At 41.9% G+C, this 215,978-nt stretch overlaps 5 protein-coding genes across 10 annotated transcripts; 2 read left to right on the top strand and 3 right to left on the bottom strand.

Annotated features, from left to right (window-relative positions):
• Positions 1-11,663: 11,663 nt before the first annotated feature.
• On the top strand, positions 11,664-61,850 carry LOC118234098 (activin receptor type-2B). Its single transcript, XM_035430419.1, has 11 exons — positions 11,664-12,319; positions 46,651-46,858; positions 48,426-48,535; positions 49,612-49,763; positions 50,106-50,249; positions 50,558-50,701; positions 51,574-51,722; positions 53,116-53,230; positions 53,341-53,479; positions 53,750-53,880; positions 54,610-61,850. The coding sequence occupies exons 1-11, from the start codon at positions 12,268-12,270 to the stop codon at positions 54,802-54,804; spliced, it is 1,539 nt and encodes a 512-aa protein (XP_035286310.1). The 5' UTR covers positions 11,664-12,267; the 3' UTR covers positions 54,805-61,850.
• Positions 61,851-72,929: 11,079 nt separating this feature from the next.
• Positions 72,930-159,619, bottom strand: LOC118234714 (sodium channel protein type 4 subunit alpha-like). 6 transcript variants are annotated; one of them, XM_035431492.1, is made up of 27 exons: positions 158,638-159,619; positions 141,396-141,705; positions 139,803-139,921; positions 136,346-136,435; positions 132,443-132,571; positions 130,122-130,213; positions 127,254-127,496; positions 126,798-126,861; positions 118,863-119,004; positions 118,066-118,263; positions 116,927-117,103; positions 115,933-116,256; positions 113,329-113,458; positions 110,740-110,978; positions 106,950-107,123; positions 105,383-105,739; positions 95,703-96,140; positions 89,229-89,349; positions 86,862-87,016; positions 85,152-85,325; positions 82,802-82,924; positions 81,260-81,532; positions 80,086-80,139; positions 79,008-79,145; positions 78,769-78,873; positions 77,929-78,199; positions 72,930-77,298 (listed from the first exon to the last, which is right to left on the bottom strand). In XM_035431492.1, exons 2-27 carry the CDS (start codon positions 141,663-141,665, stop codon positions 76,070-76,072), a joined length of 5,829 nt encoding a protein of 1,942 aa, XP_035287383.1. In that variant the 5' UTR covers positions 141,666-141,705; positions 158,638-159,619; the 3' UTR covers positions 72,930-76,069. The 6 variants fall into 6 exon arrangements, with proteins under 6 accessions (XP_035287383.1, XP_035287382.1, XP_035287385.1 ...); XM_035431491.1 differs by lacking the exon at positions 130,122-130,213 and adding an exon at positions 129,800-129,891; XM_035431494.1 differs by lacking the exons at positions 130,122-130,213; positions 141,396-141,705; positions 158,638-159,619 and adding exons at positions 129,800-129,891; positions 136,153-136,184.
• Positions 159,620-169,671: 10,052 nt separating this feature from the next.
• On the top strand, positions 169,672-186,232 carry LOC118234716 (WD repeat-containing protein 48-like). Its single transcript, XM_035431498.1, has 19 exons — positions 169,672-169,782; positions 171,702-171,842; positions 172,556-172,634; positions 172,810-172,892; positions 173,431-173,560; positions 173,999-174,087; positions 174,809-174,910; positions 175,469-175,693; positions 176,580-176,654; positions 177,047-177,149; positions 178,228-178,325; positions 178,420-178,527; positions 179,084-179,180; positions 179,523-179,618; positions 180,128-180,233; positions 182,447-182,534; positions 183,221-183,297; positions 183,860-184,052; positions 184,335-186,232. The coding sequence occupies exons 1-19, from the start codon at positions 169,735-169,737 to the stop codon at positions 184,428-184,430; spliced, it is 2,034 nt and encodes a 677-aa protein (XP_035287389.1). The 5' UTR covers positions 169,672-169,734; the 3' UTR covers positions 184,431-186,232.
• An 875-nt stretch (positions 186,233-187,107) lies between these two features.
• Positions 187,108-194,904, bottom strand: LOC118234717 (Golgi reassembly-stacking protein 1-like). Its single transcript, XM_035431499.1, has 9 exons — positions 194,347-194,904; positions 193,271-193,351; positions 192,636-192,839; positions 192,062-192,148; positions 191,782-191,912; positions 191,314-191,455; positions 190,850-190,979; positions 190,412-190,552; positions 187,108-190,324 (listed from the first exon to the last, which is right to left on the bottom strand). The coding sequence occupies exons 1-9, from the start codon at positions 194,407-194,409 to the stop codon at positions 189,411-189,413; spliced, it is 1,893 nt and encodes a 630-aa protein (XP_035287390.1). The 5' UTR covers positions 194,410-194,904; the 3' UTR covers positions 187,108-189,410.
• A 2,212-nt stretch (positions 194,905-197,116) lies between these two features.
• Positions 197,117-215,749, bottom strand: LOC118234105 (cysteine/serine-rich nuclear protein 1-like). Its single transcript, XM_035430426.1, has 5 exons — positions 215,513-215,749; positions 205,208-205,419; positions 201,425-201,693; positions 200,830-201,126; positions 197,117-200,323 (listed from the first exon to the last, which is right to left on the bottom strand). Exons 1-5 carry the CDS (start codon positions 215,536-215,538, stop codon positions 199,490-199,492), a joined length of 1,638 nt encoding a protein of 545 aa, XP_035286317.1. The 5' UTR covers positions 215,539-215,749; the 3' UTR covers positions 197,117-199,489.
• Positions 215,750-215,978: the final 229 nt, after the last annotated feature.

The raw sequence follows: 215,978 nt of genomic DNA, 5'->3' as shown, positions 1-215,978 counted from the left end.
GCTCACCCACATGAAACTGAAGGTTATATATATGTAATGTTAATGTGTTTATGTGTAGTGCAGATGTTGTTCTCTTTATCCCTGGAGGAAGGGAAGAAGTTAACAGTGCCTCTCTTTAACCACAAAATATATTTTCCCCACCTTAGTGGTGTTCGGGGAACAACATTTCCAAGGCTGGGATCTAATGCAATGGCAGAGTGTTGCCATGGCTTATTGAATCTGACAGTTTCTTAATTAGTGTGTGGCTTCTCTATGTCTGGAGAAGCCACAGTTCACATGAAAGACAGTGACCTTTAGTGAAAACGCTCTATAATCTCTGCCTTTTAACTTTCAATAGATGCAGCAAAACGCATCCACATTTGAGATACCACGTCTTGTTTCCCAGCGATCGATTCGGCTGAAGCGGTGTCCGATCATAAAGGCGCATGTACAGCATATTTCACGGCCATTCTGTATAGGTACTGAGACCAAAACTGGCTGCAAGTCACGAGCCCGTCTGTTTGTTCTGTTACCGTGTGACCAGGAAGAGGCAGGCTGGAATTAATCAAAGGCAAAACCAATCAATGAATCTTCAAGGGCGTCTTTAATACCTGACGTGTGGCGGTGTGGGCCGCAGGCTTGGTCATGTGGACGAAATGAGGCCCAGTAGCACATCTGTGATTCCGTTTTAATTTCAGTAAGTCTTGATGAGGGATGTTGATGCGCATGCAGTCACTCTCTCCATGTCTGCACTCTACAGAGACCCCCCAGGTGAGCTGTCCAGTCACTGTGCAAGCAGTGCACAGGAGAATGCACATCTTGGGCATCTCCCAGCTCACACAAAATGTTCTCGCAATGTCACTGGAATGTTTAGCCAATGTTGTAGCATTGCCACTACATGGCTGCAACGTTGTGACAACTTATTGTTAGCTGGGTCTCATCCTGCTTACTCAGTAGAGTTGCTTACGAGTGACCATGAGGGGTCACCCTGATCTCTGAGACTCTCCTTCTGTGAGTGACGCTATAGCTGATGATGGGCCACTAGGCAGAACTGCAGCCCACAGTCAGCACTGACAGTCAGGTTTTAGTAAGAGTCCTATTAATCAAAAACCAAAGTCAAATGTAAAATGCATGTAATCATGAATCCTCATCAACAAATCAATATATAACATTTTAAATTGTTAATGTTTTTACTACTAAAATAACCAAAACACATACAATGAAGGTGGTATTATATATGCCAATTATACATCATACATACAGTATTATCATGCATAATTGAAAATACATTTGGAGCTTTTTTGACCATTGTCAGTGCATGTCAACGAGAAGCTCTAATACATTTTTGCAATTGTTGTTTAGATGATTTAGCATTTTGGCTTTGCGGTAGCATAGCACTGGATTCAAGGTTGGATGCAAGCATCACTGACCTGCATTAAAGACTGAATAGACCAGATTAAATCAATATGCTGCAGCACATTACAAAGTACAAACTCAGTGGTCTCTGTATCTGCATCTGTATCTGCAAGGAAGATCAGAACAATCAGAACTCAACACTCAAGGGTTTTTAAAACAATCTCATGCTGCTCCTCTATCTGAATCCAAACTCCACTGTAATTTCACAAAGATGCATCACATAAAACCAACAGTGTTTGGATGGATTTTGTCGCATGATTTTCTGACTCAAGGCCATGAAAGTATTGTATTGTAATGAGCAGTGTTCTGAAAATGCAGCCATCGTTCAAGGTCCTCTTACATCCAGCATGTTGCCGGCAATCATCATTTATTTCTAAGCTCACTGCATTCTGACAAAGCTGTTGTGGTGTGCATCTATCTGTATGCTATATTACTGAATTAGCATTTTTCCACATTGCAGCTGTAGAAAAAACATATTGAATTTAAGCAAATAAATAGCAACAAAATACAAGTTTCTTGAGAAAGTGTATAAAGATACATTTTTTATTATAAATATTGTATTAATTTGGTGAAGAACTGAATCTGTTGTATGGTCCTGTTGATGGGTCTTTGACATAATGGCTACATGTTGCTTTCATGCCCAGGCATATAATTCATAGTTTCGTAGAAACATTCCATTCCAGAGTGGTAACATTATTGTAACATGCTGTGATGATGGATTGATAGGTTCCAAACTTGACTGGAAAAGTACGGCTCTGCCCAATCTAATGATGATGCCTGGAATGAGGTATAAAGCAGGTGAAAATCTGGGCGGGCACCTCAGATATGAATGAGCTGAGTATTTACTTCAGTGGGACTGCCTGAGGCAGACTGTACACTGTCCACCAGAGAGTCGCATTAAGGTAGATAAATATTCCACCTGTGGTGTAATCTTCATGTGGACAGCTGAGGAGGGAGATTAAAAGAGACTTGCATGAAAAAAAAACCTTGCAGCTTTCAGCCTGTCCAATCGCTGCAGCACCCCTCAGTCCATTTGGGAAAGCACAGACTAGCCTGCATCATCCAACTGCTTCTATTTCTTATGCTGTAGTCCACCAGCCTAGCTGCACCATTGCCATGTGTACTGTGAGCGCTGGATTTCATAGCAGCTGGCTTATGGTGGTCCAACCAGAGGAGGCACTCTTGTGCAGTGAGATGGAGGAGACACTGGGCTGGCACTGTGGCATAATGAATAATCTTAACTGGCTTTCTTAATAGCTTTAGTTAAATATGCAGCTGTGTGAATGGATTGTATGTAAAGCAGGGGAGCTTAAAAGGGGCTGATCTGTTCCCGAATTTTGTGCCAACTTCTGCTTAATTACTTAATTGGCAGAATCATATTTTGATCTGACATTTATATAAGCACCAACTACAGGCATAGACTACAAGTGTCCTAAAGATTTTACTGTGCTCCAATACAAGAGTGAACCAGCGTACTTAATACAGCTGTCAGAAAACTAAAACTAAGGTAATTGGTTGGGACAACAACCAGTATGCTGACCAGCCCTCCAAGACCAGAGTTGTGCAACCCTGATGTAAAGAAAATAAGCTGCATAAGAGCATCTCTTAAATGCATACATTTTTTCTTCTGGTGCCAGGCTATGGCCAGCCCTGCTTCATGTGTTCCCACAGGACTCCCACCCGCAGTTGTATGATGCAATGCCAGGGTTTAATTCCAAGCCCATGTTGTGTATCACTGCATTAGCGCTGTGCTAACTTTCACTGGATGCTCCGTTCAGGATACCAGCCTTTTCTCTAATCAAAGGCATTTCTGGGGGAGAATCATACCTCAGTTTTTAAATTAATAAATGGATGTCCTTGTTTGTTATTTTTCATAGTAGACTGCGTACATTTCTGCTCCGAGAGCAGGATTAGTCATCTTTCAGTCTGTGACAGACAAGGGCCAGTGGTGTCATTTGAGGCCACAAGCTCTCAGCTCCAGTAATGCTGCCGCTGTCGCCATGAAAAATATACAGCAAGTGGGGGAAAAAATTCCACTGCTTGGAAACCTGCCCAGCCTTTATCTTTAAGCCAGGAATAAAGACATTTGGAGGATTACTCATTATGTTCTTTCAGTGGCAACCATTTCGCTCTAAAAAAGGTTGTTCTGGGGCTTCTCATTAAGCCTGCTGAAAAGGTCTGTCTATCTGGTGCATATGAGATTGTAGTTTTTAAAAAGATTGGTTAAAGATTTTTTGTCTCTGGTTTCTTGGGAGGTGTTTCTCGTCGTTATAAATCACCATTTAGATCTTAGCTACAGTATTTTAAATCTCCACGGCTCATTAACTCACAAGTGAGTCCAGTAAAGCCTATTTCAATAATGTCCTTTAATGCAATGCAATGCATCTTTTAAACATGAACACACTGAGATAAAAGATAAAACAAATAGCTGGCAGAATTATTTTCTTTTGCTATTTATGCAAGATTTGAAGTTTGATTGTATTTCTCATTGAGGAGTAAATAATGCATGGACAGTGTGACTCAGAGCGATATTGTATCACATGTAGGGTAATCACCTTTATAACTAACTACCACTAATGCATTTTTAGTGATGGTATGGATCTTAATGGAAAAACATTCCAAACTGATATTTAGGAATATAACAGCCATATTGCAACCAAAAAGTGTGTGAGTCGCTCTGGATAAGAGCGTCTGGTAAAAATGCCTGTAATGTAAAAAAAAAAAAAGTGTGACCCATAAATGTATTTTGTTTTATGTCTATTTTTTGGTGGTGATATTCTGTATACTTAAAATTCTGAAACGGAAGTATTGATTAAGATTTTAAAACTCATATCTAATGGATATTAATGCTATAGAACATAACACCCACTGGACTATTATTTGAAAAGAGGTATACATATGCACACTACACAAACTCTTATTTGCAATTTTGATCAGATGGTTGGTGAATTTTAGATTCTGTAGGTTGTTATGCGCCATCTATGCAATACACAACTGCACTAAGATTCAGGAGTAATTCTGCCTGACAAATCAGGGTTTTGAACAAAACTGAAACCAAAGAACACAGATGACCCCAAGCACTGAGATGAACCCTCACAAACGGACCACATTCTCTCTATCACTGCACTTGATGAGAGAGGGTAATATTTCCCATTAGTAATTTTAAATGTCGAGTTGGTGCTGATTCATTTTGATTTAAGATGAAGATCACTGGTTCAATACTCTTTGTTTACAGCTGAGCAATGAGGGGGGCAAATGTTCTGTGCTCGGGACCTTTAATGTTTAAATCACGTGAGAATCCTTACCAAAGCCAACCCATGAAAACGCCATCAGAAATGGGAAAGCCATTTTCGTTTGTAATTACCATATTGTGTCAATTAAGATGGCAGTCAAGGCCACACATCCTCTGCATGAGACTCATAGAAAATCTACATGTTCTGTTATGCAATGCCAGTCATCTGAATTTCTCTCATTTTCTCGTGCTGAACATACATGACATCATTAGTTGAAAAATGGACAAAATGTATTGGAAACTTACAAGTTTTTTCAAAGTAATGAATAGTGTTCCACTTAACATTTCTTTACGATGACACTCACAAGACTCCCAATTATGTATATAATACTACCTTGTCAAGACTCATTAATGATTTGTAGTTCATCCATTATAGCATTCATAAATATATGCAAGCTTCAAATTCACTATCTTACATAACTTTTATGGATTTTTCTCTTCATAGTGAGAATGGCTTGCATTTTTATAGCACATTTCATTGCATCCCATTTTCATCTTCTCATGGATGGACTGTAAAGCCCAGCCTTGTGTCTGCATTACATTGATTGTTTATTTTCACAGCAGGTGCCTTAATCCAGAATAATTTACACACATGTAAATACATCCATACTCTGCAGCGCATATATGCACATTATGCATTTGTAAGGATGGACATACTGTATATCGAAGAAATTGAGATGTGCTCAAGGGCACAACTGCAAAGCAGGCTTACATTCAGGCAATCTTCTTATTTCAAATGCAGTTCCATAATCACTATGTCACAGATACTGATACCATCCATCACCTCCATGAAATGTTCTATTAACAGACAATATAGTACACAACACCTCCATGTCCTCCATCCTCTCTCATCCATTAGTTCCATTCCAAAATATCCCTCCTCAAGACAGAGGTAAAGTCTATATTCACAACAGACAAAATGCAGAAGACAGAATAGCATCTGAATACAGTACATTTACATTTTAGGCATTTAGCAGATGCTCTTATACAGAGCATGGCTTACACTGCTTACTTCTTTTTTATACACAATCCAATTATGCAGCTGGATATGTTTACTGAAGCAATTAAGGTTGAGTACCTTTCTCAGGGGTACAACAGCTGCACCCTAGCTGGGAATCAAACCCCAAAACACAATCTCTGCCAAAATACAAATTTCACACTAAATGGGTTGTATATACATATTAAAATACTACTGAAGAATGAAGTTAACCTGGCTTTGTTTATCTCATGACATTATCTTTATGTCTTGTCTTCATTCTAGCCACTAAGAGGCTGGCAAGAGTCTGAGGTTTCCTGATCTGAAGGTTCAGGTATCCTCTTTATTGTCTATTTAGTAAATTCATACGTTATTAATAGCTTCTCTTTCTTTTTTCAATTCTAGCATGCACATGAATAAGTTACATGCTTAAAGTGTACAGCAACACCAGCTTTTGGTCTGTGTCCACCTACTTCACAATTTTAAAAGATGTGAATTGGGGTTGAGTGTGAGAGGACAGAGGGGAGGGGGCAGGAGGGAGGGGCGTTAGAATCAGTTGGTAATGTATCATAGGCACGTATGCTGAGCCAGCAAGGGGTAAAACAATCCCGCGCTTGGAAAAAAAATGGGGGAAAATATCCTGTGTCAATGTTTTGAATAGGGACCCACCGTAGATCAAGCTAGCTGTAATTGCTATTTTACCATAACATCAGCAAATTACTTTAAATTATTGTTTCCTAAAGACCGGCAAAGGTATTTTGGAAAAATAAAACAAGACTTCAAAAAGCATCAGACTTAAGTGCAGTTCTAATGCAGTTACAGAGTAGAAACGTGATACAACTGTATAATTCCCTGATAAACCTCTGTCTTATTTATTAACCCCGGTAAGGAACCATGGTAATGATCCATGGCCATGAAACGTAGACAAACATCAGCTAGCTAGCCATTATGGAATGGTTTCACTTTGAATATTAAACTACAGAAGCAATCTTAATGACATCATTTTGTGAGTAACTTGGTAGTGGTCTGACAGCCATGGATGCAAGTGAAACCCATGCTAGCTATCTCAGCTAAATTTAGAAAACAGCCAGACTTAGCAAACTTGCTGCAATTGAAAAAAACACTAAAATAGGAAAATACTACAATTAGAAAGGACTAACTGGAAAAGCTATGCACCGTTTTTAAAAAGTAGTCTAACTACCAAAAATCATTAGAACAAACAAACTATAAAATATGACTTACTACTTACAACAAATTACTAAAATTCCAAATAATGTATAGAGCTGAAGTACGATACAGAAAATGGAACTGGAATGGAACAAGGAAAGACAAAACAGGATTTGTAGCTAAGCTAATCTAAATAGAAAAAAAAAAAACACTGCCCAGGCTTTCACAATTTCACTGTACAGGTGGTTTGAAATGAGCAGGGTAATTTGTGCAGACATAGGCCCTATTAGATCAGTTTGCAAACATAATACTTACTCATAAATCTAGAAGAAGGGCAAGGATGGGGGGCATTGACTTGCTTACATACAATCAGGCTTTAACCTACTTCTATGTCACAGATGTGGACTGGGCTCCAGACAAAACTAAAAGAAACTTTTCACCTTTGAGTGGCAGGGCATTGCTCTTTTATTGCACAAAATGTGGTGGCAGGGTGTAATTTCATTTTATTTTTTAACAATAAGAATAATGTGACGTATCAAATAAAGACAGGATACTTGAACTCAAAAACATGATTTAATGATTATTACCCCTTTGAAGCTCTGTGGTGGTGATTAGATGAACTCCTCTGGAAAAGAAAGTTACACCTGTTGGAGAATTTATGACTAATTAGATCCTTACTCATTTGCATAGCGTAAACAAAACTGGCCAAATGGACACGACTCAAAGGCTGACAGACTTAATGTGACATCTGTGGACTTCGAAATAGTCCAGTAATTTTTAATGTGTGAAGCATTATAAATGACCTTCTCTGTGAACGAACATGCATAGTGTCACATATTACATTAAAACTGCTTAAGAGCAACTTTTCAGTGAATTGGGAACTCAGGAACAAAGGCCTGGTTACGGGTCAATGTTTGTGGTGCTTTATTGAAGAGGCAAACATTAAATTCCCCCATTATAATCACCCATTTCAAAAATAAATAAATAAATAAATAAATAAACAGAGGCCTTCTGTGTAATGAATGTGGACACCACTGCAAGCGCATTGAAAAGCAGGTAGCTTATGGCTCTCTCAGGTCCACCGCAAAGCTGTGCTACATTCATGTGATGCTACGAGAGCCCTCCCCTCCTTCCTCTGTTGTTTGTTGTGTTACAGCGAGGTTACAGAAGCTTTCTCTGTGGATGGGATTTGCTGTGCTTCATCCCATGCCAGCTGATATTGCAGGATCTTTGCTGGAAGTGATATAACTGTGGAGCAACAGCAGAAAACAAATAGGAACTCACACTGTAATGCCTTCCTCTGTGACTAACAAGTGTGTGCACAGTAGGAGTAATATTTTCCTTATTGACTATGTCACTTTATTATGAATAATAATAATATATATTGGTGGGGGAAGGGGTGGTATGACTCTTATTGTTAAAATTCACCCGTTGATTTTCACGTCAACACAACATCCCAAATATTAACACTTAACCAAGCTGCTTCTCTGATTGGTACATGAACAGAAAGAATCTGACCAACAATTAATTAAAACACAGCAAACAAAACAATAATATTTGTCTTTCCTGGTCCCCAAACATTTCTATTTCCATTTACTCAATAAATCATTGAACCATGTTATTTTTTGAGTTTTCATGAACACTCTCATGTGTATGTCATGCTGATCAGGATGTGTAAGTACTTACAGTAACATTTCCTTGAAGTCAGAAAAAATCCAAATTGAGCACTCTTGCTGAATCTATAGTACCTACTCCTACAGAACAAAAACACTTACTGGCAGCTCTGTGGCATAGAGGTTAGAAAGCTGAACTTGTGACATGAAGACCATGGAATAATGGCAGATTGTAAGATAGTTCATGCCTTTGTTCAGCAGACGTGTGGCTGGATCAAATATGAGAACACATATGAGAGAATCATACTTTGGTCTTAACGTTAATTGTCTCCCTCGGGCGATTCACCTCTTGCTGATGGGGCCCCAGAAAATCCTTAGTCTTCTACTGATAATATTATTCTCTTTTTATCTGTTTAAGGATTGCTCAAATAGTACATTTTACGTATTATACATTCATGTATTATGGCAGTTACATGGATAATTAGGCACCGTATGTCTTATTGTTGCATACTATATTTGCATGTTTCTTAGACTGATGGCTGTGTACTTCACTCTGTGTATTGTATCAACACTGGTCATTCTAGAGCTAAGCACAGCTTTTCCTGTTCTTTTAAAGCAGAACGCAGCTGATAATTCCCTGCCAATGATGCTCGCAATGGCTGCACAAAAGCTTGAAATGATCACTGCCAGAGCAGACCAATATAAAAGGGAAGCTATGGGAAGCTAGTTAACTACTTAGCACAGAACCCACAGTATGAAGTGCATGCAAACTGTATTGATTTCAGTAATTTGAATGCCCTACCAAAACTACATGTGTTTTCTGTATGTTTGCCAGCTGGATGATACAGTGAAAGAACTATAGACTGTAACTTATGAAATGCAGGAAGCATAACTTGCAAGCTAACCAGCAGTAAATAAGATGGAACTAATGCAATCACATTGCCTGCTAGCTGCCTAGTTACCTATTCCCATGCGGATGGGCCTACGTCCGTTAGGCTGCAACAAAGAACTTCATGGGGGTATTATTTTGGGCTTACATTGTAAGACATAATACAATATCAAGCTAATGTCCTAAGTGAAATGTCAAGAAATATACGTTAGAATGTTTGCTTTGTCACTGACAGAGAACATATATCTATAAAATCAATATTGATCCATCTTTAAAGTTCTGGAAATTAGCAGTTAGCGAGTAAGCTAGCGATCTCACACAAAAAAATATTTCATTTATTTACTTTATGTAGACCATTGGCTAAAATAATGTCTCATAATGTACACACCCTTACTGGTTGTACACTTTTGGAGTTAAACTGAAAAGTAAGAAGCAAATGTTTTGAAAGTACTGAGTGTCTGTGTCTGAGTCACTATGGTTATTTCACTAAGGAAACCCTGAAAAGGGCCTATCCCGTTACACTGTTTGATATTGGGTATGTGTGCGCCACCAGAAAGGGTTGAAAGCAAATTGGGACTGCCACGTGTGTGTGTGTGTGTGTGTGTGTGTGTTATACTGTACCACAGTAGTCTATGGAATTCCATGCCTTTAACAATAAAAATAAACAAATGATCACATAAGAGACTATTGACTCTTTACTTTTAAATGTGTATTCCAACATTTCACACTATTAAAGTTAGAATGAAAGTGAACAAATGATTGTAGAACTTAGTACCAATTTACCAAACCACCTTAAAGAAAGTGTAATGGAATGTGGTTTTCTTTGACCTGCATGTACACTTAAACCAAAAGTGGTTGGGCTAAACAGGCTGTGAATTGGTTCTGACTGAGTACTTCCACAAACAAACCTGCAATAAATATCAATTTTCAACTGTCTGACAACATTAGTTTCACCATTAACGTATCTCATTGCCTGCCCATTGAATTACCGAACTGCCACAAGGCAGCTTTTAGTATGTTATTCAGATACAATGGAAAATTCCAGATGTGAGGTTGATTCATTTGCTAAGCACAGTTAATTGGTTATTGATATAAACTGGATTCTTCCTTAAAAAGTGTAAAGCTATATAAATGTAGAAAGTGGTTTGACTGTCAGATTTTGGAAGCATAGCTGCTGACATCATGCACGCAGAAAAAAGCAGTTTGCATCCAGTTTGCTCCAAACACAACACTTGGCAATTTGGCTAGAATGGTCCAATTACATCAGAACTGACAACACAACTCTCACTTAAAAGTTTTCTTGAAAATTGCATATGAATTTGCAGATGGTTTTGTTATTATCGACAACCTTCTGGTCACTGATGTACAGGCCAGTTTTGCAGTGACACTCTTGGCTGATACATCTTTTTTTTAAACTTCATTGTGAACAAAGGGCTGTTTACCGAGTGATCTTTTTATACCCCTCTGCAGATATGTGCTTTTTGAACCCTACATTGTTTTGTAAACTCCTTTGTAAGTAAATCCTTATTTGGACTTCACTATTTGACTGAGGGATCTCATAAACACTGATGTATTTAATTTATTTTTTAATCTATTCAGGTTTTTGTTTGAATGCTTGGCTGTACAGTATGTTTGATATCCTTATACAGCGTATTTCTTTAACACTGTGTAGTGTGTAGATCGTATGAATTCCTGTTTAAAAGTGTATTAATTTTAAGCTCCGAGGCAAGGTTCTGAATAATTTTGCGAGACACAGCACGTACTATGTAACAACAACTAGCCCACACAAAGTAAAACCATGCATTTATGTTAATAATTGCAATGATCATTCTACCACGACAGGTGGGCATGATTATGAACATGAAAAATTGTTTCTGGAATTTTAATAGAATTCTGGAATTCTAGAAGTCTGTTCGTGTTGGTTTTCCAATGAGTGATAAAGAATGTAATAAATGTTGCCGCGTGTTCTAGAATGTGAAAACGGCTTTGAAGCATGTGTTCGGTTTATTGTTAATTATGATTAGGAGAAAGGCTGTGCAGGCTACGGTTTGACGATCTACAACGGAGTATATTCAATCTGAAATATTATATATTCCAAAGTTCGCACAACGATAATAACAGCTTCCTCTAATATACCCAATAATTCCACCCACAGCACATTATGTTTGCTCCGCTCCTGCTATTCAACGGGTCCACCTGCTTATTCGATGAAATATTGTGCATGACGTTTACGTTTTCCTGTGCCTTCGCGTTTCCCCAATGGATCTGCACTCCCGCGGGAGAATCTCAAAATAGCGCTTTTTTATTTTCATACTGGACATTAACCAGATACACTCGTTCTTCTGAATGCGTACGTTTTCCTTGCTATTCTGGTTTTCTGGCGATCTGCCTAGCACGATCCCCACCGCAAGCCCAATAACAACATTACTGCACTTCCCATACCCCTGCCCCTGATTGCATTCCTTTCTTTGTATTTAAACACATCCGGGTTTCCCTGCTGGCTGCGCTGCTGCTCTCCTCTCAGAAGCCATTTTGGACTCAGTTCAGTTCCCTGCGTGTCAGTTTCAGACACCACCTCTCTGGCTTTCAGCGGTTTAGGGGAAATAGGGTAACGCGCACATCAGAGCTGTAAAAAAATCTTCAATAAGAAAGGCGTAGTTTCTCTTCTTTTTACGGACTGAAAACCTGGAAATATTTTTCTTCTCATGGATTTTTCTATATTTTAAAGTTTTTTTTTTTTTTTTTCCCCCACCAGTGCAATTTTGTTGCATTGGGACTATACACACAAAAGCAACGCAAACTCTCGGTGCGGTGGACATCCGAGGCCCGGGGTCATTGGCTCGCTGCGTTGGGCAGAACATCATTTTAAATGTTCGAAAAGGAAAATAAATTTAAAAGGGGAAAATCCGCTGTGTTTCTCTCTTATTGAAGGAATATGTTTGCTTCCTGGCTCACTTTTACACTTCTTTGGGGAACTTTTTGTGCAGGTAAGCACTCTTATTAATTTTGTCTTGGCTGTTGTATGGTTCTTGTAGATGTGTATGCGGCAATATCAACGCAACTCGAAAGCAGCAAACAAACCAGAGAACAAACTGTTTGATTTATTTAACGTGGCTAAAGCTAGCGATCGATACGAGGTTGCCGGCGGGACAGGCAGAGGTGGTGGTTAGCACTGCTTGGTCAACGTATCGATAACTTGATCAACTTTGTGGTGTTTTCTATATTTATTTAAGTGTAAGCATTAAAAACGTTGCATTTTTGTAATTGAGAGCATGTACTTGCTTTTGTGTTTGTTTGCTAACAATCCGACGAGCTATCAATGACTGCGATCCCACTGTCTGCCATGCGTAGAACCATTGTATTTGTTAAATTGAGTCTATTATAGCATACTTATAACTAATACTAGGTTTCTGTAGCATGTTTTATTATCAAATGTCTTTACGACAATTGCCCAGAATTGCAATTTAACTACAGATTGCCTGATGAATTATCACATTTATCCGAGCTAAGTTTCATCAAAGTTTATTCCCATCTAAATATGGTAAGCCTCGTGACATTTATATTTAGATGCATCAGAGGCAAGCATCTTGGAAATGAAACATGAATTAATGACAGGATGCTTGTGTTCGTGGGCTGGCTAGTCGTGTAGCCTTGTTTTGTTTTCAGTTAAAGTTGATTCAATGCACAGTTTGAGATAAAGACTTAAACCGCAGTGGTTTCCGTTTGCTTTGACAATTTTCCATGTGTTCTGGATTTCCCACGTGCATCAAAGCAGGATTCGCTTCAATTTGGTACTTCTCGCTGCAGTAGCCTATTTCATCTGTGCTGTGCACGCTCACTGAGGATTCCATTAAAACCATGCAATTAACAAACAGCCAATTCAATACGTGCGATGGCTTTGAGATGCACGTTTTAGCCTGCATCACAAGGCGTTGTGGAAATTAAATGTTTCTACCTCAAACTTTTTTCAGCGTCTTCGCGTCTGATTTTTGTTTTACCAGCAACATCTAGTTGGCGTCAGTCGTAAACTTGCTCAATTGTATTACTTAAATTTACCTCATAAAATTGAAATTTCGGTTTGTTTTCATAGCTACTGGAATCGATAGTCATCGATACATATTAAGTGTATTAATATTTCGTGAAATAACAGACATCACCTTCACCATTATCGTTTTTAGAGGGAGTTAAAGGTATTTATTGGACAGTTTATCCTCCGCGCCTGCTTTTGTTGCACAGTTCCCTCCTTGTTTTCACGACTTCGGGGAGGGGTACTTGAGGGTGGGGGTGGGGGTGTGAAAAGTACCCTTTGTGCGTATTTTCATTGTGTTAAAATGAAATGATGCAACGGATCTTTTACATTTCTGGTACCCAGCAGTAGTTTGTAACATTGTAACCACATATAATGTTTTATTTTCTACCCTAGTTACAATGATCGCACACTGACATTTTCCTCACGTTACCTTATTATAGTGCCACTAACCGTTATTAAATTGTAGTCTTTGTAGTTTTTCCCTATGAAATTTAACTATTAGATGACATACTACATATCTATAGAGGGGTGGGGATGTTTTTAATTCGGATATAAGAATGAGTCGGTGCAACGCAGGGATTGATGAAATACACGTTTGTATCGGTTTTTATGGTATATAGTGTATTAAAATACCAATCTAACCCCCTTAGGTTTCTGTATTTCGTGCATTTGATTGAAATTTAATGTTTGCTAAAGGAACTGGCTGAATTTTTGGCCATGTGTTTTAATATTCTTTGTCAGAAGCTTGGTTTTAAATGCTAGGGGTTCGCTGTGGGCTTTAGTGCACCATCGATTGCAAGGTAGTATTATAATTGGATGCTGATTTGCTTAAAATAATTCGACAATAGCGATTGTACCTTGATTTAACGTGTATGATGGTCTCGCCCCCACAGACCTCCTCAGTTTATATCCCCATTGATGTTAAATGGTAACAAAAAGTATGCGATCCCTTTTGGTTTTCGGGGTATTGTTTGTAAAGTCATTGGTTATATTATGCAATTCGACAGCGTTTATGCCAATGATATTTGCCTGTAGTTTCCTCTGCTAACAGTTCCATTATGTGTCTGACTGCAATATTAACAATTGTATGCATGAGTCCCTTTACAATTACGAATGTAAACCTCTCGGCCGATATTGAAATGAGTTGCTGAAAATGCACCCTGTTTTCTGGCCCAGAATGAAAAATTGCATAGAAAATCTGAGACATCTTGAACAAATGGCTTTTCTGCCGCGTTCGCTGGAATGGCGATGCATCATGTTTAAAGCGATGCCACGTAAGGACATGCAACGATTTGCCATGCACCGTGTGCCTTGCGTTTCTCCGGGCCCTTTTTCACAAAACGAAGTTGTATACATTTTTTATATCTGTTTTTAAGGTAGCTTACTGGTGTCATAGAAGTTGAACGTGTAATGGTATGAGTGTTAAACGAAGTCAGTGCAAAAAAAATAAAATAATATTTATTTATTTATTTATTTTTTATTGTTCCAGTATGGCGGAGGCACAGAGATACACTAGCATATGGGTAATACAGTTGTGATTTGGCCTCTGGTGTCCTGATGACCCCAGCGCCTTTGCGTATTTTCTCTTGACCTGGCTCTTAAAATAATACTCCCGTCTCTGGTCTGCTCGGGAACAATGAATGCGGAATCAATTTTATTATCAAATATAGAGGTGTATCCTACAGCAGTGAGTCACATGTTCCCTTAATAGGAAAAAGAGGGCTTTTGAGGTCCCTATTCCGAGATCTGTCCGTTCACTCTGTTCTAGTGGCAAGCACCTCCCCCATATGACTGCACGCAAACAGAGAACCCAAGGCAGCTCCAGTGTGGATTAGCTCTCCCTGTGAAACCATGCTTGCTCACGGTGTGTGTGTGTGTGTGTTTGAGAGAGAGAAAGAGAGAGTGGGGGATGGGAACTGATGTTGTTATACTCCCCCCCCCCCCCCTTATCACATGACTGCTGGATCAGTCACAACAGTATCTCAACTGTGTGTAGGTTTGCAAAGGTTTGGCCGCATGGCTTAGCAGAGGAGGTTGAGGGGTGGGTGGCCAGGGGTTCGAAGAGTGGTCACTGCTGTGGTTTTTAACTGTTCGCATAAAACCTGCCTCCCAATCTGGCACCCAAAAAAGAGGCAAGGGGATGCATTATGCTCTGTAGTCAATCGGTGGTAATGCATTTTCTTCACTGCATTTAGCTTTGGCTGAGGGGGCAGGGAGTAGGGGGTGGCACTGTGGGGGATGGGCAGCCTCCAGCTAGAACTGGGATTTAAAGACACAGCACATATTTTTTTTTCCTCTGGTGTGGAACAAAGATCACTAATGTTGAAGAAAAAAAAAATAAGGAAGAAGAAAAATAAACCACTCACCAGTCATTTTTATCTGAACAACACATGTACATTTATATATTTTTACATTTGTATTCAAATAGCATCCAGAAAATGGTAAAAACAAATCTGTTCCCATTGCTTGGGAATATTGTTAAATAAAACACATTTGGGAATATCTATTTAGTTCCTGTAATGGGCATTTATGATGTGTGACATAAGGAGTCACATCTGAATAAAACTGGAACTGATTCATTGAATCATCATGAGGTGAAATGGAAACCCGATGTGCAGCCCGAGATACTGCTTAAACAGAAAGGCTCAGGTTAATTAAAGCAGCTCAAGTAAACGGCTGTTTGGGCATTCTCACCCAAACAGCATTTGTTGCGTTCCAGGCCTATTATCACACATTCCTTTCAGTGTTCGTTCTTTATTTTTCCTTGTTGTCTTACTCCAGTTTCAACTGTAAACCGCTGACGTTCCCAGACCAGCCTATCAGGGACTTGCACGCTGATTTAAACTGCAGTGCACTGTGTCAACAACAGTGGACTGTGCATGCAGCTTAATCTCTGTCCTTCCAAACATTTTGAATGCACACGAGTGCGCTGTAACTTGTGTTCAACTAATGTAACCTGCTGTTGATGTACTTTGTAGACCAGAGTGTTGGAGACTGCATGCATGCTAAAAAAAAAACATTGAAATTAGAGAGAAATGCATACAGACATTGGATATAGGGACTTTTGGTGAAATATATTCAATTTCTGATAAAAAGGTTTTTTGAAGGGGGGCAGCAACCCATGCTGCCCCATCTCTGAATCGCATAATGAGAGAAGTGTGATTAATTAACACACTGCTTATGTTGGTATGACATTCCCAGCAATACAATAAAGGCTTGTTTTTGTCTGTATGGATTCAATAGTGAATGCACTGGTTAGCTGTCAAAAGTGTGCGTTGATCTTTGGCTCTTCATTATTACACAGAAAATACACAAACTTTGTTTTTCAAGATTGTACACAGTAGTCATATGGAACATTAACAGTTTCACAAAGGCTTGATATACTGTAAGAAGGGGTCTTAATGTCTTTCAATTTATTCCACAGCATTCGCTATGTAGTGCACTTAATGTTACTTGTTGGCCTTCCTGCTATTGGAAATTCCATTGATGTTCTTTCTTTGAAAGTTCTTGGAAAAATTGCATAAAGATGTTTAAGTATTATCTACACACGGATGTGCCTGCATGTGTGTGAGTCAGTGAGCGAGGTTCACAACCATGTCCAGATTGGTTCCAGTTCCTGTGGTGTCAGGTGGCTGGATTAGGAGGCCACACCCCCCGAAGAGGATGCCAGTCCTACTGTAGGGCTGTGATCCCCAGATCCATGTCTTTAATGTATATAGGCTATGTATTTTTTGCATGACTCATCAGAGGTCAAGCTTGGTGCTTACCTCAGGGTGAACAGTAAACCATGTGGCCATTGCATTGATGGGACCCTGGACTGCAGCCCCCAGGACCAGGCTAGGGTTCACATCCTAAATAGACCTGCACAGTTTTTGCAGTTACATTACTTGCTGGGTGGCAGTGCAGCTTAATGGCCTGGGAACTATGTTTGTGACTGTGAGGTTATATCTTTAATTCCCAGATGGGGTGCTGCTGTTGTACCCTTGAGCAAGGTACTGAACCTGGATTACTTTAGTCCTTAATTCGCACCAGCCTATATTCAGGCTGGAGTGGGTGTATTTGCACTCACTCGTTTTTTAACAGTGCAATTTTCAATCAATCTGGCTGCTCAATATAGGCTACCATTTGAAAATGTTAAGACTTGCGGTTCTATCGCTATAAACTATTTTACAATGCCAATGTTTTGGCAACAGTGATTGCCTTATATTATAATGTGCAGTGGCAAAACAAGCTTGTAGGCTTCTCACATTCTATACATTTTGGAAATCCAGACAACATGAATCATGGTAAAATTGGTATCCTTATCACAGCAAGGATCCAGTAAACAAAATCCATAGATTTTTTTTTAGTTTTTAGTTTTTAGTTCCAAACACAAGCTCTGAGATACATCGATAGAATGTCCATTGTTTACGTAGAAGTTCTCTGGAGGAATTATCATTGTTGTCTGTTAAACCATTGCATACACACCAAAGTTTTGAGGGCAAGGGAGGAGGAGGGTGACTGGCTGGGGGGAGGCGAGCTAATTTCAGCACACTTCTTCTGCAAGCATATGGTATAGAATATGTGATATTTTACACCTCTATTTTACATGGGCCATTGGAAACCTTAATATAGCCTAATTTGTTTACCTAGTGTCCTTTTGAAGTCTCCAACTTGCCTAGACATAGATTCGGAAAAAACAATGCAGAATGCTCATTTTTGGTGGTACTCATCAATTTTGGACCAGGATTTGCCCAGTGTTTTGGCTGTGGCTCTAAGTTCACTAGGTACAGCCACAAGCATCTGTATCCACTCAAAAAATCTTAGGTGAGAAAAAACTTGTTTTTGTGTTTGAGCTTTTGTTACTTTGTTTTAGTAATAGCTATTTAGTGTACGACTCTTGGAAAACGAACTCCAAACGATTGCATTTCGCAATAGACCAGGATTATTTCTGTAGTCAGAAGGGTTCAAGAATAGCAACATTTTATTTTGGGCATGTCATTTTCAGGCTCGTTAAAGGAGTACTACAGAAGCAGTTAATTAAGTCTCCAGTAAATGCATGTATGCACTGTATGTACAGAACTGTGTAATTAATACTGAATAGAAGCTTCTGCTAATTGACTGCAATGGAAATGTATTGTAAAGTGGAATATTAAACATGAACATTTTATTTACAGTTATTTATGTTCAGGTGGGTGGCGGTGTTTTTGTTAGATGGTGTTCTGTGAAAGTAGGCCATGACTGAAGACCTTGACTGCATTGTTAAAGCATTATATTCTTCTTTCTGTCACAAGCCTATCTTGAGAACAAGGATTAAAACATATGTTTAAATCTCACTTCAGGCAGAATCTAGGTCTCTCAGTGTCCTAGCAGTGATACTTGTTCTATACATGTTGCCTGCAGTCTTGTTTTTTAGTGCTGCATTGCCTACACTCTGTTCTTTCTGTATAAAATTTTCTGTCCGGAGGGTCGGTGGAAGTGCTTGCAATTTTACACGTCAAGTCATGTGTCATTGCATGTGTGATGTGAAAACGCAATGTGTTGGAACAATCCTTTCCAGTGTCTGAGTTTCTTACCATGTGAAAATGGCATTTCGAAGGAGTGGGACAAGTGCTTTGTCTGGTTTTACTTTCATAATTTCTGGAGATGAGGGATTATTACGGAGATATTTACTGTACAGTAGCTGGTGTTTTGTGGAACCAATGCACACAGATCAAATGATCACTTTTAGCCAGAGTGAACTTCCCCTTTAATGGGGAATGCCAACAAGGCACCAGGGCATTTTAAAGTGTATTTGAAAGTCAGTCAGTTGTGGTGAAAGAGTAACTAATTAACATATTGTCCTCAGTAAAATGTTTGAACATTCGGGGAAAATTGAAAATGTAAATTCCTGACACCTCAATTAATTTAGAAATGTCAGCTTTACTGATCTGTGTGTGCTTTTTGATCAAGTTAAGGAGAGGACAGTGATGATTCAAACTTTAATGAGAAGCATGCATTCAGCTTCAACGGTGGCTTGGCATACGTCCTTTAGTTCGATTTCAAGGGTGTTGTCAGTTTGAATCTTAAAGAAATTTCTGGATACAACAGAAGCAACTGACCCGGTATTTAAACAATGAGTAGGACCTGCATCCAAAGTCCTGATGTTTAATGTTAATAACAAAACCAATAATGATTTTCAACTAGATTCAACATGCAACTATTACATTTGTTAGAGAATTTAATTGTATGACCTATTAATATTTGCAAATTGAAGAGATTATGCCCTCCAGTAAGAAGATTTAAAAAAAATGAAATTAAGAATTTTCCCTTTGTTAGTTTTCTGAAATCTGTGTTCTTGCTTGTGTTAGAACTGACAGAGAGCACGTTTCCTTGAAATCATATTTAGAAAGCACCACTGGCTTCCAGGAACCCCCCCCCCCCCCCCATCCCAAACTCAAAAAAAGGGAGGGAGAAAGAAATTATATAAAAATAGTATGTTTCCTCTAAGGGAGATTGATTCTTAGAACTCTCCGGAATGCTGGGTGGATTGACGTACCTACCAGAAAAAGGTCAGGTGAACAGGGCCGGGACCAAAGTACAATAGCATGTAGGCTACATGCAAGAGCAAACATCAACATTGATAGAAGGTGGATGTTCTTCTGTGCAGTTTTCTGCTGATAAAATGCTAGATGTGCTTCTAGTCTCTGATTAGATCTTATCTCTAACATGTATTGAAAAATCTGAACAGAGAGTCCTGTAATTCACTGATGAGCAAACTGATGTAGATTTTATTTATTTATTTATTTATTTTATTATTAAATAAACCCTGGTTGTGAAGATTTCAAAGAGTGTGAGATTCCTAATTTTAGACTAATTTATTTGCCTCCCCTTGATGAAGTGTGAAAGTATGCTGTGTTAATGCAGAGAGATGAAATTTGGCTTCAGTCTGTTTGGTTTAACCAGACTGGTTCAGCCTCCTGCTGTTAGCTGAGGCTCTAATTTCCTAAGTTCATAGTTAGTTGACATTCAGATTCTAAGTAGCTACATAGGCACCGAGGAGTTGCTGACACAAAAAGAAAAGCATATTTAAAAGCTCATACCTTGCTATTGTTTTCTAAACATGGGTTTATGCATTGTGTGAGAGTAGAACCTGTTGTCTTGTTTGTGCATGCGAGGTAGTAGCGTAAGATTAACACAGAAGCAGCAATGTGGGAGCCTTCATTTTTGGATAGTTAAGTTGGTTAGTTTCCCAGCTATTCTGTAATGAGGATAACTAGTTAACTCTAGTACAGATGTTGCCTTCATCACCTGTTTCTTTGGTGTGGCTGAATTGTTCAGCTCATCTGATAAGCAGGCTTGTGTTGTTTACATGTTCACAGGTGAGCTTGAAAAGCATTCAACTTCAAATGAACTTGTGTGTCAACTTTGTTGCTTGAAACCTTAATTTCTAACCTAAATTTCTACCTTGTATAAGGTTATGTCACAAAGTTTTCAATCTTACTTCATCTACTGGTATAGGACAATTTTCCTGGAAAGACCTATGTATCCACTGAAACAGATTTCTGACATTTTGGATAGTACTGATAAAAATGCTTAAATTACATTTTCCTCTGAGCAGTATGTCTGATTGATGTGAAATTTGACCCGGACAGTCCAATTTTAATTCTGGGGCATGGGAGATGTTTAAGTGGTAACGCATAGCCTAATTCCAAACTCATTTACAATCTGTCAAAGTGCAACAAGCGTTTAAAAATTTACAGAGGGGGGAAAAAAAAGTTTGCTTAAGTCATCCTCTGATGAACCCTATGTGTGTATGTATGTATTGACGTAAAACATTTGTATGTATTACCTTTTTAAGCTAGCTTGTATCCACAGTGCCGGAGAAAAGTTGACATGGCTGCCATAGGACAGTTAAAAACGTCAAAGAAGTGTCCATAACTCAAGGAGCCTGTTTATGGAGTCGCTGATCCTGCATATCCTGAGGGGGGGTGTGGTTGGATTTCCTGTCTTGTACGTGTAGTTCAGAGTCTAAACCAAAAACCACATTCAAAGCAGAGTAATTTTCCACTTTTTCATTAAAAAAAATAAAACTTTTTAAACTTTATTATGCTTGGGGACACCTCAGAATTCCTCTTTGAATTTTCCTGTTTCCTCTTGGAGTTCTGTTTGAAGCTGGGTGTAGGGGGTACTCTGTGTACTGATCCCTGGGTGTTGGATGTGCTGTGACATATTAAAGTTAATTTTGAAGTAACTTAAACTGAGCCGCTCCTCTGCACTCTCAGTATATATTACAGGGGATGATTTTGCTTAGTTGTAAGATGCTGAATATAGGATATTTTATTATGATATGTGCATGTGTTTACACTTGGGACTTTGGTCCAAGCTGTTTCTTCCTGGGTTCCTACTGTTTTAAATGGGCCATTGGAATTTTTGCATGTGTAATATCACTAAATTCCTGGACACATATGAAGGACTGTGTCCGTGACCGTGTGGGGTCAGGATAACATTTCAAAAAAGTTCAGTGAGTTCAGAGTAGCTCTGTTTCCCTGCCCTGATATGTAAGGATGGTAAGTGTATCTCAGGGAAGGTTGTTTTTTACATCATTGCCAAGGCAGAGCCTGACTGATAAGAAGCAGTTTGCCAACTGCTCAGTTTATTTCTTTATCAAGACAAATGTAGCAAGATAAGATGTGAGCGAAGCGAGTGAAACTACCTTTTAAATTACACGACGCATAATGTATTGATCTTTTGATATTCAAGTGTTTCAAACTACTGTCTCAAGTGGTTTACTCATGGCTTGTGTTGCTAGCAGCTGACATCTGGACTTTAGTAGAGATGCTTCTTCCAAGGCTATCAGGAAGTGCTTTGTTCCAGCATTCATTTCTTTTTCTATTCATTGTGTATTCTCCTCTCTTCTGTTTTTAAGGCGATTGCGTCCTCCGTGATCATTCGGTCAGCCTTCAAATGAAGCTTAAGATGTCTTGCTGATGGTTAAAGTATTTTGCTTTGATGTTATTAGCTGTGCCGTTACAATGTCTTTAGATTAGCTAGTCATGTATTTGAGGTATGCATTAAAGGATATTATGGAAAAAAACAATGGTCTAGTTTTTCGGTATCTTTGAGTGATGTACAAACAGATGTGAAAAAGATTTTTCTTGGTGAAAAAGTGAAATGGACAAATTCATTTTAACGCACTGTACCAATCACACACAAAGTCCAGATAGATAAGAGGCATGCTTTATATGCCCAGCCCACCACTTTCCCTGTGTTCTGTGTCTTCATAGAACCACCCAGGGTGCCGTTTTAACATGTCCGTAATGAACGGGCTGTAAAATGGCCACCATTCCTGCTGAACGCTCAGGCGTGGTGACAAGGCGACGAGCTGTTCGTCTTTCTTCTGCTTACCGTTGCGAGATAAGTTTTATCTTGGAGAAGCTGCCGGAGTGAAGTGCGTTTCAGGAACAGTACTTCACAAATGTAGTCTTTGTTTGTGTAGTTGAGTTGAACACAGGCGCACGAAAACTCCAAGTCCCAGTTGCCCATTAATGAAGGCATAGCATGTGTAACACACACTTTCCCCGTTGTTTGCTCCATCACAGAACCACGCTGTGCACCTTTTAAAGATGATTGGCAGAGCTTACTTTACATATTCCATTACCACTGCCAGCTACTTTTTACCCAGTGTCCTGATTTGCCTTGCAGATAGAGGGAGAGAGAGAGAGCTGAGCATTAGTTTACTTCTCTGCATATTTTCTAGTCAAACGGAAGCTGAGCAAAAGTTGTAATTCTCCCAAGTCAAACAGTGGGAAGGATAGCTTATTCAGTGTGCGTCAGTCAAGCCTAATGTCAAGTTGACATCGCTCTTTTGTGGCCAGCGGAGTTTATTTGGGGAAGAGTGGAGAACGGAATGGTGGGTGGAGGGGGGGGGTTAGGTCTGTGGTGAGTGCCTCTCAGTGTGGGATTGATGGTTTGTGAAGGCCTTGCGCTCCCCAGTTAAAAAGAGCCCCCTTCTGCCGACGGGACGTCTCCTTTGTTAGCCATTCGTCTGGGGAGCGGACAATAATAAAGAAGTCGGGGGGCCCTGTCTGGAGGAGCAGCGCTCGGGTCCCTGTGGCCCCCCACCTCTCCACACCCCCCCGGCCTTTGTGCCATTCTGTCTGTGCTGTGGTATGTCGGGTCACGAGGGGTGTTTGTGGAGCTGCTGTGGAGTGGGGGTGCTGGGTTTTGTGGCCACTGGATTTATTTTTTTGTTGCTCCTTCCCAGTTGAAGAGATACTGTGATGATGTTTGTGCGTGAATTAGATTCTAAGAGAATGTGAAATGCAGGAGGTCTGAAAGTTGTAAATTGTGTAACTAATCAGTCTTGACTTTAGGTCGTGGGGAAGGTTGTCTTGGGAAAGTTGATCAAACTTGGGCTTTAATTCTAGAATGCATTAAAGGACTTAGGCTATCCATTCCTAATGTGTCCCCAATAAGGAAGCCAGGGCTCTATGATGCAGAATTGCACTGTGCCTGTTGCCACACAAATCACTAGTGGTGCCAGTGTCAGGAGTTGGGACATTCAGTTGATGGATAGAACTTCATAAGCATAACTGACTCACTGAAGAGAAATGTGACAGGGGAGGTGAAAATTGAGTCCACCGCTTACCCTAAATAACTGTCACAGATGTTTCAGTAGTTTTTTCAACCTTCCCTGTTCCTTTATCACCCAATTTATGAGCAGGTGTAGGTTTATTTTGTAATGGATAAAGAGGCAGCAAGGCGATGTTAGCATCAAATTTTCCCCCGTGGTGTGTTCTCGTCGTCAGCAGGGAAAGTAGCGATCTCGCGGGGCCGCTTTGGATTCGCGCGGCCCGCCCTGTTGGGCCTTCTCGTTGGCTGCGTGCTAACCATCCAGGTCCTCCCCACGTGCAGCCTTGCCGGCCGTAATCTGCCACACAACGACGGCACGTCGGAAGCAGAGCGCCACTAGGTCTGAAAAGCTCCCGATTTCCCAGTGAGCCGGAATCGGACTCGGGACCATCGTTTGTTACTGGTTCCTGTCCCCGCATCCCCTCCCCCCTGTCTGGTCTCTGGGTGTACCCAGCCCTTTATCCCAGGAGCTTTCTTGTCAGACCCGTGTGCAGCAGATGCCTATCTTCCTTTCTTTCGTCTCCAGATGGAGGTGTGGGGGGCGTTCATCTGCACTCCTCCAGCAGTAGAGAGGTGACCCCGGGGCCTCCCTGCTGACCTCTCCCATCCCGTCACCCAGCTGTCACCAGCCACCAATAGGGTTTCGGCTGGGACCGCCCCCTTTCCTGCTCATTGCTGATTGGAGCAAACGGGAAAGCATAATTAGGCGTCGTTGAGCGCGGTAATGGGGGTGATGCCAGATTGTGTTTGCGTAGCGCTCTTTGTGGGTCCCAAAGCAAGCGGGTGAATCGGTCTTGCCACCTCTAATCTCTGTTTTTATATCTGTAATGCACTTTGTGCTGTTTATGCTTGATAAGTGCTATACGAAAAAAGCTATTTATTTATTTATAACCTGAACTAAATGGATCTGCTGTAATTTCATATGGAACACATGAGCGAGTAGCTTGTAGGCTGACCAGTTAGTTTGATGTAACTGCATTCAGTTTCAAAATGACAGCCTAGTGTTGTGTTTGGTTTTAACACGTTTTAACCGTTTGCAGCACCCATCAGCTCTGCTTTCCTAGCACTAGGTCAATGTTTGTTTTTAAAAAGCATAAAAATAGCGTAAATGCCTTTCCCTCCAGTTCGCTTACGAAAGGAAATGTGATGCACATTGTGTAGCAGTAAATTCTTATGAGGAATTCCAGTTCAGCTCTGAGGACAAAGGGAAGGGGAAGGGGGAGGGGGGGGGGTGTTAGCGTGTTTGGGGGGAGGGGGCTGTTTTGTGTAGGGGGGGTGTAGGCGGGAGTTCTTTCACATTCAGCGAGAGGTGAGTGGGATTCTCCAGCAATGTGCATATGGTGAAAGTAAGACTTTTCCTGGTGTGACAGGGCAGTTGGCGAAGGAGAATGGAAGGGTGGTCAGCCTTTTATCATGGAAAACCAGGGCTGACCACATGCTGTGAGGAGGCCCACCAATAGCTGTCAGCAGCAGCATGAGCAATGGCTATCATTTACTGGGGGGTGCCTGGGGGAGGGGCCACTTTTCATACCTTTCTTTCAGAGCTACCACACTGGTCGATTAATTTAATTTAAAAATCAGCAGCTGTGTGTTTAGCTCTCTTTCTTTGTGTTTCTTGTAGCTAGATGAGATGTGGAAGGTTTGGTAATGATAAAACGGGATGAAAACAATAAAAAAGTACTCTAATCAAATTAAATTGCCCCAATAAGCTAGTAAATTAATAAATGGATTTACAGCATCAAATAAAATACCAGCTCATAGAATCTGAGAAAATGAGGAAAGGATTTGTACTTTTCTATTGAATTGTTCAGTTGCAGCCACTGTAGCCCAAAAATTTAGAAGCATTATGACATGTTTCATCCACAACACTGCAATGAATATTTCTTTAAAATATAAATTCAGAATGCACCACAAGAGGGTTATAATTTTTTCACCTTGTCATTAACACAAGACACAGTGGTTAGACCTGAAAGTGTTAACAGCATGTGGACTGAAATGACACACAGCTTCAATTCCCTCAGAAACTGTAAGCTTTACATCTGCCTCCTGTGTGTTCTGAATTGATAATATTTCCTTCCGTGGCCATGTTAAAATCTATTTTCCGAAGAAGGACCTAAATAAAACCCTGATTTAAAAGCCACAAACGGTTTTTTCCCTGTGTGTGCGTGTTCTTCCATGCTTTTTGAGGACAGTGACTGAGTAGTTTGCGCGATACGCCGCCATTGTTTCTGGGGTCTTTATTCTCAGACAATAGGCTGCTCCCGTTCAATGATTGATTACATCACAATGAAAATAATTATTCTATTCTATTCTATTTTAACTGGCTGACTGAAGCCTGTTTGCACACTGCTAGCCTAATATGCACATTTCAGATGCTACTTATAAAAATCTAAATCGGGACAATATCAATCCATACAATTGACATTTTCACTGTAAACAATACACAACATTAGGTAAACATGAGGCTACTTCAGAGTTGTGAGAGTATCGAGATGTGATCAGCTAGGTGTTCACTGATTTTGAGTGTTTCCTACCTTTTTTCTTCCTTACTGAACCAATGGAAAGAAAGCATTTGGCTCTGAAGATGATGTCGCGAGCACTGACAGAGTTAACATTTACGCTGAGCATTTTCGGCGTGTAACTCGTAGTGCCGAGGCACATTCCTGGAGGAGGACGGCCATTTTGGTTTTTGCCGCATGCAAACCTTCCATAACCTCCTCAATGCCTGACCTTAAATTCCCCCCCTGTCTGCCCCCCCTGCAAGCTCGCACACACAGTTTGGCACACACCAGGAGTATTACAGTCAGCCTAATCAGGAGTTTGTGTACCATTATTGCCCCCTTTCTTTCCCCCACCCCTTATTATTTTTATGCCGTGGTTATGCGCTCGAGTTGTGGCTGGTCTCTCGCCAGCAGCTATAAATAGAATGGGTGTAAGAGCAAGTATCTGAATGAGGGGGCGCGGGAGAGAAGGAAAAGCCCCTTTTGGCGTCCAGCTGGCTGCCTGCCAGCGACGGGCTCGAGCGTGGCGGCTGAGTGTTTTTGGAGGTAGCGTTGTAAGGAGGGTGATGAGCGAGGATATGGCTTTTGGTTTTATGAATGAGCCACTTCGCTGCGCGGTCATCTTTTCCTCCGGATCTCCGGACTCGGTTGAGTAATGTGGAACTGTGTTTATTCATCGGTCTTCTCTCCCTCCTGACAGGAAATGCGTTCTCTTGGTTCAAATGAGATGTTGACAGGCTCACTGTTTAAAAAAGTAGCATGGTGTAATTTGACTGTAGCAGTCTTGTCAATTCGGAAGATTTGAGGCCGATGTGTATAGCCTAATTGTTTATTGAGCCTTGGGAAGGACTGGAAGCCTATTTGCAGCTTAATTCATGTTGTACAGTATTTTGAATAAAAAAATTTTCTTTCTTGACCACAGAAGCTCCACTTACTGTGCATGTATACTGAATGGAATCAGTGTGGTGTGCTCACCTAGAGTGCATTCGCAGAAGCAATATTTCTGCCACCAATTCAAAGTTATTTAGCACTATACCTGTGCACTGCAGTCCCCCATGTAAGAGACTTATAGTAACGAACTGTTACTTCAGGCAGTTTTTTTTTTTTTCCTTAACGTGTCACCTCTGATGGAACCTTGGTTTACAAGCAAAACAGTCAGCACTCATCCTAATTCAGCCACATGGTTTATATGTAAATGTATATGTGGATGAAATGTGTAAGATTCTTTTGTGAAAATGCATCTCTTGTAAAAGCCAAATGTTGATGTGGTTTTAAAACAGTCTAGCTTTCTGGTGTAACTCTACTTGCTAATCAGCAAGGATACATTAATTGTTGGAGCCAGGACTTTGATATGTGCTGTGGTACCTGTGCATAATGGTGATGACTACATTTTCCACATTTTCCTCAGCATTTTTCTACCAGTCTATAATCTATAATTACCACAGAACAACATCTATTAATATTTTCTACGTATTGTTGAAATTTGAAATCATTATTGGGAAGCTTTTCCCCGTGTCTGTGACATCATTCTATTTCCTCCTTTTTAAGTCCCACATGTCCGGTGCTCAACCAGTTTTCCCTCACTATGAGCCATTTTGCAGTCTCCTTGATTTAAATATTTTTGCATCTTTTTCCCTCTCCTGTTCTGTTTGAAGCCAGTACTGGGGGTTTTGTAACAGTCCTTGAAGGGGCAGAAATGACTCCCACTTCTATATAAGGATAGAAAGCCTTTAACTCTGGAATGTACAAAAGTAAGTGTCCACAAAGCTCATTTCAAACAACAGACCAGGCAGATGGCTGTGGGGGTTGGAGGGGGTCATCTAAGAATACACTGCATTCATCGGAAAGTGTTGAGGGAGAATGATTGGAGAGAAGCAAACTGTGGGCTGCCAGGCAAGAACAAATGAGTAGAATGTCAAAGGGCAAATGGCACAGCAGTAGGCTAGCACCCAGTAGAAGTAGATGGTGAGCGCATTTTGCAGAATGTTTTTGTTTCTCGTCTTATGATCATTTGGGAGATGGAAGACCAAGACCATGAAGGCATTGGTAGAACCTTCTGCTACGACTGACTGCTCTGCATTGCATTTGCATTTGCATTTAAACAGTTGCATTTTAGGCCTCTTCCAGAGCTACTTAAACTTTTACATACATTTTTACATTTATACAGCTGAATATGTGCTGAAGCAGTTCAGGTTTATTGCCATGTTCAAATATACCACAGCATTGAACTTGCAGCTAGAGCATGAAACGGGCCCAACCCCGACCCTACATGAGCGCGATGCCCTGCACAACATTTAAATGGCCCTCTATTATTGCGTATTCGTCACGCTGAATGGTTTCTGATCTTTAGACAAAATGTAGGCTAATATTAGACAGAGAAATACAAGACACATTTTTAAAATTATTTCATTTATTTAATGGAAAAAAGTTATCAAAAGCCCATATCACCCATGTGAAAAAAGTATTTGCCCCTTCAGTTAGGCTAATCAACCAATTAACCAAATTTTAACCAGGCTCTGAAATTAACCGTTTTCGCTTGAAAACCTACCAATTAATCTGAATTAAAGCAGTTCTACAAAGAAGAGTGGGCTAAAATTCCTCCTCAGCAATGTACAAGACTGATATCAAAGTATAGGAAGTATTTGGTTGCAGTTCAGTTTACAGCTAAAGGTGGTGCAACCAGTTATAAAGTTTAAGGGGACAGGTACTTTTTCACATTGGTGATATGGTTTCTGATAACATTTTCATTAGATAAATGAAATTATTTAAATTTATTTTGTTTACTCAGGTTCCTGTTTAATATTGATTTCTGTCTGAACTTCTGAAACCATTCACTGTGACACATGCAATAATAGAGGAAATCAGGAAACAAGTAAATACTTTTTCATGGCACTACGTGGGTGATGGTGACAAGTTGAGTGTTTATTTTAGTAATAGGCAATGTGTACATCCTAAGTACACAAAATAAATTAATCACTCTACACATAATAAATATATTTATAGAGCACTCCAAAAAGTCAAATTGGTTTCTTTTTAAAAACATGCGGCATTACATATCTGCACTGGATCTACCTGAGAAGTTTAGGCAGCTTTGTGCTAAATCTTGATAGGTGTGCAAGATCATAGGTGGCAACTTTTCCCCTCTGAAAGTAAGTAAGGCATGCTCAAAATGAGCTAGCCTAGATGTTGCTAAATGACATACATTAAATTTCATATTGATACCATGATGCACCCATTTAGCCTACTTGACAACATGTGACATGAAGAAGGAAGATTTTCTGAAAAGATGCCTAGAAAGAGTATTTTATTTATATGTCACTAGATTTGTTTAATCGAGATTGGTCAGTTTCTTTTTTTTTTGGTCTGAAAAGTTGCCAACTCGGTCACCATGTTGGTAACAGTGTATGAGAGTAGATGGGTTTTTTTCCTCTAAAACTTGGATGATAGGCTATACACTGCTTATAGTATTATAGGTGCCAGTTTTGAGCATCGCATGCATTGCGGTGATCAGATAATTTTTCATTCGTTTGTATTGAGTGCTGTCAGTAATCACATTAAAAATGTGATTTTGCGGGATTTATGTTGCCATGGTGCTCTAAATCTTGCTGTGGCGCTGCACCACAGCTGATTATTATGACCATAAAGCCTGTATAATTAGGATGTAGCTTAATAATAGCATATAATAAAAAGTACTCGCTTGACTGACTAGGCTAGTCGATCAAACCCCCCTCCCCAGCGACTGATCTTCGAGGGTCACATTTGGGTGATCTAAATATAGAATAGGCTATTGCTCAACCTTTGTACATATTTGGCTGTCTAAGAAACTCTTTAGACATATGATGTGCCAAAGCATAAATGAAGATTAAAAAATTCAAGCTTGTGTCCCCCCGAGAATGTGCAAGAATGTTCTGGAAGTGGCATGGGCCGCATGGCACTGGCATTAAAGTGCTCATCATATAATACACCATGAATTGAATATGCTGATAAATAGCACATGCTACCGGATCTTTGTCTGAAGGATTCACACAAGATTAATGAAAAAAATGCATGAAAATGCTACAGAAGGAGCACATCACATTGCCCATGAAAAACAAACCATTTACATTGCTGTGTGAAATAATTCTGTATAAAATGGTGTACACAATTCAGAGCTGTTGACCTCAGCACTATACCCAAGGGTATTGGTGACACAAAAATCACCTTAAAACTGTAACTGCCTATGGAAGTGGCTGTTATTCCAAGCTGTAATATCAAATGAACATGTTTACATTTACAGAAGATGTTGGCATGGTAAATTATAAACAGCCCCATTCCTTTCACAGTATGGTGCTTGTGTGGCACATGGGCGTTCTATCCAAAACTTTTCAGCATATTTCAGTCCGTCTGCCTCAGATATTCCGGTCATCGCTCACCTGCAAATTGAGGGGGGATCAGAATTTGCTCACGGTAACATTTTGGCCCAGAGGGCGGTTCTCCCCGAGGGCACTGCAAGTACTGCTAGACTCCGTGTTCCTTTGTAGTTTATGCATGTCAGATGCTGTCTGCTACTATGAATCCATCCAAATGGGATGATTTTCCCACGAACGAAAGGAGCCCAACGTATCCCGCATGCTCTGAAACTACAGAGATCTTTTCTGTGTGGACAGTGTACTAACAAGCACGAAACCGTCCAGACCCACGGCGCAACTGGGTGAACTATATTTTTTGGTTGATTTATATAGCAGTTGGTTGAAAATAGACAATTCATGCTACAATCATGATAACAGCAATGACTGTGCTTCTGAAGTTTAGATAGCGAACAACAAGGCTGAATCCTTTTGACATAATTTACATAGAAACTATACTCTCATATCACCTAGTTTCACTGTGGCCAAGCGGAATTGATAACGTTTCAGAAAATATATAGCCTAACGTTAAAAGATTTAATTCAATGTTCTACTGGGAGTTTTGCCGTTTATTGAGGGTGTGACAGAAAATTTCGGTGCCACTGACTGTAATGGAGTGTTTTTCACATTTACCGTTCGATTGCGCAAGTACCATTCACAGTACATTTTTATGGGTTAGTGCTGTCAGATTGTGCTAGCTACTTTACATGAACTTTGTATGGCGATCAATAAAGGCATAGCACAGTACCACTTAGGCTACTACTTGTCACTTTTACCACCACTGTAATGAACTAAAAAAAGGCTACAAACTACCTTTTCTATGAGAAATGTGTTGTCGAGCTCACGTGCATACACTGCTGGCGACATTCTAAAGCTTTGTTTTGCCTTCCGTACTATATAGCTAGCTAGCTATGACTCGCCCTCACCTCTGTAACATTATTTTTTGGCCTCCGTGTGTCTATACATCTGTATCGGTGGTTGTAGCTGTGTGTCCTTAGCTCCTACTCATGTGTGCAGGATAGCATCCGTACGCGCTAACTAGGTTAGCTAAAGTAGGCGAAACGCGGACATGTTAGGGTTAGCTAAAGTAACGTTAGGCAAAAAAGCTATGCTTAAAAATGTCGTGCCGTACCACCTGCGCATGCGTCCCACCAAACCTCCCTCAAAGGTTGTCAGTGAGTGAGTGACCACAATTTGCCGCGTATAGCCCATGGTGCCAGTTCCTGCACGCCATGGGAAAAAGGACATTGTCCTGATTTTGGCTTTAATGTTCCCTCTGCTTGTGTTGACTACACGGCTGTAAAATGGCAGTCGCAGTTGTAGCCTTTTTTTATCAGTGACTTACAAGAGCAGACTTTAGCAAGTTTTTTTTCCTCTGATTTTTCATGCTAAGGCCATCATGTTTCCACCACCGTTGTGGTAAAAAGTAAAAAGCAGGAATATTTTCCCAGCGGTCTGGAAATGAATCAGAGTTGATGTTTAAACGCAATGCGATGGATGTGTTAACTGCTGTAATCTATGGTTAGAATAATGAGAGATAACGTTTGTGTATAGAGAGAGTTCTTATAAATTAATTTCTTCTAAGAAGAAGATTTCTGTTAAGTGTTTAAGCAGGGGTGAACAGGGAGAGCTGATCCATTTTGTGGTTTCATGGCAACTTCATGCCTGCTCTTAAGCGTCATCTGTAATTTAACTAGGCCTAATTTGATTAAGTTATGAGGTATGGCTGCAGACTCCACATTCCTTGGTGAAAAAAGTTTTCCTGCCTATGTGGAAAGAGAACCAGCGCAAGCATTCAATCAAGATTTAAAACTTAAGAATTATTGTTTGAGACAAAGGCAGCACCCAGTTGACTTCCAGAACTGGTGTCTGGATCTGGTATCAAGAACAGGACTCTCAAAACATGTGCATATTTTTAAACATTACACTTGTGAAAAAGATTTTTCTTAAACTTGCATGGAAATGCAAAAAGAGGAACTCACTCAATTTCATTGCAGTTGTGGATTTGAACAGAATAAAATAAGACATTGTATTAAGGCATTGTTCTGTACATTAGAATTGTATTGTTGATAAATTAACTTGGCCTGTTGCTTTCAAAAGAACAGGTTTTGGATTCACATTGACCTGGTCCACTCACCAGAACCACTACTTCACTTTTCTTGTCTTAAATTTCTTAAAGATAAAATGTTGGGTTGACTAAGAAATTGACCTGAAGCATTTACAAACATATCTACAAAGTGATCATGGGTAGGCATCATTGATATTAAAACATAATTTAACTAAAATCAAATACTGAGTCCCTAGTAGCTATTCTTATCTGTTCTCTATTCTTAGATAAAATTACAGCTGTTTGTTTATTTGTGCATTCTTTAATTCAGTCTGTTTGCATTTATTGGGTGAATGATCACCCCAGAGTTATTTTCAAATAGGCTATATCAAATGCTGTCATGTTACATTGTGTCCATCTGCTATTGATTGTGAAATCAGGTATGCACAGACCAATGCTTTGGCCGCACCGGGGAAATGTGACAACCATTTACTGCCATAATAAATCTGAGGTGCCCTCTTAAGTGATGTTGTTGAAGTTGTGATATTATAGTTTATAATTAGTGTGAAGATTTTCAATGACAATAAGTAGGCTATATCCTGTCATCCAGCTGGAGTAGGCTATTTGTAAGCGGTATCTACGAAATATTTTAGACTTTTTTTTTGTTTTTAACTGCTACAGGAAAAAAGGCTCTTTTTTATTTTCTAGTGATGGGTTTGATTTGAGTGTCAGCTTCATACAAGTGAATGGCATCAATTTAATTCCAACTGAAAGATGCTCAGTGTAAGTGGCGACCCATGCAAGAGAATAATTATATTTTCTGTGCTGGCCCCTGTCCTGTTTCCCTGCAATTACATTATTATATTGCATAATTTGTTTTCTTACCATTTGCCCTCATCTGGGGCGTTTTCAGTTTAGCCTCAGGAGTTTGCTTTCCCATTTCTCACTGGAGGAATAAATACAGCCTCCTTTTTGTGAACCACTAACCCTCCGGGTCTCAGTCCACTCTTCAGAACTATGCTGTGCTGCTGCTTGTTTCAGAGTGACTTGCATGTGACGCATAAAGATGTATTGCTGCCTGTGTATCTGTGATGTTACATAGGCATTGGGCATATTTAGGATTTATGGGTTTCTGCCTCCGGGAAAGCTGGTTTTACGTGCTGCCCTCTGCAAAGACTGACACACACACACACACCTATATGTAAATATTCATACACACCCAGCTGATTTCTCACTCAACCAGTCATGCGCTGTCTCTCATACGGATACTCTTGTCTGTGGGCCGGTGAAATGGCTGGCTCAGGGCCTGTGTGTGGAGCTTGTGTAGAGTGGGGAGGGGGTGAGGGTGGGGGAAGCAGAACAGTGGCCGTGTCACCCAGGTGAGGCATCTGCCAGGAATAGCACTGGAGTTCACACATAGGCTACATACTTTGGAAGAGCCCGTGTCTGGATGCATTGGCCCTGTTTCAGAGAGTCCAGTGTTGTGGCCTAGCTGGTGCTCAAAGCATTTTATCTGCTACTTCTGGAGGCCAGGAGTCTCATTAATTAATTAAAGGAGGTGCTTCAGTTAGATTTACCCCTGCAAACAGAGGGCTGGTGATGTGGAGTAGAGTGGGGGGGGGGCAGAAGAGGGTGTACTCCTGTTTTAAATTTGAGCATATGGCCCCTTTACACCATCTCTTAAAATGTTCCTGCAGCACCACGTTCTTATAGGAATAGGAATCTGTGGCGGCCCCAGTGTCAGGAAGTGCCTCTGAAGGTAGATAGCGACAGTGTAAATGGAAATCTGGCACTGAGGTGCTTTGCGATCACATGCCCAGCATGGATCCTCGCAGCTAAGAGTCTGCCTGCCGGTCTCAATCGAGCAGTGAGGTTTCTTTGTAGTAAGTGTCTTTCTGTTGTTGGATAAGCAGCAGCCACAGTTAATGCCACTTTGGATATTCGCTGTCCTGTATGACACCTTATGTGGTGTTAGATTTCAAACAAGAAAACAGGCAATTTTCCTGGCGAGAAACCACTGTTCTGAAAAACAGCAATTCCTATTCCTAATTGTTGAGGACTTGTATCTTTATTTTGCACTGTTCCTGGGAAAGGCATATTTTTGTATCTGCAAATCGGAATTCGGTTTTTGAAGGATTGCAAGTGTGAAAGAGTAGTTGAGCTTTCTCTGTGTGGTACTTCAGTGTTCAGCAGCGCTTTCTGTGAATCACCCATCATAAGAGTTTTGTGTAACCCCTTCATAAGCGACTACATAGTATGAAACCGCAAGTAGGCTAGGTGCTTACACCTTGGTATGTCATGCCTTTGTCACTGTCTACTTCCGTGGTTACACAACACCTCATACTAACATAAGTGCTTCATAAATGGTTTTGTAATGCTTATGAAGCGGTCATGTTTGGCTTATGAATATGGTCTATTCACAGAAATTATGTGCATTCTCCCTAGCCAAATATGTGGAGCTGAACTTCATGACATCTGTCATGAAGTTCAGCTCATGAAAGTTTGATGAACAAAAAAAAAATACACGGTTCCATGACTCATCAATTGAGTTGTGTGATGACCCCCCCCCCCCCCTCCCCCAAGAATAATTATTATTCTATTCTATCAGGAGACCAGAATATGATTGTATGTCTGTATGTCCCTGGACTAGCTGACTACTGGAATGGAGGTTGCAGTTGGCTGTACATGAGAAAAAAACCTTGACAGTCCTGACATTGTGACTCCACAGTGTTAATGTCTCTTTCAAACAGTAAAACGGTTGACATTCAGCATTCAAGTCTTTGTGTACAAATTGAAGAGACATTCTTACAAATGTAGGCTATTAAATGTGATGTGACTGAAGACCTCACTTTGCCTTTACTAACGTGATAAATAAACAAATGCAAGTGCTTAGCTTGTCATACATGCCCTCTCTCCATCTCCCACTGAAACCATTCCACAAATATACACCAGTGAGCAGTCTTTCTGTATCACTGAAGGTTAATGTTATTATTTAATAATAAATGTTTAAATGTTGAATGTTAATAAGAATGTGATGGTTAATGAAATAGTTTGAAGACCCCTCCCTCTCTAGTTAAGATCCAGCAATGAGTAACACTGTTTTTGTCAGTCATCTTTTCAGGTTTATCAATATTAAGTTTATTAACGTGTATTAAGTTGCTCTCTGAAATGGGGCACATATGAGGACGCCTGTGCTGGAGCCACAGCTGTTCATGTAGTTTATCGTGTCCAGGTTCAGAAAGGTAAGGTTCTCCCAACTCCCCAGTAGCCTATTTTGTTCCAGTCACCTGTATTTGCCAATTAGCACAATTCTTCAGCCAGGCGGTAGAACTAACCAGTGGAATCAGCAGGCTGAGTTCATAGGTGGAAGAAAACACATGGCGGGACTTCTACTTTTTGACCTCTGGACTTTCCACCTCTGTTTATTTGTTAGAAAACTCTCAGATAAGGTCTTTGTAACAACACCTATAGATATGTCTCATGTTCGTTTAGAATAGTTGAATGTCATTCCTTCCAGATGTAAGATTCTCTGATTGCCTCCAAAGCAATTTTATCTAACATGAATTTGAAACTTGTTACAAAAAAAGAAGAAAAATGAATGGAAATATCACAGAGAAAATTCTGATATAAATACTGAAATCACTGTAGGGGGTCTTTAACACTTTGACAGTGGTTCAGATTCAAAGTAAAACGCCTTTTGAGATCATCTTTCGACTTGAATAGAGTGGTCCACATGACATAATTGCTTTTGTCAGAATGTCAGCGGTTGTCACTGTGCACAGTGAGGTAATGTGTCTAAAGCGGATAATTTCCTGAAATGCATGGCTAAAACGGTCAGAAGAATATGGAAGACAGCGAAAAGGCAGGCCCTCCATCTTTCTTCATTGTCAGTTAGGAGGGCTTCTATTTCTGCATTGGAAATTTGTCCAACTTAATTTGCTGCAAGTTTCAATGGCTCTGAAGGTTAGTGTGCATTGAGAGTCATGTTTTATTAATTCAGGATGTCATACCCTGTAGACTGCAACTTCATCAATATTCATTGTGATGTATGAGGTTCTGATTCTTGAAAGATGCAAGCCTTTAGAGAACAGTATGCTAATGAACCTTTCTCACAGGTAACTAAATGGGTTAGAAAGGTTGTTGGGTGACCAGTTCCAGATGTTCAGGATTTCCCAGTTCATTCTCAACTATAGTAGACTTCACCTTTTCAAGCATTAGGCTATTTGCAGCATCTTGTCTTTGCAAACAGTGATAGTTTACTTTAGCAACAGCATGACATTTACGGCATTGCATCTCTATGGCTGGATGTAAAATGAGAATGAAAATCATTTTTGAGAATGAAATTTTATTTATTTTTTATTTTTTTTCCTCCGACTTCCTTATGCCTCTCCAGAGTCTAAAGCTCTGTCAGCCTGGATCACCCCGAGACTTGCTATAGCCTAAATGAAAATCATAGCGCTTAAAGCTCTTTTGATATGTGCATGTTGAGCATAGCTTAGCTCTCCACTACATGCATGAGCTGTGTAGAACTAGCTCTGCCCCTTCCCTTCTCAAAGTGATTTTAAAAACCGTCAGAAATGCGTATATGGGAGCTAAACCATGCAGTCTAAAGAGCTGGGATTAAGGTTTTTTATTTTTTTCATTTCACACTGTGCCCATTTGCTCTGTACGCAAGCCTGCTGTCTGCATTAGTGCCTGAGTGCCTTGTCTTATTATTTATTTAACCCAGTGAAAATGTATACACCGTTTCTCTGGAGATTTGGATGTACGGCACACAACGTTCCAGCCACAGCGCTGGCTGGTCCAGTGACATCACCAATTGAAACGACACTTAAACGTTGCTACTTGACATATAAAATAGGTTTCTAGTTTCAGTTCAAAGTTTTCGTGGCTACAGCAATGCAGTATTCACTCACTCATTTAAATTTACTGTTGTAAATATGATTGTCACCTAGACATGTTTATGTTGGTTATTGGCTAATAGTGGTAATATTTTGTAAATGTGGACTATCAGTTTATGAATAATCAGAATTCAAAATCATGACTTTTTTTTTTACTGAGCTTTGCTTGAATATTCTTTTTAACCAAACCCTTGCTTCGCTTTGTATTGTAATGCCGAACCTGGATCTCCCTTAAAGCAAGAGACATTTTGTCAGTAATTAGGGAACATGCATATTCATGAGTTTATACTGATTTTTATCTTTGATTAATTTAGATTTGTTAATTGCACAGGAGTACATAGGAGTTGTCTGTTCTATTTTTAATATTTAAATCGTAACCCATACACACTCTCGCTCTCTCTCTCTCTCGCTCTCTTTCTCGCTCTATCTCTCGCTTTCTTTCTCACTCTCTCTCTCTCTTGCTCTATCTTGCTCTCTCTCGCTCTCATGCTCTCTCTTACTCTCTCTCTCTCGCTCTTGAGCTCACAGCAGGACGTGCCCTGCAGCATGTGCTATGCAGTAACCACTGAGCAGCTCGATCTCCTTAGCTGTTGGCTGCAGGTAATCAGGCTTTAGTCACTGGCCAGCATGAGTGGGCCAGCCACTCGGTCCCAGTCGTGCTTCACAAATTGGGGGATTCCGTGCATGTGAGTGCATAGGTGTGTGTGTGTGTGTGTGTGTGAGTGTGCACGCATGTGCATGGATGTGCACATGTGTGCTAGATGTCGCCTTCAGAATACTTCCTACCCTTTCTTCATCTTTTTTTCAATGCTTTTCAAAGCCAAATATGGAATGTTGACAGACCCCAGCTATGTGGCCTACTAAAATAAAATCCTGGACCGCTGCCATCACCAGCCATCTTAAACCGTTAAGTTGTGTCTGAACTGTAAAATCATTAACCTTCACACCAGCTGAACTAAGCCGCATCGCCATGTGTGTGCAAGGGATCTCATCTGCTGTATCAAATGGTCCAAGACGTAATTTGATTTCAGCCAGCTAATTTTAGCCACAACGGAAAGGATAACCCGCTGTCAAGCGGCCCTGTTGCTTTAAAGCCAGATCACACATGATGCTGCATCGAAAGCAGTAGCATACAAACCATATCAGTGCGTAGTTCCTGGTGCTCGTAAGTGCGTAGTGTGTTGAGGAGAATGAGTTGGCGTTTGACAACTCATACAGTACTCCTTTTATGCGTCCGAATGCGCGAGAGCACGAAAAGTACAAAACACAAGCAGTTGCCCAGTGGTTTGAGGGCCACGCCATGGCTTTCTCAGTAGGCAGATCTTTACCCAGTCGGGAATTTGTGGGATATTCAGATATAACACATTTTGGAAGGTCAGTTGTGTGTTTTTCCTGCAGAATTTCAGACTTTGCTTGATGCTATGCCATGGTGCATACCCCTTTAAGTGACTTTACACTGGTTTTTCCATTTTACGTTTACTACTTCTGAACAGAAAGAAATAATGCGTAGACGGCAGAAAAATTCAGTGGCAGAATATATAGGCATGGTGACAGAATATTTACGTGGTACAGGGAATAATCAGCAGTACCGATTATTCCCTGTACTGCGTAATGTAGGCTATTTTATCAGTGTACATTTTAACTGAACTCACAGATAAAATACGGCTTTAAAGCCAAAGGACTAAGATCAAAGAATTCACTTTGTTGTGAATAGGTGCCATTTGTATGTCTGTGTGAACTTATTTGATGTTTCCTGGTAGAGTTTAATAGTTTGCCTAAATTAGCATGAAAACTGCAAACCTGTTATGGTTTGTGGTTTTTATGCTAATTTAGGCAAACTATTAAACCCCATGTTTCACAGTTGAGGGGAATTTTTCGGATGTTAGGAAGTTCCTTTTGGCAAATCTTGGTCTCATCTGTCCACAAGACCCGTTTCCAGAACTCTGCAGGCTCTTTTAGGTGCTTTTTGACAAACTGTAACCTGGTTTGCATCTTGCAGTGTAGCCGCTGTAGTTCTGTTCATGATGTCTTTTGCGGACAGTAGTCACTTGCACATCCACACCTGCCCTGAAGAGTGTTTCTGATCTGTCAGACACATGTTGGGGGGTTTTTATTCATTATGGTGAGAATCCATCTGTGATCAACTGTACAGGTCTTCTTCCAAGCCCTTCATGATTACTGAGCTCACAAGTGCTCTCTTTCTTCTTAATGATGTACCAAACAGTTGATTTCGGTTCTAAGGTTTGGCCTATGTCTCCAACTGACTTTTTTCTTATTTCTCAGCCTCATTGTGGCTTTCCTGACTTTCATTGGCACAACTGTGGTCCTTGTGTTGAAAAACAGCAGTAACAGACTTCAAGGGCAATCAAAAGTCTAGAGTCAAGACTAGATACTAGTAGCTCTCTCATACCTGCTCTGAAGAAGCAATTGAACACACCTCACTAATCAGAAACACTTGTGAATCCATGTCCATGTGAATCCAATCAGGGTGGTGCCCTGAAATGGAGGACTATCTATAAAAACTGCTGTAATGTCCTACATGGTAAAACCAAAAGCCTTATGGGGCTTACTGTAACCCGACCCCCCCCCCCCCCCCCCCCCCACACACACACACACACACACACTCACACTCACACTCACACACAAAGAAGAGCCACCATTCCCCTGTAACATCTTTTCTTTCGCCAGAGGAAGTTGAGTGGCATGTAGGCTAGTCATAACTAGTTGAACACTGAAGCTTTTCTGCGAAATAAAATGGCTTCCCTTAGACAAGGGACTACTTCCTTCAGAACAGTCAGAACATTTGTCGTTACAGTCTGTGATTCTGAGAGGATAACAAAATGTAATAAATTTGTCTGAAGTACTACATTTAAATTTCACTCTCAGAGGAAAAGCGGAAGCCTAAACCTCGACCAGCGCTGCCGCGCAGTGTCCCCAGAAGCTCATCAGACGCAGTGAAAAGCCAAATCGGGCCATTCATGAAGTCCGCTGTCTTCCTGTGGCAGTGTTCAGTGATACAATGCCTTTGTGCTGAATAGAACCATTTCTCCTGCACAATGGACCACTTGCTTGATTCAGACTGGACTGGCCTACAAAACAGGCGGTGTCATTACTGGGTCAGACTGCATTCTCTATCATTCTTTGGCTGGCATTGTGGATGAAAGACCTTTTTTATTCTAATGATGCACACAGACCATTATATATAGCTCAGAATTGAAAATAAAAAATAAATATCATGTTAAAATTTGGTATGTGTTGAAGTGCTGGCAATTCTTCGTGTGCCTTTGAGATTAAGTGCCTGCATTCTCTTCCTAGGCATGTGCTGCTGCATTATTTTAATTATAGTTGTAATGTTGCTCACAGTCTTTTTGTGCCCATTACCTCTTTTAAATTGTGGGCTCGAAAATGTTTCTTTTTAAAGTACTGCTCTGGCTCTTACATGAGTAATGTTTAGTGTCCCTGGATGCATGTGCATAGCCTATATATAAATTGCTGAAAATTTCCTATAAAACATTTGAATAAGAAATATGATTATTCTGGTCACAAAATGTATATGCACTGATACACACTAAAATGTCCAGTGTTAATTAAACTCCAACAGACTTTATATGAGTCTAATGGGGACCAGGTAGTGTTCCAGCATTCATACCTGAGGTATTAGTGCAAGTCAAAGCCTATATATTGGGCCATTTATAAAGAATTCATACCACACTATTTTAATTTTATTTATAGTTACCGTGTTGCACATTGCTTACTCAAGGTAGTCCTGTTCAGTAGCTGAAGTTCTGTTGTTGTTTTCATCTCTGTTCCTAGTCTTCAGCTGGGCTATTATTAGTATTTGAGCTTGCTTATTTTGTATTCGATGTGATTTTCTAGTTCTGTGCAAGTTGCCCTCATTAAACACATCTGAAAAAACAAATTTGAGTAATCTTGTCTCTTGATAGCAGGAATTTGATGCACAGCCAGCTTGAGTGGTTCAGCAGATCAAGAATTAAGTTATTCCTTTCGAAATGGAGACTTTAACTTGCTCTTGGCTGATCGTATTGGGCACAGACCTTGGGATGCAGGGACCCTATGCATGTGGCTGTGTGTAAGACTTGGTGTTTTAATCTCAGTGCATCTGCAGCAGACCAAAACTGATGGTGGTTTAAGCATATAGCATGAGCTGTGTACTCCCTGCCCAGAGTAGTTAACGATTGGTCAGTCCCTGTTCTGGAGTGAAATGGCTGCCCCCTTTTCAGTTAGGCTATTTGGAATGAGGAATGATTAGCTTATCTTCTGGGGTGTGAATGTAGTATAGTATTGAGTAACTAGTTACCCAAAGAGTGCAGAATCCAATCTAAGGGTTATTGTTTTACCCTGAGCAGTGTACTTGGCCTGACTTGCTTCAGTAAATATCCAACTTTATAAATGGATATAATATGAGTTGCACTAGATAAGAGTGTTTGCTAAATGCATGTAATGTAATGAGCCAGCACTGAATGTTGCTGCTGTCATCAACTTGGCCAACACAGTTGAATCCGTGGACCCATTATTTGTTGTCATGTATCATATTATGAAGTGATCTTTTTAGGTATTCTGACAATTAGGTATGTAGGCTATTTGACAACTTGGTTTCCCTCAAGGCAGTTTTGTTCTACAAATTCAGTCTTGGGGTGGGTGACGTTTGGCTCTCTGCCGCACCCATGTTAAAACACATACCGGCTTGTAACCGTTGTCTTGGAGCAATTCATCATGCACACGGCAGGGAACACAAAGCCTTTAGAAGTGGTTTGATGAAACCGTGCCAAACCGAAAGTCTTTAAAGTGACAGCTTGTATGCACAAGCTTGTCTGTCTGTGATCAGTCCAAGATAGCGCGGTGCTGTGTGGAGCGGCTTGAGAGAACTTTTTAAAGCCTCGCTTTCACTCATTTCAGATTTATCAGACACGGTCCGCCTGGGATAGATTTGTACAGAAGAGATGTACAAATGGGAGGGTTTAATTGGTTTAATTGCACAATCTCACATCAGGTTCTCTCATTATCTCAGTTTGCTTTATGTGTATATGATACAAAGTATTGGTGCATTTTTGAATTTCATATGTCCTCATGTGTCCTAGAGTGCAGTGTGGACCCAGTATTCTGTGAATTTGTTGCCTTTATTAGCCTATACCTTTTAGAAGTTTCACTTCACACATCGGTGAGTTGACAAATTACACGGGGTTCATGCAGGCACCCTGTGTCCTGTTGTGTTGGTAGTGAACCTACCGTTTGCACAGGCTTCTGAACCTTGTGGTATTGGTGGTTTGCAAAGAGAGTGAGATGTTACCACACAGATGGCTGAAACCCAGGCTGGGGAAAGTCGGAGTCCCTTTCCTGCCTCTGTATGTCAGCTTGGCTCGGAGGCCACAAAAAACAAGTTTTTTTTTTTTTCTTCCCCCTCCAACCACATTTTTGGGCGGGTGGGGCCCAGACACTGGGGTTGGCGGCTCCGACCGTAATCACAAGCCTCCGCCCCTGTGCGGAGCGCCTCAGCCGTGTTCTGAGGTTTCCTCCTGAACTTTCGGGGAGACCACACCGTCTGTGAGGCATGTAATGAGCTCCAGGCTTTTCTCCTCCCCTGTGGCGCGTCTCATGATGTTTCCACGGAGGCCGTCGCCCATACACTGCTGCCATTAGCCGGTACCGCGCGCGGTGCGGAGAGACAAAGCCCATCAGCAGAGCTCTGTAGCCTTGTGAAGAGCACGTCCTCGAAGCCATCGTGCACAGAAGTGTCTGTCGAAGCCCTTGGCCCCGGATAGAGGGGTAATGATCTGGGAAATATATGGTCACATTGCAGTGTTAAATTGCAATTACGTGGACCCCCAGAGTGAGAGGCTCATTACAGTGAAACAAAGCAATAGTTCCCCTGAAATTAAGCTGTTTTACTGCTGTAAAATAAGTACTCCTGAATTGTCTTTTAAAATTTTCCATGAAGCGAAAATATGAATCTATTCATTCATTTGATAATCATTTTGTTTGTAGAATTTGTCTGGCGACGTTTACTGTTGGGTGGATTGGATTGAATTTGGTACTGACCCTGCATGTGCTTTCCTTACCATGCCCCCCCCCCCCATCACCCCTTTTTGAAGTTAAAGATTGCATTTACATTGACGTTTAAATCCATTGAACCTCTGATAGTTGGGATGGTTTGTGTGATCACAGTCTACTGTGATGTGTATTTGTTAATCACTGCTGATCCAGTGCCAGAATCCGAATCAGCTGCTTTTGAGACCGCCCACGCATTTGCCCAAGGGATTTCACTGCTGTTTACAGTGTTAGCCTACTGAATTGGCTGTCTTTCTCTCCCCTCTAAATATGCAGTCTTTTGAAGTGTTTTTCTTTGATTTGATATTTTTATGTTTTTGTGAATGGTCCTAATCATGGTTAAAATTTTACTCTTGCAATTAGGCTATCCAAAAAAGCAGCTGTAGAAATTATTTTTTTGAAATCTTCCTATAACAAATTGCTTCTTTGTACTCGAGCAAACTTTTTTTTCCCCTATGGTCTAGTCAGTTTTCACAGCACTGTTCATAGTAATTCAGCGTTTTGAATTTGATAGTCAAACAAAACGAACTTTTGAGGTAGTGTTAGCAGTTTGTGGTGCTTTGATTGGTTGTCTGGATTCTAATAGCTCTGGGCAAATTAATCTAGATTGTATGTTAAGCTTCGCAATTTAGAAAAAATGTCTGTGCGTTGCGCACACACGCATATGAATGTATGTGTGTGTGCTTGCATGTGTACGCGAGTGAGAGGGAGGGAGAGACTGGGAAGAAGGGCTTTGTCTTAGGGACGGGCTGTCAGCAAGACTCCCCACATTTCCTATTGCCTAGCAACCGTAATGCACAGACTTGGGAGAACATCTGTGATACCAAGCCCTGCCAAATTTGCGCTATATAGTAAACACTGATCCCCCCTCTCCAAATGCTGCCTGCCTGCTGATATTTATTTATTCATTTTTGAACAGGCTTTTTTTATTTTTTTTTATTTAATCAAACCTTTATTTTTCACAAGGTGTCAGGTGAGCTTTTGTTGCAGTGCCTCAGCTAGTGTCTGTCAATCTGAGTTGGACCAGAAATGGAAAACATAATTTCTTTTAGGAAAAAATGGAAAAGAGATGAGGGTAGACAACAGTCTTGAGTATGCTTGAGTCAGTTTTGGGTTGATTTTGTTTTGTAGTCCCCAGATCTGATTTTGTATTTATTTATTTTTTTGAGGAAATGCAAGCAAGCGATGGCTCAGTATGGTTGACAATGGAGCAGTGAATGTGGTTGGTGAGATACGCATATAGGCCTACTAACTGGCATGTAAGGATAGGATATCAGGCCATAACTATTAGAAGCTATATTAGGATTATGTATGCAAACGTAAAAAGACATAGCCTATATTGTATATCTGTGTACAAACCGATGTATTCCAATATCTTGATGTTGTTTGTAGAAACACGGTTACACTACGAAAACCCATTTGTTCCCATTTGAAATAAGAAACACTTTTTATAATTGTGTAACTCTCATGCCTCATGAAACCAGGTAGCCTAAATGAATAATTCTGATATGTTGCATGTACGGTTAGGATGCAGTATACCAGAGCAATTAATGGTTCAACATTTGAATCATTATAACCTTAATATTTTACATCGATGGCAACATCGGTGACAGTTAATTAAAAGCTAATTGTGGAAGCTGCTTCGGTTCAAATATCACGTACTACGCACGGTGTGGTGATCTTTGAAACAATAAACAGAATAGTCATTCCATAGGCGTACATTTAGTTTATCTGACTGAAATTCAAGTATTTTATACAGTGATGCAGTTTATTCTGAGAAATGTTTTTTGTACAGTAATAAAAATTGAAAACAGTGGGTAACCTCCGTGACGTGCCAATATAACGAGTCACGGGAAGACTGGCTTTGCTTTTGAAGAAGCAGTTTTTTTAACCGCAGTTTATTTATGAACGTGTGTTTATTTATGAACGTGTGTTTTGCGTGATGCGTCGCGTAAGGGAGACGCGCGGCAGAGCAGCTCGGTTCAGCGCTGTGGGCGTGGCCTCACAGCCTCGGGCCTGTCGCTCAAACGAGCGCACTGCTGATCTCACGACAGCGCAATCAGTGCACTGCACCGTGATTACCGATGCCCAATCAGGGCACCGGCAAGTAGGGCCGACGGCTTCCTACTGCACCACTCCACACTGGCGCGCTAAGTGCCGCTCTCTGGCGTTCACTGAATCAAACGAGGGAAACGAAACTAGCGAGAAAGAAAAAAAAAAAAGAAGAAAAAAAACTCGGTGTGTTATACTGCGACAGAGTAAACGTGGCGCTTATTGATCCCGCTTTGTAGATGGCCGGCGAGGAGCCGGCAGATTGTGTTCGGTAAAGAAATTCTCCTGCGAAGCTCAGTGTAGCCGTCTTCGCTTTTAATTCGGTCACGGTAATTGCTCGGTAATCGCACACCCCCGCTCTGGCCGTTTCGGAGTCCTCGGGTGACCTCGGAAAAGCTGGTAAACTTGCGGCTCCCGAGCCTTCGCACAGATTGTCCTCAATTACTTATTAATCCACAACACTGACCCTTTTGATGCGCCTAATTTGAAATCTTAGCCCCCTCTGTGCCGTTACGCTTGAAGCCTGCCCTTGACTGCAGTGTGGAAGTCTAATCAGCAGCAGCCCGCAAATAACCCCTGATCCCGGTTACTCTTTCACTGATCCGGTGTGCGTGTGTGAGCGCTGCTGCTGCTGCAGGAATCTGCTAATATCAGGAAGGTGCTCCTTTCCAGGGGAGCCTGTAGGTCATTGGCACCCCCTCCCAGTCTGACCTTTCCTCCCTTTTCCTCCCCTCTGCTTTCAGGACCAAGCCATGGAGAGGCCGAGACCAGGGAGTGTGTGTTCTACAACGCCAACTGGGAGATCGAGAAGACCAATCAGAGCGGGCTGGAGCGCTGCGAGGCGGAGAAGGACAAGCGGCTGCACTGCTACGCGTCCTGGCGCAACAGCTCGGGCTCCATCGAGCTGGTGAAGAAAGGCTGCTGGCTGGACGACTTCAACTGCTACGACCGGTTCGTAAGGCCGCCTCTGAGCCCCGCGATGTTGGGCCGCTGTCATTAAACGATAACAGTAGGGTGTGTCAGACCCCCCACCCACGCCCAAACTGAGCTTGAACCCCCCCTGAATGAAGTAAAAACAAAAGATTAGGAGGCTTCTGGAATCTTTACGTAAACTAAGTAATTCTAATGGTAAATATTCAAATCTGTTTCCCCAGCCCTGTCCGATTTAAACTTGTACTACAATTTTGAACACCCCTACGATGGGTCATACCATTTCTTAACCGTTGAGTTTGCCTGAGCTAGCTTGACTCACTCATTACATTAGCACAGTAATTAAGAAAGAATGTCCTGCAGGATTATGGCGAGCCAGGGGGAGTTCGGCTCCCCCTAAAAAGACCTGAGCCCTTCTGGTCCATGATCCCAATACCCCCTTCCCAGTCCACAATCTCAGAGACCCGCCGAAAGCCAGAGTGTAATTCAAAACCCGACTAACGGCACATTACATTGCCTTTAATGAGCAGCAAGGTCTTTATTCCTTAGCTAAAATTCCACGCACACATTAAACGATACAGTTTCTGTCTTCAAAAAGTAAGGTGGGTGTCTGAATGTGAACCCCCATTGAACCCTCATGGAAAGTATTTGCTTGGACACGTCAAGCAGGTAATTCGGTGGCCCTTGTAGGGCAGCCTTCTAAGAGCTTGATGCATTCAATTAAACAAATTGCTCTGGGTTTCTTTTATGTAGAATCCACCTGTGTGCCTTTTAAAATGTTTCCCTTGTTCCTTCAGACTTTCCCTTTCTCAGTAATTAAGTGCGCTATGCACGCAACCTTATTTTGCTTGTGTTTTGATGGTCTTGAGACATCGCCATGGCGTGTTGTTGAGGATTAATTGGTGAGGGAGGGGAGGAGTGGATGGTAATGCTGTAGAGGTGGTCTCTAGGCTTTGCTCTGAGTGACATGTCAAAGCATGGCTTTAATAACAGGTCACTAGCGGCGATGTTGATGAGGAATCGGAGCTCTCTGAATTCTCCATCAGCGACATGGCACCTGGTGATAAAAGACAAATAACATGCCTTTAAATCCTCCCTTATACTGACTGTTTGTCTTATGAAGAGTTTGCTTGGTATTTGTATTGCACTCACTGAAATGGAAGGAGAGAATGAACCAGAACTCTGGAGAGTGTAAATATCAGCGGACTCTGGACTAGGGCATTTCTGACTGCCTGCTATTTATTTTAGATTGAGTGTGCATGCACATATATGTTGCCAATATGTATAGGCCTGGGATCACAATTAAACTTTTATGCAGTATTAGGTCTTTCTACATATTATTATAATTCATTTTATTTTATTTTTTGTTGCTGAATCACAAAAGGTCAGAAGTTCTGGGTGTGGGGTGGGAGACGATGATGGGGTATTGGGGATGTCTTGTGTACAGTTCTTACAGATCTCACCTTCTCATAAGTGTGTTTAGTATGGAAGGGTGTTTCGGAATCCTTTGGGGAATCCTTCGGCCTGTTCACAGCTTCCGTTGGTTCTCGAGTCAGATTTTCTGAACCTTTCTTTTCCTCGACGACAGGCAAGAGTGTGTGGCGACCGAGGAGAATCCTCAGGTGTTCTTCTGCTGCTGCGAAGGAAACTACTGCAACGAGCGCTTCACGCACCTGCCCGACGTCAGCGGTCCTCCAGGTGAGAGCTGCTGCAGTCCACCTGGTCTTCATCTCTGGTCTTCATCCCAGGTTTTATCCTCTGCCTCACTTGTAAAGAGGAAATGAGTTTTGCAGTCATAAAGGTTAACGAGAAACTATACATCATTAGGATTGAATGGGCCATAGAATTCAAGAAGGTGAGTGTTTGATGGGGACAGGCCATTCGACCCATCTATGCTTGTCATGTTCCCTAATGCTCTCTGGGGAGTATCTAGCTCTAAGTCAGGCCTGGTCACAAACACCTCAAGGGTCTGTTCTTTTACTGAATTATGATTCTAGCTATTTCGGCAGGAGGGCCTGTGTATGTTGCTTCTAAATTGCATGTGGAGTTGGTTGACAGTAGAGCCCTTTGACACTTTACACAGCTCTGTGTGTTTCAGAATGCCTTTTTCAGTATGGAATCCAGTTTGCCCATTTATGCCTCCGCACAATGGCTGTAGTTTTAATATCCCGGTCCTATAGCTCATATTGGACCAGAGTCTAGCTCATAGTGTCTTCACGTGTCCTCCTCATTCCCACCTTGGTGTAAGATTGAAGTATGCACGATGGTCTGCTGGAGACTTGGTGCCAGATGCCGAACCTCAGCACTAATGACAGGCCGTGGACTGAACAGGCAGCTCCGAAGCCTGGGCATTGATTAAATTTGCACTTGGGTGCAAGGTGTTTATTCAAATGAGCACTTCCAGGGACAAACGGTTCCCCTGAAATTTTCTTTGAAACGTATTTGTTGACATCAGGTTTTCCCCTGGCTGTGATTTTCATAACTAAATAAATACCAGAAGGTAAAAAACAATTTATGTTGTGACTTTTTACTTGGGTGTCTGACTGTGTAGACGTGTGTGTGTGTGTGTGTGTGTTTTGTCTGTGTGTGTGTGAGTTTATTTAAGCCAAGCTGAGATATTGGCTGTTGTGTGTGTCTGTGTGTGTGTGAGTTTGTTTAAGCCAAGCTGGGATATTGGCTGTTGTGTGTGTGTGTGTGTGTGTGTGTGTGTGTGTGTGTGTAGCATGTCGCGGTGGTCAGTCAGTCACATGGTGTTCTTGCGCTGTGCTCTGCAGTGAAGATCAGGCCCCCTCCCCCCACGCCCTCTCTGCTCAACATCCTGGTGTACTCCCTCCTCCCCGTCTCCGTCCTCTCCATGGCCCTCCTGCTCGCCTTCTGGCTGTACCGCCACCGCAAGCCCCCGTACGGCCACGTGGACATCAACGAGGTGAGTCTCCGCTGCCCGTCTGCCCCATCCCCCCGCCCCCCTCCTCCCACCGGCTGCCATCTTGACTCCAGTACCACAACAGCTGGTTGGGGGACATGTTTATCTTTTTAACTGACACTCCCCCTGGTGGTGATTTGGAGAAACGCGAGTTTGGAGTCTTGATTCAGTCTGATTTAATGTGGTTGAGCGTCAGGCGGAACTTCAGCAGTACATTATTCTAATGCTGTGAATGCCCAGGGGCTGAGATGGAGAGCGTAGTAATACTCCCTGCTCTGTCATGTGTGAAAATGACTTATGTCGGAGCACCTGGGTGAAACTCAAACTTCCCCCCTCATTCTTCAGGACCCTGGCCTGCCTCCTCCATCTCCTCTGGTCGGTCTGAAGCCCCTGCAGCTGCTGGAGATCAAAGCCAGGGGGCGCTTTGGCTGCGTTTGGAAGGCGCAGCTAATGAACGAATATGTAGCCGTGAAGGTCTTCCCCATTCAGGTCAGTGTCGCCCTTTCTGAGGTTGAATTTCGCCTTCCTCTGTACGACTCAATAATGGAATAATGGCTCAATGATTTAAAAAAAACTACCACTGCCTTTCCCCGTCACATCTTTCACAGATTTTACATTTGATATCTTCAAAAGCCGAGATCACCTCAAGTGAAATGAAATGTCCTTTGATCTGAAGTTTTGCGTAAAACATTTAATGGCATTATCTGAACACGTTGCTCTTAGTAACGAGAGCCTGTTTCTGAAGTCGGGGGTGGATCGTGCCTGAGGTTTTTGGGGTGTGTGTGTGTACTACACAGGACAAGCAGTCTTGGCAGAACGAGCGGGACATCTTCATCTCTCCGGGGATGAAGCACGAGAACCTGCTGCGCTACATCGCGGCCGAGAAGCGCGGGAACAACCTGGAGATGGAGCTGTGGCTGATCACCGAGTTCCACGAGAGGGTGAGGGTCTGGCAGCGCGGCCCCCGGCTCTCCCTCCGCACAACCTGCATGCGCCGTTAGGCTACCGCTCACTGCGCTTACCCTGGTATCAGATGATGTGATTGGTCACTGCGGTTTCTCTGGTATCAGATGATGGTGTGATTGGTCACTGCAGTTACTCTGGTATCGGATGATGATGTGATTGGTCACTGCGGTCACTCTGGTATTAGATGAGGAAGTGATGATAAGCCCTACCCTGATTTATCCCCACCCTGCTACACCGCAGTCACCACCACTTTATCTGCCCCAAAAAGGGAAAAAGATATAATGAAAATATACAAAGATTTAAATACAGTTGACCCCCAGCATGAGGGAGGTGATGGTGGGCACAAAAAAAGTGAGAAAAGTGAAAGTTATGGGTCACATGACCAAGTCTGCTCTCCTCATTGGATCTTCTGCACATGTGCCATTTTGTTGTTGTTTTCTCAAGCTTTAATTTATATTCAGTGATGCCTTCCAGCATTTCCTGAGCGTGACCTCAGGCACCCCCCTCTGGGGGTACTGCACTGCTGGAATGTGTGCAGAGCAGTGTTCAGCTCTGAGAGCAGAGCACATGTGCGTGCGCACACTCCTGTTTTCAGTCATGCATGAATTCATGTATGCGTACACCTCTGTCTGTCTTTCTGCCTGTTTGCCTGTCTGTTTATGCATCCGTCTCTCTGGCAGTGCCTGCCTGTCTGTCAGGTGGGCCTGTCTGTCGGGTCGACCCGTCCATTAATCCGTGCGTGCGTGCGTTCGGAGCAGGGCTGAGGCCCGGGTGCCATTTGATCTGCGCGCTGTGCCCGGTGTAGATGACCCTGAAAGATGCATGTCTCCCTTGTCCGTGCGCTCAGGGCTCCCTGACGGATTACCTGAAGGGCAACGCCGTGTCCTGGAACGATCTGTGTCACATCGCCGAGACCATGGCCTGCGGGCTGGCCTACCTGCACGAGGACGTGCCCCGCTGCAAGGGGGAGGGCCCCAAGCCCGCCATCGCGCACAGGTAACCCGAACGCCTCGTCCGCCGTGCTTTTTAAAGTTCGCCTGGTTAGGCAGGTTCTCTCAAACCGGGGTGGCAGTGTAATGTTAGGTCAGAATAGTGTTCACTGTGTTCTTGGCTAGAAATAGCTGTACGAAATGAGTATGAAATGAGTATCGTACCTTATTGAACCTGTGTTTTGTAGTTGTCCATGACCATGAAATGCACTTTTGTACGTTGCTTTGGCTAAAAGCGTCTGCTAAATAAATGTAATGTTGTGTAATGTAATGGCTAAGGAACTGGTCACAGAAACGAAAGGCTGTGCGTTCAGTTCCCAGCTGGGGTGCTGCTGGGTGTGCCCCTAAGGCATTTAACCTGAACAGCTTCAGGAAATATCCAGCTGTATATTTGGATTGTATGTAAAGAATGTAATCAGCATAAGTTGGTCTAAATAAGAGTGTCTGTTAAATGTAATGCAATCTCATGTTAACTGGGATTTGAACTTTTGGCCGTCTTCCAGGGATTCATGCCAAGCCTGACGTATATATGTATATTTTTTTTATTTAGCAGCTTTTTTTCCCAATTCAGTAAAACCTTATTTATATTCGCATTATAAAGATGTGACACAGATTGTTTATGGGGAAGGAAATGGTTAACCTTGGGTTTGGTTTGGATTTTGGGTTAGATGTGGTCAGGAGTCCATTGGCTTTAGAACCACGCTGGCCTTTATTTGAGAGTAAAGTCCTCGGCACTTGTTGTCGTCGTTCTTTGTACCTTTTGAGGGTGTACTGTGCTTATCCTGAAGTGGCCTCAGCAATGATCTTTTATCAATGCATATGTGTGAAACTATGTAAGGACATGTCCTTGCGTAAGGACATCTGCAAGCAAATGACGTGACCTCTATTGAGAAAAATCCGTTTCAGTTGAGCGGAGAACACGTTTCTGTTCTGTAGCGTGTATGGACAGTGCCCTCTAGTGAAGAAGCACATCACACGCACACAATGATGCATTCACAGCCTGAGCCACACAAGTGATTTTATCTAAAGGGCCAGCACAGTATGTGTATATATATATATATATATATATATATATATGTATAATTACATGTTTCTAATGGTACCTTTTAATGGGCTGCTTTCTGAAATAATGATCCGTCGTTTTCCCATTATCATTAATTATAAATTAATTTGAAGCCTTCTTGAGATAAATCCTTGGGCAAGAGCTGAATTGGAGTTGCCGGACTATCAGTTATTGACACCAACACGATAACCCCCTCATAAGGATGATGTCATACTGGGTGCAGAGAACCAAAGACCTTGGCCTTACTGCTTTATTTCCACAAGATTTCATCCACAGCAGGTTCCTACACCGTTTTCTTGCCAAATGAGTAACTGGAACTTTAAAATGTGTCTCTCAGGGACTTCAAGAGCAAGAACGTGATGCTGAGGGTGGACCTGACTGCCATCATAGGGGACTTTGGGCTGGCTGTGCGGTTCGAGCCGGGGAAGCCCCCCGGGGATACCCATGGGCAGGTAGGGCCTTCCTCTCCGCGGCTTCATCGCGTCGGAGCGCTAAGCGCCTGCCACCAGTGGCCGTTAACCCCTGACCTCTGAACCGCGACCTCCCGGTCGTTCGCTTCCAGGTGGGGACGAGGAGGTACATGGCGCCGGAGGTGCTGGAAGGCGCCATAAACTTCCAGCGGGACGCCTTCCTGAGGATCGACATGTACGCCATGGGCCTGGTGCTGTGGGAGCTGGTGGCTCGCTGCACGGCTGCGGACGGTGAGTGGCGAGACGCACCCCACCCCCCCGATCCCAACGCGGAACGCAGCGGGTCCCGGTCTGCTTCAAAAGAGCAGCCGCCGCAGGATGTGCGGGCTGTATCTTTAAAAAGGAAGTGAATTTCGCCTGTCCTGCTTCTGTAAACCGCCGACCCATCGTGAGTTCTGTCGGTGTGTCCCTGCCGGGTTTCTGCTCGTCAGGGTGGGGGGGGGAGGGGGGTGCTTGTGAGTTCCTTCGCGGGTCTCGCTGACCGCCGTTCTCCCGCCGCAGGTCCCGTCGATGAGTACATGCTGCCGTTCGAGGAGGAGATCGGGCAGCACCCGACCCTGGAGGACTTGCAGGAGGTCGTTGTCCACAAAAAGATGCGGCCGGTTCTGAAGGACTGCTGGCTGAAGCACGCTGTGAGTATACGCTCCCTCCTGGACTCGCCTAACAAACTCAATTTACCCAGGGCTGTAATCCCGCCTGCGATTCCAATTCCAAGGCCTTTTGTGCACTAACTCATTTCGAGAAAGGCTTTTTTGTCCTCACTACCGACACAAACCACTTAAGTATAGAAGAAAGTGGAGGTATTTGCACTTTTGGTTAGAGAAAGCCCGAAATAAAGAAGCCGGCAAAAAGGCCATAATGATCGTCCATGAAAGCTAAATCTTTTGCAGGGTCATCGGGTAACAAAATATGAAGTGAAAATTGGTACATTGACAATATGCCTCGCCGCGTACAAGCCTGCCCATGGCATCGACGCGCTTTCTCTCATGATCCCACTTTGAGGTGGGCCCTTGCATTACGGGGCAGCGGTCCTTCATGCCGTCTTGTGTGCTCGTGTCGTTAGTTATTGCCGTGCATGCAAAACTGCGCTGCATTCTGTTGCTGAGGGAATGCCGACATGTCAGTTGGAAGTTCATTAATGTTCTCATGAATTATTCATTGAGTTTCTTCACTGGAGCCAGGAAATGCACTGATAAAGCAGGAAATGAAGGATTTGTGGAGATCACAACATATAAATATCAGTAAAGATGGAGGCAAAAAAAAAGAGATAAAGTAGTAGCACATAAAACGAGCTGTTGACTTGTTTGTGGGTGTTTGTGAGTTAGAGATGGTTCTGAGGGTTGTTTCCTGTGGCGGACCAGGGCCTGGCACAGATGTGCGAGACGATCGAGGAATGCTGGGACCACGACGCAGAGGCGCGCCTGTCCGCCGGGTGCGTGGAGGAGCGCATATCCCAGATCAACCGGCTGACGAACGCCACTACCTCGGACTGCCTGGTCTCCATGGTGACCTCCGTCACCAATGTGGACTTGCCACCCAAAGAGTCCAGTATCTGAGTTCGTCAAGAAGAAGAAAAAAAATGACGACAGCTAAAAAAGCTAACAACAACAACAACAGCAACAAAAAAAGCCAACCCTCGTCTTTCCAAGACTCGGTGGATCTCAGTAAACGATGAAAAAAAAAAAAAACATGAAAGCAGCTGCTATTTTATCCAGATGTTTTTTTTTTTTATTGATTTTGTTTAGTTTTTGTTGTGTTTTTGATTGGATCAATACTACCAGCACACTGCTCTACTGTATCTTTCACAACAGGAGGAGGAGGAGAAGAAAAAAAACTAAAAAACAAAAACAAAAAAAACAGGCAAAACGGACATCTTCAGGGCATTCAGGTGCCGACTTATGAATGCTGAAAAAAGGTGCAGGTACCTCATCTATATTTTTTTCAGTCATTGATATGATTTTATTATTTCTATCTTTTCTATCTTCTGAAACAGGATTGCCTATGGCAAAACAAACCAACCTTACTACAAACCCAACTCTACCACCTTTGACAGTGCGACAAAGCTGCGAACCTTTGAGGAACTCTGACTGTTACTCCTAAATTACCTTCCTCAAAGGACCGATCTTCTCTCTTACTCTGGTTTTCCTTTCGCTGGAAGTGAGCGCTTAGCAAAATGCCGGTAAACGTGTCTTTTACGGAACTAACGGGTGTTTCCATCACACGTGAAGTGGAAGGCAACTGGAGGAATTCCATGACGTAGCAGGATGCCGAATTTAGTTGGTTGGTTAAGCAATTTTGCAGGTGGGGAGAGGGAAAGGAGTAAAAGAAAACACAAAATAAGAGGTTAGCGTTTTGAGATTGGACTTAGCAGCATCTGGACAAAACATTTAGTTAGGTTTGGAAAAATCTTCTCAGGTAACCGGTCTCTTGGAGCAGAGCTTTTGATGTAGGATGTTGTCAGTGGTAACCAGGTTGAGTGTATTCAGTGACCCGGGCAACCACTCACTTTGGGTGTTGGGGTGGGTGCGTGGGAGGGGTTATCAGACATTATTCACAAAGGCCAATGCAGGTGGGGATAACTGAAGTCAAGTGAAGGGCACCCCAACAGAAAAACGAAATGCTAAACAAAAAAGCATCCTTTGTGGGTGAAAGACTATGGTGAAGGAACATGTAAATGTGTGTATGACTGTTCTCTGCGTTTGTAAGTGTGTGCGAGTGTGTGTGCGCTTGGTGTTAAGCCCATGGGATTAATTTAATTCCATGATCTTAATCTTGGCTCTACAGTTAATGTCCATGTCTCCTCTTTTTCTTTTTACTTTTTTTTTCTTCTTTTAATTGATCACATTCGTTTTGGACAGCAGGAGCTAAGGACCTAGATACACTCCGAGGTTTAAGTTAGGCCTCAGAAAAGCCAATATTTTTTACAGCAAATGCTACAGGAGAGGATTACTGTCCGTTCCCCTCTGTTGAGTCCCTTCATATTTTACCTCTTCTCAAAGGGACCAGACTAGAGCTTAGACCCAGGGAGTACTCTGCTGTAGGGATGTTTTTGCAGGGAAAGGGGTGGGACGACCAGTAAGCTCCTCCTCCTCCTGCTTCTGTGAGTGGCCGCTCAGTCTTCTCACTCTGAAAACTCAACACAAAGGGCTGGCATTCAATCAAAATTTGTCCTCAACTTTGACTTGTCAGTAAATGCAGACATTACACTTTTTCTTCTCTACCTCAGTTTGGCATGTTTCCGTGATCGCTAAACTAGCCAAGCTGTGTTTGTGAAGAAAATAAAATTACTGGGTTTAATCGTTAGTGAAAGTTTAGGGGAATTGTTGATTGAATCCCAGCCCAAAGGGTTGCTTTTGTCTTAAAAATGTGGCGCAAAACGTTTCAATATGCCGTAACACAACCATGAATGTCCGCAATGCTGCTGTTTCAACTCAAAGATGAATATATGATTCTGTATATTCTTTTTTTGTGTACAAAACATGCAACTCTCAGTAGATGATGTTTATAAATGCAAATAGATACACACATGGAAACGACAAGGCTTCCGAGGTAAAACAAAATTCAAGTTAGAAGAACATTACATTTAAAGAGCAGAAAAAGTTTCATGACCACAGACCACCTCAAACCAGAAATACCTCAAGATTTTCTACATATATCAGTTTTATTATATATTTTGTTAGTTGTGTTGTCTTGTAGTAATTATATTTTAATGTAAGTTGGCTTTTATGACTAAGGAATTTTGGGGTAAAATAAAATCGCCCTAAAATTCTTAGTGAGTGCTACCATTTTATGTTGTACAAAAGTAAAAACGTGGTGTAAATAAGTGTACACAGTTGTAGAATACTGCCTACGTATGGTACTCGGGCATTATTCAGTATGTGTTATCGATCTCACTTTTCCTCTGTTACATAAAGGGACAGTAAACCTTTTTTTAAAATCCTTACACTGCAAACTTAAATGAATACAAATATATTTCAAATTTTCTGCAATTATAGGTATTTTCAGTTTCATTTTCAAAAAGGTGCTCATGCAATTACATTTTTCTTACTAATGGTATGGATTATTTTCAGATTTGTGTCTGTTTAAAAAAGGCCTGTTTAGCTGGCTGTAACAATGGGGGAAAAACGCTATTTGCTCTCATCACAGCAATAGTGTTTCCTGCCAATTCAGACAGGAGCTTTTCATCTTCTTACTCATTGAGCGTAGTTCTCCATGTACGTGGAATGCAACGCAGCGATTGTTTAATTTGAACTTTTAACAACAACAAAAAAAAATGGTTTAGTGTCTCTGATTTGTTTGCTGCTTCTGAATGTTGACAGGATGAGAATTCACAGCGTTTGCTTTTCATCTCCCCTGGACAGCGAGCTTTAAGTTTCTTTTCATGGTGCCATACACTCTGTTGGGCTTTTACTTTCTCCTTCAGTCTCAGACCTCTGTATAATTGGATCTGTACTGACTGTGCTGTGGGGATGATCACTTTTTTTTGTCTTTTTCTTCTTTTTTTTTGACCAAGTAGCTGGACTGAGGCATATTAATATTTGTCATCATGAATCATGTGTTCTCTGCACCTGTCAGACATGACTCTCGTGACCTGGACATTACATGGAGCGATCTCCTAAACTGTTCATTGGGGCAAAGACATTTAGAATGTTTAGAAGCATTTTAAACGGGTAGCTGAGTTTCGGGCCAGTCAAAAAAGGAAATAAAGAATGCTGTGACCTCCTGTCTTGTAAATGCCAAGAACGTGATTCAAAGTTGATCCACTGCCTTTTAATGATGTAGCAGCTGATCCTCTTCACATTAACGGCGTGGGCACCGTACTGAATGATGCCAAATATGGTGGCCGCTGCCTTTTAGATGACCTTCATTTGACCTTCAGTGTTTCTCCATGACCACAAATCTAAAAAGACTGAAAAAAATGTACAACTGTTAGGCAGGGTTCTTTTTTATATTTTCACGTCACAAGTATGCTCTATTGGCATGTCAAATTGTATACTTTTAATTATCTCTTAAACTATCCTAATAAATAAAATCCCTTACATTCAATGGGATTTACAACATGGAGAGTTCCAGGATTGTCAGTTTAGGGTTCAAAATGAAAAGCTTATGGTTTTGGCATGTGATGTAGCAAAGCAATATCCACAGCAATAGTTGTACATTCAGGTTTTACACAAGCTCATTGGTACTGTGAATGGCTGTAGAGCAACCTACCAAATCATTTTATGATAGACCAAGATATGCTGTGTGCCAAACAGTCAATCAGTAGTGGTTACTGGTTTTTTATTAATGTTAACAAATAATACAGACATGATGAGGCCATGGAAATGAATTTACTTAGTGAAGATACTACATCCTGTTCCAAATTGCGTGATTACTGAACTGCGCTATATAATGACTTTTATCCCTTAAACACAAATGACCAATTACTTTTCCATTTAAATCTTCTGGAACACATTTTAGAAAGGACACCAAAGTTATGTAGGTTCATTTGTAGAATAGTGTGTTTTCTGACCTCTGCTTGGGTTAAGCATGGCTCGGTTTTTTGAGTTGTTCCTCTCATTGAATAGGCTTTAAGGAACCCTGGCACATGAGACAGTAGGTGCCCTGACCAAATAAATTGTGACGTCTTATCTGCCCGTAGCTATTTTGATTGGAGGATGCTATGATCCCAACGGCCTTGAGAAATTCAGGGTTCACTGCGCCATGGTTCACTGGCTAATGTACGGTGCTAAACTTTGCAGAATTTTAGCTATGCTAATGGCGAATCCCGGCGAGTCAAACTGGCGACACCCTCTCTGTGTCCCACACCGTTGGTCATCATCCTCAGTGTCCAGGATTCATGGCTATTCATATCCATTAGTGGTCCACACGCTCCTGGCGAGGTTTTCAAGTTCCTGGCGAGGTCCTGTTAACAATCCAATCAAGATTGGTTGAGTGAACGTAGCACAGGAGCTATATAAAGGTGCTATTCTTCATCTGCACATTAGGGGGAGGCCTGTGTCTGGGCTTGTGCTTTGCCAAGTATTTCAACGTGAATTCTATTTGATATTGTGGGAGTGTTTGGCTTACTGGCTGTGGAACAATCACACTCTTTAAGCTGCAGTATTTGAGAGCAGATCATTAAACATGTATGCCAGGGACTGGCGACTGGTCTTGGTTCGTTCAGTTTGATTATTTAAGTCAGTATTACCTTGATTGTAGTGTATCTGAGTATGCCATTGATGGCTGGAATTATGAAGTGTCTATTGCTTGATGACCAGTTGTTGTTTGTTTTCTTTTTCTGACTATTAGCAATGTTATGCCCTTTTCAAATCTGGTGCCATGATGGAGAAATTTATTGGAAGGTCGTAGCTTCATGAAACAGTGCCCCCTCTATTGTTTTTAAGTTGTGCAAAAGGCCAGTGTAGCTTTTTAGTTCTATTCTTGAACACAAAGATGTCTCCACTCTTTCTGAATGTAAGTATTAGCTTTAATGTAGGTATGCGTTAGACTTGTACCATAGAGACCATCTTTAAAATGTCTTATCCATGATGACAAACATTGACCTCTGACCTCAGTCCTAAAGGAAGGAAATGCATTTTTAACTGTAACCTTGTCTGAGCTGATAAACGTGCCGGAATGGTCTGGTGTTATACCTTCCTCTTCCTCTGTCTCTCTTAAGCAACTGCTGTGAATCTGTTCGCTGTTGTCATTTTATGTTTTTGTACCTGACAAAAATTCTCATGTATAAAAGAAAGAAAAAAAAGTGACCAGCTGTAATTCTGGATGCATTCTTAGATCCAGATATTTCAGGAACCAATTACCTCAGACCTCACGAAAAACAGTGTTGTTTGCTGGATATTCCTTGATACTACAAAATGTTGTACACTACTAACACAAAAACAGGAAACCTCTTTGTACCGGTGTGACATATAAATGTACTCCTTGACAATGTGAAAACCTCCCCCTGTTCACACCTCACCTGTCAACCCAAGCATGGAAGTGGTGGAGTGCGTTTCGTTTTTAAGTGCTTCCTTACCCCCCTCCCCTCCCCCCATCCACACACATTGTTCATATAGATCCTACCGATGTTATGTTCTCACTGCGTGCAGTGCATCATTCTTAAAATCAAATAAGCTGTGAAGATAAAGCTTGAGAAGAAAGGCTGGGACTGTAACAGATGTTTTTACTCATTGGAAAAGCAGGAATTTGACATCTGTAGCAATGTGACTAAGGAAAGCCTTTTAAATTGGTTGTGACATTTTCATTGCAGTTGTAAATGGTCAAAATATCAGACTAATTGGTCAAAAGGAGCACAACTGCTAGTTTGCTATACCTCTTTTCTGTTGAAATATTTGACCCATATCCATTCGTAAGCAATATTATTATTATTATCATTATCATTATTATTTATTAACTGCATAATCTGGGATCATTGCCTTAATCATTATTCTTAAACCTATAAGGTCAAACTCAGATGTGATACTTGTTACCTCATGTTTATATAATTTATCAGTGTTCAGGTTAAGTGTCAAATTATACTGAGAGACAACTGCCAGGGTGGCTGGAGACCCCACCCTCAATAGTATTACCATCACCACACCAACCGCCCCCTCCCCCCCTCCCCCCACTCCACCATCTGGGGCCAAATATGGACTGTGAGCCCAAAGAGCTATTGAGATGTTGAAACCACCATAGCAGGGTCACTGCTGGTTGATTAACTGTCTGTTATCTGCCATTTCACACTCAAACACCATCACTTCCCCACATGCTGCCATTTTGTTTCTGTTCACTGGTGGCAGCAATGCGATTGTTAACTGGAAGGTGGTTGGTATGACCACTTAGGTTTTCCCACATTTCAAATATGTTTATTCGATTGGAAATTACACTAAACATATGTGGTAAGCAGGGACTCACTCTAAAAAAAATAAAAAAAATAAAAAATAAACAAATGTTCCCAAAAATTTACTTGGAGGTGGGAGGATGATGAAGGGGTCAAAAAGAGGTTTTCTTTATTTCTTTGTCAAGACGTCATATTCAAGTGCTGTTTCTATGACAGGATATGTGAGTTGTTCATGTTGTAGGTTCTGTTTCACTATTGTAGCTAAAATGTAGAACAGAGATGGCTTGTACTACTGATTTTAACATAAATATACTAAAAATAAAAAAATGTATTCTGTAAAAGACAAAAATGTATACAGAGAGTTGAGCTTGTTGCTGTAACCCCCTTTTTGGACTGAAGAGTATGTTAAAAAATTTTTATATATATGAAATGCCCTGGAAATCCAACATCCATTGTGTTGCCGTTATGAAATAAGGACTTTTGTGAACGATCATTGTAACATATTTCATTAATTTGCAGTGGGTTATTGTTCATTTTTACTGTGGTAATTTTAGAATTGAGTATCAAGATTTTGAATTAGATTTACCTAGTCATTAGGGTGTGGTTGTTTTGGTCCCTCACTTGGAGCCAGAATAATCCCAGTATGAATGTAGTATTTACACAGTCTGAAACAACTACACCCTAACTGTTAGAGATGGGAAAAAAATACTAGAAATGATTATTTCAAGTTTCTCTTTTTGTATATTAAAATAAACAATAAAATACTGAAACCATTCAAATGGCTATCCTCTTTGGTCTCATTTGTTCCTGCACCACTTGTTTACTAAATCCACAAGATAGTGATTGGTATCTTCACTCATCAGAATATTGTAGGCATATGTCTTGGGCATATTTTATTCCATTTAATATTTTATTGGTTTATTGGGAAATGGGACTTTCTAGGATCTGCTGAATTTCCTTAGAGACCTAGATTAATTTGATGGAGAGTGTAAATGTGGATGCTTGTGTTGAGTAACCTTCGCAATATGCTGTGCACTTGCACAAACACGTTTATGCAAATATATTTAAAATAAACTTGATTTCATTACAACTGAAAGAATGGACAAAATTAGATTTGAGCATATCTAATTTGATTAGCATTGAAATCACCATTCGATCTCAGTTTTGAAGTCATCCAAAAAAAATGTGTACAGCTAACAGACTGGCTCAAATAATATTCAACTGTGTGGAAGTGTGGTTTTGCTGTAACAAATCTGCAGTTATGAATTGTGTACACTAGATGGTAGTGATGTTATCTGGTGTACTCTAGAAGCATTATGGATTCGTATTTTAATTAATATTTGCAAAATTGCATGATATTTGTCTTGCCCGCAATGTTGTTAGCTGGAAGTTATTTTCATGCATCGGTTGTAAAACCGGCCAACTTTTCTTTAGCATTAGTCACCATAACCAAAATGAGTTTGAACAGATGGGGAACATCTTGACATAGCCTGGAAAACAAAGAAAATGTCTCCAACCAAAATCAAAGTGCAACATTATGCATGGCAATTTTGACATTTTCTACATGAATGAATGCCATTGCTTGTTGTTTTTATGAATTATAATAAATATTGAAGATTTATTTTTAATCCTTGTGTTGGAGTCACCCATTTAACAGACACGTTGACTCACACTAATGGAACACATACTGTACTGAAGAGTTCCAAACAAAAGGTTTTAAGGCAGCTAATTGGAATTAACCCTCCTGTTATGTTGCGGGTCAAATTGACCCTTTTTAAAGTTTGAAAATCTAGGAAAAATACTTAAAATTATTTTTTCAGTATGAAACTTCTTCTACTGGCCTTAATTAGTGTAATCAACATTTTAAATGAAAATGGTTCATTTAATGTATTTGCAAACCCCCTCTGTATGGGGATTGACCCGGGAACATTTTTGCTGTACCTAAAAAATGAACAGAACAGGAGGGTTAAATCATTACCCGGTGTCAAATTCCTCTGAAATAGGATTGTTGCTGTACGGGCTCTGTTGCTGTTTGTTGGGGGACATTTTCATGTGTTTTTTTTCTCTGCTCTGGAAAACTATCTGGGTGAGTTCAAAGTCAAATACTCCTTTAAAATTCAGGATGTGTGAATAACATTCCCAATAACCGTCACACTGTTTTTACACTGTTTCCTGCAGATCTCTGATTTAGAGGTGAAAAGGTTATGTATAAATGCAGAATATTCTCATTCATAGCGAGGGAATGTTTATCATTATCTTTGGTCAGAGAGAGGGAGAAATGTGACCGAGCTCAATCAAAATGGTGCTCGAATTACATGCAGAACTGACAAAGTATTTTATTTATTCATTTATTTATTTTTTGCAAAATCACCTGCCAAACGTCTGCATTTGACCTCACTTTAAAAGAAAAAAGCATTCGTCTCATGTTCTCATCGCTCTGCAGTAACCTTTTCCCGGCTAATGCCCGAAGGATTTGTAACTGTCAGCCTGAGGTATTCTGGGGTGAAGAGAGGATGTTTGCTAATCTGGAATAAATTGTGTTATATTCTCAAAGCCATCTAGGGTAAAATGCATTTAGCCTCCTTTGTGCTCACAGCTGATGCTGTATGGAAACGTTTGTGTCCTGCAGGGGAGGCCGTCTTCTCTCCAGTGAGGGTGATGCGTGTTGTTGTACATTTCTGTACATTACACACAGACCAGCCTGGCACATTTCTGTACATTACACACAGACCAGCCTGGCACATTTCTGTACATTACACACAGACCAGCCTGGCACATTTCTGTACATTACACACAGACCAGCCTGGCACATTTCTGTACATTACACACAGACCAGCCTGGCACATTTCTGTACATTACACACAGACCAGCCTGGCACATTTCTGTACATTACACACAGACCAGCCTGGAACATTTCTGTACATTACACACAGACCAGCCTGGAACATTTCTGTACATTACACACAGACCAGCCTGGCACATTTCTGTACATTACACACAGACCAGCCTGGAACATTTCTGTACATTACACACAGACCAGCCTGGCACATTTCTGTACATTACACACAAACCAGCCTGGCACATTTCTGTACATTACACACAGACCAGCCTGGCACATTTCTGTACATTACACACAGACCAGCCTGGCACATTTCTGTACATTACACACAGACCAGCCTGGCACATTTATTTACATTACACACAGACCAGCCTGGCACATTTCTGTACAATACACACAGACTAGCCTGGTACATTTATTTACATTACACACAGACCAGCCTGGCACATTTATTTACATTACACACAAACCAGCCTGGCACATTTCTGTACATTACACACAGACCAGCCTGGCACATTTCTGTACATTACACACAGACCAGCCTGGCACATTTCTTTACATTACACACAGACCAGTCCGGTAAATTTCTGTACATTACTGTACACGCAGACCAGCGTGTAATGTACATTTTTGTACATTACAAGCAGACGAGTCCGGTACATTTCTGTACATGACACACAGACCAGTGTGTAATGTACCTTTCTGTACATTACACACAGACCAGACTGGTACATTTTGTGTGCCGGGCTTGGTGTCCTTGACGAAAGGGGGTTCAGGGGAACCCCATGGGCACAGCCCTGTTTTGGTGGTGCCAGTTCCTCACTGCTGAACAGCTGGCCAGCAGGTGGCATCTGTATCCTGCTGTTTGGGCCTAGTGCCAGGTCGTTCCCCTGATTTTCCTCATAAATCCTGGATAAGCAGGACTGATTCCCAGCTGTCTGGGATAAGGAAGGCTGAATCCTTCTTCGGGCTGAGCTGTGTCCAAATCAGTTATTTTTTAAAATACATATATTTTGCTATAGTAACCACTTTGAATTGATAATTTTCCGCATCTGACTGACTTAATTCCTACATGCCTCACACAATATTTAGATGTAAGTACTCACAAAGCTGATTTAACCTCACATACATTGTGTCATTTCATATCTAATGCATTTGAGTACAGAACAAAAATGACAAAATTGTCACTATTCTAGTACTTATGCACTGCACTGCACGCGCACACACACACACACACTCACATATATATATTATACATACTCTCACTGGCCACTTTATTGGGTGCTCCTGCTTGTCATCACAAATAGCCTGCTCCTCCAAACAGCACACCCTGTGGCTGCAAGTCAATATATAAAGCATGCAGACATGGTGAAGAGGTTTAGTTGTTTGAACAAACATTAGAATTGGGGAAGACCTGGGGGTGTCAGATTAGGGCGTGTTTGCCAGGGTGGTAAGAAGTGTAATGAGGGAGGCGAGTGAGGTAATGGAGGTTTTGAATGGATTGAGATGAATCTAAAGGAAATGTCCAAATCAAATTATTGTATTTCAGTTATTCTGTTTTGTTTTTCTCTCTCCTGCTCCAAGATGGCAGTTTGAATATATCAAGGGTGGTTATTAGGAACAGGTAGGAGAATTTGGCTACTCCCCAGGCTTAGGAGAGCCTAATTAGTCTTGAGGAGTGGGCTTCAGAATGTGCAAACAGCCCAGGCGCTTGATTGGCTGATTAATTAGGTGAGGCACAATTGGGCATGAGAATGCAGGAACAACTCTAGGCACTTGATTAGCTGATTAAGTGGGCGTGGCACGAGTGGGCATGAGTATGTGGGAGCAACCCAAGTCAAAAATGATTGGCGTTGCGTGACAGAGGGTATAAGGGCTGAGGATAAACAGATTCTGGTAGTTTGGAGCAGATTGGGATGGGTGGAAATGATTGTGAGGGAGAGGCATGAATTAGGGAAAGTACAGATGGCTGGGGAATGGGTGTGAGTATGGTGATATTTATTTATTCATTCACAGGGCAGGAGACTGGTACCGTAAGTCATTTGGAAGCTTGAGGATATATTGAGCCACCATCTCTAATGGTGTCATCTGCTCTTGTTCTACCCCCAGGAGGATCCTGGAAATTTAAGGAGTGAAACCTGACTGTTAGAATCGTGGTCTGGGGTTCATTTCCAGCTGCCGAGATTCAGCCAGGCCATTTCTAGAGGTTTCTGTATAACTAACAAATACACATTTAAAATGCTATACATATTTACAATTCTGCCTGCTCATGATCAGTACTGTATGAGCATAAAATTCTCAAGATTTCCTAAAAATGAATTGTTACGTGGTAGACCAAATGCATTATATGTGTAAATATTGATTGTATGTTACCTAACAAACCTGCACCCATGAGCATGGTACAGTATATCTATTTAAGAGGAGTAGAATGCTGCAAATGAGTGAACCTAAGTTATATCACCAACTGCAATATCATAGGTTCTTTGTTTTACCTGTAAGACTAAAACAAATTTATAAAAAACAAATTTTCCGTGCCTTTAGAGATGGTTGCCTTACAAAACCCCGGAGAGCATTCAGTGATTCAGATTAAATTCTATGTGGAAAGATGCTGTCAACTACTGCATAAATTTATTAAATGGAAATTGTCTTTATCTGTGAAATCTTCTTAACGATAACAGAAACTGTGTGCTTGAGGAGCAGACAGTCTCATCTGGAAATTCCCAGCACATAATTGTGAGTCTCTCTCTCTCTCTCTCTGTTTCTCTCTCTCTCTCTCTGTCTCTCTGACTAGCAGCCATACCACCATGCACCCTGCTCCTGTAAAATGGTTGAAGCTAAGCAAGTGTGGGCTTGGTTAGTGCTAGGATGGGAGATCACCTGGGAAAACTAAGTTGCTGCTGGAAGTGGTGTTGGTGGGCCAGTAGGGGGCACTCTCCCCTCTGGTCAAATAAACCCCAATGCCCCAGTGCAATGACGGGGACACTGTGCTGTAGGAGAAGCCGTCTTTCGGATGAGACCTTAAACCTGACTCACTGTGGTCATTAAAGACCCCATGACACTCATCGCAAAGAGTAAGGGGTTCCCCGGTGTCCTGGCTAAATTCCCAGCCTAGCTCTCTCAAACTTGCCACCTAATCATCCCGATTTAATTGGGTAAAAAAAAGTTCTCTCCCTCTCCACCTTAGCTAATGTGTGGTGAGTGTTCTGGTGCAAAATGGCTGCCATGCATCACCCAGGTGGGTGCTACACATTGGTGGTAGGTGGAGTTCCCACTCATCACTGTAAAGCACTTTGAGTGTTCAGAAAAAAGTGCTATATAAATACAATGATTCATTAATTCTGTCTGTCTCTCCAATTCAAATTCAAATAAGCTTTATTGGCATGTCGTACATATATATGCATATTGCCAAAGCAATCTCACTCTTGTGATGTAGGGGAAGGTTCTGTGGCCACCAGATGGTGGTGTTGACCCATGGCTGTTTCTATGTCTCTTTTGGTGAAGTAAGATAAAAATCACATTCACCAATCCCACAAATAAACTCTGAAAACTAGTTGATTTTTCATGGTAGGGGTCTAGGATTGGGGATGACAGCTATGTGGGTACTGGGTGGTCGTGGTTTCATGTAAAATGTCTCCACACACAGTACAATGTCTACTGATAAACTCCAACTGAGTTTATATAGGTGTAATATGGTACTTAAAAGTAATCTATCAGAGTTAACACTAAACATTTTGTGCAGAGTGTTGGAAATTAGGAGAAATATGTCTTATTGTGGGTTCAGCAAAAGGGCCTAAATATCTCTTAGGAAATATGTAATGGGCAATGAAATGAAATGGGTTATCGTCTAAAGGGAATATCCAAATTCCCTTTTCAGGGGCTCTGGGAATTGAGGAGATGGGCTGGGATGCAGATGTTTGTGATAAGCTGTTTGTGTACACAATTTTGAGTAATTACTGAACAAGAATCTGCTCTCATAACGCAAATCAATCCTATGCATCCATGACAACCCTTAGGTTTGTATTTATAAATTATAGCAGGTTTGTTATATAGGCTAAGGGAAAATGTGTCAAGGCATATTACAGGAACACTGAGAAAAGTGCTAAAATGTGCGTGACTAAACACAAAATGGAAAAGGTAGTTAAAGAAATTCAAAGTGCAATATTTCTTTTAAATATCAGTGAAAACCTGGGAATATGTCAGTGGCTTTATCTCTGTGAAGTTCTATGCCTATCATTTCTATAACTACAGCGTCCACAGTTATTCATCCTTACCCTAAAAGCTTTATCTTATCGTCATCAAATGATTGCAGTAAAAAGATTTTGTGTGATTATATGTTCAAAGTTAGTTCTGATAGTGCTTGATTGGGAAACTTGTATCAAAGTGCCGGTCACTCAGTTGCTGAAAAACACGCCAGAGTAGACGGTAACACATTTGCACCTGGAGAAAAGAACCTGTTGTCTATTGTCAGGGGGTGAAGAAAATGGCACAAGCTTTCTCTACTGAGTCAGTTTTTTTTATTTTAAAAACACAGTTATTTTAAGCCAAAATATTTAGGAAAGTTGTGCTAGGAGGAGGATATAGCATTTATGCCGTTGGGGTAAATTTAATTATAAAGACCGCAAAGCCTGATGGCGTCGCTCTGGCCTATCTATAGTGTTAAAGGAGATTCTCACTTGCTGTCTCTGCAGGTGTGTATGTGTGTGTGTTCTAAGTTGGTGCTGACTTCTGAGCAAATTGCACAAAGAAATGGGAAAAACGATCAGAATCCGAATAATACTGGCCAAATTCGGGAGGAGAAAACATTCAAGGAGAAAGCATTATTCAGGTGTTGCCAAATATGGTATTTGTATTCGGCACCATCCCTGACTGACACATTCTTCTTTAACTCGGTACTTCACTCGGTACTTCTGTAGAGATCTTCCTTAGCCTACCAGACCCTTTGCGATTGCTGAGCTCATCAGAGTTCTCTTTCTTCTTAACGATGTTCCAGATAGTTGATTTTGAAAAATCTAAATTTGGCCTATATCTCTGATTGTTTTTTGTTTATTTTCTTTCTTATTTTTCAGCCTCATAATGACTTCCTTGACTTTTATTGGCACAACTCCAGTCCTAATGTTGACAAACGCCAATAACAGACTCTAAAGGCAATCAAAAGCCTAAAATCAAGACTAGATACTCAAAGCTGTCTTATACCAGCACTAAAAAAGCAATTAAACACACCTGGCTAATAAGAAAACATGTGTCCAAACATTATGGTGCCCTGAAATGGGGGGATTATGTATGAAAAGTCTTGTCATTTCTAAATGGTGAAATCAAAACGTATAAAATCCCCTTAAACAAGAGAGTGTCCACATTAACCATGTGAATTGTTTGATTACAAATTTAAAATTGTATAGAATAGTGCCAAATCTAAGGGAAAAAAGTATTTATCCCAAACATGATGAAGATCAGTGTATATAATCCAAGATAATTATATACTACAACATAGCCTACTGCATGAAAAAAAAAGAAATTAGAATATATTCTCAATTTTATGACCATTATTAAAATGAAATGGTCGCAGGGCTCACCAAGCCTTGTGAATTAGTATGTTTCATGCATGACCTGCTCCACCCAGTTGGTTTTGCTGCTCTCAGAATCCCACCACTCATGGAAGGTAAAAAATAGTAACAGGTTTACAATGGGCATTTACATTTTTCCATTATTTGTTAGTCATTCCTGCTATAGGAATGACTAACAACAGCAACAACCGTAAAATAGACAGAAAACACACATGAAATAAGCAATAGAAAAATCCTTTCCTTGGTATAATTTTCAGTATATAATTTTTCATATGACAATAGTCTGCAGGTACAGTATATCCAGAAAAAAGAAAAATGCAGGGCATTTGGTCACTGGTAATGCTTGGCAAGGCGCTAGCATGCATGGTTACATTGCACAAATTGGAATAGTCTAAGAGGAGGAGAATAAAAGGCTGAGCTAGCAGGCTAACAGCAATCATCTAATATGTTGGAAGCTGGTGGCTTGCGTGGGCTTGCTGGTATCTCCCGTTAGAGACAAACAGGAGGATTAACCCCTGGAGGGGGGGGGGGAGGTCGCCGCTCCCACCAAGCGAACACTCATCTTTCACCCTGTCAGGCCTCCTCATCAGGGCTCTGCTTCCATGGAAACCGTCCGGCCAACGCGGGCCTCCCGAGGTTCCGCTTATCGCGGATCACACCGAAGGCAGGAAGGAAACCGAGGGACAGCGGAGCGGAGCGCCATTCGGCGGTGGTGTTCACACGGCTCGGCCTCCCAGCGCTCCTCATATTGAGTATCTCCCCCGCAAAAGATGGGGGGGGGGGGTTGGGGGGGGGGTTTGGGATGATTAAGTATTCGGCTGAGACCTCGAAAAAGGAGCTGGCCAGGATTTGCCATCGCACGCCGCCTGCCCTTTTCTAAGCTGATGTGATGACTACAATGGTAGCGGGGAGGAAATCTCCTGCTTTTCCAAGTTTCTGAGATCCCTCTGTGATCGCCAGTGGTAGCTGCACATCGCAAAGCGGCAGCTTTTTACCCCCGGAGACTGTCTTCTCACTTGTGCGTGCAGAGCGCTGGACTACGGCAGTGCCCAAAACACAGGCAAAATGAATCCCACGCATTATAAATTCTCCTGTTCATGTGCACTCTTGGCCGCACAAACAGGAAGTGCATTTCTGGCATGTGCCTTTGAAATTCTTTGAAGAATGCTTTGTCCCCAGTGTTGTATTTAAATTTAACAAGCAAAAATTCACGAAGATTCAGAATCCCATCATTACTAATTTAAGCATCATTTGGCACTATGGCTCGCCAAACTGCCTCTGCCTGGTAAAATTCATTGATGAAATTTATGGATATGAAGCTTTTGTTAGGAGATTTAAATAATTCACTTTTACTCCTTCTGATCAGTTGTTGCCAGATGAATAAATTCTCAAAACCCTATTGCACTTCACTGGATGTTATCCAGAGAATATTTTTGAAGTTCATTTAAAGTATTTTTAACAGAGCTAATTATACAAAATGGAAATGAAAGGTTTTGATAAATGTTTAGTAGGACCATAAATACTTCATCACCTCTGACTATTAAATCAGTAGGAGGAGATGAAAATATTTCACAAGAAATACATATTTGCCAATGAAATAACTAATGTACAAATAACTGTGCACTCTGCTTATCCACAACCTATTCTGTGTAACAAAGCGTTCTTCCAAATGTTTAAAACATGTCTACAACAAAGGCCTTGAGCTCCCGTAGTTCCACTGGCTATGAGAGAAGTTTGGCCCTGGGGCAAATGAGTATTTTGAAGCATGGTTCTCAGTGATGAGGGTTTCATACATATTGTACAACATACATATCAAGTTCATGTTGCGTCCAAGGAGCTGGAAAACGGTCCGTTCCTGCTAAATGAAGCACCACCCATGCAAATCAAGCCACTCATCAGGTCACATTTACCAAGGGTTTTTTTCCCATTTCATGCAGAAAACCAAATTAAATTAAAATCATCAAAGCGTCCCTTTCTAATGAGACTTGATGAGAAAATGTGATGAGGCGGGGGCCAGCCTAATATTTTAGCCACTGCCAAGGGCTGCACACTGATACCAGCTCTTAGAGGAATGGGGGGGGGGAGGTGGACTTTGGCAAATCCGTGTGTGTGTGTGTGTGTGTGTGTGTGTACCTAAGCGTATGAGTGTATCTGTGTGTGCAATTAAAGCAAGTGATATTTAGGTCTTTTTTGGGAGAGATTATCCCTCTGTCCCAGCTGTTCTGTTGGCTTTGAGCACCTATGACTGAAAACACAGTGAAAGAAATGTCTTCAGGCTGGAATCGTAACCTACTCTTCCTGTAGCCCTTCTCATTCCTGGTAAAATACCTTTTTTAATAAATTAGGTTTTATTCTTCACAGTGCAGTGTGACTGATCATGGACATGACTTTTTTCACTTTCAACCAATCACCAGAGTGCAACAGAATATGCAACATATTCACAGGACACAGATACCTCTGTCTGTAATTAAATCTGAACTCTAATCTACCAACCTTATCTACTGTGGGATGTGAAAAGCCAACACACAGTTCAGTAGTATATTCAAAAGGCAGCATCTGCAGTCTGGTAATGCAGGATTCAACCAGAAGTTTTGTAAAATAATGTGAGGTCTTATGACTTATAAAACAAACTATACACACAGAGGAAGGTTCAAGTCTTAGTTCCAAAGATCATGCAGGCTATGCTTTTTTTTTGGGGGGGGGGGGGGGGGGGGGGGGCAGCATTGCTGTAAATGAGCAACCTACCCTGTATAAATAAAGGTTAATAATCAAAGTTCCTCTGTTTTGGACATACACACGCACACACGCGCACACACATACACATGCATGAATGCACATGTGTACATCGTTATATTGGGTGCATTGTGTGAAATATGATTCATGACCAATGAACATGACTTCGTTTCACTTTTGATATTTGGTTTACCCGAAAATAGGCCCAGTGCAGAATCTGACATCGAGTGAAATGTGTTGCTTCTGGGCTGACATGTCAACTCCTTTAGATGATGGGAATAAACTCTCCTGCTGTTCCAGGTTTCTGGCATCACTGTGTGATTGAGAATGACTGCCACAGATCTTACAGTGGCAGGACTTATACCTAGGGACTGAAAGAATGCCTTGAGGCGGCTCAGATGCTTGGAACTCCAGGCTGGTCAGTATTCTGTGGTGGGAAACAGCTAAAATGTAAATTGGTAATAGAGTAGATCAGTAATTTATGAATTACTGAAAACTAATAACCTGGCATTGAGGACAACAGCATGTCTTTTTTCAGTTTTATTTCAAACAAATGCGATCCGACAGCCGTTATTTTACACAAGAGGTAAATGATACAGCTTAAAGCTGCATGCTTGCCTTTCTGTTGGTGTGAATACCAGATGCAAAATTGTTGGAACCACCATTCAAAAGTTTTGTGCAACTTCTTATAAGGGTCAAGGCATACAAAGCTCTGGATTAAATCAACATTTATCCCTAACTTTGACTTCAGCTCAATTTGTTTTTTTTTATCTGGGTAATTCTGGGAATTTTGCAGTCCACCAAATTGCTTTTGTGGTAAAGAAAAAAAAGGTTAACATTTGTTCATTAACAAATGAAAATAAAATAACTTTATTTGCCAGTCAAAGTTAAGGACAGGTGTTGAATGAATTCAGTTCGGTCAGCCAGAAGCCATTGGGCACCACTTGCTTGTAGCATGGCTTAGCATATATCTGCAAGAATATCATTACAAAATATGTCAAAATACAAAATAGCAATTGAATACAGTGTGTTCTACAATATAAAATACAGCCTACCATAAGCAGTTCATTTATATGTGCACATAAAGCGTAACATACACCTCAGTTTCCCATGCCTATCGTGTGTCCTCATAATGTATTCCTGAAACAAAACATTTATGAACAATGGTAAAACAGATAGCCCTGCACAAATGTGTGGTATAGTTCATGTTATGTACATGAATGTGGACCTCAAACACCACTGAGTTTGACAAGTGGTGAACTGGCCAAAAAAAGAGGATAATTTGGTTTTGGAGCATAGTTCTACTGTATGAAGAAGTGGATTACAATGCGCTTTTAATTATCATTAGTTTATTAGAAGTTTTATTATTAAAACATGTAAGTAAGAATTTCTGGTGTAAGTTATATGTTTTAATATACTCTACAGGCTGTGTTAACATGTAATATGTATTGGGTATTAAATATGTAGGTACATTTTAATATTTGTCATTATATAGTTTTGCTAGCTGTGATCTTAACATTTTCTTCTGTGCAATCAATATTCCAGTTCTTATTAATGATGTAATGACAGTGGAATATGTAAACCCACACCTCCCAGAGGACATTGCTACACAGAATGCACCCTGGGAGATTATTATATCATTGTATATGATTATACATAATCCATCTCCAGCTTCCTGCAAATAAAAATGTCATTTGGCCTCATTTCGCCTTTGGAGAGATTTTTGATAAATTGGCAGATTCAGTGATCTATTTCCTGATTGCATTTCCTCCAACTTTCCTGTAGGGATTTTTTTTTCTTTTTTTTTGGTCTTTTGATTTTTTTTGGGTTACTCCAGTACCATTTTATCAAAGGCCCTTATTTGCAAAAGTGTGATGAGGTCAACAAATAACTAAAATATACAATATAAAAAATATTTTTAAAAATGTAAGGGTATGTAAGTCTGAACCAGACTCTGAAATAATAGTGTTGTTTAATATTAACTAACCTTTAAATATCAATGAATAAAATATCCTTTGGTAAAGCAAAATGAAGCAGCAGGACAGAGTGCTGCAAAGCAGGTTATCCGAAGCAGAGCCTTCGAAACCTGGCCTTAAATGTCAAGATAAATATATTCAGGCTCTGTCTCTGTCTGCACACATCTATAAGAACTAGACCTGAATCCAGCAGAGTTATTCATGTGCTGTCACAGAAATGCACTGCAGCTGGCCAATGTAAACCTGTAGTTCAGACAGGGCAAAGGAATTTAGGCAAAAAAAATATGCTCACAAGTTTAAAATGTGTAATGTTTTGACAATATATAAAATGGTAACAATACTAACAATGGCCTGTATTCAATAAATCAATGTTTGTCCTTAACATTGACAGACAAGTGAATATTTTAGAAATTTATCCCAGCATGCATTGGACGAGAGGCAGAAATACACCCTGGACCAACACTTAGCAAAGGCTCAACAACAAATATGAAGATCTTGTGATATTAGATATTTCATTTTCTCTATTCTGCATTTTATATTTTAAAATTTATATTTAAAGAAATATAATGGTATAATGGTGCAATTCTTGTGATGCTGCTACAACTAAATTCAATTACAGTGAATTTTACAAATAAATGTGTATAATTAATATTTCCATGAAACTTTTCTCAAAATGGGTGGTGAAAGAAAATTACAATTTATCCCTGGCACCCAGGACTAATCAGGAAATCCCTTGAGTTATTGGTTCTGTTTACAGCCATCCTACACACTCGTAGTTTTAGTCAGGAGGATTTTTAAATGAAATGTATTACAAACTCCATACGTACCAAAAGTGTCATGCAAAATGTAACAAATTAACCTTTTTCTGAATATTTAATCCCTCAAACTTGCATATTGTTGCTGAAAATAGATTATAGAAAGAAACATCTTAATTTTAAGCTATATTTTATTTCCTAGTTTGGTCTTCAATGCTCATACATTTTTTGGTAACATTGCATTTCTGCTCCACCTGTACAGTAATGTGCTTGACATATGCTTGCCATATTCCTAGCATTTATCTGATCTGCTGCCTGCTAATCTATTCAACATAAACCTTTCTCCTTGCATTTGGTGGGTACTAGGAATCATCATATAAATAAAATTAACAGGGATGGTTTTTATTATCACATGCTTCTCTTGACTATAGTTGTTAACACTTCAAGTTTATAACCAAACCAGTTTATGTCCAGACAGATGAGTAATATGATATTGTCTTTGCTTGCATAAACCTACGTGCAAATACAAGGGACATTTGTCAAAGATGGCTCAAAGTACAGTGTTATGCCTTTTACAATTATATAGCTTAGCAGTATTTGCTTTTACTGATACGCAGGAAGCAAAAAAAGAGCTTTTATACATATAAAAAATGATTCATTGTAATATATGATATTTAATAACAATGTAGATATCTGTCATTTAGCTACCAGAATCATGTTATTGATGTTTTTACTCACTTTATTATAATTTGAAAGGTGTTTGTTACCATAAAGAGTCACACTATTATACATGAGACCTTTAATGAATGCATAATACAACCAAGTGTATTTTATAAATATTGAAAGTTAATTCAGTTTTAGAAATGAATATTACATCAGGGGTATAGCTGTAGTTACCCAGCTAAGGACATACAAGCATGGTCAAAGATTATGATTTACATTTTTCCCTTTCTGTATTGCAACAAAGCATAAAATATCAAAAAAATGAACAAAAACAAAACTATATTATATTTTGCTATGAAGCGCTGCAGATTTGTTGTGAATCCAAGAGTTTATAAAGACTGACTCCAAATTCTGAGCTATGGTACATTCGATAAACATAATAAAAAAAGGCAAGCATCTCCTAATCAACGTCTCAAAGAAATGACTCGTTTACCCTCATGTTGTAAGAGTAATGCTCGCCCAGGTCCTCGTTCCTGGAGTCAGGTATCAGAACTTGGAAAATATCATTAGCCACCCTGCTAATGCTGTTATAAGATGGCGGAGAGGAAGTGGAGTTTATCGTCTCAACCTTATGGGCTTCAGGCCCGTAGTTCTCCCTGATCATGGACACGATCAGCCCCTCTTTCTCGGGCGTTGTCGCCACCTCGCGGGGGTTGTTGATCTGCCGGTACAGGAGGGCTGCCTGCCTCACCTGCCGCCTGATCAGGTGCCTCCGGTAGGATCGCTGGATGATGATGGCCGAAACCTCCTCCTGCTTGCGTCGAAGGGTTGAAGTGATGGGCTCGTGGGAAATTTTGGACGGGTTGGACATCATGAACTTCTCCTCCATCTGCTGCTTCAGGGCGTCCATCTCCCCGGACTCGCCCAGGACCCGCTTGGTGAAGGCAAACAGGATGTCCAAGCAGTGGATCTTGTCGCCGGCGACCATGGGCAGGTCCATGGCGATCAGCTTCATCTTGTTGGGCTTGGGGATGCGAAGCGGCTCCGACAGAGCGTCGGCGAAGTCGGAGAGCATGGTGTACTCGATGAACTGCGTGGCCTGCGGGTCGTACTTCTCCCACACCTCGTAGAACATCTCAAAGTCGTCCTCGCCCAGCGGCTCCGTGCTCTCCTCAGTGGCCACGCTGAAGTTCTCCAGGATGATGGCGATGTACATGTTCACCACGATGAGAAAGGATATTATTATGTAGCTGACGAAGAAGGCGATGCCCACCGAGGGGTTTCCGCAGTTGCCTTTGGTGTTCGTGCCGGTGTTGGTGATGTTGGAGTTGCACTCCTCGGGGGGATTGTTCAGGATGGGATTGAGCAGGGTGTCCCACCCGGCAGAAGTTGTGATCTGAAACAGGCAGATCATGCTATTCCCGAAAGTTTCAAAGTTGAACATGTCATCGATCCCACCCTGTTTCTTTACGTAGGCGAAGTTGGCCATGCCGAAGATGGCATAGATAAACATGACCAGGAAAAGCAGCAGACCTATGTTGAACAAGGCTGGTAGAGACATCATTAAGGCAAACAGTAAAGTTCTTATTCCTTTGGCTCCTCGTATAAGCCGAAGTACTCGGCCTATTCTTGCAAGTCTAATAACTCGGAACAGAGTTGGTGACACAAAGAATTTCTCTATAATGTCAGAGAGAACCACACCTGCAAGGAGAGAAAAGCATAAAGATATCTGATTATACAGATGGTAATTTGTCACAGAAAAGGGCTTTGACTGTTTTTCCATTTTCTTTTCCCTTTGAAACCCATAATGCAAAACATCCTGACCAATTACACAAAAGTAAATTTTTATTGAAGTTAATTATGCTTTATAATCAGTCAATAATCCTTTATATAAACAAATTTTCATATATCACATTGTACATCATGCAACAAAAGCATGCACTCATATCGTTGAGTCATTCAATTGTACAGCCAACTGTTTAAATCTATTAAAGTACTCCTTGAATAGTCACCATGTACGTGTACCATGTTTAAAATATCTGAAAATCTAAATTGCACTGAGATATTTCTCTGATACATTGCCTTACCTTGCTAGGGCAAATAAAAGTTGCATCTACTTTGAGCATGAACATTAGTTCTTAAAATAGTTGACAGGTAATGCTATATTAATTCAGGGACATTTCATTGCACAAACTCAAAGACATATCCAAGGTTCCTTCATAATTATTGAATATTCATTACAAAACACAGGGTTTTTATTTCTTAGACAGTCATCCTGTGTAGTTAATACAAAGATTCCTCCACACAAAAACCACAGGAGATGCTACGCACCCACGATGGAGAGGATGACCACTACAAAGTCGAAGATATTCCACCCAACGGTAAAAAAGTACCAGCGCAGGGCAACCATTTTGATGAGGCATTCTGTGGTGAAGATGATGATGAAGGCTAGGTTGATGTTGTAGAGGACCTTCTCTGTGTAAGGTGACTGCTCATCCGTCTCCACCATCATGGTTATCATGTTCAGGATGATGAGAACCATGATGATGATGTCGAAGGCTTGCTTTGTCACTAGGTCAAAAAAGAAGCCTTGCAACGGGTTCTGTAAAAGGTTAAACATTTTATTGAGCTTAATATGGATTGTATAATACGAAATAGAACCACAACTCAATTGATGCCCTCATATCAATTCAGTCAATATTTCAAAACAGGCTTGAAGGTAGTTTAAATATGAAGATATTGGAACTTGATTCCACCTCCAATCTCTTAGATCAAATAGATCTTATTATTACAATTAGATCAGTAATTTTAAATAAAAAAATTGGCAATTTTTAAGTTTACTATCATTTTTAATATAAAATAAAGCACAAATGATAATAAGGTTAGAAAACTGTGAACTAGTCAAAACTAGACAGTATTAACTTCACAGTGAGGGGTGTTACAGTGGGGGGAATAGTGGAACTGACTACCCAGGGCCCCAAGGTTAGGGGGGAGGGGGGTGGGGTGGGGTGGGGGCGGGGGGGCGGTCAAAAGGCATGGACTAAAAAGTTTGCTCTGGTCTACAATTTTAAGGGGGCCCACAGAGACTGCATATACACAGGGCCCAGGATGTCATGCCACACCCCTGTGCACAGGTAATGGGAATCACCCACAGGCTCCTTTGGTACGTACCACTGGCCGTGGAATAGGTTTCTGGGGCTTCTTAGAGCCCAGCTTTTTCATCGCATTATAGTACTTCTTCTGTTCTTCAGTCATGAAAATATCCTCTCCACCTAAGTGCACAAAAATATTATTATTATTATTATTATTATTATTATTACTACTGCTACACTGTGTGAATAGTTTTTAATGCATGGGTTAGATCGAGACAGGACTATTGAGCTGCTGGAAGGTGGCAGAATGAAACTTATCTTTCTTTTCTGCTGGTTGAAATTGTCAATGATCACACCGATGAAGAGGTTCAAGGTGAAGAAGGACCCAAAGATGATGAAGATGACAAAGTACAGGTACATGTACAGGTTTACTTCCTTGATGGGCTGCTCCTCCACCTATTGCAAAAGAATATTTCACTGTTGAAAGGCCGTGTTAACAGTTGATGTTAAACAAGTATGGTACTAATATCCAATGTACACCATTAACCCCAACATTATATCTGGAAAAGTATTTTTTTCAGTAATCAGTTCTTTCTCCTGCACATTCAGTGTTTGCACACAGGGTATTAATATTTGCAAAATAAACATAAAACAAATAAAGCAAAACATTAACTATATAATATCTATATGTGAGGAAACACCTCATACAACAGCGACAGCTTTCTTGATCCAATAAGCGATAAATAAAAAATTAGGGATTCTAGCCTTTTATAGTAGTCATGTCAGTTTTCCTATTGGTTTTGTACCTGTCTTTCCTACTGGACATGTGCAGATTGTACGATTCCTGTTTAAGATACTCAAGAATGATATGAAATAAACAAACCCTGACCAAGTAGGAAAACATTTTAGCTGGGCATAGGATTACCTTTATTAAATGCTTGTAAATAAGAAAATGAAGTAATATTTCAGTCTTGTCAATGCAAATACGATTGAATGAAACAATAAAAAGCATTAAATTATGCTTATGTGCTTCCGTTATTGATTTGCTTACATTTCTGTCACAGTACTTATACTTTCATAACTTTATTAATAATGATTTTTTTTTGGTTGTTCCAATCCTGTCTTTTTAAATTAATCATCTTTTTGGACATATTTTTGCTAATCTACTGCTACTATAGCCTGGATATAATCAAAATCATCCAATTTGACCTTTTTGCTTTTTCTACATAAACTACTGTTTGGTGATTCATACATGATTGATGTAGTCTGGATAATGGTGTTGATAATCTAAACAATTCCAACACACACACACACATGCACGCAGACTCACACACACATATGTAATATTTATATATATATATATATTTATAATAGGTGATCGCATGGCACTACTTACAGCTCGTGAATCCACAGCTGCGTACATGATATCCATCCAGCCTTTAAAAGTTGCCTTAAAAATGGTACATTACAACAGCGTTAGATTTTACATGAATTATTATTATATACCCATACAGTTTATACCTATAAAAGTTCATTTTGACTTCAAGAATTTGGCAACACGTTTTAACCAATTATTACAATGTATTGGACGATGAACAACGGAATGCTAAATTTTAGCTGGATAGCAGCCAGGCTAATGGCCCGATTTACATTTCATAAAATGTAAATAAACTGTTATCTCAAGTAATGTATTTATTTAATATCATATACATTTCTCATGCTCATCTAAAAAAATGCAATAAACTTTAAAACTCTTTATACTGCATATACAGTGTGTGCTTATAGGCTTAATGAGACACTTGGGGACATGATTGCTTTTTAATTATTATACACCTAGACACACGAGCTATATATAAATGAATATTATTTGGTATTGGCAATAGCTCATACAAGCTCCCAATGCTTTTACTTAGGCATGAGGTGACTTATTGAAACTTCAAATGAATATAAAGTCTGTCACATATAGAAACCAATAATTATCATTAGGCCCTGATTAGTATTATTCAACACCTGGTGAAAACCCCTGCCAGTTCTGACTACTAGCCTTAAAATAGGCCAATGGACAAATTAAATGAAAATGGGGAAAAAGATCCTCCTGACCAGCAATGGAAATGGAAAATGTGGGCTTCCTCCTGGCAGACCATGAGGGAAAAATTGAATGAAATTTGCAGTTCACTTCACAGTGAGTGAGCACCTATCAGCAAAAATCACGACAGTTGGCCTTTCGCCTTGGTTACCAGTAATTACTGGCTTTGGTGAATGACTGGGGACAGGACTATTCCTAGATGCAAATGAAAGGTTTGTGTTGGGTGAAGCCAGAGTAAAGTGATGGAGCAGCAGTAAGTGACTTGTTGCTAGGCTACTGGTCCAAATAATCTAAGATGAAGAATGAGAAGTACTCTTGAAGAGCACAGAAGTCTGCAAAAAGGGCCCTCAAGGCTAAAAATACAGTCCTGCACAACACGTCTGTTGACTTTTGTCTTTCGAGAAAATAGCAAATAGCAAATTTTGTTTAAAAATAGAGAGGAGAAAAGTCTCAAAGAAGGGATTGGACAACGAGCCATACTTACCACTTGCAGAAGTGAGAGGTAGCCAGAGGCCACGTTATCAAAGTTGACCTTCACCTTGGTCCAGTAGTACTGCGGGTCATTCATGGCCTTACATTGAGACTTGTTGTTGACCTCGGAGGCATTATAAATGTCCCCTTTCTGGTTGACGCACCTTCCAAACTTTCCCGCAAAGAGGTTGACACCCATTATGCTGAATATGAGCCAGAAAATCAAGCAGACGAGCAGCACGTTCATGATGGAGGGAATAGCGCCAATTAGCGCGTTCACCACCACCTGTCACCAAGGAAACCAGACAGTGCGTGAAACTAGCATGCCTGATGCCACCTGCAGAAATGATCTCAAGACTATACACACTTCTTCATTCATGGTTATTCAGACACAATGTGCAGATTACAGTAATGTTTGTCATTTATATATTGCACCTATCATATTGTCATTGTTACACTGTGCGTTTAATAATACATTATACATAATGTGTAATATCAAACAGGTTTATACACTTAGTAAATCAACATGAGTCAACCAGTCATAAAGATGTTTGTCAGTCATACATTTAAATTATTTAAATGTGCATTAAATTACATTTTAATGTTTTAAAATGTCAGTACATTTTGGTAAAAAGTGCTCATTCAGAATCAGAATTCCACATCGGTTGTTTAGGCTGATAATGGGCAGAGTATAAACAGTAGAGAGAAACAGACAGCAGGGCAGACAAGGCAGAAAAATAGCTGTGATGCAACTTCAATAGCAAAATGAATATTAATACTCAGTGTTGAGGAGTTGTGGATGGTTTAGAGTAACTAAAAATTCAGACATGGTGTTATACAGAATTGAGACGAGGACCCTAATACACAACACACGGGTGTTGTGGACTCATTAAACACTTCCGGGCTGTACTGAGAGGCACTTTTCTCCTGGTGCACACAGGCACAACTCTTTCCCAAAAACAAATTTATCGAAGCTGCAGAGGGAACACACACAGAACATTGGGACTGGGTTGCCAGGTGAGGAGAGAAGAAATGGAACACCTGTAAGTGAGGTGAATAACTATTTTTCCATCCTGAGTGATGTTGCTTCTTATCAAGACTCAGTGGGACTCAGATGGATACAGTAGGTTTTGAAACTGAACTGAAAAGAAAGCTACGCTGCCTAGCCTGGACTGACTGTAAATTAACTCTTGATGCTAACATGGGCAGTCAAATTCAAGGGAAGGGTGTTACCAGCGATCAGCATTCTTCTCATGTGAACAAGGCACTGAATGGTTACACTGCTAAACGAGTGTTAGAATGGGTTATTGTTAAAGTGATTATCTTAACACTGTATTTAAAGGTCTACTGATAATGCTGGGGATATCTTGTGACGCCTCATAGCCCTGTGTTACCTTTTAACAATTAATTAATATCATGAAATGAGAAACAAATGCAGTAAAATAGAGAAGGGGGGGTGGTGGGGGGCGGGCGGTGGAGGGGGGTGGGACTGCCAGAGGGATAATGAGAGAAATAAGTGTTAAAACCCTGAAAGTGTGAGAGAAGCAAATCTTACCCGCATGCCTTCAAATCTGGACAGTGCTCTTAGCGGTCTGAGAGCTCTGAGGGTCCTAAGTGATTTTATGGCGGCGAAGTCAGCGCATCCCAGCGAATTAGCTATGAGGCTTATCACAGACACCTACAGAGACAGACGTGCACAAAACCAGTTTATCACAGCGGCTCAATAACTTGCCAGATGTTTACACACTTCCTGTTATAGGAGGAAATACAATCACAGAAAAAGGAAGGTTTTCTGAAAGAAATGCGAAGTCAGCGCATCCCAGCGAATTAGCTATGAGGCTTATCACAGACACCTACAGAGACAGACGTGCACAAAACCAGTTTATCACAGCGGCTCAATAACTTGCCAGATGTTTACACACTTCCTGTTATAGGAGGAAATACAATCACAGAAAAAGGAAGGTTTTCTGAAAGAAATGCGCAACCACGTGGTGCACTTAACACATATTGTGAGATGTTAGTTGATACAACCTGCAAGCATATATATATATATATATATATATTTAGTGTATATACACATATACACTACATGGCTAAAAGTATGGGTACACCCCTTCTAATTAGTGGGTTCAGCTGCTTCAGCCACACCCATTGCTAACAGGTGCATAAAATCAAGCATACAGCCATGCAATCTCCATAGACAAACATTGGCAGTAGAATGGGTTGTACTGAAGAGCTCAGTAACTTTCAACGTGGCATTGTCATAGGATGCCGCCTTTCCAACAAGTCAGTTTGGTAAATTTCTGCCCTTCTAGAGCTGCCCCAGTCATTGGTAAGTGCTGTTATTAGGAAGTGGAAACGTCCACACAATCCCACAGGATGGGACTGCCAAGCGCAAAAATCATTTGTCCTCGGTTGAAACATTCACATACTTTATATACATACGCAATACACTACATGCCCAAAAGTATCTGGATATACTATATATAACATATATAAATATGATATAAATATTATGTTTCTCTCAACAGTTGGGGAATGGTATTCAGTTACTGGTAAAATAATGTATTATTGACATGTTGTCATGGATACAGAAAAATGAAATAGGTAAATAACAGGTCTATAGCCGTGCGCATTTCGCTGTGAATCAACACTCGACTGTGCATAATTAGCAATGATTGAATGACTAATTGAGATGATTCAGGTACTGCAATGTGATGGCTGCTAATGATTGCTCAACAGGTGGCTTCATGGGAAGGCTTTAGCATTTTGTGCTGCAGATCATGGAAAAGGGCTGCAGTGTTCAATGAACCTGCACACCATATAAATATAAAAGTGTTGGGGATTAAGGCTTGTCAATTATGTTCCATTGTACGTTCCCTGGACCTCTTAAACTTTCATCAGAACACAATAAAATGGTAAGTGCTAATTCAAGTCTAATAAATGTTCATGAGTCCAAAGGGGATGAAACGTAGTAAAAGCTACTCTATCAGTTGATTTAACATGTAGCATTTTACTGTGAACCAGTGGACAAAGTAGGACCCATTACTGGATACCCAAATAGTTATTTCATACTTACAAACAAAAACAAAGCATTCCATATATTCTTTATCTTGTTTCTTTTCTCTTTAAATGTGAAATCATCTTAGCAGTAATAGACTTCCTGCTATAACATTGTGACTCCTGAAATTGTGTTGTAGATAATCTGAAGCACTTGGGTGTCTCAAAAACAAGGCCTCTCACGAGAAACACATCTTCCTTTTCAAAGAACAGAGCTGTGGGTGTTTATGTTGTCACAAACAATATCACAACACATTTTCTTGTTGCAGTCCCAGTTTTTAAAAGACTGCACATTTCATTTTCCTGTAATATGCAATCGAGTCATATGTCAGCATGCAGGAACTGTTATAGTCAGAGCACAGCATCTTACCGAAGGCAGGTAGACCAAAATGGTTTCTCACGATAAATTGCACTGGTAAGAGTCAACATTTTGTCTGCTTTGTAGCAATGAATGACTGGGGCACTAATCAGAGTTGAATATGCCTTTGAGCATGCTCAGTGCCTTTGAAATGTCAGTTAAATATGAATGTGAGGGAAGGAAGACACCTGAGTATTTGGTACTCAGGTATTAGTGTGAGGACATATTCATTTTGTATGCATTCAAGCACTTTATAAATTAATTATGACAAAAATAAAAATCCACAGAAGAAAAGTGTCCTACAAAAACTATAAAATCAAGGACCATGGAAATAAATATTCAAAAGTTCTATTCTACAGCAAAGCAATTATTTTATATGAACAAGTAGTAGGTTCAAATAAAATTCTTTTTTTAAATGTCTTTCTTTTAAATAATAAAGCAGTATTACTGAAGCAAACAATATATGCAAAACAAACATTTTACTTACATCTACGATGAGAAAGTCAAGCCAACACCAGTAATTGGTGAAGTACTTCTTGAATCCATATGCCACCCACTTGAGAAACATCTCCAGGACAAAGACATAGCTGAACACCTTGTCGGCATATTCCAAAACTACCTTCACCACCTTCCTCTGCTCTATATAAATGTCTTCAAACGCCTGTCAAGGAGACACATAAACCACATTTGTCAATTCTCTATGATGAACGAGTTGCACACTGTGGCCCAACATGCTCCACACAAGCTACGGCCTTATAAATCAAAGTATAATGATCACATTTTGGTGAAAATGTTTCAGTTGTCTAGTCTAAAACAATGTGGCCCTCGTCTTCATATTCAATGGGATCCTATAGCTACTACAGTACATGTCACTCTCCTGACTGCAGGTGGTTCATTACCATGGCAAATACTAATTTGTTCCAGCACTCCTAATTGCACTCCTTCGAAGAAGGATTTGCCAAAACATTGGGCTTTGTGAAGGCATAACCAGGAATAGAATACAACACAAAATTTTACTTTTGCGTGTACTCCCTGCTTATTTCTGTAGGTATAAATTCTTTATATTTTTAAAATTTTTGCTGTATACAGTTTTTACAGTTTTATAGGCAATGTGCAATGACCTTGGACTGAGTTGCAGCAAATGTGTATATCTCCCTGTTAGAGTACAGAATATCAGAAGGGGACTTAGTTGCAACTGTTAAATTTCTTTCTATGCCTAAGACTCTTCATGGGCAACTATGTTTTTAAATTGATAGGTTGGAATTAAAATTGCTATGGTTTCCCTTCTGCAAGGTGTCAGTACTTTTAAATTCTTGCCATGCTCCTCACCGGGGTTATTATGTTTTATTATTGACATTAGCATTAATTACAAAGTAAGAATATTAAATGTCAGCACGCCCATGCAAATAATAACATGTGGAGGTTTACCGAGTGGGAGTTTCACAGCTGGATAGTGGCCTGAAGGTATTTTCACCAAGCAACTAGCATAAAATCATTGCTTGTGCTCTCATTCAGGTGGTCTGCACTGTAATTATTTCTAAACTTTCTAAGTGGGAAAAATTCTATATGCTTTTTCTGTAGTTTTTTTCCCAACTTGGCTGTAATATGAAAGGTTATCCCCTACATCCTGCGTTTTCACATAGGGGTCAGCGAAGGTACAGTAGGGGGTCCACAATCACACTCTCAGCCCCCCCAACCTGTACTTAAAAGTTCCCCTCCGCCAATTCGCAATCACATTTTCCTCTCCCCATCTGCACGTGCCCTTTAGAGACCCTTTTCTTAAATACAACCCTTTATAACTTATGATGGGATCCTCAGGAATGCTTTTTCAGCCTGGTTGGGGGTCAAATCCAGTTGAAAACCCCTTCCCTATGAACTCTTACTTGATACCTTATTTTCAAAGCGCAATCGTAAAACAGTTTTTTAGCTTTTATGCATATAAGTTTCACTGGAAAGGTACTTTCTAGAAGTTTTCCTGCTAAAGGATTGTACATATTATTAAAATAAACTACTGTCTGTAAATAATAAACAGTAACAGGACAGAAAGAAATGTCTCTTTTGGAGAAAAATATCATAAAAAGACAATAGAATCTAAAGACTGTACATTTAGAGTAGCTGTGCTGAGAAGGTCATGGGACAGAGGTCAGAGGTTGGGGGTGGGGGTGGGGGGTTGGGGGGATGGGGGGGGGGGGCTTACCAGAGCACCACTGCTCAGCAGAATCATGAGGATTATGAAGGTCTCAAACCAGCTGTGCTCCACGATTTGGTAGCAGGTCTTCCGCAGTCTCCACCAGGACAGTCCCATTCCATCCATGGTGTTAATTTTACAGCACGGGAAGTGGCGGACGCAAACTGACAAGGAAGGCCGTCAGATCAGGTCAATACCAAATAAATCGTTACATTTTCTGAGAAAATTCTTTTTTTTTTTTTTTTTTTAAAGTCTTACAAGACATTTTTTGGCCTGATCAACCAAAACACAATTGTCTGTGTTACATTTTGTTTGTAGTAGTTTTCATATAACCACTCTAAAAATGTGAAAAAATTTCTGCATCACAGGAAACCTGATTCCAGTGAGTGGAGCATTTATGGAACATGCAGCCACACATGTACACAAAGAAACACGCCTGCACAGTAATCCCTGTCTGCATCTGTGCGTGGGAAGCCGAAGCCTTGTCATTATACTCTTATGAATCTGCCCTGTCTGATAACATCTGACAAAGCCAAGGAAGCAGCACTTCAGCAGTGGCATTAACAGGGCATCCTACTGACCTTACCGACGTGCCCCTTTAACCCCAATTCTCATCTAGCATTAGACCAGGAAATGACCCGCTGAGGGTAAGTGTCTTATGTAATCTCATAGCGCCCCTTAATAAGATATGGACACTGCTGTGCACCAGAACTCCCAGTATCGGTTACCGCCAGCTTTAAAAGCTCTCCATCATACGGCGGAGCGCTGTCGCGAAATCGCATTACGGCATCCAATGCCCATCTGACTGTCTCCATTACCGCCATCCCAGCTCCGACAAATCAACTTATGGCCCGCGAGCCTAATAACGCGATTATGGCAACACTATACATGGAACTCGATTTGAAAGGAGACCCGAACGCTTTCTTGGCAGTCACGGACGCTTAGCGCCCTGGCGCCAATGTTTTATCGAGCAATTAACGACCATTACGTTGATGGTAAGGAGATAAAATGGCCGTGGCAATGCATTACTATGCAGAGTTCACCATTACGTAACAAGGGGAGTGAACCTGTCTTGTACATACTGTACACAGCTGGCTTTAGACTGTTACTTGTGATACGTGAGCTTTGCATCTGTAGTTTCTTCCCACACGCAAACATGTTGGTTTTATATCATTAACAGGAACCTGGAGGAAAAGAGGAAATTTCATCCGGTTCTCTTTAATGGCATATCACCGGGCTTTTTGATAATCGCACATGATAACCATTGCTGTATAACTCTTCAGACTATGGTGCAGCTATAAATATTTAATAAACTATTAATAACCACATTCCAAAGTATATTCTACAGGAAGAGCTTTTTAATATTACATATTGTGTAATGTAACCAACAACAACAACAACAACAACAACAATAATAAAAATAATAATAATTATTATTATTATTATTATTATTATTATTATTATATACATTTCTTATTCTTTGTGGAGGCTTTTTCTATTTCCTGTTGCACAACTTCTCCCTTGCAGCTCATTTCCAAAACAATGATGAAACGATGGGATTCCAGACATAATGAGTCCATTTCAGAACAGATGAGGTCTGCAGTAATTGATGCAGCTGCACTCTACCTGGAGGGTATTCATGCGCAGTTCACTGAACACCATTTTGAGCCAAGATGATTTCCAAGTAGCTTTGCATAATTCTGTGTGCAGATCTGTCAGAGAAGACCACACTTGCATCTGCTGCTTTGCACTCAGGTTCAGTGCTTACGGAAGATGGCACTCCATGGACATGTACGTGAGATCCATTAATTAATAGGGAAAAAATGCATGGGGGGGTCATCAAATATTTAAAATCTGAAGAAATTACAGAATCAAAATTACTTCTGCTAACTGGAGAATAAAGACAGCTAGGGCTGTAAGAAATATCAAGGGAATTCCTCCATACAAAGTTAATTAGGATGTCTGACTCATCCTCTCTCAGTAAGTAAAACACAGACACATCCTGAGCCATATTCACACAACACAGCATCTTGTCTAATACCTGCATTGTTATTTATTGGCTATGGATAACACAGACATATAGACAACTAAACTGAGTGTGAACGTTAAAACTACAGTATCTTGGATAAGAACACTTTCCAGTGAACATATCCGCAGAGGTCTGGTAAACCCAAACCGAACAGACTTCAATGGTGGTTTTAAGAAGGTATTCATGGACATCTGCATGGTCTTATGACCATATTGACAGACTGCGTGAATACGGTCATAACTCTGTGTGACTCTTTGTGACTCTGTGATTTATTCTGAAAGGATCTGATGAACATGGGATTTGCGGCGGGTTTAAGGTCCTACTCTCAGCGTTGGGGATCCACTCACTTTCGGGGTAGCAGTCCTCGGGGTCCATGGTCTCTTCGTCCATTTCGGAATACTCGTCCTGCAGATCACCTGACTTCCTCAGGTCAACGGTACTGCCCTCTGACATGCTCTGAGTGTCTCTCTGCGGAACGGAGGAAGAAACTCTCATCAGCTCCACTCGTCGCGGGCGCGGCGACAGCGCGCGTGCGTGCGGAACGGAGTTCGGCGATGTCAGTTAGCGCGCGACCGTACATCACGGAAAGGTCGCGCCGCACCCTTGAGAATGAATGGGAGCGTGATTAGCTCCCTTTAGCAGGGCACCTTTGGTCTTTAGCTCAGCGGGCTAATTGTATCTCTCGCCGCGGCGCGCGGCTACCGAGCGCGTCGGGCGGGAACCTGTCGCGGGCCCACACTCCTCTCCGTACATGCGGGTGGGTGTTCTTCACAGGAATCTCTCCTGCAGCCTTGCTGTCGGGGAATCACTGTAGGCGGTAGTAATCACACTGCGGCTGTTCACATAAATTAGTGCCAGGTTAATTACACCAGTGAGCTTTAGATGCTTTAGAGTTTACAGGATTACATGCAAAGAGCTTCACATCTCATCGATGAAACGAAACACACATGAATAATAATAAATAGAGATTGCAACTGTTATCCTTAAAGTCATTAACACAATAATAATACAATTTAGAATGGCTCAGATGAGCCACACTGCAAACTAATCTAAATCTTGTTATGGCTCGCATCAAATTCAAAACATTGGTCCTAGCATACCAGGCAGTCAAGGGATCAGCCCCAGCATACCTCCATTAGGTCTTCAAACCCTACATGCCAGCCAGACCCCTCCGTTCCGCTACCTCAGTATGCCTGGCACCTCCCCCTCTTCGCACTTGCGCCTCCTGGTCATGTCTCCTGTCTGTTCTGGCTCCACGATGGAGCCAGTGGAGGTCAGAACAGCTGAGACCCTGATCGCCTTCAAGCCACGACTGAAGACTCACCTCTTCAGGCTGCACCTCTCCCCATCCCTCCCTACCTCACTGTAGTCTCTAACTGACTATGTAATCTTAGGTTCGTAGCTAAGTAAGCTGTTTATCTTAAGTTCATTTTAGTTATTGCACTCATGCCTACTTAGACTGCTTTGTTGCTGCTTTTGGTTGTGTTGATCAGATTGACATACAGTGTCCAATTTAAACTATACGGTCGCTCCCTGCACTTGGAACTGTACTTCCCTCTAGGGTTTTCAACACACTTGTTCCTGGTTATGGTTATACACTTTGTTGTACGTCGCTCTGGATAAGAGCGTCTGCCAAATTCCTGTAATGTAATGTAACGTAAAAATCTAAAATAATGTAAAATGGCCCCAATGGAATCCATGCAGTCTATTCTCAGTAGCTCCATATGATTAGAACGTATATGTCCTGCAACCATTATATGGGAGCACCATGTAGGTTGAAATGAAAGTCCTTCTGGAGTCCTGTAATGGATACACGTTTACCATGACAGACTGAAATTAAGGCAAAATCATTTCAGATGTGACTCCAGTCTGGAGAAGCGGCCATTTAATCCCACTTTAGGAGCCAGTGGTGAAACTATCATTGTTATTATTACTAGGCTGGAAGATACGCTGAAGGTATTCACATAGGCTGCTCACTGAAGGATCGGGAATGCTTTCAAACAGCAGTGAAAGCATTGACAATCGTCTAGCCAGCTACGCTGCCCCCTCCCACCACCACCCCACTGACCAGATCTATTTAGCCCAGAGCTGGCCTTAAAGTGATTATCCCTGTCAGATGACCTACTGGTGGGTTCACCATTATAATCACCCAATGAACCTGAGACAAAAAAGCTCATATGAAGGGTAAGCAGGGTTTAGTCACGCAGCTGCACAGACAGACAGAGAATGCAACCAGCTTGTTGAGGGAATGTCTTTATCTCGCCACGCTCGCGGTCATACGCAGACGCAGTTTTTCTTTTTTTTTGCCTCACACATTTTCCTCACACTCTGATTAGCCGTTGATTAATATTCAATGTTAATGCCTTCCGCATTGTAGTCTGCTAATGAACCGTAGCAAAGGTCTACATTCCCTTTTATTGCTGTGAAGGTCTAACGGTGGTCCTAAAAAAGGCACTAATTAGATGATCATTAGTACAGAATGTAGGCTATACGGTGTAGGCAACCCTGAAATCTTGTTCGGTGGCGGTTCAAGGCATAGGCAGTCACCTGCCTAGAGTGGCATCTGTATGGGGGGGGGGGGGTACACTAATCATGTTGGGGGGGCAGAAAAAGAAATTTAAAAAACCCTACCCCCGCATCCCCACCCCACAACTTTGTGATCTTGCCTAGGGTGCCAGAAAAGCTAGAGCCAGCCCTGCTCTTGTTTTTATTTTTGTGGTCTGAAGGTGCATGTACAGCTGCAAGCAAACCAAGCTGTTTCTCACCATTTGCATATTTCAAGATTCAGGCAGACATTAATATTCGGTTGAATATTTTTTCCAGGCAGTTGCAATCAGAAAAAAATGTAATTTCAAAGGAATGGCTTATTACTGGCAAAAATAGTAAATAAATATATTGCAAGAAATACTATATAACAGTTGGTACAAGTCCCAATCAATAATTAGTAACTAGTTGGTATTCACTGGTGTTATTATGTATATATTTATATATGTTCACAAATAACTTCCCGGAATTTTGTTCTGAACTACATGTATGGGTTGATAAAGTTTAGTCACAGAAGTGGTTTTCAAACCAATTAGAGAGGAAATTATCTGTTTAAAAATTCCTCATTAATGAGCCTTTCTGAATCTCTCATTAGACACACAGTACGCACAGGCATGCATGAAGAGCTGGGAATCAAAAGCAGTGGAAGCCGAACGCTCCAAGGAAAGGCTGTCAGTTAATTTATCATCATTAATCACTTCTCACCACTAACCGCAGGGGAGACTTGAACAACGTTCTTTTTAATTAACACGGATACAGTGACAGGGTTACCAGCCAATGAATCCATTAAATCCTGCTAGATGTCCAGGTGACCCAATCAAATGACAGAGGAGTAGGTGTCATGAGGTATATATATAGTCTTTTTTTTCCAGTGTGAGAACATGAATAATGTAAGTGGGCTGGTTGTCAGTTGCGTACAGTGACACCGTGCCCTTTTTATTTATTTTTTTGCCACTATGAGCAACGCCCTAAAAGAAATGTACAGATAATAGAATACATGGGCGGAACCAAATCCCACGAGTCACAGGAGTCCAATACCATGTTCCTGACTAAGGACTGAAGAAAGCCGCTCAACCCCAGTATCGCCATCTAGTGGACGTTGAAGACACTGCACTATTACAGCCGCATTAGTCGGATGGACAGGTATTGAAAGACCAGATAGCAGGATGGGTGCCTCAGGGTCATGGCCTTGTGGAGCAGCTTTGATTTTGATATAGAGATTTCCCCATCCCCCCACCTTAATCTGAGGTGCAAATCCCACCAGGGGGCTAAGCCCCAGAGTGAGAGGCCACAGGCCCATGGGAAGATAATGGAGAAAAACAGGGAAGTGAAAGATCACCTCAGGTATTTTTATATATCTCCGGTTCAAATTCCTAACCATAACAGAACAACAAAAATTGGTTGTCTCCCAACAATGCTTCAATATTTTACTATGTTCTAATGGAGGTATGTACAAAGCATCTTCCTAATAAGCCCCTTATTCCAAAAATATATTCATAAATTGTTAGGGAAAGCTTCTTTTTCTGTGAGTGACATGTTCAGAGCAGGACAGAAACAGAGGATTTAAAGAGAACGGTAGAATGGGAATGGTGTGGGCGGCAGGGACGGGGGGGGGGAGGGCGGGGTGGTGGACAGGAGCTGGGAGGGTGGGGGGGTGGGGGGGGGCAGTGCTTAATCCATGACTTTTTGTCCGTAGAATCTGACCACAGCCAGCTGTTAGTGACCCATGCCATTCCCTCAGCCAGCTGATTGAGAGAGACAGTGAGACAGAAAGAGAGAGAAAGAGAGAGTTAGAGAGAGCGCGCAAGAACAAGAGAGCACAAGAGAGGCAGAGGCGGAGAGAGCAGGAGGAACTCTGAAATTGTTAACCTCTCCACAAGAACTCTGTGAGTCAGATCTGAGTCAGACGGCAGTGACAATAGGTAAGGGGCGTCAAAGACCACTCAATCGGTCAATCTCTCCAAACCGGCTTCATATTCCTTCAGTACCTCATGGAGGCTAGTGCGTGGGAGGTGTGTGTGTGTGTGGTCTCTGATGTATTTTTTCTGTGCTGAGCTACTCAGAGCTTTGAGAGAATGGGACAAACACAGACAAATCAGCATTGCAAGGCTGACCCAACCAGTTACAGGGGCTACTGGTGCTATCTGGGTGGACAGGTCTTACCCGCCTGTGTGTTTCTGAGTCCTTGTTTTTCATGGTTTTATAAACACCTATGTTCAAATTTTCTATTATATTTTTTGAACCCATTGCAACCTAAGAGTGCATAGCAATGACTGGTTTTGGTTTTTAAAGATGGACAGGATGAAAGAGCCAAGCATGTTCAAGTGGCAATCACTTACATGGGACTTACACACTGATTACACAACATTTACAAATCACACCCACACCACTTCCACTCAGTTCTCTATTTTCCCTAATCGCCTCAACCTTCACACAGATTAGAGATGATATAATGAAAATACAAGATACTGTATCACATTAGAACCATCCCCATGTATGTGATTCATTTAGATGAGGTGTTAACTCATCCTGAAGGGCATTCAGCTCCAAACATGAGAGTGAAAGCAGCCTGAGGGAACCCAGGCCCAAACTAGACTGCACACATCTCTCTGTTGATGTGTGCATCAGCGCTTCATTTGCACAGAGTGCGGCTCGGGGCTACTTGATGGGCGGCAGTGGCTTCCTCTGTGCCCCGTGTCTGAGCGGAGGAGGGCATTCGCAGCCCACCGCGGTGAAGTGGCCCGCCTGATTGAAACGATAATCCGACTCCCCATCAGGGAGAGCTAATCATGTCTGCTCCAGATCGCTGATTGTGTCTGGCAGAGCAGCTATGGGTGAGTGTGCGCATGTGCGCGAGTGTGTGCGCTCGTGTGTATTCCTACATGTGTGTGTGTGTGTGTGTGTGTGTGTGTGTGTATGTGTGGGTGTGCATGCATGTGTGCGTGGGTGTGTGTGTGTGTGTGTATATGTGCGTGCGCTTGTGTGTATTCCTACATGTGTGTGGGTGTGTGTGTGTGCGTGTATGTGTGTATGTGTGTGTGTGCGTGTGAAAATGACAAAGACTATGCTTCAAAGCAAAAACTTCTAATTGTATATGTAGTAGAAACAAATATATCCTGATAAATGAAGCAGACAAGGATTATTTTACCAAAAATCCTCTTATTTTTGTTTATAGTGTCGTATTTTAACTGTGTGTCTATGAAAACACCATGTGTGAGCCACGTAAGGAAAATGCTTAATCACATCACAGAGCTCAATCCCAATAAACAATCATTTACAGGGCAGAAATAAAGTAAATCTCCCGGATCTATTAAAGCCTTTTATGTGAAATTGGACACTGAGCCAATGCAATACGCAGGGATTTTCCGCTTAAACACAACTATCTCTGGGCCATATATGAAAAAGGAAGGGTGAAAAATGAATTCAGACTGGCTCCCAGCACAAATGTCACCTGGACATTCAATCCACTGGTAAACTAATTCAAACCGAACTGAAAAACATTACTGAGTAAACATATTGTTCCAGTACAATCCAATCTGTCTCTACACAGCGGGACCAGTGGGGGTGCTGACTTAGTGAGCTGGTCATCTGCTGTCTTATCATGGCTGTGACAATGTTCTCAAACAACAATGCGAGAACGCTCTTCAGGAATGACACCCTTTACAAATGCACTTACTGTCTGTGTTCTTCCTTTGTTTCCCCATCGCTTCGCTCCCCTGCTGGGTTGCACATAAGCTGCTCTGCACAGAAAGTGGACTCTCTCTTTAAAACACTTATCTTGGCCACTCAAGCATCTTCTCTCAGTTTCTTGATTTTAATATGTTACAGTCTTCTCAGGCATCTATATCTACTCTGTATGATTCAATGTTTAAAAACAAAATGTAAGAACACTTCACCTAGAGAAGATTTTAGGCTGTATTTGTTTGATCATCCAGCAGAGCATTTCATATTAATATTACTATTGTCACATTAATAGTTGATTTACCCCTGAAGGTGAGCAAATTTAACATTCTGCATCTACACAGATCTGATTTTTATACATTTCACAGGGTATCTAGGATGTCAGGATAGGAAATCCCTCATGAATAAATCATACATAAATAACCCTTAATAGAAATGAGGTCAGTAACAAATTTCGGAACTCATTTGTAGTATTCCTAAATATGATGTAATATCAATATTTCTAATTTAATTAAATATTTCTAATAATTAATTATATTTTACTTCATGTTCTAAAATATAAGAGCAAGAAGTACAAAGGGGATGGAACTTGTTACCTTTTCATGGACTGATGACTCATTTTCCTCTTCCTCCTCCTCTTCCTCATCCTCCTCCTCTTCATTATACTCCAGGTCCGACTCTCCAGGGGCGATTGGGACGCTGATAGTCAGACTGGGATTGGTTATGTAGCTTTCGTCGTCGTTGACGATGTACTTCTCCCCGTAGATCCCGATGACCCCCGCCACGCCGTTTACCTCCACGTGATTGGCCAGGTGCTTCATCTTCAGCGAGACCCTGGCCTCCCGGGCCTTCTGCTGCCGCCTCTTCACGTTTCCGTTGAAGACGTCGCAGAGCGTGCGCCGCAGCCAGCCCACCCCCGAGTGGATGCGGGCGATGGCGATCTGCAGGTTGTTCATCTCGCCGTCTTCGTCCGGCGCCGACAGGTTGTCCGAACTGAAGGAGCTTAGTAGCAGGGCCAGAAAGAGGTTCAGCACCTGCAGGGATATATTCATACAATAAAACATGTAAGTGCATGTATGTGCGTGCCAAGGTCAGGTCAGGGACAAAGCTGAACACTGCAAAATAAAGAGATCAGCTACATTCTTCAAGCCTGCTGTGGTACAGTAATATGGGTAGAATGAGAAGCCGGTAAGACAAATTCAGGATGGAATTAGCTTCTCTTCGTTCCCACATGCAACGGTCAGGAAGAGGAAAACCACCTGAACCCACAGCAGTCACAGAAGAGTGAGGCTTCATGAAGCCCAAGACAAAATTCAGTGACTCACTAATTTGAACCAATAATCATGTTTTGCTCTGGGTGGTCAAGTTTTTAAATTAGTTCATGTGAGCCAAAAGCACGTGGTAAATGGGACCTACTACATGGCCCATAAGACCTTCCTCTATCACGTGATTCCAGTAAGAACCAATTAGATCTTCTTTATATAATCAACTCATAAATAAAACTTCAATAACACTTGGAAAATTGGAAGCACACCTGTACTGCAGCAAACAAATGTAATAGCTAATGGCTAAACATGCTGGGTGCTTCAGATGCATCTCTAAAAATAGCTCTGGATGATGCAGGTAAACACATACAGGAGAGAGTGAAAGTGAAATGTGTGTGCTTTAAAACACCAGAGGGAGGTGGGGAATTCTCCTGAAACTGAAAGGTTGTGATTCCACTATACTGTCAGCACCTGTGGTCCCTTAAAATTCCTCTGACCTCTCAAAGTGCAAACCATATCAAACCCGATCAGGGGTGTATAATTCCACATCAACGTTCTTCCACAGCAGAGGTATGCTGGCTGTCTGCATAATGTTCCACAGCATATACTGTAAATGCATTAATCCCTGCTCATCAAAAGCAAAGGCACTGAAGATTAGCAATGATTGTGTGGCTAAGAGGGCTCTCATAACTTCCCGTATTGCTCTAGTTTAAGGTCTGTGGCCACAAACAACCCATAGTAATTCTTTTCTCCTGACTGTGGGATTACTCGCACAATTTAACTTTCGGGCAAAAATAAATTATACCATGCAGAGGGAGTTAATAACTATGAAAAGCGCTGTAGGGTAATAAGTATGTGCACAGTGAGTTACATTTATTTGTCCTGAACACACTGATGATAGTAATTTTTCCCCCTTAGTCTTAGCAAGTAACAAATTTAGGCACCATTAGGATGGGCCTGAAATAAGCGGACGAGGGAGAAGTACGGCTGACGCTAAGCATGCTACGCTCATAAAAGGGATCTTAGGGGAAGCCAAGCATATCTGTGGACAAATGACAACACAGGTTCCAATGCTCATGGCATTAATGAAGAACTGAAGCCCTTTGGCACTGAGGTTCAGTCTGAAGTTCCTGAACACTATCATAGAACACTGGTGAGTTGTACTTAGCGTGTGGTCATCATACAGAGACATCTATTCAGTCATGTTCGGTCAAAGCAGGCAGAAACTAGGTATGCTATTTTACTTTGGTTGAGGAATGAACGGGTATATTTACGGGTGTGTGTGTATGTGTGCGTGTGTGTGCTGGGTATGTCTGTGTGTGTGTGTGCATGTGTGTGCTGGGTGTGTCTGTGTGTGTGTTTACATATATAACAAATATAATAATATGCATAATGAAGCACACTATTGCTAAATACACATGCATTGTCCCATGGCGTCGGAAGGATATAAGTGCATTTATCATGCGCATACTTTCACTGGTAAAATTTTATTAATTTGACAGATTCTAGCGTGGGATGCATATGAGGCCTGCATGAGGGGTATGATTATTTCATCTACAAGTCAGCAGCGGAAGGAGCGGGCAGCAAAACAAATTGAAATTGAAAGAAAGATAGCATAACTAGAAGAAGGATTATTTAACAAAGGCAGACAGCACACTGGTGAATTTAAAAGGAGCCAGCTTGGAACTGCACAACTCAATTACAAGGAAGACAAAACAAAATCAAATCCTACAAAACAAAATCCTTCAATTCGACAATAAACCCAATTACCTTTTGGCAAGGCTGGCAAGGAATGCTCCAGTGAAAACATTCATTTCAATAATTCATGATGAAAACAAAAAGTGAATAATTGGCTACCAAAAAATTAAGAATACATTCAAGAGGTTTTATGAACAATTATGAGTCAGAGGTTGGCTCAGACAGGTTCATGGATAATGCTTTCTTCCAAGACCTACCCCAGCCACAGTTAGCAGTTAACCAAACCAGAACATTAGAACATCCCACATCCCATTTAGAAATAAATGCAACTATATCTCCATCAAAGTCTGGGAAGAGTTCTGGGCCAGATGGATTCCTATTGAGTTTTTGTAAGTTAATGAAACACAAGATCACAAGAGTCTTGTTAAGGGTTGAGGAGTCCATGTGCATAGCCAACATCACTCTAATCCTACAAAAGGGCAAGGACCCAGAATTATGCTCATCCCATAGGCCTATCAGTTTGCTATTATTATTATGAGTATTAGCTTGAAAAATATAATGACTTCTTTTGTGGTTGCAGACCAGCAGTCGGATCTAGGTTGGTGGGATTGCCCCCGCCCCCCTCCCAATTTTTTGCTCTGCCTCCCCCCCAAACTTTGCCCATTGACTGTGAAATCCATTTTTTTGACCCATCCCAAAAAAAGACCATTTATTGCTCCATTGGACCTACACCTGATGACTGTGCAGGTCATTGGAGTAAAGTGAAGTCACTGTCACATTCATGGAACCAGCTTGACATGATGTGTGCTTTGTGACATAACACATCATCCTGCCGGAATTATCTATTTGAAAAAGGGTGGACTGTGTTCATAAAGGGATGCACATGGTCAGCAATAATCCTTACGTATACTGTGACATTCAAATGATGCTCAGTAGGTATTAAGGGGCCTAATGTGTGCCAAGAAAACATTCCCCACACCATTATACCATCAACCCTGCACCGTTGACATAAGCCAGGATGGATCCATGGCTTCATGCTGTTTATGCCAAATACCATCTGACCCTACCATCCGCATGTTCCAGCAGAAATTCAGATTCATCTGCCCAGGCAACGTGTTTCCAATTTTCTGTCTGTTTTGGTGATCATGTGCCTACTGTAGCCTCATTTTCCTGCTCTTAGCTGACAGGAATGGAACCCAACATGGTCTTCTGCTGCCGTAGCACATCTGCTTAAAAGTTCAATATGCTGCTTGTTCAGTGATGCCCTTCTGCACACCACTGTTCTAAACAGCTGTTATTTGAGTATTTGTGGCTTTTCTGTTAGCTTGAATGAGTCTGCCCATTCTCCTCTGACCTCTTTGAATAGCAAGCCATTTCTGCCAACACAGGACTGGATGTTTTTTATTTATTGCACCATTCTCTGTAAACTGTAGACACTGTAGTGCGTGAAAATCCCAGGAGGGCAGCTGATTCTGAGATTCTGGAACCACCATGCCTGGCACCAACAATCATACCATGGTCAAAGTCGCTTAGATTATGTGTCTTGCCCATTCTACTGTTTGGCTGAACAACAGATAAAATGCTTCACCACATCTAAATGCTTTATATACTGAGTTGCAGCCACATGATTTGTTGTTTGGAGGAGCAGACTATTTGCATTAACAAGCCTTATAAAGTGGCTAATATTCATACTGTAGCATACAAGGGATGAAAAAAGCCTGTAAACTGTATGGCACATGCTGTGCCCTGAATAAGAAGTTCCCCCCCTCCAAAAAAAATCTCTAACGGCCCCCCTGCCCCCTCAAAATTATTCAAACCTTTTGAAATTGTCGCAAATTTTTGAGGAAATGCAAGTAAGCCTTCCAACCTCAAGGACCTGGAGATCTTCGCAAAAGAGGAGTGGTCCAAAATCCCAGTGGAGACGTGCAAAAAGCTTGTTGGCAATTATAAGAACCGTTTGACTGCTGTGATGGCAAATAAAGGCTTTACCATTGATTACTGAGATAGGGTATGAATAATTTTGGACATGTTTTGTCAAAATGTAAAAAAAAGCATAAAAATAGGTAATGTTTCTCATTAATATCTCTAACACAATGTCTTACTGTCTTTTGTCACCTTCTTATGTAATTTCCAGCCAGCAGCCTATTCGTCAAATAAAAATTCACTATAACTCAAAATTTGGCATGGGTATGAATAATTTTGGGCTTAACTGTACCTCTCTATATGTATAGTTAATATAATCCAAGTGTTTTACCAAACTGTCCCAAATGCAACTGTGGGTACAAGATTGCCTTGTCTATGGGAATGTACTGCGATTAAATCTCTTTGGGGAAGAGGTATGAGAGAAGTTTAGCAGCAACTAACTGAACAGCAGGTGGCAGGCAATCCCCTATTTTGCATACTTGAGTTCACTCAATGATCATAAGGATATAATTCATGCACTTTTAATGCTGGATAGGAAGGCTATTATGATGAAGTGGTTTGGGGATGAACCTCCATCTATTCAATTGTGGGGATCCTTGATTACTGATGTAACTGAAAAATTAAGACATGGTTTAACGTAATGTACGTGCTTTCACTGAGAAGTGGAAACACCACTAGAATTTCTGGGACTGACTAATGTATTAAATACTGTATGACCTCTGTAGGACACATTGTACAATTTGGGAGGCTTCACATTATCTTGTTTGTTTGTCAATGTACCATAACATTACATTTTATTTTTGACTTGAAGTATCTGTAACTTTATACAAATGCCATATGTAACTTCATGTACCAACTGTTGTACACGTGAAAGTTTAATAAAAATAAAACAAATTTGAAAAAAAGTTCTGTCAGATTCATAGACAGTTTAGTCGGTGACAGGGAACACCCAGTGATTTTTGTTCCAGCGCACCAGCTAGAGAACATGGGCTGCTTCCCTCCTGCCTGGAGTACAAGGAAACTCTCCAGTGAGTCATAAACAACAGAGCGCCTTGTTTATAATGAAATCAGGCCCTTCAGAAAACAATAAGAGGGTTATAATAGTTAATGATGTGACGTAACCTAATTTAGAGAGCCGTGGCCGACGGAGATCTATATTGGCAATTTGCTGCAAGCCCCTTTTAAGCACAACTGACTTGGGTAATGGGATTATTTCATAGGCAACCATTGACATGCTACAATACAACCGCCACTACGAGACAGTTTCTAGGCATCTACTGTATTATTTCCTTTCCCTTTAATAAAAACTGTCTCATGGAGTTTCAGAACAAAGCTGTTATTACTTAATAACATACTAATACAAACATTGCTAATCATTTATGTTTCACTTTCAAAACGGATTAGACAGTAATTTTATAATTAAATGGGCACATTCAAGAGAAAAGATGCTAAAATAAGATACTGACCATTTTCAGGAATCCACATATGTGCTGTTCTAACACAAATCAATATGGCAGTTTGCATAATGGTTATAGTACTTGACTGGTAGGTTGTAGATTCCATTCAATTTCAAGTCGTGCTGCCTTTGTACCCTTGAGCAAGGTACCTAACTTAAATTGCTTCTGTTAATATCCAGCTGTGTAAATGGATACATGGATTGTATGTAAAGAATTTACACAGTGTAAGTCGGTCTGGATAGCAGTGCCTGCTAAATTCCTGAAAGATAAATGTAATGCAGAGCTGTTCAGGAGTTTCACAAATGTGAATGTGAACCATTTGGTCTGATGTACTAAGCATGCATACAGGTAAACGACTCTCACAAAGTAGATTTAACCAAATACCTTGCTCTGGTTTTCTGTCCTGGGTTTTCCATTCCTTCAAGAGAGTCAAAATACTCCCAAATGCAAACTGTTACACTGTCTTGTACCGACATCATTCACAGTGACAGGAGGGATCTAATTAATGTTTTCTGTTTCTGAAATGTGGTGCCCAAAGAATGTAAATCTTGATCTGTTAAAAATGAACTAAGCGGGACTACATTTCATTTGGGATTTGATCGCAGCTCATTAGATTCTGACTTTCTAGCTCACAGCTGGATATTAATGCGACATCTGGGTGGATAAACTGAGGGCGCTGAGCCAAATGACAGAGGAGGCCACGGGAGTCAATTCAGCGACAAGATTCATTTCTTTAATGATCTGAGACGCAGTGCCCAACTCATTTGACCTTAATATCAAAACACTATTAGGCCACTACAGGAGCTCAGGTCCTGTGCGGTACTCTGCCTCCCTGAGTTATAAGCCTGGCTCGATACCTCCAGTACTCCAGGGTAAACCTAAGGCACCACCAACATACACGTAAAATATGTGTTTGGTGAGATTATTGACATGGCCTGTGATGGAGGATAAAAATCTACTTAATACTTCTGTTTACATCACTTCAGTTTTGGAAAACATATGGCAGCTGTTTACATATTCTATAGTTACACATATTGTATAGATCTGGTACACAACTCAAGAAATGCTTACTTCACAAGTTTAGCTCTCACTGATATAACCCTTAAAATAAGCATTGAAAACGACATTCTGGAAAGGTTACAGAATACTCCTGCTTAAGCATGAAGCGGTGCTCCAGTTGGAAATTAGTTAGATGTGCCCATCATGCTGCACACAAAACAGATTTACGGTTGTTTTTAGTGTGAGCAGAAAACATATTTATAGGAACAAAACAAGCTTCATTCAAATTGTAGCCACCCATACAGATATTATAATTGTTTTAATTACATAATTAGTGACCCAATTTTGACTTTCAAATTTCTGTTGATGATTAGATGATGTTTGAAAGAACAGTTTGAGTTCAAAAACACTGTTTTGAAATACGACCACTAAGCAGTCGATGTAAATACAACAAGGACAGAAATGTTTCAGAATTCTTTCTTTTAGCAGCAAATCTGAGTAAAACTGCAGAGAAAACAAGTGCTTTGTAAGGTAAATGGGCCAGAGTCCCATAGGGATTTAGGGTAGTATCAGGAAGGAAAATAATCCTAGCATTTTAGAGAGGCAGAAATGTAAGCTGAAACAAACATCAAAGTAAAGCTGTTATAACCATTTTAAAAACAGAGTTTTCATTCACCAGTCATGAGTCATGATGATGATGACGATGATGGTCATGACAACGATGACAGTGATAGTGTAGGTGATGATTCAGATAATTGTATATATGAGGTGTAGTGAAGATATGCAGATGGATTTTAATGATAACGATGGGAATGAATTTTAGTGGATGGTAATCCGAATCAAGGTGCCAATCGCAGTGATGAGTGTGCCATAAGAGCGGTTTTTTCCATCATGGTTTCTGTTCTGGGTCTGCACACGGTACCACATGCTCCCTGACGGGGGTTCACCATTGGAGGCAAACTGACGCCTCTCCGTTCAGCTTCAGAGGACGGGACAGATGTTGAATCAGCCGGTCATAGGAGGATCAAGTGTCTTAAAATATCCCACGACTGGGGCAGCTGCCGCCTTTGGAGTTATGGAAGTGCACTCAAGCCCGCCCCCCCCCCCCCCCCACGCCCCCCCACCCCCACCCCCCCACAACGCCCCCTCCAATCCAACACAATTTGCCGTGCGCCCACTGACGTCGGTGTCACGTCCCGAAGTGTCATTTGCTTTTCAAAGCCTCTGATCCCATTAAATGTTATCTCAATTAGAAGCCAGAACCAGCCTGCCATTTACAAGCGTTCGCTTAGCGCCTTGCCGTGAGTCATGGCGGGGAGGCCACAGACACATCAAATAAGGGCCATAAAGCACAGCTGCGTTCATCCGGCCGGCTAGGCAGAGCGGCTGCGTGATAGCGGCGACGAGGGCCGGCCGCATCCGAAGCCTTTTCACACCAGCAGGTCTGCTCGTCAGCCGCCAACCACGGACTGCCAAGCGTCGCTCATAATCAGAGAAGACGGATAGCAGTCCAAAACCACAGACAGCACAGAACTGGAGAGTGGGCGCAGGGGTGGAAGACAAGGTGTGGGTCATCCATTCATGTCTGTGGAGCGTGGTCAGATTGTACAAATCAGCATCGGCTGAGAAACAAATTTACACCGATGCACTTTCATTTAATTATGTGAGATTTAAGGAAGTGGCAGTTATTAAGGAAGTGTTGATTTAGGATCAGTTTTTCAGCTCATGAAAGATAGAGCTGTAGACAAGAGGAAACCTGATCCTAGATCAGCAGTCCTACTCTGAGTCGTTTAATGAATGTGGGCCTTGGCATACACATCCAGGAAAGGCTACTACTTACTGTTCATCACCAAAGTATATGTTCCTCCAATAAAATAACACTGTTTAAGAGTCACAGAACATTTATGATGTTATGATGTACAGTGAGTTCCACTGGTGCCTGTGCAAAAAAATTATCTAATACTTTATTCCTACATTTCAAATTTAGTCTTATGTAAGAGTGTTTTGCAAGCATTAAGTGTTTGGAACAGGCCCATTAGGTCAATGTAATTTCCAAGTGATTTTTGCTGGATCACAGCCTACTCAAGTCCATCGGATACGTTTCACACCTCAGTGACTCCTCCCATGCTGCGACATCATTTCTGCAGGCATACAGACTCTGTATAACTATACTGGAACCATTTACAGAAAGGTCAGTGGTCAGCTGCTGCCACTCCCACTCCTCCAGAGAGCAGCATATTCCACTTTGAATAATCCTGATTATTCACACAGGTGCACAAACCAGAAGCCTATCTGTTCTCATCAGCGGCAGAGATTGATTAATTCATGGCACACGATGTAGCGGACCCTCTGTTTCTCAATCTCCACAGCACCTGCCGCCACGAGCCAAGCTTCCTTTGGGCTTGTTTTACACGACACAACATCGCAACTCAGACTACAGAGACAACTCAAAGAGCGTGTTATTACTGAGGGGTGATAGGGACCTGGAGTGAATGAAGTCAGCCAACATGCCGTGAGTCACCAAGGTTGGTGCATTGGAACGCCTGGGAGCAGTGGCTGATATGCAAGCACACAGTACCAGGATTCCATGCAGATCGAATTCAGAAGAATAACTATACCATGGCATAGCACCTATTTGTTGAAAACGCATTTCCCTTTATGCAATCGTTCAGTGAAGTATCATCTCTTCGTTGAATCTTTCTTGTTTGGCCAAAACTCAGTTAACAGCCTATGGAAGCCATAGGCTGTTAACTACAACAATATACAAACATTACTGACAGCAAATACATTTTGAAAATCACTGTTTAGCCAGCATGCAAAAGGGCCAACTATAACAATCACAATGATCTGAAAATGATAACAACAGATGATTTGGTAGTTAAAGCCAGGGAATAATGTCTCCAATGCAGACAAAAGAGCGTGACCGTGACTCACCACCAGGTTTCCAATCACCATGACCAGCATGAAAACGAGGATGCAGAGGGGCTGTCCGGCCACCTCCATGCAGTCCCACATGGTCTCGATCCACTCCCCGCACAGCACCCGGAACACGATCAGGAAGGAGTGGAAGAAGTCCGTCATGTGCCACCGCGGCAACGTGCAGTCCTTGGAGATCTTGCACACGCAGTCCTGGTAGTTCTTCCCGAAGAGCTGCATGCCCACCACGGCGAAGATGAAGACGATAATGGCCAGGACCAGGGTCAGGTTGCCGAGGGCTCCCACTGAGTTCCCGATGATCTTGATCAAAGTGTTCAGGGTAGGCCAGGACTTGGCCAGCTTGAAGACCCTCAACTGCAGCACAAACACACCATTTAATGAGACATTCACCATTAAGACCGCGACGGTCTGAATTTAATGAACATTACTCCTCAGCTCTTATTCACAATTACATGGCAGTGTTTGGTTTTTCCATATGAATGGTTTTTGGTGGATACAACAGTCACCAAAAGTTCACTTGTCAAATTGTGTTTGTAAGTCAAAGTTTTGCCGGCTTTTCCTTAAAGTTAAGAGAAGATATTGATTGAATCCAGCAGAGTAAACTTATGATTATGAAGCATTATCTTGTCCTGCTAATGCTACTGTACACCACCACTGTACCCAAACAAATCTAACATTACTCAAAATGAATCAACCCAAAGGCTTGAGAATACATGCAGTAGGAGAGTGGGATTCATAACTGGCCTTGCATTTACAGCCATCAACTCATTTACAATGAGGGCAAGATCTGCCCACCAGCGCTAATATCATGAGCAATGAAGATCTTAAAAAGCCCATTACACAAACCTCATAATGTAAAGACCACTTTATCCTGCCTCTGTCTCATATTTCTCCCTGATCCATGAGACACTGAGAAGCATTTAAGGGAACGGAGATAACACACACTGGATAGGCAGCATGGCACATACCTCACTAGATCTGCTTGCTGATAAAATGTGCAACCTGCTTTCCAAATCCTATTGAGCCGTGACTAATGATTTCAGCGAAAAACTGTAACATTTTTACTGTGTATGTGTGTGCGAGCGCACGCGCGTGTGTTTTGTGTGTCTGTGATTGAGAACTCTATAAAAATTCACATAAGGTAGATGGGTTGATTTAAATATACATTGACATATACATTATGCATTTTTACCTTTTTAGTTGTAGCTCTTATTCATGGAGACTTGCATTTTACATATCATTTTATTCAGGTGAATATTAACTCCAATTCAGGTTAAATTCTGTTCTATTTGAATTCAGTTAAATTTCATTACACCTTACTGCCAGCAACTAGAAGGCTCTTTTCCACAAATGTTCATATGCTCCTGAATTATTTTGACAGAGTTGGCTTTGTGTTACCAGTCTACAGAGTTAGCATATGTAGCCAGGATATACAGTCAGAATGGCTATTTGCCTTTCCACCCATCTTTCTGTCTGTTCATCTGGTCACACGCTGAAACAAACTTTTACCAACTGGGGTCGCTGCAAATGACTTTGTAACTGAGGTTGATAAGGGGCACACTACCAGTCTGAAGGATCGCAGAACGGACAGGCCCTCCACATTGGACAAACCCAGCTCCATCAAGCTGAGGCTGACGATGATGCTGTCAAAGATGTGCCAGCCCTGCTGGAAGTAGTAGTATGGATCCAGGGCGATAATCTTAAACACCATCTCTGCTGTGAAGATTCCAGTGAAGACCTAGCAGTAGCAGTAAAAAAAAAAAAAAAATCCCACAATTACAAAAAAAACAAAAACCCGCAATTTAATCTTAGAATTCAGATCTAGTGGCTCCTAAGATGGCAGATCTCTGTCCGGCAAAATAGTCATTGTTATTGTTGTCAAAAAGGTATTAACAGGGCACCAAAACCCATTCTGTGATTATACGCTAAATTAGAAATTATTGCTATATATTAAGATATATTTGAAATTAATGTTAGGGGTTCCTGGAAAGAAGTCGACAAGGTTTTTTTTTGGACTTGCATGTGACATGCCCACATAAACGGTCAGTATGTTCAATGTCAGCTCACAATGTCACCTACTGCCTTGATTTATGAACATGCTTTTGAACCATCATGAAATGAAGTGCAGCTGTAGGATAAGTGCTCATTGCTTGCATGTGGAGATCATCATTTTAACCGCCTCCCTGTGCTCTGGGGCTCGAGACGGCAGTTATCAAAGCATTACTTCTGCTCTTGTGACGGCGAGAACGTGTTCTGTAGCCGTTCGGAAAAGACAGGCTGTGATAGAACAGAATTCTGTTTATGAATTTATTTCTTTGATCCTGGTCTGCTTGCTGTTTGTCAGAGACACACACCTTGCTGTGACACTGGATACGTGCCGTACAGATGGGAGAGGTGGGGGGGGGGGGGGGGGGGGGGGGGGCGGGTCAGTACAGAGCATGAACCGAGTGTGCAGCCTTTTTAGTGGCCTGACTTTGAAGAAACTTAGCAGACCAAGAGACCTCTACGGCTTCATTAGGCATTCATTCAGCCCAGTTGTTTGGGCTGATCTGCGCCCTTTGTTATTCTATTTATTCATTTGTCTATTTTTGTTTTGTGACCTTGGTTTAACCCTGCTAAAATGCTTTCTTTGTGATGCGCTGAGTGGTCAATGAGATGGGTTTAATAGGAGCATAATAAGTTTCAGCAACAAATTTAAGCAAAAATATAAAATAAAATACTGTACTCTCAGCACTGTCTGTGCCACCTGTTATACTTTATTATCATCATTTTCTGTTGTAATCATTTTAAAGAAATTTTGGTATCTGGAATACTTGCAACCTAGCATGATATTAATATATAATTGCAGTGTCATTTTATTAATTTTAATTGGCACTGCTCTGTACCTATAATCTAGGACAGGAGTGGCAGTCCTGTAGAGCCACAGTGTCTGCCAGTTTTTGGTGTTCCAGCACTGTGAATAATTTAAATAATTTTATTGGCTAAAGGATCCACACACCTTGTTTTCAAAGCCTGATTGGGCTGCTGAATAAAAGAAAAGAACAGAAGCAGGCAGACATTGTGGTCATCCCGGATTTCAGACTGATACCCTGATATTTCAGAAGCTGTAACTATATATACATCGCCAAGATGGGTGATTCAAAGTTTACCCAGTCCTCAGTGTAATATGTTCACTGGCGTTAACAATCCCTTCAAGCACTGAGCATTTCAGGCCCACCTTTCAACAAACAGTAGTGCTTGCTTTTTCATTTACATTAATTAATTAGCTCAGTGGATGTGTCGTGTAGACCTCATTATCTTTGGTATTTAATGCCGCTGTCTCATTAATGTGAGAATATGCATGTAGTCAGAGCAGTTTGAGAGGAAAATTGGTGTAATTATTCAGGAGAGACTCCAGAAGGCATGGCTCCAACAAGGTTTTTTTATACTTTTATCAAAAACCAAGAGTCAGTTCAGCCAAGGAATGGAGAAAGAGCCATAGGACTGTACTCTCTTTCTTCATCTTTGCACTGAAAAAATCCAGTTCAGTTCCTCCATGACAAATACTAGAAAACAATTCTAAGAAATGATTAATAAAACATGGGGCATAAAATCTTCCATTTGTCCATTCCTTGTGGATTTATGGACTACTCTATCAGCATATCCAATGATACAGTACCATAATGAACAAGGTTCCTCAAAGAGGGAGACACAGTCTGTCAATAAGCTCTCTGTACAAGCCACTACACTACACTGTGGTTGCCTGGATGTCAATAACAGAAAGAAGATGGTGAATAAATGAGCACTTAAATTCTAAAAGGCTCATGGACTGTATAGAGAAGTAATCCTACAACAGCATCATATCCCATAACATATGCTAATAATCTCATTATCTGTTATGGGAAGAGTCGAATCTCAGTTCATAAATGCATTTGTACGTAACCTGACAACCTATTTCATCAGCATGTAAGGTTAGCCTGAAAGAGGCGAAGTAAGCAAATAAGCAACTTCAAATCGTGCAGCAAAAGACTATGAGGGGAATTCCTTTTATGCATTATTTTGCACTCAAGATTTTTCAATTTTTCAAATAACTTTAAATTTCCCACAGATTCTCTCTCTACTTGAAAAGAAAATGCTAGATTACTCTCAAATAAATTCCATAGCCTTTGGTGATGTCACTTGTTATCTTTTGCAATGAGGAAGTGTCAGACCAGATGCAAAATACTGTAACAGAAACTGTGCTTTGGGAGCTCAAAGCTACTTGTTCTGTAGCTGAGTAACAGCACAGTATGCATGCACACGCACCTGCACACACAAACACACACATAATCAAAAGCACACACAAACACACATACATGCAACATGTAAACACATACTCACACATGCAGACGCACAAACACACATACTCAGGCACACACACACACACACACACACACACATACACACACGCGCAGTCATTACAAGTAAAACTAGCTGGAGGTGAAATAGGAAAAGCAGTCAGCCTGTTTAGCCTCAGACGTCTTCGTTCCATGGGAGCATTTGCACTGACTCAAGGCTGCTGGCTGCACCACCTCAACAGACTTGCACATTTGTCCCTGTGGATATTCACCGGTCAGTCTCAGCTGTGGCCCTGATCTCATTTCGCACTTGACCAAGGGTCCTTGTGTACCCAGGATTCCCGGGAAACACATGGTGACTCAGACGCATACATTGCCTTTTTCCGGCACCTTCTGCACTCAGCCTCCAGATTAAAAAGCATTATATGTCATGTTATGCATAAGGCTAACTGGAGGGACAGTAGTTGAGTGCAGCAATTGTGAATAAGTTCATTATGAACAGCATAAAATGTTCAATAAATTTAATTAAATGGAAATTAAATTAAATGCTATGAAGATGAGGGATTTTAGATGAACTCTATGTCAGGTGTCTGCAACAGAGGACCTGCAGGGTCTGCTTCTTTTTGTTTTCACCTCAGGCCCATGAAATCAGGTGCAGTGATTCTGTGTAAGCTGCTTTGGTTTATCAATGAAGTGCTGCCTAATCAAATAAAATCAGCAGACCCTGTGACTCTCTGGAAACAGGGTAGCACACGCCGACTCCAGGGCAACAGTGCTGTACCTGCTCCCCAAGGCTAAAACACACACACACACACACACACACACACACACACATAGACACACAGGCACACACACACACACACACACACACAAAACTCCAAGCAAGTTGCATTCCCACAGAAGGGTATGCAAGGATAATCTATTTTTAGGAACCAACCAAATAGCACGTAGCATGTAATGTGATACCAGCTTGTTACTCTCAGCAGTGGTGAGATTACAGCCACGACAGCACATCCTCAGCTATCAGGCTGGCCTTACCAGGTTGCCCACCAACAGCACACTGTTGAAGTCCTTTGTCATGGGGTAGTGCTCCAGAGCCATGAAGAGGGTGTTGAGCACGATGCAGATGGTGATGGCCAGGTCCAGAAATGGGTCCATCACCATAATCTTCATCCCCTTCTTCAGCTGCAGCCACATGGGACAGCAGTCCCAAATCATGGTTTTCCGGGCAAACGTGTACCAACAAGGGGGGCATTTCTGTCGGGTTCCCTCCAGCTCTAGACACAACCAGCACACAGAAGCCATCATCAGCAGGGATAGCTGAATTTACACCCTTAATCTCTAGCACACCTAGATACCCACCAGTTACTGTACTTAACAGCTACAAGCCACAATAGGCCCCGCACGAATTTCAGACACCAAAATAAATTTTCGAGCCATCACAAGAAGACATGAAGTTTTCAAAGGGTGCCAAACTCAAACTTTAAAGTTCTGGTGATTGCAGCTGATGGGAGACGGAAATATTTCTGACCCGTGATTCAAAAAAACATTGTTACTGTGAACCCTTTCGTGCGAAAAACAACTTAATCACCATAACACAATGCAATTCCCAATCACAGTGCTGTTCTTTATTTTGCTAAAAATGGCAGTGTTATTCTGAGCACTGTGACTACTTCCATTTGAATGTGTATTAATGATAGGAGAGTGAGAATGAGTTCTGATCACACTCCAGATAAGTAAATACAGGAAATGCATGTTGAAGGGGCCTGTTCTGATCAGCTAACCACCTGAAAATTAAACCTTGAAACCTTTCGTTGGGGGTAAAATAATCAAGGGAAAGAATAGAGTGTGCTAGAGAGCTTGATCATTAGAGTAGATATGACTGAGTGGTCCAGGTTTTAACACTTACTGTAGATTGCCTGGCAATTTGAAAAGAGACCATAAACCAAAAATTGTGAGACTACTTTATGTGAGGCTAGGCTGGCTTGAGGAAGCCTCTCTTTGCTCTCTACACAAGGGACCCCATCAGACTTCAGTCATTCCTGGAAATCATGTCTTCAGCTCTCCTGCAAACACCGCATCACTGACAGCTGCTTCCCAGAAGAACTGAGCTATTGATATCCTGAAAAGCCATAATGGATCAGGGGCTTTGGTCCTTTACATGACATATATGGATGTGTGAGAGCATAGAACAACATAGAAACAATTCTAAGCAAATACCAAATTCATCACGTTAGCCAGAAATTAAAATACGATCACATCATGAGCTTTTAAAATGGCCTCATGGGCCTTTCTGGACCCCCATCGCCTCTCCCTAACCCGTTCCCATCCCTCAATTATTTGTCACACCTTTGTACAAAAGCACAGAAAGAAAATAAAGCTCCTGTCTCATTGCACCCGCTGTCGAAACAAACCGTACATGCCTGTTAGAAAATGCTAGAAGCAAGCTTCCCCGCAAGCTGAAATCTAAGCCACATTTTTTATCACGACCGTGCTGATGTCATCGCCCCCGCTGCAACTGAGCGTAAGCCAATCCCTGCAGGGCAGGCTTGTGTGAATTAGGAGGCCTTTCTGTCAATTGATTGATGCTCAGTATTATGTTCCTGTTGAGCTGAGTTTATCTGGTGAACTGAGGCCTCTGAAAGTGATTCCTGTGTTTCAAAGCTTTGAAATCAAACTTTGACCTCTTCTTTTTAACAGTTAAAAAGGACCAGGTATCCATTCAAATTTATCTATTAATATTTGTGTTTGTTGTTTCCTGGCGAATGTAACTTTAACAAAGCGTTTTTGTCACCCGTTCTCTTTCATATCAATATTTCATATAACTCACTTGAGCTAAAGGTGTTTAATCTCATTTAAATGAACAACTGAAAATGTGTGTGCGTTTTCAACCTGCGACTTCAGTCTGTACAAAAAAAGGGATGGAAAGTAATACTTCATTAGGCATAAATAATACTACAGTGTCTGACAGGTTTGTGGGTTGAGGATACCAGGCGATGCTTTGTGCATATAAGCCTCTATGAAAAGCATGCTGACACAAGCTGTGTCTGAGCCTGTGAGGGTCAGGGGTTCGAGCGTAATCCCATCTTCTGCAACGTAAATCAGCTTTCCGCACATGTGCCCCCTGGGAAGAATCCAGCCCATTAGCCTTTGACATGTTGAGGTGAGTGCCAGGGACATACTATATTCACAGAACTACAATGAAACATGTCAGAGTTGACTCACCTGTGATTTCATCTCATAACCTATTGCTTGTGCATGTGTGTTCGTGTGTGTGTGTGTGTGTGTGTGTGTATGTGTTTGCCTGTGCGTGTGTGTGCGTGTGCATGCATGCATGCGTGTGTGTGTGCATGTGTGTCTGGGTAAGTGCACACATTAATGCACGTGTGTGTGTGTGTGTGTGGCATATTATTCATCTTTATATTTACAATACATCTCAAACCTAAATGAGAAAAATCTATTGACAGAAATACCAACCAACTGAACAGCTGACCAGTATGAGCACCAGTACGACCAGTATGAGCACCGCAGGAGGCAAATGCTGCATGGCCCAAATGGCCTGGTATTATACGTGTCATTCTTAACTGGGGAGCCCACGCCGCAATTTGGACGGAGCCGGTCTCTTACCCTCCATGGCTTCCGAGAAGAAGCTGGTGTCGCTGACTGATCTCTCCCGGCGGAAGCCCTCCTCCAGCAGCTCTGGAGACAGCCTGCGCGGGAACAGGACCGAGCCGCTCTCGGGCCCGCAGGTCGACCCCTGCGGAGAGAGGCGCGCGCGGACCACTCTGTTTACAAGTCCTCAGGTGACCACGCTCCATCAAATCAAATCAAGTACCAGCAGCAGGTGTCTCCTAAGCAATTTTTTTTTAAAAAGGGACTATTTCTTTGAGTAGACACCTGGAGTTGTTCTACAGGAAGTAGACCCAGGGAAAATGTGGCTGAACAGAGTTCTCAAACCTGTAAAAAAAGGCTCTATGGTCCATACTTACTCGGTACAGTACATCTAGCTAAAAAGCTTCTCTGACGTTCATTTGTAAATAGTCAAAAAATATATAACGAGTCACAGTGATAAAAAATGACCAAAATATCATCATCCATCTCAATAAAATCATCAAGAGAAACAGAATTACATTCAACATATGGATTTATATTTAGATTTAGATTTTAGATGATTTGCTTTCATCTACAAAAATCTCATTTTGCCTGGTGCCTTTTTTTCATGCCAAATTCTGAAATATGACTGACAAGATATGTCACATTTTTATGCCCTGGGGCCCATTTGACACAAATCAGAACACATTTGGAGACTGCCATTCCATATCTGTGCCATATGACAAGCTGTCCATCAGTGAAACCTTGCACACCTGGCAGAGCAGAAGACTGCAGGATGGGCCATTTCACCACTGCCCCATGTACTGAACATGTACAAACACCAGTTCACATTTCACACACTCCAGCAAGGATTCCAGTACTATGCCAATTCAACAGCTGTTGCCATGGTGAATCTCCAAGACAACAGCAAGTGCGTGTGCGCGCGTGTGTGTGTGTGAGTTTGTGTCCCAGTCCTCATCTCTGTGATCACAGGGCATCCCTCTACACTATCAAACATAGTAGCTGGACACCCCTGTCTATTGCAGTGTCTGTGCAAATACTGATATATCAAAGAAAATGTAAGTAGATGTACAATCAATCTGTATATTGTGTACTTATAACACTCATTACATCTCATTACATAGGCCCAGCAGCATTCTACACAATAAATGAAATAATAATAATAATAATAATAATAATAATAATAATTATTATTATTATTATTATTATAGCAATGCAATTATCCAAAATGAAATTATAGGATTAATTTATGATTTATGATGTGATTAATGTATTACTGCACATCAATAATCTAAAATGTGAACACAGCATGTAAAAACATGCATATATGCACCTGCTTAAAATTTTAGATTTTCTAGTAAGGATGATTTTGGCTGGAAAAGGGCAAGGTAATATGGGAAGAGGGTTGTCACACATCTGAAGCAAGCAATAAATGGAGAAATACTGGACTTGACTTCAAATAAGGCCTTTTTCATCAAGAAGTCATAATCACTGTAAATGGCCCTGAACTCTCAATTTCTCTCTGAAAATATGATCCAGTCTAAAGTCCATTATATCAGTGAAAAAAGTCAACTGAAATCACTTTCCACATAAACATTTAAGAATGATCTTTTATCTCTTTCATTTTGTCTTTACAAATACATTTGTAGATAAAGTTAGGAATTTATGAAAACAAAACCGCAGGCAAAAAAATATGGATTGTCATTTAATTTTATTCTTATAAAGATATGGGAATGTAAAAAACGGGACTGAAATGCTGTGACAAATGTATTTCTATTGCAAGAGAAAAAGAGCATTCTCTCCCCCATGAGAAATCACATCATTCCATCACTGAGTTCTGCATCTGCCTTAGCATGGAAGCCTCCAACACACCTGGGCCTATGGTATCTCCATTTCAGGACATTCTATGGTATCAGACCATAAAACCTCAGCCATCAGCATCAGCTCATTCAATCCGGCTCTTTCCGCATCCTGAACACTAATACCGCGACCAATAAGCCCTTTCTACATACTTAGAAATCCCAAATGGCTTCTGCTCTAATTCATAACTAAGGAGGGAAATACCAAGAACATTAAATGCAGATCCTATGCTAAGAATATATTAATAAACCGTTTTCAAAAGCAGGTAAAACCGGATGCATTGCTGGAGCGGCATCATTGATTTTTTTCAACTCATAAACAACAGTACACAACAGAACTGAGTGTCGTGTGCAGAGATGTACTCATTTATCCGTAAGGAGCCACCAGTGGCGAGCAAGCTCCTCCTTCAAATTAAATCCGAGGCAGCAAACCAGAGCTTGGCTCCTCCTCCTGACAGTGTGAACCTGAGACTTGCGCTATGGTGTGGTGTGGTGCGATATGGTGTGGTGTGGTTAGGTATGGTGTGGCGTGGTGAGGTATGGTGTGGTGTGGTGTGATGTGGTGAGGTTTGGTGTGGTATGGTGTGGTGAGATGTGGTGTGGTATGATGTAGTATGGTGAGGTATGGTGAGGTGTGGTGTGGTGTGGTATGGTGTGGTGAGGTGTGGTGTGGTATGGTGTAGTATGGTATGGTGTGGTGAGGTATGGCGTGGTGTGGTGTGGTGTGGTATGGCATGGTGTGGTGTGGTGTGGCCCTGACCTTCTCCATGGCGCAGTCCGGCAGAGCCCAGGGCACCAGCAGGCCCGAGCCCATCATGCCATTGTGATCGGAGCCGACGGCCAGCTTCCCGTTGACGCTGATGCCGGGGAAGAAGACCGGGGAGTAGCAGCTGGTGGCGCTGTGACAGCTGGGCCTCCGGTGGCTCCAGGGGACGATCAGGGAGTTGACCCGGCTCCTGTCCCCGCTGCGCTCATCGTCTGCCTCCTCCGAGCCCCTGTTCCGGGGACGGAAGCTGAAGAAGCTGACCTGGCTGGGCCTCCTAGTCCGGCATGACAGCGAGCGGGCCAGGAAGGGGTGCAGGTTCTACAGCACAGAATGGGAAGGGCCAGTAAATCAGCCCATCAGTCTCGCTGACATATAAATATTCTTCTTCTTATTATTATTATTTGCGAATTTTTGAATTTGCATTTGGGATTTGCATAACACCTAGGGCTGGGAATAAAGTGATCATCCATTCCACAGAAATTGAAGTATAATTGAATGGTCTATAAACAGGTTAGTAAGTCTGGGATAGTTTGTACAGACTGTTATATCAAGTCTTCACAAAACACTATTATTATTATTATTATTATTATTATTATTTACAAAGAAACAGACAAACAGGGCAAGAAGAAGTCTAGGCCATAACATCATAGAAGGCAATGCCATGTTTCAACTAATTTTATGAGAACTGGAAAAGTACTAGTTCAAGGAAATGGGACCAGTGTGATTGAAGTTACTGATTGTTCCTGAATTATGCAAGCATGTTCAGGCAACTCATTTTGGGAGTGTCAATGTGCCAAAACAAGAGATAAATAATCAAACAAATTCAAAAGTAGATTTACAAATGTGGTTAAGGAAACATGTACAAATTACAGATATGGAACTGTTGGTGTAGAGCTGTTGGTGTTGGCATAGAACTGTTGATGTTGGTGTACGTCAGTGAGGTACTGTGTTCACCTCTTTCGAGTGTAAGCATGCATAGAGATTTTACCCTGGGCTCATCCACTACATCTAACTTTGCCTTCTCCCGTGCTTCTTCTTCAGCCCCCTCGGACTGGGTCCTGGGAGCTTTCTTTCTCTTCTTCCGCTCTTTGGAGTCTTTTAGAGTGAATGGAAAAAGTATCGGCAGCATCACAGAGTCTGTCTCCTGGGCCTTTTGAGACATGGCCTGAGAAAAGCATGAAGATGGAGATCGGAGGGAAAAAACACAAGCAATTACTTTCTGCTTGAAAAGATCTAAAAGCTTTGCTCTACAGTAAAAAAAGAGCTTTCACAGCATGTTTATTTTAAGAATCAAATGAAGAGGTCTTTGTGATATTGTAGATCTTTCAGTCAGCCAATCAATCAGTCAATAATTCAATCAATCAAACAGTCAAGCCAACCAACTAGCTAAGATCAGTGTATTCTGAGTCATTCCATCTTGTCACCTGTGTTAATTTTTCAGGCATTAAAAATCTGCTGAATATGTGCATAACTCCAAAAGGAACAGTCTAGAATGGTTTATAACATCAAACACTGGTCCTATAGTCTAGACATGCTTGCAAAAAATACCTTAGAGAGGTGAATTAATACCTGCTGTTCCTTTAGAGAGGTGCACTGATACCTGCTGTTCATTTAGAGAAGTGCACTGCTACCTGCTGTTCCTTTAGAGAGTTCCACTAATACCTGCTGTTCCTTTAGGGAGGTACACTGATACCTGCTGTTCCTTTAGACAGATGCACTGATACCTGCTGTTCCTTAAGAGAAGTGCACTAATACCTGCTGTTCCTTTAGACAGATGCACTGATACCTGCTGTTCCTTTAGAGAGGTGCACTAATACCTGCTGTTCCTTTAGAGAGGTGCACTGATACCTGCTGTTCCTTTAGAGAGGTGCACTGATACATGCTGTTCCTTTACAGAGGTTTATTGATCCCTGCTGTTCCTTTAGAGAGGTGCACTTATACCTGCTGTTCCTTTAGACAGGTGCACTGATACCTGCTGTTCCTTTAGAGAGGTGCACTAATACCTGCTGTTCCTTTAGAGAGGTGCACTTATACCTGCTGTTCCTTTAGAGGGGTGCACTTATACCTGCTGTTCCTTTGGAGAGGTGCACTGATACCTGCTGTTCCTTTAGAGAGGTGCACTGATACCTGCTGTTCCTTTCGTAAGTGCTCCATGGCGAGCTGGAACTCCTGCTCTTTCTGCCAGGCCTCAGCGATGGTGGCCTGGTTCTGCTCCTCGTACGCCATGGCGACCACGGCCAGGATCAGGTTGACCAGGTAGAATGACCCCAGGAAGATCACCAGGACAAAGAAGATCATGTAGGTCTTCCCTGCCGACCGGAGTGTCTGACATTGCCAGGCAAGCAAATTATGTAATATCATGGCACAACAAAGTTGACAGTTGACACAACAATGACATTGCATTGGTCAGTTCCGCTGCCGTCAGCCTATTGGTTAATATAATGCCATCATTCTACTGGTTCGTTCCATTTGCACATTTACAACAGGCAACAACCAACAACATCCATCCTGTCCTTTACCTCTACCTCAGCCTATGTTACAGCCTATTAAAAACACAGAATGCTATTAGACTTCAATGACCAAAAAATCAAATTAAGTAAGCATGACCTAAACTGTTATGGGTTGCACTTTTATTGAGGACAGAGAGTCCAGGGCACTTTGCCTGGCTTGGATTATTGAAACAAATGATTCATAGAAATCATTTTAGTTAACATGTTTGCCCACAGCAATAATTGTTTAAAGTCCATGTATAATTTTCTGGAGATTAATAATATAGGAAGTAAGGGAATACAAAGCACTTCAAATCAATAAGCCATTCCAAGGCTCACTTACACAACAAATGGCTTAGTATGTGGAATCAAATGCTTTCCTTGTTTTTATTATTCAACAAAGGACAACCATAGATGCTAATGATGAAACTGTACCTGTTGATAGAGGTTCTCCCAGCAGTCCTGTGTCATGAGACGGAACAAAGCCAGGAAAGCCCATCCAAAGCTGTCAAAACTAGTGTAACCATAATTAGGGTTCCTTCCTGCTTTCAGACACACAAATCCATCGGGACACTTCCTGCAAAACAAGTCAGAGGGTATTGTTTTAAAATAAAAGAAAGCTGCAAATCAACAAGACGTTCTGCAGATTCTGTTGAATCCCAGTGAGCTTCGTCCTTGACAGTACAATGAATAAAAGTGAGTATGATTTGTTTTTGATTTGGCTTCTTTCTTTCTGAATAGTTTTGTTAATTGTTGTGATTACTTCTAACATTGCTGTTTGACACATTTGAAATGTAAAATAAAAGTAAAAACATATTTGAGGTAGGACTGAATTTTGACCACAAACACACACACACACACACACACACACACACAAATCTATCCATTAAACAAAATTAATATATCATCAATCAAATATATAATCAATTCATCAATTGGTCTATAAGTAAACTCAATCACATTGTCCATCGGATGGATAAGTGAATGTGTTGAACAATAGCATTTACATGTCCTCACTAAATCACATTCAGTTAACTGGGCATGTGTGTGTGTGTGCGTGTGTGTGTGTGTGTGGGCGGGGGGGATCACTTCAAATCCCAACAGCCCCCAGGAAAGCAATAAACTATATTGGAGCCAAAGGGATTATGGGAAGCAGGTGGACATCAAAGCTGAGGTTCAGATTTCCAAGTTGTTGTCTCTGTGTTGCTCACAAGCGAGGGGGTGTCCAGTACAGACGCTAGTCCACTAGCTGACAGACCTGCAGTATCTCACAGCTACAAAAGCACAATACACTACAACTTAAAGAACATTGAACTTTCATTTTTTTATTATACTAAAAATCTTCAGGGATGCATTTTACTATCTGATTCTACATTCGCTTTTTAATTGCATTTTACATGATAGAGCTATGCTTTTGTGCATTTTTCATTTGACAATTTTATCGGTAAGAAATAATGATAATATGTTTAATGGTTTTAAGGTCCACAACCCCTTTGCCATGTTAAAAATGATTTAATCTAGCTAGATATCTTTGGAGTAGTTGTAAGTATAGAAAGGAAATCCTGTCAATTTAACAGAATTGAGTAAAAAGGAGTTGTGTAAAGTACGTATTTCTTCCCAAAATGAATAAGCTCATGAAAATCGCAACATGATTGAGATGATGGTCAGTTTAAAACTAGCAGTTTTTTACCTCCTCTCTCTCTTTGTGACCCCCAAAAGAGCACTGCTCTGTGTGGTATAATTTAGAAATGGCTCAGCCTAGCTGGCTGTGTTAACACCATTCTGTGAGCAACTAAAGATCTCACCAGGTCTTCCAAATCTGGATAAGAGGAAAGCTGGGAATTGCTTCTAATACAAATCAGAAACCTCTTTATCTGAACATGCATTTCAGCTCAAAAGAGAGAGAAGCTGTGCTGGGTTAACCCCAATGGTGCTTTGCGAGACTAACACATTTAACCACAAATTGTACTTTTCTCTGGTTCGTAGATCTCTGAAGATTAGAAAAATTAATTTAAACCCACCATGCTCCATAGTATTCCAATTGGCCATTTTTGTAAGAAAAAATTATTAAACCTCATTTGTATTTTGAGTGTACTGTGTTTCAAGGGAGGTTGATTATGGTACACAGTGGTACATTATGCACATGCGATACAATAATCCATAATTAACAACAATAATCCATAATTACCAACAATTTCAGCAGGAATCACACTATGCCCACACATATGAAATGTACTGATAGTGGAAAAAGTTGTGTTCACAAAACGATAAAGATTAAGTCCCACGGGCAAAATAAAATCCATTTTATTTCAAAAGAGGAAAAAGCAGGTAAATCACAGGAAAGCACCTGTGTCCACACTGTAAAAGTGTTAAAATCAGTCTAACAGAAAAACACATTTCACAGTAATGCGTATAGAATTGTTCACTTTAAACCCCGGTGGGATAGAAAGTTCACAGTGCATGGCGAAATCGACACACCCGATGCACGTTGGCCCAATAGCTCTGTGGCCTCTACCACCTCTGCATCGTATTTCCTTTTCCATTTGGATGATGAGACAGCCCAGCTTCATTCATAAAGGGCAGATTACATGAAACAAGGCTTTGTAGAGTGAAGGTGGATCACAGCCCACAGTGTTTGAACACCCTATATGGATTTATCAGTGACAATGACCAGGCCCTGGCATAGAGACAAAGATGCAATCAGCTCCATATTCAAAGCAGAGCCCATCTCCATGTTAGCAAAGCGCTAGGCCACTCACTCACTGCTCACTATCCCACCCAGGGCAACCGCACTGAGACCTGCCCCAGACAGGGGCAGTTCGCTCTACAGAGTCTATCCTGAGAATCCACATTTTATTTACATGCTGCTAGAAAACCACAATGTGATATATTCTATGTACACATGACACGTGTACAGTTTAATTCATCCAATTCAAAGATGAACACAGTTTGTTTCTGGCACATGGACCTGTTTGTGTTGAAAGAGGACACCAAACAATACATCATGGTAATGTGATTGGATGATTCAGACCGAAGCACTACCATAATCATGATATGTTTGGCTCTTTGACCATGGCTGTCTTAAATGGGCACTTCACCACAGCCAAGCAATCCATCTTAGTTAAATGAGCATCATAAAAGGAAAATGTCTGGTACTAGTAGTCCACTGTAAAATGTTCTGCAGAAAATCAACTTTTCTAGAAGTACGTTAAAATCTTATAAAATTTTTTAGAGTCAAATTAACTGCCAGAGATTTAATACTGATAATTCTACAGTGTAGACATGTGATTGCCATTGGTTATATGGTGTTCTACCTTTTGTATATTCTTCAGCACAAAAGCAAACAAAATATTCATCCTCGGTCAAAATCTAAAGTGATTTTATAACTGCACCAGGTTCTAACTTGTGGCAGAGTAGCAGCATTTTTAAAAGTTAAGTTTGAAATATGAACTCCTTTTGACCTCAAGTCAGAATGGGGAGTTGTGGGTCATATCATCACTTGAATTCGATGTGGCTATCTTAAACTACAGAACCTGCTTTTAACTGCTCGATACCATGAGAGCAGAAGGAGCAGGTTTGATGGTACTAGTAAGTGCTCTGTAATTGTGCTTTTACAATGTCTAAATCTTCAGTTTAATGGCGTGGTCAGTACTGTCCAGTGGCTCAAATCGATCGCAAGAGTTAAAGCAGCTTCAGTTAAATGTTGCAATGTTAAGTCTTTGCAGGCATCCTTGTCCATGTTAATGTACTTAGCTCACATTTTTAGACACTTTATCCATTAACACAGCTGGATATTAACAGAAAGAAGCAGGGTTCATCTCAACGGGAACAGCAGCTGTGCTCCACCGTGGACTCACACTCACAAACTTTGGTCAGAAAGCCGCTCTCCCTTAGCACAACGTTGCTCAGATAGTTTGTATTTTTTTTTAAAACAGACCTCTTTGTGTTGGAAACACAGCTCAAATGAAACACGGCTCAGATGACACGTGTGACCTCTTTGAGGACCTGGGTTTGACGCTGACACGTCAGCGAGTGGGGCCTCCCAGAAGCCGCGTACGCGTTCTTAGGTGCAGAGAGCCGGCCCGTGTGAGGCAGGCTTCAAAGCGCAGCCAGGTGGGGTGTCTCCCGCACCCCGACCCAGCAGGGCTTTACTCAGGTGCCCCAGGTGAGCAGAGGGCGCAGGCTGCCAGACAGATCAGAGAGAAAGCAGATGGGCTCATCTCCTCTGGACTGGGCCAGCTGCACGGTCAACAACTGCACAAAGCACTGAGGGTTCTTCAGGAAGAAGACGAAAACATAAATCTGACTAGCACAGCAAAAATAACTACAATAATCAAAAAAATTATTATTATTATTATTATTATTATTATTATTATTATTATTAAGAAAAAAAAGAAGAAGAAGATGACGATGACAATAAAATATTAATTGCAGATCACTTTCCAGTGTTTGATTCCATGTTACTTCTGTATGGTTAATCCCACCTATGCCTGTATACAGTAATTCTAATTTGCTAGATTGTACAATATGGAACTCTCACTTACAGGACATGGTAGGTTAAGGGCCATAAAAATTAATATTATTCAGTGAGCTAATAGAAGGAAAAACAAGGTTGCCGTGACGATAGAAATAGGCTACTTAAAATTTCTATAGCAACAGTATCCAGGAGCCTGTTGCCAGTGGAGATTGTTTCTTGGTACATCTCTGGAGTACTCCAGAGGTCTCTCTCTCTCTCTCTCTCTCTCTCTCTCTCTCTCTCACTCTTTTCTCTCTCTCTCTCTCTCTCTCTCTCTCTCTCTCTTTCTCTCTAATACTGTAGCAATGTAACTAAAATATATATCTTTAATGTGTGAACATTTAATCACTTTGACCTCTACTTTGGAAAACTGTGTGTTCAGTCATGTGCTCCATTTGCAGTCATGTATACCTACTTTACTCAATCACACACCACTGCCAGTATGTCTGTCCCATTGCATGGCTAGCTTAAAATATTGATATTTAAGCAATTACAAAAGCTATATTTTAATTGACTTACAGTTTGGCTGACATTCAAAGCAGTGATAAATTGTGAATTAATTTTAAAGTGGAGAAAAAAAGAGAAAAAAAATCCATGTCATTATGTCATCTACATTTAGGCATTAATCAGATTATTTATTTCAGATTATTCACTGTAATTCAAATCTTAACACCCAAGACTACCTTGTAAAAAAATACTTTGCAATGACTTCATTTAACAACTAAAAATCTTACAAAAATTAAATAAGCAAATAAGCCTATAGAAATTAAATATATATTTATTTAGGATTTCGTCTAATCTAAAATTTAGAGGTTTCTGCTCCAGGATAGTATACATTATGCCTGGGGATTAATAATTGTATACAGTAATATTTCCCTGTTTGAATCATCTAGTCCTATATGCACAGAGAATGCCACCGACAGCTGTAGTTCAGGCCAAAAACAAAGGGACTTAAACAGGTACTTGCAAATTTAGATATTTTCACAAACACAAATTGTGTCAAAACAAAGTCTATTTCATATGGCTCTAAAAGCTTTCAAAATGAAGGGAAAAAACAGAGTGGGGAAAGAGGCAGAAAGAGAAAATAAAGTAATGAGAGATAGATGAGTAGAAGAGAGGGGGCAGACAGAAAGAAAGAGAGTAGATGGACACAGTCAGATAGACAGAGACAGACGAAGGCAGGCAATAATCCGTATGTGCTCCGTTTGGGTCAGGGCAGCCATTAACAGACCCATTAGGGGGAAGCAAAGGAGCTTTAAAAGGGATAAAATGTGACCAAAGGCGGGAATCTCTCTCGGTGAAACAGAGCTGCTGTTTAAAAAAAATGGACAAGGGCCACTTTTCGGGAAGTGTTGTGGGGTGTGGAGGGGGAGTGGGGGGGGGGGGGGGGGGGGGGAAGGGGGGGGGGTCGTCTTGGGTAGATATCCGTGCAGGAATGTTTTGCACGGTGAATTTCCCTGCTTCGTTTACAGACATGCTTACAATAAAGAACAGAGAGGAGAAAAAGATCACACACTCCGTTTGCTCACTTGTTTGTTTTATTCTGGAGTCTATTTGGCTGCGGTACACTTTTCATCCATCTGCTCAGCATATGTCCACACTGAGCCTGAGCTCAGCTCTGTGCTGGTGTAGATTTCATATTGCCAGGCCGGATGTTTTCCCGAAACTTAAAATGAAAGGGAAGGGCGGCACCCCACCTGGAATTCTGGGTACAAGAGTACTGCCCTGATCCCAGTAGCATCATGGCTCCAGCCCATAATACCACACCATATCTGATGCCTTGTGTTCCAGGCCATCTCTGACAGTGGCCTGCACCGGTTCATCTTGTCGAGTCGATTGTCTTTAACATGGTAAATCTACTGGGCCAACAGGCAGCCGACACCTGTCAGTCATCTGTAGCCTTCATCATGTGGAGAGGGGGGAGGGGTCAGGGACATGGATCAGACCGCCGCATGTACAATACAGAAACACGTTGGCTGTCAAATCATCCAATCTTGTGATGTGACACATGCGCAGCATTCCGCGAAAGCTTTGTCAATGCTCGGTATGTTCTGTTGCCATGGTGGTTTAGGGCTAGGCTCACTGTAGGTGACTGGACTGAAAGGATGCTGGGTGATTGCCCAATAGGAGCACTATAACCTGAATTGCCCCAGTAAATATCCAGCCCTATAAGGTAATGATATGTAAAATGTAAGCTAAAGGTCACTTGAGATAAAGACTGCTGCCTAGTAAATAAATAATGTTGATAATGCTATTGCTAAAAGTCAGGAACGAGGTCAAATGCATTACTGCGAATGAAATGTCTCTAATTTAGATAAACTAGGACTAAATATGACAATGCTGTTTTCCTGAAAAGTGTAACTTCTTAAGCTCTCTAGGAAGCTGGTGAATTAACTGGATTTCTCTTTTTATACTGCATGTCACATACCAACCCACAAACACACACACATACACACTCATGCACACACAAGCACATGGACACACACACATGCACAGACACACGAGACACCCCACACCCCACAATAATACACACCCCCACCCATTCACACACACACTCCCCCCTCCCCACACACACACAAACATGTAAGATTTTTTCAATGAGCATGGAGTTCAGTTGGTTTTTATCATATAAAATGCTGTTAATGGGCAATGCATTATCTTCTTATCACATGGTGACACAGGCAGATAAATGGCTGCTCCTCTCAGATTCAATTCATGCAGATGTAACGGTGAAAATTCTAAACCTAGGACATACACCTTAAATAATACCTCAGGGTATTCTCAGATGAGCTGATTATGCCCAACAATTATCACCTAATCAGGGTATTCTCTGATCAGTTGTTTATACTGAACAATTATGTAATCAGGGTTTTTTTCTGAACACATTTCTGTATGTAGTTGTAAAATTGTAAATCTAATGAATATGTTCTGGATATAGAGTACTCTACAGAGTAATGTACATTGTTTTCCATGGATAAAAACACGTAATGCTTTAATTGATAATCCCCCTAACAACCATTTGAGCGAAAAATAGCATATTTTGTATATGGGTTTGTGTGTGTGTGTGTGTGTGTGTATCTTGCCTGTCAGTGGGTGGGTGTGTACACGCCCTGTTACTGCCAACCTCACAGTGTTTTTTACATTGGGAACAGTCCCGAGAATAGACCCAAACGCAGGATTACATTCCTTGAGGCAGAGAATTATTATCTGTGTTTGAATAGCCAAATGGTGTCACGGACCATCTTTGAAAATGATAACTGCCATCCCAAAATGGGCAGTGCTGCAGGCTGTTAGCAAGCTGCCAGCTCCTAGTTGGAGGCTGTGAATGAGCAGCAGCAGTGATTAACAAGACACGCATTATGTACATATTATGTAAATATTCTGTGAGTGGTTACCTTCCTGGTTCATGGAAATGTTACAAGTGAGTCAGAGCTTCAGGAAGCAATATTCCAGCATATACTGTAATACAGTTTTCCTGTTTTTGATCAGCTGTCTACAGAAACATACATCAGTTGTTAGGAGCCTGTGATGTTTGTTAGGATGTTGCTCAGTTTGGTTGATCTTAGATAACCAAATATACAGTACCTGGTTGTAAATAAATTAGCTAGATTACACTGTTCAGCTGTACAAACTCCTCAATATGAAATAATTAATTAAGAATACATTTCCTACATCAAACCAGTAAGTCAGCTTGCTCGTGCCTACTTTCCAAGTTCTCAAATCAACTGTCCCAGTCAATCTAACCATACAGGAAAATATATAGGTTTTGCCATGCTTCACAGTAGAGGAATGTTTAGGTTGCAGGGCACACAAGCGCATAATCAGAGGAGATATTAAAAAATCAACCCACTCACCCTGAATCGTTTCCATATCCGCATATTAAGGCATCCTTTGCTCCTTCAATCTTGTAAACATTTTCTGTAAAAAAGGAAATAAAAAAACAGGGAAATGTTTATATTATACTGTACTTTCCATTAGTAGCTGACGTTACTCTCACCACTAAAGTTTAAGCACTAAACATTATATTGTTTTTACATATCTGAATATACTCTGAGGTACATTTGAATAAGGGGAGACGTACAGATAATTAGTTTTCTCATTTAGATGGGCAGACACATTTTTATGAATGCTCCACTTAAAAGAAGACCAAAAAGCACATGGTTGTGGGGACTGATAGAATCCAACAGAGGACAGCAGATCATCCACCAACACCTCCTACAGTTTGTTTTTCTGGAAGTATTGTAATGAGAAAAAAGAACATCTCCTCCCCTGCCCACCCCCTTCCACCAGCGATGCCATCCCAGGCCTACCTTCAGAGTTGTTGTACTCTTCCAAGGACTTCCAGGTCCTGTTATTGCAGACGAAGGTGTCGTTGGGGTTGTACGTGGCGTTGACGCAGTGGCTCGAGGTGCGGACGCACTTCTGCCGCAGCAGCCCCATGAAGAGCTGCAGGCCGATGAGGGCGAACACGCTGAGGCAGAACACCGTCAGGATCATCACGTCCGCCAGCTTCTTCACCGACTGGATCAGAGCCCCCACGATGGTCTTCAGGCCTGTCCCGGGAACAGGGCGTACGCCTCAGCCGCTAACATCTCCTGCCCAGCTCACACAAACATACAACAACAAAGTGCACCTCTTCTCTAAGCAATCAACTTCAATGTCACTTCAAGGCCTGGGCTGAATGACATCTTAATAACAAAATTCAGCTGCCATTCGATGATGAATTTGTGGACCCTGGATGGTGGGTAGGGGTGTATACAAGATTAATTTCCCCCACCTCCTATTTTTTTTAATTGTGTTTATTTGCAATATATTCAGAAGCAGTTGTGTATCCATGTAAGTTAATAGTTGGATGAGATTTTAAATATCTTTATTGTGTACACATGTGCAATGCTGGCTTTATCATCAAACAGGCCTTTCTACTCTCTGGGGAAATAGTGTATGTACTGCTTTGATGGAGGTGGAGGTGGAAAATCCAGGTTCAGAAAGTAAAAGTCCTCCCCAGTATTTTGTAACAATTTTTTTGATTTTGCTATTTAGCACAATTCTCCAGCCAGGAGGTAAAACTAATTAGCAAAATTAAATTAGTGAGTTCTGGTGTGGAAGAAACACATGGTAGGACTATGACCCTTGGACTTTCCACCTCTGCTTTGATTCTCCCCTGAATCTGAAAATAATCAATTAATCAATCTTGAATTTCTATGGCAAAATAGAGAAGAATCAAACCTTAGATCTTAAGATGAAAGCATTTCTGAAATTAAATGACCAACCTGAAAAATGCTTCCTTGATTACTATGCCCTTGCAATTCAACAAATTGTATATTTTAGACATTTAATAATTTTTCTTGATGTGTATTACAGTAACTTCAGAGGTGAATTGTGGTGTGCCAAGAAGTAGCCTAATGCAAGATATGTGCATGGCAGGAATGTGTTAAAAGGAAAATGATCTTCACAGTGAATTTCACCACATATGACAATTACAAAAGCCCAGATTCAATTTAAACCCAAAGAGCTTTTCCTTGCCTTCCTAAGAGCTAAATTGATGTTGTATAGCTAGCCATTAAAGATCAGGACGAAGCTAATTGTGTCTAGTTTGATTCCGGGCCAAAGACAACAGCAGCAAAACACAACAAACTGAATATGAGACACCAAAAAGAAAGACAGACTGAAAATGTTCAACAAATAAACTGCCTGATTATCTTAATAATATACCACATACATTCACTGACATTAGGTGTTGGCAATAACTGAATTCAGTGTTCTTCAGGCTTATTACTCCTGAACATTTACCATTTTTATTTGGAAAGGCTCTCTGACAGATGTTGTGGGAATGAAGACGACTACGTTAAATACTTTAACTAAAAAAAAAAAAACTATGCCATACTCCAAATCTCCAAAAAACAGATGTGTTTAGGCACGGATTCAATCTAACCATTTGCCATTTGTCCTTAAATGTAAACAATTTGAAAATGGATTTATTAATTACATATATGTTTTAGTTAAGTGGACGGAGAGCACTATAAGCAATACAAAAGAGTAAATTGTCACTTGATCGTTTGAATTAGGGACAAATCTAACTGTAGTCAGATTGAATCTGATCGTGGAGAAAAGATCATTTGAATAGAAAAGAAACTCCTCCTATTTGTCAACATCTGATGTCAGTTATGTGATCATTTACCATGCAACAGCTGATAATTCTCTATCTAACCATGCCTATTAGATGTTAAACACTAAGGTTGAATGAGACCTGTTTAATGAAGTAACGAAGCATCAGACAAAACCAAACCAGGGATCATTTCAAATCCTTTCCTGTCACTGTGAATTTTTGAGAAATGTGCCTTTTAATATTCACTTGCGCTTAATTTTTCTTAAGTAAAACAAGGAAATATGGCACACATTGCAAAATATTTAGAAATGACAATCATTAGCAAGGGATTTTTTAAACGTGTGTAAATATGGAGGATATAGTCTTACAGAAATCTAATATGAACCAGTGCATCGTATTACTTTTATCTAAAATGATTAAATAAATTATTGATGGTGGCTTATTCAGAGTGAAATAAATACTGCCATCTCTGTGTGCGTGTATGTGTGTATGCGCGTGCGTGTGCACGCGTGTGAATTCATTGTACGTTCTCCAGTAATACCATGGGCACAGCTGTGCAGTGTTATATGCATTTGTATATAATATCTACATTTAGAAACTGTTACGTCACTTGCAGATCTCATTTCTAACACCTTTTCACATTTCCAATAGTAAAACAAATAGGTTTGCCTCCGTGATGGAGACAAGGAAATGGCAGGTGTGTCTGTGTTCTCTTCAAGGAACAGCCTTAGTGTTTAACTCCCTTCTCACCTGGAATGACTGAGATAGTTTTCAGTGCTCGAAGAACTCTGAACGTTCTTAACGCTGAGACATTGCCAAGGTCCACAAACTCAGTTACATATCTGCAATAAGCGAAAGTCACACATCCAATGATAGTACACCAACAACCAGGCAAACATCATGACTCCACTGGGGTTGGGTGGGGTCATCAATTCAGGGAGTAACAGATGGTGGCGGCGGCGGGATCGGGGGGGGGGGGGGGGGGAGGCTAGGGGAACAGAGGGGGATGAAATGAGTTCGACCATACAACAGCCACAAATGCAACCTGCCTCTCAAAAGAGGAAGTCCTTACCTGGAATTACTGAAATAGTTTTCAGTGCTCTGAGGACCCTGAATGTTCGAAGGGCTGAAAGACTGCCTAGTTTTAAAAAGTCGGTTACATACCTGCAGGATCAGATTAAAGTTATTTGGAAGAACACCACAATTAGAATACAGCCAAGAACAGAGCTCATTTTGAAAATAAACTCCCTCAGAAGAGTAACGAAACAAATTGGTTGGCAGCAGAGTTCAGCATTTATTTTTCTCTGTGTTTGTTGACTAAACCAATGGGGGAAAATAAACAAACTGCAGACCTGAAGACGTGTATGTTCTAGAATACATTGTTTCATCTGCTGCTTTAATTAAGAGAAAAGAGGGAACCATTTCATTCCACATGTGCAAAATGACTTAATAAAAAGTAGTAATGAGGACAAATTGGCTCTGGCCATTACCCTGATTGAATAGGAGAGGATAATTTGCACATTCAAAAACAAGTACTGCCTGCCTTCTCGGAAGCTACGACAGTAACAAGGATTTGGGCGGCATTAAAAAAGGAAAGCTATTATGCAGGTTATTAATACTACAATGAACTGAATTTCTTTTTTTTTTTCTCTTTCGCTGTCCTTCACTCACTCATTCAATCAATGACTGAATACACAAATCCCCCCTAGTGCTATGACAATGCAATTCACCACTAGATGGCATGGACAAGGAGAAAGGCCACAGTAGTCCTTCCTGCTTAAGGATGCCTGTCATTTCTCAGATTTTCTTTGTAATATAGGCACAATATTGTGCTGCTGTCTTGTGATAGTATCCTGATAAAATCATATTAAAATAAAACGGAAGAAACTGCACTGAAGATCACCTCACTCATTTCATTTTCAGACCGTACTGCTGGTGCAAAGATTGTTGGTCATTTGTCCAATTTCAGTTTGATCCAGCCTCAGCAGTTAATCACAGCAACCAATAACCTCTGAGCTGTAACTGTGGACAGACTGGTCTTCAATCTGAATCTTTGTAAATACTAACCAGCAAAAATGATAACTCTCTGCAAGAAAAAGTAACGAAAGCCTACCAGTCACATATAATAATCAAATCATATAGAACACACAAGTAGAATAAGTGAGTCCTTAAATAATTGCCATTTCCTCTTACCACAGATTCGCTTAAATAAAAATAAAAAAATAAAAAAACATTGACAGCATTAAAGACAGAATTCAACCTGACATAACAAATTAACACTTTGGTTGCATTTGAAAATGTACTTTAGGAAATAAAGGTTGCTGCTTGAACTGCCATTGATATGGAGAAGAAGAGGCAGATTATGTCTTTTAAAATTCATATAATGTGAAAGATTGAATTGATTTCAGAGCATTAGCCTTTTTAACCAAAACATTTGTGAAGTTATTTGACACGGATTACATCCCTGGCCCCTCCTATCCTCACCTGAGGAATTTAAGACATTTTTGTGTGTGTAATGTGTTGTTATATATTTACCTGAATATGCAACTACTGATATCCAAAGAAACAAATATCCTGTTAGGACATGTCGAATCAAAGAAACGCAGCAAGCTTTCTTTCCTGTGACATTTTGTTTTTGTTAGACAGAGACAGGAATTCACAGACTTCTGAAAGGGCAGGACACTAAATGAGATCTGAAAGCCATTATGTAGGGGGGGTGGGGGTGGGGGCAAATGAAATCAAATAGTGTCACTTTGTGTGTTTTCAGGTTAGGGTGAGGCTAGAAGGAAGGTGTGGAACAGCCAGGCACGGCCCCGTTTTTTAAACACAGCTAAACTCAGGCCTGATAGGATGGTCACAGAAATGTCCGGAGCTGAGAATGGCTGATGCCACGCCCTGCATTTGATGACTTTGGAATTTATCTATATAATTCATTTCACATTCAGTTCTGATGTGTCTGTACTGTATGGCCATCCACTCAAACAGAGTTTAATTCAGTTTTAACTGTGATTTCTTTTTTTGGACGTTCTTCTCAATGGGCAGAAACTGGAGAGCACTCAAAAAGCATTTCCGCACTTCAACCACGCACATCACCTTTCGAGTGCCACAGGTCTCTCATAAATGCACAGCTAATTTATTAGGAGCTTAACTAACGGTGTTGTCCAGAAAAGGCCTTGATTTTCATTACTGCCTATGAAGGCTTCATTTGCTTAAAACTGATTTATAAAACACAGAGTAGCACAGATTCATGCATTTATATGCAACTTTTCCCCTCACCTGCTATTATTTACGTTTGTTTATTTTTGCATATATTTCTTAATTGTCTCTCTAATGAAATGTTTGGGAAACGAGGCAGAGGCTGGCTTATGAGTGCGTTCCGGGCTGAGGACTTACGCCATGACTATCACGCTGAAGTCCAACCAGTTCCAAGGGTCTCGCAGAAAGGTGAAGGGTCCCACGCAAAATCCTCGCGCCAGAATTTTAATCACTGACTCAAAAGTGTAAATGCCTGTGAAGGTGTACCTGAGCAGAACGTTTAGGGAAAGGGAGGGGCGTGGTCAAAAGCATTAGTGGCGAATGGAAAAGAGTCGGCAACCGATCACATCCATCCCCCTTGGTCTCCGCATGCCTCCCCCTACCTCCCCGTCCCTCCCCTCCAATCAAACACACATGGCAACAACAGGAAAACAGTGGTGGCAAGTAAGCATGTGTATTAATCAGCCTCAGAAGAATGAATGGCAGGCAAGTTTTCAAATACAATTACGCCTCAATGAGTTGGTGGCCATCAAGCCAATGGACCTCAATCCAGCAAGTCCCCTCTGTCATGTCCAAAATTGTACTTTTGCAAAGTCGATGAAGACTGTGATGAAGAATGGAGCATTCAGAATGGCATGGCCATTTCCCCTCCTCCTCTTATTGTGACTCCAGTTTTGTGATTTGTAACAATGTTTTCAAGTCATACCTCTCAACCCTGTCAGTGAACAAACGTTTAATTTGGTTAAAGCAATTAAAGAGGTGTTGTTACAGTTTTTTTACCTAGGTTTCTCATAATTTTCTTAGTCTATTACTTATCACTTTTCTTAGCAATTACATAATTTCATTATTCTAAGGAGAAAGATGTGTTGTTTTCAGATTCAGTCTAAGCATAATATGCTCTGTTTTAATAAGCATTTTCCTGGCAACGTCATGGCTGTGCTGAATGAAAAACATTTTTTTTTTTTTTTTTTTTAAACATTCTCAACTCAGCTGCTAAAGCATGTTAGAAAATGTGGTACTAAATCGGGACACCAGTGTACGGTTATACGGTTTGCGGCTGGCTTGGTTCTGAGTATAAGCAGCTTGTCTTCCAGAAAATTTGCACCAGGAGTTGAGAGGTATGAGCTGCTCGGTGATGATTCAGGGGACTTCAGTGCATGCTGCGTGCCAATGAACGAACCTCCCTCCACGCCAAACAACCAAACAACCATTTTCTAATGCCTGCTGATAGCAAACAGCTATCATAAGGTTGATATCTCTCTTCATTAAAGGTTTGAATAGACAGCCTGTTCTCCCTTTGACTGAAGAGGAAAGGACCTAAGCAGAGAGCCCTGTAGAGTGACTGGAGACTGGGGATCCCACGGGTTCTGCAGGAACAGAACCAATGGGCGCAGGCGTGGGACAAAGTTACAACGATGGCAGTGGAGTGGGTATTAAAACAGGAGAAAGTGGGGTCATGCAGTACCATTTCAACCCTGCAGGGGGATTTTGCTCCCATGGGTAGCGAGCGTGCTACAAATGTACTCTCCTGGGGGTAGGATTAGGCTGCCAGTGAAAAAGAATGAGCCATTTTTAATTATGCAACTCATGAGAGTCTGCTTGTAAAAACGATCCGGAGTTCCATTCCTGCTGATCTAACGTCATAAAACAAACCGCAAACACAACTGATTCATTGGCGTGTTTTTATTCCTATGACAAAAAAGATGTGTCTGATGCAGACACAGCTGTGCTAGCCAGATTCTCAGGAGTAGGTAAACTTATATTTCATAACTGCAACCCCAATAAAATATTTTGTGAGAGAATGCAGGCCAGGTTAAAAAAAAAATATATATATATATATATGTATATATTTTAGGCAAATGCAAGACAGGTAACAATAAATATGTTACAGGAACGGCTGGTGTTCTGACATTTCATCCTACCTATTGAGTTGTCCCAGGGGTATTGCGCATACACACATCACAATTATGTAAGTTCTTCTATTTTTCATGTTTAGCACTCCTGCTACCTGCAAAGCTTTTCAATTGCATGCTTTTCATCATTTGTGTGCTTTTATTTAACCTTTTTTCATCTGTGATGTTAATTCAACCTTTTTTAAAATGTAACATTCGAAACCAGCTTACTGTTATCAGTATTGTTATTGTTATCAAAATCAGCAAACGTTGATTGTAGTCAGCTAACACATCGATAAGTTCAAGCATGCACTTTAAGGCATATTTTAAGGTGCAGTATGTAAAGTAAGTTTATTTTAAGAACATTTTTGTTCACATTTGGTTAAATGTCCTTCACGTCAGGACAGATATCATTAAATTAAAAGATCTAAAGGTTTTCCAATTTCACTGTGCTTGAATCTTAACAGCCAGTTAGGACAGCCTGTGCGGAATTTTTTATATTTTTATAATTCTCACTGACTGAAAAGAGGAATTCAGGAATAAGGTGCTATCCTATTATTATGCATTTTCAATGGTTCCTCAGAAATAACATCTCTGCCTGTGCAGTCAGTTCCAAAGGCTCACTTCAGTTTTCTAATGTAACTACAGATTGTCCCCTGAATTCTATGATGGAGTGGTGCTGGGATGTCGTTCATGACATCAAATGATAGGCCTACTACTTGAATAACAATTTTAGACTGAAGGGAACTTTGACAAGGTGGACCCTATAAAGTTTCATAAGCACACTAATATAGGATACTTTCTTTCGTTAGACTGACGTTACATTCGTTAGACATTCAGATCAAGAAAGCCTAGACATAAATAGTCGCTACGTGTGGCGTATAAAGATTTTAAATGTAAAATTGACAAGCAAAATGTATGATACACCCGTTTTAGCTCCACCATTGAAGTTAGGTGAAGATGGCGAGGAACATAATTTATAGACTTACAGGGCCTATCTGTTTCAAGAAAAAGGGCAGCACAATCTTGCTGTTTTTGGCACTTTTATGTATTTCCTGGAGTCAAGTTGTTTGAATTGATATTTCCTATATCAATAAAACACCAAGGGTAGGATTTTCTGATAGGGCCAATTAGGTACTTCATGGAGACAAGTTGTTTGAATTGATATGTCCTATATCAATAAAACACCAGTGCTAGGATGTTCTGATAGGGGCAATTAGGCCATTAGGCTGCCAACTGTTTGAGAGGAAATATGTCACTGTTAATGATATTTGTATAAAACATAGATGGCAGTTAATGTTGGATGCAAATTGCCTTGCGGTCAAGATAGTTGTGATTAGGGGAAAGGAATAGCCTTTGGCTCTTTGGCTACGTAGTCTCGGGCAAACCCAGAACGTTTTTGAGATTGTTGTTGGATGAATGAATTAAAATAATAATGTAATTAGCTTAGAAGCATGTTCTGATACGGTACGAAGGCCTACCGACTTTTTTGGCTAAAGTAGCACAGTTTATTTGTGGTCGTAGCCTATCTTCCTATAGGGTAGCAAAGATCGATAGACATTACATTACAGGCATTTAGCAGACGCTCTTATCCAGAGCGACTTGCACAACTTTTTACTTAACATGACTATAAATTTGCGCAACCAGTAGGACATTTCGAACAAGGTAGGACAGTTCAGTGGGTAGGACAAATTGACAGAACACCGGAAATGTTGTGCATGGAGGGAGCGTGGAAAAACAGTCCTGTACAGGGCTCTACATGAGACTTGGCTTTAATGCACGTACATTTCTCCACATTACCATTACGGGTCCTCTTTGTTTCAAAAAATCCCTTTAATGAAAATTTCTGAAGGCGTAAGTGACACAATCATGGTTTCATTCCAATGTGGCATACCAAGTGCAAGTGTAGCCTAATAGCTGAAATATGTGCTTTGTACACTGAGACCGTTAACTTACTTGCCAACTGAAGTTCGTAAGGTAACAAACACCTGGCACAGCATTACGTTAGGACAAATAAGCACAGTTCATGAAGTCAATACAGCTGAAAAGACTTGGGTCATTGCAAATAAGAGGAAGTGAAAGAGCATACAGGATCTGCTGTATAGCCTGGCTAAGCACCGTGTTAAGAGATGTGAAAAGGCATACTTACTCGACATACTTGGCCCATTGCGCCGGGTCAGACATGGCCATGAAACAACAGTTGGTCAATATAGTGCACATTATAAAGAGGCTGAACAAGGTAGAGTTGCGTTAAGGAAATTATTGGCAGGTTTCTTACATGATAATGATCATCACTAAAGTCAATGAAAGGAAACAACAACTGAATGCAGAAAATAAATGGGAAATGGGAAAAGTGAGTGAGCCAGAAAAATAAATCTGACACTCAAGTCTGTGTTCATATCCATCACTTAAAACCTAAACATAACCAAATATAGGAGGCAACAACCTCCTATATTTGAAAATTGTCTGTGTACTCTAATGCAAATTCAGCTATACCGGAACACAGCTGTGGATGGTGTTCTGTTTCCATTAGCTGGGGATTATATGGAAGAGTATATAAAAACTGGCAAGGCCTGTAAACTGAACAAATGAAAATCAGTTACAGTGGGTTTCAGCTAGAATTTCTTAACTTTGCCCTGCCAATATATACAAGTGTTAGTTTCATTCTATTAGAATATGAAGCTAGTTAATTTCAGTTATTCTACATCTGCATTTGTAAAATCACATTACATACAAATGACTGGGTGGCAGTTTAGTATTGCGGTTGAGGAAGTGGGTTAGCAAGGTTAGCATTCAAGGTTGTAGCTGGGGTGCTGGCTTCGTACTAGTTACGAGGTGCCCCCATTACTTTGGTAAATATCCAGCTGCATAAACGAATTGTATGTAAAAATCATGTATGGTGTGAAAGTCAGTCTAGATAAGAGCATCTGGGAAATGGCTAAAATGTAATGTGATGACTACTTTGATACAGTTTGGGCTAACAATGTGGTCTGGCACACTTGAGATGACAGAATAACTTTAATGTACATATGGAAGATAGCAATAATGTGAATTTATAGCGATCCAAAACTGCTATTATTAATGTTCATGTTCAAACCATAATATGTTTGACTTTTCCTTTTATACATTCAATACACTTGGCTTGGCAGTGGACTGTTGAAGTAAACAGAGTTAAATCTGACTCACCCACATCTAAAACAATCCTACTTTGGCCGAAATAACATGTCTATTATGCCTTCTTTTGGAAAGAGCAGCTGCAATTTACTTGTTATGTAAGTCATTACAGCTAACTTTTACATTCAGAATAATTGATCTGGTAGAAGGGCTCTTATGTAAGGTCTAGCTCTTTGAGACTAGGAGATGTACATTCCAAAATAACAATCACTATTAAGACACGATTATCACGGCTTGAGTTTCAAAGGCACTGAGTCTTTTTGATATATTTAGAGCTGCTTTTAATGTTCTACCGGCTGCTCCCCCTATGTGAATACAACTTACTAAAGTGAGTCATGATTTTTTTTTTTAACTACTGCCTTTATCATGGGCTGAAATCCATCCAGTATCAATCTGGAAAGGGGGAAATAATGCATGCAGAATAGCAGAAAGCCTATATCAAGGCCTCTGCACTTTGTTCCTGTATTAGAATGATTTTGTGAAAAATTAAATGTTAATCGAAGAATTTTCCTTCAGAATATTTCTTTTTTTTTTTTAACAGGGGAACTTCTCAGTTATGATTTATAGGACAGTTTTAGTATTTTTGAATGCAGTCCCTATTTTCGGATAGTCTGGGATGATCATGAATAGGAGAGACCATAATTTCACTGATTGCTGCAGAATTGAGTTAGATACCCCATTGCTGCTTTGACATAGCTCCCATAGGAATACACTGGGGCAATTTTCCCCATTTTCATTTCATGATTTTTGAAGATTACAAAAATCTGTCATGTCTCTAAGACAGGAACAGATATTATTAATGCGCTAGCCATTTCATGAATATCCTTAATGTTCCATGCCTTCAGTTTGTCTTTGTCATCACACACAAACATATAGAAAAGCAAAGCAGTTGATATTTATTTTATAGGTAATTCTGTTTGCTACCTTTGAAGCAACATTTGTAACTGAACATCAGGCAAACACAGGAGGAAAGATCAGCACCATGTGAGATTCAAACCAGTTCAAACAAAATAAAATTGCTGAAAGATGTTGGACAATTGTGACCAGCACAATAATATAAGCAAGCAAATAACGTGAATATTGTATATGTCTATCATATGCCCGGCTACTCCTGATTGTAACTGTTTACCTGCAAGCGTGATTTTAGCATGATCACTATCAAAGGACATTTACTATAAGAACAAAAATAAATTGTTGAATACACACACACACACACGCACAAACACACCCACACACACACACACACACACACACACACACACACTAATTAACTGCCAAAATGTCCTTGTGTGAGTTTAACTGTGTGCTTTCTAGGAATTTAGATAGCACTTTCTTGGAAAAACCTCTATTACAAAGTAAGTACTGTCTAATTGCTTAGGAAGTACATAATTATACTCAGGCTGTAACCAAGACAAATCTTTGATAATTACAAGATAGTCACTTTAATTTATATGTAATTGGGATGGTGTTTATACAGTATTCCAGTTTTATTTTCCTAGTATTTACCTATGTTTAACAGTGATAATTACCCAATTATGTGCCACATAATTTACCTGGCAAATGCCTAGTACATAAAAGACTGTAAAAGGAAACATTACCTGCTTTTCTGTCTGTCCGATTTTTTCTGAGAGCCAAACTGAGTGTCATCAGTCCCCATATTAATAGGGCACCGATCACATTTTTTTTAAATCTTTGATCTAATTTCTTTGCGGAGATTAAGAGAGGGATATCAGCGGATTGTGTGTGATGACAGGGCAAACGTCACAAAGGCTTTGAGGCTTTGTAAAAACTCAACTATTTAACAAGGGAGATTCATACAGTAAAATAATCAATCCTATGCAACTTGTGTCTTATTTGATTATCATGTATTGTTCATATTTACAGTCAGCTGTGAATGTGAAATTCACTTTTCTTTGCCTGATAATTATTTGACAGACTAATAGCATGTTGCTTAAATATGTTGTGAAGACTCATTTCCTCTACTTCCATATAAACACGTACTGGGAAGATGCTTATTTAGTAATAACCACTTATTTTGTGCTGAAGTTTTGGAATATTGGGAACTATTTTAAGACATAATTCCCAATACACTATATAAAATAATCATACAATGAGTACGTTATTTTATTAATAGACTAAGATGGTCAATTATTTTTCTGGTCACTTTTACAGACAGATAAGATGTCCTCACATCACTCAGACGCTACACACATCTCTATGTGCAGAAAAGGGAGAAAAATAACAAGAAGGATGTACCCAATTCATTTGCTTGCTAGCTTTCCACAGTAAGAAAGAATATCACACTGATATCATTTTTTTATAATTTAAGGTCCTCCCCCTTTACAAAATAGAATATTAAAATCTCCAGAGATGCTAAATCCCAAGGTTCTCCTTAACAAACACAAACAGAGTGGTCCAAACAGAAAGGATATGAGTGTACTAGTATTCTTATTGAGATTCTTCTGATGGGATGAAAAGGACTAAAAATATACAATGCGGACGTGGCGCTAAATCGGAAAATGGCCTTCCCTTTGTTAAGTACTATAAAAGTCTGTGGAGAGAAAGAACAACATCACATGCATTGTAGCCTTGCATATCATATTGACAGTTTGAACTGGTCCCCCTGTGTTTTCATCACAATTTGGTAGTTTAAAAAGTACACCTTTTTTTAATTCAACTGAGGAAAAACACATTTGAGTTGTATTAGGGAGTAAATATTGTCCCTGTTATGAATAAATGCTTTGCAGGCTTTATTTAAAGTAGTTGTTGACTTTTTTCCTGCAAAGAACATTTTAATTTTATAAAGATGCTACATTATAACTTCCATTAAAAAGTAAAAGATTACGTTTGGTGCCATTTGATTGAAATACCCTCTCTTGTGCGTCTGAACTAAGGACCTATGGAACTGTGGAGCATGAATTAATCATGGATAGTAGCAGCAGAAATGTCTGCAAATGTTAAATGTCGGCTGTGACATTCAGCTGCACACACCCATGATCTGGGGGTGCTTTGCAGGGGCCCAGTTCCAAAGTGTCCATCAGAGCTCTCTAGCAGATTTAAGCCAGTCATTGAATATGTTGGGGGTAAGTCCAATACAAACTGAGGCTAAACCTGAAGGAGATGTTTTACCCTGTTTCCAAATAGCCTTGGACACCTTTAGAACCAAAGACGGCGACAGCCTCAGCTACTGTACATGACAAACAGCATACACACCTGAGGTTCATTAGCATTAAGCCCAGGTGCAACTCATTGGCTTCATAAGGTTCGGTTTAAAGGGATCGTCTCCTGTGGCTTTGTTATGAGAGGCGGGGATTAATGTGGTACCTGCATTGACTGGGTCCCCCAGAACTCTTAATTAAGCAAATACTTGCTTTACTGTAGGTGCTGGCTTTGTTGGTTCTTTTGCTTTATAGCATCAGTTTTGCTCATGTAAGGGAAATAGAGCAGCTGAAGGCCAGTTGCCTCTGTGTGTGTGGTTTCATGTCAAATTATCTAAACACCATCTGGCATATTGACCGATCTTGGAATTGTGCCTCAATCCATTACGGCATTGCTTTAAAATGTTCTCATATTGTTACGACACGGACACATTAGCTCCAGGCACATGCAGCGTTGGCAAGCACTGTGGTGATGTCAGTGAATCAGTACATGCCTTGTCACTGTCAGCGAGGACGCTTACCAGGATGACAAATGTCGGCAGAGTCAGACGGCAGGGGTTCAGAGCATGATACAGACGTGAAGCAGGAGCGAAAACACTCACGCGTGCAGTATGCAAAGATGCTGACGGCACGAACACAGTACAAACAGACATAGCAGCACACATACATCCGGATAAACGCACGCGCACACACACACACAAAGATGGGGATGGATACAGACACATCATGTGTGCACATACTGTAGACACACAAAATATGCACGTGATTACAAAGAAGGGAACGCACACTCACATGCACACACAAACACGCACACACACACACAGACACACACACACACACACATGCACAAAGGATTCTGGCCCTTACTTTCTTGTTCTTGAAGTAAAAAGGGTCAATGTCCTCCAGAGGTACGCCCACCAGTCCCGGGGGGATGTGCCCAAAGATCCGGGGCAGTTGCTTTCCGGCCTCCAGGTCAGTGCTAGGACTGGGCGCTTCCACGGGCCTCGAGTCCTCCTCTTTGTTTTCCGTAGCGTTCGCGGCCTGCTCCTCAGCAATCCGCTGCTCAAGAGCAGCCAGGGATTCGCATGTGAACCGGCACAAGCCTGCAGGACCCGTTGGTAAGAGCGTGGCTGCCATCTTTTCATCCTGAGCCTCCTGTAGAAGAGTTTATTTCCAGCTGAGAGGACAGCCGTCCAAAAAAACAAGACGGAAAGTAAGAGACGGGAGGAAAAGAGGAAAGAAATCAGCCGTAATTTAACTGTATATCTTAACCAAATGAATGCAATCACGGTGTTCCCCTCTATTTAATTCCACCCCTATAACATTAACATGCATTTGTCTCCGCAAAAAAAATTCTACACAATTTCAGTTCTGAGACAATAACATTGGTCAAAGCATTCGTACAGAAGCTGTCCTTGATATAATAATGAATTAAATTGCAACATAGGTGCCATACAAGAAATTGTGGCACTGTCACTATTTTGTTAAGAATTCAGTTTGTCAAGCTTTTTAAACAGTTTTACATGACTGAGTACAGGCATTCAGTGATACATTAGATTGTATGAGTATGACCACAATCATTATTAGAGAATTTTCACAAGAACAAACAGGTGAAAAAAATAACAAACAAGCAATTCAAAAGGCATAGGCCTACAATTTTGTCAATTCACAGATGAAACAAGAAACAAGCCCAAAAGTTTTGATGCAGTTCACGTGACAAAAAAAAAGTGCGTTGATAAAAGGGCGATTTCTCGGAATCAGGAAAAGCTAGCGATGGTTTGAGTCTAGACGATGTTTTTTAGGCGAACGAATAATGTTTTTTAGATGTAACTGACGCTCACATCAAAGACGTTAGAAAAGGCCAGTGTAGGCTACAGTTTAAGACAGTGTTTTATTTTTGTAGGTTATCCGGGGACGCCTTATATCACGCTGAGGTAAACATCCTTATGTCTGCTCACTACAACAGCTGGTCTCTGGCCGCTTTGGGCGATCATATTCAACTATTATGACCTAGATCAGCAAATATCGTGTCAGTACTAATGTATATTGTAGTCACTGTATTGTCAGCAACTCATAGATTGAAGCAGCTCTGCAAGTATTTTTAAATTAAGCTAAATCACGTATTAATAAATTGATCTGTAATCCCATTTTAAATCATTGTTTGCAGCAGCATGACGGAGTCATTAACAAATATGTCAGCAGGCTGCTTTGGGGGGGAGTTGCATAAATGAGATGAAAGTCGCGTAGCCTTCCTGTTTAGATATCCCGGTGCGGCAGAAATTAAAACGATAGTGACATAATTATGCAAAGATTAAAATAAAAGACCTTTGAGAAAAATGTTAAACGGGCTTAAATTTATTTTAACAAGTAAACTGTAGTTGCTGCAGATCTGAATCTGGAGATGTTCTGTAGCAGGTTTTCTTTTGAAAAAATAATTGTAGTTTATAGGCTATTCTAGCGTGTCTGACCGGGCTGCCAAAAGCCTGTGTCGCAAAATAATGTGGAAGCGCTATACTGCTCATTGCAAAGCACAAACTCGGAATGCATAGGCTACGTCTGGCAAAAATCACAGGGCCATAGCAATAGTCAAACCGCGAGAAGAAATGCACGCAAACTGTTAGATTCGCTGTCAGAAAAGAATTTCCCCAGCGAAGAGCCACACTTTAATGCTTTTTTTCTTAAGACCAAGGGTCTTCCATTCTGAAGCAGACTGGAAAAGCTTATTGCACAGAGTTCAGCTCTAACGCAGTTGCAGCGATGAGTCATATGTCATATTCGGACAGGGAAATAATCGGTGAGTCACAAAAAATAGCAGCAGTCATTCAGATCCGTTGGCAGCGGAGGCTGGTGGTCATGGCGACGGAGTGACACAGGTTGGTCAGAGTCGGTCTTTAGAAAGCAACATCTACGGGAATGGGGTCTATCCTTAATGTAATCGAGACTCCCAAGGTCTGTATGTTCGATCAATAGCTGGTACAGTTAACCATTACCCTTTAGTGCAAGCACTGGATTCCAAAAGGAATTCTGAAAGCCCATTTCTATCTTTAAACAATATTTTAAAAACGTGCAAATATAAGTAAAATGGATGAAAACGTTTTAGTATTTATGGAGAACTTATACCTTCAAATTCAGTTATTCACTGATAGATTAGTTTAGGAGAGTCCTAAATGTTTGAAGGCTGATTAGTTGATTTTTCTTTTACTAATCCTGCACTGTCATTGATTCAATTGATTTATTGACTTGCTTTAGAGCTTGATTAAGAGACAAAAATGCAAATTGTCGTTATTCAGAAAAGACTAGATTTTTATTTGTCTTGGTTGTTAGCACAGGAAACAACACATCTATGTGTCTGCATTGGTGTCCACTGAGTGTTAATATTAGTCAATGTCATTATAGGTCATTTGCACTGAGATTTGTATTTCAGACATTATATAAAATCTCATATTAATTTAGAATGCCTTACCGTTTAAAGTGTTCAGTCACAGTTTCCGTTTTGTCATTCCGCTGTCTGTCTCAAAATGTGGACAGTGATTGTACCATATAGTATTTAAACAAGAAGGCTCAAGCCTACCTAAAGTCACGCAATAATGTAAATTTCAAATGTTTTTCTTTTTTAAAGTTCGTTCACTTTCTTTGAGATACAGAGAAATGCTTTTGCTTTCAGGTCAAACAATTATATATTCTAGACATTGCATTCATTAGCAAACATAGAACTGCAAAAGGGCGGTGCATTAGGACATGATTGCTTTCTCATTCTAAGAGCATAATGACTGAAAGGAAGTGGATCAATGGATGAGTACTCTGAAATGAATTAATCATGCAGAACGACAGACAAACCATTATGATATAGACACTTACTGTACACCATGCATTGTTTACTGTACCCTTGACTCATAGATACTGTATAGCTCAACTGTACTGTGCCAGTGACCTTCTTTGCTCATCTGTGTGATGAAAATGCTATTAGTTGAGGGGTTAAAGTGTCATTCCAGGCTAATGGATGCTTAAACCAAAAACTCAAGAATGATGAATTATAAAGGCATATGCAATACACTAATGAAGAGCTGGAGCATTGCAGCTCATAAGAATGCATAACATTGTATTTCTAGTGGTATCAACTAATCATAAAAAATAAAGTGCCCCTATTGGGCAATTGTATCACTTGTATGAGCCAGTTATCAGATGAAGATGCCAAAATAATATGACTATTCGGCCATCCTCTTTCTTTCATCCTGGATCTGCTTTTGGGATAGCACTGTTATAGGTATAGCATTGCGAAGATAGGTTAGCTGTGTAGTGGTATTTACTTTTGTTTTCGATACAAATTCTTGGTTTGGTCTGCTAACTTTACACTTGCTGATTTTAAATGGCCCTTTTCTGATGGTATTGCACTTTTGTATTCCTTCAAACTAACACTGTTATTCTTTATTTTTGCAAGTTATTCTGGATGAAAGCGTCTTCCTAAGTGATTGAAATGAAATGTAATGAGTGCAAACAGATCAGCAGAACTGCAGCCTAGTACAATGTGAAACACATGTCCCCACAATTTGAATTTTGAAAAATATCCTCTTTTCAAGTTATTATGATACATGAATTCATTGACTTGTCATTTGCTGGAACTAAACCATAGTTTTGAAATTTTACATTTAAAGAAATGACAATTGGGTAAAATATGATGTGCATTTCTCCTATGGTGTACACGTCCCTCACATTTTTATTTTGTTATGTGTGCCATGCTTTGACACACACACACAGTATAGTAAGTTATGTAATTTTGTGTTATATTTAACAATTTACAATATTGAGCTTTAATAAGGGAGATCCTGGTGGCAAGAGTACCCTCCTGCTTCCTTTTCCCCTGGTTGCAGAGGCAGAGCAGGAGAGAGACGTGCACGTGCGGAGGGGGTATGAGTAAGCGATTAGCTGGTTTGGGCGCGGCCGCAGCTGCGAATCCGGGCTAATGACACGGTCCTGTCACGGCTGTCAGCGCAGCACGGCCGCGCGGCGTCGGTGTCAGCCGGAGGGCGTGGCTGCTGCCAGCGCGCCCGCCCGCCCGCCCGCCCGCCGTGAGTCAGCTCGTCAGACTTCCCCCTAAATCCTGACGACGTCGCCGTCAGAGTCGCCGGGTTTTCGCCTCGCCTCTTTCGTCGAAACGTGCGGTACGCAGCGATGCTCATCTTTCGAGTGCTTTAATTAGCCAGGTTCATTAAGCAGGAATCAACGCACACTAAGGGGCCTACCGAGTTAAGGGATTTTCCATCGTATTATGTCACAATCACGGTATTTAGAGTTTCTCGGTTAATATAGACTGTGGTTGTATTGAATAATCATACTGCTTTATCATTTTGTTTGCACACTATTAAATAGCATTGAATCGCTATAAAACATGAGTCGATGTGTACTGTAACCGCAGCCTTATGTTGGGAATATGTTGCCCTGGACGTATGCTCTGAAATATGTTCACAAATGTGGAACAACTGAGCCTACACAGATAAAAAATAATAATAATAATGATAATCATCATCATCATCATCGCTCTGATGAGGATATTTACCTGTATTGTTTTTAAGGGGGTAACCCAAAATAAGGAGAGCTGGTGCAATCAAAGTTCAGAAACGTAACACCTTTAATGAGAAAGGTGACAGGTTTACATGTTCCACATGTGTGTTTTTTGATGTGTATGAAACTGTAATGCTTTTATGTCCTTGTTTGACATTCCTGTGTAGGTTCCCTGCGATATTTTTCTATTGTCTATGGCTATTACTTCACCATTTTGACTGCCGTTACATTTCTTTAACATCCCTCCTCCAAAGTATCAATCAGTTGGATAGAAGCAATCAACGGTGAAGACCAACACTATTTACCAGAGCAAAGCAGAAAGATGTGCACTTTTCAAGTAGTGTAAATATTCATGTCCCTGAATATTTGTGTCAATATCACTATATTTTCTTATTGGAAATTAGACTTTTTTTCCGTTGGCACACAAATTGTATGGTGGCTAATGATAGATTAATAGAGTCCCACACCACGCAATCCTTCAAGATTGACGTGTGCTAGAGTCTTCCCTGACTTCTTGAGCTATCACTTTCCAAATAGGGCAGCCCATAGCTTTTCAACTGGGCACAAAACTTGCCCAAGAACCCTGCAAGCAATATCATTATCTAGTTCTGTTTTTATGTACAGTACAATCACACCCCTGGTAATACGGCTATTTTAACATGTTATTAAAATATATTCTCCCGGTGTTAAAATACAGTATATAATAATGATATCACTCAAACTACCAACACTGGCTGGAAGTTAGTACAGGATAAGAATATGAGGTAGTCACAAGCAAAGCATCATAAAAGACAGCTCTAAATAAGTAGACAGCACAATCACAGACAGTATTTAAATGCGTCTAAAAGCTAGCACCTGCATGCAATTCACACCCGTTTAACTTACTGAAGGCTGCTGATGTGCTAGAAGTTGCAGAACTCAAGTCGGTTGCAAATCAGATTAACCGCAGGGCAAAGCAAACAGATGAGATGACCTTCAGTCAAGTAGAGAGCAAGCCTACATCACACAGAGTGTGGATGTTGTAGGGATCGGTTTTCACCGTTAAGGTAGACCTGGAAGAGTCCCTCCACTCAAAGAGCCTGAGAGAAGTGCAGCTGCTTTGGAAACAAGAAGCTCCAGCAGAAAATATCAGACAATTAAAGGCTGTAACTTGTCTGGCGAATGGAAGATGCTTCCTCTTTATTTTTTATGGTGAGGGGCTTTAGCGGTCAGACGACAGCGGTGTAGACGATAAAGCAGATCGCCATATGTTTTAATATGATAATCTAAAATGGGGTTTAATTAAAGTATGTCTCTCAAACCTTCCAACTGTCCTGCAAAGATATTTTGTTTATGATGCAGATTCACTGCCACCACCATCTAATCCATTGCACCCTTCCATCCTGCAATGCATTGCACCATAAAACATGATTTGTGCTTTGATGCACCTTTCTGGAAATTAATTTTCCATCATTCCCAGCTTTCATCAGGCTAGCAAATTCTTAGTTTATTGTTCATGCTATGTGTGATATAGCTCTCATGATATGACCAGTGAAGAAGTTATACAAATATATATATGAAAACTTAGATCTACAGGGACACTACAATCAGCAGTGAATGACCTTCTATTACTATCAATCAGTTCTGTCTGAAGCACTCAGGTGTCATCAGGAACTGGTATTTAAATTGCCCATTTTTATTGGGTTGTGCAGTACTTCTATTCTCCTAGGCTACGTTTACACCGCATGTCTTGATGCCCAGTTCCAATTTTTAGCCCATATCTGATTTTTTTGACCGCCTGTTTACATCTATTTTTTAAAGTGACCCATATCCTATACCTGGATTACCCTTGAAACAACCCGCATGCACACATTTTGGTTTACGAAAGTAAACAACCACGCCGCAGCCATATCCACAAAACAAAAGAGAAATAATAAGTCAAGCTGTTGCTTTTCGAAGCGACTTAGGTTCACAAAGAACATCCACTGTATTTCGGCCTATACCGACTCTTCGCCCCACTTACTGTACTGTACTTAAAAGGACGTAGCCTTGGTTTTCGCCACTGCACTGAGCCCTCGTCCTCCGTTTACCTTCTTTTAAGATTTACCGTTACCAGCGGAGAGTGGAGATTTGTGATATATGATCTGTATGTTTAGTTGACAGTCGCATTGGCAGATATCTGATTCCCATTGGATTCATTTCCACATTTGAATGTGCATGGCCCAAAACCAATGTGAAAATAACCGATTTCATGTGTGCTAAAAATCGGAATCGTGTCACCTTTACTGGGAGGCGTAAACGTAGCCTAGTGAGCCAACACCCTATTCAGTGATTTTACGTAGGTGTTTCCATTATTTTTCTTCATTACCTGTCCATATGTACAATAACAGGATCTAGCAGTCAAATTGAAATGATTAAATCAGTAAAAAAGTATTCCAGCTTTTCCTCTTCAAAACTGCTTAAACCATCAGAATGCTTTATATTCTTCAAACAGTAGCCTATGGGCAATGATTGAGAGTGTAGCTAACACTACCAACCACAGAGAGAGAGACTGACTTTTGATCCTCCTTTATTGAACACACAAAAACCTACACCATTACATAAAAAGGGTAAAACCCAACAAACAGCACTCAGTCAAAACATGTCTCCTAATGGGGAAGGGGGTGGAGGGAGGGGGAGAGAGAGAGAGAGATTTTCAGCTATTTACTCCACAACTAACTGGTGTGGCTTTAGTAATTTGCCAGAGTGCTTAATCTAAGCCCCCCTCTCAGCAGTTAAAAACAGGCTTTGTGAAAATACTCCTACTCATTTTAATTTACCTGTAAAACGGGTCAGTTTATCTTTGTCAGCAGAGGCTTCACATTCATTCATCTCCAGATGTAAAGACAAGAGGTCAGCTGCCTTTTTCTCCCATTTTACCTCACTTGAGTGGCTCAAAATGTCACTGCATATAGCCTATATATATATGTGTGTGTGTGTGTGTGCGTGTGTGTGTGTGTACTTTTTAAAACAATTGTGCAGTCTCTGTTTTCTGAAAGCAGGTATGTCCCATACTGCTGTGTCTGGCTTTGCATTTCTCCCTTAAGCTCCTAATATATTAAAATTACTGCAAAATCTTTTTTTTTTCCTTGAGGGAAACCGGAGATAATCCAGCCAATGTGAGTTGAGCAGAGCCGAGGAAGCAGGCCTATTGAAACAGGAGAAACGGTAATAATGCATTAAACAAAAATGCAGCATTTTAGCTGAATGAAATTGAATTGCTTCCGTGTCCATTTTGTCTAAAGCCAGATGTGGTGGTGGTTTCCTCCATAAATAATTATTGTAATTATTGTGTTTAAACAAAGCCAAAAAAAGTCTAAATCTGTGACCTGGGGAGGGTGCAAGCCGTGCTGCACAGATGGTAATTAAGGTTGGCCCTTTCCGAGCCTTTATGCAGACAGTCACAACCGAAATAATAGGTTCCACTGCAACATGAAAAGGGTTGAAATATAAACTTGAAATAAGTCATAGGAGGGAATTTTTCATTTGCAAATATGAGGGGGGAGGCAGTGGTGGGGTGGGAGTTCCATAGCCCAGCAGAAAGTTAGCTAATTAATTATTGTTACCTAACTGCCAGACCAGTCATCCCATCAATATGGTAAGTGTCTAAAATGTAAAAATATAAATGAAACTATATGTATCCTGTTAGATAATAAGTGAGCGCTGATCCATATTGGAAGTACGGTTGCTGTTCCCAGTTTCCCATTTCCTTCTCTGATGATGCAGTGCAAATCCTGTTATACTAATGAGATATAATGCACTTCAAATAATCTCTGATGCTCATAAGGAAAAGCCTACATTGCTTGAGGTTCCATGTTAATCTACTTTCCTTCCAGTTCTTTTTCTGAAGCCGCTTACAGCAAATACCGTATGACACTGTGTTTATATAGGGGCTAGCTTGTAAATACTACGCAAATACAAAGTAAACACCTTTAACATTTAATAGGAAGCCGTTAACAGGTGGTTTTTCTCACTGTTCTGTTGTCACCACTCCGTATCTAAATCCGAACCGCGACAGTATCTGCCAGAAATCAAACAGCATCAAGAGATTATGTTGCACTTTTTGTTTCTGTTTCACTCCCATGTCATACATTTCACAATAAACATTACACAGTGTAATCCACCCTTTCATAAGCGCAACTCATCTCACTGCAGTGGCATGAGCGATCCAGACGTCCGTCTGAGAGGAGTTCAGGTTAGGTGTATAAGCCTGCCGCTATGTAACATTCGCTTCATAAACCATTGTGACAAATGACCGAATGCAAAGTCTCCATCTGCACATAATTAGGTCTGCAGGGGCGCTGGGGGAACATAATGATGACGATTATGAGAGGAAGATCATGTGAAAAATGAACGAGTACTTTTGTTTCTATACGTGCTGTTGTGTCCGTTCTTAGTGGAGCATTATAATTATTATGGTTTTGTGACAATGAGGCGTCGCAGTGTTGCAATTCCACAACGGTATTTACAGTGGTATCAGACGTATATCATAAAGTATATTGCATGGATAAAAATTATTTGTTAAGCTTCAAGTTCAACAGAGCATGCAAACAAAAGCAATTGAGCAGAAAAAATCCTCAATGGGGAACTGCTGAAAATCCAACAAAAGACCTTTAAGACAGTGAATGTCACTGATGCATAATTTTGTCGTTTTGTCTTGGCAGCCATTTCAATGAATTTTAGCCTTGGTAGACTGAATGTGGTGTGATTCATTGTATTCAACGTGTTAGTAAGCAAACAGTATGTTGGAAAACTTGGCGTTTCAAAAATGAAAACTAAACAGTGGAAAACTGAGTCACCCACCAAGCAAATAAGCTGCTCTGTCTCATGGGAAAAACGGGAAAAAATGGGAGAATCCATTTGTGTAGACACTGATTTAGGATCCAGTCTGAGGGTTCTGCCACTTCCCTCAGAAAGACTCATGTCACGTACCAGCTGTGTGTCAGACCTGCATAGATCAGCCTGAATGACAACCATGAGATAATTATATAGACCCCCTTTAACTCCAGGGAGGTGCTTCGCTGGTTGCCCGCTTGTCGCTTATATAATGTCTGCGCATTGACGGAGTGGATGAATCATCCACTGCTTTTGACTGCTCGGCATGTGTGCATATACAGTGAGCTCCATAATGTTTAGGACAAATACATATTCTTCATTGATTTGGCTCTGTACTCCACAATTTTGGATTTGTAATACAACAGTTCACGTGGTTGGTTAAAATGCAGATTTTCAGATTTTATTAAAGGGTATTTTTATACATTTTGGTTTCAGCGTGTAGAATTTTTTTTTGCACATTTCATGTCACCGTAACGTTTGGGTCATGTGGATTCACATGTGTTTCTGATTAGAGTTCAGTTGCTCCCTTGGTGCGAGAATGAGACAGCTTTCAGTATCTAGTCTTGATTTTAAGCTTTTGATTGCCTTTGGAGTCTGTTGTTGTCATTTTTCAACATAAGGACCAGAACTGTGCTACTGAAAGTCAAGGAAGCCATTATGAGGCTGAGAAATAAGAAAAAAAACTGTCAGAGACATAGGCCAAACCTTAGGCTTACCAAATCAACTGTTTGGAACCTCATTAAGATAAAAGAGGTGAGCTCAGTAATTGTAAAAGGCCTGGTACAGATTACAGGTTACAGATGTACATAAAAGAGCTTGCAGAGTTCTGGAAAAAGGTGTTGTGGACAGATGAGACTAAGAATTCACTTGCATCAGCAGCAGAATGAATTCTGATGCGTACAGAAGCATCTTATCTGCTCAAGTTCAAGAGAAAGAGCACTACCAGAGAAGATGCACCTGGTGATGTCTATGGGTCACAGACTCCAATCAGTCATTGAATGCAAAGGATATGCAACAAAGTATGAAACATGACATTTACATAGCATTAATATGTCCCAAACATTATGGTTCTTTGAAATAGGGGGGCTCCTTATAAATAGCGCTCTCATTTCTACATGGTGAAACCAAAGTGTATAAAAATACCCTTAAATATAAGCTCAGAATGTGTGCTTTAACCACATGTAAATTGTTTGATTACAAATCAAAAATTGTGGGGTACAGATCCAAATCAAGAAAAAAGTGTTTTTTTTTCTTTGTCCCAAACATTATGGATCTTACTGTAGCTCAGTTTAAAGCATGGTTGTAATCAGATGCTTAGTCAGACCTGACGCATACCTGGTAACCATGGTTATCGAAAAGAGAAGTAAAGACACAAAGGTGCAGATGTGAGCAAATGCAGTAAACAGAAAACACCTACTGGTCTGCTCACTTAGTGATAGCATATTACCACGCTAAAATAATATCAGCTGGAGGTGGAGGCGCTTCCTTATCTGCTTTAACATTTTGATTTTTTTATTTAGCATGCCTTTTTCAAGGGTGATATTGACAGTGTACAATTAAAACAGCATTTATTTACACATTGCATATTTACTGAAGCAATTCGGGTTAAATCCTTGGCTCAGGGATACAACAGCTATGCCCCACCTGGGAACTGCTCTTGGAACATTCTGGCAACAATCCTCACTCTATAACCATTTATATTAATGTGTGTAATCAGTGGGGAGGGCTGGGCTGGGCTGGGGGGAATATTTAGCTGCGCACCGCTGCAGTAATTTCTCTGTTATAGGAGCCCGTTTCCTGTTTTGTTGTTCTTTTCAAACTGCCCTGAGCTACATTCTCCAGCTCTGACATTTTTCAGTGCAAAGGGCACAGGCGCTGATGATATTTCTAAACGACTGTATGAGAATCTCTTTCACTTTTTAAAAATTATTTATATATATATATATATATATATATATATATATATATAGATACATATATATATAAAATTCAACATCTCAGTTTGTTTTTGGTTTGTTTAAGGGAATAATATAAAATCACAAATTACCATAGAAATACATTTATAGAAAATGCATTGTTCTAAAGAATAACTGAGGTAAAATATTTTAAAATGTCTTTTTTATATTCCTTTAAATAGTCCTCGATCTACTAGAGAAAAATATATATATTTCACTTTGAATGTGCCATATAAAAGATGTTATGGTAGGGTTGGAAAATAATGCAACAGAATTGTATGGTAAATACCAGTTGTGTTAGAATTTGTTGCCCAATGTAGTCCTATTTCTACTGAGGTTGTTGTTGACTAGCTTACTTTTATAGTGTATAGTGGTACTCTTGTATTCTATGCAACATTACCCAAAAGTGAGAACATGCATGTGCACCAGATGTTGTGTATTTTATGAATCATCCACAGTGTTGAACAACTTTCAGTCAGTACCTGTTGACTGAATATTTCTGTTGGGGGGTGATGAGTATATGCCAATATGATTTTCATCAGCAAATACATGTTTAACAGGTTGAATGGTACAGCAAACAGGCCTAGATGTATTTCATATTTGAAATAGGCGAATATGTTTTTCCCCGTTCACATAAGCTAACCTATCCATAAAAATTTATTTGAGGTGTTGACAGTGTGACTTCTTATCTGAGTAAATTAGATCCATTTAAAGTGTAGCCCTGAAAATGACTTGTTCATGCCATTTAGGCTGTCAATGCAATCTAACCACAGCATGCTTTAGCCTTTTCCCCTATTAGAAAGGCCAAAAACACATTTTTATTCATCATTGATTCAATCCAGTACAAAAATAGAGAAATAAATTTTTTTTTTTTTTTAATAATTAAAAAATTATTCAAATACAATTGTTCAAAGACCTTTATAAAACAAAATGGAGCTGTATTGGTATGTTTCATAGTGGAAGCCCTATGGAATAGAGTCATCAGACATTTGGACTCATGAAGTTAGATGAACAGTCATGTTGAGTGATGCAGATGACAATGGTCTCCTCATTAAATATGATTTATGGCACGATTTTTCCCCACCAAGTAGCCATTCCCTGTTGGGAGTGATGTAATGACCTGTCAGCTAACACTCAGCTCGTTAACAAAGCTCATGAGAGGGGACTTGCCATTGTGTTAGTGCTCTCCAGGGGCAAGTCTGATAGTCCCCCAAGCAGCAATGAATCAGAACACAACAGAATCCGACTCTTCAATTCTATCATAAGCGGTCCAATATCAAATATAACAAGGTAAGATTAAAGTTTATTTCAGAATTTGCACTTTGACACTTGTTTCTTTTCTTTTCTTTAGTTTCTGTCATTGTTTGAGTGAAGGTTATGGCTGTTGCAATGGATCAATAGCAAACATGTCACAGCATGTCATATCCCTTCTCCGCTAAGAGGAATATGCCATTCTCCCCAAGGCATTCTCCTCTGACCCAGAATGCAGCTCTCTGACAGGAAAAAACTAAAACAGTCATCAGTGATGAAGAGGGAGATAATTCCTGTGCAGCAATACAGGTGGATTTGCCAGCACTCAACCAACCAGCAGGAGTCACTATTGCGTAGTGAGTAGCAATCATCCCGACAGAATGAAATGGTCTGCCGGCCACCATCAGTGCTGGCACAGTCAGTTGCTTGCCATTTCACTCGTTTTATAATGCCTTTCTATAAAGCATCTGGTATATCTGCAGTGAAATGCTACCTCAAAAATAACTAAACTCTTCAGCTTGCTTAAATTATTCATCAAAAACACTATATTTCTTTTAAACTTCAGTGGCATAATGTGTTACTATGGATCTGTTTTCACATCAATGTTTATTGCATTGGTCCCTTAAAAAAAAACCAGACAAGTAAACAATAGATTCTTATCAGGATTTCTTTGGCAATATATACTAACTGTCTGTTTGTATTATTAGGTCTGTCCTATTGCTGTAATACTCATATTCAGTGATTTCTTTTAACTCCACCCCCTGAGCTGCAGTGATTTCACTAGAGGGATATTGTTCATGCTCATCCATGCAAGCAGCCTGCACATGCCAAATTGATCAGAGGAATCACTCTTGACCAATTAGGCAAGAAGAAACCCCGGCGATGGAAACTGGGCAACATGGGGACCAATCGTATGCTGCCTTGCAGTGCTCCGGGCCGCAGTCTGCACAGGCCACTGGCAGTCAGCATTCAATTCTAGATCATTGGGATCACCTGATAGGTCATAAATATGCTTAACCCGAACACAAATACTAAAAAAAAAAATATTACTCTACATGTCATTTAACATTTAGCATTTAGCCTTGCTATTGTTCCTTCAGCCATAGTCACCTGTATTTTAAATATAATATAAATATTCATGGCAAACACTTGATGAGGAAAATTTGGAGTGCTTTGCAAATGAAGGACTAATGAGTCTTGCCCCATATGGAGTAGTTGTTGCCATCCTAAACAAGGAGGGCGTCAGCCCTATTAAAGGTGCAGTGCACATTTTAGCTGCACACACAACATGGGATAATCCGTTTCTGAAGGTCAGGTCAGCCTGAGTAAGAATGGGAATCGGAGCACAATTCCATCTATTCCAGACCGTTTTGACGGGTAATGTTCTGGAATGCTTGATGTAGACGCCATTCAAGTAAATACATCTAAAACAGAGTTGAGAAAACATTGTAAATACTATATTTTAATCATCTGCGTATTTTAAATGAATGAAAACTGATTCTTTGTTAGTGTCGTTTTACAAGCACTGTTATTAACCCTGCTTACTTGAAATGGCAAATTGTCTTTTTTCAGACAATTTTAGAATGAAAATATAATAAATTAGAACAGAAAAGTATTTTTGTTAATGAAACTACTAATTAGGCTATATCGGTTGTGTTTTCATGTCAAAGATTGACTATCTATAATGGCTTATACTGTGTAGCAGATCTTACATGTTTCAAGATCGTACATGTCCGTCATTGCCTTAGGCATATTCCTTTGACAAAAAAGCTATGATATCCCCGTATAACACTACCTATGCAGCCAGTGACTGTTTGAAATATTTATTAGTGTGATTCATATCATAGACATGATATAATTTACCAGCAGTCTACTTTGGGTGGCATCACTGACCAACATCAAATCCATTTTACAATATAATCTTGGATTGTTATTATCAAGCACATTGCCACATCAGCAGTAGTTTTCACAGTTCTACATTATACTAGCTTGATATAGCCTAAACAATAGCTGGCAGGTGGTAGTGTAGAATAATGTTTAGGGAACTCGGCTGATACGAAAGATTATTATCAAGGTACTTATCCTGAACTGCTTTAGTAAGTTTATACAGCTGTGCAAACATGTTGTATCTTAAAAGTGCAATCTGTGTACGTTCCTCTAGATAAGTGTATCTGCTAAAGGCCTCAGCTTAACAAAAAGAACAACAGCCTCTGCATAGATGCATTAGTAATGCCTCCAAAAACTGCGGAAAGCAATCACACATCAGACAGATGAAAAAAAACTTCTGTAAACACATCATTTTGGGACTGAAATAAGCCCTGATGATTATATGTGTGCAAAAACTGATGTTTTCCCTGTGCAGAAAAAATGTCAATCAAACTGTCTATAAAATAGTTTTGTTTATCTTACATCTCTTAAAGATCTCATTTATGTTACAGTTCCTCACCAACCTGGTAAATGGTGGATGGGTTTTAGATATCTGGCCCGAGGATTTCTGGGGATAGAATATTCTATAAGGTACGGACATCTTGTTACTATGAATACATCCTACAGAAATGTTCTAAATCACTGGCTTCAAAAGTGAGGCAAGGGAATCCCCAGGGGAATTTCAGATTGCATGTGTCATTATAAATTGTATCAAGTGTTCTATTCATTACATTTTTCTCTTGTTTATCATTTTTGTTAAACCCTCACTGCATTACACTATATTACTACACAGAACACTAACTACCATGAGTAAACGATGAATCTACAGAGAAAACAAATGCAGTGAAATTGTAAATCTGTTGCATCCATTTGTCCATTAAAGTTGGGTTCGGTCATTTAAATTTGTGATTTTTATAAACTGAATTCAATTTCACAATAATAATGACATACAAACATAATGTCAGCGTATCTGGATGCTTGTAGGCTACACAGCAGAGCAACATATATTTTAATGTAATTGTATTCAATGGTTTTATTTTCAGGCTTTTTTCGATCAAGGAGGATTAGTTTGGCTTTTTCATTTTACTCTCGGGCTATTCAGGTCATCAAACTAAAATACATTACATTAGATAGTTCGACCTTTTGTGAAAATTAGTATATGATTTGAATCGTTTGAGAATATTTGTCTATTCGCTCATATAATGATTCTTTCACCGGCAATGTTGCACCGTCGGGTGTAATTATATACAATGCTGTACGTTTCGTTAGCCTGAATATTCAGTGCTTGAAAACTACTGTTTTTATACAGCAATTTAATTTTAATTACATTTAAAATAAGCTATTGGGTGGTGAATTCAACAAATGTAAAGGATAGATAGATAGATAGATAGATGTTTCAATACAATTTAGACTGCCCAAGTAAACGCAGAGAACGGAAACGTTGATATTACTGGGAATGAGATGCCCATCAAAACACACTCATGCGATAGCGAAGTTAGTCAGTTTTCAGAACCATGGACAGCAACAATTTCTGTATGATGGTCATAGGATGTTTGAATCACCTTCTGACTCTTTGTGGCAGTTAGCCTAGAGTTTTCTTAATGTTTTATACTGGTAGTTAGTTCAAACAAATCTTACAACACCACTTACTTGAGTTATTTGTTAATATCGCCATGGAACAAATGCGAGCGGCCACGCACAGGAGGGCAAGTTTTTCTGAGATATTCAACCACACAAGATTGTAGAGATACAATAAAAGAAATCAATAAAGCGGCTATAATTCATCACTTGTAATCAGCAAGAGCAGGCCTCAATGTGATTACAGAGGGGGCACGAGTCCTCTTGACACTACTGTCCATTGTGATTTCCAAACAATATATGATGCATGTGCGTGGGGTAGGGGGTGGGGGCTGGGCTGTGGGAGTCAGGACAGGGTCAGTCTAAACCTGTTGTCAGCTTAACATATTTGGTTACGACTGCATATTAATAATATACGCTGCCAATTAATTACTATTATTACCTCAGTAATAGTGTGTACATTTTAATAAACTGAATTATACGGTGTGTGGTACCTTAAAAAACTACATTCACGTGTATGGTAAACTCTTAATCGTCAATACAAGGAACGACTACTAGACTCTCTTATCACAGCAAAATGTTCACAGTAAAATCAACGCCGAAGAAGTACATTTTACAACGATGGGAGTCCAGTCTGTTACAGCTTAATTATTACTGAGGATCTTACTTGTACCGAGGCACATACCTCGTGTGAGTGTGTGTACATGTGTGCGTGCGTGCGTGCGTGCGTGTGTGTGTGTGTGTGAGAGAGAGAGAGAGAGAGAGAGAGAGAGAGAGAGATGACAAGTTTGTTTTCTCGGAAAACATCACCCGTCCAAAATGTGTAAAGACCGTTCTTCCAAACAACATTTACAGTGCCACGCACACATTCTGACCATCCCTAGATGAATGCAACTTCAGAAGCCTACCAATTTGAAGGAATGAGTTCCAAAATATGCACACACGCGACAGTCATTAATAAAGTAATATAAAAAAGGGAGACTTACATACGAAACTCTGTGATTTACAGCATTGCATCCAGAGCGAACGTGGTAATCAGTTAATTTTAAAAAAATCCATTGAGCGACAGAAATACCCAAATTAGCGCCATGTCGTTTTATTCTTCCTTCAGAAAATCTCCAGCCATCCTCACTAACTTGATTTCAAAATCGATCTTTAAAGCAATACTGTATTTTCCTTTTGCTGGGCAGCATCCAGTGACGATTCGGTCAAATTGATTGGCAGCTGTTAAATCCTTTATTTATCGAGCACATTTCAAGCTTTGGAAAATATGTGTATCTCCCGATCAGTTGTTGCATTGCTGTTCTCCAGTTCTGACCGACTCCGGCTCAAGCAGTTAACAGTGTCTTTTCCCAAAACAGGCGTTGTCCTTTCAAAAAATCTCCTCCCAGTTTCCGTACAGCTGTTAATTTAGTCCAAGGGGGAGAAGAATAAACGTACCCAACCTATTCATTTCACTCCGCGGCTCTAAGGGCGCCTCAGGAATAATGAGCTGAGCATTCTCAATATTAATCTTATTTTTTTTGCATTTCTTTCAACCGTGTACAGCGGGGAACTCTAAACCTTTGAATAGCATCGACATTCAGTTTTTGAAAAGACGTCTTTGAGCAATTCCCACCCGAAAAGTACCCTTTAGGTCGTGGCACAAGTTAAGGTTGCTGTTTGTATATTTATTTGAATTTTAATAATTGATATAATCTATGCGCAGCACCTTCGCCAACTGGAAAATAGCACATAAAGTGGGATACGTTGCATTTATATGGTTTAAATGGCTGATTTATTGATTTAAATGTACGCTACCAAAACCAATATTAATGGTTTATTTTTGAAAGGCTAGCAGGCGAAGGAACTTCAAAGGCATGTAAATCCGTATGTGCACAAAATAATTGTATCAGGATAAGACCTACGTTGTCCAGTGGCAGCTTACATTTAAAATCACTTTGGCTGAATTTTTTCTGTTCCACCTCAAATCTGATGCAACGCAAGAAGCCTGCAACAGGCTGCTTACTCAAGGATGGAACGACAAAATATTTTCAAACCTGAACTCACACCGCCCTCTGTCGGTAGATAAAATATTTATCCACGCAGTCATATATAAAAGGAAAGGCAAATCATAAAATCATACGAGCTATTATTAATTTATAAGCAAGAATGTCCAAAGAGAGAGAGAGAGAGGGAGAGAGAGAATGAGAATAGATAATAGAAATATAGTCTGTAAAAGAACACCCTTGCAGAAGTTACCTTCAAGCAGTGGCATCTCCCAGAAAAAGAAAGAAAAAGAAAAAACGAGTGTGAGTGCAAATTATCTGCATTAGTTTGCACGTGCAGGCAAGCATGCACGTGTGAGTGCATATGTCACCGGACAGGACAAATAAAATGGGCGGAAGAGGTAAGGTTAGTTTACAAACGGATGGATATTGAAATATGTGAGGCAAAATGATTTGACCTTTAAAAAGAGATAATAAAATCTGGAGATTGCATCAGTGCGAGCTCTAATGCTTCTCACCAGAGAATGAACCTTTTCCATGGTTCAGTGCATCTAATCTCACATGTCCAACCTGATCCAAGGAAACCCACAAATAGCAAATTTATATTTCATGCAGCAAGCCAATGTGTACCCTCCAGCTTTTTCAAATGCGCACCCACACACTTTTCAATTAGCACCGCGATGCCATTGCATTAGTTACAGGCTGAAAATGTAATCATTATAGAAATGAATTTGAATATAAATTAAAATGTGCAGCTTGCCATTGCAGAAAATGTGCTTGTTCATTTCTTACAGTTATATAGGGGGATATATATATAGGGGGGGATTTTGATATAGGGGGGCTGTAGTTACTATTGGATCACCTGATATTGATGTAAATACCCTCAAATGTTTCTGTACATTTCAGCTGTAATTCTGTTGCTGCCATTACTGGTTGCATCATCAATAAAGACCATTGAATTTGTTCCAGATGCAGCCATACAGGCCCCAGCCATCACACCACAGCCTCCACCATGTGTTACGTTCAGAGTAAGGACCCACACGCAGACCAGGGAAATCCAAGAAAACGTTGTCTTTATTCCGTGCGAAGTTCGAAGACAGGTGATCAGAGATAGTGCGGTACAGAATCGAGTTTCCAGAAGAAAAGTAAAAAGACAGGCAAAAAGTCAAAAACCAGGAGATCAGAAATAGCGAAGGTACAAAGGGGCAGGCAAAAGAGAAGTCAAAGAAAAGCGAAGGTCGAACCAGATCAAACAAAACCAAAAGGGGCAGGCAAACTCGAAGTCGGGCAAAGGGGTGTCGCAAGAATCTCAAAAAACAAAGGCTTACAAATAATCGGCACAATGAATCTGATCAACGTTCTGACAAGAAACAAGTGGAAAAGACTGACATTTATACACTGGGGAAGATAACAATCAAGGAGGGGTTAAGTGAGTGAGGGCGGAGTAACAAACAACATCCAGGTGAAGAACATTAGGATAACTAATTAAATGACAGGGGACTGACAAAACGCGGACTGGAATCACATAGACAACAATGATAACAGACGGCCTGGGTTTAGCAGGTAAAACACGTGCAGAGAGAGAGAGGTGCAGTTAGAGCAAGAGACAGGTGCAGGCAATTGCAAAACTCAGCGTTAGAGCAGGCTAGAAAGAAAAGGGGCGGAGCTACAGCGCAGCATGGAAAAGGGGAGACTGGTTAATGTATTAGTATAGTGATCTAAACTATCAAAAACCCAAAACTAGTGTGTGTTAGTCCATTAGTAATATTCACATGTTAGTATATTAGTGAGGTTAGTACTTTACAATCTATAAGTTAGTAGGGATTAGTAGAAATTAGTAAAACTAGAAATCAGCAGGAAGAAAGTAAAGCGAGACTGGAAAGAAGGGGGGAAACCACGAAAACCCGGAACCACCCGAATAGTGAAATCACACAAGTACAGGGGAGTGAAGCAGCTCAGGGAACACAGACACAGAGACAGTACTGGGGAGACAAGTGACCGGAAATACAGACTACAACAGTACCCCCCCCCCCCTAGGAAACGCCTCTTGGCGTTTTCACCGGTGGCACAGGGTGTTTAACATGAAAGTCCTTAACAATCTGCTTATCCAAAATGAAGCGAGAGGGGATCCAGCTTCTTTCCTCGGGGCCGTAGCCTTCCCAGTCCACCAGGTACTGAAGGCCGCGACCCCGACGACGAACATCCAGCAGTTTGTTCACGGTGTAGGCATCACCACCATCAATGAGTCGGGGGGGAGGGGGGGGCTCAGGGGCAGGGCAGAGGGGATGGGTAACAACGGGTTTTAAGCGGGAAACATGAAAAGTGGGGTGAATTCTGCGCATGGTGGAGGGTAACTTTAATATAACAGCAGTGGGGCTGAGGATTTTAACAATAGGAAAGGGGCCAATAAAACGAGGAGCTAATTTCTGGGACTCAACATGTAGGGGAATGTCTCTGGTGGTGAGCCAAACACGCTGTCCAACTCTGTAGGAGGGGGCTTTAGAGCGGCGGCGATCGGCCGTCACCTTCATCCTGGCGCTGGCGCGAAGCAAGTTGAAGCGAGCGGTCTTCCATGTCCTTCTGCAGCGCCGGATGAAGGCTTCCGCTGAGGGGACCCCCACCTCCTCCTCCTGACTAGGGAACAGAGGCGGCTGGTACCCTAGGCAGCACTCGAATGGAGAAAGTTTGGAAGAGGAGGTGTGAGAGTTTATGGCATACTCTGCCCAGGGTAGCTGATAAAACCATGAGGAGGGATTCTTGGAGCAGAGGCATCTAAGGACGGTTTCAATAACTTGATTGGCCCGCTCGGTCTGGCCATTGGTCTGGGGGTGAAATCCTGAGGATAGACTAATGGAGGAACCCAACAGTGAGCAGAAAGCTTTCCAGAAACGTGCAGTGAACTGGGGGCCTCTATCGGAAACTATGTTAGTGGGGATGCCGTGTAGTCTAATAACGTGATGAATGAGTAAGTTGGCGGTTTCTTTAGCAGAGGGAAGCTTGGTGAGGGGAACGAAGTGAACAGCTTTAGAGAACCTATCAACTATGGTGAGGATAGTGGTGAAAGTGTTGGATGGGGGTAGGCCTGTGATGAAATCTAACGCTATGTGAGACCAGGGGCGGTGTGGGATGGGGAGGGGTTGTAACAGACCTGAGGGTGGGTGGTGAGAGGGTTTGTTCTGGGCACAGACCAAGCAGGCAGCCACAAAGTCCAAGATCTCTTGTTTCATGGAGGGCCACCAAAAGCGTCTCTGAATAAAGGTCCTGGTTCTGGTGGCCCCCGGGTGGCATGAAAGTTGCGAAGCGTGGCCCCAAAGGAGAACTTGAGAGCGGACTTGGGCAGGAACGTAGAGACGATCCGCTGGGCAATTACTTGGACCAGCCTCATCCTCCTGGGCCTTACGAACCCTCTCCTCGATGTCCAAGTGGATGGCATTGATGAAACAGCTCCGCGGGAGGATGGTGTCAGGTGAGGGATCCTTGGTGGGTGGTTCAAACCGGCGGGAGAGGGCGTCAGGTTTGGTATTCTTCGACCCAGGGCGGTAAGCAAGGGTAAAGTCAAATCTGGAGAAGAAGAGTGCCCATCGGGCCTGGCGAGAGTTGAGGCGTTTGGCTGTGTGAAGGTACTCCAGGTTCTTGTGATCAGTCCACACCAGAAAAGGTGTTTGAGAGCCCTCCAGCCAGTGGCGCCACTCTCCCAAAGCCATCCTCACCGCCAACAGCTCACGGTTCCCAATGTCGTAGTTCTGTTCCGTGGGTGTCAGGCGGTGAGAAAAGTAGGCACAGGGATGGATCTTATTGTCTCTGGGTGAACGCTGAGAGAGAACGGCTCCCACCCCAATGTTGGAGGCATCAACCTCTACGATGAACTGGGCAGCAGAGTCAGGATGAACAAGGATGGGTGCAGAGGTGAAGTGGTTCTTGAGGGCTCGGAAGGCTGTTTCAGCCTGGGCGTTCCACTGGAATCGGGTCTTAATGGATGTGAGGGCGGTGAGTGGGGCTGCCAGAGAACTGTAATTACGGATGAAACGACGGTAGAAATTGGCGAAGCCCAGGAAACGTTGCAGTTCCCGACGACAGTCTGGCTGAGGCCATTCCACAACCGCCCGGATCTTCTGGGGGTCCATCTGAATGCTGCCGGCGGAGATGATGTACCCCAGGAAAGAAGTGGTGTTACAGCTAAACTCACATTTCTCCGCCTTGACGAATAAGCGGTTCTCCAAAAGTCTCTGGAGCACCTTGCGGACCTGGATGATATGTTCCTCCTTAGTTTTGGAAAAGATCAGGATATCATCCAGGTATACGAAAACAAACTTATTTATCCAATCCCTCAGAACATCATTGACCAGTGTCTGGAAAACAGCTGGTGCGTTTGTGAGCCCGAAGGGCATCACCAGATACTCCCAGTGTCCGGTAGGGGTGTTGAAGGCTGTCTTCCATTCGTCGCCCTCTCGAATGCGCACCAGGTGATAGGCGTTGCGCAGGTCCAGCTTGGTGAATATCGTGGCTCCTTGCAGGAGTTCGAAGGCGGAAGCCATGAGGGGAAGTGGGTAACGGTTCTTGACCGTAATGTCATTGAGGGCACGGTAGTCGACGCACGGCCGGAGTGAGCCATCCTTCTTCCCCACGAAGAAGAATCCGGCCCCCGCTGGTGAGGATGAAGGACGGATGATGCCGGCAGTCACGGACTCCTGGAGGTATTTGTTCATTGCTTCCGTCTCCGGCCGAGACAGGGAGAACAATCGACCTCTGGTGGGAGTGGTGCCGGGCTTCAGGTCAATGGCGCAGTCGTAGGGGCGGTGAGGAGGCAGAGAGGTGGCTCGGGATTTGCTGAAGACCTCTTTAAGGTCCAGGTACTCGGGAGGAACCGCCGACAGATCCGTCGGCTTCTCGGGATGAGGTGACTCGGGAACAGAAGAATGGGCCTCTCGCAGACAAGATGCTAAACAGAATGGGCTCCAGCCCAAAATCTTGTGCGAGTTCCATTCCAAGGTGGGGTTGTGCTTCTCAAGCCAGGGGTGCCCGAGAATGATGGGTGAGTGGGGAGATTCAATGATGTGGAGCCGAAGCTCTTCTTGATAGTTACCGGAGAGCCGAACCTTGAGTGGAACGCTGGTGTGGGTGATGTTCGCCAACTTCTGACCATTGAGCGAGTTGGCCACTAGGGGGCATGATACCTTCTCCAAGGGGATTCCCCATCTCTCGGCGGCCCCAGCGTCCAGGAAGTTCTCCTCGGCCCCGGAGTCGATGAGAGCGGTGGTCCCTTTGGTTCGTCCCCCCCACTCAATGGTGACAGGCAGGCAAGTCCGGTGTTTTGAGGAGGATTCAGTCGGAATCATGCCCACTAGTGCTCCTCGATACACTAGCGGGCGTTGTCTTTTAACGGGCAGGCTGCGACATAGTGACCTGGTTTCCCACAGTAGAGGCAGGACCTGGTGTGCATCCTTCTATCCCTCTCCTCCTGGGTCAGGCGAGCACGGTTGACTTGCATGGGTTCCGGGTCCGGCATCATGACTGGAGGAGGTTTGGGGTTGGTAGGGGATGCAGCAGTGGTCCTGGACCTCTCAGTGACTGCTCGGTTGTAGACACCTTGACTGCGAGCTCGTTGGCGCTCCTGGATGCGTGAATCCACGCGGATAGCCAGGGCAATGAGATCGTTGAAGTCCTCGGGTAGGTCCCGGGTCAGCAGCTCGTCCTTCACGCGCTCAGACAGGCCATTGAGGAAGGTGTCGTATTGAGCCTTCTTCTCCCAGCCACTGGCGGTAGCCAGAGTACGAAAATCGATGGCGAAGTCCGACACCGTCATACCACCTTGGCGCATGTGCAGGAGTTCTTGCGCCGCATCGTGGCCGTGCTTGGAGCGGTCAAAGACCCGTTTCATCTCTTCTGCGAGCAGCGTGGAGGTCTGCACGCAGGGAAGCCCCTCCTCCCAGGCAGCCGTTCCCCACTTCCTAGCTCGCCCGGTGAGCTGCGTGATTATGTAGGCAACTCGGGCCTGCTCAGTGGGGAAGGTAGCTGGCTGTAGCTGGAAGATCAGCCGGCACTGGGTAAGGAATGGGCGGCAGCCACCAGGTTCTCCGTCGTACTTCTCCGGAGGAGGAAGGTGGGGTTCACGAGCACGTGCAGGTGGGATGTCAGGCGTAGCGGGAGCCGCAGGTTGCTGGGGAGCGAAGCCAGGCGAGGAGGCCCGGAGTGCAGATGTCAGCTCTGCCACGCAGGAGGTTAGAGTCTGCAGCTGGTGAGAGACCGACTCCAAGTGGGACTGGTGGCGTCCCAACATGGCTCCCTGCTGCCCAAGTACAAATTGTACCTGGGCAGGGTCCGCTGGGTCCATCCTGGTCAGAACGTACTGTTACGTTCAGAGTAAGGACCCACACGCAGACCAGGGAAATCCAAGAAAACGTTGTCTTTATTCCGTGCGAAGTTCGAAGCCAGGTGATCAGAGATAGTGCGGTACAGAATCGAGTTTCCAGAAGAAAAGTAAAAAGACAGGCAAAAAGTCAAAAACCAGGAAATCAGAAATAGCGAAGGTACAAAGGGGCAGGCAAAAGAGAAGTCAAAGAAAAGCGAAGGTCGAACCAGATCAAACAAAACCAAAAGGGGCAGGCAAACTCGAAGTCGGGCAAAGGGGTGTCGCAAGAATCTCAAAAAACAAAGGCTTACAAATAATCGGCACAATGAATCTGATCAACGTTCTGACAAGAAACAAGTGGAAAAGACTGACATTTATACACTGGGGAAGATAACAATCAAGGAGGGGTTAAGTGAGTGAGGGCGGAGTAACAAACAACATCCAGGTGAAGAACATTAGGATAACTAATTAAATGACAGGGGACTGACAAAACGCGGACTGGAATCACATAGACAACAATGATAACAGACGGCCTGGGTTTAGCAGGTAAAACACGTGCAGAGAGAGAGAGGTGCAGTTAGAGCAAGAGACAGGTGCAGGCAATTGCAGAACTCAGCGTTAGAGCAGGCTAGAAAGAAAAGGGGCGGAGCTACAGCGCAGCATGGAAAAGGGGAGACTGGTTAATGTATTAGTATAGTGATCTAAACTATCAAAAACCCAAAACTAGTGTGTGTTAGTCCATTAGTAATATTCACATGTTAGTATATTAGTGAGGTTAGTACTTTACAATCTATAAGTTAGTAGGGATTAGTAGAAATTAGTAAAACTAGAAATCAGCAGGAAGAAAGTAAAGCGAGACTGGAAAGAAGGGGGGAAACCACGAAAACCCGGAACCACCCGAATAGTGAAATCACACAAGTACAGGGGAGTGAAGCAGCTCAGGGAACACAGACACAGAGACAGTACTGGGGAGACAAGTGACCGGAAATACAGACTACAACACCATGCTTGACAGATGAAGTAGTATGCCGAGGGTCCAGAGCATTCCCTCTCTTTAACCTTTCCATCACTCTGGTAAAGGTTTATCTCTGTCATATCTGTCCATAAGACTTGTTTCCAAAACTAATCATGGCTCATCTTTGTAATTTCTTTTTGTTTCGCACCTTTCTGTTCTTGGTGCTGATGAGAGGTTTACATCTGGAAGTGTAGCCTCTGTAGTTTGCCTCTCACTGTGTTCTGTGCACATTGTCCTGTAATATGTTCTTCCCCAATGTATGAAGACCATTAGCAATTACTTGTGTTGAAAATGTAGGACTCTTTCACAGCTCTAATAGTCATCCTTTCATCACCTTCCAGTGTCTTCTGCAGACAGCCAGAGCACTGGTGATTCCTAAGTCCTCCAGTAATTCATTTCTTCCTTGGTGCATTCCATAATGCTGCTTTGGAATACAGAAACATTCTGCTAATAGAGTGGAGACTAGCTCTTCGAACTCATGCTTGGTGATAGTGATTGCTTAGTTTGATTTTGCGTATTTGACCATATTTTTGTTTGATTACGATGCCCATCTAGTAATTTGGGTTTGTTTGCTGATTAGATCTTGTGTATGACCACTGACGCGTTCCCTTTGACAATTCTTAACCTTAGCCCTTCTAGTTTGTTTGCCTCGTGATTTTGTGTTTATGACCACTGGCTCTCATATTCATTTCCCATTCTCGCCTAGCCCCCTCCATTGGGGGTACGCTGTTCAGACTTTTGGTTTTTATACTATCGGCTAACTGTCCGAAGTTCTGCATTCAAAGCTGCTTCGTGCCCAATACCCTTTGACGACTAGCCAGCTTTCAGTTAGATTTGGGAAGGCAGATAAGGACTGGGGTTACTGGTCAGTTTGCTGTACATTTCCCTTACATATTTCCTACTCATTTCCCTTATCATTCACCCTGTTACGGTCTGGCCCTAGACCAGGTCATTACAGCATTAAATATTGGAACACAATGAAGACGTGTATTTTTCTATTCTGGGCAACTATCTCCATTCCAATATTTGTTGGTTATTAAATGAAACAAAGTACAAAGCATTGCAAAAAACCTTCACAATTGATTGAAAAATCTGTGCGATTTTGAGAACACTTTTTTAACATATTTTTTCTTTTTGGACCAATGCATATAGTAAAATGTATCATTTGTTGCATATTCATGAACAATCACTATTTTTTCTATTTCTTCACACTTCAAAATTAGCGTATTAGATACTACCATATAGTTTTTTAAAAACCAAAAAGGTATCCTGTTCTTCAAGAGAAAATGTCTGAAGAGTTCTTTTTGCATTTTGCCACCTAATTATTCTGATGTGGTGATATACACACTCATACACACTCATAGAGATCTGGATTTTCCATAGCGGGATCAGAGTCCTGTTTCTAATTACACTCATAACTTTCATTTTCCATTTCATTTTTACATTTATACATTGTATGATGATTTTGTTATGTGAACATCTGAGTGTTAATAGGGAAACAATTTTCAAGCAGAAAACAAGTAATCTCAATTATTCAGTATACATTCATACAGCTGGATGTTTTCTGAAGCAATTCAAGTTTCATACCTTGCAAAAGGATACAATAACTTTGCCCCACAGCTGGGGATTAAATGTCTTACACTTGCAAAACAAGTTCCCTAGGCATTGTGCTACACTGCCACCACACATGGCTTTAAATTATTCTTGATATTTTGTATATAGGTATAATATATGCATACATTTTAATATAATGCGCAACAGTAGATGTATGCATTATTATATCTGGACATGGGTGACAAAAAATAAGTTTGTTAACCACAAGCATTGTAAATATAGTATAGCATGCTGTGTCATATTGTTATGTCATCAGGGTATGTCCTATATTACTTCCTTAACCAGATGGTTCCTCTGATATATTTATTTTGGTTGAAAGTCTCCATCATGCATGAAATACTATGTGAGTAATGGCACAAACATTTCAGACCTGAATTCCAAGGTCAGATGTGCTTACTACATAACATGACCAGGCATTATTCCCAGGCATAGTCTTATATCTAAAATGAGTCATTGTTAATCTCTGTGTTTAACTTGATTACTGCTGTGGGCGTACAAACACAGCTGTCGTCCCTGGGGTCAGGATCATCTGTGAAAGAACAGGATATCTGGGAGCAGAACGGACCTTTATTCATGTGATCACGTGATCTTTAACGTCGTTATCTCAAACATTCTTTCAAAATGTACAGCAGTGTTTTGTCTGTTACAAAATGTGTTTTGTGCATTGTGTCCAGACAATTGACATAAATAAATAAATAAATAAATAAATAAATAAATAAATAAATAAATAAATTCTCATTTGTTTTCAAAGTGAATGTAGAACGATGCATTATTTTGCAACAAAATGGCTGAATTGAAACTATATACTTTTTAAACAGAATATTGGCTACTGGGATAGGTACATATCTTGCGAAAATCTATTAAGTCTTGGGGAAATTAATGAAGGAATTAGACAGAATTCGATGCCTTTGGGTGGCCACGTATGGAATTTTTAATGGATATTTAACACTAGATGCACTTTTTGGTAAATTACTTTTGTTACTTAGGTTCCAAAATAATTTTGCGCATTTCCTACCAGGACTGTGGCACTCCATGTGAACGTTGAAGGGACGCTTTCTTCCCCGGAAGTTTGCCTTCATTCCTCGGTGGAAGTCACGTCAGGCTGTCAACATGTAAGATGGCGGCTCATCACAGGCAGAATGCCGCTGGGCGGAGGAAAGTCCAGGTAAATTAGCTTTCTTTGCAATATTGTGGCGTCTAAAGTGAAACGTGAACGACTTTCGTCCCACACCAACGCTCTGTTGGAATGTTTATTACATGTAGGCTTAGCTGAAAGAACTCCCCAGAAATTCCCCGTGTGCTTCAAAGGGGGCATGTCCTGTTCCCTCCTCACCCTAAATGCAAGCTAGCATTAGCTAATGCTGTACGTTACGTTAGCATGCTGCTAGAAAGCAAGGAAGATCAGTTAGTCGGCTAGCTTGTCTCATAGGCTAGCTAGCTAATACATACTGGTACGTTGCTAGCATTTCAGTTATGCCACCAGCATGCCTTAGCTAAAAAGTGTTAAGGAAGTGCTTGTGGTTGTAAAACAGCGAGTACCTAGGTCCACCCCATTGTTTGAGATTTCTGTCATGAACGCATTATCTATTGACAGTAGTTAGCTAGCTGCTAACCAGCTTAATGTGCTGACTAGTTAGCTTGATGACAGGTAGTGAGATTTGTACTGTCCGGCTCTGTAGGTGCTAGCAAGACTTAGTGGTTAGCAATAGCTACACTAGCTGTTAAGAAACTTTATTCTGCGGACTAGTTAGCTATCTGTTAGCGAGCTTTATTGCTGACTAGTTGGCTAACTGTTATAGTGCTTCACTGCTGACTAGTTAGCTAGCTGCTAGCGAGCTTTATACTCCTGATTAGCTAGCTGTTAGCGAGCTAACCAACTAGTCAGCTGTTGGCTAGCTGTTAGCGTGCTTCATTTTGCTGACTAGTTAGCTAGCTGCTAGCGAGCTTTATACTGCTGACTAACTAGCTATTAGGCAGCTAACCAACTAGTCAGCTGTTTCAGAATGCGTACGCTGACCACACTTAATGCAGTAAAGCTCAATTAGAAGTGTGTTAAGTGAGCGTATTAATGATATAATTCTATCCCATTTTGTGTTTCAGTGAAGATGATTTTGGCTTAAATGACTATGTTTAGAGAACACATTGTTTAAAATGTCCTATAACTGCGGGATGCAGGGGTAGGGGTAGGGTCGGTGCATTGGCTATTATTATCAAGGAGAGAGGCGCTTTTGAATCGCTGTGCATCATTGAAAGACTGCACGGTGCTTAAATTAAAATTGCTCCGGCACAGGTGCCAGGGGACAGTAGTACACTTAGCGACTACCAATTCCATATGGATGAAAACGCGGAAATTGTTTTAAAATGTTATGCGTTTTGTTGAATTTGAAAATAAGTGTAGATCGATTGTAGTAATAATTTGTCTGTTAATGAAGGACCAGTAGTTTTAATGGCTGAAATGTCTTTAGCATGAAATTCTCTGGAGCATTCAAGTCTGCATACTCTTGCAGTGAATTGATGCTTTACAGATTTCTACTGTGGGCTCAGCTTAAAGTCTAGTCCACTGAAAGCCTTGTGATGTTAGGCGTTTTTAATTTCAGAATTATGCAATGGCATGTCTTCATTTAACTACAACAATGTTTTCAATGGACAGTGATAACTGGTGGCCATTTTGTTCCATGGTCAAATATTAAGCCGTGTGTTTTGCATATTAATTAGCCTACCTCTGCGCGGTTTCCATCTCATGTTTATTATTAGCTATGACTGATGCTGCTATCTGCCTTTCTTGTGCCGCCCCCGGTCTCTGCTGGCACTTCCTGTACAGACTCTTTGAATGTCACAGATGATAAAAGCTAGTGCTTGTCAGCGTTAAAAAGAGGGGTCAGGGTAATAGACCAGGAGGGGGAATAGACCAGGTCACTGGTTCAGATCCCCGGCGGCGTATGTGACGTGTGATTGCTCACTCTGCTACGACTTGGCAAGGTCTCCTTGGATTTTTTTTTTATTTTTAAATTTTTTGAGTTCACCAGGACTCCTTGTTAGCAGATATATCAAATGAAAGCGGTGCTGGATTTTCACTTTCTGCAGGTGTCGTACGTCATACGGGACGAGGTGGAGAAGTACAATCGGAACGGGGTGAATGCCCTGCAGCTGGACCCTGCCCTGAACCGGCTCTTTACCGCAGGGAGAGACTCCATCATCCGGATATGGAGCGTCAACCAGCACAGGGTACATGCCTTCACCCTTTACATTTTTGGCATTTAGCAGAAGTTGCTTGCACCGAATACATTATTAGTGCATTTGTTCTGCTGGATATTTTGTGAAGCGGTTTGGGTTAAGCACCTGGCTCAAAGCTACAGCAGCAATGTCCCTCACCTGGGAATCAGACCAACAGCCTCTGTATTGCGAGCCCAGTTCCATAACAGTTGTGCTATGCTACATATAACCAGCCACTCAGTGGGTTAGGTTGTATTTAATTGTGCTATATTGTTTTATACAAGTTGCACTATATTATGTCCATGTATTTATCATGACATAATCAATTTGTTATATTCATTTAAATAAGCTGTGGTATACTGCAGATAGCCTGATTGATAAATATGTGTTTCTTACTAACATATGCTTTCAGAATTAATCATTTATAAAAGGCTAAATGTAGATGTTCTGCAGAGATTAGCCTACCTTCACCCTCTTGGCCAGGACACTGTTGTAAAGGACTACATATGTACTCAGTAAACCTGCCTGGTTAAAGAAGGATTGAATAAAAAGTTGCAATGCTGGGATTTATTTTAGTAATTATATGAAATATATATTTTTACACCATCAAATGTCAAGTTCTGGAAAACATTTTTTTAATCAGTATAATGATTTCTGATGTCCATTTATTTAATCTTGAAAGCATTGGATTATGTGGATGGTAACATGCCCTGTGTCTATTGCAGCAAGATCCATACATAGCATCAATGGAACACCACACGGACTGGGCCAACGACATTGTGCTGTGTTGCAATGGAAAGACATGTGAGTTCAATACTCATTATGAACCATTTGAGACAGTTTTTTCTTGAAAAGTCTTAGAGGTACTCAAGCATCCCCCATGTCTGTTTGGATGTATATGATTGATTTTGAAAGGGATGCTATGTACTCCCCTACATTACACGTATGAGAAGCTGATGTTTAGTATTTTGTGTTTTAGTGATATCTGCCTCATCAGATACCACTGTGAAAGTCTGGAATGCACACAAGGGATTCTGCATGTCTACGCTGCGAACGCACAAGGTATAGAGAGACTGCTCTGGAATTCCCGATGCCCTTTCATTCCGTGAATTGGTGTGGGGACAAATATGCCCTGAGGTCACCGGTAATATACCCAAGTAATACCCGAGTGGAAGGTTTTGTTTGTATGTGCCAAGACCACAACAGGTAAACATCTTATCTGATCATTTTAGTCGTTCCTGCTAAGGGTCTGATTTATTGAGACCTTTGGCACATGCAAAACCTTTTCGCACTCACAAAACCCGTTACATGACCAATGATTGGTAATGGGGCTTGTTTAACTCCAATCATTGGTTGTTCTATTAGTTTGTGCTAAATGGTTTTTTGAGGAGTTTGAGGAGTATGGAATAAAGATTATGATAACATCAGGTCCGAAGAAATGGGATTTGCACAATGTAGACCATTTGTCTCATAACTCTTAGGTAATATTTCCAAATAAAATTTGTTATTTTGTGTTATTGGAAATTGTGGCATATTTTGGATTGAAAGTGTCATCTAGGGGTTCCTTTGAATTGACACTTTGTCTTGTGATGCTGTACAGGACTATGTGAAAGCCCTGGCATATGCAAAAGACAAGGAGCTGGTGGCCTCAGCTGGGCTGGACAGACAGATCTTCCTATGGGATGTAAATACATTAACGGCACTGACGGCCTCGAACAACACAGTCACCAGTAAGCCCAAACCTATTGGATTTTTACCAGTGCAGGGCTATGCATAATCAAAACCTGTGGCCTACAGCTTTACATCATGACATACTGGAAGGACAGCTTAATTTATACAAGTGGGCCTACTTGGTTTGTCAAACAGCAAAGTATGTAACAGCCTGTATGGTAATGAGTTTCAAGGGGTACATTCCTCTCCTTTGCTAGCATTAAAGCACAAACACTCGTCTCCTTCCATGGATGGGGTGAGGTGTCTTATTTGTCTCAGGTTGTTGTGTACGATGTTAACATGCAATGAGCTGTGGTCGGCTAGTCATGCCTGTTGGTCCTGCATGTGGGCAGAATCTTTTGCAAAGCAGAAACATAGGCTGTGTGTGCCAATTCTCAGCCTCCGTCTCTGTGCTGTAATTGACTTCTGACCTTTGACCCCCTGCACTGTCCCGACAGCTTCCTCGCTGAGTGGGAACAAGGATTCCATCTACAGCCTGGCTATGAATCAAATGGGAACAGTAATTGTGTCTGGGTCCACAGAAAAGGTTTGTTGCGCCTTGAACGTTCCAATGGAAAAGTCAGGAAACTAGTTAAGCCAAGGAATCAGCAGGGGGCACCATAGGCCTGGTAGACGCTTATTCATTGTGGTGTGTTTTTAAGCAGTTAAAATTGGACCTGAATTTTCTCGGAAGCACACAATGAGACCTGTCTTGCCGCGCGCGTTGTGAAGTGTGGGCGGCACGGTCGGCTTTGTGTTTATATGTTCTTTTCCCTGAACCTCCGGCTTTCAGGGAACAGACTGTGCAGCATTGGTGACTAATGGTAATATCCTCAATGTCATTTCTGCATGTTGCTAGCTGGTGTCATGTTTAAATTTATCCTTTGACTTCCCGGAAGATTTATCAGTCTGGTGTCGTTTTAATTCAGTATTCTTTATGGAATATTTTTGGGGTGTTAGGCTGAGGTGTTTCATTAGGTTCCCGCCGTGTGACAGTGAGTTCTGTCGCAGTGCTTTTTCTGTCTGCAGGTTACAGGCACGTTTTCTCTGTCCTTTCCCAACATGACAAATACGATTCCTAGTCGGGTGGGGTAGGACAGAGAAATTGAGGATCCGATTCACCCAGGATTAGTCTCCGATTGGCCACTTCCGTTGGTGGTTTGTTTGCCTTTTGGCCAACCGGAGACTTACCCTGGAGCTGGGAGAGTCTGGTCTCTTGAATTTCGCATTGTCCACATCTGTCATTCGGTCTCTTTGTTCTGTAATAGGTGCTGAGAGTCTGGGACCCTCGGACCTGTGCAAAACTAATGAAGCTGAAAGGACACACGGACAATGTCAAATCGTTATTATTAAACAGGGATGGCACACAGGTAAGGCTGGCCAGAGTAGGAGGCCCGCGGTCAGAAACTTACTGGACTCGCCATTCCCGCCAAGGAAGTTTTCACTGTTGCGCTTGTGTGGTGGATACTGGTTGTCATTGGCTGCCTTAAAGAATATCATGTGTGGAAAAGGTCATATCCAAGATTCTACTCTATCTTGATCTCTAGATGCGATCTTAACATATCCTGGAGGTTAATTTTGATTTGGGCAATATCATCCGTTTCCTACTTTTAATATTATTTTTAATAATTTTGTGTACTTCCAATGAAAGCTGGTATTTTAAAAATTCATGGAGACTTGAATTCTCAGTTTAAAGAATAATACTTGTTAGTTTCAGTGTTCTCCGGGCAGTGTGGTGTGTTTGTAAAAATATGTTTTGAGTCCCTCCACATTTCAATATGCAGAGTTTGTGATTGATGTTCTGAACAGTAGGGATGTGTTCTTAGCCGTGGCAGTAAAGAGGTGGGGGGGGGGTGAGTTAGGCCGCAGAGGGGCAGCCGTGACCGTGGCGGGCTGTACTGACCCGTGTTCTGTTGGCGGCGGCGCAGTGCCTGTCGGGCAGCTCAGACGGGACGATCCGCCTGTGGTCCCTGGGCCAGCAGCGGTGCATCGCCACGTACCGCGTCCACGACGAGGGCGTGTGGGCCCTGCAGGCCAACGAGGCCTTCACACACGTCTACTCCGGCGGCCGCGACCGCAAGATCTACTGCACCGACCTGCGCAGCCCCGACATCCGCGTGCTCATCTGCGAGGAGAAGGCCCCTGTCCTCAAGGTCAGGACGCCCTCACGTACCCTCAGACTGGATCGGTAACGTGTGTGTGCCTGGTTTAGTTTTAATCTGGATCACTGAAGTGTGTGTGCCTGGTTTAGTTTTAATCTGGATCACTAAAGTGTGTGTGCCTGGTTTAGTTTTAATCTGGATCACTAAAGTGTGTGTGCCTGGTTTAGTTTTAATCTGGATCACTAAAGTGTGTGTGCCTGGTTTATTTTTAATCTGGATCACTAAAGTGTGTGTGCCTGGTTTAGTTTTAATCTGGATCACTAAAGTGTGTGTGCCTGGTTTAGTTTTAATCTGGATCACTAAAGTGTGTGTGCCTGGTTTAGTTTTAATCTGGATCACTAAAGTGTGTGTGCCTGGTTTAGTTTTAATCTGGATCACTAAAGTGTGTGTGCCTGGTTTAGTTTTAATCTGGATCAATAAAGTTTGTGTGCCTGGTTTAGTTTTAATCTGGATGACTAAAGTTTGTGTGCCTGGTTTAGTTTTAATCTGGATCACTGAAGTGTGTGTGCCTGGTTTAGTTTTAATCTGGATCACTAAAGTTTGTGTGCCTGGTTTAGTTTTAATCTGGATCACTAAAGTTTGTGTGCCTGGTTTAGTTTTAATCTGGATCACTAAAGTGTGCGTACCCGATCTGGACTAAATCTGAAGCAGTTTAGTCTGTCTGCCTGAACTGGCCTCAGTTATTTAATCTCTCTCTTTCTTGTTTACATTTTTGTAAAGCACTGTAAAGCTGTTTTTTTCCCTTTAGAACCATTTATCTAGTTTTGCTATGATTTGTGTCCACTGTATGCATCAGTTATGCATACATGTTGTGGGTGGGTGTAGACATAATTCAGATGCTTGTACATTCTTAACCACCTCTGCCTCCTCTGTGCAGATGGAGCTAGACAGATCAGCTGACCCTCCCCCGGCCATCTGGGTCTCCACCACCAAATCCTCTGTTAACAAGTGGGTAAGTGCAAAGCCACCCTGCGGCCACTAGGGGGACGATCGCTCGCGATGTGAGCAGAGCTGCAGTCTATGGTCTGCTCCCACACGGTATTGTGCTGATTCACATGAGGGTGAGCCTGTCTTACTTCAGACTCCTGGAGATTTCATTTTATTGTCATCATTGTAATGTTTTTAACAAGATGATCACAAAATGTTAGCTACATTTAGTAGCAGCAATAAAATAATAAAACCACGTGTAGTAACACTGCCAATAATAGCACTAGTAGTAGTAACTAGCATGGGTATTTTTGAGTGTAATTCTGTGCTGTTTCAGCATTGCACATGGATTGGATGGGAGTCTCAGGTTACTTTAACTGTTTCGTTAAGAGCTTTTCCCATTGTGATTTCTTGCAGTCCCTGAAGGGCATTCACAATTTCCGGTCATCGGGTGATTATGACAACGACAACAGCGCGCCCGTGACCCCCCTGTGCTCACAGCCCGAACACGTGATTAAAGGTAGCGTGCTTCTGAGCGTGCTTCCGATACCGCCGCTGTGGCGCGCCCTTCCCACCGCTCCGCATTCCGGCATGTGCTGGCCACTTCATCCAGCTGTGCTGAGAAGACCATTTCTGGCGCTCTTTAACTACAGGGGTCCTTTGACTTCAGAACTCTCTTTTGTCAATCTATTATCCTCCGTAGTTAGTTTGTGCTTTAATGCTATTCTTTTTGGCGAGATTCCAAAAATGAATGGGTGTGAATTGGGAGCCAAACAAACGGGAGAAGCGGTAATGCCATTAACACTCAGCATGGACAGCAAGAACAGACGAGTACAGACATTGAGAAAAACCCCTACTCTACAAAGGGTTAATGTTGAGTGGTGCCAGAATCGGGAACTGTACAACAGACACACATCCACATAAACGCTCGCACACGCTCATATACACACACACACGCACTGTTTTCTTCTGAAAGGAGAGTAGGGGTAAGGCCCTGGGCAGACCAAAGCTGCATAAAGTAGCTTCTGCTTAAATACTAAGAAAACAAAGGATGCAAACTTGCAGTTTTCTTCTGAAACATATACAATGAAATAAACACAAGCTTCAACGTTGCCACTATGGTATGATGGCATTGAGAAGCCATGTCCTCTGTAAACACCTTCAGTTTTCACCCTTGTATAAGTTGCATTCTGTGTGTTCCTCAAATACACAAATGAGATACGTACAGTTACCATGTTCATGTCGATGTTCACATTTTACATTTGTCATATTATACTCTGTGTACTCTTATCGTATTTTGATGCATGGCACCTATATAACTAACTACTCAAAAACAGTGAAGAGAGTAATACATGCCAGGTAGGAATGTATAAAATGCCACATTTTAGAAACCATACTTTTGATGCAAGTTGTCATGATGTTCAGCCCTTAGAATGGAACTTGTGCATTGGTCTTTCAGAGGTGCACAGAGTTCAGCTTTAATCTTCAGATGTGTGATTACTGTCAGATAAAAGGACAGGTAAACAAAACAGATCAAATGTTAAGGGCATCCTTCCAACGGCACTTCTTTACGTGCTGTCCATGCATTTGTCCTGCAGGGGGAGCCAGCATAATCCAGTGCCACATTCTGAACGACAAGAGACACATTCTTACCAAAGATACAAACAAGAATGTGGCGTACTGGGACGTGCTGAAGGTGAGTGCTGTTTTCTTTCCCCTCTACAGTGTATTTTCATGGCTAGTGTTACTGCTGCCAGCGTCTCACAAACCGCCATTTTGCTGGTTTTCAGGCGTGCAGAGGCGAAGACCTGGGGAAGGTGGAGTTTGACGAAGAGATAAAAAAGCGCTTCAAGATGGTCTATGTGCCAAACTGGTTCTCTGTAGATCTGAAAACTGGGGTAAGTTTCACAAATGGCTACTGCTAACCCCCTGGAGTGAATTTTTCGTCAGTGGCGTGCTGTTTCTGAATATAAACTCCTTAAACACGTGAGACTATGTGGAATGTGCCTGTGTCTAAAAATGCGATCCCTTTGTTATCAATTCCTCCTACACCGAATGAGGTATGGGGTAAAACTGTTAATGCTGCCAAAGCTCACTTATGTGTTCTTGTCTTGAAATGAAGGCAAACCTGTTCTTTCTGAGAAAAGGATTTTCTGGTTTTCAAAGGCCCAGGTGCGCTTGATTAGTTATGCAGATGTTCCCAAGCCAAATGAACAACCGCAAGCTGCATGGTCATCCATTTGGATGAGCAGTATAATCAGGGACAGGCCATGTCTTTGGCGAAGGTTAGGCGCATGGCTGCCAACGCACATATTTACAGTTGTCATGGGGGCACCAGGTTACGCGCGATTGGATGCAGCGTTGTTTTACAGCAGATGACTTTCGAGTTGAGAGAAAAAAGCTAGCAATGGGTTTAAAAAAAAAAAAAAAAAAAAACGTTTCCTCTTTTGACAGATGCTGACAATCACTTTGGATGAGAGCGACTGTTTTGCTGCCTGGGTATCGGCCAAAGATGCTGGGTTCAGCAGTCCAGATGGGTCGGACCCAAAGTGTACGTCCTTACCTCTCCTCCCACAGATCGGTGGGAGGTCCAGGTTATTTATTTATTGCTCATGGCGTGTGCATCCACATCCACTCTAACATTGCCGAAGCAATCTACTCCAGTCTTCCCATCTGTCTCAAGTGCACAACAGCAGTGACAAACTGCAAATTAAGACATGTAGTCTTACTTCTGAGTGCTTTAACCATGCTTGCACGCATGTGTGTGGTATGTTTGTGTCTGTGCCTGTGCGTCTGTGAGTGTTGGTGCATGTGTGTGTGTGTGTGTGCGTGTGAGTATATGGGAGGGGTGGAATCTCACCAGTCTCACCTGTGAGGTTTTCTTTCTGGACAGTGAACCTGGGAGGCCTACTGCTCCAGGCTTTGCTGGAGTACTGGCCCAGGACACACATCAACCCTTTGGATGAAGAGGAGAACGAGGTCAACCACGGTAAAGGCTTTTGCCTCTGTTTCCTGTAGGGACTCACAGAAAAAACACACAGAAATCAACTTTAAACCCCCTATTTTCACTTTTTACGGAAGCATTTAGAATCAGTTAAGTGTGATGAAATGCTGGTACTTCTGTGATGCAGTGTTGTTATTTGTGGCTAGATCAAGCGAAGTAAAAGCATATCAGAGGATGGTTTTTGAAAATTGGTTGCAATGAAAGGCAACTTAAATATATTTGATGTTTGAATTCTGAGGCAGAATTGGAAAAGGCTTCTTAAATCCTGGTTTAAATGGTAAAGTCTGCACTGGCACTTGTGGACAGACCATGCTAAATGAAATCCTCAGCGCATCTTGCTTGCCCCTACGTTTGCATCCAAATTCCTTTAGCTAAAGCCAGCACGTCTGTCTGAAGGAGGTTGTTTGTCTGCTGTCTACTGTTTTTACTTGGAGTGTGACAAATGTGTGACTATTTGGATTCTACATCTGTGTTGTTGCTGTTGTTCTCCCCAGTGAACGGAGACCAGGAGAACAGGATTCAGAAGGGGAACGGTTATTTCCAGGTGCCCCCGCACACCCCCGTCATTTTTGGAGAGGCGGGAGGGAGGACACTGTTTAGGTAGGCCATGTTGCAGTCTACATCACTCACAACTCTCTGTGATACAGACAGCCCTAACATGCTCTCTGTGATACAGACAGCCCTAACATGCTCTCTGTGATAAAGCCCTAACATGCTCTCTGTGATACAGACAGCCCTAACAGGCTCTCTGTGATACAGACAGCCCTAACATGCTCTCTGTGATACAAACAGCCCTAACATGCTCTCTGTGATACAGACAGCCCTAACAGGCTCTCTGTGATACAGACAGCCCTAACATGCTCTCTGTGATACAAACAGCCCTAACATGCTCTCTGTGATACAGACAGCCCTAACAGGCTCTCTGTGATACAGACAGCCCTAACAGGCTCTCTGTGATAAAGCCCTAACATGCTCTCTGTGGTACAACCAGCCCTAACACGCTCTCTGTGATACAGACAGCCCTAACATGCTCTCTGTGATACAGACAGCCCTAACATGCTCTCTGTGATACAGACAGCCCTAACATGCTCTCTGTGATACAGACAGCCCTAACATGCTCTCTGTGGTACAACCAGCCCTAACATGCTCTCTGTGATACAGACAGCCCTAACATGCTCTCTGTGATACAGACAGCCCTAACATGCTCTCTGTGGTACAACCAGCCCTAACACGCTCTCTGTGATACAGACAGCCCTAACACGCTCTCTGTGATAAAGCCCTAACACGCTCTCTGTGATACAGACAGCCCTAACACGCTCTCTGTGATACAGACAGCCCTAACATGCTCTCTGTGATACAAACAGCCCTAACATGCTCTCTGTGATACAGACAGCCCTAACATGCTCTCTGTGGTACAACCAGCCCTAACATGCTCTCTGTGATACAGACAGCCCTAACAGGCTCTCTGTGATACAGACAGCCCTAACATGCTCTCTGTGGTACAACCAGCCCTAACATGCTCTCTGTGATACAGACAGCCCTAACACGCTCTCTGTGATACAGACAGCCCTAACATGCTCTCTGTGATACAGACAGCCCTAACAGGCTCTCTGTGATAAAGCCCTAACAGGCTCTCTGTGGTACAACCAGCCCTAACACGCTCTCTGTGATACAGACAGCCCTAACAGGCTCTCTGTGATACAAACAGCCCTAACAGGCTCTCTGTGGTACAACCAGCCCTAACACGCTCTCTGTGATACAGACAGCCCTAACACGCTCTCTGTGATACAGACAGCCCTAACACGCTCTCTGTGATACAGACAGCCCTAACATGCTCTCTGTGATACAGACAGCCCTAACATGCTCTCTGTGATACAAACAGCCCTAACATGCTCTCTGTGATACAGACAGCCCTAACACGCTCTCTGTGATACAGACAGCCCTAACAGGCTCTCTGTGATACAAACAGCCCTAACATGCTCTCTGTGATACAGACAGCCCTAACATGCTCTCTGTGGTACAACCAGCCCTAACATGCTCTCTGTGATACAGACAGCCCTAACATGCTCTCTGTGATACAGACAGCCCTAACACGCTCTCTGTGATACAGACAGCCCTAACATGCTCTCTGTGATACAGACAGCCCTAACATGCTCTCTGTGATACAGACAGCCCTAACATGCTCTCTGTGATACAAACAGCCCTAACAGGCTCTCTGTGATACAAACAGCCCTAACATGCTCTCTGTGATACAGACAGCCCTAACACGCTCTCTGTGATACAGACAGCCCTAACAGGCTCTCTGTGATACAAACAGCCCTAACATGCTCTCTGTGATACAGACAGCCCTAACATGCTCTCTGTGGTACAACCAGCCCTAACATGCTCTCTGTGATACAGACAGCCCTAACATGCTCTCTGTGATACAGACAGCCCTAACACGCTCTCTGTGATACAGACAGCCCTAACATGCTCTCTGTGATACAGACAGCCCTAACACGCTCTCTGTGATACAGACAGCCCTAACAGGCTCTCTGTGATACAAACAGCCCTAACATGCTCTCTGTGATACAGACAGCCCTAACACGCTCTCTGTGATACAGACAGCCCTAACACGCTCTCTGTGATACAGACAGCCCTAACATGCTCTCTGTGATAAAGCCCTAACATGCTCTCTGTGATACAGACAGCCCTAACACGCTCTCTGTGATACAGACAGCCCTAACATGCTCTCTGTGATACAGACAGCCCTAACATGCTCTTTGTGATACAGACAGCCCTAACATGCTCTCTAACCACTCCGCCCTCCACAGGTTGCTGTGCCGGGACTCTGGTGGAGAGACAGAGTCCATGCTGCTCAATGAGACGGTTCCTCAGTGGGTGATCGACATCACTGTGGATGTGAGCGTTCTTCATTTTGTCCTCTTTCCCCCACCTGTGGTTCGACTCCATCTAAAAGCTGTGCACTTTGTCCCTTAGGCCTTATTCCTTTGTGATGGAAATATTACTCACAGAAAGTTAAATGAGTTTGGTGGTCACTGAAAACGAGGAATTTAAAGTTGTGAAATCAGTGGCTAAATAATCTCAGACTCATTATTGCTTCACAGCTCTGGTCCTCATGTTGACAAAGGCATCTACCAGACTCTAAAGGCAAATAAAAGACTAGTGTTAAGACTAGATACTGAAAGCTCTGTTATACCTACACTGCTGAAGTAATTGAACACACCTGACTATTCAGAGACACCCGTGAACCCATTTGTTCCAAGCATTGTGGCAGCTTGAAATGGGAACTATGTGACTATAGCATCAATGGGGACTATGTGAAACCAAAGTGTATGAAATACCTTTTAATAAAAGCTGAGAAACTGCACTTTAACCACATGCAAATTGTTTGATACAAATTTTATTGTGTACAAGAGTACAGAGCCGAATCTAGAGAAGATGGCTTTGTCCTAAACATTATGGAGCTCACTGTAGTTGAAGAGATTCCATTGTAGGTAAAAAATGATAAATATGCACATGTAATTTTCAAAATTCCAGTTATTTTACATATTAATTTTATTCTTCCTCCTTCTTCTTCCTTTCAGAAAAACATGCCTAAATTTAACAAAATCCCATTCTACCTCCAGCCTCACTCGTCTTCCGGAGCAAAAACACTAAAGAAGTAAGTGTCCCGTAGAACTGGAGTATTCATCATCCTCAACGGAATTTCATATTTCAGTGAGAAATTTTTGTCAAAGTTGGACATGAATGATTTCATTATTGAGTGAACCCAGTGAGTGAACTTTTACTTGTCGGCAGTGGTCCCACAATATGTGCCGAGTTGCCGTTTCAGACACACACAATTTACATACTACTCACTGAAGACACGCATGTGCTTGTTCTTTGTGCAGTAGATATGCACTCTGGAAATGTGGCATAATCCCACACAGTTTTATTTTCTTGAGCTTTTCAGTCTGAGCGGTCTGCGTTTCTGAGTCAGTTGACTATGAGTTGGCTGCAGAAGAAGCAGCTTTATTTTGCAGTTTTCCTATTCACTCCTTTCCTTTCAAAGTGCCTTCAAAGTTAGTCTATGCTCAACTGACCATTGAACTGTAACTTTTAAATTGCATCGTCCCTCCCTGTCAGATAAAAAGAATGAAAGAATCTGTCACCCATGGCAACATCACTGAAGTCAGGTGATAATTGTGAATAGCATGTAAAGGGGCTCTGATTGGCTTTCCCAGGGACCGCCTCTCGGCCAGTGACATGCTGCAGGTCCGCAAGGTGATGGAGCACGTCTACGAGAAGATCATCAACCTGGACAACGAGTCGCAGACCACCAGCTCCACGGCCAATGAGAAGCCAGGGGAGCAGGAGAAGGAGGAGGAGGTGGCCGTGTTGGCCGAGGAGAAGATCGAGCTGCTGTGTCAGGACCAGGCCAGTCTTAGCATTTTTACTGTTGCAAAATAATGTAGATCTGCCCTCCCCTGTTGGCTCTGTGCTCTCTTCTTGTCATGTACTGTGTAGGAAAATACAGTCATGGCAAGATACAAACAGGGTGTGTACAGAATGGCAAATAACAAATGCACATGCCCACACGCACAGTTAATAGGAAAGGTTTTCATCTTTTGCTAAGTCCATAACTGTTGGTCATGTCCAAAGTGTCTGATCATGGCTCCAGGGTGCCAGTATGAACCTGTGTCCTCTGGTGCCCCACAGGTCCTGGATCCCAACATGGACCTGCGGACGGTGAAGCACTTCATCTGGAAGAGCGGGGGAGACCTCACTCTGCACTACAGACAGAAGTCCACGTGAGCCCCCGGGGGGGGGCGGGAGTCTCGCCGCCTCGCCCGTGTCATCCCCCCCCCCCCGACTCCTGCCTGGACTTCAGACCTCATCGATCCGGCGTAGTGGCGTAGAGGGCCCACCGATACCCTGCGTTTAGCTGCTCCTCCTCCTGCCTGCAGGAGCACCCCAACCTGCACACTGTCCCGGAGAGCCGGCGCGACCCGCGGCCCCGGAGCGTTGGGCCCCGGAGTGTTGGGCCCCGTCGCCGGCGAGAGGAACACGAGGAGAGGGCAGTCCCAAGCCGCGCACAGCGGGTGGAATCAATCAGACGCAGCATCCAAGGCCACTGACCCTTTGTGTCCCACTTCTTCTCCTTTACACTTCTAATTTAAGACCTTTTACCTTCACTGTTATTGTTTCTTGGTGGGGGGGGGGGGGGGGTTTGGGGGGACGGTGCCATTTTGCTATATGGCATGTCGGGTGTTCGTATGCATCGATGTTCATTTAGTGACTTGAAAGGTAAATCTGCACGTGCTGCATTTCTCCCCATCACCCCCCGTACATTGGTACATTCCAGAAACGAGCCCCATGTCCAGGGACACATTACCGCCATATTTTCTATTTCGGTGCTTGTAAACACTATGAGGAGAGTGTGGACATTGAGACAGTGGAACACATTTTCGGTCAAGTACATTTTGTAAGGATATTCTATAACCTGACACATACGCTTACGATTCACTTGGTTGGCTGTTGATCATAAAGGCGTCTAGGCAATGTTCTTATTGTGCAAAAGCACTGGAAATATGTAGATTGTAAAATTCAGAGAGCTTATCTTTTTTTTTTTTTTACTTGGGAGATATTTCTTTAAACCCCGGCAGATCTTCCTCGCCTAAGCTGTGGTCATCTTGTGGTAGACGGGTGTGGTTTTCGTTCGCATTCTTTTTGTAAATTATATGAACAGCACCACTTTGTAGGCCATTTGTTGAATTTGCATTTAAGTTATTTACCTTCAGCATGGTCTTTTTTTTGTAGTCCCTTTTTTTAAAGGAATAATAACTGGGTAAATGTTTTACAATAAGTTTGTGGAAATGGTGCATTTCTCTTAATCTTAGCATGGCAGATCATTTCCTTTACACACAGGAGTGCCAGCCACTGACCTATTTAGTTCATTGGTGCCAGCCCTCGGAAACTCTAGAAAGTTCTGTGTGCAGTGAATCCTCTAAGGAAGAAACTGCCAATTATCAACTAAACCAACCATCGCATTGTAGCTCTGTCCCATTTTTAAAGTTCATATGCAAAACAACTTCAGCTGTGATCTGTGGATTGTCATGCAATAGAATGACTATGGCGTTTGAATGTGCAGTGTTACAGGCTAGTTCAGCAGAAGGCAAGTCTGTTCCTGGAAATCCACATTTTATTTTTTGAAAAGGAACGATTGAAATACCGTAGTGTAAATCATTTGGTACGTTTGTCATACAGGTGACTACGTTTAAAAATCTGTACAGTATTTTAGAGCCTCAGAGAATCTTGGGGTTCAGTTTATCAGGATTTATAAGCACTGTTTGTAGATCCTGGCAACTGTATTATATTTCATCTTACTCTTTAATTTGGCCCAAAAACAAACTTTTAAAGGAAGCTTAGTTGTTGTACAAGCTGTAAATGAAGTAAAACTTGATGGGGAATACACAGACACCATATCCTAAACAGCCCTTGTAATATACATCACCTCCCTGTTGGTTGTAACTATATGTAGTATATTTTGGTTTAATAACTGCTTAATAAATTGACCGATGTAAAATAACTGAATAAATTATTCTCTCAATTGTAAATGCTGCTAGAACTTAATATTATGCAGAGGGACGGGTAATCGGATATATTTACTGGATATTTAGCAGGTGAAATGTGGACATGCATATCAAAAAGAAAGTGCCAAGTATCTTCTTAATGGCTTCTCGTACATCAAGTGCAACATAATTAACCAGCTGTAGCACAAACTGAAAGCAGTTTATGATTACTTTGTTATAGTTGAGATGAAGCTTGATAGCAGTGTTGGAAACTACTCTGAAAGCGGAGTTGTAGAAAACCCTGATTGCTTCACACTGAAAGTAGTTGTACTACAGCCAAGATACCCTAAAGAGTAATGTAGCTTGTGGAATTACTTTTTTAAAAATTAGTTCAAACTACTTTGCATAAAAAATATTTTAAAAGTTATCCATATCATGTTACCCAGACAATGCGTGTGGTGAGCATATGGGGAGAACCAGCAAGGTGTGGCAGTTGGAGTGGAGTGCTTCTTATCAGGATAAGAGGGAAAAGAGAGAGAGGAGCTGGTATTTTGGCAAAGGGGTTTTTTTTATATTGTAGGGCCAAAAGTAGTTGGTAGTACCTGTAATTAATTACACCTCAAAATGACAAATTTATGGCTATAGCCACTAGACAAATTTGAATGTACTTCAACTCCCATAAAATTTCAGCAAAATGTAATTAAACTACTAGTTTAACTACTTGTAGTTAAACTACTCTCCAGCACTGCTTGATAGCCAGTTAAAAGGCAGCGAAAGGCACGGCTAATCTGATTTTGATTAATGATCATGTCTGAACTCTGAAGTTGATATAAATGTTGGAATCCATTTGAGTTGCACTCAAGTTGCATGTGATCTATTCAGTCTCTTGAAGGGGACACAAAGAAGTTGTGTTTTCTGCATTTCTTTCTTTATTCAGAATTAATTTCAGGTTCCAGTGTTTTGTGATGAATATTCCATAAAATGCTGTACTCCACCCTGTAGTCCATGGCAGCATACAAAATGCACTTGTCATTTATGAAACTTACAAATGTGTTTGCTCTCACTCCCAAACCACGGCCGATACACTCATCTCCTACTACATCTGAAAAAATATTAATCTGTACGGAAAACCTACAACCCAGCTTGAGTACACTAAAATGTTCTATAACAAACTGAATTTAAAAGTACCCCTAAAGCATATACACATTAGAGACAAGCTTATCTAGAGATTAAATTCTTGTTAAAATTCTAATTAATGCAGGACACTGCTTACTTTTAGTAAATATTAATGCTCTAAATCACACATGCTTCGTATAAGCGAAATGTTTTTTGTCTATGAATTGCAACTTGTTGCCAAAAAAGAATCCCTGATTATAATATACTTATTGCATAGATCCCAAGTTTACATAATGTTAATGGCTTGATTTGAATGACACATTTGTTCATAAATATGTAAAACAAGTGAAATGACAGAACTCACAAGCATGTAGATTGCATTCATCCCTGTTGAAGAAAAAACTGAGGTCGTTTTACATACACTGCTGAGCTGAAACAGGAAACACTACATGGCATTTTAAACATTCAGTTGAATTCATGCTGGGCTATTTCTTACCATTCGATACAATTTGTAAAATCACTCATGTAGTCCTACATTATAATCACTTGCATACCAAAATGCTGAACTAAATGCCTGAAACTATGAACTGAAAGCAGGCCTGGTTGTAAAATTCATAATCCTGACTGAAATCATATTCATAATCCTGACTAAAATCATATTCATAATTCTGACTGACAGCCCCCCTGTTGGCAGTTAAGATTCCTCCCTCAACAGTTTACTGTTGACAGGTACTATCTATCTGTGCTTTTGCGCATTTAAATGACACCAGCTTTGCCAGCTAATATCATTAAGGCCAACCTTCGATATTTACTCACTTACTGTGAAGCATAGTGTTTCAGATAGTCACTGACTGTCTTCAATGGCCATTTAACGTACATATTTACATTTCCCAGTTGAAATACTAATTTCTGATCATAACGGACATTTCATAGCTGATGTGAACATGCGTCACAATATCAATCATTACCATAAAACGAATTAAATGCTCTATACACGTACCTTCCTAACTATTATTTAAAAAGTGTAAAAAAAATTGTAATTAAATTCATTACAATTCCACCCCCTTACCAAAGAATGCATTGATCAAATATATTACAGGTACTGTAAACTTCAACAAAGACGTACCACCAGAATCGGTATAATTTAGTGTTGGCATTTTTAACTGTTTTGCCTTGTTGGTGAAAGGTACTGTAATTCAATTTAGAATAAAGGAAAAAAAGATACATTTTTTCAATTAAAGTAATTAAACTTTTTAGACGCCAGTCTTTTTTCATACGAAAAAAACCTGGACTAAGCTTGTAAATTGAGCTTTCTACAAAATTGTTACTTTGCTTATTCTCCAAAAAGGACCATTGATGTGGAAATTAATTTTATCCACACTTCAGTACACACATTGGCTAGGTCCTCTGTAGAACGAAATATGCAGTTAAACCACCTGAGATTTATTTAGAAGACAGAAATTCAATGTCTTTGGAAAAAATGCTATCTAATATTGAGCATCTGCCATTTTTTTCCCTTTTGAAAATACTTGATACGTAACAAGTGCAGCGATGTCATATATCCTGGTATAAAGATGTACTGTAGACCTGAAGTGAACCTAATAAAATCCATACACTGATTATATCCCTATGCAATTAGTTTGCCTGAGGAACAACAGATTAATGAGTATACATTAAACTGTGAAGAGGTCTGCCTTCAGAACCTGCTTGCCAGTTGTATTAGTGTTGTATAAAATTAAGTGTTGAGAATTACAAACCGTAAGAAAATGTGCAAGCCCTTTTTTGAGCAACTGCATTCACAGTATGACCTCAGTGTTCATGTTGAACAGATTCTTTGCAAATCTGTGACAAAGCATTTCTCTGAGCCTTTTTCAAGACAAGATTAATGCCCTAGGTGCAAACTGTAACTCATCCTCCTTGTAGATCTTCTGTAAATCTAATGTCATGGGGTCCATTTGAACAAATTTGGAAGTGGCGGATTTGTCTACAGAATTTCCACTAGTGCGACATCTTCTATTGGCTCTTCTGTGGCTGATACAATGATTCCCATTGGTTGAGTGTTGACCTTCAGTTGGCGACTTCCATTTGGCGGTGACCAGAGGCTCTGCTACTCTGGAATGGAGTCAGCAGCTTGCTCACTGATCTCTGCATCCTGAGTCTGCAGAGTACCTGGTTCAGCTGCAGCAGAGTCCACTGACTGGCCGGGCAGCTGCTCGTCTGTGACATCAGCGATGATGCTTACGGAGGAGATGTCAACAGGCAGAGAGGAGCTGTCAGTGGGCAGGGTGGGGTCTGTAAGCAGGGAAGAGGAGTCGGCGGCCATAGAGGAGGATTCAGCGGGCATGGATGAAGGGTTGTCAGTGGGCACGGGGGAGGGGTCTGCTGGCAGGAAGGAGGAATCAGCGAGCAGGTCAGTGGGCAGGGAGGAGTCAGTGAGCAGGGGGGAGGAGTCAGCGAGCAGGTGGGAGGAGTCAGCGAGCAGGTCAGAGGACTCAGTGGGCAGGGAGGAGTCAGCAAGCAGGGGGGAGGAGTCAGCGAGCAGGTCAGATGACTCAGTGGGCAGGGAGGAGGAGTCAGCGAGCAGGTCGGAGGACTCAGCAGGCAGGGGGGAGGAGTCAGCGGGCAGGGCAGAGGTCTCAGTGGGCAGGGAGGAGGAGTCAGCGAGCAGGGAAGAATCATCAGGCGGATAGGAGAAGTCAAAAGGCAGGGCGGAGTCATCAGCAGGTGGAGAGGAAGACTCAACTGAAAGGGGAGCGGGGTCAGCCGGCTGGGAGGCAGAGTCAGCAGGTGTAGACAACAAGTCGGGCACTAGAGAAGAGGGGTCGACTGACACTGGAAAGTCATCCGGTGGGAAGGATGAGTCCGCTGGCAGGGATGAATTTATGGCCTCAGGGGAGGGTTCGGCAGGTTCGGCAGACAATGGAGTGGAGTCCACTTCTTGCTCGGTACTTGCTTCCTGACCCTCCAGATCTATTAGGTTCTCCTGCAGTGATGAAGGCAGTTCACTCTCCCCTAGCTCTTCTATTCAAGGGGAGAAACAAGGAAGTAACGTCAGTGCACCGAAAATTCCTTCCATCAACCCCAGCTCCTGTACCGGTCTGGACTTACCTACACCCGAGATGTCATCACTGCCCCCGTCCTCAATGAGCAGAGACGTTCTGGTCATGTCGATGGATGAGATGGACAGGTCCAGCCGGTCTGGCACCTCAGAGAGCTCAGTGACGGGGCCTTCTGAGAGCTCAGAGAAACCTGAAAATCAGGCGCAACAGCTCCCTCAAAAAAGGCCACACACAAGGCGAAGAGATTCAGTCAGCTGACTCTTTGACTTACAAATTAGATGGAAAATACAAAGGATTGTTCATTATAAAAGTGACACATTTTGGTTTCTGTTTGAAAGGTACCTAATGATGTCAGTGGGCTTTTGCCAGTCAATGTTTTGACCAATAGCCTTGTCGAATTCAAACCTCTGCCCCACTCTTGTTTCGTGCCATGAGTAACATGCAAGCAAGCTCCATAGAGCTGTAAAAGGGGTTCCCGGAATCCTACCTGGATCCATGACCCTTTGGATGGGGGGTGGCAGGGAGCAGTCCAGGAGTGGTTCGGGATGGGTGATTAGGTCATGTTCCAAGGCCATTTCAGCCTTCTCAATTTGGCCTGAGGCTGCAATCAGGGAGACCTGGGGCGGGGAGATGAGAAATCACGTGCCCTTGTGGGCCCTAGTGCACCCAACTCCACTTTCAGGCTGCCATCTTGAAAAACAGAACATCTGTGGCTACAGGTTGTGTGAACAACACTAATTCAGCCAAAAACAAGAGGACATAAGATTGTTTAGAGGTGCCTGGTTAGCCTTTCAAAACATGTATATAAATTTGACTTCCTTTTGCCAACTAACCACTAATTTGTGCATCTAATAAATGTGCTATCTGTAATTAACTTAATTGTACCCTGGCTCCTTGTTAACATTAAAAGTGTTGACAGTAAAATTATACCATAATATAATTGTCTCATACCTCAGTATATCCATTAGTAGGTAATTCTGGGGTCGGGTTTTCTTCAGGGAGAGGAGAAGGTGTCGAAGCTGTGCTCTCCTTTGGGGTGACTGGCCGAACTGGAATGCGATGCAAGTACCCATATCCTATTCCACACCCTAAACTGAACATAGGGCAAAAACAGCTTTTCTTGCAGCTCTTGGGACATGTGGGGTTTGTATATCTTGGTTTTGTTTATCTGCGTAGGTACTTAATATCAGGGTGCATAATCGATTATCAAATACCCTCCCAAATAGATCACTTATTGGGAATGTTTGAAATTATTTATGTTTTCAACTGTATTTGAAGTATTTTAGTAGGAAAAATGTTTTCCACTGAAAAATTTGCAGGAACAACAGGCTATATAGGCTTGCATCCCAAAAGTGAAAGAATCCGGGTTGTCCATAACATTGGTTATTAGACTGAGCATGATAGTGGGCGTGGTCTTACCTGCCCTCTCCTCCCCAGGCTCCATTGGGTGTGACCACCACATCTCTGCACTGGTCCGTCTCTGTGTTATACACCAACAGCTTCAGGGCCTTTCCCTCATAGGACTCTATCAGGGAGAAGAAGTCCTCCGACTGCGGGTGGGGAACAAAACCAGTAATAAAACCATTTGGGTGTAGCCGCATGTTCAACATTGACTGAGGCTGGTGACTAATTGTTATGATCTAAAATGTAAATTTTTGTATTATTATTAAATCATTAATAATAATAGCTTTATTCTTACGTCGTGTAAAACCTGGTCAGCTCCAACAATGAAATCGATGTGTGCTTGCAGTCCTGCGATTGCAGCAGGAGAATTAGGATCCACATCCTGAGCAGGAAGGACAAGGAAGAAGGAAATATATTGAGTCTACAGTACAAGACTGTGGAACATGAAAGCCCTCCTGCATAAATTGAATGCAGTTGTGTCATGTGGAGCTGTTGTACAATTGGACAAGCTACTGAACCTTGCACAGGAAATATTATAATTCAATGCACATCTTTTATGCACACAATGCATTTTGCATGGGTTAAGGAAATCACTTACACTAACTACGCGTAATGATGTATGTTTAGTAACGTAAGCAGCCCTTGCGAATAGCAATTCTTAAATCTGATGTTAAACTATAGATGAAATTCCAAATAATGCACAGAAAGTTGATGTGGATTCTGGATATCTCTTACTTTTCATGAGTTATATTCAGTAGAAGATCAATTAAAATAGTCAGTTTAATCACTGAGGGCCAAGCACAAACTAATTGAATTATTAAGCTAATAGCTAATAGTGAAGCAGATCGTTCTGTGGAACTGTGACTCACCAAGACATGCCAGACATTTTCATTGGCTCCCTGGAAGCTGCAGAACCTGACGCTGGCCCCCAGCAGACCCTGTCCACCCCACATGTTACTAGGCACCACCTCCAGCTCACGAACACTCATGGCTTTGGTGCTGTAGACCTCCATCTTTACTGGCTTCTCTCTGTTCGCTTGGAGCTGGTCCTTCAGCGTGTCATTGTCCCTGTACTGCGTTGGGTTTAACAAGCAATATATTAGAACAATGTTCCTTAAAAGTTTTTTTTTTTAAATGCCAGCACATTCAGACTGGCATTAGATCCATCAGGACCACAGATCAGTGAAGTCTGCCATTGCTGATGCCCACCAAACTGCCCACTCTCCAGTGCAGTGGTCCTGCACGGAACACTAAATGAAGGAGAAATATGGATTTCAGCCAAAGGATTTCACTATCCTGTCAACACTGGTACTACTTTAATAGTTAAGCTGGCTCTAAAAGGATCTGGGCATTAAGTGACTGAGCAAACTTTTCTGGTCTTGTTGTAATGCAATACCAAGGGATAAGGATTACACAACACAATTTTCTCATTGACATTTTTCACCTGTTTCCACAACACAATTTCCAAATTGAAATTATACATTACTCATATAATTTTTCATACCAGCTTGTAATTTCCGATTGATATGATGAAATCAAAAAAGGGTTCCAAACCGGCCTTTTCTGCAGGAGAATTCTCTTGAACCTGTCAAAAGACAGTTAATCAGTTTAATTCAGTTGTTTTCCCATAGCGCCCTTTACACATCTACTATGACAAAAACTCTACACATCTACTATGTACAGAAACAAGAAATATAGAACATTATGCACGCCCAAGCCTGAACCCCCCAAAATTCATCAAGGTGGGAAACAAAGCACTAAAACAGATACGAGGGGAAAAAAACTCCCCGGTGGCAAGAAATCTCTGGAGGAGGAACCCGGATATAGAGGGAATTCCGCTGGCCATCTGGTGTCAATGGTGCTTAAGAATAAATAATAACGAACAAGCAAAGTCGTCTATCACTAGCTAACTACTAATTTCACAGTTCAGTTCCAAAACACGTAATGAATGTTTTAGCTAGCGTGACATTTACAAGAAGAGAGCCAGCTAATCCTAATAAATAAACCTATTGTTTCCAGTTAGCCATCAAGCTAGCTGTCATGAAGCTAGTATAGAATGTCAGAGAAGCACACAAAATAACCTACGCCAGCAACCTATTGACCTAAATAAATAAAATACTCGCTCTCAGTAAATGCAATAAAATATCTATATATTGTGTTGCACATGGTAATTTAGTGTCACACCCCAAGCTAGCTAAATGAACAAAAATAAGAAGCATGCACTCATTAGTTTGCTTGCATGCATTAACTTAACGTGAGTAAATGTCTTGCTCTGCGATACCTGACTGGCTGCAGTCCCGCAAAATCTAGGAGCAGCAGCTGGCCAGATAGGCTATCAGATTCGACGACATGCACTGCTCAACTCGCTAGCTGACGTTAAATTCACAACTATCGTACGATCCTGATTCATTCATTAATTTCTGAATTTATGTAAACAATGTCTAGCCACGAGTACGCCTTCATCGACCGATTATGAGCGGACAGGCCTTGGCTGATCGCGGAAACTGTACCCTACATAGGAGAACACCATGTACTGTACACATACTCGCAGTCTGTAGCCAAGTTGCAAATCAGAGTTACCCCGTGAACGTGATATCCGTCTGTTCCTTCTGATGGTGCATCGGAGCTCTGCGTTAAACCCATGGCTTCTTGGAGTAGCGAGTTATTCAATTATTTAGCCAGGTAAAATGAAATTAAATTAAGAAATAATGAAGAATGAATTATGACTCCGTGGTCATATTGTCCCAGCTTCCAACACAAATAGACTCCAGTAATCGAATACCGAACTCGCGAGAACATTGTTGCATCTGACAAGGGGGTGGAACCTCACGCTTTACTCGAGCTGATAATAAATTATTCCAAAATTAATTTCCCTATCCTATACTTTTCTTGGTGAATAAATGTAACTTTAAACTAAACAGTGGAAGCCACAGACGGAAATTTTACTGACACAGAATTCCAAAACTGGACAAGATTGTTTTGGATCATTTATACGCTTCATATTCTTCTTGCCTTTAACACCATAGCTTAAGCCTACGTTTCTATTAAATACGTTAACTGCTGTCCTATTATGTAGGCTACGTATGACGACCATAGCCTAGCGTTACATCTTTTCACCTGTACTCTTTGTCCGCGTTTTAGCGGTGTTTGATTAACACGTCTGGAATTGGATTATGTAACCGTGAGCGTTGAGCGTTATTCTGTGGCGTTGAGTCCTCTATGGTACAGTCCACGGCCTGAACTAACTAAAGATACCACAGGGAAGCGACCAGCTGGGTCAACAAACACTGATTACATGTTGATGCACATTGCTAACCACAAAAAATTTAATAAAATAAAAAACGCCTGATTTTTACTAGTTGCTTGGTACATTTCATGAGTGTCACATTAAAATGAAATTAACGCTTAACACAAGACACGTTTTCGCTGAGCTTGTGATTTTGAATCGAGGTTAAAAAAAAAAAAAACTTAACATAATACTAAAGTTGTTTGATTGTGTGCGATGAGAAAAATACTACTTTTAGTAGTTGTAGTAATATTATTACTAGTATACCGTGTCATTGACAGAGCAGCTGGTTGCATTTGGCTGTTCCTGGCTGGAAAACAACACTGGCTTCGTATGGCTACTGAGTTTGTTTTAGTTTGAGAAAGTTTGTTCTGAGGTTATGTGTAAAGTGAGACGAACATCTGAAATAGCTCTGGATTGTAGGATATAGTTTGTCCGTAGCCTATGTGATATGTAAAGGAATAAAAGGATGTTTGTGAGCATATTTCAAATGTTGCATTTCATAAATATATTTCCCAAAGATCATAGTTATTACAACAAAAACCCATTTTGGTTTGGTTTCATCTGGGTATATTAATGAAAATCACACTGAGCCCATAGCGCAGAACTGCATAGGTCCATAGCGTATGCATGTCTATTTTTGAATTCCTTTAATTATTTCGTCCCATGTACGCGTTCGTCTGCTGCCCTCTAGTGATTATAAGTTCATTTTTTTCGTCCCACGTACGCATCCGTCTACTGCCCTCTAGTGACAACTATAACGTATTAGGCTACGTTACAAAATAAATACAAGTACTGGTATTGTGTTACATCTTCCTGTGTTCGGTAATAGTTGATAAAGGCTGAACAAATTTAAAATATTTCCAAAAAAAACTGAATCCAGGCTGCTGTGAAACCCAAACCCAAGTGAATGTTAACCCAGAAAAAGGCAGCTGATTGCGCCAGAAGTTAAATCATTTGTTTTCCCAAGAAATTCAAAACGGTGGAAAATCCATGTCATTAATTGTTCAGAATGAGGAGATAGACGTGTCTAAGAAATTTGGAGCACGTATGTGAAACAGGATATGCGTAATAACGGGTGTGTGTATGGATGTCATGCATAATAAATCAGCAATAAACCAGACATGCCTACCAAATTGCATGAGTTTGTGGGGGAGGAGGAGAAGAGAAAAACAATAGGGGTCGCTAATTAGGCTGACTCATGCCTACATTTGCATGTCTGAATACAGCAGGCCAGCAGTGTCATTGTCATGTAACAGTTCAAGACAATGGTGTACACTGCCTGGCACCAGAGGATTTTATAAGCCCACAATCAACCATTGTGGCAAAATTGATCTCTGCATGGTACTTCATATTTAAAAGATAGATGGGGGTGATGGCAAAGATGGGGCTTGCAGTCTTGAAGTTGTACACCAGTGTAACATTTATAAGCCAAGCATGTACTGAATTTAAGCATAATGGAATATTGACTTCTCTGTATAGCATAGCCTACCACTCAAACTGAAACAAAACTTAATCCTCACACTAAAATAGAGATGTTCCAAGAAATACAAGCACCATTCAACCATATAACACAAACTGAATATTATTTGTGCACTGAGTGAAGTATACTTATGATAACGTTTTGATCAGGAGAGTTCAGCCATGAAGTCAGTTGAATTCTAATTAAAATTCACTTTACCCACTGCATTCATTTAGGGAGAGAAATGTTTTTTTTGCAACTGTAAAAATTTGACCTATTCTATCATCAAAATGAACATGAAACCTAAGAATGGCACAACCTAATTCAGTTCATATTTTCTTATTATCCAATTAACTCTAAGGCCCTGACAAATGCATTCATTCTGAAAAGCCAGAAGTAGAGCAATTTTTTCATATACTCATGTAACAGTTCATACCGACTGACATTATGTGGAAGCACCTGCAGGTCATCTCCAAGGCTGGCAGACAGCAGCTTCTCTCATTTAACCTTGAAAACAAAAGGAGATCAGGAGAAAAATAGCAAAACCCGCAAGAACAACAAAGCAGAGCTTAATATCGGAAAGAAGCACACAAAGGCCAGCATTTAACAAATGTTGAACATTTATTTGAAGTGATAGAAATGTGGTATTGCTTGAATGAAATGAAAACAGCGTTTATAAACAGCTTGTTTGCAATGAAGATGTAAAAATAAAGCAGCATTCTTTCCTCGGCTGTACCATTTAAACAAAAAAATATAAATGTACACAAAATCAGAGGCAAAGGTATGAAATCTAAGGAGAAAAGCCTCAGACCAATACATACAATAATTATAGAATACATTAATAAATACCCAGAATTAGCATTTCCTCAAAACGAGCAGTGGATTTGTACAAGAAAAAAAAATGTTTATTTACAAAACTCAGTACCTTCTTACTGGCACGAGAAAATAAATTAAATTAAAAAAAACAAAGAAAATGCATGAAGGCCAAGTAAAATTTGTGCCATTTTTTCCCAATGGTCTATTTTGCATTCCTGAAAATGAATTATGCAGAGAAACTCAGGACAATATAAATACATCAGCATTTTTGTAAGGGCCTGTGAACACATAATTCCTACAGCTGTAGCTAGATATGTAGTGGCCTGTCTGAACCCATCCTAAAGAACAGTACAGCATTATTGCCTTGCTAGAATAGATACTCTTGTTACAATTTTGATAACTGAAAATGTGACAACTGGAAGGTAGATTTCTTTCAAAACACGGAAATAAATGACTCAATTACTACCCTTACATTTGAATCCAATACCAATTTTAATTTGAGTTTATGGATTTAAACTGTCAAAATAAAAGTTAAATTTAAATAATCTGCTTTTCACCATACAAAATCCCCAAAAGCCCACCAGTGCTTGACTGCAATGGCTTCTCTTACTATAATGTATATAATCTAATATGTTACAAATATTTCAAAATTTGAAAAAAATGTAAATATTTCTTATTTCCTACCAAAATAATTTCTGTCTGTAACACAGATTTTAATTATTGCGTCAATGTACACAATTTAGTTAATTTAGTTATAAAAATTAGAGTATCTATATACATTTCTTTTACACAATAATGCAATAGACCCATTCATTTTGATTTATCAAATAGGTAGGCTGCAAATATGTCAGTGCGGCAGCTAAACAAGGCCCTTTGTTTGCGCTGGACTGATACATATGGCCACTCTGCATAACAGGCACATCAGGTCACTTCCTGACAAATGACCACATTTCTTATTGTATACAATAAATTAAATAATAATGAAATAATAAATGATAAATAACTTATGAAATGTTTCCCCCCCTCCCCCCTCCAAACTGTAAAAATAGAATAGGTTCATAGATACAGTCTCTCTAATGTTTTGAACCAATGGAACTTTCATCAGTTTTTCACTAGTAGAAAAAAAACCAGGCCCCTCCCTTGAAGTTAAACACCAGGATTTTCTCCCCATTTTTTTTTTAAACCTGGTAAACACGAGCTGCGTTTATTCTTGGCATTGAGGTGCTGAGAAGCAAATTGCACTTTCAGGTCCAGAACGTTAAGCCAGTGCTACTTGAAATTTTAAGTGTGGCATTTGAAAAAAATAAATACAGCTACAAAATAAATTAGAACAGAACATTGTGTAATACACTGGAGCCATTACAATAGTAATCAAATTCATAATGTGAAATATGGCTGTAATGAGCTCGACTGCCGGTAATAACTTAAATGCTCAGGATAGTGTCTAATATAAACCCTTTTAGCTGTTGACCCAAGGACATACAAACGTAGTACCAAATATCATGGCTTCAGATTAACTCTTTAGCTTAGTTCCACAGTCAATAGTTGCAAGTGTGATAAGCAAAGTCATTTCAAGGGACTCAAATAATAATAATAGGGAGTTATGAGTTTGGCTGTGCTATGAACAAGTGCTTATCCAGTTTTAATGAGAAATTAAATGGACAATCCCTTCAGTTTGCTAGGATGCAGAGGGTCAGAGACACTGCAGTGAATTCTGGGGCTCCAGATTTGACACTTCAGCAATGGTCACAACGCACCGCACGGGAGGCTCAAAGGAAGTCCCTGAGGTGCACACACAATGATAGCTCATCATGACCCACATCAGCGAGAAATAATTAAATAAGGTACGATGACATAAATAAAGTGGCAGTTTCTGAAAGAGGGGGATGCGTCGCTGCTGAAGGGAGGCATAGGATGGTGCTGAGTACATGAGTAACTCTCTGCGGACCTGGGTCACATTTAGATGTCAGCCTCTACGCTGCGTATTAACAATGGACCTGTTCGAAAGGGCGGCTGCAATCTCACTGACTTCCAGACGAAAGTCAGAGAAAAGAAAAAACCCTTTCCTTTAAACCGAAACGTTTCACACTTAAAATGTGTAAAACGTGCGCGAGTTCCCGCTATCCCGCTATCCCGCCGCGCTTCGCTCCGCCAAACCCTCACGACTTAATGGCTTCTTCCAGCAGCTGATTGTCCGTGAAGGTGGCGGGGGGTTCTGGGACGGATTCGGACAGGCCAATCAGGGACTCCAGGAGGCAGGTGCCGGTCTCGCTGGAGTACGAGAGGCTGGGGTAGCTGGGCAGCTGGAAGTGGAAGAAATTGTCCAGGTGGTCGTAGTCCTTCAGCGAGCCGTAGAGGGCGCTGGGGCCGTAGTCGGGGAAGCTGCCGAAGAACTCCAGGTCCGAGTCGGAGGAGAGGCTCAGGTCCATGTAGCTCCGGGCCGAGGGCTCCACGGACGGGGACGGCGTGTTGGGGAAGTCCTGCAGGGGGCAGCCGTGGAACAGGGCGGCGGCCTGGTTGGCGTTCTCGTCCAGGTACGAGGAGATGGCGGGGCCCCGGGCGTCGGCGGCGCTGGGGTCGCCGTCCTCGCTGTCGGCCGCGCTCAGGCTCAGGATGCGCGCCAGCCCGTCGTCGTCCACGTCCAGCGCGGCCCCGCCGCCGGGGCGGGGCTCCGAATCCTCGCTCTGCCCCGAGGAGCTGGACGAGTCCGTGGTGTCGCTGCAGCAGCTGCTCTCTCCCGCCGACGCCAGCTGCGGGCTGAAGTGGAAGGAGGGCGTGGGAGGACGGGCCGCCTCCGGCTCCCGCTCCTCCTCCACCTCCTCCTGCTCCTCCTCCGCGGCGGTGGAGCTCTCCTCCAGCCTCTTCTCCAGCTCCAGCTTCATGATGGTGTGGATGTAGTGCGTCTGCACGCGGCTGGAGTTGAACTCGATGCGCCCCTCCGTGTTGCCGCAGCCGTCCTTCGTGCAGCCGCAGGGGAACGAGGAGTGGTCCATCTATTGGGGGACAAAGCCACAGGATGTTAGGGCGCGCAGGCACAGCAGCCTCCCAGTTCAAATCCCAATGTGCAACATCCCGGGACAAAGCGGCTACTTCTAATGGCTTCATGACATATCTACACAGTGAAGTGCTCGGTGTTAAGCCTCCGATATAAAACATTTTACTCTGACAAAGTACATATGATGCCTACTGGGACTCTGTCAGCGTAAATTGAACTCTGATCCAACGCAGCCATTTTGATACACAGATGTATAAACGGATAGTAATGAAATCGAATACTGACAACTGACTGCGAAGTAAATAAATCCCAATGTAGCATCATCTCAGTGAAGCATGCAACAGTGTTACAAACACAGAAAGCGGGTTTTTTTTCCCTAGTATTTGTGACAACTGGGGGATGGCATGGAGCTTAACCCAGGCACTTAAGACCCTCTTACGGGTCCTTGTTTGGGCAGAAAGTGGCACGTAAGGGGGCAGACAGCGGGTCCCTGGCACACTCTACCTGGCACTTGATGCCGGCCAGGCTGCAGGCGCAGGTGTCGGGCTCGCAGAAGCCCTGGCAGTCGCAGCCGCAGTCCTCCCGCGACAGGCGGATCTGGTGCAGCTGCCTCTTCTCCTCCTTGTCCACCTTCTTGATGCCGGCGGCCTTGAGCAGGGCGTGCCTCTGCTTGGAGGGGTAGGGGTGCAGGAAGGAGCCGTCGTCCAGGTCCACCCCGCTGATGTCCACCTCCTCCTCCGGGATGTCGTCCACCGTCAGCCGCTTGGCCTCCTCCGACTCCCGGGTGCCGTTATTGGTCAGCTGTGGAGAGCAGGAAATGACATCACGCCATGAGAACAAGAATTAATTCTCGGTGTGTGCTTGCGTGACTGTGTGTAGTGTGTGCCTGTGTGTGTGTATGTGTGTTTACATATGCGCGTGTGTGTGCTTGTAAACAACAGACACTGTTGGGAGAAATTGTAGTCTTGCAGTAAAATTCACTAGGAAGCCTAATTCTGTCCCTTTCCTGACTCCAGGAAGCAGTCAGTCTGGGTCCCATCTCCCTCACTTCCATGCAGGGACACGCGTCGCCCTCCCGTCCCCAGCGGTAAAGGCTCACCTTCAGCCTCAGGGCCTCCAGCTTCTCCTCGCGCAGCCGCTGGCGCAGCTTCTCGCGGCGGAGCTGGCGCTGCGCCACGGCGAACTCGGCCAGCGTGTAGCGGCGCAGGGCGCTGTGCCGGCGGTCCATGCCCAGGGTGCAGCCGCCGCGGCTGGGCACGCTGGTGAAGCCCTGGCACCGCGGGAAGAAGAAGACCGTCACGCTGTCAAAGTGCACGCCGTCCGGCCGCGGCCGCCGCGCCCGCTTCCCCGTCTTCAGGATGGACGAGGCTGCAGGGGGAGGGAGGGAGGGAGGGGCGGGGTCAGCGCGTCACTCACTCTGTTACAGTCTTCCCTTCTTTCCCATAAACACACAATTACACAAGAGACACACAAAACAAACTATAAACACATGAAGCATGCACAGCTATTTTTTATTTATGTATTTATTTAAACTGCAGATGCGTCTAGATCTTTGCTGTGCATCATTAAGGCCTGTTATATTATATTCTGTTTATTGAGCACCCCACTTTGCCAGATATCCTCTGTGAAAAAGATTCTGTAGCTCAGTGGGACTACCTGGTAAAAAATAAATTTGTATAATGTATTTTTAAAACTATAGAACAACACTCTTCTTGGTGGCACTACAAGGGGGTTCAGGAACTGGAGCTCTGTGCTGTGCGTTGAAATCTAGGAGAGATATCGCATCACTACCTTCAGCAAGACGCGTAAACAGAGTTCCCACAGGAAAAATGCAGGGTAAGCGAATTAAACGTGCTGTAAAATGTGAGACATGTGAGCTGGCCAGCACACAGGCATCTGCACAGAAAATAAAGTGCGCTGGACAAAAGGGTAATTCACTGTCACACAACACCGAGAAGGAGAAGGAGGAAAAAAAGAGAGCCAAGAAGAATGGAAGCTCCAGTCTATCTGTTCTATAGTGGTATGTTTGCCTGGGACAGACGCCAGGGCTATTGGAAGGAATTTAGTGGAACGGGGCAGAACAGCTCGGCAGAGGTCCAGATATCAGTCTAAACACACAAGACGCAGATGCACCCGCTTGCAGTTCCGTAATCAGCCACTAGATGGTGTACCATGCACGCAAAATCCCTCTGGCCAAAGTACACATTGAAAAATACCCAAGCCTGTCATTTTTAAAGTCACTACACAGGACCTCCGAGTGGCCACACATGGTATATACACAGGAAAGCAGGCATGTTGGATCTATTTAAGTACAGCTTATTATGCTGCTATTAATATTATGCAGTAAAAGTCTACACTCTCCTGACTCTTTAAAAACATGATTCCTACACCCCAAAATGTGAATGGGGGGGTCCCACAAATGCCCAAGTTAGATCATTACTACTCGGACATACTGCATGTTCCAACTTCTATTACTCTCTCCCTCTCTCTGTATAACACATAAACATGCAGGCACACATAAAGATACAGGCACACACAGACATGCATACACACACACAACACACACGCACACACACACACACACACACACACACACACAGAGTCTAAGCGGAGTCTGGAGCAGTCTGGCAGGCTGCCAGGTCAGATGTCACAGGCGCACATCCGCACCAGTTCCACGCCACTAATTACAGGGAGGCGGAGACCAGGAGCCAGCGACTGTGAGCCCAGACCGCCCTGCGTTCCTCTGTCCCTCAGTCACAGGGAAGAGGCAGACACGTGAACCCGGGGCCGCCGCGTTCGGGAAAACAACCCAGGAATGTCCCACCGGCGGAGCCACGCAGCGCCAGGGATGGAGAGATGTGTGGGAATTTGGAATCTTCCGGAAATGGGGAGAGGCGAGGCGATTCTCCCACAGCTTTGGCTGTTGGGTCTATTTATTTTTGCAAACAGCTGGGTGTATTTATTTTTGCAAACATTTTGGTATCTGCAAACAGCGTTCTCCTTGTCCCCCTTACTCCCACCCCCCCCCCCCATCGCCCCCGCCCCGGTCCATGCAGCAACCGTATCAGATGGTGGGGGTGGGGGGTTTAGAACCCTCTCCTGTTTAAACCAGCAGAGAGACCAGCTGTGCGCGTGCTAGCCCCTGCACCACGAGAACAAATAAAGCACACATGAAACTCCCACGCAGCGTGTCCGTGATTTACAGCACACTCCTGCACTTCGGCGCAGGAACATTCAGCCCTGTGTTTCCCCCGCTCCGCACGTCTGGGGAAGTTTTAAAGGAGCACATTTTCTTCCCAGCCCTGCGATCCAAAACGGTTAACTAACAGCAGCTTGCCTTCTGCTAACAGAGCGCATGGGAAAGTGCCACCGGGCCATTTTTTTCGGTGCAGCTGTCCCGCACAGAGACCCGAGTTAGCGGTTCTGAGAACGCGAGCCCGTTTCGATTGATCGGGTTCACCACGAATCCCAGCGTGTCCACAGAACAGCCCCCGAACGCTTCCGGAATGGCTGCCACCCTGCTCGCCACGAGCGTTCAGCCAAAAACGAAAACAAGCCGTCTCTCTGGCTACCCCCTCTGGTGTGCGGCCGTGTGATAAGGCACAGGGGCTCGTCCTCCAAACGGCCCGCTGGTCTGGCCTGATAGCAGGAGACCCTGCGCTGACCCCACGGCCTGACACTCCCCCTCCCTCCCTCCCTCTGCACTGGGGCCTTTACCTCTCCCTCCCTCGCTGTCTCTCTCCATCCCGCTCTTCTCTCTCGCTTTAGAACGGTCCTCATCCCTCTATCTAAACCAGCCGCACATTTTTTCCCACACCAATAATTTTATCATTCCCTTTTCCCTCCATTTCCCACCATATCTCCTCCTTCTCCTCCTCCTCTCTCTCTCCAGCTCTCCTCCTCTCTCACTCTCTATCCAGTGCTCTCCTCCTTTCTCACGGCTGTTCTGATTTCTCTATTCCTCTCAGTCCATCTCCTTTCTCTCCCTCCATCTCCCTCCCTCCTTTACATGATCCTCTCTGTGTAGTGTATTTTAGGCAGGTGTGTGTTGGGTGTTCAGACTGTGGCAGGTGTGTGTTGGGTGTTCAGACTGTGACAGGTGTGTGTTGGGTGTTCAGACTGTGACAGGTGTGTGTTGGGTGTTCAGACTGTGGCAGGTGTGTGTTGGGTGTTCAGACTGTGGCAGGTGTGTGTCGGGTGTTCAGACTGTGACAGGTGCGTGTTGGGTGTTCAGACTGTGGCAGGTGTGTGTTGGGTGTTCAGACTGTGGCACGTGTGTGTTGGGTGTTCAGACTGTGACAGGTGTGTGTTGGGTGTTCAGACTGTGACAGGTGTGTGTTGGGTGTTCAGACTGTGGCAGGTGTGTGTTGGGTGTTCAGACTGTGGCAGGTGTGTGTCGGGTGTTCAGACTGTGGCAGGTGTGTGTCGGGTGTTCAGACTGTGGCAGGTGTGTGTCGGGTGTTCAGACTGTGTGTGTTGGTTCTGCTGAGGTCTGTAGCACACAGTATGCAGAGGCTCATTGCCAGCACTGCTCACTGGCTGTGTGCCCACCCCATTAAACTGCCGATCTCACACAGTCAGAGCGCGCCCCCACGCTACCGTATGGAGGCCCCTAAAAGCAAGGCACACTGCAGTACCAAGTTAAGGTGTGTGGATCTCAAAATATGTGACACACAGATGTACAGTTATTTTCCTGTAGGGTACATTTTGCTGATTACTGCAGAAGGTTCATTTTTTTTTACCCCTAAAACTATTTCATATGTGCTCTATCGCTCGGGGCCTGGAGGTAGGACGGAGAGATAAGGAGAGCTTGCGAGAGCTGGAAAGCGGCGTGGCGGACGACTGCGAGGCCGCGTTACTCGAAAAGCGGAAGCACACTCACTGGGAAGGGCTGGCGCTGGGGAACTGGGGTTGCTGGGCCTGGAGTCCAGGGTGTCGGAGTAGCAGCTGTCCCCATCGGACTCCCACTCCGAGAAGGCGGAGGAGGAGAGGGAGGAGGGCGAAGCCGACGAGTAGCAGGGGTCCTCGTCCACCTCCTCAAACTTCCTCTTGAGTGGCCTGCTCATGGCGCTTCTGAGGTGGCTGGACTGTCTGCTGGGCCCAGAACAGACGCGACAAAGATTAATACGAGCAATCGCAGCGAAACTCGCGGGCTGTCAATTATTTCAAAACCTGTATTTGCAATTTTTCTGGGAATCTCCATAGCTAATTAGTTATAATGTTAAAAGACAATATCAACAATAAAGTGCAAAAAAGTACACTAAAACAGTTGTTATTCTTAAAGAGTAAAAGCATAGTCACATCAAACTTCCTATTCAAATGTGCAGAGAACAGACACCTCTTATCTTCCAGGAAGTACTTAAAGTTGAACAGGAAGCTGAAGTCAAATCAATCAACCCCCTCGGCCAAATCATTCAGGAAGCCTTCAACCTTCAGCTAATCCAAGCTAGTTAACAAACACAACACACACACCTCAGATGACACACTGCCTATTCCAGCCCCCTCTCCCAGACTCCCTCACGCTAACAGGCCCGCAGAGCGCTCTGGACACAGAGCTCCGGTTCGGTATTTACAGAGTGCTTCCGAAGAAGCCGTCCTGTATTCGCTTTAATCCAGCCGTAGGCGGCCCGGTTCGGCAAACAACCCGTGCCTGCATTTCCTGTGACCTGAGGCTGGGGCAAATCGTGGCCGTTCAGAGGAAGAACAATCGATCCTTTCAAAAGGACACGGAGCCCCTCCTTCCCAGCCTTCCAGACTCCCGCAGGGGCCGAGGCCCAGCCGCTCACTAATAACCTGCTCATCTGTGGGAGCGAGCCAGATTCCCCCGGGCACCCGTCCACGGCCGTTTCCCAGGAACCCGTCCGCCCGTTAGAGCCCCTGCTTAACCCTTTAAGGTGCGGGATCACAAACGTGCGATCACAATGTTCTTAACTGAACATTCTAATGCTGATGTAACGGCCACCACAGGTAATCGAAAGCAATGGAGCTCGAGAACACAGACTAGGTTTTCTGGAATGTTTTTTTTCTTAATTTCTTAACTTTCCCATCCAAAGGGTTAACTGGCAGTGGGAGAGAAGCTAGCTTGTACGGGGTGACCCAGCTCGCACAGCGACACAGAGAGTGTATCACAGAGAACTGGGTCCAGGACTGCAGGGTTCAGTTGAGACAGTATGCAGTCCAGGCTAAGTTGACCCTAAAGATACACAAAGACCTTTGGCCCTGTCACTGCTATCAGTGAGAGCTACATTTTCTTCTTCGGGAACAGGAGGAAAAGATGGTGTATGATGGGAGATAAACAGCGTAAGTGGCAGAGCTGGAAGGTGACTGCGAGCAGGTAGCAGAATAGAGGCTGCATCTCAGCCATTTTGGAAGATTAACATTTAAGCGAGGAGCTGGCTTCAGAATGAAGAAGCTCTGATGTTTTCGAAGGGATCGATTGACCTGGCGATGATTACAGAAGAGGGCCCGCTAACACAAAAAGGAATTTGCGCCGCACTGCGCTTCAGACGTTCTCCACTCTGAAAGTAAACCACTCCAATTTTCACCTCTTCTGCAATCATACCAGGGCACTGTGGCGGTAAATGAACCATCATGTTAAAGCACTCTGGAATGGCACAGAAGCATAGCTGAGACCAAACCTCTGACACCCTCTGTCCACTCCATGCATCTGTCCATAAGCCAGGCAGCCAGATGATAAAAAATCATCTTCAAAGAAGATGTGCACAAAGTTGTCATCTTAACATGGAAATGCAACAGCATTACTCTAAAAGGATGGGCTCATGAGAAATTAGGCTACTTCATAAACAGTATTGCACTCTTTTTATTGAACAAAATAACTTTTTTTCATTAGGAAATCTGATCTAATACATTGTCATTTGAAAACAATGCAAAGAGAATGAGAATCGTCGTTTTCCTCCTAACTTAAGCACCATTTAGGCGGCGAAGTTAGAAAAGGAGTTTTATTTTCAAATAAATCATTCCAAGCGGGAATAACGCAACCCTTTCGTCGGCAGTTGCGGGACAGCCGGTGAAAGCCTGGGGGTCAGAGAATAATACAGCCCAAGAGCCCCTCAATATTTCAGCACAGCCAGAACAAGACCGCAGGGGCACATAAGGGGGCTTTCACACACACGCAAAATGCCATCGTGAGGAAAAACACACACACATCTCTCCAGTAGCGCACTACCCAGGGTGAGAGGTGAACCTACAGTGCTAGTGTCACACTGAAGAATGGCGCTGTTTTAGGGTTAAGTGTGTCGTATCATTTATATTTACATAAACGTGAATTGTTACGGTAATGAGCACCCAGACACCGAACAACCCATCGGCCAATGCAAAAGCTGAACGCACAGAGTACTTGGATGCATATATAATTATTTTCACACTGAAGAGGTGGATTGCTTCTTGTTCGTTTAAAAACAGCGCTTGAGCCAAAGATGGCTATTTACTTGTCTCCTTTAATTAGCCACAGACACCCCTCCAACCCCCCTTAAGCAACCCCCTCCCCCTCCTCCAGAGGATGTAGGTGGGTTGGGTACCCAGACCCGTCAGTCAGAGCACCACTCTGTCAGGAAGGGCCCACGACCATTAGCAGAGCTGGGCTGTTCGCCTCCACCCCGACCTCCGTCAGTCCAGCTGGACAGAACCCCAAACACGGCCCGCCAAGCACTGTGCTGTACGTCAGTGCATACGCAAGACAGCACGCTTCATTTCACACTCTTCATTCAAGACTCTGTTCATCTGAGATGAGATTTGAAATGGGAGGGAAAAATAAACACTATTTCATTATTTTTTTTTAAACATTTTTTTAAATCGCCTATTTGCAATGGAGTATGTCCAGAAGGAGATGGAAGCTGCTCATGGGGTGAGATTAGCAAAGTTAACCCACAAAACTAACCCATTTCATTCTTCACATTCAGGTTATGATCAGGTAGGTACTAAGCTTTAATACTCTCAGAGACACTTTACAGGCACCGCAAAACTATTTGCACCAGCATCCACTGACTACATCAGATTCACTTTGAACTGATGTGTCCGTGTGATAAAAATCGCCCACAAACACTGAAAAAAAACACCAGCAGCAGTCACTTCAACAAAACTTTCTGATAAAAAGAGGCTTCAAGGCCAAATGAACAGGCCTTAAAGCTGGGACAGCATTACAAACAGCAAAAAGGCAAAACCCGGGAAGGCTGTAGTAACACTGCTGTAATGCGTCCGGTCTAGGAAGAACCAGCAATCTCCCAGGTCTGCCTGCTTTCTCCAACTGATCCCACTGAATTGCAATTCAATAATAATAATAATAATAATAAAACTGTGATAAAGTTTTCCACAAGCAAAAGTATCATGCGAACACAGTTGACATGACAGATTCCAAAGGGTAATCTTCTGTCAAGTAACTTGCCTTTTTCTTTTTTTGTGTATTGCATTTCTTAATTTTTGATAGGATAAAAAAAACAAGATACCAAACCCTGTGTTATCCCTAAAGGATGAATAAACTGCACTGATATTTGGTGGTTGGAGAAGGCAACCCTGATATATATATAGTCAGTGAATATGCATCTCCCTGGATGTGATATATCCAACAGGTCTCACCTCCAAATATTTGAATAAGAGAACCCTGAGCACTATGAGACCCTTACACCTTCTCTCAGAATAATGCCTCCAGCCAAATAAGTCTCACTCACTCTCAATTTCAAGCTATGCTATTTTGAGAAGGGTTCTTGTGATGTTCTTCTTCAGGATATCGAGTTTTAACTTGATATCGAGTCTTATCACTGATCACGTGGTGCAAATCGTTCAAGCGATCAGAAATGTGGTCTCGTGTCTAATTTAAAGCGCAGTTTAAAACTCGTGGCTCTCACAGTTGCAGACAGCTTTGAGGAACATTAATTCTCACACGATACCCTTCCACAAGCGTTTATTATTCTGGAGTAGTAAATAACCTGCAAGATTAGTGCTGGTTAAAATAGCTTATTTTAGCCAGCCTCCAAAAAAAACCCAGAGTGAGAACTGGGAACTTATTTTCCAGGCTTGGCATAGGGCTGGCAACAAGAACTGATCATACATGGTGTACCGTGTGGTGCCTGTCGGGACAGTGTCTGGCGCCAGGGAACAAAGTTCACCGAGGTTCACCTGCGTCTGACGCGGGCTCTCCGCTCCACCGTCAGAGGCAGCCTCAGGTGCCAAGCACACGCAGCGTCTGGGCACTCTCCCGATCGCAGAGCGACTGCATCCCCGGCGGCTTTTATCTGATTGGGGTTGCGCAAGTGACCGCACTGTAAACAATTAACTCCCGTCACGCCTGGGTCGGGTTGCAGGCTCAAGGTTCTGGTGAAAATGCGAGCAAAATTATGCAACACGCACACCATGAGATTCCTGCCAAAAAATGTAAAAGCTGCAGAGGCCAATTCTTTTGAGATGGAGACGGCCCATCTTGTCAGACATGCATAATGTTAATGTCTAGGCCTCAGATGAAAGACCAGAGACTGGTGTATAAGCTTTTGAATTATGAATCTTTTTTTATTTCTCCAAGGAATAGCCCAACCTTTGGAGCACAGGAAAACTGGCAGCCGTGAACTACTGGAGCTTTTAAAAGCTTCAGTCAGCTGTTTTTAATTTGACTCCTCCCAACCAGTCTGAAATCAAATTTGATTCTTTACAAATTGTAGGCCTAATGGCAACATTTTCTTAACAGCTTTTCATCCGTTTCATGGAGAAACACAATCAATTCTCATTTAGTTGCATTCCTATTTCGCCCGTCCATTCATGGTTAAAATACACCTATGCTCATCAAATCACTATGCTTAATACATAGCAAACAAAAACGTATAAATGGGCCCAGGTCGACCACTGAGCCCGCAATGCGTGATATTTTAATTAAGAACAGGAATGTGGGACGGAAGAGGGGAGAAGGAAAGAGGACGCATTTCTGGGCAGCAGAAGTAGGTCATTGTCTTTTAACCGGGGACTACCTGACAATTTGATTTGTGTTAACATTGTTCACTGAACAGAAACTGCGGCGCCGCTGAACCTAGAGGGCTGGTCCGTGTTATGTTAAATATTGAGCACTTCCTTCCTCCTTATCCTCTATTCTACTGAGAAAAAGAGCAATGGTGCTAGATGGTGACGCTGTCAGTTATGCTACCTTTCGCAGCCATTTGATAAGTCACCGTGGTGCATTTGCTGCGTTTTCTCTCCGTCATCGCATCTTCCATTTCGATTACCATTAAATCATACGGAGAGCGCAACATCAGTAGTGTGTCACCGTACGATAAGAATCTCGGACAGACCAAAAAGACCAAGACAGCTGAAAACAGAGAAGCGATATTGCAGAAGTGGGAAAAGGAAAAACTTTTAAAGGGACCAAAAAAGGTGATTCTAGATGCGGTGTTGGCCAGGCTCGTCAGTGAGGAAAATACAGGAAGTTATTTTAAAAATTCCCCTAAAAGTCTATTTGCACATATGCACGCAATTCATTCTCAAATCATTTTAGTTTACAGTGGTATTGTAATATGATCACTGAAGGGTGCTGAATGGTCCAGATTAATCATTTTCATAACCCATGATAGAAGTGGCTAAATTATAAATCATTGTCAGTGAATTTCGAAGCAGCTCAAAAAGCTATAAAACTATAAAGTGAAAAGGGAGGCACTGCTTCGAATCCTCTGGTCATAGAGGACATAAATCCGACATGGTTTTGTTCAGATCTTCATTCTCGCACCTGTTACCCCGTACCTCGCAAAAAAAAAAAAAAAAAAGCGGACGTAGGATGACTCGAGAGTTGTTGCTTTCTCTGTGACCCGGTGGCTGTTCAGCGTATCGCAGACTGACCTGAATTCCTAGCGGGGATTTGCCCAGACAGCCTCGGGTGGTTGCCTCGTGGCTGAACAACGGTCTAGCATCCGTGTGCAAAGCGTGCACGGAGCTTTCCCGGCGCTGCACCGCAGGCTAGCGGCAGACAGCGATTTTGCAGATGTTAAGTTCTTGCCGGCCGCCTCACGACAACCTTCCTTCCTACTGCTGATCTCCAGCCCGCGTCATTCATAGTACTGTCCATTCCCGAAAGCACGTGTGCGATACAACTACAGATGGTAGTAAAGAACAAGATCATTCCATTGCGGTTTCGGCATGTACGGAGTGCTCAGAATAGTTTTTATTAACTTGTATATTTTCTTTATATATTCGAATGCATATTATTCAAGATGACCTTTACAAGTATATCATAATTGCTTCATAAATTGCTAGTCAAAAATGATTAAATAACAGTAGGCTAGTAATAATAATTATCCTGCAGACAGGAAAGACATGCCTAATATTCAATAAACAGTAAGGCCTTGTGCTGTATCATAGCAACCTACGTCCTTTTGAGTTTTGTTTTCACTTTGTTTTCACTAAAATATAATCCTCTGTGGTGCACTTTGCCAAGGAGACATTCTGTTCCTTGCCTTCTTCCTCTTTCTCTCATTCAATCCAAATGAGAGAAGAGGGTGGAGACTTTAAACAAATAAATAACACCAGGGCTCAAGTCAACAGGAGTTCCACACTGGCAGCCCCGCTCCCTCCGCTCTGGGATAACGCAACAAATATTTAACCCAGATGTGTTCCAGCAGTTTCCCCACCCCCATTCCTCTCGGAAAGGGAAAGTGCGCTCCACACGCCGCTCCCGCGCGCTGGGCTCCAGCCCTCCGAGGAGGGCGTGAATGCGAGTGGGTTAGAGACACCGTGACTGTCAAAACTGACACCGCTGCAACTGATTAATGGCTGCTAAATTACACCGCGGTCATTCGCCGTATTTTTCCATTTGCTGAGTACAGAGTGCCTTAATTCTGCCGATTTTCAAACGGAGGGGATGTCCCTCCAATTTAACCTGAGCAAATGCTTGCTGTAACTGTAATTGTGATGTTGACCCAACTGACCCTGGGTCAATTGGAGGAGCTAAAGCACCAGAGCGCTGGACATTTGGACATTTTCCCTCTGCAGGCAATTAGATTTCATTTCAGCCCCCCTCAAACACAGAGGAGATCCACGGTCACAACCTGCACCTTGTTTCTGTTCTCTCTTTAGCATGACACTCACTGAATAACAACCTCAACAGTACAGAAAAGGCCAGTAAATACACCACTGACCTGAGAATGCTTATACATGCAAATTAAGAGGTTTGAGCTGAGCTGGAACGCCTCCCATTGCTGAAACCATCATGTGCTGTGGTTTAGGGAGGGGAGCACACCTTTGAAATGCAACAAGCACTTTGCTTTAAAGGGTTTGACCAGCTGTCAGTCTGGAGTTTCCTGAACATTCCCGATCAAACCCTCACATCCCTGAGCATTCCCAAGCTAAGCACATCCCACTGCATTCCCAAACTAAGCACATCCCTGAGCAGGTTTAGCCTGGGTTCGTCTCTAGTCCGCTGTGAGTAGACTAAAGAATGTGGTACACAGGGGTGGTGTGGCAGGTCTTGGCTATTAATAATGGAATGCATTTATTTTTTTACTGAAAAACCAGAGAAAATTGGCCCTCAGTGTGGAGGCGGCATCACACATGGGAGGCCTGTCCCTTGGGGGGGGGGGGGGGGGGGCTGTCTGGGGCACAGGAGGTCAGCCCCGCACCGGCGAGCTGTACGCAAAGCTGGGGGACACCACAAAGCAGATGGAACCCCTTGGCTGCACCCCCCCACCCCAACCCCCCTCCCCACCCCAATTCTGTCCAGGCACACAAAAGCTGGAGCACTCTGGGAAAATAAGTAATCAGGCACACCCAGTCTGAGGCCAGCTGGTTTTCAGCACCTCTTTCTCGCCAGCTCTAATGCCAGGAGAGGCTGCAGTGCTCACGCCACACTGTCCCCAAAACAGCTCACACCTCTGTGCTTCTGCAAAAGCCCCTTGTGTGATTATAATGATGGAGCAGAAGAAGCAGGAAACCAGTTAGACAAGTCTGAACATTTATACCTGCAGTCTCTCTCTCTCTCTCTCTCTCACCCTCTAGACTCTCTCGCCCTCTCTCTCTCATGCATAATTCAGACAGGCTCCTCTCAGTGACACATGCAGGTGCAGCATATAAGCAGTCATTCCTCGAGACTCCATTTCCCTGTGGAAAGGAGAGGCATCGTTTTTTCCCCACCCATTTCTTTCTTTCCTTTCTTTTTGCCCACAGCTACCAACAAATCCAAGTTCAGGGGGTGGGGGGAGAAAATCCTTTTTTAATGATATCAGCACAGGAGCCAAGAAACCAAACTGAAATGGGGAGGAACATTTCACATGCCAATGAATGAGTAGCTCTCATTGTTTCCATGCTATCAGAATGACCTAATATTCCCCACAGGAACTTTCCAAAGGGGTTTCTGCCATGGAGCAAGTGGTTCTTTCTACAATTCACCAATAAAATTTCAAACTGCATGACTCTCTCCACTTCCAGTGGGAAGTGCCAAATATCTAGCATTCCATCTTTATCGCTACTTTATAACCACTTACGGCTGAAACAGTTTCACACCAGTAGCCTACAAATTTGCCAAGACCCTGCATGTATGGATATGGATGTGCTGTATGAATGGACAGGTATGACCACAGCTAATAAATCAACATCTAACTAATCATTTCAGAGTGGGAATTAGAATTTGTCACACAGATTTTTCTACTGAAAACGTAACCTCATAAGATTTTTTTTAACGTGCAAAGATCCTACTTAAGTCCCAAACCTTATTCGTGCATTAATAGATAAATTAACACAACCCTTGAGCAATTCTCTGAGGTCAGCATTTACGTTCTATGGCGTCTGTTAATGTTTATTAATAAGACAGGCCGCGTTAACCACAGACACTACAACAAGGAAGTCGGTGGACTCGCCTTGCAAAGCTCAGAGGGTTGGGCGAGTAATTGCGGCCCCCCGTTGTGTGCAAGAAGTGGGGACAGTCTAGCATGTGGCAGTTATTTGAAGCATCATTAAACCCAGAGTTACGTAGACCCAAGAAGCTTGCCTAATTAACTTCTCTTTGAACAGCACGTTAAAACCGCACGGCTCCGTCACCAAATTATACGTTTTGGTAAATCTTAGGAGTCCCCCAACGTGTTTAAACCTGGGAGATTTGTTTAATACCATTCACTTAAAAACGATTTGTCAAATGCCATCTCATTCAAAATTAATGTTTTGCTGTAACTGTGCTGAAAATGAAAACGTGATCATTTTCAATGAGGCCGATGTAGTGTTATTGTTCTCCATTTACAAATTATTATTGGCAGCTTGACTAGCATTCTCAATAGAATAAACAGCACCGCGCATAGATCTTCAGTCAAATTCCTAGCCAAAAGTGTTGCAGTTAACCTCCCAACCCCCGGAAACTCACGCTTTTGATAATTACTAATGCAACATTGTACTGCTGTGCTGCGCGCGGTATGCCTCCAGTCAGCTGTAGTTCCTTCAGGAGTCGCTCTTGTAACAAATACGAGGCGAATCGCTACAGCCATGAACAAGGGAAATCCAGTGCAGTTACTGAACACATACTGGCGACAGGGAGCCAACCGCTTTATATCACATAAACCTCCAAACTGAGTGTTAATTAAGATAATGTGTTAAACACACTACAGGCATAATGTTACACAGCTTTTACACTGGCGTAGCCTTCACCGCATGTCAATGTTCGATACGGTAGTATGCCATACTTTTATCACCAAACTATTTTTTTAGCACCAGCACCTGCAAACCTAGCGTAGAGCGTTTGACAACCTTAGTATTTTAAACGTTTCATTTTACACAGCGCATTTATCCACTGGCAACCGTAGGCTAGCTTACATTGTTGCATGTAGCATTCGTAACTACACACAAGAAACACTTAACGGCTAACATATACTCTATTTCTTGAGTACCATACATGACAGATTGTTCAGACAATAATTACAATGGCAAATTAGAACCTTCCCCACAAATTGTATTAAATTGTGTGCATCTCCAGTCCAGCCTATTTTTAAAGAGTCAATAAAAAAGCAGTGGTTTCAGTTTAATGCGGTTTGCCCTGTTCATAAATGCAAACTTACTTTACACAAAAAATAATTACTACTAACTACCTTAGTCGGAGTTACATACACCGAAGAACATTCAAACTATTTGGCAGGAGTCCAGCCGAAAGCACTTTAAACACAAACTATCCGTATAATGCGAAATAACCACCGCATCAAACACAGCACAATTTGATACTCACCAAGAGTTCGTCGATCCGTTCACCATTAATTTAAAAAAGACCAGAAATCCGTAAATGTGGGTGTAATTTAGTCCGCGGAACTGCGCTTATCCATGCATAGTCTAGACCCTAGAGCGCTTGCTTTTTGTCTCACAGCTGAATGAGAACCACAGCAGCTGAACGCTTCCTCTTGTCTGATTCCAGCCTGCTCAGCGGTGCTGCTTTTCGTCAGTGGAAAACGGTGGGCGTCTGACGCAGGCGGTGACACATAGAGAGAGAGAGAGAGAGAGAGAGAGAGAGAGAGAGAGAGAGAGAGAGAGAGAGAGAGAGAGAGAGAGAGAGAGAGAGAGAGAGAGAGAGAGAGAGAGAGAGAGAGAGAGAGAGAGAGAGAGAGAGAGAGAGAGAGAGAGAGAGAGAGAGAGAGAGAGAGAGAGAGAGAGAGAGAGAGAGAGAGAGAGAGAGAGAGAGAGAGAGAGAGAGAGAGAGA

Source organism: Anguilla anguilla, chromosome 8, assembly GCF_013347855.1.
Source record: "Anguilla anguilla isolate fAngAng1 chromosome 8, fAngAng1.pri, whole genome shotgun sequence".
Lineage (NCBI taxonomy): Eukaryota > Metazoa > Chordata > Actinopteri > Anguilliformes > Anguillidae > Anguilla > Anguilla anguilla.
The sequence above is the reverse complement of the archived record's forward strand: the minus strand, read 5'-3'. Positions and strand labels throughout refer to the sequence as shown.

Bases quoted from the DNA above. Each gene is read 5' to 3' on its own strand.
- LOC118234098 (XM_035430419.1), top strand. From the start codon at position 12,268: ATGTTTGCTTCCTGGCTCACTTTTACACTTCTTTGGGGAACTTTTTGT. The intron at 53,231-53,340 runs GTAGGGCCTTCC...GTTCGCTTCCAG, and splicing joins CCGGGGATACCCATGGGCAG to GTGGGGACGAGGAGGTACAT. The intron at 53,881-54,609 runs GTGAGTATACGC...GTGGCGGACCAG, and splicing joins ACTGCTGGCTGAAGCACGCT to GGCCTGGCACAGATGTGCGA.
- LOC118234717 (XM_035431499.1), bottom strand. From the start codon at position 194,409: ATGGGTTTAACGCAGAGCTCCGATGCACCATCAGAAGGAACAGACGGA. The intron at 191,913-192,061 runs GTAAGAATAAAG...CCCCACCCGCAG, and splicing joins CTGACCAGGTTTTACACGAC to TCGGAGGACTTCTTCTCCCT. The intron at 190,553-190,849 runs GTAGGATTCCGG...CCTGATTTTCAG, and splicing joins CCAAAGGGTCATGGATCCAG to GTTTCTCTGAGCTCTCAGAA.
- LOC118234716 (XM_035431498.1), top strand. From the start codon at position 169,735: ATGGCGGCTCATCACAGGCAGAATGCCGCTGGGCGGAGGAAAGTCCAG. The intron at 174,911-175,468 runs GTAAGGCTGGCC...GCGGCGGCGCAG, and splicing joins TAAACAGGGATGGCACACAG to TGCCTGTCGGGCAGCTCAGA. The intron at 175,694-176,579 runs GTCAGGACGCCC...TCCTCTGTGCAG, and splicing joins AGAAGGCCCCTGTCCTCAAG to ATGGAGCTAGACAGATCAGC.
- LOC118234714 (XM_035431492.1), bottom strand. From the start codon at position 141,665: ATGGCAGCCACGCTCTTACCAACGGGTCCTGCAGGCTTGTGCCGGTTC. The intron at 136,436-139,802 runs ATATCCTTTCTG...ACGCAACTCTAC, and splicing joins ATAAGAATACTAGTACACTC to CTTGTTCAGCCTCTTTATAA. The intron at 110,979-113,328 runs GTAAGAGACCGG...GGTTGTGTCTAG, and splicing joins CTTCTCGGAAGCCATGGAGG to AGCTGGAGGGAACCCGACAG.
- LOC118234105 (XM_035430426.1), bottom strand. From the start codon at position 215,538: ATGGTGAACGGATCGACGAACTCTTG. The intron at 205,420-215,512 runs GTGAGTATCAAA...TTCTGGGCCCAG, and splicing joins AACGGATCGACGAACTCTTG to CAGACAGTCCAGCCACCTCA. The intron at 201,694-205,207 runs GTGAGTGTGCTT...CTCCCCCTGCAG, and splicing joins CCCAGCGCCAGCCCTTCCCA to CCTCGTCCATCCTGAAGACG.